Here is a 250,163-nt window from a genome sequence, read left to right on the forward strand (position 1 = left end):
TCTTTAATAACACAAGGAATAAACAAGATTACTTTAAGTTCAGTCAACATGCGTGTGGCTACATATAAATTTTCTCTTTATATATCGTAGTCCTAAAACCTGCCTCACTACCCGCCCAAATCCAAAACCCAGAACCAACAACCAAGTAACTAACCGACCTCTTGCCAACTGTCATCCTCATTTATACCTTCAACCACCCAGCCACTCAGCCAATCACAACTCAGCATTCATCAACATTCCAACACATGTTCTCCCCTCTCCCAACTCTCTCTACGTGCCATATTTACACTACAAAACCCACACTTACCATAAATACTGTACAAATACAACAGGAGCATCACAAGGGGCAATCAAGACATTAAAGGGCATGCAAGTCATCCCATTTATTGAATCTTTTTGCAGATGATATTGGGGGGTTTTCCCCCTGACCGTAGGCATTCCCTCCAACTTCTGATTGTGAAAACTAACCGCTTTGGATCCCTTTCAGGGTTCCATATTAATTGCAGCAAAACTGAGTCCATGTTTTGGAATGTTAATCCTTGGGATGTGCTATTTGTGAGATGGTCTACTGATATCAGGATCTCTCCTCTGAGTCTTTGTTATTTAGGAGTGCAAGTCCCCTGTAATTTGAGTAGATTTTCTGTGGTAAGAAAAAAGATGAAGTGGTGGGAAAAATAGAATTACAATTTGAAAATGACACTGTGTGTAAATTTTCATGAAGGAGGCATGCAGATTGCACATTAAAAGTCTTTTTTGGAAGTACCTTCAGTTTAATATACTTTTTTTCTTTGTTTTTTTAAAGATAACCACAGTCTGTTTAAAATGAAAAACTGCTCAGGGAAAAATCGGTTTCTGACAGTCAGGTCCTACCCAATCCATCTGTGCACAACCAGCTTCTCTGAAAACATACTATAAAACTACAAAGATAACTACAAAAGGTCTTTATTGGAAAAAAGGCAGATAATAACATCTAAGGTTAAATGAAATTCTGACTTTTAATATTAAAATAACTTAAGGATGATAGCAAGCAGCTTCTTCTTTAGATAAATAAATCTACATTTTATTCAACAATCAAGAAAACCAAAAACTTGACAAATCAATCTATGTACTAAAAGGCCAGAGGTTTTAGAAGCATATATACAAACATGGTTAAACTAACATATTTGCAGCATGTAAACTAGACATGATATACAAATTGGGCATTTAATATATTTCCTACAAAATTAACATCAATATTGGTCCAAGTTCTTGGAAAAAAACTATATTCTTTTAAAGAAAATGAAAGTATTTCTCAAGAAAAAAAACTTAATTTAAGTCAAATTATATGCTCTAGTTATGGCATTAGTTGCATGATGAATCATAAACTTTTACTGGGGCATAAGAAAGTAGCTTTTATTTGTCTTCTTTAAACTTTGGTTTAATTTAAATTAAGCACTCCTCCATTACTTCTTGGACACCGAAATTCTGAATTTCAAAATGTGCACCCTCTTATTTTGACATAATTCTCTTTTAATTCAAATTCAAAATTACTTTGGTCTTTCCTTTGGATTCTTTTACGTTTAAGAGACATTGTGAATCTTCCAAATATTCTCCACAAAGGAGAAATGTAGAAGGTGAATTCTTGCTTTTTCATGAATGCAAATACTAATGAAACTGAAAGGAGAAAGTACAGGAAAAATCTTCAATAATATATTATGGCACAAATGATAGAAATGTTCCATCCCTGAAGGTATGTCGAACTATTGGTCTCTTTGGACTGGTGGACTGGCAGGAGCTCTCTCCAGGAACACAGGCAGAGGTGGGTCTCTTCCATCACCTGCTACCTGTCTCTTTTAACTGGAGATGCCTTCAGGGACCTTCTGCATCCTGAACTACAGCCCCTCCCTTAACTTGAAGGAGTTTGTTTCCATACTTGCCAAGGACAAGAGATAAAATGTTTAATTGCAGAATTGAAGCTTTCTGATTGCTTTCTTCTTAACAACTTCCATTTTTCAAAATAAAAGTTGGCAAGACAGAGCCCACCGAGCTGTGATAAAATTCTGCTTTTTTATGGAAAAACAGTGGAAGCACAATGGCTGCATTCTGGACAGGACAAACTTGGTCTTGCTAGAACTAAAATGTTCAGTATCTATACAACTATATGGAATGGTGTAGAAGACCCAAACATTTCTTAACAAGTGAAATTAAATACTCTGATCTAAAGAATGCCTTTAAAAAAAACAATAGGGTATGTACATATTTTAGATTTTGTGCTATTGACTGAAAATCAAGGCAATTTTGACAGGTTTGTCATTAAAATACTCAAAAGATGCTGGATAATGCAGACTTCCCCAACTTGGTGCCTTTCAGATGTTCTGGACTCCAATCCTATCAATCCCAGCCAGCAAGGATGATTTCATCGTAGGGAGGAAACAGGGAAGACTGTTAAATATAAAATGAATGAAGAATGTCATTTTTAGGATGGATTGGCCCCAATCCAGAGAATCACAAGATCAACGTATGCACAACGTTGAGTGTACAGCAGGGGTAACCAATGTTGTAGTCCAACTGTGTTGAGAGACAACTTCCCATCAGCCCCAGCCAGTATGGCCAATGTTCAGCAATGTGAACACAGTGTGTTATATTATTTGTTATAAAATATTTTTATTTCTACTTGGTTTCCAAGGAAGTCCACACATCACAAAATTCTCTGGAGAGGCTACGGGCAAAGACATTCACAACCAACAAACAATTAGAATGCCAGGATGACAAAGCAATTAGTGCCTCCCATCTTCTGCCACGTTTCCCAGGGCCATCTGCTACTGTTACTGAACTGTTCGAATTAGCTACTTTGGGGTGATTTCATGATGTCTAAATGTGGTGTGACCCCATATTCACTTGAGTCTGAAAAAAAAAGTTTTTTTGGGGGGTGGGGAATAGGATACCTGTCCAGGGCCTATTGGAAAACTGCTCTGTGCTTGTCAAAGGGTCACTCGTTTTCTAACGAAATTAGTGTGGAATGTCATGAACTAATTTTATGAAATTAGTGTGAAAATGCTGGGGATTTGATCATTAATAATCTGATCTCCAAAGTTGGACTTATCAAAGATTAGGTACAAAAATTCAGTATGGAGGGAACAATTCAACAGGACCTCTGGAAAAAGCAGGTCTTCAACCTGCATCTGAAACCACACCATACCACAAATCGACTGCCCTTTGAAACACCACAAAGACAACAACAACATATAATTGTACAATTTCAAAACAATCAGACTTTTGCATAGTCAGGAGGGCTGAGGTTATTAGCAGAAATGGGTGTAAAAACTATGAGAAGTGCCAAAATATACCAGAATTTGAGGACTTGAGAAGCCCCCTGGCTGTTCATCTTCTATGAAAATCTGACAAAACGCTTACTGCGTGCTTGATTCCTCCCTTCCACAAGGGGCTTCTTCCCCATCTCTCCTGCTGGTGCTGTATGGAAGTATAGTATATAGTTAAAGCACGGGAAAGTTTTTCCACATAGAATAACTTCCTTCTTTTGAGTCACCTTTAAAATCTGACCACCACTAAAAATCAATCTGCAAGAACCACTGAGCACCTCATATTGTGAGGTTATTTTTTAAATGCCTCAGGTCAGGATGCAATGAGACCCAAGATAGTGTAGAGAAAAAGGTAGTGTTTTATCTTCTTTCACTTGCAGCACTGCTGCGAGTGGTTAAAGATTCTTGCAAGGACCAAAACTACGACTGGGCAAATCTGTGCATACCACATTGAAAAAACCAACACGGCGGTCCTTTTACAATTAAATACGGGTGATGCATCATTTTTCAAGTACACAGTATCTTGGGAGGAATTATTTAGGCAAATGGAACGTAGGTGCATACTCTGAGAGGCACTCCTCTCTTTTTCAGTCTCGGAAGCAATAAATAAACTTGGCTGCTTTGTCTCTTAAAAAGAACTTGACAAGTCATCTGTTGAGATCTCCCACCAAAATGGTCTCACTCTGGTTGTGATCTGATGAGAAGGGAAATGCCTCAGAGCTCTGTAATGTGCATTGGGTATCCAGAGGGAGGGTGTGATGGCACTTGCATACCGAGGCGTCTAATATGACAAGTGTGGCAAAGCAGGTGCCCTTCTAAAGGATAGCAACGTCGACCTTCTTCGTCATTGAGCTGGAGTCCACAGTCCTAATAGAAACAAGAGCAGACATGCGTTTTAACCAGTGGGTCTAGGGGACAATGTGGGGAAACACACATAAAAAGAATTACACTCCAGATAATAAAAAATGGAGAAGGCCAAACTGACGCTTCCTCCTTTGTGTCTTTGGTCAAAAGGAACAAGCTGATTCTCTTGGTTGAGATTTGGAGCCACAGAACCCCCAGATATGGAAGGGTGAGACAAACCCCTAATCTTTGTACATCCATGCAATCTGGAAGGAAGAGGAGCTGATGGCAGGTGGAATAACAAGTGCAGAAGTGTGTGCCACTGGGGCACATTTCAATTCAAAGCCAATAAGGACAAAATGCACTGGGACCTATTTCTAAGTAAGTACTGAAAATAATGTGCGTTGAGCAACTGTGAGAAGGCACAGTTGCACAGGTGATCCTGGCAAATTAAGTGCTTAATGTCCAACCCTGTGTGATCACATAACTACATGCTCAAAAAGAACGTTTAAGGTATGCGCAAAAGGGAATGTGTGAGGCAACCTTGAAACTTTGGTTTCTACAGACTTCCAATCTATTTCCAAGTACAATTCAATTTGCTGTGGCTTACCTTTAAAAACCTACACAGCTTGGGACATTGATAAGAACGTAAGAAGGGCCTGCTGAATCAGGCCAATGGCCCATCAAGGCAGTGTTTACCCTTGCAGAAGCCATGCTGGTTCTGCTTCAGCAAGCATTACATAGAATAAAAGTGTCAAGAGCATTATCACAGCCCCCACTGGAGGATTTGTAGTGCTGAATCACAATCCTGGATTTGCATGAAGTCAGGGTGGGGTAGGGCAGCAAATGAGAAGGCAGGCTGCACAACAGGCAGTGGACATGGCATGGGAGTGAGAAGGAAATGGCACTTACAAAGGAAAAGTGTTGGTTTAAAATAACAAGAGCCTCTTGTATCAGCTCCTGGCTGGGTCATGGGGCATAAAAGCCTGGCAGCCTTTGGATCTGCCGATGCCGGCGTCACCACTGAATGGGCAACACCAAAGGGGATCATCCCTTGGCGAGTCCCTCACAGAGTCCTGAGAGTGAGGGCTACTCCTTGGTAATGGGGAGGGTGTAAGGTACATGTGTGATTCCTGCACAGGGTTAGATAAGCCTGTGCAGTGAAGTGTGTGGTAGGAAGAAGTTACCAGATGCCTTCCGAGTGAGAATCTACAACTGGCAGAAGACTGGTCCTCCCTGGTTGTGAGATTGGGGGGGGATAGATGTGCCCTGTGTGAAAAGTATTGCATGGTGTAGGTCTAGTAATACTGTTCCCAATTCTCTCAGAGGCCGACTGGGATAACTGGTTCTGATAGCTTTTGTTAGTGGACTGTTGTCTATATTATGAGTTTTGGACTTGGGAAGGAGGGACATGGGTGATGCCACCCCAACTTTAGTGACCATTGCTATAGAAAAGTATAACTATGGGGAGGCGATGGGCCACCATGGAAGACGAGGGCAAAACTATCTATGCCTTGTTCCTCACTCCCACTCCTCCCATGGACAGGTTCTTGGTTGCTCATTTGCTGTGCCCACTGGCCTGTGTGTGCTATTGTTTAATACCAGCTCAGTACACCATAAGACCACATTCATCGGATGCTGATTTGGTGCACATTAAAAAGACCTGGGTGGGTGAGCTGGGAGTTGATGTGACCCAGCTTTGCCCACCTGGATACTCGGTGCAACACCAGCACAGGCTTGCAGGGACGGGGAGAGGGGTTGTTGTCTGCAGAACTTCCATCTCTGTCACCAGGAAACCACTCTGTCTTGGAGCTGGCTGTGAGGGCCTGCACCTGGTGTTGGCCAAGGAGACAGTAAACTAAGGTTGTTGCTGGTGTACCATCCACCCTGCTGCCCAGAGCTTCTCTGACTGAGCTGGGGGAGGCTGTCTTGGCTGTGGTATTGGAGGAGCCCAGAACAATAGTCCTGAGTGATTTTAATGTCCATGATGAGGCTGCCTCTAGTGTTCTGGCTTGGACTTCATTGCCTCCATCATGACCATGAGACTGTCACAAGATGTCACCATCTAACACATAGGGCAGGGCACACCCTCAATTTGTTTTTGCTCCAGATGGAGGAAAGGGTGGTCTGGAGATGAGGGGATAGATGCCACCCCATCGTTGTGGTCAGACCAAAAATTTAGTCTTACAGCTCCAATCCTAACCTGAATGGGTGGTGGAGAGATTAAGATGGTCCGCCCCTGTAGACTAATGGAATCCACTGGATTCCTGAATGCCATGGGTGTGTTTCCAGTAGATTGAGTAGGTGACCCTGTTGAAGCCTTTGTCATGCAGTGGAACAGCGAGGCGCGTTGGGCTCTTGACACGGTTGCCCCCAAGCGCCCTCTCCGGCACTGTGGAGCCTGGCTTGCACCTTGGTACACCACTGAGCTAAGGGCAATGAAACAGGCTGGACAACAGGTAGAGCGCAAGTGGCGAAAGACATGCTGTGAGGCTGATCAGGCATGAGTAAAACATCAAACCATGCCTACTGTGTGGCAGTGAGGGTGACGAAGAAGGCCCACTTCTCGGCCTCATCACACCCTCAAGCAGCCATTCAGTGGAGCCTTTTCATATTGTCAGGAGTCTTTTAACATCAACTCCAGGAAATAGAGTTTTAGTCCCTTCGAAAGCCCACTGTGAATTGCTTGCAAGGCAATTGAGGGTAAAGTTGTTCGCCTCTGTAGCAATCTTGATGCCCCATCTACATTTACTGTAGTGAGATATTCAGTGCAATGTCTGGTGCAACTTCTTGGGATCAGTTTCAGTTGATGTGACCTGATGGCACAGATAAGGTGCTTGCGACAATGTGGCCAGCGATGCATCCTCTCAACCCTTTCCCTTCTTGACTTATTAAAGCTTGCTGATGGGATATATCAGAGTGGCTCCAGGGTGTGGTCAATGCATCTCTGAGAGAGGAAGTGGTCCCAGCCACCTGAAAGAGGCAGTGATCTGACTGCTCTGGAAAAAGCCCACTCTGGACTCATTGGTTTGTGGCAACTACTGCCCGGTCACAAATACTCCCTTTTTAAAGGAGGTGATTGAGATGGTTGTGGTGCAGCAAGTACTCTTGGATGAAACATATTATCTTGACCCATTCCGATCTGGGTTCAGGCCTGGTCATGGGACTGAATTGGCCTTGGCTGCCCTGATGGATGACCTTTAGTGGGAGAAGGACAGGGGGAGCACAACCTTGTTATTCTTATTTGATCTCTCACTGCTTTAGACAACATTCTCCACAGTATCCTTTTGGGCCGACTTGGTGAGGCACTGTTTTACAGTGGTTCCGATCCTATCTCCAAAGTTGTTTTCAGAGAATAGCATTGAGTGATTGTCTTTGGACCCATTGTCAGTTGTGTTGTGGGGTGCCGCAGGGTACCCTCTTGTCCCCCGTGCTGTTTAACATCTATATGAAGCCCATGGGACAAGTCATCAAGATATTTGGGTTGAGGTGTCAGCAGCACGTGCTGCTGATACCCATGTCTATTTCTCTGTAACATCTGAATTGAGAAAGGCAGTGCCTGGACTCGGTGGTGAGGTGGATGAGGGCCGATAAACTGAGTCTGAATCCTAGCAAGATGGAGATGCTGTGGGTTGGAGGTTCCAGAATTCGGATAATTGGTCAGTTGCCTGCTTGGGATGGGGTTGTACTCCCTCTGAAAGAGCAGGTCCGTAGTCTGGGGGTGCTGCTAGATCCATCTTTGTCGCTACAGACCCAGATGACCTCCATGGCTAGGAATGCCTTTCATCAGCTTCGGACGGTAAGACAGCTGCGGCCATTTCTGGACAAGGATAGCCTGAATAAATAGGACTGAAGGTAGAGCCTGACACTGATTTTATGCCTTCTATGTTAAATTTTACCCTTGTAGTCCCCTTTATCACCATATGTGTGTGTGTATATGTATGTAATATATATATATATATATATAGCATTTTATGTATTTTAATTGTATTTTATGTATTTTAATGGTTTTGTGATTTTATTGTTTACAATTTTATTATGTACGTGTTAGATTTTATTATTGTAAGCCACCCTGAATGCCCTATTATAGGGTAGAAGGGCAGGATAGAAATATTTTAAATAAATAAATCACTGATAACTTTCAGGCTGGATTACTATAATGCACTTTATATGGTGCTGCCCTCAAGATTAGTCTGGAAGCTGAAGCTGCAACAAATTGTGGTGGCACGACTGCTCATTGGAGCAGGGTATCATCAACATGTTACCCCTCTGCTGAAAGAATTGCACTGGCTGCCCATTAACTACCGGGCCAAGTTCAAGGTTCTAATTTTGGTGTATAAAGCCCTACACAGGATACCTGAAAGATCATCTTACTCTTTATATACCCAGTCAATCACTGTGCTCTGCAGGAGAGGGCTTCCTGCAGATACCATCTTATCAGGAGGTCCATTCTGCACACCATGGAAAGCAGATTTTTAGTCTAGTGGCACTGACACTCTAGAATTCCCTCCCCTTAAATATTAGGCAGGCGTCATCTCTGTTATCTTTTTGGCACCTATTGAGGGCCTTCCTCTTTCAACAAGCCTTTTAAGTAGAGACCAGTTTGTGTCTGTGCTGGAATGGTTTTTTAAGATATTTTAAAAGTTGTTTTTTAAAGATGTTGGGAAGATGTTTTGTTTCAATATATTTTAAAATCTTATGTTTTCAATATGTTTTAAAGTGCTTTTAGCATTTTTGCTTGCTGCCCTAGGCGCCTTCTGGGAGGAAGGGCAAGATTTAATTTAATAAATAATTTAATAAATAAATAAATAAAAATTATGCATGGCACGGAGAGAATGGATAGAGAGAAGTTTATCTCGCCCTCTCATAACACTAGAACTCAACGTCATCCAACCAAGCTGAATGCTGGAAGATTCGGGACAGATAAAAGCAAGTACTTCTTCACCCAGTGCATATTTAAACTATAGAATTTGCTCCCACAAGAGGCAGTGATGGCCCCCAACTTGGCTGCCTTTAAAAGAGGATTAGACAAATTCATGGAGGATAACAGGATCAAAGGCTATTAGTCACAATGGCTATACTCTGACTCCATAGTTGGAGGCAGGATGCTCCTGAATACCAGTTGCTGGATACCGCACGTGAGGGAGAGAGCTCTGGTGCTCAGGTCCTGTTTGTGGACTTCCCATGGGCGTCTGGTTGGCCACTGTGAGAGCAGAATGCTGGACTAGATGGGCCCCTGGCCTGATCCAGTTGGCTCTTCTTATGTTCCTATGTTCTTATTTACCTCGCAATGGTAACATTCCACATGGTAATCTCTGTCCATCGACACCACTCGGATGGTCTCCTCGGAACCCTGGTTTGGGGTAGACAGCAAAGAAGGTTTGGCAATGTGCTGTAATATTTTCCCATGAAAATATGCACTAGGGAGCCCTGCCTCCTTTGCAGTTGCACAAGCAATGTCTCTTTTTGTGTCTGGAGGCTAGCTCCACTGGAAGTAACATCCCTTTATTTCACATCCACTGGAAGTAACATCCCTTTATTTCACATATTTATTGATGGTCAGGAAACCTTACAATCATACAACCAATATCACCAGCAATAAGCAAATGTTCAGCACATTATATTGGTTTAGACAACCGCATAATAAACACAAAGAAACTGAGTGAATACTCTCTTGCCATCAGTTGAAATTGGGGGCCTTTACTGGACTTAACTGGAGCCAACTGAACATGTTTATGGAGAAACTGGGCACTTTTTTGGATAAAGCACAGATCTTTGCCCAACAGTTGTTCCGAAATCACATTGGTTTAAAAATTCCCATGGAATGGTTACTGAGTTGAGATATGGTTAGAACTTCAGGTCTGTAGACAATGTATTGTGTTTGCACTCAGAAGGGTGCAGACCCACCTAAAGGCTATATAGTTTCTGTCTTGAATAGGCAGGTGATTTTGTTACAAATTTTGCCAACCTCTGTATGAGTCAAAGAGTGAAATACCAAACCCCTGCCTGTAGAGAGGGGGATGTGGAATAACCCACATTTGAGGTAGCCACAGGACAACTAGGCCCCACTGAATGCAGCAACGATTAATAGTGTTTCAATCTCAAGTGTGATACTCTGAAGTAGCCCTAGAATATTTTCATCATCTTCATTGTATGTGTGTGAGTGAAAAAGTCTTTGAATTTATGCATATCTTAATTCTATATTAGCAAAGTGCAGACTGCTTTTTTTAAAAAAAATGTTACCTTCTTAGTAAATTTAAGGAGGTGAAGGAATGGCTGCAATGAATATGCAAATGAAATATAAAACATTGAATTTCATACCTGTGCTGGTAAAATTGACTGGTTACAGGAAGCACACTTTGGTGCAAAAACCCTAGTATGAAAGAAAAAGTATGTCACACTTCTGTTTTTAAAAGAAAAAGAAAAGAGCAGGAAAATGTGGCAGCATTTTAAGTAGAGATAAAGTGAGGGATCTGTAACGCAGAAGACTAGCTCAAGCAGTGTTCCCTTTCAAGTGGTATCTCATCTCCCAAATACCCTGTTTAGAAGGCATCCTTTCCCTTATTAATACATTCAGGATTTATTATCTCTAAGCCTACTAACAGCAAGCAGAATTTCTCAGCCTTTAGGGGCTGGTGTTCTAAACGTAAAAGAGCTATTGTGGTCAAGTAGTTTAAACTGGCTTCCCCAACCTTATGCCCTCTAAATGTTTTGGACTACAACTCCCATCAACTCTAGGATCGTACAACCATACTAGCTAGGGCTGATGGGAGTTGTACTTCAAAACGTTTGGAAGGCTCCAGGTTGGGATAGGCCAGTTAGGACCATAAGAGCCCTGCAGCTAGATCAGCCCAAAGACCCATCTAGTCCAGCACTGTGTTCAACCAGATGCCGATGGAAAGCCTGCAAATGGGACCTCACCACTGGTAGCCTTATCCTCCTTTAACTGGTTAATTCTCTTTCTAAAACCATTCAAGTTGGTGGTCATCACTGCCTCTTTGGGGGGGGGGAGCGAATTCCATAGTTTAACTGTGTTCTGTGAAGAAGTACTTTGTTTTGTCTGTCCTGAATCTTCCAACGTTCAGCTTCATTGGATGGCTCTGAGTTCTAATATTATGAGAGTGAGAGAAAAAATTCTCTATCCAATGTTGCCACACCATGCATAAATGTTATACCTCTCCATCATGCCTCCCTTAGTTGCCTTTTCTCTAAACTAAAAAGACCCAAATGTTGTAATCCCTATGGGGGGGATTCTTTGGCCAGTGGGCTAAACACCAGGGGTTCTATTTTGGCCCATGAGGCCATTTTCCCTGAACCATGCCCACCTATCCCACAACTGATGTTGTATGTCACATCAGGGGTGGGGTAGGAAGAGATGCAATTGCCAAGCACAATTGGGAGCCTTCAAGTGCACCCCCAGTTGTCCATTGGTAAGAGCTCTACTGAAGCCCTGCTTCCTGCACAACGTGACACAACCATGAAATCCAATGTATCCCTTGTTCTTTCTGGACAGGGAGTGAAAGCAGGAGCCCACCCCCACCCTCTGGTGGCCAATGAGCTCCAACTTCTGTAGACACAATAAATTCTTCAAATGCCACTGATGCTTTGCCTTGTCTTTGGCACTGTTAATAAAGTATTTAAAATGGGGGCAGCCAGACGTTGTTGGACTACAACTGCCATCATCCCTGACTACTGGCCACGCTGGCTGGGGCTGATGGGTGCTATAGTCCAATAATATATGGAGGACACCACATTGGCTACCCGATTTAAAAGAATACCAGATGTAATCCTCTCCAAGGTTCAGAGCACCTTCTTTTATGCTAGCCTGGCATACAAGAGCATCTGCTAGAATCCTCAGAATTACTGGAAGTCCAACTGACTCACCAGTACTCACTGACTCACATTGGATTTAACAGTGGATGATGCTTTCTTCTAAGTGCTGTTTTGTAATACCTGAAAACAACAACCAGCCCTTCCTCATCTCATGCACAGTTCATCCCCCCTTTCTCGCCCCCCAACATACAAGGTTCTGTGTTCTCACGTGTGATAGTCTTTCACACAGTAAATATTGTTCTCCACATCTACAGTGAAAGGGACTCCATCCAGACATTCATTGCACATCACACAGCGGAAACAGCCCGGATGATACGACTTCCCAAGGGCCTGCAAAATCTGAAAAAGAGCAAACAGCCCCCAAATAAATTTTTCTTCTCTTGAGATACACATCAACCCTTTTAAAAATAGCAAACAGCGAGGCATAGGGTTGGGGAAAGTTATTCACATTCCCAGAAGGCCAGAATGATATACTTTCAGGGGGGATAAAAATCAGTGCTTAAAAAAAATAGAATTTTTAAAAAAATTAAATAGGATTTTCTTATATTTAAAAAAACATCATTAAAAGAGTAGTATATTTCTCTCTAATTCAATTTTATCTTATTACAAACATGCTGAATCTTCATTTACAGTCTTATTAAAATGAATTAATGGGTCTATCACACTTACATTACTTACCAATCAAACATGGGCATTCATTTCAGTTTTTTATTTCATGAAAGTGGCTCTGCCTAGCCTTACTACAAACTCTTGTTTTTGGAAGTTCTGGACTTTCAGTTTCTGTTTCTCTTACTAAAGTTACATGTGCAAAGAAACAGGCTGGATAGAAATGGGACTGTTGTGGTGGTGGAGCTGAACCACACAAGGCAAAGAATTAGGGCAGAGACGAACGATACAGAAAAGGACAGCAGGAGGCAGAGAGTAGAAAGGAACCATGGAGAGGCCTGGAAGAAAAAAGGGAAGCCATGATAGGACGGACACAGCTTCCAGTTTCTATATTCCCCAACATAAGAACTATCATGGCTTCTGGGCCTAAGCCCAACATTTTGAAGAAATTCCTTCCTTGGTAAAAAAAGCTGGGGTTGAAAAAACGTATTTCTGTTCATTACTAGAAATGAAAGTGAGGAAGATAAAATCTAGTTGTAGACATTTAAAGGGCAATGTATGCTTACTGTTGTGATGACTTGTCGGTTAAGAGTTAATAAAATTTGGAAATCAATAAGAAGATTTGTTTGATCATTTATCAAATCAATAAGAAGAGTTTAAAAACCATCAGCCGGCAACCCATAAGACTATTGCAACTGCAGTGTTAAAAAACATTTATGTAACTTTTATGTACAGTAGGGCCCCGCTAATACAGCGGGTTAGGGACCAGGCCCCCCCGTAAAGCGGAAATCGCCATAAAGCGGAACCCCATAGACTATAATGGGCCGCGTCGTGCAAAAATGTCGCAAAATCAGCTTTAAAACGGGGAATTTCCCTATTGAAAGCCGCCGCATCAGTGGAACACTCTAAAGCGGGGCCCTACTGTAACATTCAAGGTGGAGTTTAATAAAATATGTACTATTTGTGATTTAGTTCTTACCAGTCCTAATGTACAGCTGCTACATCTGCAGCTTGACACAGGCAATATGATGTACTATATCCGAAATAAAAGCAAGTTATCTAAACAATTACACAAAATGTATCCTATTTTAAAAATGCTATATTGAGTTGTAAATTAACATGTTTTAGTAACCAGATTTGCACGATTGTTTAAGAAATATGTGTAGAACTACAAGTGATAGACTTGATTTAGATCAAGGGTTCTCTTGGTGATTTAAATCAAGGTAATTTAAATCGATCCACCCTGCAGAAGAGTAACAGAATGGTTCAGATTCCTGGACACCAACATGCAACTGATAGAAGCTTGGGGGTGGTGATAATGACATGTTATTTTAAGAAAAGCTGCTTTGATGGTAGTGGATACCATCACTGGGTAAAGAGAAGCAGCAGAGGAAGGAGGAACACTTGACCCTTTCCCACCCCCCTGGTAACTTTTGGTTCCAAACTGCATGCTTGTGAGCAGCATATAATTTGCTCCTCAGGTAACCAGCCAGCCAGAACCTCTCCGAATCTCATGATGCATGGGGAAGTCTGAAAAACTAGCTCTCCCTAGTGAAGTTCCCACATGGGAAAAACACGAACATGTTTTTGGTGCCAGGTTAAGATGTAACTCTTCTCCCAGGCATTTGCTGGAATTTTATCAATGGATTACTATGGCTCATCCATTTTATTTTATTTAACAAAGCTTTTATACTGCTTGATTGTGAGAAACCTCTAGTTGGCTTACAAAAAACATAAAAAGTTAAAAACAAGTAATTAAAGTTTAAAACAATAGTAGACTAAAAAGCGATTAAAACACATCAGCATCTATGTGTATGAATTCGCTTGTCTAAACAAAAATGTTGGCACCTAAGCAGGTGCCAAAACCAGTATAGCGAAGGTGCCTTCCTGATACCAACAAGGAGGGAGTTCCAAGGCGTAGGAGGTGCTGCCATATTAAAAGAACGATTCCTTACAAGTGTGGAGTGAATATGTGGCACTGGTAACAGGGCCAGTTCCACAGACTTACGCAGTTGAGTAGGGTCATATGGGATAAGGCAGTCCTGGAAGTAAGCATTTACTGTTGATGCACATGGTTTACAGTTCTTGTTTTCATATTTTTCATGGGGGTATTGCTGTTTTATTGTTGTCTGCTTTAAATTTTTTAGTATGTAAGTCACTTAGAGATGGTGTGTGTGAGACATGACAAATATATCAAAATAACAGTAAAACTTAATAAGGGTTTTTCAAAATGTGTGCGTGTTTGTAAACGGGTAGCAAGGACTAATTTCCCCAAGATTGGCTTCTGAGGGATGCACGGTTTGTTGAGGATTTTATTGGCAGATAAATTGCAGTCTCTTGACCATTCCAGTTCTGTGAAGTCGCCTAATACATTTCTTCCCTGAGTGAAACTGATTTCCAAGTTGCCTATACGATTCATATCAGTCTCAAGGATCAGTCACACCTTCCTTCCTGCAAAAGAGAGCTTTCCCACGCCACCTGCACTTGTCCCTCCCTCCCTATAATTCACGTGGGCTTGACCAGTTGACAAAGTATTGGTCTAAGACCAGGAAAGCCTGGGCTCGACAGCCCACTCGGCCATAAAATCCACTAGGTTACTCTGAGAACATTACAATCTCTCAGTCTAGGGGGATCCCAGTTGGCACTGACCTGTGAGAGAGCCTTCTCAGTGATGGTTCCCCATTTCTGGGGAGGTGTGTCTGCCTCCCTCATTATTGAATTTCAGGAGGAATTTTAAAACATTTCTGTTTGATAGCTGAAAGGTATTTTTTCCTGGAATCCCTGAAATCACTAGATGAAAAAATGTGATTGTTTTTAAATTGCATTTAGAATGTTTTTAAACTGTTTTTAGAATGTCTTTAGTAATATTGTTATTGATGTGTTTATTGCCTTGGGCTTCTCTGAGAGGAAGGGTGGGATGTAAATCGATACTAATGTCAAAGAACGGTTGTGAGGACAAAATGGGATACACTCATGTAAATATAATACTCTAGTGGAATGGGTTACAGAGGTAAACCATTATACTACTTTGCACTGTTATTTCATTTTATATTTCTATTTCACATTTTTTTCCTAAGAAAGGCCAAAGTGACCAGCCAAGAAAGAAATACTCCTTGCTGCAACTTCCTATTAATATTATCGTTATTTATACCCCGCCCTTTCTCCAAAACTGGAACTCAAGGTGGCTTCCAGATAAAATGGATACATATGGTTACAAACATACAAAACTACCTTAAAAATCAGACTATTTGCAATATTAACCATTATTCTTGGGAGTCTCCTTGGGTAGAGATGTGCTAGACTTCCAACCAATTCGGATTTGGTAGTGAAAGTTCCATTAATTCGCTTATTTGCTATAGTTGATTTTTATGTAGTGATTTTCCACTATTTTCAGAAACATTTTTTTTAAAAAATCTGCACCTAAAACATTGATATTAATATTTTTATCAATATTTCCTTTAATTTATTGACATTTCCTTTAAAAGTATCGACATTTCCTTCAAAAATATCAATATTAATATCAGTATTTTTTCCAGGGGGTGGGGAACAGATCAGTAAAAGCAGCCAATACCAGCCTCTTGTTGACAGAATGCTTTTGAACTGGCAGTAGCCAATGGATCCCATCCCTACTCTGGTAGTTGCTCCTCCTATCTGAAAGGGAGGCAAGGCCAGCTTGCAGAACAACTCTGAATGCTCTGCCAACAAGGGACTCCCTTCTTCCTCACCATGAAGAATCAACGGAAATTCTTACCGTGAATTTGACAACGGAGCTGTAGTGAGGAAAAGAAAAAGGCCAAGAGGGCTCTAAGCCATGTGCTCTGAAGGGCTCCATAGGAGCTTGATTGGAAGGGGTGTGGCCTGATACCTATTGGCTGAAGGGCGTGGCCTGAGAACTGCTGAGGGCAACAAGCAGCAGCTGTGTGTGCGGGGAGTTTTCATTATGTCTCCTGACTCCTGACTGGGCAGAGCAGAGGGAGCTGTCTCAGCTGGTCCACAGGAGAGGAGATAGAAGCAAGCCAGCTTTCAGAGAGCGAGCAAAAAGAGAGAGCAAACAGGAACTTGCCAAAGGAGTTCCACAGGGGAGGTCAAGGATGAGGTCCCTAAAATTAAATAAATTACTAATTCTTCTTGTGCAGCACACCACAGACCAGTGGGACTCTCAGGTTTACCCTGAAGTAGGACAGGACAAAGCACAGGCCACTGCAAAACAAGTAGTTAGAAAGAAACAAAAGGCAGAAGAGAGTATGAATGGGAAGGATACTCCAGTGGTTGTGACCTGCAAGGTGTGTGCCATGTTTGTCTTCTTGCCTGAGAACAACATGGCATACATGTGCAACAAGTGCAAGCTCGTGGCACTGTTGGAAGAAAAAGTGAGAGGCCTGGAACGGCAGGTGGCCACACTGAAGACTATAAGAGAAGATGAAGAGTTCTAAGACAGAATGCTGGAACAACAGCAGCAAAGAGAAGTGGAGGTGGAAGAGCAACAGCATGTGGCAGCAGAAGAGGAGGCTGCTTTGGAGAGGAACAACAAAGTGGAGGAAACTCCGTGGGAAAGGGTGACAGGAGCGGAAGAACTAGAAGACACTCTGCACCAGTGGAACGATGGAACCGCTTTCAACCATTCGAGGATGAGACTGGAGGACAGCCTGTGGTGGAAGAATTGCAGGAGACCCCGTGCGACAATGAGCAAGAGGCTGAAGCACAATTAAACAAGGACAATGAAACCACACCCCACAACAAGAAGAGTAGAGGGAGAGAAAAGGGAGTGGGAGACTCCCTACTGCATGGGATTGAAACCCAAGTATGCTGAGAACATCCGTGGATTCGCCAGGTATGCTGTCTACCAGGAGGACATGACAGAAGGGTTGCCATCACTCATCAAGCCCCCCGACATCCTCATCCACATGGGAACAAATCATACTGCCAAACGGAGCTATGAAGAAATCACATCAGACTTTGAAGCTCTGGGAAGGAAACTCAAGGATTTGGGGGCCCAGATAGTTTTTTCATCCATCCTTCCAGTACTTAGAAGAGGAGCAGAAAGGGAAAGAAAAATACTCCGTGTGAATGAATGGCTACAAAGGTGGTGCCGACGTGAGAGATTTGGATTCTCGGACCATAGGATATGCTTCCTGGAAGATGGACTGCTGGCAAGTGATGGGTTGCATCTCAAGGACTGGGAAGAATGTGTTTGGCCATAGCATGGAGAAGTTCATCAGGAGGGCTTTAAACTAAATCCTAAGGGAGAGGGAGATGTAAACATGGTGGTAATGACTGATGAAGGCTTGTGCACAGTAATGGGAAAAGAGAGATCGGCTCTAATAGGGCCCAGTAACAGTCAGTCCTCAGAAAAATGTAGTAAGGAAGCCAAGCCACAAATAACATGGTCTTCGATGTCTGTATACGAATGCACAGAGCATGGGAAACAAGCAGGATGAACTTGAACTCTTAATACAGGAGGGCAATTACGACTTGATAGGTATAACTGAAACTTGGTGGGATGACTATTATCTTTGTGAAATCATGGAGGACTGGTGAAGTGCCAGATGACTGTAGGAGAGCTAATGTTGTCCCTATATTCAAAAAGGAGGAACCGGGAAACTACAGACCAGTCAGTCTAACATCAATCCCTGGAAAAATTCTGGAGCAGATTTTAAAGGAGTCAGTCTGTAAGCACCTTGAAAACAATGCAGTGATTACTAGGAGCCAACATTATGAAGAACAAATCCTGCCAAACTAATCTCATCTTGTTTTTTGATTGGGTAACCTCCCTTGTAGACTGTGGGTATGTTGTGGACATAATATATCTCGACTTCAGCAAAGCTTTTGACAAAGTACCCCATGATATTCTGATTAGCAAGCTAGCTAAAAGTGGGCTGGATGGAACAACTGTCAGGTGGATCCACAGTTGGCTCCAGAATTGTACTCAAAGAGTGCTTATCAATGTTTCCTTTTCAAACTGGGCAGAAGTAACAAGTGGGGCACCACAGGGCACAGTGCTCTTCAACCTTTTTATTAACGACTTGGATGAGGAGGTACAGAGCATGCTTATCAAATCTGCAGATGATACAAAATTGGGGGGCACAGAAGACAGAAACAAAATTCAAAGGGACCTTGATAGGCTGGAGCATTGGGATGAAAGCAACAGAATGAAATTCAACAGAATGAAATTCAACAAGTATAAATGCAAAGAAGAAAGAAACCAAATGCACAGTTATAAGATGGGGGATACTTGGCTCAGCAATACGATATGTGAGAAGGATCTTGGAATTGTCATTGAGCACAAGCTGAATATGAGCCAACAGTGCGATGTGGCTGCAAAAAAGGCAAATGCTATATTAGGCTGCATTAACAGAAGTATAGTTTCCAAATCACGTGAAGTACTAGTTCCCCTCTATTCAGCACTGGTTAGGCCTCATCTTGAGTACTGCCTCCAGTTCTGGTCTCCGCACTTCAAGAAGGATGCAGATAAACTGGAACAGGTTCAGAGGAGGGCAACAAGGATGATCAGGGGACTGGAAACCAAGCCCTATGAGGAGAGACGGAAAGAACTGGGCATGTTTAGCCTGGAGAAGACTAAGGGGAGATATGATAGCACTCTTCAAGTACATGAAAGGTTGTCACACAGAGGAGGGCCGGGATCTCTTCTCGATCGTCCCAGAGTGCAGGACACGGAATAATGGGCTCAAGTTGCAGGAAGCCAGGTTTCGACTGGACATCAGGAAAAACTTCCTAACGGTTAGAGCCATACGACAATGGAACCAGTTACCTAGAGAGATAGTGGGCTCTCCGACACTGGAGGCATTCAAGAGGCAGTCATCTGTCGGAAATGCTTTGATTTGGATTCCTGCATTGAGCAGGGGGTTGGACTTGATGGCCTCTTCCAACTCTACTATTCTATGATTCTATGAATTTCTCTTCCGAGGAGTTCCTGGAGGGCATTCTGCAGCTTGGGAGACGCCCTCCCCTGGTGCGCGATTGGCAGGGTCCAATCTTCAGATTATCTCACCCAGGGGGAGGGGCCATCCCATTCTCTCCAAGACCCACTGGCAGAGCACAGACAACCCCTCAACCCTCCAAAGCGGTCCCTTGATGGAGCTGTATTCTAAAACATGAACAGAGAAACTCGGAAGAAGTTTTCAAAGCCAGGCGGACAGAAACACAACAGGGAGAACATCCCAGGAAACGTTAATTAGATAACACCTGAATGAAGAATCTACTCCCTGAATCTACTGCCAAGCAGTTTAATTGGATGACCCGGATTATACTATCATAAGAGAGGAGGAAAAACTCACACGCTACTTTCTTCACACTTTGCATAATTTTATAGACTTCTATCATATCCATCCCTTCTTACTTGCCTTTTGTCTAAACTGAGATGTCCCAAATGTTGTAGCAAGGTGGGGGGTTTGGTTGGTCTTTTCTACAGCTTTTTCCAACTCTACAATATTCTTTATGAGATACAAGGACCAGAACTGCACACAGTATTCCAAGTGTGGTCTGTGCTACAGATATGTAGAAGATATTACAATAAAGGATTTTTTAAAAAAAATATGCCTTTCCTAACTATGTCTAATATGGAATTCATCTTTTTCACAGCTGCCGTGAAATTGGCTGATGTTTTGGGAAGGGGTCACAGCTCAGTGGTGAAGCGTCTGCTTTGCCAGCAAAAGATTCCAGCTTCAATCTCTGGCATCTGCAGGTAGGGCTGGGAATGTTCCCTGTCTGAAACCCAGGGCAGCCGCTGCCAGTCAGTGCAGACAATATGGAAGCAGAGGGACCAAGGGTCTCACTCAGTATTAGATGGCTGGCTATGCTGTTCCCATGTTTTCAATGAGCTTTTACCATGACTGGCTGAGACTCCATCAGCTAGACTCTCCTCCCCCGTCTTACAATGTGCATTACTTTACACTTTGTCACACTGAACCACATTTCCATTGGGTTGCCAATTCACCCAGTTTGGAGATATCCTTTTAGGGCACTTGGGTTTTCATCCTACATTAAAGAAAGTACAGTGCTTTAGAGCATTCAAAGCACTTCATAATAAGCACAATATTTTGCTGTAATCCTTACAAAAACCCTATAAGGTAGATCTTTATTATCCAAGTGTACACATTGAGTTAGGAGGCTGAGATTGAGCGCAGCTTGCATAAAGGCACCTAGTGAGTTCATGGCTGAAATCACATTCAAACCAGGGATCTTCATTATCATAACCACTATGCTATCCTAGCTCTCTAAATGTGATTCATACCTAACTTATCCCACAAACCTTAGCAGTTATCAAGGAGGTATAGATGATGACAATTTGACCAGGATGCTCTCTTTCTACACAGGAAGAGGGAGGAGGGAGAAGCAGTACAAACAAAAACACACCCCTTCTACACCAGGTGTGAGGCATCTTTGGCCCTCCAGATGTTCCTGAACTACAACTCCCATCGTCCCGGCCACTGCCATGCTTGCTGGGGCTGATGGGAGTTGTAATTCAGCAACATCTGGAGGGCCAAAGGTGCCCCACACCTGTTTTACAGGATCACTGGTACAAAGAGTAGCTGCGTTGAGAGATACAAAATAAGTAAATTCAAATGTTCTACTGGACCAATTTCTCTTGATGTTAAGTGTGTATTTTCAGAATACAGAACACATTTGACCAGGCAGCAGTTTAACAAAATGGTTCAGTGTAACTCAGGTTGTTGTTTTTTAACATCAACAGAAGCCCAATAATATAAAGGTATCTTACCTATTTGAAATCTTGTGGCATTGCTGAGATTTCAGGAAAGAAAGCCATAGATTATGTATGTATTTGGGTGGAGAGAGGCCTCCAGCATAAAGTGAAAGAGAAAAAAAACACAAGCCCAATATTATGCACATTTTAGAACCCTTTGCTCTTACCATTTCCATTATGAGGTGTCCACAAATGAAGCACTTGTCTGCGGTTTGCTGAAAACCTGAATACTGTTCAAGAAAGAAGAGGGTGGGGGAGAGAAAGATTGTTACTGGCTTCCTTACTCTTTTTATTCTGGTTTTGTCTCCCAAAGGTTCTCTCTCCAACAAGACTGCCAAATCTTGATAGATAACAGCCTAACTAGAAACATGCAGAAGTCCTTCAAATGCTTCTCTTCATGGAGATATTAATGATTCTGAGATTCTGCGAGCAGGAATGACTCTTGATGCACAATTTTGTCATTGAAAAAGCTGTTTTTAAGGACTTTCACTCAGGGAGTTACTTTGAAAACACACGGGAGGTAACTCCAAAGGTAGCTGACATAGACTGAGAAGGAAACAATGAGTTCATAAGGGGCAAGGCTTCAAATTGGTACCTACAAGTGAATTTATGACATTTATGGCATGCAATGTGTTTAGGGGACATTCAGGTACAACATCAAACCATGATTAGAAAGTCCAGATCCTGCTCTGCAGCAAACCATAGTCTGAAATTCAGACTGAGCTCAGGAAACTATGGGTTGTCACAGTTTGCCAGGTTTGGATGAAAAAAAATTCCAAATGGGGATTGCAATTTTCTAATTTCAAGATGTGTTCACACTATACATTGAAAGCACATTATTTTCCCCAAAGAATCCTGGGAATGTAGTTTAAGGGTGATGGAACCTGTAGCTCTGTAAGTAGTAAACTACAGTTCCCAGGATTCTTTGTGGAATATAATGTGTTTTCAATGTGCTTTAAACAGATGGTACAATAGTATTAAGGGGACTTAAATGAAATACAAAAATTGATGGATGGATGGATTGTAAAATCATGTAGAAATCTCTAATTCTAATTCCATCTCTAATATTAGATCTCAGGTATTCCAATATTTTCAGATAAGATCAGTTATATTGAGCTTAATTAGAAAATTTGAAGAAATAATAGAATCTAAAGCAGAAAAGTTACTTTTAACAGAATATGATAAAGGCTTAATTAGCAAGTTCTATCTGATAGTACTGGAATTAGAGAAGTCATCTGTGAACTTTATGAAGTGGAATAGAGTTCTTCAACAAGGTATTTCTATAGAAGAATGGAACTAGATATGGGGTAAGTTTGCATTCAAATTGATATCAGCTGATCTAAAAGAGCACCACTCATATCAGTGGTATCTGACTTCTCATACATTGACTAAAATTTACAGTGGTGTCCAGGACAGGTGCTGGAAATGCAATATGTTTAATGCTGACCTTTTGCATATTTTTGGAGTTGTCCACAGATACAGAAATAGTGGAATTCAATTTGTAATATAATTCAGGATATGCTGGGTTACTCATTAATAAAAAATACTACAATATTGCTATTAGGTTATTTAAAAGATATTGTTATTGAAGATGATTTGGAAATAGTACTAAATCTTTTGAGTGCTCCAAAAGCAAACCCTGCAAAAGCATGGAGACAGAAAACACCTCCCCCTATTTTTGACTGATTTGAAAGGACTTGGGCTGTTATACCATCTAAGTTGACTTACTATAGGAAAGAGAAGTATGGATAGATTAAACTGTTTTTGGAATACTGGACTATCTTTTGATGTATTGCAATAACAAATTTCAAGATAATGTACAATGATATATTTTGTTCATTTATTTATTAAATTTATATTCTGTCCTTTCTCCCAGAGGGAGCCCAGAGTGGCAAACAAGCGATAAAATGCTAAAAACATCTTGAAAACATCTTATAAGCAAAGCATATTAAAAAGTCTGAAAAACAGAAAAACTTTTTAAAAAATCTTTTAAAAATATCTTTTAGAACATTATAAAAACAATTCCAACACAGATGCAGACTGGGATAAGGTCTCTACTTAAAAGGCTTGTTGAAAGAGAAGGTCCTCAGGTGCCCAAAAGACAAGAGACAGCATCTGTCTAATATTTAAGGGGAGTGAATTCCACAGGGTTGGTGTCACAATACTAAATGCCTGCTTCCTATGTCGTGCAGAACGGACCTCCTTATGAGATTGTATCTGCAGGAGTCCCTCACCTGCAGAGCGCAGGGATCAACTGGGTATATAAGGGATAAGGCAATATTTCAGGTATCCTGGTCCCAAGCTATATAGGGCTTTATAGACCAAAACCAGCACCTTGAACTAATCCAGGTAGCTAATGCGCAGCCAGCGCAATTCTTTCAGTAGCAGGGTATCATGTGGGTGATGTCCTGCCCCAGTGAGCAGTCACACCACCACATTTTGCACTAGCTGCAGCTTCTGTACCAACCTCAAGAGCAGCCCCACATAGAACACATTATAGTAGATCAGCCTGGAGGTTACCAGTGCATGGGCAACAGTGGTGAGGCTATCCTAGTTCAGAAACAGCTGCAGCTGTCTTACCAGTTGAAGCTGTTAAAAGGCACTCCTAGTCACAGAATCATAGAATAGTAGAGTTGGAAAGGGCCTATAAGGCCACTGAGTCCAACCCCCTGCTCAATGCAGGAATCCAAATTAAACCATATCTAACAGATGGCTGTCCAGCTGTTTCTTGAATGCCTCCAGTGTTGGAGAACCTACCACCTCCCTATGGTAACTGGTTCCATTGTCGTACTGTTCTGACAATTAGGACGTTTCTCCTGATGTTCATTTGAAATCTCTCTTCCTGTACGTTGAGCCCATTATTTCATGTCCTGCAGTCTTAGATGATCAAGAAGAGATCCTTGCCCTCCTCTATATGACTATAGCAGCAGGAGCCCAGGGTGGCAAACAAAGCACCATCTTTCAAGTACTATCGTATCTCCCCTCAGTCTTATCTTGTCAAGGCTAAATGTGCCCAGTTCTTTCAGTCTCTCCTTATATGGTTTGTTGTCAATCCCCTGGATCAACCTAGTTGCCCTCCTCTAAACCTGTTCCAGTTTGTCTATATTCTTCTTGAAGTGCGGTGTCTAGAACTGGACGCAGTATTCAAGATGAGGCCTAACCAGAGCCAAATAGAGGGCAACTAGTGCTTCGTGTGATTTAGAAACTATACTAGTGTTAATGCAGCCTAAAATAGCATTTATGTTTTTTGCAACCACATCACACTGTTGCCTCATACTCAGCTTGTGGTCAACAACCATCCCAAGATCCTTCTCGCATGTAGTACTGCTGAGCCAAGTATCTCCAATCTTATAACTGTGCATTTGGTTTCTTTTTCCTATGCACTTATCCCTGTTAAATTTCATTTTGTTGTTTTCAGCCCAATGTTCCTGCCTATCAAGATCACTTTGAATTTTGTTTCTGTCTTTCAGGGTATTAGCTAACCCTCTCAATTTTGTATCATTTGCAAATCTGACAAGCATTCCCTGCACCTCCTTATCCAAGTCATTAATAAAAATGTGAACAGCACTGGGTCCACGACCAACCCCTGCAGTACCCTGCTTGTTATCTCCACCTACTTTGAGAAGGAACCACTGATAAGCACTCTTTGAGTATGATTCTGCAGCCAACTGTGGATCCACCTGACAGTTGTTCTATCCAGCCCACATCTGGCTAGCTAGCTCAGAATATCATAGGGCACTTTGTCAAAAGCTTTGCTGAAGTCGAGATATATTACATCCACAGCATTCCCACAGTCTACCAGGGAGGTTACCAGATCAAAAAATGAGATATTAGTCTGGCAGGATTTGTTCTTGATAAACCCATGCTGGCTTCTAGTAATCACTGCATTGTTGTCAAGGTGGTTACAGAATGACCACTTTATAATCTGCTCCAGAATTTTCTCAGGGACTGAAGTCAAGATGATTGTCTGTAGTGCTCAGGTTCCACTTTTTTGAAGAGAGGAACAGCATTAGCCCTCCTCCAGTCATCCAAAGAGAATAGGGAGTGGTTCCACGAGTTCTTACAGTCAATTCCTTTAATACTGGGATGCAGTTCATCAGGCCCTGGAGATGTGTTCAAAGTAATCAGGCATTCTTTGATCATTTGTCTTTCAATCTCAAGCCAGAAACCTGCCCCTTCAACTTGTACTTCAGGTTTGCCAGGAGGGTCATAGATCCTCTTTTGGGAGAAGACTGAGTCAAAGCAGGATTTGAGCACTTCTACCTTTTCTTTGTCATCTGTTATCATTTTGCCATCCTCATTGAGTAGCTGTGCCACCATTTCTTTTCTCTGTCTTTTACTATGGACATACCTGAAGAAAGCTTTTTTGTTGCTTTTGGCATCTCTCGCTAACCTCAACTCATTATCAGCTTTAGCCTTCCTGACGCCATCCCTGCAATTCCGTGCTACCTGTCTGTTCTCTTCCTTTGTGGTCTGGCCTTCCTTCCACTTCCTGTATGTGTCCTTTTGTTTTTAGGTCATCTCTAAGCTTTTCGTGAAGCCACATTGTCTTCTTCTGCTGTCTTCCCCCTTTTTTCTGGTTGGAATTGTTTGCGATGTGTGTCTTTAGAATTTTCTTGTTTAGAAGGTACAGTTTGTACTTACCGTAAACGGTGTTTCTTCATGGATGACAAGAGGTGAGGTCTCCATGTGGGTACTATAGCTCCCCCTACAGCTCAAAGACAGGAAATGCTTCAGGAAATGTTTTTTGCTCCTCCCTTCCTGCTGAGGCTGTTTTCATTCTTGTAAAGCTCTGCCAACAGCCTCAGCTCATCATAGAATATATAACACATTGAAAAAACACAATAGGTGTAAGAACATGGAAACAGTTAACCAGTCTGGGAGAGTCCCAGAAATGTGTGTAGTCGTGGCAACCCATAATATTGTCCCATATAGCCAGCCAGGTTAGGGAGGGCTGTGGAGACCTCTTGTCATCCATGAAGAAACACTGTTTATGGTAAGTACAAACTGTACCTTCTCTCATGGATGACAGAGGTCTCCACGTGGGATGTACTAAAGCTACGACCTAGGGTGGGTCAGATGGAGGCAGGACCTGTTGGAGAACTCTGCGACCAAATGAAGCCTCCGCTGATGCATATAGATCAATTTTGTAATGCCGAGTAAAGGTAGATGGGAATGACCAGGTGGCTGCCCTACAAATTTCTTCTATGGAGGCATTCGTGGAGAAGGCCGCCGAAGTAGCGGCTGATCTGGTGGAATGAGCCGTAAGGTTCAATGGAGAAGGCCGGTGCAGAGCTTCGTACGCTAGAGATATACATGCTCTAATCCACCTAGCCAAGATATTTTGTGAGACCTTGTTTCCTAACGTAGGTGGATGGAATGATACAAACAAGGAATCACATTTATGAAAGGACTCAATTCTAGAAAGGTAGACTTTCAGAGCACATCTAAAGTCTAAGGAGTGCCACGCTTTTTCTCTGGGATGAGAGGGATTAGGACAAAAGGAAGGTAGGATTATTTCCTGCTGCCTATGGAATGGTGAGTTCACTTTGGGAACAAAGGCTGGGTTAGTTCGTAGCACCACTTTATCTTTATGGAAAGTACACAGATGTTCTTGTATTGAGAGGGCTTGCAGCTCAGATACTCTGCGAGCCAAGGTGATAGCTACGAGGAATATCAATTTGAAGGACAGGACCCTGAGAGGAACGGATGCAAGCGGCTCGAAGGGAGGTTTCTGAAGAGCGCTGAGGATGGTATGCAGGCTCTATGATGGAAATCTATGCAGTACTGGAGGAAAGGCAACAGCTCCTCGCAGGAACTTTTTGAGAAGAGGATGTGCAGCCAGAGAAGTATTGCTGGTAGGTAGCAGGATGGATGAGAGAGCCGGTTTGTCGTTTTAAAGTATTTGGCTGCATGCCCTTTTTCAGACCATCTTGTAAGAATTGCAGAACTTGAGCGACCACTGCTGACTCTGGAGAGGTAGTTTGTGTGGCGCACCAGGAGGAGAAAGCTTTCCATGTAGATTGATAGCTTTTAATGGTGGAAGGGCGTCTCGCTGACAGGATGGTATTCACCGCTTCTGAGGAGAATCCTAACGCTAACAGCCTATTGCGCTCAATCTCCATGCGGTTAGTCTGAGCCATTGTGGGTCCGGGTGTAGGAGAGGACCCTGATGGAGCAGGTCGTGTCGTGCCGGTGGATGAAGCGGCGGGCCTTGTGCCAGGCGAACTATGTCCGAGAACCAGGGGCGTCTTGGCCAAGTGGGGCCCACAAGGACCACGTGAGCTGCTTCTGTTCTGATTTTCTTCAGTACTCTGGACAGTAAGGGAGTCGGTGGGAAGGCATAGAGGAGGCCTTTTGGCCAACTTACTGCCAGAGCATCTTGTCCTAGAATCATAGAGTTGGAAGGGGCCTTGTAGGTCATCGAGTCCAACCCCCTGCTCACAGCAGGAAATCCACAGCTAGAGCATCTCCCGCAGATAGCTGTCCAGCCTCTGCTTGAAGACATCCAGCAAAGGGGATCCCACCACCTCCCTAGGCGGTCGGTTCCATTGCCGAACTGCCCTTACTGTCAAGAAGTTCCTTCTAATGTCCAGTCTGAATCTACGCTCCTGCAACTTAAAACCATTAGACCTAGTCCTACCCTCTGGGGCAGCAGAGAACAAATCTGTACCCTCCTCTATGCCCTTCAGGTACTTAAAGAGTGCAATCATGTCACCCCTCAGTCTTCTCTTCACCAGACTGAACATGCCAAGTTCCTTCAACCTTTCCTCATAAGACTTGTTCTCCATACCGGCTATCATCCTTGTCGCCCTCTTCTGAACCCGCTCTAACTTGTCTATATCTTTCTTAAAATGAGGCGCCCAGAACAACGCAGTATTCCAGATGAGGCCTGACTAATGCAGAATATAGTGGGACTATTACTTCCCTCGACCTGGAAACTATAGCTCTGTTTATGCAGCCCAAAACCGCGTTTGCCTTTTTTGCCGCAGCATCACACTGCTGGGTCATGTTCAACTTGCGATCCACTACAATTCCAAGGTTCTTCTCACACGCACTACTGCTAAGCCGGGTATTTCCCATCCTGTACCCGTGCATTTTGTTTTTGTGGCCTAAATGCAGAATCCTGCATTTGTCTTTATTGATGTCATTTTATTAATTTCAGTCCTTCCGCTCTGCGACTCCTGAATCGAGAGAAGAATCTCTTTGTCTGGTGATTGTCATCTGAAGCGAATAGGTCTACTTGGAAGTTGCCAAACTTTGCTTGGAGACTGGAATACTTCCACATTCAGAGCACACTCGCCTGGGAAGAGCTGCTGTCTGCTCAGCCAATACGCCATTATGTTCAGGCGATCCTGGATGTACTCTGCTGAAATTGAGGACAGGTGTCTTTCTGCCCACAGTAGCATTGAAGTAGCCTCTAGGTTCAGAGGCCTTGAGCGGGTACCTCCTTGTTTGATCAGGTAAGCACAAGTCGACGTGTTGTCGGTGCGAATGAGGACGTCCAGAAAGGCATAGATTGGCGCAAAGTGCCGAAGAGCTAGGTGTGCTGCCCTTAACTCTAACCAGTTGATGTTTCTGGTCACCTCTGCTGTCGACCAGCATTCTTGAACATATTGCCCCTGGCAGTGCGCTCCCCAACTGTGGAGGCTGGCATCGGTGGTGATGACTGTTCAGGGAGGATCCTGTAGTGGGACTCCTTTCTATAGGTTCCGTATTTCCAACCACCAGGTGAGGGAGCGTTTGACCGGAGATGGAAGGAGAACATGACGATGGTTGCGTAGTGCAATGTCTGATTGGAACTGAAGTAAAAAGGTGTGAAGTGGGCGGGAGTGCAGACACGCCGAGGGAGTGATCCCTATTGGTGATGCCATCACGCCCAGTAGTTTGGCTAGCAACATCACGTCTGGGGATCGAAGTTGGGACAAAGTAGTTGCTAGTGAGGCAATGTTCTGGACCCTCTGTGGCAACAGGGAAATGAGCTGTTGAGCCATGTCTATAGTTGCCCCAAGGTGGAGCAGTTGCTGAGAAGGGCACAGATAGCTCTTTTGGGAATTTATGAGAAAGCAATGACCTTGCAAGAAGTCTGGTGAAATGTGGACATCCTGTTGGGCTTGATGGAAGGAACTGGACCGGATGAGGTCGTCTAAATATGGGTATATGTGCAATCCTTGCATCCGAAGACCCGCTACTAACGTCACCATGACCTTGGTGAATAGTCGTGGAGCCGAAGCCAGACCAAAGGGAAGGGCCCTGTATTGAAAGTGGGGGCCATTGTAATGGAAGAGGAGTAATCGCCTGTGAGATGGGAATATGGGGATGTGCAGGTAGGCCTCCTTTAAATCTACTGAAGTTAGAAAGTCCCGTGGAAGAAGAGCTTCTCTGATACACGTAAGGGTCTCCATCCTGAAGGTTCTCTGGGTCACAAATTGATTTAAGAATTTGAGGTTGAGTACCCCACGCCAGGATCCGTCCTTTATCCCAACCAAGAAGAAGATGGAGTAAAGACCTGAGAAAACCTCTCCTGATGGTACTTCTTCTATGGCGGAGATATCCAACAGGTGATGAATCTTGCCTAAGATTGCTTCGTGTTTTTTGATGGAAGTGGCTAAGGGAGAGGGAAGGAATCTGGTGGGCAAGTACTCTGTAAGTTCTGTCTGGTATCCTTCCTTGACAATGGTGAGTACCCACTTGTCCTGGTCGTGTGTTGCCAACGGGAAGCAAAGTGGGTTAGGCGACCTCCTACTTGTGGTGTCAGCGGTGAGTCAGAAGCGTTGGTTCTGACGTCCTTGTCTAGTTTGGTTGGGGGAGGGCCTGGAAGAAGGAGTCTGAGACTTCTGTGGAAATCTCTGCCTGGCCCAGTAGGAGCGCCCGCTTTTGAAGTCACGTGCCCTGATGGTGAGCCTGGAGCCACGAAAGGACTGTAAAGGGTAAGAGGAAGAGGCAGGATGCTTAAAAGTGCGCCTATCCTCTCGCTTTTGGGATGGCATCACTTTCATTTTATCTCTGGTCTCTACGAGGACTTCCTTGAGTGCCTCATTGCCAAAGAGTCTGGTACCTTATCAAGGTGTGGATGCGCAGTTGAGGGTCTTTTGGAGGCTGGGGGTGTTACGTCTGCATTACCCCGTATGGAGGGAGAATGCCTTTTGGATGCCCTGCCGCTTGCTAATTCTGTAATGAGCTCCCCAATCATGGCCTCCTTAAGCTGTTGCAACACAGCAGGAGATAGCAGATCAGATAGGGACAACTGCAGTTGTTGAGGCATTGCGTTAGAACCAGGCTGGGATGGGGGGGTAATCTGCATGCATTGAACTGGGAAAACGTACCTCCTTTGCTCCTCATCTTCAGATGAAAGATGCTCCAGTTCCCTAGGGCCAATAGGAACAAGGCGGGGGGGTTCTGGGGAGCACGGAGGCCGTGTTGCCAAGAGGGCCGCAGCGCTATTCTCAGGCAGGAGTAAAGGCAAGTCATGGGAAGCATCTGCTTCAATAAGCACCCTTTTTTGTTGTAGTGCAGGAGCGCCCTGAAAAGCAGTGGGCGAGTGCCGATCCAAAATGGCGGCCGCCTCATGTCTGTCAGACAAAATGGCAGGTGCCGCATCGCGAGTGGCCAAAAACGGCTCCACTAAAAGCCCCTGCAGTAAGGAGGTAAGTGGAGGGGACTCACTGACTCTGGCAAGCTTGTGGGGAGCGATGGAGTCCATCCGAGAAGAGGTGCCCTCAGGAGGGTCGTCTCCTCCAATAAGCAGCTGTTGCTGAGCATTGGTGGGAATCTGGGGCGGGTGGGAGCTGACTGCAGCCGAGGCTGAGTACTGCCCTGCCTTTTTTGAATATTTTTTCTTCTTCAAAGAGTAAGATGCAGTCTTCTCCATGCTTGCAGGGAGCGGAAGGCAGAAGAAATGAAAGTGCATCAAGGACAGAGAACTAAAGGTAAGTAAAAAAAACTTTTTATTATAAAACAAGTAGAAAAATAGATAGCTGGAAGATAGGCCGAAAAAACCTGGAATATAGGCAAAAGGGAGGAGAGAAGCTAGGCCAGAAAGGAAGACAGCCAGAAAGGGTGTGCTCCAAGCTGAGACAGGAAAGAAAACTGAGCCTCAGCAGGAAGGGAGGAGCAAAAAACATTTCCTGAAGCATTTCCAGTCTTCGAGCTGTAGGGGGAGCTGCAGTACCCACGTGGAGACCTCTGTCATCCATGAGAGAAACTCCCATTCATCTTGGACTCCTTTTCTCATTAGGGTCACTTGCCATGGAATTTTACTTTGTGGTTTGGCTTTCCTTCCATTTCCTGTATGTGTCCTTTTTTGTACTCAGACAGTGGCAGGTGGTGCCCACTAGACTTGGTGGGGCTGCAATCGGAGTGTTGTCAATGAGATCGTGGCCAACTACTATTTCGCCACCCTTGCAAACATACTGTGGACATGTAAGCATTGCAGTTTTACAAATAGCACCTACTTAAGCTGTAGAGTGTCTTAGTTTGGTTCAGAAGGGGTCCCTGATGTCACAGCAGCTTCACAGATGGGAGGAAAGTTGTGTGGCCTCCACCTGTCCTGGTTCTTTCCATATCCTCCTTCTTTGTAAAGAAGCAGTGGACGCTTAAGAACTGCAGTTTTAATAATATTGAGCTCCTAACAAAGCTCCAGTCTTATGCTCACTTTCATGACTGTGCACACAGTTAAGTTGTACCTCCTCAGTAGTGAACAGAAACCTCGATCTCTGCTCATTCAGCGATGTTCTCCCGCTCCTTTTAAAAAACACGTGCAAAACTCACATTTAGAAGGCACTACAAAAGGCTTTAGTCCTATGCTTGCTCTCAATGCATAAACCCCACAGAACATAGTGGAAGTTTACTTACTTCTGAATATGATGAAGAGGATTGTGTTAGTAACCAACAGTGCTTGGAAAAGTCATTTTAACAGGAACAAAGTAGTTCAGGTTCATCCAAATGCACTTTTAGTTCATAATTTCTGCCTGCCACACACAAGGCACAAGAGTGCTGCTCTCGCCCAGTGCCAACCCTAAACCATGCAAAGAACTCAAGTGAAGAGTAAAAAGAAAAGAAAAGACACATTTGGGCAACTTGTAATATATTTTTAAATTATTGTATAAATGTAGTGGTCAGAGTGTTGGACTAGGACCTGGAAGACCAGAGTTCAATTCTACACCCAGTTAAATGAACACAGTGCGACACTTTTAAGTAAAATGAGTAAGATTATGTTACTTACTACAGCTGAATCGTACCTCCTCCTTGGTAAAGTTAACCATTATATATGTGAGACTATGTGTCACAGCAAATATTATATTCAGGAATTTTATATTTTCTTAAGCTATGCCTAGCTTATTCCCTGGTATGCAGAAAGAATCTCCGTGACCAGGAGCTGTGTATTTAAGTAATTGGCTAAAGATTTCCAGAGTAGTTAATTTTTTTAAATGAAACCAATCCTGTAAATTGTAAGCTCCTATCGCTCAGAGAAAAAGATATGGCAGGTGGGAAAAACAAGAAGCTAAAATGTTAGAAAAAGGAGTATTTCACACTGCATGATCAGTACTAAATACTGTAGCAGGAAGTTCCACAAGTTCTTCCAGGATTCCACTGATGTGACGGCTCAGACATTCACACAAGGTGTCTCTAAATTTCTTGGTTTTCATAAAAGCAGGGATTTGCTCAACTCAAAATTCCTTCTCCTTTCGATCAACCACATCTACACAGGTTCCACCTCTTTACTCAAAGTGAAATTGGGACTGGAAGTGTGCAACAGCCCCATACATGCCCTGCTAACTGGATTGCCAGGATGTCTGTGTTTTCAACTACTCTCCTGCTCTCTTCCATACCCCATAATGAAAGACAGCCCTCCCTAGGGCTTAGGGATTTCCCGTAGAATAAGGGACCCTTGACCAAGGCCCGACCTGGCTGCCCTCTGGCACCAGCCCTGGTGGGACCATAGCAATTACTGTGATTGACAGTGCTATCCAGAGATTATTGGCCAGAACAAAAGATGGACAGAGACAAACCCAGAGTGTCTCTAAATGTGCGGTACTGTGCAGAATAGGAATGTAAGGAACAGAGACAGGATTGGGCTATAGGTTTGGGGCTTTAGGATGGGCAGTGCCCCAACCTGCCATTAGTGAGGGGCCTTGTGATGTTCCTATATATTAGTGTATATATGGTAAGTGCTGGTTGTTTAGAGTATACATGGTAAGTAGTGAAAGAGGAGGGGGAGTGAATGGGCAATAGAATGCTTGATGATTGGCTGAATGTTTAAAATGGCTGACAGTATAAATGAAAGGATGACAGGTAAATCTGGGTGAATGTGAGGTGGTGAATTGTGGAATCTGGGGGGAGAAGAGAAAGAGTGGATTGCTTGGTGGGGTTTAGAGAGTTGTTTACCAGGAGGGAGGTGGAGTTTGGATTAGTATTGAGTAAAACCATATGCTTATGTGCCTTAAGAAGAAACCTTGTTAATCTTGTTCGCTTTGTTATCTGTAATAAATACTTAATTTGGTTTACCAAAGGCCTGATCCTTGGCTGGGGTTTCACAGACCAGAAGGGAAGGTACGGTAATGACCAAGGCTGAAGGGGAACTGTAACAAATGGTGGCAGCGGTGCAGAGAATAACAATACCAGTATTCAGAGTCTCTGGGAATACTAGTATTGGGACGTTACTGGTGGTTGCCTAGCAGGGGGATCTGTTGAGATCTGTGCTAGAGCGGGGAGAGAAATCATAAGAGAGAGCGGTCCGGACTGGTGGAGTCCCTGGTGGTGCCTAGTGACAGGCAGTAACCACGAGCAGGTAGGAACCTGACAGGGAGAGCCAGGGAAGGAGCGTCACATGTGGTGTCAGTAGCAGTGGGATACGAACAACAGAGAATCCAGATACGAACCAAAGAGAGTCCCAAAGACACGTGGTGACAAAGGAGACTACGTCACAGGTGTTGGCTGTAGCAGTGAGATACGAATACTAGACAATCCCTAATAGTTGTGTGGCAAACAGAAATAACAAAACAAGATTTCTTGTGAGAGTGACTGGCAAAGAGTGTGTGGCAAAGAGTGAGTGAACTCAAACACCATGGCTGAATACATAAAAATGAAAAGAGAGGAGCTGGTGGAGAAGTGCATAACATTCAATTTACTTCACGAGGGTAAAGGGGTAGATGAATTGAGGGTAGCACTTATAGGATTTGCAACTGCCCAGCAAAAACAACCTGTCAGAGAAGAGACCCCAGAAGGATATTTAAGCAATCCCGCTTATATAGAGTACTTGAGAGAGAAGTTGAGGATGGAAGGTGCAGAGAAGGAAAAACAGAGAGAGTTGGAAGCTGAGAGATTGAGGATGGAGGCTGAGGAAAAAGACAAGCAGAGAGAGTTGGAAGCTGAGAGATTGAGGATGGAGGCTGAGGAAAAAGATAAACAGCGGGAGTTGGAAGCTGAGAGATTGAGGATGGAAGGTGCAGAGAAGGAAAAACAGAGGGAGTTGGAAATTGAGAGAATGAGATTGGGGTTTGAGGAGAGGGAGAAGCAACGAGCATTGGATGCTGAATTACAAGTAGAAAAGTTAAAATTTGATAGAGAGAAATTTCACTCTGAGGAGACAAGGAAAGACAGAGATGGAGCAAAAATAAAAATTACTCCAAAGGACTTTGCTGTCTATGAGCCTGGTCAAGATCCTCAAATTTACCTCAGCACCTTTGAAAAAGAAGCTCAGTTGTGGGGGCTACCTGAAGATAAATACATGCAGTATTTATCAAACCTGATTAAAGGGGAATTGGCTGAGGTATACCAATATTTCCCCTCAGACAAGCCCGTCACCTATGCTGAATTCAAAGAAGCAGTGTTTAAAAGATTCAGACTGGGGCCTGATTATTTTAGAAAGCTTTTCAGAAATTGCCAGATACAGACAGGGAGGTCTTTTGTGGAACTGGGAGCAAAGTTGATGGATATATTTGGAAAGTGGATGAGTAGTGCCAAAGCTCAGTCAGTGGAAGAGGTGAAAAGCCTCATGATACTGGATCAATTATACCATCAGTTACCACCAGAAATAAGGCTCCTGGTCAAAGACCGTTCCCCTACATCTGTGCAGGAGGCCGCAGAGATGGCGGATCACTTCGCCTCCAATAGAACTGGCTGGGTAATATTACCTCAGGAAACTGTGACTATCCAAGGAGTGAGAGGTCAACCAGAAAGTTTGCCTGTGGCCCTGGTGGAAATGACTTGGAGAGGCCGAGAGGGCCGATATAAAGTAGGCATTAATGCCCAGCAACAAGAACCAGTAATACTGGGAAAAGATGTTATGGGGGCACAGGGGAAAATATATGTGGTGACCAGACAGCAAATTGGCAGAGAAAAAGAAGCCATATTAAGGGGGGCTGAAACAAACAGGGTGGAATCTGTTAACCAGCCTCAGGTCACCATAGCAACCGCTAGCAGGCCTGCTGAAGAAGACAAACTGTATCAAGTGGTCTCTGGGGAGGAAGCAGATCAATTCAGGGAAGAGCTGCATAAAGATATCAGTTTGAAGCAGGTAAAGGAACAAGCTCTGACCCAGCAGATTCCTTTCGCTGACAAGCTGAGGAGTCAAGTTGTGTGTGAGAATGGGATTTTATGTGGACTGTGGATGCCTGCTGAGAGAGGGGGTGAATGTGAACCAGTGAAACAAATGATGGAAGTGGTGAAAGAGAATTTGAGTCAAGCTCAGCAGAAGCAACGCTACTGGTATGACAGAACAGCCAGGGAACATGTGTATGATGTGGGAGATATGGTTATGGTGTTCATACCCAGGAAACATGACAAATTACAGGCTAAATGGGAAGGACCATATACCATCAGAGAAAGGCTTGACACAGTGACGTATGTAATCACCACAGACCAATTAAACAAAAGCAAAGTGGTTCATGTAAATATGTTGAAGCCTTACCATACCAGGGAGGCACAGGTGTTGCAAGTTACCTTATTCCCTGAGGGAAGTGGGCCTGAACTTCCAGATTTGGTACAGGAAAGCAAAGACAAAGGAGGGGTAGATCAAGTGGAATGGTCAGAGGAGGTGAAGGAGGAAGTAAAAGAAGAGATTCTGAGTGTTTTGAAAACCTATAGGAATCTCTTTAGCAACAAACCTGGCCGAACCAGTATAGTTATACATTCCATTGATACTGGAGATCATGCCCCAATCAGATCTGTTCCATACCGTGTGAATGGGAAAGTTTTGAATGAGATCAAAAAGGAGGTGGAAGATATGCTGGAATTAGGAGTGATCAGGGAATCCATCAGTCCCTGGGCCTCAAGTATTGTCCTGGTTCCGAAAAAAGATGGAACGACCAGGTTTTGCATTGATTATCGGCTAATCAATAAAATTACTGTCCCAGATGTGTATCCTATGCCTAGGGTAGACGCAATGTTAGAGTTATTGGGGGCAGCAACCATTATCTCTACACTAGATCTCTGTAAAGGATTTTGGCAAATGGAACTAGACAAGCAATCCAGAGCCAAAACTGCCTTCAGTACACCAGATGGGTTATATGAGTTTGTGACCTTACCCATGGGACTAAGGAACTCACCAAGTTCATTTCAGAGGCTAATCAATACTGTGTTGCGAGGCATGTCAGATTTTGCAGTGGCCTATATCGATGACGTGGCCATTTTTAGCAAGTCGGTGCCTGAGCATGTCCAACACCTGACAACAGTATTGGAAGCCTTAAGAAAAGCAGGCCTCACAATAAAAGCTAAGAAATGCCAGTTTGGACTAAAGGAAGTAATCTATTTAGGACATAAGGTGGGGAGTGGGAAAATCACCCCCTTATGGAGCAAGGTGGAGGCAATACAAGCGTGGCCGATCCCCTTAACCAAAAAACAAGTAAGGGCATTTCTGGGTGTGGCTGGATTTTATAGGAAGTTTGTGAGAAATTCTGGGGAAATAGCAACCCCCTTGTGTGAATTAACAAAGAAGAAGTGTTCTGAGCGTGTGGTATGGACGGTTGAATGTCAGAAGGCTTTTGATCTACTGAAGCAAGCCTTGTGCCAAGGACCCATATTAATAGCACCAGACTATGAGAAACCATTCATCGTGGCTACAGATGCGTCGGACCTGGCAGTCGTCTTGCTGCAGGAGAGAGAAGGCACCAGACATCCAGTGGCGTACCTGAGTCGCAAGCTGACACCGAGGGAGAAAAACTATTCGTCGGTCCAGAAGGAGTGCCTAGCGGTCGTGTGGGGACTGAACAAGTTGCGCCCATACGTGTGGGGACGAAGATTCACAGTGACTACGGATCATCGGGCCTTGTTATGGTTGCAGACTATGAAAAACCATAACACTATGCTGCAGAGGTGGTCCTGGGCCCTACAAGACTATCAAGTGGACTTCCAGTTCATCAAAGGCAAGGACAATGTACTGGCCGATGGACTTTCCAGGCAAGTGGCTGGGACTGCAGTGACGTGACCAGACAGAGGAACAAAGAAAGACATTTTCCCCATAGAGACTTTTATTTGTTAACGCAACGTATAAATCCTGGAATAGGAATAATACTCTGCCGTTGTTTAAGGGGGGGGAAATGTGATGTTCCTATATATTAGTGTATATATGGTAAGTGCTGGTTGTTTAGAGTATACATGGTAAGTAGTGAAAGAGGAGGGGGAGTGAATGGGCAATAGAATGCTTGATGATTGGCTGAATGTTTAAAATGGCTGACAGTATAAATGAAAGGATGACAGGTAAATCTAGGTGAATGTGAGGAAGTAAATTGTGGAATCTGGGGGGAGAAGAGAAAGAGTGGATTGCTTGGTGGGGTTTAGAGAGTTGTTTACCAGGAGGGAGGTGGAGTTCGGATTAGTATTGAGTAAAACCATATGCTTATGTGCCTTAAGAAGAAACCTTGTTAATCTTGTTCGCTTTGTTATCTGTAATAAATACTTAATTTGGTTTACCAAAGGCCTGATCCTTGGTTGGGGTTTCACAGACCAGAAGGGAAGGTACGGTAATGACCAAGGCTGAAGGGGAACTGTAACAAATGGTGGCAGCGGTGCAGAGAATAACAATACCAGTATTCAGAGTCTCTGGGAATACTAGTATTGGGACGTTACTGGTGGTTGCCTAGCAGGGGGATCTGTTGAGATCTGTGCTAGAGCGGGGAGAGAAACCATAAGAGAGAGCGGTCCGGACTGGTGGAGTCCCTGGTGGTGCCTAGTGACAGGCAGTAACCACGAGCAGGTAGGAACCTGACAGTGAGAGCCAGGGAAGGACGCCTCACAGGCCTCCCTGCATTTAAGTATTAATTTTTGTACGGATTCTTTTTTAAACGCCCCATAATGAAAGACAGTGCTGGGCTCAGAAAGAAAATAAACATCTGGCCCTGTTGAAAGTACTGCTAAGGTTTTGTTGTTTTAGTTAATTATAACAAGTTCTTGCTTTTTTCGCTAAGCCCATATCAAATACTCAGATACTTTAAATAAATGAAAATAAATGTAAAGGTCCAGTCCAGCACAGTCCATTCTTGGGACAGTTTGTCGCCACAAATCTCCTCTCCCTCCCACGCTGACAATAAAAAAGGTCCAGTCCAGGTCCAGCCCATGAAGAAACCAGATTCTCACCACCACCACCACCACCACCACCACCACATTATCATGCCTGCCAAACATTTTTTACAGGCAGTTTACCATCAAGAATCCCATCTTTACCCCCTACAATAAATACAGTCCAGTCTGGCCTATAAAGAAACCAGATTCTGCAAACACATCCACACACCCTTTATGATGCTAGCCAAACATTTTGAGGAACAGTTTGCCACAAAGAATCTCCTCTTCTTCCCGCCCTGATGATAAAGAAGCTCCAGCCCAACCCATGAAGAAACCAGATTCCCCACATCACCTCCATTATGATGCCAGCCAAAAATATTTTAGAGGCAGTTTGCCATCTATGATCTCCTTTCTTGACTCTCCCCTCTACAATAAATAGGGTCCAATCTGGCCTATGAAGAAATCAGCTGCTGCCCCCACCCCCATGCCAGCTAAACATGGCAGTGATACATATATAGCAGTGATGATCGCAGAAGTTGAACAATGAGCTCACAATGATATATTGCTGATTTCAAAGACTGGTAGGCTGGCTAGTGATAAAAAAATTATGGTTGCTGCTGCTTTAAGGTGGTGCTTGCAAATGGAGGGGCAACTAACTCAGCCTCACAGAAGAGCAACAAGAAGCTTGCAAATGCATGCATCTTATTGGCTCAGATTGAAATGCGTGCCTCTGAGCACTGAGGAGGCTCTTCATAGTCCTGCCCTAATGCTATAGAACTTCCCATGCATGTCTGAGCAACTACCCGATTGGTTAGAGCTTATTCTATGGGGAATAAAATAAAAATGGAGGCACTGAGAGACCCCTGCTCTTGCTAAGCCACTCCTGCAAGAATTTTTTATGATTATTACCCCTGGAGGCAGGGGTGGGACCATAGCAATGACTGTGATTGGCTGTGCTATCCAAAGTTGATTGGCCAGAACAAAAAATGGACAGAAAAAAGGCCAGAGTGTCTCTAAACGTGAGGTACTGTACAGAATAGGAATGTAAGGAACAGAGATAGGATTGGGCTATAGGTTTTGGGGCTTTAGGGTGGGCAGTGCCCCACCTGCCCTTAGTGAGGGGCCTCAACTGTTTTCAGGTCATCTCTAAGCTTTTTGGGGAACCACACTGGCTTCTTCTGCTGTCTTTCACCTTTATTTCCTTGTTGGAATCATTTGCAATTGTGCCTTTAGAATTTCTTTTTATTTAGATTTTCTGTAATAGCAATAAGTTAATATATTTGTGCAAAAAACTATCAATGACAAGAAGAAGGAAGCAGCAGACACCAAAGGGACCAAACAGCATCGAAAAGGGTAAATTGAAGTAGATTGGGGGACACAATTCTGTCCCAATAAAACTACTAATTTCTATCAATGATCAGATTATCATTATATTTGTTATGATTTTGTTATAACTGTATTTTTGCAAAATTAGTTTTTAAAAAAAAAATTAAAAAGGCAAACAGCCTGACAATTAGCTTCTGTGGTGTACATAATGTTGACATGGGGCGAGGGAGGGAATCAGCTTGCTATGACCCCAACAACTTCTACTAAGCATCTTGGAGGAGGAGAAAGAGGTTCAGGGCCATGAGGTTTAAAAAAACTCTCCTCTCTGCATCATATATAATTGTTTTAGACTGTTTTTAATATTGTTGTGACCTGCCCTGGAACCTTCTGGTGAAGGGCAGATAATAAATTAACAACAACATCGTTTCCATTGGAGGGAAAGGGGGGGGGACCACATTTTTGCTTTTGCATTCGCATCCCACCACTCTTACACAGCTATAAAAGTATCAGGTATGAAACTAGCAGGTGGCCGTAAGCCTGACCTTTCTTGCCTCAGAGCTGGGGAAGGCCTTGTGGTGGGGAAGAAAAAAGGGTCCCCTTTTGCTTTCCTTCTGCCTGGAACTCCCCCCCCGCCCCCGGGAAGGCCTGAACAAATAATCAGGCTTCTGTTCCAAGCAGTCTGGAGCCCCAAACAGGAGCACTTCCCATATGGGGTGGGGATACATTGTAACATTTTGTTGCAGTTGAGTTGGTTTAGTTGTGAAGGGAGGCTGATTAAAGATGCACGCTGCGTTTTCTCAACCTCCTCCAAGCTTTAGACACATATTTGTAAGCAGTTTGTCATCAAGTGCTTTGAAGCCAAACTGACCTTCCTGCCACAACCTCTGTGAAATTCCAGCCAGTTAATGTTTAAACACTTATTTGCTAGGGCATGGACTTTACCTTATTTCAGTCCAATGTAAATACAATGCCACACGACTGCCCTCTTCTCCTATGCAGAAGGGATGCTCCACTGTTGACACGGCACTGCCATGTCAACAATGCACTAGTCCAATTTGGGGCTGTTGCAGAGATTCTTTAAAAAAAGAAACATTTTCAAGTGCATCCTGTAGATAAGACATAGAAGGGCAGGACAAAAAGTGGGCTTGCCTGGACCAGATCAGACGGCTTTGAAGGCATGATGGGAGGCAGCGATGGGAGTCATAGAATCATAGAATAGTAGAGTTGGAAGGGGCCTATAAGGCCATCAGGTCCAACTCCCAAGGGTCCAATGCGTATATGGGTGTGTGGGTCTGTGCATGTATGTATGCACTAGCACATAAAAATACAGGAAGAAAGTGCAAGCTAAGAGTAGATTTTAAAATAAGCTACAACAAGCTGATCCAACTGCATTTGGACAAATGAACTAACTTTAAAGAAAAACTGTACAAAAACAGTTTAAAATTCCTTGAGATAAACGTGGTGCAGCTTATTAAAATAGCTTTTGACCTAAAATTGATTTTGCCTCTTCTTGTTTTCCTAGGGATCCAAGATTCTACATGATATGCAGTCATGTTTCAATTGATTTATATATTTATTTTACTCTTTTTTTTACCCTGTTTCATCTCTACACTGTATTCTGTGCCATTTTCTTTTCTTTTTTGCAAGAACTGCACCAACTCATCCAAAATTCTATGATCTGAGGAAATGGAGGAATTTTGGAAACCTACTTGCTTATTTTATATAAGTAACTCTGTTGCCTTAATGCTTATATGTGTAACCTTGTTACGGAGAATGGATTTAAAGGCAAAGGCAGATCTGGTCAGATAAATATAGCCTTACATAACTTTGTTCTTCCAACCAAGGAGTTCCGAGTAGCTTTTTTCTTTTAGCCTCAAAATACCTGTGCGAGTTAGCCAGTAGCAGCTGTTATTTCAAAAAGTGTGCCAGAAACATCAGAGTGTGCCAATTTAATATGATTTCCAGTTTGGAGCCAGCCCTTGTGCTGGGTAGCAGGTAGGAAGTGCAATCCAGCACAGGCAGCTAGGAGAGCAAGCCCATAACACGGCTCAGTGGCCTTCCTCTATGCCTGTGTCACGGCAGTTTGGCCATTCATGGGCTAGGCTGAGGATCACTTCACAGATTATAGATTCAGGATTCTTTTTTAAGTGTACACCTAAAGCTGCAAAGCAGGTATTTGGAAATGAATGCATCATACAGGCACACTTGTCAGAGAAGTGGAACTGGGATTGGCTTCTACTCCCTGGTGAATGTCCTCAGTGGCAAACCTGGGCTTGCTGCTAAATAATTGCTGCCCTGGGCATAATTACTACTGGGAGGAAGGGCAGGATATCAATCAATCAATCAATCAAATAAATAAATAATGTGTGAAGTGGCCCAGATACCACAGCAAGCAGAGATTCAACCCAGCCTGATGTCTTGAGTGGGTGGGAGCATGCCTGATAGCTGTGGGGTACCTAGTAGCAGGTGAGGCCCAGCCGTCTTGTCCACTGCCTTATATGAACTGAGTGAGTGCCCAGCATCCTTTGGGGCTCCTCATCAGATGAGCTGATTGAAAAGGTGGAAAAAAGAAGAACAAAGCTACTCTGGGCTCCTTTGTTGGAAGAGCAAGGCATTAGTTCAAGTATGTAAGGCCACATTTATCTGACCAGATCTGCCTTTGTCTTTAAATCCATTCTCCGTAACAAGGTTACACATATAAGCATTATGCACCAGAGTTACTTACATAAAGTAGAATGTTTTAGTGTTTTGTTTGCCACCCTACTGAGAGGAAGGGTGGGATATAAATTTAATAAATAATAATAAAATAAGCAAGTATCCAAAATTATTTGCTCAATTTTCTGTGATCACAGAATCATCAAGACTATCCCTGCTGTTTTCCATCCTTGCTTTGCTCTTTTATTTTTCTTTATCCCACCAGGAAAATGTAACAGTCACCAGAAGGCACCGGCTGGCTATAGCAGTGACCATCTGGCCAGCATGTTTTGGAAGGCCATGATCTTATAACTGTGCATTTGGTTTCTTTTTCCTAAGTGTAGAACTTTGCATTTATCCCTGTTGAATTGCATTCTGTTGTTTTCAGCCCAATTCTCCAGCCTATCAAGATCCCTTTGAATTTTCTTTCTGTCTTCCACGGTATTACCTATGCCCCCCCCCCCAATTTTGTATCATCTGCAAATTTGCTAAGCATGCTTTGTACCTCCTCATGTCGTTAATAAAAATGTTAAAGAGCACTGGGCCCAGGACTGAGCCCTGTGGTAGTCCAAATCAGCTGGGGGAAGACACCAGGCCAGGGAAGGCTGATCTAGACATAAGTCTAAAACGCTGTTTCAGTTGTAGCTTGTTCAGTGCTAAGCATGAAACTATCCAATATACAAAGTATACAACACCAACTGTTTTGGCTGTTAAAATATTCATGGCTTGTATAAGATAAACAAACCAAAACTTTGTTTCCCATGGCTATGAACTGTGAACTGGAGTGCAGAGTGCAAACAAGAACCCTTCTGAGAATCATAATATAGCATAACCAGTACTTATTAGAATGGCTTTGTTAGCATTAAAACACCTTGACAAAACAGTTAATGGCTCCACTCACAATAGCATTGTTTCTGGGATAATGAGGAGTTTGAGGGAGCCAAAACTCAAATAATGCAGGGTTGTGCATGCAAAGTGCTTTACAATCAAGAGCTTCTCATGAAGTTATGAAAAACAAAACAAAAAAAACCTGGACTGTCTCACAGTTAAGGAGAGATTTCCAATGAGACTTTGCTCCAGAGGATTTAGAGAGGCCATATCCCTCCTGTCTGCTTACATTTATCAGCATTTTGTCCTGTGTGATAATCTCATTTTTTATCAAAACAAAATTTTGTCCATTGTGCAAAAAGCTCTAAAAAGCCCTATGGCTTTGAGTATATTAAAATAATGCAATAATTCCTCATCATAAAGAGAAACAACTGCCATGTTTTTCAAGTCAGTCAATCTTTTCCTTTATTCCACATATGCATTCTGCATTCCCATATACAGTATAATGCCAATCATTACTTTTTCCTACATGGATTTTTTTTCATAACGAAAGTTTTTGTGCTGATTTAACACTGCACAAGTCACCAACATGCTCCTCTGTGCCTGGAAATTCCTCCTTTATGCTTAATAATCTTTTGATAGGGATACCTCCCACTTTTGTCCAGAGGCTAAGGAACTGAAAAATGGCAACCTTTCAAGTACGTGACGAGTGCTATCATATCTCCCCTCAGTCTTCTCTAGGCTAAACATGCCCAGTTCTTTCAGTCTCTCCTCATAGGGCTTTGTTTCCAGTCCCCTGATCATCCTTGTTGCCCTCCTCTGAACTTCTTCCAGTTTGTCTGCATCCTTCTTAAAGTGCAGTGTCCAGAAGTGGATGCAATACTCAAGACGAGGCCAGAGCCTGGAAAAGTTACTTTTTTGAACTACAACTCCCATCAGCCCCAGCCAGCATGGCCACTGGATTGGGCTGATGGGAGTTGTAGTTCAAAAAAAGTAACTTTTCCAAGCTCTGGACAAGGCCTAACTAGTACCAAATAGAGGGGAACCAACACTTCACATGATTTAGAAACTATACTTCTGTTGATGCAGCCTAATATAGCATTTGCCTTTTTTGCAGCCACACTGCACTGTTGGCTCATATTCAGCTTGTGATCAACAACAATCCCAAGATCATTCTTGCACATAGTATTTGGTTTCTTTTTCCTAGGTGCAGAACTTTGCACTTATCCCTGTTAAATTTCATTCTGTTGTTTTCAGCACAATGCTCCAGCCTATCAAGATCACTTTGTTTCTGTTCTCCAGGGTGTTAGCTATCCCTTCCAGTGTTGTGTCATCTGCAAAGTTGATAAGCATGCTCTGTACCTCCTCATCCAATTCATTAATAAAAATGTTGAAGAGCACTAGGCCCAGGACCGAGTCCTGCAGTACCCTACTCATTACTTTCCCCCACTTTGAGAAGGAACCATTGATAAGCACTCTTGGAGTTCGATTTTGCAGCCAACTATGGATCCACCTGATAGTTGTTCCATCTTGCCCATGTTCAGCCAGCTTGCTAATCAAGAGTATTATGGGGCACTTTGTCAAAAGCTTTGCTGAAGTATATATTATGTCCACAGCATTTCCACAATATACCAGGGAGGTTGCCCAATTAAAAAAATGAGATAAGGTTAGTCTGGCAGGATTTGTTCTTGATAAATCTATGTTGGCTTCTAGGAATCACTGCATTGTTTTCAAGGTACTTATAGATTGAACACTTTATAGATGTTCCAGAATTTCCCCAGGGATTGATGTCAGGCTGACTGGTCTGTAGTTCCCAGGTTCCTCCTTTTTGCCCTGTTTGAAATAGGGACAATATTAGCCCTCCTTCAGTTATCCGGCACTTCACTCATCCTCCACGATTTCACAAAGATAATAGAAAGTGTTTCTGAGAGTTCTTCATCCAGTTCCTTCATTACTCTGGGATGTAGTTCATTGAGCCCTGGAGATTTTAACTCATTCACAGTGATTAGGTATTCCTTGACCATTTGTCTATCATTCTCAAGGTGCAATCCTGCCTCTTCAACTTGTACTTCATGTTTGTCAGGAGGGTCATAGATCCTCTTTTGGGAGAAGACTGAACCAAAGTAGGAATTGATCACTTCTACCTTTTCTTTGTCATCTATTATCATTTTGTCATCCTCACTGAGTAGCTGTACCACCATTTCTTTTCTCTGTCTTTTACTATGGACATACCTGAGGAAAGCTTTTTTGTTGCATTTGGCATCTCTCACTAACCGCAGCTCATTATCAGCTTTAGCCTTCCTGATGCCATCCCTGCAATTCCATGCTACCTGTCTGTACTCTTGCCTGGCCTTCCTTCCACTTCCTGTATGTGTCCTTTTTTGTTTTCAGGTCATTTCTAAGATTTTTGTGAAGCCACACTGGCTTCTTCTGCTGTACTCTCCCTTTTTTCCTTAGAAACTGGAATTCTGAAATTGTTGGCAATTGTTCCTTTGGATCTCCCACCCATTTTGGACTCCTTTTCTCATCAGGGTCACCTGCCATAGAACCTTACTTATCATTGTTATGAGTTTATTAAAATCGGCTTTCCTGAAGTCCAGAATACATGTATGGCTATTCTCAGCTTCTGTTTCCTTTAAAATCAAGAACTCAACATGGCCACTTTGTCCCAGAGTTCCTGTAACTGCCACTTCATCCACCAAGCCATCTCTGTTGGTTAGAATCAAGTCCAGGATAGCTGATCCTCTAGTTGCTTCCTCTACTTTCTGTAGGAGAAAGTTATCAGCAACACAAGTCATTAATTTCTTGGAGAGGCCGTGTTTAACAGAATTTGTTTCCCGACAGATACCGGGGTAATTGAAGTCCCCCATTAGTGCTACATCATGCCTCCTTGAAATATTGGCAGTTTACTTTTCAAAACTTTCATCCTTGTCTTCTCCTTGATTGGGTGGTCAGTAGTAGACTCCAACCACCATGTTCCTTTTATTCCTTACCCCATTAATTTTAATCTAGATACTCTCAGTGGGGCTACCAAGCTCATTCTCTTATATTTCTGCATGTCAGAATATAGCAGATTCCATGCAGAGAGTTTTGAATGTTGTCCATGCAACCAATCAAAGGAAAACCAAGGCAGCTTGGATACCATTGGACGTCTTTAAGGCATTTGATCATGTGGAATAGGACTTTCTTAAAAGTTTACTTTAAAAGATGAGCTTTGGGGAGAAGTATTTGCATCTCATTAACCAAGTGTACTCAGTCTTCGAGGAGGTGATAGGCATTGATAGGCTTGACTCCCTGAGTGTAGCACTTCACAGAGGTATTAAACAAGGTTGTCCTTTATTGCCCTTGTTGTCTGATCACATCTTGGCCTAGGAAGTATGACAGTCTGGGGGAGAGGGGAGGGTTGAGCACAGAATTAACCTTTCGGCCGATGATATGCTATTAATGCAGACAGATTCTAGGAGGGGATTGCCTTTCTTGGTCTTAGAGGAGAGCATTGATATAGTGAGCATAACGGAGACCTGGTGGAATGGAGAAAACCAGTGGGATACGGTTATCCCTGGATATAAACTATATCAGAAGGACAGGGCACGACGTATTGGTGGCGGAGTCGCTCTATACGTGAAAGAAGGCATTGAATCCAGCAAGCTCGAAACCCCAAAAGAGGCGGACTCCTCCACAGAATCGTTGTGGGTGGTGATACCGTGCCCCAGGAGGGACTTAATACTGGGAACGATCTATTGTCCCCCTGATCAAAATGCTCAGGGAGACCGTGAGATGAGATATGAAATTGAGGAAGCATCCAAACTAGGAAATGTGGTAGTAATGGGTGACTTCAACTACCCGGACATAGACTGGCTGCATATGTGTTCCAGTCATGACAAAGAAGCAAAGTTTCTAGATATTCTAAATGACTATTCCCTAGACCAGTTGGTCATGGAACCGACCAGAGGGACGGCAACCCTGGACTTAATCCTCAGTGGGGACCGGGACCTGGTGCGAGATGTAAGTGTTGTTGAACCGATTGGGAGCAGTGACCACAGTGCTATTAAATTAAACATACATGTAAATGGCCAATTGCCAAGAAAATCCAACACGGTCACATTTGACTTCAAAAGAGGAAACTTCACAAAAATGAGGGGATTGGTAAAAAGAAAGCTGAAAAACAAAGTCCAGAGGGTCACATCACTCGAAAATGCTTGGAAGTTGTTTAAAAACACTATATTAGAAGCTCAACTGGAGTGCATACTGCAGATCAGAAAAGGTACCGCCAGGGCCAAGAAGATGCCAGCATGGTTAATGAGCAAAGTCAAGGAAGCTCTTAGAGGCAAAAAGTCTTCCTTCAGAAAATGGAAGTCTTGTCCGAATGAAGAAAATAAAAAGGAACACAAACTCTGGCAAAAGAAATGCAAGAAGACAATAAGGGATGCTAAAAAAGAATTTGAGGAGCACATTGCTAAGAACATAAAAACCAACAACAAAAAATTCTATAAATACATTCAAAGCAGGAGACCATCTAGGGAGACGATTGGACCCTTGGATGATAAGGGAGTCAAAGGTGTACTAAAGAACGATAAGGGGATTGCACAGAAGCTAAATGAATTCTTTGCATCTGTCTTCACAGTGGAAGATATAGGGCAGATCCCTGAACCTGAACTAACATTTGCAGGAAGGGATTCTGAGGAACTGAGACAAATAGTGGTAACGAGAGAGGAAGTTCTAGGCTTAATGGACAATATAAAAACTGACAAATCACCGGGCCCGGATGGCATCCACCCGAGAGTTCTCAAAGAACTCAGATGTGAAATTGCTGATCTGCTAACTAAAATATGTAACTTGTCCCTCGGGTCCTCCTCCATGCCTGAGGACTGGAAAGTGGCAAATGTAACGCCAATGTTCAAAAAGGGATCTAGAGGGGATCCCGGAAATTACAGGCCAGTTAGCTTAACTTCTGTCCCTGGAAAACTGGTAGAAAGTATTATTAAAGCTAGATTAACTAAGCATATAGAAGAACAAGCCTTGCTGAAGCAGAGCCAGCATGGCTTCTGCAAGGGTAAGTCCTGTCTCAGTAACCTATTAGAATTCTTTGAGAGTGTCAACAAGCATATAGATAGAGGTGATCCAGTGGACATAGTGTACTTAGACTTTCAAAAAGCTTTTGACAAGGTACCTCACCAAAGACTTCTGAGGAAGCTTAGCAGTCATGGAATAAGAGGAGAGGTCCTCTTGTGGATAAGGAATTGGTTGAGAAGCAGAAAGCGGAGAGTAGGAATCAACGGACAGTTCTCCCAATGGAGGGCTGTAGAAAGTGGAGTCCCTCAAGGATCGGTATTGGGACCTGTACTTTTCAACTTGTTCATTAATGACCTAGAATTAGGAGTGAGCAGTGAAGTGCCCAAGTTTGCTGAGGACACTAAATTGTTCAGGGTTGTTAAAACAAAAAGGGATTGCGAAGAGCTCCAAAAAGACCTCTCCAAACTGAGTGAATGGGCGGAAAAATGGCAAATGCAATTCAATATAAACAAGTGTAAAATTATGCATATTGGAGCAAAAAAATCTGAATTTCACATATACGCTCATGGGGTCTGAACTGGCGGTGACTGACCAGGAGAGAGACCTCGGGGTTGTAGTGGACAGCACAATGAAAATGTCGACCCAGTGTGCGGCAGCTGTGAAAAAGGCAAATTCCATGCTAGCGATCATTAGGAAAGGTACTGAAAATAAAACAGCCGATATCATAATGCCGTTGTATAAATCTATGGTGGGGCCGCATTTGGAATACTGTGTACAGTTCTGGTTGCCTCATCTCAAAAAGGATATTGTAGAGTTGGAAAAGGTTCAGAGGAGGGCAACCAGAATGATCAAGGGGATGGAGCGACTCCCTTACGAGGAAAGGTTGCAGCATTTGGGGCTTTTTAGTTTAGAGAAAAGGCGGGTCAGAGGAGACATGATAGAAGTGTATAAAATTATGCATGGCATTGAGAAAGTGGATAGAGAAAAGTTCTTCTCCCTCTCTCATAATACTAGAAGTGGACATTCAAAGAAGCTGAATGTTGGAAGATTCAGGACAGACAAAAGGAAGTACTTCTTTACTCAGCGCATAGTTAAACTATGGAATTTGCTCCCACAAGATGCAGGAATGGCCACCAGCTTGGATGGCTTTAAAAGAAGATTAGACAAATTCATGGAGGACAGGGCTATCAATGGCTACTAGCTGTGATGGCTGTGCTCTGCCACCCTAGTCAGAGGCAGCATGCTTCTGAAAACCAGTTGCCGGAAGCCTCAGGAGGGGAGCGTGTTCTTGCACTCGGGTCCTGCTTGCAGGCTTCCCCCAGGCACCTGGTTGGCCACTGTGAGAACAGGATGCTGGACTAGATGGGCCACTGGCCTGATCCAGCAGGCTCTTCTTATGTTCTGGATGGCTTCTACAAAGTGGCAGGTCTGGAAATTTCTGGAAATGCAGCCCAACATCTCATTCCTGATCTGGCTCTGGCTATACTTTCAATAGAATCTGAAACAAACCTGAACATAATTCACAAGGAGTTGATAGCACTGCTATTTGTGGCTGCACGTATGGAGGTGGCCAATCACTGGAAAGATAGTGTTGGTCCCTCCAAAATGGGGTGGATGGAAAAGATCTGGGAGACAGTGTTATTGGAACACCTGGCACAATATAGGAATATTTCAAAGCGTGACTGATTTGTTAACACATGGTTTCCTTTTGTCACGGGGAGGGGGTTCTTCGCCCCCTTCCACACACGACACACTCTGGTGAGGTAATTTTTCCTCGAATGATGACAGTCCCCATGTATTTTGTTATGCTTAACTATATTTGTAAAAAGGTAAAGGTGTCCCCGCACTTGTAGTGCGAGTCGTTTCCGACTCTTAGGGTGACGTCTTGCGACGTTTACTAGGCAGACCATATATATGGGGTGGGATTGCCAGTTCCTTCCCCGGCCTTTCTTTACCCCCCCCCCCCAGCATATGCCGGGTACTCATTTTACCGACCACGGATGGCTGAGTGGACCTCGACCCCTTTTACCGGAGATTCGACTTCCTCCTTCTGTTGGAATCGAACTCTGGCCATGAGCAGAGCTTCGGCTGCGTTACCGCCGCTTCCCACTCTGCGCCACGGAGGGTCTTAATAACTGTATTTGTAGTTCTATGTAAATAGGACTGCATTATGTACCTAAGTCTGCATTACGTGTAAGTCATACTACTCTACATGATGTTTTGTAGTGTTATGGATTTTTATTGTATAACTTGACAATAGGTTTGTTATGTTGGTATGTTTTAAATTTAAAAATCAGTAAAAATGTTTACCAAACCAAAAGAACACCTGATGCTGGTAGACGGGCTGGTTGTTTTGGGATCTCCAGTTAGCCACATTTGAGGGCTCTAATTGAAAAGTGAGATACAAATCTAAATAAATAAATGCTCATACTTTTCTCTTTTTTCTCTGTGGAGCCCACCAAGCAAACCAATCTCTTGTATGTTCATCTTGAACACATTTTCCTTGTTCATAGGGATGACTTTTTCTGGAATGACTCCTGTGGCATTAAAAGTTTCATGACTGGCAGAGATGCAACAGGTGCAGCTTTCCCAACAATGTATTCCCATACTGGGAACAGCACCCATTTCATTTCTGCCTGCCCTGCAGTTTTTAAAGGGACAGCAGTTCCCCTGGGGAGACAAAAGGGCAGCAATTTTGCTTGCCTGTGCTCCAGTGGCAGATGAGGGTTTGTTCTCTGAATCAAGATCCAAGCACTAGTGTCATCCTGAAAGAGCATTCCCTGTCTACAGCCAGCTAATGTGGCTTGTGAGGAACACACCCTTTTAAATTATTATTAATTTACATACCGCTTAACACCGAATAGGCTTCTAAGTGATTTATAAAATGTAAAAACCAATTACAACACTGTTAAAACACACAATAAAACAATCCCATTAAAGCATTAGAATATAAATGTCCATAATTAAAATGGATGTAATTAAAATATGCAGAACAACAACTCAATCCCAGCACTTAAAACAGAATACTCAGGTCTTTGGGCAGCCTTTCCCAACCAGTGTGCCTCCAGATGTTGTTGGACCACAACTCCCAGCAGCCCCAGCTGAGGCTGCTGGGAGTTGTGGTCCAACAACATCTGGAGGCACACCGGTTGGGAAAGGCTGTCTTTGGGGATAGACTCTTTATATCTATCCTGGGTCATTTGTGTGACAGTTGGCCTATTCTGCAGAAGAGCTATGTGTGATGGAGAGTGGGATTGTGACCACCATCTTTGCCCATTGAAAACATATGTTCACTCTCCAGGCCCAGATATACAGTAGGGCCCCACTCATATGGCAGGTTAGGTTCCAGACCCTCGCCAAAAAGCGAAAATCGCAGAAAAGTGGATCAGCTGTAGCACGGGGGTCTGGAACCTAACCCACTAATCGCGCCAGAAGAGGAGGAGATCGGCTGTAGCGCTCTACAGCTGATCTTCCCCTCCTCCAGTGAGATCAGCTGGAGCGTGGGGAGCTCCAGCCCCCCTCCAGCTGATCGCCCCACTGGCGCAGTATTAGTGGAATGCCGAAAAGCGGGACACAGAGAAGCAGGGCCCTACTGTACGTATGTTTGCACAGTGCCTATGCACCAAAAACCCAATACACTCAGCCAACCCAAATAATGTATCAGATTTCCAGATTTTATTAGGGAGATCATGTGTAGTATTTTTCACATGTTGGTCCTATTATTTATTTATTTATTTATTTATTTAATTTGTATCTTGCTTTTCCTCCCAGCAGGAGCCCAGGGCGGCAAACAAGGCACTAAAAACACTTTAAAACATCATAAAAACAAATCTTAAAATACATTAAGACAAAACAGCATTAAAAACATTTTAAAAACTTTTTAAAAAGGGTTAAAAACATTATTAAAAAACATATTAAGCAATTCTTATGGAATTAGTCCTATGGAAATGATGCCCCCATACAGAGGAGTCTAACAAAGGCAGGCATGCGTTACCATAACCTGATTCACACAAGGCAAGCCACGGTTTATTCTGTGAGTTATTAAACCATGGCTTAGGGTGATGTGCATACCCTGCCCAATGTCTTACCTATGGTTACAAACCACAATCTGAAGCAATGGGTTGTTTTAGCTATGGCTCAGCATTATGTGCAAATCTAGCACCCTTCCTTAGCCATGGTTTGTTTTGGCCACCCCACCCAAGATGATCACCAAGTCACAAAGACGTGAGACAAGAACAGCTGGGAAACCATGTAAACAAGCCCTGAAGTATGCACTGCTTTGAGCTAGCAGTAGTTCCCATGTTAAGAGGGGTATGGCGATTGCCATTTTCCTGTAGCTCCATCCCACAACACTCAGTATAACATAAGAGCACTGAGATCACACGGAAGGAGCCAGGAATGTTGTGAGTGCTCTTGCGGAATGTAGTTACAGATGTGCAGCAACCAAACTGCTCCCATCGATATTGTGCCCAATGGCCCATCTAGTTCTCACAGTAGCCAACCAGATGCCTCTGGGAAGCCTGCAAGCAGGACCTGAGCGCAAGAGCACTGCCCCTCCTGTTTCCAGCAACTGATAGCCATTGATAGCCTTATCCTTCATTAATTTGTCTAATCCTCTTTTAAAACCATCCAAGCTGGTGGCCATCATTGCCTCCTGTGGAAGCGAGTTCAATAGTTAATTATGCGCTTGTGAAGAAGTACTTTCTTTTGTTTGTCCTGAACCTGCCAACATTTAGCTTCATTGGATGTCCACAAGTGTTATGAGAGAAAAGCTTTTCTCTATCCATTTTCTCCAAACCATGCATAATTTTATACACTTCTATCATGTCACCTCTTATTCACCTTTTCTAAACTAAAAAGACCCAAATGCTGCAACCTCTACTCATAAGGAGTCACTCCATCCTCTTTATCGTTTTGGTTGCCTTTGTTTGAACCTGTTCTAACTCTACAATATCCCTTTTGAGGAGAGGTGACCAGAACTGTACGCAGTATTCCAAATGCAGCCACACCATAGATATATGTACAGCATTATCATACTGGCAGTTTTATTCTCAATACCTTTCCTAATGATGCCCAGCATGGATTTTGCCTTTTTCACAGCTGCCGCACACTGGGTCGACATCTTCATCAAGCTATCCTCTACAACTCCAAGGTCTCGTTCGTGGTCAAACACTTCGTTCAGATCCCATGACCATATACGTGAAATTAAGATTTTTTGCTCCAACATGCTTCACTTTAGGCTTATTTACATTGTCATCTTTGTGCCCATTCACTCATTTTAGAGGTCATTTTGGGGCTCTTCACAATCCCTTTTTGTTTTAACTGCCCTGAACAATTAAGTGTCACTGGTGAACTTGGCCACCTCACTGCTCACCCCTAACTCTAGAACAAGTTTAAAAGCACAGGTGCTAATACCAATCCTCTGGGGACTCCACTTTCTCCACTTGGGGAACTTCCACTTGTACCCGACCAAGGGCAAGAGAGTTTTTCAAAGCTCGAATTCTCCACATTTTTCAAATCGCACAATTTCCAAGCCTATCTTATAATTGGCTGACTACATCTTTCAGGGCTTGTCCAAACTGACCAGGATAATCCATGTTTTCCATATCCAGTTTGTCATCTGACAGTCCTCACTTTGCCTGTTTTTTGCTCTTTCCCAATATAAAAAATACATACATTCTTTTCGTTTTTTCCAAGCTCCGCCTGTAACACCACCCCCTATCAGCCAATTGGTCCGCAAAATATGATGTATGCTCCTCTCCCCCTTTGCACTGAAGCACAATAACGCGCATGCGCTTGAACGTAAGAGAGTGAAAGTTTGAATTCCCTGATGGTTTGGTAGTAGTGGCTGTAATGGAGTTCCTTGCCGCTCGCCACTCTGGAGCAGGGCTGGCCAGGGGGGTGTCTCCAGGTGCCCCTGACCGTCCAGGGGGATTGTGGGCAGTGCAAGGGATCAGTGCTTGTAATCGCCAGGCGAATCCCCCGTAACCCCTGGGCTCATTCACTGCAGGGCGTTGTGTGGCTTGGCGGCAGGAATGCTGCCCCTGAGGGAAGCAAACAGCCCCCCCGGAGGGGGGCCGCTCTGGGCTCGGGCAGAGAATGCAGGCAAACAACCCTGCGCACTGCTATGTCAATCTGCACTGAAGCACCCAGCACAGGCTTTGCGGTGTTCCCTCTGATAAAAGAAACATGCAAACCACTTATATGCCAATAATTCTTGTATTTTTGTTTGCTTGTATTTGCAATATTTCGCAAAACTGACTCTATGCTTTTCTGCCTTTATGCATATTAAAGTTTCTGGAGATACAGACAGCTGGCAATTCCACTTATTTCTCCAGAAAAGCAAGTAACGATGTGTCATGTCTTCAGTTGGTGCAATGTGCTGCAGGCAGAATGTTAACTGGGGCTGGTTACAGGGACCATACTACCCCCCTGTTAAAAAAGCTCAACTGGTTGCCAGTCTGTTTCCGGACACAATTCAAAGTGCTGGTGATGACCTATAAAGCCCTATATGGCTTGGGTCCAGGCTATTTATCAGACCGTATCTCCCTGTATGAGCCTGCCCAGGCCCTGAGATCCTCAGGAGAGGCCCTTCTCTCAATACCCATATCTTCTCAAGTACGACTAGTGTGAGAGAGCCTTCTCGGTGGCTGCCCCTAGGCTTTGGAATTCCCTTCCTAGGAAGGTAAGAATGACCCCCTCCTTGCAGTCCTTCTGCCGACAAGCAAAGACCTTCTTATTGCAACAAGCCTTTGGAATTGAAGGCTGTTAAGGATAGGGCGTGAAGGGTGCTGCATTGCTAATGTTTACTATATTATTTTTAAACTAGTTTGAACTCTTTTAGCTATATGTGTGTATGGTTTTAATATTGGAAATAGTTTAATCTTATTTTAATGTAGACTTTGTATGTTTTAATTATATGTATTTTTATCTGGAAGCTGCTGTGAGTTCCAGTTTTGGAAAAATGGCAGGGTATAAATAAAGACAATAATAATAATAGTAATAATGTCTAGGAAGGTAGAGCACCAGTCTCTATGGTTCCGGGTGGCCGAGACGCTCTAGCAAACCACTTGTATGCTTATGCCAATAATTCCTGGTGGGTTTTTTTGCTTGTTTAGCGATATTTTGCAAAACCAACTGTATGTATACAAGACACAAGGCTGGTTGCTGCTTTCCCACTTGCCATCAATGGCAGAGGGTAAATGCTGAGCTTTTCTAGAGTGCAGTGCTCAGCGGCGGCTCCCAGCTCCTCCCCATTCTCTCTCTCCCTCTCGCTCTGCCTGCCTCTCGCTCTCTGTAGGCGGCAGCATCAGCGGCGTCAGGGAAGAGCCACCAAGAGAGGCTTCCTAGCAGCTTCCCAACCACTTCGGGCAAAACGTGATGCTCCGTTGCCTTCACCCCCCCTCCTTCTCCCTTTCCTTCCCGTGGCCCTTTGCAAAGCGCCAGGCTCTCGCTTTTCTCCACTGTGTGTGTCTGTCTCCTAGCGAGGAGGAAAGAGCAAAGCGAGCTCCCTGCACCAACCAGCCACACTTGAGTGAGACCAGCCAGGAAAAGGGGGGCTTTACAAACAACCACAATTACAGATCTCACCCGGAGCGGCCGCCCAGTTTGCAGACTGGCTAAAAATTAATGACTGTTGCTGCTTCTGCGCAAATGCACATTTTTGCATCTGTGCAGTAGAAGTTGCAGAGCCCCCCCAACACCACACCATAGCTCTGATTGGTTCAGTTTTCCCAGGCTTTCCCTGGACATTCGCGCACATGCGCAAAAGTGGAAATACATGGTTGGCTGGGAATGAGGGAAGGAGTATGGGGAACCGCCCAAGAAACGCCCACAGCTCTAAAGTCCGCGGTATTGCATCTGAGCGCCTGAAGGTACAGCAGATGATTCCCGATTTTATTTTATTTATTTGTTTGTTTGTTTATTTGTTTATTTTTTATTTTTTTATTTATTTATTATACTTGTATACCGCCCCATAGCTGAAGCTCTCTGGGCGGTTTACAATAACTAAAAACAAATACAATTTAAAATACATCTTTTAAAAAACAATTTAAAACACAACATTTTTTGCGGTAATGCAAATGCGGATTTAACCACGAGAAAATGCGGAAAAACGGGTGACGTCGTATGGACCACCGAAAATTAATGAATACACAAAGCGCACGTTATACAGTCGTCTGGATGAGCCCTCAGACAGTATTGACAACTTAAAATGTAAATGAGATGCAGATTGCATTCCTAGTATCATGACAGCCTGGCAATCAGCTTCAGCCCTGTAGCTCATGTCATGGACCTCACTGCTAGGCACACTGTTGGCCTCAGTGCTAAATCTATGGAAAATATCTTCTGAATCTTTTGCCAGTATCAACAATGATTTATTGGGCTTTTCTTTAAAGGCAAGTGGATGGGGAGTACCCCAAGTAGTTCCTGATTAAAAATAAACAGCCATGTTTACTTTGCCTCCAATTACACTGCAGTTTATCAACAAAATGGAGGGAGAATATGTAGGTGGGATTATTTATGTGAACAAAAGGCAGCTGGAGTTTTTAACTCTCGAATGAAAGATCAATCCTCTTATTGAATGCCACACCCAACTTCGTAAGAAACACAAGCAGTCACAACAGGCTACAATGGCCTCATTCGTACATAACACTAAGCCATGGTTTAACAAAAGAAGAGTTATCCCACATACAACTAAACAGCAGTTTGTTTCAGCAAAGCTTGGTTTGTTTTCCCTCTGTCTACTCTTCACTGCCCATCTGATATCCCAAACACCTTTGCAGCCCCCAGTGCAGACACTGCATCATTGCATCAAAGTTTCCTTTCTACTGGCTGCCTTTACAAAAAGGCAGAGAGATCTCCATGGAGGTTTTTGGCCCTCTATTCCCCCCCCCCGCCCAACAACAAATCATGGCTTGACATCATAGTTTGTTGCCAGAAAACAAGAATGGTTTGTTGCTCAGTCAGCTGGGCTCAGACACTCAGACATACTGTATCTTGACATTGATGTGTGAACACAGCCAATATGTTAACAGGTACCAATGAAGTAGCACATAATCCAAAGAGCATACCTCGAATCCCTTGCAAAGTTATGACTTTCTCAAATTGCACAAAATTGCCCTGCAGGGCACCAAAGTGTCTTAAACTAAAACCTTTTTATCAGTAGTTGTCAACACACCACCTGCAAACGTTCATATTTTAAATGTTCTTGTATAGCCTTACTAAAATCCAAAAGCAAGGTGGTGAGGCAAGCATCTAATAAATGTAATAAGCAGCTCCCCTGGGGAGACGAGGCAGCTGCTGCACCTGACTCTTCCTTCTCTGCCCTTGGACAGTGAAAGAACTGCAGTCCTGGGGGGAAAGTAAAAAGCACACAGGCAGGCAGTAGGGCACCCAACTGCCAGCAGTTGAGGGGGAATGGAGACAGCACAATGACTTAATGCAGTGGTTCTCAAACTTTTTTGGTTCGCGGTGCACTGTAAAACATATAAAACTTTTCTGGCACACTTCAGTACAAAATTAAAAATATATGAATATATTTTAAACTATGAATAAAAATAACTTAAACTATAGAAAACTATTACTTACCCCATACAAATGGGTTACTTCTCATTTTTAAAATATACTTTCATAATATTTGAGGCACACCTAGCCACCTCTTAGGGGCGCACCGTTTGAGAATCACTGACTTAATGAGCAGAACTGGGTATGGAGTGGAAGAGAGAGGCCACCATGCCGTGTGTCCAGGGGGACGTAACCCAGATGTAAATTCTGTGCTACTGTTTTATGTAAACTACCTTGAAGATCCATCTGTATCAAATGTCAGTTCAGAAATAAAATAATTTCCTTTCATCTTTGGATTCCTGCATTGAGCAGGAAGTTAGACTCAATGGCCTTACAGGCCCCTTCCAACTCTACTATTCTATGATTCTAAAGTAAGAGTTCTAACAATTTTACCAAAGTGAACTTCTGTATCTTAAAGAAGTTTGCAGACAAGAATAAACAACTATAGATTATCCATCAATACATGAATAAGGAGAATATTTTTAAAGATTAAAGGTATACAATTGTATAACCACCTGCTTTTGTGTGTGTGTGGGAGAGTATTTATCCAGCCAGCCACCCTCCCAGCAGAAGCCCAGGGCAGCAAACAAAAATACTTTAAAACATCATAAACATAGACTTTAAAATATATTAAAACAAAGCATATTTACAAACATCTTATTTTAAAAAGCTTTAAGAACATCTTAAAAAGCAATTCCAACACAGATGCAGACTGGGATAAGGCTTGTTGAAAGAGGAAGGTCTTCAGTAGGCACTGAAAAGAAAACAGAGATGGCGCCTGTCTAATATTTAAGGGGAGGGAATTCCAAAGGGTCGGTGCTACAACACTAAAGGTCCGCTTCCCATGTTGTGCAGGATGGACCTCCTGATAAGATGGCATCTGCAGGAGGCCTTCACCTGCAAAGCACAGTGACTGACTGAGTAGATAAGGGGTAAAATGATCTTTCATGTATCCTAGTCCCAAGCCAGGCTTTGTACACCAAAACAAGAACCTTGAACTTACCGGTAGTTAATGGGCAGCCAGTGCAATTATTTCAGTAATGGGATGACATGTTGGTGATATCCTGCCCCAGCGAGTACTTGCACCATGCATTTTGTACCAGCTGCAGCTTCCGGACCAACCTCAAGGGCAGCCCCACACAGAGCACATTACAGTAATCCAGCCTGGAGGTTACAAGTTTATGGACAACAGTGGTCAGGCTATCCAGTATCCCAGTACTTGTGGAGGAGTGTCATCAGTATGCCAATGACATACAGCTCTATCTTTCCATTTCATCTGAATCAGGAGAGGCTGTGAAGGTGTTGGAAAGGTGTCTGGGCACAATGATGGGCTGGATGCCACCCAAAAAACTAAGGTTGAATCCTGATAAGACAGAAGTGCTGTTGATTCCTGTGTCTGGGAATCAGGTGTACAACCTCGTCAGGGAGGGGTTGTACTCCCTCTGAAGGAACAGGTTTGTGGTCTGGAGTACTCCTGGATTCCAACTTGTCACTAGAGTCCAAGTGGCTTCTGTGACTAGGAATGCTTTTTAATTTTTTTATTATTTATTTATTACATTTATATCCCACCTTTTCTGCAAGGAGCTCAAGTACATGGTATCCCTCCCTTTCCATTTTATCCTCACAACAACCCTGTGAAGTAGATTAGGCTAAGAGACTGTGACTAGCCCAAGGTCACCCAGAAGTTTCATGGCTGAGTGAGGATTTGAACCCTGGTCTCCCAGGTCCTAGTTGGGCACTCTAACAACTACACCACACTGGCTTTTTTGTGCCGAGTTGAGACTGATTTGCCAGCTACAGCCATTCCTGGATCAGGATAGCCTGGCCTCAATTGTCCATGCTTTGGTGACTTCCCATTTGGACTATTGTAATGTGCTGTATGTGGGATTGCCCTTGAAGATGGTCCGGAGGCTGTAGCTAGTGCAAAATGTGGCTGCTAGACTGGTAAGTGGGGCAGCTGGGACCATGTGTCACAGGTCCTGAAAGCGCTGCACTAGTTGCCAGTGAGCTACCAGGCGCAAGCTGTTAGTACTAGTATATAAAGCCCTAAATGGCTTGGGACCTGTGTGTTTAAAAGCATCATCCCCAGTATCAACCTTCTAAGACCCTATGATCAGCAGGTGAGGCCTTGTTGGTGGAGCCACTACCAACCACGGCCTGGTTGGCACTGACCTGTGACAGGGCCTTTTCGGTGGTGGCTCTGTTTGTGGGAATGCCCTCCCCAGTGAGGCATGCCTGTCTCCATCACTATTGGCTTTCAGGAGGAATTTGAAACATTCCTATGTCCCTAGACATTTGATGGTTGAAGGGGACTGTTCCTGACAACCTGAAGATCACTGATGAAAGAATGTTTTTAAATGTAAATGTTGTTTGGGAAAGATCAAATGCAGCCTAAGAGAATTCTCAGTGTGCATGACCCACATCTTGCATGAAGGGTGTTCTGCCTGATGACCCCCCCCCCCCCAAAAAAAAATCCTGGATCCAGCAATTAAACAGAGCAACAAGATGTTCCAAGAGAGAGGTCAGGATGGTAGATTTTGGGAATTTGCACCATAGCTGGGAGGCTCTGGAATTTTGATTTTTTCTTTGATTTTTACACAATAATTGCTGCCTTTTTATTTAAAATGGTTATTCATCTACAGTCTGCAATTTTTCTTTCGCTTGTGCTAAGTTCCTCTCCGTTTGGAGCCTATGCTAATGACTGGGCTCACATTGATGACATACATGTTTCACAGATGTTTGCTCCCGCATGACAGGCATCCACCCTCCCACAAACAGATATTTGAGCTGAGGACTGCTCTTTTGGTGTGTGGCTGCTGTACAAGCCAAATTTTGCTTGAGGATTTCAGTATTTATTCTCTAAATTTCTACGGGGAAAGAGAAAAGAAAAAAGTTGTATATTTGGAATACTGGAATATTGGCTTGAGCATCTCATAGGCAACAATTTTATTTTAAATTTTATATATTGTCTCTTCAATATCCATACAAAGTGAAAAACCAAAACCAAACAATAATAGAAAACGCACACACGCACACACACACATACATGTCCCATCAGTCCCAGCCAGCACATCACAGCCATTGTCAGGGATGATGGAAGTTGTAGTCCAAAACATCTGGAGGACACCAGTTTTTATTATTATTATTATTATTATTATTATTATTATATCCCGCCCTTCCTCCTGGCAGGAGGTTGGGAAAGGTTGACCTATTACAACAGCTGGCACTACTTGTTCTTCCAGCCTGCGGTGGGTAATCTTTGGCCCTTGAGATGTTGCTGACCTCAATCCCAGGCAGCATGGTGAATGCCCACAGCTGATGGGAGTTCTAGTTTAGCAACATCTCAAGGGCCACAAGTTAGTCACCTCATTTTAACTGTCAACAAAGGACTATAGAAAGCTGCCTTATACTGTATCAGTCTAACCCCAACACTGGCAGCTCTAACTGGCAGCAGCTCCCCAGGGTCTCAGACAGAGGTACTTCTGTCACCTGGTCCTGCAAACTGGAGATGCTGGGAAATGACCCTGGGGATTTTGCACGCGAGCATCTACTCTGCCTCTGAGCTAGGCCGCTCCTCCAGTTGACAAACACCTGTGTAGATAGATGGGCCTTCCCCTTGTTCTGGAGGGCATCAACGTATGAAGCTCCCTGATACAGAAGGTCTGTCTGTATTACCTACTTGTCCAACATTGGCTCTCCAGAAATAACCTTTGGCAACCAGGTGACCTCCACATACTTTACAATTCCTAAACATCTAGAGGAATCAAAGATTTCTTTCTGTCTCAATTTTTTAAAATAGTTTTTGGAACTTGTGAACATGAAGATACAGATAATCTATGGATAGGGTTAGGACAGCAGCATGTAGGCAGCCCAATGTGTCTCCTGTCTGGATCTTGCAAGCATGCCTGTATCTGACACCCACTCTGTATAGCCGCTGCAGCTGCCCATAGAACAGAGAACTTTCTTCTGCTGTTGATATCCAAAATCAACAGTGGGGAAGCTGGTGCCCTCCATAGGTTGTTGGACTTCAACAGCTCCCCCTCCCAACCCCAGCATGACCAATATTCAGGATGATGGGAGCTGCAGTCCAGCAACAACTGGAGAGCACTAGATTCCCCATTGCTGCTCAAAATCGTAACAGGAGGTTCCAAGTTATTCAAAGTTATCCTCATAATTTGCCAGCTACTAGAAATCTTGCAGTCCACACAAATGTCATTTGTTTCATTCCACTCAAAACCCCCAAAAGACATTTGAGGGGAAAATCTTACTTACTAGGAAATCTTCTTCACAGTAGACTTTTCCATTGACATTGTAGAAGGCTTTCCCTCGTAATCTTCTTCCTGTTAAAAATATTGTACCGTCAGAGCCTTAATACTCCACTTAGGAGCTGTTAAAAAAAGGAAAAGAAATGGAGATTGATGACCATTTTGTGTATGATATTGCCTACAGTATTTTAGAAAGAATGCACCAATGTGATGTGCTATTGCAGAGATGAGTTATTCAAGGTTGTTGTTTCAGAGGTACTCACAGGGCACTTGGGCTCCTCTAGCACAGGGGTTCCCAACCATTTTGGGCCCAGGGGCACATGGGTTTTATCTTTCTAAATAAAAAAGATTTATATTTCTAAAAGTGTATTGTTTTGTAGAATTACTTAATAACTTAATGAATAAATAGAATCCCAATCAAATTGGGCTTTTTTCAAAGTTATACTTGACACTTTCCGATGACTGTCCATAGAAACGGTGGGTAAATATTTTATATACTTCAAAAATCTCAGACAAACACTATTACAGTAATACATCAGTTAATAAATCCTCCAGAAAAGAAGCTTCTTTTAACCAAGTATTTTTGGGTGCAGGGGCCTGGGCTTCTTGTCTACTGGATTGCAACTGCTGCAGGCAGCTCTCTCACATGTGGCTGGAGCTTGCCAGGCTGCGCAGGTGCCTCTGCAGTAAACAGTGCTTCAGGTGCCCTTCAGGAAGCACTCTTTACTGCAGATGTGTCTGCTCAAGTGTAGGGGAGGATGAGAGCGAGCGAGAGCAAGAGTGAGAGAGAGCAAGCACAGGGTAGTGGCTGCCCCTTGCCAGCCTACTCAAGTGTACGGAGAGGAGAACTGTGCTCAAAACTTTATTGCTATAGCAAGATCAGGGCCGGCTCCAGGAATGCCGGGGCCCTTGGGCATCAGCTTGCCCTGGGCCCCAGCGTGTGTGTGTGCGCGGGTGCGCCCCCCCCACACCCCCACCTACCTGTCTGCTGTCTTTTACCATTGCCCCTAACGAAGATGGAGGCCACGGTTTCCCTAAGGGGATGACGCCTCCGCCGCCATCTTTGTTGATGGCACACGTGTGTGCTATGCGCGTGCATCTCTGCCATCAACTAAGATGCAGGCAGGGGCTTCAGTACCTTAGAGAAACTGCGGCCGCCATCTTTGTTAAGGGCAATGGTAAAAGACAGCAGACAGGTAAGTGGGGGGGCCACGGATCGCAGAAGGGGAGCTGAGGTGCGGCTGAGGGCCCCCCTGTAGCTCCAGGGGCCATCGGGCCAGTGCCCCACCTGGCTGCCCTTTAGAACTGGCCCTGAGCAAGATGCTACATGGTAAAAGAAAAAAAGGCAAGGCAGGCATCTCTGGATGCATTTTGGAAGAAGCCTTCAAATGGTCTGTATGCAAGGCTTACCTGACTTGGTGGTTTCATTTCAGACATTCATATTGTTAGGTTTGAATAAAAAGTTTGCTGAAATATGTTGAACTGCTCTTCTTTTTTGTGAACCTAACCCTATTATTTCCATTTTATTCCTACCTCTGGTACCAAAGTTTTTGTTAAAGAAATAATGTCCAGGAGCATCTACTTTGTTAACTGAGGTATTACTGGGCTCCTGCTGGGAGGAAGGGCAGGATATAAATCAAATAATAAATAAATTACTGTATAAGCAGCTACAAGGAAACAGTCAACCTGTAGGGGACTTGGACTGGTCTATATTTTCCTTTTCACCTTTCTCAAGCATTGAGGGTGACTTTAGCAATCTGCAAGGCTAACAATTAATACAACATGCAGAGATCTTCCAAGGACTCTAAAATAAAGGCAACTATATATAAATATAAATGTCAGGGCATGCCTAGAACACATGTTCGTTTTTGTATTTGTAATAATAATGTTACTAAATCTTTTTTTTAAATCTCAAGAAAAACAATGTATATTTAGTTATAAACAGAAACAACTGATTGGAGAACTAAAGCCCAAAATACACCCAATACAAAACATGCTAATTCATTACGAAGATTGATTTTTTTAAAATTTATAATTTTTTATTGAGGCACTGGGAAATTTTCCAATTCAAGCATTTCCAGAAATTTCACAACACTGGATTGTACCCAATGTTAGTTCTACTCAGAGTAGACTAATTGAAATTAATGAACATGACTAACTCAGGTCCATTAATTTCAATGGGTCCACTCAGGGAAGGACTTTGTTGGATACAACCCACTGTCAGTCCACATCACTGGAGAAAAGGTCTAAAATCCTCAGCATGACGTTCACAAGATGACCTTAGATTAGTCACCATCTTTCAGCCTAGCCTACTTCACAGGGTTGTTATGATTAAGGGGGTGGGTACAATAAGCCTTTTAAGTAGAGACCTTATCCCATTCTGTGTCTGTGTTGGAATTGCTTTTTAAGATGTTTATTATTATTATTATTATTATTATTATAACAATAAACAACTCATACCCTGCTCTTCCTCCCAGAAGGAGCCCAGGGCGGCATTTTTAAGATGCTTTGTTTTAATATGTTTTAAAGTATTTTGTTTTTAAGATGTTTTAGAGTGCTTTTAGTGTTTTTGTTTGCCGCCCTGGGCTCCTTCTGCGAGGAAGGGTGGGATATAAATTTAATAAATAAATAATATAATAAATAATAAATAACATTTGGGGGAAGGAACCATGTAATTCACCCTGAGCACCTTGGAGGAAGAGTAGATTGCAAATGAAATGTAATGGATAAGAGTCTCCCTAGCAGACCTGTAGGAAGATATGGAAAGAAGATATGGAAAAATGCATCAGGACTGTTTTATGAAATTTATTTATTAAATTTATTAGTCGCCCATCTGGCTGGCAATCCAGCCACTCTGGGCGACGTACAAAATTAAAACATATAGTTACATTAAAATATAAAAATCTAAACCAATAATAATAAAACCTAACCCACCCCAAAAGCCTGTTTGAAGAGCCAGGTCTTCAAGGCCCGGCAAAAGCTCATCATAGAGGGGGCATGGCGGAGATCATCTGGGAGGGAATTCCACAGAGTGGGGGCCACAATTGAAAAATATTTCTAAACGAGTATGTATGATGGAAGCCTGATGTAAATGAGACCATAATTGATTTAAACCATAATTTGCAGCACAATCCCACACAGAAAAAAGGTAACTTACTCTCAGGTAAGTGTATGCAGGATTGCAGACTATTTGAATCTATTATTCAAATTGTCCAGATTTAAAATCTCTTCCCACTCCCTTTCTCAGTAGAAATCATTGTGCTGACTCCTTCCTCAGGCATTTAAAAATAAAAACCAGGCTTTAAAAATAAAAATACTGCAAATGTGCTTTAGTAACAACCAGGGGGAAAGGGCAGGCTGCATCCTTTTCTTTGGGTTGATGGAAGAAGGGGGTGCGGCAATAGACAGCACCCAGTGAATGTCACCACACCAGTAAAAAAAGCCCTCCTACCCACCCAATGCACGTCAGTGTGACCACAGTGAGATAATATGCAATTTTATATTAGATTTTCTTCCCATATCAGATTATTGGTTGCTGTCACCTGGATGAGGAGGATGTGTGGATGACCCCGCCCCCAAATAAAACAAAAGAGACACACATAAGCAGCTTCAAATCTACATTAAACTCCAGTACGGATGAGCCCCATGGCAGCCGGCCAGATGAGAACAGCGACAGGCCAGAGCAAGTAAACAGCTAGATCAAATATAAAAGAATATCTGGTTCGGGCCTGTATTTTGTTAATCTGAGCAGCAAAAGGACTCTGCCTGCAGCTGCTCTGTGCTGCAGACTTACCTCACACACAGTCCTAGAGGTGGCTAAGCCCTGCCCCCCCCAGATGTCATTGGACTACAGTTCCCATCATCCTTTTCTATTGGCTATGCTGGCTGGGGATGATAGGGGGAGTACAACAGCTCCTGAGGGGCTGCAGGTTGGCCACCCCTGCTATCTGCCGACTTTGATCTTGCCATCTCACCCTGGCAGGAGCTGCTCCTGACACAGCCAGGTAGCTGCTGGGCAACAAGCCCACCACTTCTGAGGGTAGCCACTCCAGTGACCCCTACTACACTGTGCTTGAAGCCCATACCTGCGCTGCAAAGCAAAGGCAGCCAAGCGGCCAAAGCTTTGGCTTGTTTTTTTATTTAGACAATTTATAGACCACTTTACTACAATGGTCTCTAAGTGGTGTACCAGGAATGCAATACAATGAAAAGAAAAATAGATTAAAACTACAAAGTCAGAATCCAGAGAGCTCTCCCTTCCCTTGAAGTCTGCCGCTCACCTATGCAATTGCTCCCCAGCCTGAACCTCTTCCAGACGCTGCCCATTTACTCCAACACCCACCACAAGACAAGGAAGATGGAAAAGGAGGAGCTCTTCTTTCCTTCTTGAGGAGGCATGGAAGTGCTAATTTTGATTCCAAGTGCAACAGCTTCCAAAAGCCTTTTGTTGTCATGTTGTACTCTGCAATACTCTGCCAACAATCACAGAAGCCACTGGAATGTGGGCAACATCAAAACTGTTTTCGGGGAGGGAAGGAGGGAGATGGCAGGGCTGGCTTTGGCATCCTTCTCACTCACTTAAAAATGGTTTCTGTTCCAAGGCTCTGCCATGCCCTTCAGCATGCACAGCTTGTACTAGCTTGTTTAGAATCTACACCCGGATGGAGGCCAGAAGCAAGCCTATAGTCATCAGTAAAAAGCAAGCAAGAAAGAGATGGGGGGAGGGGAGAAAGAAAAGACGCACGTAGGAACCCCTCCTCCTTTTATGCACAAAAACCGGCATGCTTCTACTCTGTGCATGAATTAACTTGGAAGAGCCACACGCACCCTGGCTCTTCATTCACAATCAAGAGATAATTCAGACATTCGTCAGCTGCATGGGCTTTAGTAGCAGGAGCAAATTAAACTTCTGATGACATGTGTTAGGACTTGCTTTACCTCCCTCCCTTTGGCATCTTCCCCACTGCTGACATTTAGAAACCCATCTTTGTTTGCTCCTTTCCCCATCATCTCACATTGCTGAAGACGAGGTGCGCCTGGCACCAACGCTGTTATCTTTTCGGCACCAGGTCAAGACTTTCCTCTCTCCCAGGCATTTTTAACAGGATTTGAATAGCACGTTTTTAACTTGCCTATCGGTTTTTATGGGTTTTAATTTGGTATGGTTTTAAATTTGTATACTTGTTTTTAATGTTTTTAATTGTTGTAAACTGCCCAGAGAACTTAGACTATGAGTCGGTATATAAATGCAATAACTAAATAAATAAACAAATATGCCCGCCTTTCCCAAGCTGCAGCCCTCCAGATGTTTTGGACTACAACTCCCTGGCTGAGGCTGTTGGGAGCTGTAGTCCAAAACATCTCGACAGCAGCAGGTTGGCAAAGCCTGGCTTATATGTACAAGCTTTCTGTGCAAGTTTAATCACTGCAGCTGGGTTTCCACAACTGTGATTCTCTTCAAGGTCTTGTGCTAGGGCAGGTAAAGGTTGCCCTGGACATGGTCTGAAGGCACATGAGGCTACTGCTTTGCTGAAACGAAGCAGGTCTGGCTTTGGTAAGTGTCTGGATGGGAGACCATCTGGGAACCACATGTATGCTATCTTGCGTTTCTTCATGAAAGAAAGGCAGAATATAAATATAAGACAATATAAATGTAAAACAATAAAGAGAGTTGGCACTTTGCAGGGGTGTGGCGACAGGAGGGGCAAATGAGGGCACTGCCCCCAAATAATCATTCTACCCCTCCAAATGAAAATTTCCTTCAGTCTCCAAATTTCTAATATTCCAGTAACTTAAAACTTCAGTTGAACTTTTAGAAATACAGTGTAGGCATCCAAAGAGAGGGGCAGGGCAAAGTTACCAAGGGAATGCGAACACACCAAATATTAAGTGTTAAAAGGGTTGAATGAAGTGAACACAAGTCTTGATGGATGGGGGAGGGAGTTGGCAAACTTAACGGTTTGCAACTGGAGGAAGAAAAGGTGGGAAGGACAGTGTTGTTATGCACTGCAGAGCATCCCCTCCTCCCCTGTAGTGCTCAGCCAGCCTCTGTGGGTAGGTGGTGTTATTAGTGCATCTGGTGGGTGTGCCTAGGCTTTTGGGCCTAGACTGTGCAGCAGCCCATCCGGGTCCAGGGCAGGACCTGACAAGAAGCAGAGAGGTGAGTAAGCTGGCTCTCCAAGGCTCAGAAAGCCTGAGACCTTACTAACTTGGCCCAGGCAATGGGGAGCTGGAATATTTTGTGTGTGTCTGGGGGGCATTTCTTCCCTAGGTTGTTAAAAAAAAGTTGAAAAAGATATCCTTTTAATCCTTTGAACCTGGTTCCATTTCAAAACAGTTTTGAAGAGTACAATGTGGCTAGAGCCTTAGTTGCAACAGTTTTAGACCTCCACCCAACTGTGCATATTATCATTATAAATAATTCACCTCATTTAACTTTTCTCATGCGGAAAGCACAAAAGCAGGTTGAACGTCAAGAAGACTAAAGTAACACCAACAGAAGATTTATGGAACTTTAAAGTTGACAATGAGGACATTGAACTTGTCAAGGATTATCAATACCTTGGCACAGTCGTTAACCAAAATGGAAACAATAGCCAAGAAATCAGAAGAAGGATAGGACTGGGGAGGGCAGCTATGAGAGAACTAGAAAAATCCTCAAATGCAAAGATGTGTCACTGAACACTAAAGTCAGGATCATTCAGACCATGGGATTCCTGATCTCTATGTATGGATGTGAAAGTTGGACAGTGAAAAAAGTGGATAAGAGAAAAATCAACTCATTTGATATGTGGTGTTGGAGGAAAGCTTTGCAGATTCCATGTACCGTGAAGAAGACACATAATTGGGTGTTAGAACAAATTAAACCAGAACTATCACTAGAAGCTAAAATGATGAAACCGAGGTTATCATACTTTGGACACATAATGAGAAGACACGATTCACTAGAAAAGACAATAATACTGGGAAAAACAGAAGGGAGTAGAAAAAGAGGAAGGCCAAACAAGCAATGGATTGATTCCATAAAGGAAGCCACAGACACGAACTTGCAAGATCTAAACAGGATAGTTTATAACAGATGCTGTTGGAGGTTGCTAGGCTCGCCGTAAGTCGTAATCAACTTGAAGGCACATAACAATATGTGAAGTTATGTACTACCAAAATAGGGTGTGTGAAATTTGCTGGTAGAGCTATCAGAAGCAATGTTAGCTGGCTGGCCCAGGGCCTTTCCATAAAACAGAGAATGTGTGCTTGTACAGTTGAATCTAGCACTTGTAGTTTGGAGAGACATATAGTTCCTATGTGACATCTTGTCAAGCATTTCCTTATGATAAAGTTATATTTATAGGTATCAATTTATTTATTTTCTAGTATTCCTGGCATGGCAAAGGAGACCAGGGTATTTAGTTTCAAGTGGCAGCTGGACAGCCACCTGCCAATTATGCTTTAATTTGGATTCCTGCATTGAGTACGGGGTTGGGACATGATGATCTTATAGGCCCCTTCCAACTCTACGATTCTATGATTCTCGTTCTGGGAAGCAGCTGCCTCAGGAGAACTGAACTCACAGTTCATGAGCTTACTAAAACATTGTACCTGTACAAGGAAACCTTTCCATGCCTTTACACTGCATGCTGCAGGACTCACCTTTGGTGCATCTACAGCTGTGTGTGAAAATTCATTCTCAACTTTGACACATGGTGTCATTTACATAACTATTTTGCATGTGGAAAACATTGCATTTTAAATTTATTTATTTATTTCTGCGATTTATTTATCGCCCATCTGGCTGGAAACCGAGCCACTCTGAGCGATGTACAAAGTCATAATATATAAGTATCACAACAATTGATTTGCTTTTCTGTAAAATTACAAGTTATAGTTCCTAATTAAAATGAATAAATTAACATTTATTTTTGTCATTACCTTTGAAAACTTCGTTCCCCAGAAACCAAATTTATAGCGTCCGATGCCCAAACCTTCTGCCCCCCAATTTTTGTCTTTGCTATACTCCTTGGGCTTTGCTTCCAGTCCCCTAATCATCCTTGTTGCCATCCTCTGAACCTGAAGTGTAGAGAGCAGAACTGGATGCAGTTCAAGATGAGGCCCAACCACTGCCGAATAGTGAGGAACTATTACTTCACGCAATTTGGAAACTATATTTCTGTTAATGCAGCCTAAAACAGCATTGCTCTTTTTGTACCACATCGCACTGTTGGCTCATATTCAGCTTGTGATCAACAACAATTCCAAGACCCTTCTCGCGTGTAGTATTGATGAGCCAAGTACCCCCCATCTTATAACTGCATTTGGTTTCTTTTTCCTAGGTGTAGAACTTTACACATATCCCACTTAAATTTCATTCTGTTGTTTTCACTCCCAATGCTCCAGCCTATCAAGATCACTTTGAACTTTGTTTCTGTCCTCCAGGGTATTAGCTACCCCTCCCAATGTTGTATCATCTGCAAATCTGATAAGCATTTCCTGTACCTCCTCATCCAAGTCATTAATAAAAATGTTGAAGAGCACAGGGCCCAGAACTGAACCCTGCAGTAGCCCGCTTGTTACCTCCCCCAACTTTGAGAAGGAACCATTGACAAGCACTCTTTGAGTACGATTCTGGATCCACCTGATAGTTGTTTCATCTAGCCCATATTTAGCTAGCCTGCAATCAGAATATCATGGGGCACTTTGTCAAAAGCTTTGCTGAAGTTGAGATATATTTTAAAAGGTAAAGGTGTCCCCGCATTTATAGTGCGAGTCGTTTCCGACTCTTAGGGTGATGTCTTGCAACGTTTACTAGGCAGACCGTATATATGGGGTGGGATTGCCAGTTCCTTCTCTGGCCTTTCTTTACCCCCCAGTGTATGCCGGGTACTCATTTTACCGACCACGGATGGATGGAAGGCTGAGTGGACCTCGACCCCTTTTACCGGAGATTTGACTTCCTCCTTCCGTTGGAATTGAACTCCAGCTGTGAGCAGAGCTTCGGCTGCGTTACCGCCACTTACCATTCTGTGCCACAGAGGTTCTTGAGATATATTATGTTCACCGAATTCCCACAGTCTACTAGGGAGGGTACCGAACAAAAATGCAATAAGCTTAATCTGGCAGGATTTGTTCTTGACAAATCTATGCTGGCTTCTAGTAATCACAGCATTGTTTTCAAGGTACTTATAGACTGACTGCTTTGTAATCTGCTCCAGAATTTTCACAGGGATTGATTCCAAGCTGACTGGTCTTCAGGTTCCTCCTTTTTTGCCCTTTTCAAACTTTTGACGTTAGCTCTCCTCTAGTCATCCAGCACTTCACCCATCCTCCACGATTTCACAAAGACAATAGACAATGTTTCCGAGAGTTCTTCAGCCAGTTCCTTTATTACTCTAGGATGCAGTTCATCAGGCCCTGGAGATCTGAAGTTGTTCAAAGTAATTAGGTATTCCATGACAGTTTGTCTATCAATCTCACGCTGCAATCCTGCCCCTTCCACTTCACATTTGCCAGGAGGGTCATAGATCTTCTTTTGGGAGAAGGCTGGGTCTGTGTGGATCCTTGTCAGATCTGGGAACCAAGCAAGGAGGGAGCTATCAGCATCAGCAACCTGCCATGGCACCATGTAACACCAGTGCAGAGGCCTCCTGCTGCTTATAAGCTCCCATCATTGCCTTGCACCAACCACTACACACACATGATGAAAACGCATCGTGTAAGAATCTGGTCATAGAACAGAAAAAAGGAAGAAACACACACACACACACACACCTGCAAAAAGGGGAGTAATGAAAGGAGTTATTCATCCTGTCCACTAAAGGCAAGAAAGATTTTTTTAAAATGTTAACCTGAGAGCAGAGGTTGTCCAACAACTAAAAGACTGAACTATGACATCTGCTAGTTTGAATGCTGGCTCTGCCCTGAACTTATTAGGTAGCCTCAGGCAAATCACTCTCATCCTCAGAGAGCCTCCGCCACCATCTGCAAAATGATAGTGAATGTTGCAGACTTCTTGGAAAGATCATGACAAGATGATTTATGTGGAAGCACATTCTTATCTTTATAAAAGGTAAAGGTGTCCCCGCACTTGTAGTGCGAGTCGTTTCCGACTCTTAGGGTGACATCTTGCGACGTTTACTAGGCAGACCGTATATATGGGGTGGGATTGCCAGTTCCTTCCCCGTCCTTTCTTTATAACTTTTGCTTAAAATTGGCAACAAACATTAGGCTGGGGGTGGGGGCGGGGAACCTCAGGCCCAGGGGTCAAATGAAGCCTCTCTATCTGGCCCTCAGGACTCACCCTCTCTTCAGACACACTTTGTTCCCCATGCCAAACCCTGCACCAGCCCTACTTCATACCCTCCTTGAGTGTTTTTGCCTGGCTTGAATGTGTCCTTGAACTCTCCTAATGCCTTTTGGATGCCTGGATGGAAGATAGAGAGGGGTGTGAGTGCATGTGTAATCTAGCCGAGGGGTTCCAAAACCACTGTCTGTGCATTTCATTCAGGTGGTCCACAGCATTAAATATTTCTACTGATTTTTAATGGTATTTTCTCTGATTTTTTTGTTATATTGTATTTTACTGTACAGTACTGCTATGGGCTTCCACCCCTGCACGCTTTGGACACCAACCTCAGCACCTAACTCCAGGAATGCCAACACCCACCCAGGCCTTGCCGAACTCCCTCACCCCTTAGATCTGACCAAGTCCCCTACACATACAGGTCAACAAGCCTCTCCCCCCCCCCGATTTTAGACCTTGTGCCACCAGGAGGAGGGAAGCAGCAGGCTCAAGCAAGCTGCCCAGAAACAACTGCCCCCACTGTCCTGACTAGTCCTCTGTGGCTTCCCCAGCCACTGCCATGGCCCTGCAGCGTCGTCAGTGTCCTGATCGCCCCCTTGCCGCCCCTAGCCCGCCTGCTACCATGGATGGCTGTTGTCTTGCTATGTGACTGCAGCCTAAGAAAAACCTAGATATAGGAAGACAATTTACATTTCCATAGAACTGAAAATGTAATACAGTAGAATACAACATAAGAATTAAAAAATGTAATAAAGATACAATTAAAAAACATACAGCACCTAGCACAGCACACTGCAATTGCTACAATGGGCAGAAAAACCATCAAATAGTCTGCCAAGGCCATCAGTAATTTCCAGGTGGTCTGCGGAGAAAAAAGTCAGGGAACCACTAACCTAGCCTACCATACAAAGGGAAAATTTACATTTGGTGTGGTCCCCAGAAGGTCACCCAGATGGAATGTGGTCCTTGAACTGAAAAAAGTTCCCCACCCCTGTTTTAAAGGAAACAGCTCAGCAACAGCACCATCTGCCCAGAGATGTGGCAGAATCACCCTTCCTTTCAGGTGATGAAGGAGCTTTGCTGCATTTTGGTGGTGGTGTGGGTATGCTTCAGTTATAAGAAACCTTGGGAAAGGGTGTGTACATTGGATGACTCAGTGGAGTCCATCCTTTCTTTCTATAGCTTCAGCAGTTTACCAAAATCCATGCTCACACACTCTGAAAAGAATAAAACAAAACCCCAAAACTAGGACATCTGTAAGAACATTCCCCCTTGAGCAGATAGTAAAGCCAAGCATAGAGAAATATGGGGAATCAGCCCATCCAGCCTTCACCAATCTGTTGCCTTCCAGATGTAACATCTGAAGGGCACCAGGTTGGCATAGGCTATCCTAGCTGAACCTTTTGCCTAAAAGGAATTCATGCAGACCAAAATAAAGGCAGTAATCTAATAAACAAGACAGAACAAGTATTTCTGCCAGTGGAATTTTACTTTAAAACTTTCCGAAATGAAGCTGAAGACACCTGTTCCATTCTTTGTATAGTTCGCTACATGCTGGCAAAAAAATAATTTAAATCCATAAAGACACGGGGGAGCACAGTTTGCTGCACATTCTTGTGACACCAAAAACAGGTATTTGTTGATGCCCGCAAAATCTTCAGGGCCATATCAGTGTAGCAGACTAGGGAAATATGCTGTCTGATTAGGGAAGTGGACAGGTTCTTGAGGAGCTCAGCTTTAATTTTTTACGAAGCAAGTTTCCAGCCAACATGGCATTCAGACAAAAAATCTGAAATGGGGAAACCTGGGTATGAATTTCTTTGATCAGCGGTAGAGTAACTTTACCCTCAGAACAGCCTCTCAACTACACATCCTAGGTACCTAGTCCATAGCAACCTGCCCTTATAGACTGTTATAGACTGACTCCTTTCCCCTCAATTTTCCATGACCCTCAAGACTATTCTGTCTTTTGCAAGAAATTCCCACATCTGCAGACACAAAAAAAGCAAAACAGCCCTTCATAAAAGAATGATATAGCTATTTGTGTGCAAATTGTGTGAAGCAATTTAAGAAAGTTAATGCACATTTTTTCAATTTGCATAACCTGTCCTGGATGACAGGATCTGGGATACCAGGTGCAAAATTCAATTTTAGAAAAGAAGTTCAGCAGGCTTGCAGCAGCCCTGGAAGTAAGTCCACAAAAGTTAACACCCCAAAGAACTTTTACTATCCATTTGTGCCGTACTGATTGCTGGCTGGGATGGATGAAAGCAGGATAATAATCTCTTCCAATGTACAATAGTTGGCGTGACTGTGAACCTGGGAGAGACTCTTACCACCATAGGTGAGCAACTATTTCTAAAACATTTTCAAGTGACCCAAAATAGCTCCTTTTCAGAGAACACTGCCTGCTAGTGTCCTAGAGTCTGAAATTGTCAGGCTTTCTGTGAAAGTGTTAAAATCTTACAGGAATTTCTATGCCTGCAGGATTGCCCTGGCCTCTTGAAAAGCAGATACCACAAAAGTAGAGTGGTCTCCTGGCAAAAGGATTTAGTATCACAACACAAAATACCCTGTCCTTATTCTTTGCAGCAGTATTTTGTTTGTGTCCTCACCAGGGCTTCCTTCCTCCTTTTGTGGTTTCACCAGGGTACAATCCCTGGCACAGCAATCTTGTTTTACTAGTTTTCAGAAATGCACAGGATATGATCCTCCATATCACAGCTGCCCGTGCATTTGAAGGACAATAGATCATTTTGTAATGCCAAGCTACAAAATTCCTTTCAAGACCAGCACACACAAAAAATGATCCTTATAGGACTATTAAATAATAAAAAAATCACTGATTTTGCTATTAAAAATGAGTTGCTTATCACAGACAACAGCTAATAAAATGCATAATTATTAGGCATGCAACAAAGATTATAGCTGCTGTGTTGTTTATTTATTTATTTTCTTTATATCCCACCTTTTGCCCAGTAGAAGGCCAGGGAGGCTTCAGGACCCTATCACCTCACCTGGAGGATCACTCCTCCTCAGCTATATGCTGATTTGTTATGAGGCAGAAAGCACTCTTTAGTTGTTTAGCTATCAAGGCACCCACATTCCAAATCACATCTGCAACAACAAAGCAGTCCCACCCTCCTTTCACCAGGACTGGATGAAATAATAAGTTCAGTTTTGAAATGTTGGAGTAGGGCAGTCGGAACATGGCACTGCGGATGTGGGCAAGAAGACTCTAGAACCTTTAAGGTGGGGAACGTTAGGTCTGGGGGCCAAATGTGGTCCTCCTGGCCCCCTAACCCAGCTCTCAGGATCCTCTCTGAGGCCATGCTCCTTACTGGCCCTGCACCACACACTCTGTTAGTACTTTTGCCCAGCTGGAATGTGTTGCTGAACTGTGGTAATGCCTCTTGTTTACCTGGGTAGAAGACGGAGACATGTTTGTTCTTCTAAGTGGAGTCCGTGGACCACTAGTGGTCTGCAAGCTCCACTCAGGTAGTCTGCGGCAAGGTCGCAAAATAGTTGAGAAAACTATATGTAGTCAGCTCTGCTAAAGCTGACAAACATTACACCCAACTTCACAGAACTTTGCTCACAAAAACATCCCTCATATTAGAAAGGCACAATAGTCATTAAAATACGAGTTACATATGCACCTTTATTTGCAGAACAAAAATAAGTAGTTCGCCAAGACCACTTTAATAGCAACTTTAAAATTGTTTACAAAAAATAAAAAAGGCTGAGAACTGCTGTCTTTCTCCAGGACACACTAGCTTTCTATGCATAGGAATTTTCTTTTTGTAGGAAGGCGCATTTAATGATGTGAGCCCACTCCTGATGCCTAAAGTGATGCAACCTCAAAACAGGTTGACTCCCTCCAACTCCTGCATGTAAGAATGCCTAATTCAGGGACAAGGAACCTGTGGCTCCCCAATTGTTGCTGGTCTACAGCTCTCCTGATCCCTGACCATGCTGCCTGAGGCTGATGGGAGGTGAAGCCCTGCATATTTCCCATCCTTGGCCTAGGCTGTTGCCCCAGTTAGCCTACAGCAGATGTTGTAAGATTCCAGTGCCCATCAGCCCCAGCCAGCATGGCCAATGGTCAGGGATGAGAGGAGCTGTAGTACAGAAACACGGGGGGGGCACAGGTTCTCACATGCAGGAGTTGGAGGAAGTCAGCCTGTTTTGAGGTGTATCACTTGAGGCATCAAGCATGGGTTCACATGATTAAATGTGCCTTCCTACAAAAAGAAAATTACTTAGGTTACCCCTACCCTGAAGGTAAAAGATCAGGGAGCCTTCTGTTTAAACAGGTGGTTTTTTTTAAAAAAAAAATTAAATTAGTTGCTGCTGACCCTCCCTTGTTCCTCTCCCTCTACCAGCTTTCTAGATCTGAAAATGAGAGTGGCGGAGGAGGGAGGAAGTACTCTTGCAGAACAGCAGCACACACTGCCCTGTCAATATGTTGGCCAGTATCTTGTGTGAACTGAGCAGATTCTTAAAGCATATGGGAGGTGTAGTTCAAAACATCTGGACAGCAACAGGGTGGCAGAGGCTGTTGTAGAATGTGCAGGGATTACAAAGCAGGAAAGTAAAGGTGGAAAAACTTCAAAAAGTTGAAAGTTTGAAAGCTGAGCTAATGCTGAAAGAGGAACCAACCAAGACAGAGGAACTACCTCACAGCCAAGGTATCTGTAGGAAGCCAGCGTCCTTGCACATTCAACCCGTCCTCTTGCCAGCCTTTCTAATTCCCCTTCCCACCCTCAGAGATAAAGGTAGATGGCTTGGGCATTGACCTGGGAGGAATATTTCAGAAACGGGGTGGGAAGAGAAGGGGGGGATGTGGGGTGCGTGTAAATTTGTGCCAAAATTCCTCTCAAAAGAAGACATTACATCTTGGCAGGAGTTGCTATTCACAGGCTACAGCAGCCGTTTGAAACCCAAATCTCCACAAAGTGGATACTACAGGTCTGCCTGCAGTAAGTATATTCTCAGTAGTCGGACACCAAACATAGAATCTCTTTTGCCCTACACTTCCTTTTGACTTGCAGGAATGCCGAATGAGTTATTTATGCTTAGGTTCCCGTGGCTGCACTCCAGGCAGAATGCACATGCTTTCCCTTCTCTTCTTTTAAATGGAATTGTAGTCTCGTCTGACAGTCCAGAAAAGTTGAAAAGACCTTTTGTTACAGAGGGCAAGAACGGCTGGAGTATAAGTTATACAAACACGCTTGCATTTTCTAGACTAAAACTGACTGCATTCCAGTCCCTCAGTGCATCAAAAGACACTAAAATATTTCAGAACTCTTTGCTGTTGCCTAACAAAGATACATCTGATGGCAAAGTTGCTATTTAAAAACTAAACAAAATAAAGCTCCAAGAGCAGCTGAATCCCAGGAATATAATTTTGTGAAGATCCACCAACAGTTTTCCCTGCATAAACCCCACAAAAGGAGAGGCTTAACACTGAACGCTCCTTCCTTTCAAATGGACCTTCTTGCAGCAAAAGGAATGTTTCCAATATTTGCAAGGGATCCTTTAAAGCAGAGGTTCCCACACTGTGGTCTGTGAGCTTCATTCAGATGGTCCACAGTATGTCCACGTACAATATTCATACTGGTTTTTGTGGGTTTTTTATAGCTTCATTTGATTTCTTATATTGCATTTAATTTGCAGACCACAAAATTCAAACTGTAATAGCATAAAATGCTTCTTTGATTTCTTGTTTTGTATTGTATTATAATTTGCAAATAAAATAGAAGAAAAGCAGCATCTGATTGCATTCTATGGGATGCAAATGGTAATACAAAAAAGAATAAGAAAATAATTAAAAATCATACAGCATCTAGCACAATGCATTATAATTGCTATAACAGGCAGAAAAACCATTAAGCGCTCTGCCAAGACAATCAGGAATTTTCAAGTGGTCCATGGGGAGAAAAAGTTTGGGAACCACTGCTTTAAAAAACACACACAGAAAACAGACCAAGACAAGACAAACATCTCCAGCACTATTTTTCAAGGAGCTTGCATGTATCTTGTTACCAGAACAATTAGGATGCAAATCTCAAAATGTGCAAGCCTTCACTTAGCCAATAAACACAAAACTGGCATACATTGTCCTTGCAGAATAAAAGGCTTGCTGCTAAAATAGCAGCTCTACATAAATAAGCAACATTCTTCTTGGCTGAGGTCACTGACTTGCTCTATTCTACTTCACCCCTGTCTGGAATTTGACAATTTAAGTATGGGAGAGAAAGGCACTGCCACTCCCCTCTACAAAGTGCGCACACAAGCATGCATGCACAGAGAGAAATATGCTGTAGATTTCATTTAAAATTCCTTATTTGAAAAGTTTAAAATGTAAGCATTTTAAGAATGGCATCCTATGAAGGTAGCATGCAGGATAAAAGTCAGTTACATATATTTTAATTAAGGACTTAAAGGCTTGTGAAAATATCCCAACTGTTAAATGGAAAACAAAAACACCACTTACAAATTAAAGTTTATGGAGAATGCAGAAATGCATCTGTACTATATTTGCTATGTTTATTTATTTACTATATCCATGGGACAAGGTATAATGAGTTAGGGTTTACTTTTAAAATATATTTGTTGTATTGCATGTTACCAACCACCACAAATACAAATATAACCAGGGGCGGTGTGCTAGCAACAGAATGTGGTGTTAGGCCCAAGGTAAGTTCCTGAGAATTGCAGCTTGCTTTTTTAAAAAAAATCATGTTTTACATCTTGTGTATGTAAAGATGCATGTGGAAGTGTATGAGAAGGAACCTGTGTCCTCCGGAAGTCATTTCCTGTGTGCAGCATGCACTGAGCCCCACTGTCACTGCTGGGCCTTGGCAATGTGGGCCCAATAGTACCTTCCCTGAGCACATACAGGCCAGGCTCAATACTCATACGGCGGGTTAGGTTCCAGACCCCTGCTGAAAAGCGAAAATCGCCAAAAAGTGGAACACCAACAATAAAATTGTGCCTGACGCCCTTCTCGAAAAACGCCAAAAAAGTGGAACAAGCGCTGTATGAGTGGGGCCCTACTGTAATTGAAAACCGCCATATTAGCAGAATGCTGAGAAGCGGAATGCCGAGAAGCGGGACCCTACTGTATTGTCACTGAAGCCAACAAAATACAGAGTAACTGTGTTTGAGGGCAAACCCGTGTTCAACAGGCCTCAAACCATTGTGTCTCCCCCCAAACCACCACCTTCTAATACGGTGGCTCTCAAATTGTGTTCTAGGCAACCCCCAGAAGCTAACTGCTAATATACTACTATTGGGGTATAATAAGGGCACTTGCTCAGTTCATATGAAGTGAAAGGCCGGGCTATGCTCCACATGAACTGAAATCTCTGCAATGTGCAGGGATTGCATGGCAGACACTTCAGCCCAAATCAATATGGAAACCAGCCCCTAAAATGCAGAGCTTGGAAGTAACTAGTTACAAGTAACAAATTACTTGTAATCCATTATTTTTTTGAGTAACGCATGGGTAATTCCTTTACATTTTGATTGTGATAGACCTAGGAGTAATTTTACTACTTTTGTGGAGTAATTGTAATGTTTCCAGCATTACTTTTGAGCATTACTTGGGGGGGGGAAGCAAGGGAAGTCTTCTGCTCCTCTGATTTGTGGATGAAAATCATGTGCCTCAAACTGGGCTTCTGTGCAGCGTCGCTCTTCTCTGATGCTCTGTGGATGGGTAGGAGGCGACGAGGGAGGAGGCAGAAAGTGAGATGGGGTGGAATGGAGAAAACAATTATTTTAAAAAACGGATAGTGGTGGTGAAGCATGGAGTGGAGGGAAAAAGGATCCGGAGGTCAAGAACATGGATAAAGGAGGAGGAGGAGGAGGCAGCAGCAGAATGGAGATAAAGAACTGTGGAGGTGAAAGATGACAACGTGTGTGTTTGTGTGTGTGTGAATACTGTGTTTGCCTCCACCACCCTCTCTGGCTACTGTGCTGCATTTGCAGTATTTTAACTTTTTTGCATCTCAGGGGAAAATGTTTGCTTGAGTGAGTGTCCCCTAGTTGGTGGCAGGGCAGGGTCCGAGAGGTGGTTAAGTGAGAGAGATTATGCTGGCTGGCTGAGTGGGGGGGGGGTGCACTTGGTTTGATGTGCAAAGATCTGAGTAGTGACCTCAGCCTCCCTCCCCACCACCCTTACCAGTGGAGACCACCATTGCTATCTTATGAATAAAAATAATTATTCTACTACCTCTGTATGTGTCTGTTTATTTTTAATGTTGTTTTAGGCTACTCAGATGTGCAGCAGCCAAGACCAGCACCTTGTAGGCGTTTTTTTTAAAGTAACTGAAATGTAATTGTAGCATTACTTTGGAGGAAAAGTAAAGTAATCAGCTACTTTCAGAGCAATTGTAATTGTAACGGTAATTACTACTTTTTGGGCCATGTAACTGTAACTGTAATTTATTACTTTTTAAAAGTAATCTTCCAAGCTCTGCTAAAATGTAGGTTTTTGGGGGTGATGGTAGAAATCACTGCTCTAAGATAAACATTTATCTTAAAGCTATGGAGCTTTTACAATCATGACACTGTTGACTAGCTTTCTTCTTTTGTCATGTGAAGCCTGAGGAAAAGGTGCACATCTGGTAGAATTTTTCCCTTTTTGAGCTACACTGCCTATAGTGAATATTCTTGCCATCTAACATGATTGTGGTTCTCTGAAACACTGAACCAGAAGTAACAATTTGTTCTATTTTGTAATTTTAGGAATGAACAGAAGTAAAAACACTATCCAACTCAGGCCAAAAACCAGGGTCAACAAGTGCCCTTTCAACAATCCCCATGGAGAAGTTTCTGCAGCTAACTTGGGATCATCTTGTGGAAACCTTCCATCTAAACAGGAGAAAAAGGAAGGGTGGCTGTTTGAGCAGGCCTCGTGCCAAGCTGGTCTCTCTGATTAGCCAATCTGCTGCATTCATGTTCCCACATCAGTTTCAGTTCCCACAACTGGTCGAGATAATGTGGGATTTTTTTAGCAGCTAAAAAGCATATGATCGAGGCAGGGAGAAGTCACGCAGGGAGGGGGGAGAACCCAATCCTTGTGGGAATTTTGTATTTTTTCTTTCCATTCAACTCTTTGTGAATAGTTAACACTGCGTTGTTGGATGTGGAGGGGGAAGGACCACAAATCACATCCAAGGAGAGCCTAGGCAAGGATGTAAATAAAAGTACTGTAACCAGCTAGCCAATTATTTAGATTTATATGGCTGCCCATCAATAAACATTGCCTGGAAGGCTTAGAAAGCAATACAGTATTAAAAATGCAACACAGAGTAATTAAAATCAACAATAAGCAATACAAGACAACAAAAAGCTTTCCTTGTAACAGAGACAGCATAAACAGATCACAACTCAGACTAAAATGCACTAAACCACAACAATCCAAGTTTAATTTTTACCACAAAACCCTGTGGCAAGAAACTCTGAATTCTGCAAACTGCATAAATTCTGCAATTCAACAAGCTTGCATGCTTTCTCATGCTTTTTGTATTAATTCAGGTGTGGCTAGTCATTCAAAGCTACAAGCACTATGCTTAAGGTGACAAGCTCCGCACTGAAGCAGGTCCTCTTTTCTTCTGCCTCAGAGGCCATGCAATATTGTATCCCCAGGACTGGTAGGGTCCTTCCCTTTCTCACACCAGCACAAGTTATTATTAGAAAAATGGACCAGCAGGTACATGACTCAACTGTTGATTCATACATGTCTTTTTTAGAATACAATGTAATTTCTGTAACCGGAAAGGTGTGCATATTGCAACGCATGAAAGGCAATGCAAGGGTCTTTTCTTTATAGTTCTATTCAGATTATCACAAGTTGAATTATTATATTATGAGAGATGCAAGGGCCATTTGCTGGCACATGGAGCTCCTGCATATGCATAAGCCATGATTAAACCAATAAGTCTCTCATTAGCCATATTTTGGTTTCATCCAAACCAGACAACTAATTTTGAAATAAGACAGAATATTAAGACATGGTCTGAAAGTGATTTAATATCCTAGTTTTTTCCAAACTTAGTAACCATAACTACCCAGTTCAGATGAAATGGAAAACCACGTCTGCATACACACTATATATTTAAAGCACATCTCACCTCTGAACCCTAGGAAGTGTAGTTTCCAGTTTGCTAAGGATGCTGGGAATTGGAGCTCTGTGTGAGCTAAGCTACATTTCCCATGATTCTGGGTGGGTGGGAAATGTGCTTTAAATCTATGGGGTGTGTGCTGCCCATACCTAATTAGAGACTTCCTATTTTAATCATGGCTTGTGTGAAGGGGGTCCGTGCATGAGCAAAAGACATGTATATATCAAGCCAATATATGATTGTCTGAAGGAAACCAGTGTGTGTGTTTCTCAGACCAGAACCAGTTAGGGAGAGAATCCAAGAGTCCAGGGTTCACATGAAAATGTATTTATTTAAAACATTTTTATCCTGCTCTTCAGCCAAAAAGACCCCCAGAATCATAGAACACTAGAATTGGAAGGGGCCTATAAGGCCATTGAGTCCAATTTAAAAGCATACCCGACAGGTGCCTGTCCAGCTACTCCTTGAATGCCTTCATGGTTGGAGAGCCGACTACCTCCCTAGGTATTTCATCCCATTGTCATACTGCTCTTAACAGTTAGGAGGTTTTTCCTGATATTCAGCCAAAATCTGGCTTCCTGCAACTTGAGCCCATTATCCTGTGTCCTGCACTCTGAGATATAGAGAAGAGATCCCGGCCCTCCTCTGTGTGGCAATCTTTCAAGTACTTGAAGCTATCATATCTCCCTCACTATTCTTAAGGCTAAACATACCCAGTTCTTCCAGCCTCTCCTCATAGGGCTTTGTTTCCAGTCCCCTGATCATCCTCATTGCACTCCTCTGAAACGGTTCCAGTTTATCTGCATCCTTCCTAAAGTGCAGTGCCAGAACTGGATGCAGTACTCAAGAGGAAGCCTAACTAGTGCCGGATAGAGGGGAAGTAGTACTTCACGCCATTTGGAAACTATATTTCTGTTAATGCAGCCTAAAATAGCATTTGCCTTTTTTGAAGTGACATTGCATGGTTGGCTCATATTCAGTTTGTGATCAACAACAATTCCAAGATCCTTCTCACATGTAGTATTGCTGAACTAAATACCCCCCATTTTATGACTGCATTTCGTTTCTTTTTCCTAGGTGTAGACCTTTGCCCGTATCCCTGTTAAATTTCATTCTGTTGTTTTCAGCCCAATGCTCTAGCCTCTCAAAATCACACTGAATTTTGTTTCTGTCTTCTAGGGTATTAGCTATCCCTCCCAATGTTGTATCATCTGCAAATTTGATAAACATTCCCTGCACCTCTTAATCCAAGGCATTAATAAAAATGTTGAAGAGCACAGGGCCCAGATATGAGCTGTGCAATATCCTGCTTGTTACCTTCCGCAACATTGAGAAGGAACCATTGATAAACATTGTTTGAGTATGATTCTGTGGATCCACCTGATAGTTGTTCCATCCAGCCCACATTTAGCTAGCTTGCTAATCAGATTATCATGGGGCACTTTCTCAAAAGCTTTGCTGAAGTCAGTACATATTTTGACCACAGCATTTCCACAGTCTACCAGGGAGGTTGCCAAATTAGAAAATGAGATAATGTTAGTCTGGCAGGATTTGTTCTTGATAAATCTATGTTGGCTTCTAGGAATCACTGCATTGTTTTCAAGGTGCTTACAAGACTGTTCGCTTTATAATCTGCTCCAGAATTTTCCCAGGGATTGATGTCAGGCTGACTGGTCTGTAGTTCCCAGGTTCCTCCTTTTTGAAGACAGGAACAACATTAGCCCTCTTCCAGTCATCCGGCACTTCACCGGTCCTCCATGATTTCACAAAGATGATAGACAGTGGTTTCGGAAGTTCTTCAGCCATTTCCTTCAATACTCTAGGATGCAGTTTATTGGGCCCTGGAGATTTTAACTCGTTCAAAGTGATTAGGTATTCCCGGACTATTTGTCTATCAATCTCAACTTGCAATCCTACCTGTTCAACTTGTACTTCATGTTGGCCAGGAGGGTCATAGACCCTCTTTTGAGGTAAGACTGAGCCAAAGTAGGAATTCATCACTTCTACCTTTTCTTTGTCATCTATTATCATTTTGCCACCTTCACAGAATAGGTGCGCCACCATTTCTTTTCTCTGTCTTTTACTAGGGACATACCTGAAGAAAGCTTTTTTGTTGCTTGTGGCATCCCTCACTAACCTCAGTTCATTCTCAGCTTTAGCCTTCGTGATGCCATTCCTGCAATTCCGTGCTACCTGTCTGTACTCTTGCCTGGCCTTCCTTCCACTTCCTGTATGTGTCCTTTTTTGTTTTCAGGTCATCTCTAAGATTTTTGTGAAGCCACACTGGCTTCTTCTGCTGTACTCTCTCTTTTTTCCTTAGAAACTGGAATTCTGGAATTGTTTGCAATTGTTCCTTTGGATCTCCCACCCATCTTGGACTCCTTTTCTCATTAGGGTCACTTGCCATAGAACGTTACTTATCATTGTTATGAGTTTATTAAAATTGGCTTTCCTGAAATCCAGAAAATACCTATGGCTACCCTCAGCTTTAGCTTCCTTTAAAATAAAGAACTCAAGTATAGTGTGGTCACTTTCCCCCACAGTTGCCGTATCTGCCACTTCATCCACTAATTCATCTCTGTTGGTAAGAATCAAGTCAAGGATAGCTGATCCTCTAGTTCCTTCCTCCACCTTTTGTAGGAGAAAGTTATCAGCAACACAAGTCAGGAATTTCTTGGAGGGGCCGTGCTTGGCAGAATTTGTCTCCCAACAGGTATTGGGGTAATTAAAGTCCCCCATTACTACTATATCATGCCACCTTGAAACATATGTAACTAGAGAACTTAAGAACGCCTGGTGGATAAAGAAAGCTCAAAAAAATCCAGCACTTTGCAGATGCTCACAATGCATGGGTCTTTTTTAATGTCACAAAGGCCATCTATGGACCAACAAATTACGGTACAAATCCCTTATGTTCAATGGATGGTAGCAAATTTCTTAAGGATAAAGAGTCTATTGCACTGCACTGGAAAGAGCATCACCACAACCTCCTTAACTTTATTGTGGCTGATGAGGTCTTCTCACAAATTCCACAGCAACAGCAAGGGAGCGACTCCCTTACGAGGAAAGGTTGCAGCATTTGGGGCTTTTTAGTTTAGAGAAAAGGCGGGTCAGAGGAGACATGATAGAAGTGTATAAAATTATGCATGGCATTGAGAAAGTGGATAGAGAAAAGTTCTTCTCCCTCTCTCATAATGCTAGAACTCGTGGACATTCAAAGAAGCTGAATGTTGGAAGATTCAGGACAGACAAAAGGAAGTACTTCTTTACTCAGCGCATAGTTAAACTATGGAATTTGCTCCCACAAGATGCAGTAATGGCCACCAGCTTGGATGGCTTTAAAAGAAGATTAGACAAATTCATGGAGGACAGGGCTATCAATGGCTACTAGCCATGATGGCTGTGCTCTGCCACCCTAGTCAGAGGCAGCATGCTTCTGAAAACCAGTTGCCGGAAGCCTCAGGAGGGGAGAGTGTTCTTGCACTCGGGTCCTGCTTGCGGGCTTCCCCCAGGCACCTGGTAGGCCACTGTGAGAACAGGATGCTGGACTAGATGGGCCACTGGCCTGATCCAGCAGGCTCTTCTTATGTTCTTATGTTCTTAACAAACCAGAGACGAGCTTGCAGTATCCCCTAATTTGGATGAAGACACTAAAGCCATCAATCAAATCAAGAACAACAAAGCTAGTGGACCTGATGGGATTCCTGCTGAAGTCTTTAAAGAAGGTGGGCCTGAACTTACACAACAACTTCATAAGCTCATTGAAAAAATCTGGATGAGGGAGGAGATCCCGGAAGACTTTAGGGATGCCATAATTATCACCCCTTTTTAAGAAGGATGATAGAACAGATTGCAGGAACTATCGAGGTATCTCCCTTCTTGCTACCGCAGGTAAAATCCTTGCAAGGATCCTTGCAAATCGCCTCCTCCGATCTCAGAGGATGTCCTCCCCAAATCTCAAAATGGTTTCCGCCCTTCCAGGGTGACAGTGGATATGATCTTCACTGCACAACAGCTTCAAGAAAAATGCTGGGAGCAGAATTGACCTTTATATATGGCATTTATTGATCTCACTAAGGCCTTTGACACTGTGAATTGAACTGCTCTCTGGACCATCCTTCTGAAAACTGGATGCCCTGATAAATTTGAAAATATTTTGCGACTCCTTCATGACAACATTACAGCAACAATTTTGGACAACAATGGCTTTCAGAGCGATCCATTCAGAGTCGGATCAGGCGTAAAACAGGGATCATAGAATCATAGAATACTAGAGTTGGAACGGGCCTACAAGGCCATTGAGTTAATGCAGGAATCCAAGTCAAAGCATTTCCGACAGATGGCTGTCCAGTTGCCTCTTGAATGCCTCCAGTGTTGGAGAGCCCACTACCTCTCTAGGTAATTGGTTCCATTGTCGTATGGCTCTAACAGTTAGGAAGTTTTTCCTGATGTCCAGTCGAAATCTGGCTTCCTGCAACTTGAGCCCATTATTCCGTGTCCTGCACTCTGGGACGATCGAGAAGAGATCCCGGCCCTCCTCTATGTGACAACCTTTCATGTACTTGAAGAGTGCTATCATATGTCCCCTCAGTCTTCTCTTCTCCAGGCTAAACATGCCCAGTTCTTTCCGTCTCTCCTCATAGGGCTTTGTTTCCAGTCCCTTGATCATTTTTGTTGCCCTCCTCTGAACCTGTTCAAGTTTGTCTGCATCCTTCTTGAAGTGCAGAGACCAGAACTGGTCACAGTATTCAAGATGAGGCCTAACCAGTGCTGAATAAAGAGGAACTAGTACTTCATGCGATTTGGAAACTATACTTCTGTCAATGCAGCGTAAAATAGCATTTGCCTTTTTTGCAGCCACATCACACTGTTGGCTCATATTCAGCTTGTGATCAACGACAATTCCAAGATCCTTCTCACATGTTGTACTGCTGAGCCAAGTATCCCCCATCTTATAACTGTGCATTTGGTTTCTTTTTCCTAAGTGTAGAACTTTGCTTTTATCCCTGTTGAATTGCATTCTGTTGTTTTCAGCCCAATGCTCCAGACTATCAAGGTCCCTTTGAATTTTGTTTCTGTATTCCACGGTATTAGCTATGTCCCCCAATTTTGTATCATCTGCAAATTTGCTAAGCATGCTTTGTACCTCCTCATCCAAGTTGTTAATAAAAATGCTAAAGAGCACTGGGCCCAGAACTGAGCCCTGTGGTACCCCACTCGTTACTTCCGCCCAGTTTGAGAAGGAACTATTGATAAGCACTCTTTGAGTACGATTCTGGAGCCAACTGTGGATCCACCTGATAGTTGTTCCATCCAGCCCACATTTAGCTAGCTTGCTAATCAGAATATCATGGGGCACTTTGTCAAAAGCTTTGCTGAAGTCGAGATATATTATGTCCACAGCATTCCCACAGTCTACAAGGGAGGTTACCCGATCAAAAAATGAGATGAGATTAGTTTGGCAGGATTTGTTCTTCATAAATCCATGTTGGCTCCTAGTAATCACTGCATTGCTTTCAAGGTGCTTACAGATTGACTGCTTTATAATCTGCTCCAGAATTTTCCCAGGGATTGATGTTAGGATGACTGGTCTGTAGTTCCCCTGTTCCTCCTTTTTACCCTTTCTGAAGATAGGGACAACATTAGCTCTCCTCCAGTCACCCGGCACTTCACCAGTCCTCCACGATTTCGCAAAGATAATAGACAGGGGTTCTGAGAGTTCTTCAGCCAGTTCCTTCAATATTCTAGGATGCAGTTTATCAGGCCCTGCCGATTTGAACTCATTCAAAGTGATTAGGTATTCCTTGACCATTTGTCTATCAATCTCAAGGTCCAATCCTGACCCTTCTACTTCATGTTTCAATAAAAAACAAGACAGATTCTGCTCTCAGGTTTACAATCTAAAAGATAGGATACAAAAGAAGAAAAGGATGGGAAGGGAGGAAGAAAAAAACAAACTTAGACACCAGTGGAAACAGTTCAGGGACACGATGACCTAAAAGGAGCTGGTCTCTCAGCAGAGCCGATGGAATGGCCCTGCTTCCTATTTTTCTGCTACAGTTTGAAGTGGCAGGAATGGGCTGATCATCAACTGTGCTTATGCGATGAAGCTGCTTTTTCTGACGAGTGCCTGCTTTTCAATGGTCATAAAATTGGTCCCCACCCCATTTGTTAAGGGGGTGTATGCAGGAGAAATTTAGCAACTACAGGTTGTGCTGAGAGGAAGAGATTATAGGGGGACTCTTCTCCCCTCCCAATAGCTATCACCTCCATATGCTGAACAAGCAACCTGACCCATGCTGCCTCTGACTAATCCCCTTCCCCCAACCAGCCTGATCTTAGGGCAGGAGTGCCCTCAGAATTTTATGTCTAAGAAATAACCACCTAGGTCTGAAGAGAAGGTTTAGCAGAGTCCAGGCCACGTGGTGGGGTTTTCTTCACCCACCTGCCTTAGACTGAGGTTATGCCCCTGATTACAGGTACACTGGTTAGGGAAGCTAAACCATCTTTGCTGCTACTTGCCTACTACACAATACTTGCCAGTACTTCCTCATATCAAAGAAATGAGCAACACTTTCTCATTATGGAAGTTCACATGCCTCAGCCTTGTTTCCACTTGTAGTCAAAAATCATAGGAAGTGATAACAAGATTAGTCAAAGCCTTCCCGCTGATCAATCCAATACATTTTTAGTGTCAGAGGTAAAAAATCCAAAATAAAGGACATACGAGCACCGGGAGTGGGGGGCAAGGCAGGGAGGACTTTCAGATAGGATGAAAAGGCAGTCTGCATATGTACAAGGCACTCTTTTCCTAATTATCAGTTGACAATTCCAAGGGCAAAAGTTTGAGTTGAGTTTGGCATTGGCAAAGTTTTGGCAAGCCCTGGTTTATATAACTTAAGGAGGGACGCTTGTTTTCTGTCAGTGTATAGCTAAATGCAGAGTTGGCCTTTCATGCATTTGTCAAACTCTCAGAACTCTAATTTTCAATGCAAGACAAAGGCAAGTCTGTAGCCCTCAAGATGCAGAGAACACTGCAAAAATAAGCAGTGTTCTCCAGGGGCACTTTTTGTGAAGCTTTTGGCAACCATGAGGATGGATTTCTTCCCCCTCTGGAGCTCCTGGCTGTCCCTGTGGTGCTCATCTGAACACCCACTTTGCCCCAATGCAAGTAGACATCATTCCTCCCTTTTGCAGTCACACATGAATGTCATCATTAGAATAAAACGCTATCACTTCTGCTGTTGCTGAATAAAAGGTGAAACAATCGTTGAACAACAGTTATGCAAATACAGAGGCTTCTGTGATGTAGTGGACAAAATGTTACCTTTGGATGTGGAAGGCCTCCATTCAAATTTCTGCACTGCAGTGAAGCTCACAAGATGGCCCATGAGCAAGTTACCATCTCTAGGTCTAAGCCAGCTTTCTTCGACGTGGTGCCCTGCAAATGTTTTGGACTACAACTCCCATCAGCCCCAGCCAGCAGAACCAACAGCATCTGGAGGACACCTAAGCTGGCCTAAGCTATTTTGCTGCTTCCTTGCTTATGTTAAGCCACTAGGGTTGGTTTTAGTTTAGGACTCCATCATAGTTTCTGTCTCAAATTCTCTGAAATGACAATGGGTGGCAATACTCAAAGTAGAGAGCTAGACAGGCTTAAGCTAGTGGCACTATTAGGCACAGATATCTGGGCTCCCACAGGAAGGAGCACCACCCTACTTTCCTGTTTTAAAAAATACCACTGCCCACGGGGAGTCATCCAAGGGATTTAGCACCCTTTCTTTTTACAGTTCAAAAACAAGCCATGGGGATTCAATGTGTGCTTGGAATGCAACTCAGTGGCTTGTGCTCTTTGAAAGTTTTGTTTTCTCCTTCCACCATGGAAGTCAGGGTGGAGCTCAGCATACACAGCACCCCTAAGCCCTCTCATTCTATCCTCCTAACAACTCTGTGAGGTAGGTTAGGCTGAAAGAGACATGACTGGCCCATGGCTCAGTGAGCTACATGACTCATGTGAGCTTCATGAGAGGGGATTTGAACCCAAGTCTCCCAAGTCCAAGTGCAAATCCTCTAATCACAACACAACACTACCACAAAAGTCTTGGACAAACAGTAGAGTCTTCCTATTGGCTTCTGTCACTGTTCAGCTCCCATTACACATCATACAGTGGTACTGATTGGGAGTTATAGTCTGGAACATCTGGAGGGCACCAGATTGGCAAAAGATGCTCTAACTGCCTGGTGTCCAACATGGCTGCCCCTCACCACATGTGGCAAAACAGCTATTGACCTGTGGCAAATTGATACTTTACTTCTACCACCTTTTTCAAAAATAAAACGAATAAATAAAATAATTTTATACATGTACCAGTTCAAAAAAGTGTCCATCCTCCGCCCTTCACTCACAGATTCGTCCTTACGTCCTATACACTGCAAAATGGACTTTGACATTTACAGTTCTCAACTATCTCAAGAGCTTGTGAGGCTTCTTTCTTTGGAGAAGCACCTTTTCAAGGCAGATATTTTACTTCAAATCACTCAACATCTGAAAGATGATTCAGTTGTTACTATGCAGATCTGTATTTTAAATTGAAATGAGATTCTAAATAGTTATTCCAAAACTGTTTTCAATTTTTGGTTCAACGAGGCTACTGCAAATCAACTTTTTCTGGTGAAATCAAACTAAAGATTGCAGATACTAGACGAAAATGTAGAGTAAGAGTTGAGATGTAGTCTAACCGATTTTATGCCTGATTTCCCTGCATTTCTTAACGAATCACAGAATAGAATTGTAGAATCTTAGCTAGAGCGTGCGATCAGCTGGAGCGTGGGGAGCTCGTGCGCTATAGCTGATCGCTGTCAGCTGGAGCTCGGTGTCTGGAGCTCCCCACGCTCCAGCTGATTGCCCCGATTAGCGGAATGCCGAAAAGTGGGGCCCTACTGTAGACAGAAACAGACAACTGGGGATAACATCACATGGGAACAGAGACACACATTACCGAACCTTGTGTGAGAATGTAAGGCACCAGCAGAAGCCCTAAGCCCCCAATCCCTCACTCCAGGTCATAGCGGAGGAATGAGAGGTGGGTGGAATGTCCTCCAGCCCTATCTACAAATAGAAATTCACAGTAAGGAAATTTCCATTTTTGCTAGATAGGGCTGGAGGACATTCCTGATTAGGGATGTAACAGAGCAGTATACTATAACACAGGGTGGGATTCCTCTGTCTAGTGAGGCAACACCTTCTGGAGCACCTTCCTACCAAATGCAGCGTCCACTGGGGAAATTAAACTATTTTGTAATGCCTGATGAATGTGTGTGGGAAGGCCCAAGCGGCTGCCCTACAGATATCCACAACAGGGAAACCCCCTTTACAGGCTGCTGATGCTGCCCCCCCCAAATTGAGTGTGCTGTGGTACCCAATGGGGGTTCCTTACCCAATGCCTCATATGCCTTCTCTATAGCCATTCTTAACCATCGGAAAATAGACGAGGTTGTCATCTTGCAGCCTCTCAATTTTCCCGAGAAAGACACAAAGAGGGTCTCTGACCTCCTAAACTCTAGTGAGCGGTCTAGGTAAAAACAAAGTGCCCTCTTCATATCAAGGGAATGCCATCTACGTTGGGGCAAAAGGAAGGCAGAACCACTTCCTAGGACCTATGAAAAACTGGGTAGAAAAACCTTGGGTAGAAAAGATGGATCTGGTCGAAGGACGACCTTGTCCTGTTGGGGTCTGAGGAAAGGGCCTCTAATTCAGGAACTCTGAGTGCAGAGGTAATGGACACCAGAAAAACTATTTTGAAGGTCAACAAGTTCAGGGGGCAGGTAGCCATCGGTTCGAATGGCGGACCTGTTAGCGCCATCAACACGCAGTTTAGATTCCAAGTGGGGAACCTATGTACTGTCTGGGGGGAAACAAGTGCAACCCCCTTGAGAAAATGTGTGATTAGGGGGTTGGACGAGAGCGAAGGCCCACCCAGGCTGAGTAGGATGCTACTAAGGGCCGCCGCCTGGCACCAAATGGTGGTTGCGCTCAGCCCCTTATCCAGACCCGACTGGAGGAACCCCAGGAGGACCTTAACATCCCTAGATACTGGTTCGGCCTCATTCGCAGAACAAGAAAACCTTCCACGTGGAGTATACTCTGTTCTTAGATTGTCTACGGGAAGCCAGTAGAGTGTCTAATACTCTCCCAGTGAATCCCATGTCTCTCAACCAGAGCTGCTCAGCTTCCAAGCTGTTAGCCAGAACGGTTCTGGCTGAGGATGGCATACTGGGCCCTGTAGCAGTAGATCCGGTTGTATTGACAACTGCCATGGGGTTCTGACTGACAGGTTCAGCAAGTCTGGAAACCAAGGGCATCTGGCCAATAAGGAGCCACAAGAATCAGTTCCGCCCTGAAGGTCCGCACCTGCTGAATTGTGCGCTGTATCAACCCAAACGGGGGAAAGGCATATTGAAGGCCTTCCGGCCACTGCATCTTGAGAGCATTTGTCCCCTGGGCCTGAGGACATGGTGTCCGGGTGAAGAGCCTGTCCAGCTGCCCATTTTCAAGGGTGGTGAAGAGGTCCACTATTGGTTCGCCCCACCATTGCATCACCTGGAGAAAGACTGCTGGGTTCAGCTGCCACTCCACCTCCTTGATCGAGGTTCTGCTGGGCCAGTCGCCTATGAAGTTGTTCATGCCCACCAGGTGTTCAGCTTTCAGGGAGGCCAGTTGTCCCTCACTGCTGGGGAAATCCTCACCGCCCATCTGCACCAAAGTAGGATGGCTTCCTGGTGGGGTAGCAGGAGCTGTTGCAGTGTCCTTGAGTGGAATTGAGCCCACGGAACCAAGTTGTATGACAAGACCATGAGCCCTTGGAGTCAAGCTAGGATCATCAGGTCCATCTTGGGAGATGAGGCTGTTTCCAAAAGCAGTTGACTGTAGCACCCTTTCGTCGGTGAGTCTCATCTGGAAGAGGCGCATGTCCATCTGTACTCCCAAGTGCAAAATCAGTTGGGATGGGATCAGCATGCTTTTCTTTGTGTTTACCACAAAACCCAACCTTGGAGCCAGGCTAGAGCGAGGTGGGTGTCTGTCCAGGACTGGCTTTCTGATGGCTTTCTCACCAGAATGTCGTCCAGGTAGGGATGTACGCAGATCCCCATTGTTCGTAGGTAGGCCATATCAGCACCCTTGGTGCTGAGGAGAGTCTGAAAGGCAGCACCAGGTACTGGAAGTGTCTGCTGCCGTATGAGAACCGGAGAAACCTTCTGTGTTGCCTGCGAATTGGAATATGTAGGTATGCCTCTGAGAGATCCACAGAGGTCAACCAATCCCCCTTTCTTAGAGCCACTGTTATGGATCGAAGGGTTTCCATTTTGAAATGTCTTTTGGTCACCCACCTGTTGAGCCATTTTAGAACTAAGATGGCCCTCATTCTTTTTGTCTACTAAGAAAAAAATTGAGTAGACTCCTGATTTCCTCTCCAAGGTGGGCACTGGTTCTATTGCCTGAATGCTCAGCAGGTGCTGAATGACCTCAAGGTAACTTTGGTGCTTCTCCAGTTTTTGGGACAATGGGGTGGGTAAAAACAGATTGTGTGGATGTTGGACAAACTCTATTGCATACCCCATGGATACTGTCTCCAGTACCCAATTGTCCGAAGTGATGTTTCTCCACCGGAGGCCGAACTTCGTCAGCCTTGCTCTCACCCCGTGAGAAACCTCCAGAGGGCGCCACTCAGGAAGAAGGGCCCTTTTGTGAGCCCTTCTGGGGTCTCCCTGAGGAGAAAGGCGTGCCTCCTGATTTTGTTGAGGAGGCGTGGCCATCACCTCTGTCCTGCCTACCCCAATTGAGCCTGCTGGAAGACTGGCTTCTGAATCTGGCGGGCTGTCTTGAGGAGCGAAAAAAATGGTTCTGTTTGTTCTTCCATTCATCTTTTTTAGCCATCGGAAGTGTGTTCTTTTTGTCTCTAGTCTCTGCCAAGTGAGCCTCCAGGGATTCCCCAAACAGCTTAGAGCCTGAGAAGGGAAGAGCAGTGAGGAGGGTCTGAGACCTTGTATCCGCTGCCCATTGCCCAAGCCAAATGTTATGTCGTGCCACGGTGGATGCCGCCATGGACCGTGCCATAAATTGCAAGGCATCCATGGAAGCATCAGCAGACAAGAGCTGAGGCGTACGCCATTTTCTTTAAGCCGTCCTTCACAAACTGAGGAACATCGTCCCTTGCGCCCAGCTCTTCTGCCCACATGAACACTGCTCTGGAGAAAACCGAGGAAATGGCCGCAGCCCTGAAGCCCACAGCATCTGCCTCAAGACTCGCAAAGGGTAAAAACAGATCATCTTATCACAGTGGTCCTTAGGCCCCCCTCCCCTTCAGCAGTGATAACTGCAGAGCAAGCGAGGGTGGCGATAGGAGGGTCCACTGTGGGAAAATGCAACCATACCATAATCCATTTGCAGACATGATGTTTCTTTGCCCACTTATCAGGTGCCTTAGATTTGCATAGTGACGCCCATTCCGCATCCCACACATCATCAAAGGCTTGAGGAAAAGAAACAATAACTGGCTTCACATCAGTCGAAGGAAAAGCCTTTTAAGCTCCTGCCGAGGTTGACTGTGCAGATGCACCGCCTCCCCCCTCCGTCTCTGACAACTGTAACGCTTTGCGCGTCTTCAAGAGGAGGGGTTGAAAAACCTCTGGGGTGAAAAGCCTAGGCTGCACCTGTGTGTCTCCAGTTCCTCTCTTGACAACTCCCTCTCTTCCCTGTCAGGTTCAGGGGAATCATCTGAATCAGACACTGCCCCCTGCTGGCCATTTGCCCTTGTACCTGCAACCGGTTCTGTTGGCTCCTAACGCCCCCTACTGGTCCACAGTAACATCCTTATCCCCTGTAGTGCCTGTCAGGACCCCCCACTGCGTGATGTAACAGAGTGTGGGGGTGTGCTCCCTGAATTGGTGGCAGCAGGCGTGCCACCCTGGCTGGTAGCTGGAGTAGAGAGAGGGGATCTGGAATAGCTGTGGCGCGATGGTGAACTGCTATATCTTCTCTCCCTGCTACAGCCGCTAGAGCGGGATCTGTGCACCTGCTTTCCTATATGAGAACGCCTGCTTGAGTGTCTGCCCCTCTTATGTTTAAGGGCATGACTAAGGGAACCACTGATTTCAGAGGCTATAAAGTCCTTAATCCATGACATGAACTTGGGAAAATGGGGCAGGGGGAGGAAAACTTCCATACCTTCATTAATACTCATCTCCCCCCCCCCGCTTGAGGATGGAGAGAGTGCAGGCTGAAAACTTGTTCAGCCTTGCTCTTACTGCCCCTAGAGTCCATCTCTTCTCCCGCATGGCTGGAGTCTTGGCGGGAAAACGAGAGAGAAGCAGACAAAGCCATGAAAAATGGCGGCCGCAGCTGTTCTGCACTAGGAAGAAAAGCACAGGAACCTGCCACGATGGCAAGCCACCTTAGCGGGCACAACTCGACCCCACTGCTGCCTTTAACATTCTGTGTTCTGTAGGTACTCCCAGGCACCCCGTCACGCTAGCTCTCTGGGGGGGAGCCAGAGATGTCGATCCTGCTCAATATGCATGGCAAGCAGGGAGTCTGTCTCCTGAAGTGGCTGCCGCTGTAGCTGGGACACTGCAGCTAGCCATGCTCCGCTGAAGTTTGAAGTGCCTTGAGGCACGAAAAAACCTAGCCGGGCTCGACGAGCCTCCCAGGCCCCAACCAGTGGAGTGAAAGCGGGGGGGGGGGAGACGAAAAGTAGTGAGCAAATGAGAGGAGAGTAACTGAGAGAAGAGCAACAGAAAAGTGAAAAACAGACAAAGGGGAGTTCTGAATAGAGAGAAGAAAAGATCCAACCTTCACTGGCCGCAGGCAGGGCCGGTTTGGAAAGAGAGGGACGACTCCTCCCCCTGGAAAGGAGACTAAGACGTTTAGAGACCCTGCCTGTCACGACCAGTAGGAGGAGTCATCCCTAACCAGGAATGTCCCCCAACCCTATCTACAAATAGCTCTACGTTTTAACTCTTATTAATTCTTTTGTTTGTATCTGGCCCAAGCAGTAATAATAATAAAACTAAACCTGAAAAATAATTCAAACATTCCTTTGTATTCTTCTACCCTCAGAAACACAGTTGTTTTTTGTCATGTGGCGAAAATGTTAACACGTTTGTCATAATTTTGGCAAGCATGAAAAACTGTTGGTCAGCAGTGCTCTGACTACACGGATCCAAATCAGGGAGACACACGTGGAGGAGATCATTTCAACAGATGCCCCCCATTTAATAATTAATTAATTAATTCACTTACTATTCATTTATCTCTTTCTCAGTAACAACTGGTCTCTGGTTAACGTAAAAAAGTGATAAAAAAGTTTAAAATCACAAAAGCCACATAAATCTATATCATTGGGAAATGGTAAAGAGGGATCCTTTTATTGTAAAAAAGTTTTTAAACCTTTCAGTAAACAACAACAAAATCCACATAAATAGTGTGACCAGCATTAACACTAAAACATCTGCTTTGTTTTATGCCATTTTATTTTATGGTGTTCTTTTATGTATATGAGCTCTGTTTTATTGCAACCCATTATGAAATTGCTTTTATAATGAAGAGCAGAATATAAATACTTTAAATAAATAAAAGCAGTAATTTTAAATCAGAGAAGTCTACAAATCATGATAGACAACCATGCAAATCCTAAGAAGTTTCACAAAACCTAGTGAAATACCAGAGATTTAAAACACGGAGTTTAAAAGGTCTGTGAAAACAAAAAAGATCTTTGCCTGGTATTAAAATGGGTGCCAGGCAAACATCTCCGGGGACAACATTCTAAAACTGAGAGGACCCTGACAATCTTCAATATCCTCCAGCACCTGTATGCCTTTTAAAAAGTAGCAATAAAATTGTTTACTTTATTTATTAGAGTTATATCCCTCCCTTCATCCCAGTAGGAGCCCAGGGCGGCAAAGAAAAGCACTAAAAAGTAAGCATAATGTTCCAGCTTAAACCTGACCACCCCCGGTATCCTGCTGTACACTGAGTTCATCAGGGTACCAGTTACCTCACTTCTGGTAGAATCACAGAATCATGACTTTTGCAATCTATTATAACTTGCAGATGTTTGCCAAGTATCTTAGTTAATTTCACCCTCCACTCTCATTTTATATCTTTACTTCCTAATTCATCAAGCCAAGACCACGTACACAGTGAAGACACCTCAAACGGCAGGACTCAAAATCAAGCAGGTACACAAGGCAGTGCATATTGCATAAGTATGTGACTTACCACAAGAGCAACATGTAAAGCAGTTGGTGTGGTAAAGGTTCCCCATGGCTTGGCAAGCTTGGCTGGGCCCATATACCCCCTGTCCACACTTGATACAAATACCTATGGAGAAGGGAGAGAAGGAACATTAGAACCCAGCAGGAATCCAACCAACATCTCCAAACTCCTGACTAGTAAGGCATTCACAACCCATCTAACCAGCTGTTCTTACTGTCCAACAGATACTGCCGGCATCAGAAGTCACTCACGGTTCGATGTATCTGCTCAAAATAGGATAAGCATGTTGCTGACATAGAATCATATAATTGTAGAGTTGGGAGGGGCCTATAAGGCCATCGAGTCCAACCCCGTTCAACGCAGGAATCCAAATTAAAGCATCCACAACAGGTGGCTGTCTTGGGGGACAGTGTTGAGGGCTGGGTCAGAGCTTTGTTATTTTTGACACACCTTATCCCTTAACATACTCAGTATGCTGTTGTAGTCTGCGGGAGAGCTTCTCCTATTTTCTTTGGAACTTGCAGGAGTCCACTCCACAGGAACTTGTGTAGCTGCCCGTGTTTTGTGGAATAACACTCCTATTGAGATACAACAGGCATCCACTATCTGCACGTTCTGGAAACAACTGAAAATATTTTTGTTCCGATGGGCTTTCCCAGCTGGATGAATGGGTCTTTGCCATGGGTGTCTTTTTTGTATTGGTTTTGTTTTATTTTAAATATATCTGCTGATTTCCCCCCGTTTTTATTGCACATTGCCTTGAGATAATTGTGTAGAACATTAATAATAAATTGATGATGATAATGATAATATTAATTATAATTATCTGTGCATGGAGCTTTACAGACTAAGATAAGCAAACAAAGAGACCCATTGGGATTTGTCCTGAGATTTCAACTGTAGGACAGGCCACTGATGGAATGCGCAGGTGCAGCAATGAGGACTTGGTTTTCATTTCAGTTGAAGCTGAGGAGCAAAAGGTGTGGTTGGCCAAAAGCTAGATGGAGAGGTAGCTCTGAAGAAGGGTGGTCTGGGAAGAAGTTCTAGGTATAAGGATCAGGAAGGGAGAGTGAGTAAGTCCACCAGAAACTTGTGAACAGCTGTGGGTGGGAATGTTGAAAGAGAGGTGGGTATGGGCTATAATGGGAAATAAGGTAGAAATATTGGGTAGGGCATGGCAGGGAAAAAGCCTTCAAGGTTTCAAGCCACTGACTGGGGCTATTCCCTTCTGACGGGGCACTGAACCCATTTCAATGACACATCCCTAGAGGCCAACTGAATCTGAGATTCCCAAGAGCCCCTGGGGACTATCTGTCTGGCCACAATATCAACAGCCCAAGTAATTCTGTGTGATATGTTGACACAATGGTTCCTAAACATAGTCTCCTTCTGGGTAAAGCTGCTTCAGTTTCTTGGTTTACTAGGCAAGGAGATGACCAGTTTGCAAAAAACTCAGTGTGAATACGATTGGACACAAGTAAGATTGAACACTACTTTGTGGCAGAGAAGAAATGCTGTCCAGCAGAGATCTCAGTGCTTTGGGTTGTGTTTGACAGCTGAGCCCACAAGAAGAGATGAAGTACACCTTGAAAGCACTCCATGTTTCCTAAACATTTTGAGGATAAATCACTTGGATGGGGGCTACCTTGTTTCAGTTTAAGGAGGTTCCAGAGGTCTGCCTGGTTCTGTGTTTATTGGATAAGTTTCAATTACTGTAACCAGACGATGTGGTGCTTCGAGACATGTGGCCCACTACCTGTGGTTGCTTATCTTTGCCCTTTACTGCTGATGACATTTAGCAGAAGGGATAACTGGCTGGGCTGAGAGACTGGCAAATGCCATCTTATGTGAGGGTGTGGTCCTGACCACCATGGAAGAAGTGGTCATGGGGCTACTCCTGAAAAAGCCAACCCTGGGCCCTAAGGATAGTAGTAACTATTGGCTGGCTGCCAATGTCACCTACTTGTGCAGGGGTCCCAAGCAGGTGGTGGTGGCCATTCAGCTCCATGCACTCTGGGATGAGGCTTATTACCTAGACCAATTTTGAATGGGTTTCAGGCCTGGACTGGCACAGAAACATCCCTCTGGATAGGTTATGCTATTAAAGCATTTATGATGGTACCTGTTCATTTGACCACTGCAGTACAAACATCAAAACATGCAGCACTTTGTCAGCTGCACAGTACCTCCAACTGTAGAAAGCATGCCCCATCACACATTCAAAGTTTTAACTAAATAGTTTCATATGGCCTGTTGGGGCCATGGGACCCTGCACAAAGCACCTTTCACCAAGGCATATGACTTCAGTGCATTTGCCATAAACAGGCCTGGCCTAAGACTGCCCTAAGAGGCTGCACCATGGTCTCAAAATGGTGTCCAGAATCACTGCAGTGTCCCAGAGGATGCTGTGATGAAACTCTTGCATCACATATTGCTCAAGTAGGTAACATAAAAACAGCCTTCCCAAATCAGAGAAATGAAAGAGTCCATCTAGTCTACCATCCAGTTTCTTCTGGCAAGAAGCCTCCATGTCCTACTCATGGGCAGCCCACCTCTGCTGTTGCTCTCCAGCTACAGATAGTCAATGGTATACCAAGACTCTAAATCTGCAAATTCCACTTATCCATCATGGGTGCCACTGACAGGCCTCCATAAACATGTCTAATTCCCCTTTATCTAAGACAGCCGTCACCACATCCTGAGTTAGTGAACTTCATAAATTATACACTGTGTGAAGAAATCCTTTCTAATGTCTGTCCTGAATTTACTGCCAATCATTTCAGTGGGTCCTTTCACTAATGGTATATATGGCACATATGACATAAGACGAGAAAGAAACTATCCACTTTCCCTCCATACTCCATGCATAATTCTATAAGCCTTTATCATGCTCCCCTTTTCCAAATGAAAAAGCCCCCCTTCTCCCTGCTGACTTTCCTTTCAGATATGGTACTTCAATCTCTGTTATTTTTATTGCCATTTTCTGTATCTCTCCATGATGTATGGTCTACTTTTGAGGTGAGCTGACTCATAGTATTTCATAGTATTTCAAATGAATCTGCACCATAGATTTATTTAAAGGCTCTGAAACACTGACATCCTTAAAAATATTGCCATTCCCTGTCCAACCTCTCCTGGCCATGTAGAAACATCATGGGCATATATTCCAACCCACTGGTTTTTCTAATATCCCATTATTGCTGCTGCACTGCATTCGTACAACCTACACATCTGTGTCAAATCCTTGGATTCATAGCTTATGTTAAAAAGAAAGGGCATTTTGTTATTTTTTTAAAAAAAGAATGGATAGCTGACTGCAATACTTATTGAATGTTTAAAAACCACAACATAACTCGGAAATAAAAGCTGCTGCTGAAATCTGCTATTCAGATTGGCCCATTATACAGTGATACATGCAAGAGCCTTCTCTGTTGTGGCCTCCCACATAGAGTTCCCATTCTTCTGCCCTGGAAGTACAGATGGTGGAGAGTCTGTTGGGATTCCACCAAGTAAAAACAATTTTATTCTCCCAGGCATTTGGAATAAACTACTAAGACCACCCCTCGGTTTTAGTATTCTCATGGTGTTGTTCTTACTGATAGTTCATGTATCTGGTAGATATTATTATTATTATTATTATTATTAGTAGTAGTAGTAGTAGTAGTAGTAGTAGTAGTAGTATATGGCTTTTTGTCACAAGTGTCGAAGAGGTTTACATAAAATTATAATTATTTATTTATTTACTCTATATCCTGCCCTTCTTCCCTGTAGAAGGAACAAAACAAAACACAATTAAGATAACAGTAAAGTATCAGCAACATCAATATCAATACTATAATATCAACACTTTATTGGCACCAATCTTTAATCTGCCACCAACTGTACACACAGAAGAGAGCCACTGCCAATTCTGGCTTCCTAGAATGTGTATGTGTATGATACAGGCAGATTGTTTGCAACAAACACCATTACAAAATATGTGGAAGTCACCTGTGTTGCCCACATTACTGAATTTCAGCAGTGGTGGTGGTGTGACATGATTAGAAATAGCAGTCGAGGAAGGAGGTGGGGGGCAATTTTGCCCCTGGGAGATGGTGGGAGCTTAGTCCCCCTGTTCCAGCTGGACATGGTTTGGTTGATCCACTTTTCTTTGTTGGCATGTTCCCAATGCTTTAAATCATTGTTATGCATTTGAAGTATTGTTGGAAACCACCCTGGTCTATAATTTTAGAAATAATAGTAATAAAAAAAACCAAACCAGGCGCATTACAAATGGCAACTGTCATGCCTAAAGATCCCGATAGTTTGGAAGGAATGGGAATGAGGTCTTCCAAAAGTAGGGGCTGACAATTCCCAGAGACGAATATGCAGTACGTGTTGCCTTCACTCTATGCAAAAGAGCCCATAGAATTGCACTGGGGCACAGTAACACACGAGCATAACTGCTCAGTGCTGCCTCTGCTAAAGTTTTTGCTACATTAACTAAGTTTATTTTTGGCAATGCAAACAGTTCTTTCAGAGTCTTCTGGCACTTCACTGCCACCATCTGCACTCTTTCAGAATCTGAGCACATCAGTGACTGTTGCTGCTGACATTTCAAGCCAGTAGAAACAGCCCCTTTGATTCTCCTGTTCTATTTCCAAAGATGGCAGAAGGCCATTTCCTTGTCTTTTGAGAACTCATTCACAAACACTGCTAGATGCTGCCCATCCTTTAGTGAATTCACTGACAGTGCTCTCTCTCCTGGGAAACACTGTGGCATGAGAATCTGTTGCCTGTTTTCTCTCCCTCCTAAACAATTAGCCCAATGAAAGCAGATTACTGGTGATTCAACTCCACCACACCAAAAAACATAGCACTTAACAGCTGTCGGTTGAAAAGTACGTAGTTTCAGAAAGATATATTATAAATAAAATATGCATTAGAAAAATGCATGAACATGCTACAGTGAATGTCTGAAATCTGGTGACTGTCAACATTCACATTCATTCCCAGATGAATTTTGTGAAAGTGTCCAGAGATGCATCCACAACTGTTGATAGTTATCATTGCTTTTTTAAGTGTTGGGGGTGCAGTAGTAAAGCACTAAATACCCTAAATGGGAAATTTCCCATCAACACAGTACCTGGGGTCATTGCAAACCTACTTACTTGGTCCTGATATGCATCTTCCATGGATAGTCTATACGGGGGTGGAGAATCTTTGACCCTCCAGATGTTGCTGAACTACAACTCCCATCAGTCCCAGCAAGCATGGCCAATGGCCTATGATGATGGGAGTTGCAGTCTGGAAGGCCAAATGTCGATGAGGGTCAAAATCCTTGTATCCATTCTTTACCAGAAGGTGGCCCAATCCAAAGTTCTCTTTTGCTTGCATTGCCTCTCCACTTCCCCGGTGCCAACACTGCAACAGCCGCACCACACACACTTGGGGAACATTCAGGTTAATGCCTCCTCTTAGCCCTTTCTTTACCGTCCACAAAAATCTCCTGCAACATTCCTCTTCTCATATTATTATTTATTTCTTCAACTTTTAACTGCTCTTCATCCAGTCAAGATCCCAGGGCAGTTTACAATATACTATTTAAAACCAGACGATTTCAGTATGCCACTAATAAAACATTATTTAAACAATGAAAACAAAAACAATAAAAAAACAAGCAGGATTTCAAATGCAAACAATAAATTCAACATCAGCCAATCATTATCTGGAAAGGCTGTAGCTCAGTGGAAGAGCATGTGTTCTGCAGGCAGAAGGTCCCTGATTCAATCTTTGGCAAATCTTGCCAGGGCTGGGAGAGAATCCTATCTTTTTAAAATATGCATTTTTATTAAGTTTTTCAAAATAACAACAAAACAATACCTGGTGCCCAGAGAGAGAGAGACACCAGAATAACCATAAAGTGTTATGGAATATAGTATTACATAGTAAGAATCTCAATAAAAAATGTTAGTAATACCCAGTATGGTTACAGAAAAAGAAAATGCCACAGGTTGAAGAATGAACCTTAGATTTAGAATCATCACTAATAAAAACATTCACATTTTCTTCCCATAAAGAAATGTGTAACTGAAGGCTTTACAGAAGTACTCACAAAGCAAAAGAAGGGGAACCAAACTGCATCAAATTGGTCTCTTTGGATTGACTGTGACCCACTCTGTTATGCTGGGTGAGGTGCTCTGAAAGAGCTATGTCCCAGATTCTGAACGGAGAGATACCTGTTTTCCATTTTGCTAAAGTCACTAGTCTGGCTGCTGACATGTCCTACTCATGGGCAGCCCACGTCTTCTGTTGCTCCCCAGTTACAGATAGGCAAGAAAACAAACATGGCACACACCTTGAAGGTCACAACCACTGGAGTTTCCTTCCTATTCATACTCTCTTCTACCTTTTGTTTGTTTCTAACTACAGTACTTGTTTTGGAGTGGCCTTTGCTTTGTCCTGTCCTACATTGGTATGTGGTGAGCCGTACAAGAAGAATTAGTAATTTATTTATTTTTTAGGGACCTCCCCCTTGACCTCCCCTGTCAAACTCCTTTGTCAAACTTCAGCCAATAGCTATCAGGCCACACCCCTTCCAATCAAGCTGTTATGGAGCCCTTCAGAGCACACGACTTAGAGCACACGGCTTCACAGCTCTCTTGGCCTTTTTCTTTTCCTCGCTACAGCTCCTTTGTCACGCTCCTGTTTGCTCTCTCTCTGACAGCTGGCTTGCTTGTATCTCCTCTCCTGTGGACCAGCTGAGACAGCTCCCTCTGCTCTGCTCTGCTCAGTTGGGAGTCAGGAAACTGACGCTATCATGGCATTCAGTACATAAAATACTGAATCCCTTTTGGAAATCTGCTTTGTTGATCTGGAGATGGTCTGAAGTGTTGGCACCTAAGCCTTCACCACTTATCCTGATCCTGGCCCATCCTAACTTCTTTAATCGTGATAAATGTATCCAATTTGTTGGATGGGCTCATAAAGGCCTTTACTACATTAGAGATCTCATTGTTAGAGGGCAACTTATTTCTGGGGCTGCTCTGCAGACTAAGTTAGGGAACCTTGGGCAATTTGAAACTAATTGGGAACAAGTAATAATGTTTGTGAGAAAACTGGTAAGGAGGAGTGAGGGGCTACGTGTGCTACCGACTTGATTCAGATATGAGGGGCACTACTTCAGAAATTGCTAAGCTTTTGATAGACAAATCAATGGGTAACTCTTTCCTTCTCAAAGAAACATGGGAAAGAGCCCTGGGTGTTATTATTCAAGACACAATGTGGGATCAAGTCTGGGCCACCAGGTGATCTCAGGGCCCAAGTCAGCTGGTACATGGAGAGGCACTCCTTCAGGTACTTGGGTCTAAATCGTTTAGGGTTTAATCTCTTTTTTTTTTAACAGTTTGCTACTCTTAGTAGCTCTCTAAATAGGACAGACAGAATACCTTGTTGGCTTGAAAAGGGCACAACATGGTATTTTCTACTGGAATCAATGTCTCTTAGAAATGTTAATAATGAGTGGCATATAAAAGCCTAAATAACCATTTGCTCATTAAATTTTTGTCCAGTTTTTTCCAATTAGCATAGAAATAATATTATGGACAAGAGCTATCATATGTTGGAGAGCATCTCTCCTGGTCATGGCCAGTTACCCATTCTGCCCTTTTGGTCTAAAAGGAAACCTGTACATTACTTTTACCTTTCCATCTCCACATGACAGTATTGTCTCTAATTTTGTATTATGTTATGTCCCCCATTGCAGGCATTTTGTGACTACTGAGTTCTGTCAGTCTTCTTACTCCCTTGTAAATGTGCTTAGGATTGCAGTAGGAGATATTTATGACGCTTATAGCTTAGAATTTGTGCTGACTCCTATTGGCCTTGTGAAGAGCTCAGTCTAACTCAGAAGCTTGTACACACTTGCCTCACAGAATAAAAAAAAGGTGTTGGATCATTCATTCTTATTTAAGAAACAACTGTGTGTTTTGTTGTACTGCATTGCTTTTTAAAGATGAAACGGATATCAATAGGGATTCATTGACCAGTTTTCTTAGGCTATGTTGTATGATGATATTATTCAGGAACAGCTACATCTCTGGTTGTAACTGAATTAAAGCTTATACTAATTGAAGATATACTCAGCGTAGACCCATTTAAATTAAAGCCCCCAAAGATCTCACCGACTGGACTAGCTTACCCAGCAGGCAAACAACTGGGGGTGTTGGAGACCACAAGACCTGGTTGCTCAGCAACCATAACCACAAGTCTCTAGGCCTGGTCAAAATACTTGGGCCGAGAGTGAGTCACAGGATTGGGCCAGGGCCAAACAGCATCCATCCAAGCCGTTATTTGAAAGAGTCTAGGGGGATATATGAAAAGCAAGTCAAAATAGATCTAGAGAGGCCACTAACTAGATAATGAACCTTTTTTCCCTGTTAGTATTTCCTCAGTGGTACCTCCTGTTCTGTTCTCTTCCCCCAGGAATGAAAAAAGATGATCAACAAACTGGCTAGGGTACAGGAGGAAGCAAACTATGTACTTATCCATCACTAACTCTATATGCATAAAGTGTGCAAAAATCGACTGCTGGGCCATGCATTTGCTGACCACCTCCTGGCTCCACCCACAGGCAGAGAAGTCTTTGCCGGCAGACCTCTATGTGTATAGCCATCCTGGATCCCACAGGTTTCCAGGATGTGGGGAAGGCTACGCACATAGAGGCCTATGGGGAGACTTCCCCAGCTAAAAGATCCATCTTATTTATTTATTTCTTACATTTATTCCCTGCCTTTCTTTCACCATGCAAACCAAAGTGGCATACATGTGGTTCCCAAGCAGCCTCCCATCCAGACCGGCTTCGCTTCAGCAAGGTGGTGGCCTCATGTGCCTTCAAACCATAGCCTGGCACATGCTGATGTGTGGATGGTGAGGGCAGCGTCAGCAGAAGCTAGGCCCTCATAGAGGGCATGGTCAAAGGCAGAGTCCCGTTCCACATGCTTTGCCCTTTCACATGAACAGCCTACGAAGCAGGCTAGTGATGTTGCCTTATTTGTTCCCATGAAGGAAAAAAACTTGTATACAGCATTTACAATATCCACATGGATCCCTGTAGAAACAGGTACTGCCCATTAGCATCTATGTTGGAGAATTCTCAATGCACAGAAGCTACTGAAGAACAAAAGGGCATGCAAACTCTCAAGACACCCAACAAAAAGGCACACCTTTGCTTACTTTTTCTGGCTAAATCTAAAAGTCAAATTTAAGACTATTAGGCTGCACGGCTACTGCATTTCATCTTAACGTTAGTGCTATATTGCTGCTTCCTTCTTGTAATTAAATGTTACGGTAAATCATGTTGAAAGCTTTGCTATGAAGCGAGATACGAATTTAGTAATACATTTTACCAAATACACAACCGCATGGAGCGCTAGACCCAACGAAGTGTGGAAGTCACTTGCAATTATACATGCAGCTTACAATGGAAGAGAAAGAAATGGTGAGCGATAACAGCCTGCAGGTTAGATATATCCATATTCACATGTAAATGAATGGCTGCCATTTACCATGGCAGCTTGCCAAATGAACTCCCAGTCCCAGATGGGGAGGTTCCTATTTGCAAACAAGAGCTCTTGGCAGACAGACCTTTGACTCCTCTTTCTGCTCACCAAATCAGGCCTGCTAAGTTGCCGCTGTCTCTTCTTCCTGCTGCAAAGCCTCCCCCAGCGTGGCTGATGTTCCAGTTCTGGCTGCAATGCTTTCTTATAAACTTGCCCATGCACAAGCATGTACTATAAGAAAACACTATAAGCGGCCAGGGATTGGGTGCTAGAATCTACCTCAAGTGGAAGTGAATAGGGCAGGCAATGGCCTTTGGAGCAGCAGACTAACCCTTTCCCCCATCTACACTAGATACAGGTAAGAGTTGCAACCATAAGTGGTACATCTGGCTGGGGAGAGCCATAGTCTAAAACATCTTGAAGGCACCAGGTTGGCAAAGGATGAAGTAACCATTTGGCTGTGCTGTCTACCCTTGCTTCCATTCCATATAAAGCCTCCCTCCAAATCTTTTATCTTCGGCAGCTAGTTGGCTTTGCTAACTAGAGTGGCAAGGTGAACCTATGATCTCCAGCAGAGACCATGGAAGGGGGATGAAAAGAGGAGTCTCCTCAATCCCTGCCTCTTCTCTACCCTTGGCACCACAGCACAAGCAGGGCTGGCCTGGAGTGGACAGAAAACCTTCTCCATTCATGAGAGCACAGAGAGATTGGGAAATCTCTGAACAGAGCTGTGTCAATGCTGGGCAAGCTGAGATTTACAGGCTCTTGGCACAGCATCTCAGAATGAAATATTTGGCCAATACCTCGTGGAGCCTCTGAAGGGGAGGGAAGGTTCTGCCTGCTCAGCAGGACATAGACCCCTGTGTAGCTCTTTGACTTTCTATAATTATGCAATAGCAACAAGCAAGCATATGCAAAATGTTAGTCGCTTGAAGAGGTTACAGAGGTTACAGAATACGGCACAGATCTGTTCTTTTTGGTACACTATCCAACAGACTTGAAAACAGCAGCTCCTCTCCTTACCTGTGCCAGGTAAGAAATTGTCTCCAGGCAAGCAGGCACAGAAATCCTATTCTCACGTTACTCATGTTTGGGGCATATCTGTGATGACAGCAGAGTGGGGCCTGTACCCCGTTGAGTCTTCTTTCTGCAACAACCATGTGATGAACGTGGTTGTCTGCAGAGAAATTCAAACACACAAGTACCTGCTTGGTGTAGGGGCCTTGTGCAATCAGGACACTCCCATAACAAGAGTCCTATATGTGCGTATGTGCTCATCTGACCTCCACCCCACACTGCCATCATCATGGCTATGCCCTACACACTAATAGGGTTAGAATATTATGTAAATGGGAAGAGTTTGTCTTTTTTATTTCAGTTTTCATGCTGCTGCTGTGTTACAGATTGTATTTATACTGCAGTTTGGGGCCAAGGTTGACTCCTGACCCAAAGTGGTTTACAATTAAAATCCACCATAAGAGGGGACATGTGGAAGTGTTTATGGCAGTTGGCAATGCAGCTGCTGGGAATCACAAGAGGGGAGAGTGATGTTGCGCTCATCATGCCCTGTTTGCAGGCTTCCCAGAGGCATCTAGCCGGCCACTGTAAGAACAGGATTCTGGGCTAGGTTGGCTTTTCTTATGTCCAGGCTCTTCCTCTGAGAGGGAGGGGGCAGAAGGTGCTGCAGGTGGCATCTGGAGTAGCTGATGAAAAAGGCAGCCACCAGCAGAAGCAGCCATTCTAATGATCTGAAAACCACGTGGGCTGTTGCATCTTTATATACAAGGCTGCTCTACGCAGCCCTGGCTGTTTTGGATGGCTTGCATGTGACAGGGTATAGGGCCAATCAGAGCTTAGCAGACTTCTGTATAACTGCAGAGCTCTAACTGAAAAGGAAGCAAGCTACTCACTCACATGAGGCACATAAAACAGAGAGAGAGAGAGAGAGAGAGATCGCAATTTGTTTACAAGTGCTAGTCATCATGCTATCTGTGGGGACACTGCATAATACCATTTCCCCATCTAGAGGTGGGAAATGTGCCCCACAGCTCCTCTGACAGGGTGGGATTTTAGCCCAGGTCTTTATGCCAGACTCACCACATTAGATCAGCTCCCACATAAATGTTATCATTCTAAGACCCTTTAACAGCTGTCCTTCTATTTCCTGGCATAGGATTCCAACTGGGCTACACCGCATGTATTTTGTCTGCTTTACACTATTCCCAAGAGACAGAAATGTTTTCTGGCTCCGGAAAGCAAACCTCCCATGGGGGGGTGATTTTTTTTAAAGAATTGACAGATGATCAGCTAGGGAGACGCCCTCCTGTTTCCTTGTAGAAAATCAAAATGTTTGAAACATCCCAAGTCATGTTATTCATCAGATAAAGAATATTTCAAGACACACACGCAAAACACAGTCGCTTTTGGCTGATTGCTAAATGAAACCAAACGAGGGTCGTGGTAGGCGTTTGGGTTGTTTTTCTCAATGTCCTGATAAGTTACAGCACCTTGTTGGTTCTCACTGCTACTTCCAATACTGACTGAATATTAAAAAAAATACTTTAAAAATATGAACTGAGGTTTCAAGAGGCATTCCAGTAGGATGAGAAGCAAGATCTGTCACACACACACACACACACACACTGAGGGGATTTGATGCAGTCCACTGCAGACACAGCCCGTGCACCAAAGAATCCCATACGGCAGAGCAGGGCCCCCTTTCCACTTACCCCTAGTATGCATGGGCATTCAGCGCACCAGGGCATTACTAAGCCTGCATGTCCGCCATTTCTTGGAACATATACTTCTTGGACTATACTAACCATTCATGTTTTTCTCACTGGGATTGTCTGCTGGCAGTCCAAACCTGATTGCTTTCCACTTGTACATGAACCAAACTTTTTCCACATCTGAAAAAAGGTGTGCCCTTTTTTTAAAAAAACAACAACTCCCCCTTCCTCCTCCTCATCTTGTTGTGTTGCTGACTGGCTCAGGTCAGAAGGGAGAAGGAGCCAATGGGAACCCAACAGAAGCAGGAGGCATGGAAGGAAATGAAAATGCGAGACAATGGAACCTGCATCCCTTCTCAGTAACTCTTTCTAATTGCTGTTTCTCTCCTTTTCCTTGTATAGCTGGTATTGGAAATTCTGGATCAAGGGAGGAGAAAGTGTGGGAAGGCCACACATTGGAGAACATCAAATGCATAAGGTTGAATTAATGGAGGCGTAAGGGACACTACTGGATTACACAGATGTATGGATGAGGCCAATATCAGTCTGGTGTGCTGAGTAGTCAGGCACAAGGTGGCGGGGCTTACGGCAGCCTTCCCCAACCTAGTACCCTCCAGAAATCAACAACTCTCTCCATCCCTGTCCATTGGCCAGACTGACTGGGCTGATGGGAGTTGTAGTCCAAAACTCTGCAGAGCACCAGATGGGGAAAGGCGGGCACTGCACTTACAGTAGGCCAGGTAAAGCCTTGTATTTTGAAAGGTCTGGGATATTATCTCCCCTATAAGTAGTCAACAATTAACAACAGCTAACAATTAAAACAATATACTGAATTAACTCAACTACAGCAATGGCAACTGCTTGGGAGCTCAGACCAGAGAAAATGCCTTCTCCTGCACAGACCAGACCAGTCTCTATGGTCTGCAGAAGAGGCCCAGTTAGCATGGCCTGCAGATGTCCACCTCATAACGCTGCAGAGAAGGGCGTCCCTCTGTAGTAACACCTACCTTGTAGAATGGTCTCTCCATGGGATAATTATTATTATTATTGTTATATTTATTTATTTTATTAATTTATAACCTGCCTTTTCCCCAGAACTGAGACTTAAGGTGGCTTACAAAAATAAACAAATACAAGTAAAAATACAAGTAAAAACATAAAGAAGTTAATTAAAATGTAATTAATGATAAAATTAAAACCAATTCAAATATAGCAATTAAAAAAAACACAAAATACAAATCAGTAAAAACAGCACCCTATTTAACATCCCTTGCAATCAGTTCCCCAAAGCCTGTCAGAACAGGAAAGTCTTCACCAGCCATTGAAATGACAACAGGGAGGGAGGCAGTCTAACCTTCCTAGGAACCGGAGATCTTCCAGTCTAACCTTCCAGAGCCTGGGATCAGCCACCAAGAAGGCTCTTTCCCATTTCCCCACCAGACGTGCCTGTGAAGGTGGCGGGACCGACAGAAGGGCCTCCCCCGATGATCTCAGGGGTCAGACAGGCTCCTATGGGAAGATACAGTCCTTCACATAGCCTGGACCCCAGCTGTATGAGGCTTTATAGGTTATAACCAGCACTTTGAATTGTACTTGGAAACAGACTGGTAGCCAGTGGAGATGTTGTAACAAGGGAGTCGTGCACTCCCTGTAACCAACCCCAGTTAAAAATCTGGTTGTGGCTCTTTGGACCCGCTGAAGTTTCTGAACATTCTTCAAAGGCAGCTCCACATAGAACACATTATAGTCATTCAAACAGGATGTGAATAAAGGCAACTTCGGTTGGTGGCCCAGCTATGCTCCTATCTGGACAGGGATAACTTGGCTTCAGTTGTCCATGCTCTGGTAACCTCCAAGCTAGATTACTGCAATGCGCTCTATGTGGCACTGCCTTTGAAGATTCGGAAACTGCAGCTTGTGCAAAATGCAGCAGCCAGATTGGTAACAGCAACCAGACGGTTCGAACATATAAAACTGATTCTGGCCCGTTTGCATCGGCTGCCTGTATGTTTCCGAGCTTGATTCAAAGTGCTGGTTTTAACCTATAAAACCTTACACGACTTGGGACCACAGTACCTGATGGAACGCCTCTCCTGACACGAACCCACCCGTACACTACACTCAACATCCAAGGCCCTCCTCCGGGTGCCTACTCCGAGGGAAGCTGGGAGTTTGGCAACAAGGGAGAGGGCCTTCTCTGTGGCAGTCCCCTAATTATGGAATAATGTCCATAATGATTATGGAATGATTTATTTGACGAGGTGCGCCTGGCGCCAACACGTATCTTTTTGGCACCAGGTCAAGACTTTCCTCTTCTCCCAGGCATTTTAGCATGTGTTTTTAAATTGTTTTTTTTAAAATGTGTTTTTAAATTTGTATATTTGTTTTTAATGTTTTAATTGTTGTAAACTGCCCAGACAGCTTCGGCTATGGGGCGGTATACAAATGCAATAAATAAATAAATGTGTCACTGTGGCCAGATCAGACACCTCCAGGAAATGGGCGCAGTTGGTGCACTAGTTGTAACTGTGCTAATGCACTCCTGGTCACCGCTGAAACTTGAGCATCCAAGCTCAGGGCTGAATCCAGGAGTACATCCACACTGCGAGCCAGGGGGAGTGTGACCCTGTCCAAAACAGGTTGAATCCCTATTTCCTGATCTGCCTTCTGAGTAACCAGGAGCACCTCTGTCTTGTCTGGAGGAAGCTTCAATTTGTTTGCCCTCATCCAATCCACTGATGACAGACACTGGTTTAGAACTGAAATAGCTTCCTTGGATTCAGGTGGAAACAGAAATAAACTTAGGTGTCATCAGCATATTGGTGGCACTGGACCCCATAGCTCCAGACAATCTCTCCCGACAGTTTCATGTATATGTTAAATTTAAAAAGTACCTTTTCACCCAAGCTTTTCCTGACTGCTAATACTGGCTCCAGACGTCTCTGACTTCTGTAATTTATTTAAAAGTAAATGTACTGCCTTCAAGTCAATACCGACTTATGGCAACCCTATGAATAGGGTTTTCACGAGGCTGAGAGGCAGTGACTGGCCCAAGGTCACCCAGTGAGCTTCATGGCTGCGAGGGGATTCGAACCCTGGTCTCCCAGGTCGTAGTCCAACATACTAATTAAAAAAACACCCTCTGAACTGTTTACATAACTGATACTGATATTTTATTCTTACTTTATTGGTATTTTTATTGTAGTATGTTGTTGTTTTATTTTTCTGTAAACCACCTTGGTATTTCTTTGAAGTTTGAAATGAAGGGTGGCATAGAAATAATTTTAATAAATAAAATAATAAGCAACAATTAATGCAACACATTCCATTAACAATTACAGTAAAAACAGGAGGAGGGGCACCGATATCCAACATCCTCAAGATCAAAAATCCCAACAGCTCTTTCCTAAAGAGACTTCTTAAGTATGAAGTGTCATAGAAATTACCTACACAAAATAATAAAAAGTTGCATATTGAACTGAAAATACAGAAACTCTGTGTTTTTTAAAAAAATGGGAGGCTTATCTTGAAAGTGTGGGTATGGGGAGCTCCTAAGTAAGAGACAAAACCAGCTGAAAATGTGTAAAGGTACCACAGGATTCTCTTTTGTTTAAATCAGCCTTGTACTTCTGGCTACAACTTGTTCACAGCCGGCTTGAAGTCCTGAGCCCAGAACTCAACAATCCATCAGGTAAGGAATTAATTTTCTAGCCTTCAAAAGGGAACTCCGGCCAATGTAACTGCAGAGGGCACGAGGGTTATACATGCAATGTACCAGTACATTTCTCTCATGCTCACTTCGCTGCCCACAATAACCAATAAGCCTCCTTTATACATGCTGCTCCACTTGACCCTTTTGCTATACGTCCAGGGCTATATGTGCTAAATAAACAAAAAATTCCACATCCAAGCAACCCAAATTCTGCAACCGAGGAAAACTGTGCCAGGTGTAAATTTTACAAAGTAAGTAAACTTGCCTAATTTCTGTTATATTTATGTAATTTATTTTTGAAAAATTCTGGATGCAGTGGTGGGGCCAGTAAGGGCAATGAGGAACAATAAGCTGAACTCTGATAAGATAGAAGCCCTCTGGAAAACAGTATTAGTTGTCTGTCTGAGAATTAGGGAAGTTACCTGTAGAGCAGGTGCACTGCCTGGAAATGTTCCTAGAACCATCCTTGTCAATGTAAGTGCAGTGTCCTGATCCATGGGGATGCCCACCACTGCAGACAGGTAATGGCCCAAGAAAGGGTGACGTCAGCAGTCCAGAGTTCCAGGCAGAAGGCAAGGCAACGCAAATCACCCTGGAGAGGGACCTAGGTATGGGTTCCCAAACCACAGCTAGTGATTCTGCAGCTGATGCAAAACATACAATATCTCAGTGGTGTCCTGGAGCAACTGGTAGATCTTTATAGCCTGGGCTAGGTAGTCATTGACTAGAGGCTGCATCCCCGGAATGATGCATCTGGCCAGTTAAAATGATGGTCACTTCCTCTACACCCACTGACTTCTTCTAAGCCCTGAGGTTTGAAGCTATGGGGATATCTCTTCATCCTCCAAGGAGTCTGTGGACCAATCACCAACGTTTGGTGGCAGGGAGTTTAGGAATGGAGATGCCAGCTCTGGTGACTGCAGCTCCTCATGGGCCAGTCCAGAGGGTAGATCCATCTCTTCCTTGGGGTTACTGCTGGAGAACTCTGCCACTGATGATTTCTGTTCTGTTGCCTTGACACACAAGTGGCTACCACAAGGACAGCCTTTTTCCTTTTCATGTTGGTGCTCAGCCAAAGCTGTTCCTGGATAGGAATAGCCTTGCCACAGTAAACACTGAGCTGGTAACCTTAAAACTGGATTATTGCAATGCGCTCTGCATGGTGCTGCCTTTGAGACTAGCACAGAAGCTACAGCTAATGCATAATGCTGCAGCTAGACTGTAACGTAGGACAGCCTGCCAAGAATGTATTACACGCATTCTGAAGGACTTGCATTGGCTGCCAAGTTCAATGTGCTTGTACTGACATTTAAAGCACTATATAACTTAGGATCTGGCCAAATACTAAGATCTAGTGGGGACACCCTCTTGATGGCACAGCAACTGCCAGAAATTTAGATATGCAGCAGCCCCAGATCAGGCGCTTTAGATACAGGCACCCCAGTTATGGAACCCCCTCCCTCTTCAGATATGATTAGAGTTGACTCTTCTAAGCTTTTATTTTTATTTTTTAAAATAATTATTTTATTTCTCAGATTAAACATAGTACAGAAACTTACATTACAATATATCCATGCAAGGATATATATTTTTAACATATAGTGTGGCTTCGCCTCCCTTTCTATTCCTTCCGTTCTTTTTGAACAAGTTATATCCTTCAATTGCTGTATTCCAGTCATGGGAGTCATCCCACCAAGTTTCAGTTATACCTGTCAAGTCATATTTACCCTCCTGTATTAAGAGTTCGTCCTGTTTCCCATACTCTGGGCATTAGTATACAAACATCGAAGACCATGTGATTTACGGCCTGGCTTCCTTCCTACATTTTTATCAATACTATTACTGGGCCCCATTAGAGCTGTTCTCTCAGTTCCTGTTACCATGCACAGTCCTTTGTCAGTTGTTACTGCCAAGTTCACGTGTCCCTCCCCCTTAGGATTCAGTTTAAAGCTCTCCTGATGAAGTTCTCCATGCTGTGGCCAAACACATTCTTTCCAGTCCTTGTGATGGGTGCAGCCCAGCACTTGCCAGCAGTCCATCTTCCAAGAAATATGACCTTCGGTGTCAGCCTGTAGTATTTTTCTTTCCCTTTCTGCTCCTCTTCTAAGTACCTAAAAGATGGATGAGAAAATCATCTGGGCCCCAAAGTACTTGAGTTTTCTTCCCAGAGCTTCAAAGTCTGACATGATTTCTTCATAGTTCCACTTGGCAGTATCATCAGTTCCCACATGAATATCTGTCAGTGGGCTTTATGAGAGATGGCAACCCTTCCATCACATCTCTAAACCATCCTCCAGGGATGGCATACCTGGTGAATCCATGGATCTTCTTGGCATCCTTGCGTTTCAATCCCACGCAGTAGGGAGTCTTCCACTACTACCACTCTTCTCTTCCTGTTGTTGTGGGGAGTGGTTTCAACTGAGCTTAGGCCTTTTGGTCACTGTTGCGTGGGGTCTCCTGTAATTCTTCCCCTGCAGACTGTCCTCTAGTCTAATCCTCAAGTGCCTGGAAGCGATTCCATAGTTCTACCAGTGAAGGGTGTCTTCCAGCTCTTCTACTTCTGTCACCCTTTTCCACGGAGCTTCCTCTAAATTGTTGTTGCTTTCCACAACAGTCTCCTCTTCTGCTTCACCTTGGGGTTGTTCTTCCACCTCCTGTACTTCTCTTTGCTGTTGCTGTCCCAGAGTTCTGTCGAAGAACTCTTTGTCGTCTCTTGTACACTTGAGTGTGGCCACCCGCCGTTCCAAACCTCTTACTTTTTCCCCCAACAGCACCACCAGCTTGCACTTGTTGCAAGTGTATTCCATGTTGTTCTCAGGCAAAAAAACCCAAACACTGCGCACACCTTACAGGTCACCACCACTGGAGTGTCCTTCCTGTCCATAGTCTCAACTACCTTTTCTTCTTTCTGCTTCTTTCTATTTGTATTGGGATGGACTGTCCCTTGTCCTGTCCACCTCCAAGGTAAATAGGAGAATCCCACTGGTATGTGGTACATTGTACAAGAAAAAAAAAATTAATGACCTCCCCACCGAACTCCTGTTAGTTCTCCCTGTTTGCTCTGTAAAGGTTTGAGTTCCCATTATTACTTTCACAAAAATAAACCTTCTGTTAGGGTCACTCTTAACCCCTTGAACTCAAAATGATGAAGTTGCATCAAATAAAATTGCCACCCCTCTAGAATTACAAGTACCAGCAAGCAGCCAAATACTGGTCCTCACAATATCTAGGCCCCAGGAGCTGCCCATACCCCGATGCATGGTGCATCTCCTGAAGGCATACCACACTTGGTTTATACTTCTTTTTTTTTAACAATAATTTTTATTCAAATTTTCATAAAACAAACAAAACAAAATCAAAAAACATTCAAAGACAAAAAACAAAACAAAACAAAAATAATTAAACAGTAAAATAAAATGTTGACTTCCGATTTGTCGCAGATCAGTTATAGGTCTACAATATATAGCAATCCTGTCTCTTAAATTATATTATAAAATCACTTTCCTCCAGTAGTTATCTTAATTAATCATCAAATCTCATAAACATTACTTTATTCTTTCCACAAAAAGTCAAAGAGAGGTTTCAATTCATTGAGAAATATATCTATCAATTTTTCTCCAAATAAGCATGTCGATTAATCCATCTCGTTCAAATCTATTAGGTCCAATAATTTCAATAGCCATTCTTCCATTATCAATGTTAATTCCATCTTCCATCTTCAATAATCCTGTTAAGTCCAATAATTTCAGTAGCCATTCTTCCATTATCAGTATCCCATAATAATCTTGTTGTCATAGCCATAGTCCAAATAAACATATCGATTAATCCATTTCATCAAATCTGTTAGGTCCAATAATTTCAATAGCCATTCTTCCATTATCAATATTAATTCAATCTTCCATCTTCAGTAGTCCTGTTAAGTCCAGTAATTTCAGTATCCATTCTTCCATTATCAGTATCCCATAATAATCTTGCTGTCGTAGTCATAGTCATATAATAAGAGTCTGATGGGAATTTCCTTTATCACAAATATTTCCTTGCCATCAATTCTGAATATGTTGCTGAAATATTGTTGTAAAGTCATATCTCTGTTCTTCTTTTTTACAAAATGCACTGGCTCATCTCTTGAGAGTTTTTCCATTGTCACATATCTGTAGTTAATTCCATAGATTTTTTCTATGTCAAGCTCCATCACATCATTCCAGTCCAGAAAATTATCCAAGACATTAACTTTATCTCTAATATCTTCATTAATTTCTTCAGTGACAACGTTGAATTCCAGACAGTAAACTTTGTTTCTAATATCCATAAACTCCAGATCTTTTTCCAATTCCACATTTGTTCCAATCTCCAGGGCTTGTATCTTCCCTTTAATTTTTCTTTTCTCATCTCTGATCTCATCAATCTCCTCTCTCACAAGATCCCCTATTTCTTTAAGCTCCTGCGTCATTTTGCCCAATTCAATTTTCATCTCCTTTCTACCCGGTCTCAGGGCTTGTTTTGTTATCTCAATCTCATCCATTATTTTCTGAAACATAATTACTTCCAGAATCTCAGCCACTTTCTTGATTGCCATTCTTAAAACCACAGGGAAAAAAAAAAAACCACTCCTTATTTCAGCAACAATTGGGTTAATATTCCAGGCTTGATGACATCACAGTATAGACAGAACAGCCTGCCTTATCTCTTATATGTTCAGGAATACAAAACAAATTTAGTTCCCAGCATCAAAACAGTTAGTGGCGTCGTGAACAAGCAGATTCGTCAAAATGAAATAGACCAAAAAGAAAATAGTCCCAGACATATAATATTCCAAAGTTCATAAATCAAATTTATTTATTTATTTATTCTCCTCGGAACAGAAATCCCTCTTCCGTTTATATCTTTAGAATGCACTTCCAGGACAGCTTTTTGCAATAAAAACAAAGATAGGCTTTTTCAATTTCTTTCCTCCTTAATTTCATGAATAAAAGAGAAGAGTTATAACTCACCCAGAAATTCTTTATAGCTGATTCATTGACAAATCTCTTTTTGCTGCAACAATTTAAACCAAGTGGAAAAAAAAATAGAAAGAAGGATGCTTGCCTGTTACAGTCCATTTTTCTTTGAAGAAAAGATAAACGTGTCGCATTAATCAGTTAGAGCTTGTTTGGAAGTCCGTCCGGCATTGCTGGCTGAACCTTCTCTCATAAATTAATGAAATCCAGTCCTCCCAACAAAAACAGGCTTTTGTGGTTAATCTCTACGTTTCTCCCTGCCCGGGAGAAAATCTTTACCAGTCAAAAAGAACGTTCTGACTGATTTTAAAACTGAAAAAGCTTCTTCTGAGACGAGAGCTCGTCTCAAAAAGCAGGCACAAGCGAAGTCACCCTTCCCGGAAGTCTTGGTTTATACTTCTAAATATAGTCAGATACTCCTTTACATTTTATTGGATCTCCCAGTCCCTGGACATTCCATATCATAAATGTAAGTTCCCCCTGTCTCTCTCCACCATCAAAACTTCTCTTCCAAAAACACAAATAAGCATGGAGAGGGGGGACACACACACAACATAAAGCACTCCCTCATCTCTTCCCCACAAATCCCGCTCAAAACTTCTCCCATCTACCCAAATCTCTTTAGTTAAATGTAAACACAAACCCATTGTCAACAGACAACTTAAGCCCAATTTAAATCTTCCATGAGCCTCAAAACCACAAACCCAACCTAGGGTTCCATGAAGGAAAACAGCCTTTGCGAGTGAATGATATCAAGAGGAGGAAAACATGTTAATAAATCCGTTAACCTGTCCTTCAGTGTTTTATCAATCCAGAGTATCGTACAACTGGGTTAGAAATCTAAGAGGATGTGAGGAATAAAAGTAATATTTCAAAATACTCCAGAACTAATGTCATAAACAAGCATATCGGCCAAACCCTTTCCCTACTTCTCAGTCCCAAAACAGCCCACTGAAATGCTACATATTCAAAGAATCATTAACATGAAAAAGGAGGGTTTATCTTTCAGGCTGATCATTTTGTGCTTGTGAGCAAAGATTCCAAGAAGTGCAGGGTTGCGTGTCTTTACAGCCTCACTAATGTTTCCTCAAGGGGCAGCATCGATCCACTGTCCACAGCCCCAAAGACTGATCCGCCAGATTTTCACATTCGCTGTTAACCTCCTCCAAACTAACGTATCAGGTGCTACCCTTCAGACAGCCACAGTGCATAAAGCTCCCTCTACTGTCACTGTGCGGCAGAATGGAAACCCACACCTCTAAGAAATCTTAGGTCCTTCCAGCTTTTCTGTCACGGCTCTCAACAAATGGCAGTAATGCAAAGTGTGACTACTAAGATCCTGCAAAAGCAATAACTATCGAGTTCTTTAATTGTAATTCTGGTAATGCTTGTACTCACCTTAAAAGCTCTTCCTTAAGCTGGTAGTGAGTAAAACATGCAACCACATCTCAAGGCTTAGTGGAACTCACCAGTTCAGAATAGAGAGTGCGATGAACCCTCTCAATATCCCATGATGATGTTGTCTAGTCTGCAAAAAGTTCAGACCACCAAATCAACAGAAATGCACGCGTGGTGGAACCTTTAGAGTCTTCTGGAATCCCACAAAGATGAAGATTCTGTCTGCGTCCCTCATCCTTCAGGTCCGAAAGTTTTAGTTGGATATCTGCTATCTTTCTCAGCTTAAAGATTTGCTCCACATTTTGCTTTCCTCTATCAATAGTTTCTGTAGCTACAGTCTCTACTTCTTTAATCCTATTATCGAGGGATGCAATTTTGTTTTCAATAGGTTTCAATGTTGTCGCCCACTCTTCTTTTAAGTTCCACTTAAACTTCTCTCGGAATAAGAGCATCAAGGTCTTCACTGTCCATCTTCTCAGCTTTTAGCAGGCTTGGACACCATGCTGGAAGTTTCACTTAGTGAGCCCCGTTCCATTCTTGAAGTGTTCAGTTTAGAGAAAAAACAGTCAGTTAAAACCTGTTCTCACACCAGTTGTGTTCCTGAAGGTGTCTCCTTTCTAGGGACGTCTCAAAAGTCTATAAAAATCTCCTTTTGCCAGAGCAACAGACAGAAACCTGTTTTCCTTCCCAGGTAGCCACGCCCCCTGACTCTTCTGAGCTTTTGAAGCCAATTTAAGATTTATTTATTTCCCCAGACCTTTGTTCAATTCATGTCCCTTAACTTTCAAATAGGCATTTGATGTGTTTTTGCTTTTTTTATGGATCATCACACATTGATTGTATGACTTTATTGTTTATTGGCACCATACCACTCTTTGAGGTAGGTAACAAATTTTGTAACTAAATAAATCATCATCACTTTGATTGTATTAGGAAAAGGTGGAGACAACACACAAGGAAGCCCTCCTTATCACTGGAATCCAGCCATCTTTCTGGCATTGCTCTCATTTATTTTTATCTTTTATTTAAGAAATGTATACCCTCCTTTTTCACCATATGTCTCAAGCAGCTTTCAAGGGTATATTAGCAGCCACAAAGCTTGCTTTTTAATTCTTATTTAATAAAAGCTTAGATGCTCAGGAAGATGGATTTGATCCCTAATGCCAGAACCTAAATTTTTCTGATGCTCTTGCATAACTGCAAGGGACAATTCAAGCAGCATGATAGGGGTGGGGAACCTTTTTGGCCCCACCCTGCAGGCCAGGTTTAACTGGGCTGGGACAACCCATCTGTCAATCACATGATATCATTAGGAAATCACATAATTTGCAGGTGGATTGAATGGAATCCGCTTTCTCCCTCAAGCAAGGTGTGCTGCTACCACCTGTCAGCAAAGGAGCAATCAGGAGCCCACTTTAAGTTCCCAATTGTTTCTTTGAAGCCTCGCCCTTGGTCTCCCAACATCTGCTGTCATGTATGGCATCAAGTGTAGGATGAGCAGCTTCCCCAAACGGCCTGGCGGGCCAAGTATGACCATGGCTGGAAGTTTCCCACTGGTGCATTACAGCAAAGAAGTAGAGACAGCAGAAGTTTGAATACAGGCCTCACTGAGTGGGTAGCTATTTTTGCATCTTATGATTGTAAGCCACTTTGCACTGTCAGGAAAGTTTGGTTATAAATTTCATTTCATTTCATTTTTAATTTGTATACTGCCTTTCTACATCACTGCACTCAAGGCGGTTTACAAGCATAGAAATGTCAAAAATATACAGAAGTAATCATACTATCATGCTATAAGAACATAAGAAGAGCCTGCTGGATCAGGCCAGTGGCCCATCTAGTCCAGCATCCTGTTCTCACAGTGGCCTACCAGGTGCCTGGGGGAAGCCCGCAAGCAGGACCCGAGTGCAAGAACACTCTCCCCTCCTGAGGCTTCCGGCAACTGGTTTTCAGAAGCATGCTGCCTCTGACTAGGGTGGCAGAGCACAGCCATCATGGCTAGTAGCCATTGATAGCCCTGTCCTCCATGAATTGGTCTAATCTTCTTTTAAAGCCATCCAAGCTGGTGGCCATTAGTGCATCTTGTGGGAGCAAATTCCATAGTTTAACTATGCGCTGAGTAAAGAAGTACTGCCTTTTGTCTGTCCTGAATCTTCCAACATTCAGCTTCTTTGAATGTCCACGAGTTCTAGTATTATGAGAGAGGGAGAAGAACTTTTCTCTATCCACTTTCTCAATGCCATGCATAATTTTATACACTTCTATCATGTCTCCTCTGACCCGCCTTTTCTCTAAACTAAAAAGCCCCAAATGCTGCAACCTTTCCTCGTAAGGGAGTCGCTCCATCCCCTTGATCATTCTGGTTGCCCTCTTCTGAACCTTTTCCAACTCTAGAATATCCTTTCTGAGATGAGGCGACCAGAACTGTACACAGTATTCCAAATGCGGCCGCACCATAGATTTATACAACGGCATTATGATATCGGCTGTTTTATTTTCAATACCTTTCCTAATTATTGCTAGCATGGAATTTGCCTTTTTCACAGCTGCCGCACACTGGGTCGACATTTTCATCGTGCTGTCCACCACAACCCCGAGGTCTCTCTCCTGGTCGGTCACCTCCAGTTCAGACCCCATGAGCGTATATGTGAAATTAAGATTTTTTGCTCCAATATGCATAATTTTACACTTGTTTATATTGAATTGCATTTGCCATTTTTCCGCCCATTCACTCAGTTTGGAGAGATCTTTTTTGAGCTCTTCGCAATCCCTTTTTGTTTTAACAACCCTGAACAATTTAGTGTCGTCAGCAAACTTGGCCACTTCACTGCTCACTCCTAATTCTAGGTCATTAATGAACAAGTTGCTATAACGCTACAAAATAAAAAAACTTAAACAACAAATGTTACAAAAACATGTATTATGTATGTAAGTGCACCAATACAAATTACTAATAAATAAAACCCGTATCAGTTCCTTCTACTTCTAACATGCACACCCTCTCAGGTTCCTGGCTCTTACCCAGGACTCCATGCATCCATCCTGGCTCTCACCCAGGACCCAAACACAGCTCACCCCCAGAATCTCACAACAAAGAAGGGACCTGGGAACTGCTTACATCATCATAAAAACAACCTGAAGCTTGTTTTTATGAATAGACACTAAGGTAGATGGCTATTCATACAAAATATCAAAGTAACATACAAAATATACAATAAAATATATAATAAAACATAGAACACAATACAAACAATACAAAATAATCATTAAAATAACTAACTAATCAAAATGAAGTTTAGAGAACTGGGTAGGTACGCTGGCTTAAAAGAGATCTTAAAGAGACACCCGACAGTTAACAGAGTGGATGCCTGCTGAAACTACACGAGAGGGGTACACCACAAGAACTCTGGAAACCGATGACACTAAAATGCCCAATTTCTAATTAAGATCTCACACTGCAGAATTTGCTACGATATCAGTCATTTAAATTAATATCAGCCAGTTAAATTAATTAAAACAACAACAACGGAAGACTTTCTGGAACTCATAGCTCCCACTACAAAGTTAGGGTAGAAGTGGGAAGATAAAAGCATTTGCCATAATGCTCTTTCCCCATTCTCTGCAACGTTTGAACCAGCTCTTGGCCCAATCCCTTTGCTGTCTCTCATGAAGAGTTAAGAGGTGCTCAACGCAATAGGAATTCATCTGTGGACGATGGCAATGAGCTCCACAGAGGGCCAGAAACTCCAGCTACTTCAGAATGCAGCAGGCCTTCCATTGTTCTATGAAGACCTCTCTTTCCCAAGTAAGCATTGGGTCTGTCAGTTTGTTAATTTTTAATTTTGCCAGGCTTTTCAGTTCTTAAATTGTTTGTTTAAAAATTATTTATTATTAAAAGACTGGAAAATACATTGAAGGAACAACCATCATACATAAAAAGCCCCAAAATACAGCAATTATCAAAATAATAAAAATAATACAAGCGTACATACAAATCATATCACATTATAATATACTCAAAACATCATAAATCCTGAATACATATCAGATATTGCACAGTAGTTTCAAATCTATTCAAGAAACCTTTGCCACTTATCCAAAAAACTTACAATTTTTCCTTCCTTCTTGAAGCCTCAAAAATTCTGTCACTTTAGCTGTTACTACGTAATCCCAAATCTTTTCTCTCCATTCTTTACTTGTTCATATCATACTTACTCTCCAGTATTTGTCATATATTATTGTTGCCACTAGGAAATATGAAACTAATTCCATGTGCTTTAAATTTACAAATTATTTTAGATAGTATTACAGGGTGAAAAGGTTTCCGGTATCCTAAAATCTTATTATTTATTTATTTATTTATTATTTTATTTATACCCAGCCCTTCCTCCCAGCAGGAGCCCAGTTATCTTATTCAGTTGTTTCTGAATTGCCTTCCAGTATTGCTTTGCAGCCTTACATCTCCACCACAAGCGGGGAGGGGGGGATAATCTCTGTCCTTCTGACATTTCCAGTAAACCAGAGAGTAATTCTAGTTTATTTTATTAATTTTCACAGGTGTAATATACCATCCACACATTAAACTGAATTGTAGCAATTTCTCTTATAGCTACATTGAGAGAGAATTCATGTTATACTTATGTGAATGTATGAGAGACCAAAGGTTCCCGCATGTATCTAAAGGAATGCTTTCTCCTATGTCTTGTCCCCATTTAATCATGCATTCTTTAATTTGTTCAGGTATGGTTTCATATTTAAGCAAAAGTGCTTTTTTTTTTTTGCTAGATGGTGTCTATTATTATTCCAAATTAACATTGAATTGATAACTGTAATGGTTGTTCTTATTGTATTTTGTTGCTTTATACTGGAAGTAACCTTGAACTTTCTTGGAAAGGCAGGGTATAAGTACCTTTAATTTTTTTAAAAAAATAACCCTACTACTGTTACACATTATTCCTTAAGGAAATTAAAAGAAAACTCAAGTCAACCTCCCATAGGCATGGTTTGATAACTTCTAAGTTATCAGTGGCTTGTTCACATGTCATGGTAAATCATAGTCAATGGTTTACTGTGAACACCCCAGTCTCACCTACTTTGCTCCTTGCAAGGGGAACAAACCATAATCCCTAGCTAAATGTTACATCTGATCCGAGGATCGTGGTTTGTTTCTTTCAAACAAACCACAGTCAGTAACATTGGCCAGAACAAATACACCACAATCCCCATTTTGGATAAAATACTAAGACAGGTATTGTGGTTCATCTTCCCCATACACAACTAGGAAGGAGCAAAGCGGCTGAGATCAGCACATTCATGACAAGCCATTAGCTATGGTTACCATGATGAGTGAACTAGGACTCTGATTTATTTCCGAGTTGTTTTTTTTACCTTGCTCTTCTGCCAAAGAAGTACACAGTGAGGCCTTTTATACTTGAACATATATTTATTTTATTTATAAATATATTTGTGTATCGCTATTCCATTTTTTAAAAAAATCAAAGCTATTTACAACTAATAAAAACACTGTACAGTAAAAACCATTAAAAATACAATATAAAAACAAAAGCCAACTATTGCAAAAAGACTTGCAGCAAGCATTTAAAGGTTTATATACTTTTCTGAATCTGGGATTGCTAAGTCAAGGCAACAGACTGAGTGAACACATCCTAAGTGAAAAACTAATGGGCTGCCATGTAGAAGGATGGGCTGATCGACACAATCTGTAGAAAAGGCTTCTCTGGAAATTCATTAAGTTTCACAGGTCTATAGGCAGTTTCCATATGCTGTTGCATTGAACAAACAAACCTTTTTATTTATTTATTTATTTAATACTTAATTTATATCCCGCCCTTCCTCCCAGCAGGAGCCCAGGGCGGCAAACAAAAGCACTAAAAACACTTTTAACACATCATAAAAACAGACTTTAAAATACATTAAAACAAAACATCGTTAAAAACATTTTTTTGAAAGCTTTCAAGACACCTTTTTTTAAAAAAGTGGTTTAAAAACATATTAAAAAGCAATTCCAACACAGACGCAGACTGGGATAAGGTCTCAGCTTAAAAGGCTTGTTGAAAGAGAGGAAGGTCTTCAATAGGTGCCGAAAAGATAACAGAGATGGCGCCTGCCTAATATTTAAGGGGAGGGAATTCCACAGGGATAGAGAGAAATGATGATGATGCTGGGTAGGTGCCGCCACACTAAAGGTCCATTTCCTATCTTGTGCATAATGGATCTCCTGATAAGATGGTATCTGCAGGAGGCCCTCACCTGCAGAGCGCAGTGATCGTCTGGGTATATAAGGAATAAAACAGTCTTTCAAGTATCCTGGTCCCAAGCTGTATAGGACTTTGTACACCAAGACTAGAACCTTGAAGTTGGCCCAGTAGCAAATGGGCAGCCAGTACAATTCTTTCAGCAGCAGGGTGACATATTGGCGATATCTTGCCCCAGTGAGCAGTCCAATATCTCAGCGAGGAGGTCAGGTCTCTTGTTCTCCTGGTGCATTCACTATAGCTGCACAATTTCCCTGCTTTTTAAAGTTGGATAGAAATATCTGTGGGCTATAGGTACGTTCTTAAACCACAAGGTGTGAATATTTTTCACACAGGGAACATCTACTCCCCCTCTGTCTCACACCCAGGGAGCACCAGCCTTCTGCCAATTACAGTCTCTCACTCTGAAGGCATCTGGCGACTTTCTCCTATCATTCAGTTCACTGCACACGCTCTCACCCTGTGCAGGAACTACACATGAGCCACATGCCCTCGCCACTGCCCAATCTCTTCCAGATTGGTTAGAAAACCAAAAGAAAGTAAGAAGTAAGAATTAGAAGAATGTAGCACCCGCGTCCTCGGGACTCCCTAAGGGGCTCCCCAAAGGACAATCCCCTTTGGTGTCACCCCTTCGATGGCGACCCTGCCAGCAGCAGATCCGCCACCCAAGGGCAGCTGGGCTTTTATGCCTTCTGACCCAGCCAGGAGCTGATGCAAGAGGCTGCGTGATTAACTGCAGCCTCGCTCTAGAGCCAGGGTCAGGCAGGGGGTCCCAATCCTTGCAGCACTTACCAGGGATTTCAGCTGCCTCAAAGGACAGCAACCCAAAGGAGCAAGCAACAAGCACCCAGATGCTCAGATACTCACTCCCAGGGCAGGTCTTCTTCAGCCTCCCTAGTGCTGCAGCTGTTCCCCTTGCCTATAAGTTGAAAAAGCCAAGTCACAACTCGCACTCATGGAGAACAACTTCAGGAAAAGTTAAAAATCACACCTAAAGTTGTTTCAAGACAGCCTCATAAAATAGGTTTGAGGGCTATATATGAATGATGAGAGGCCATTGCTCTGTTGCAGAGCACACACTATGCATGCAAAAGATCCAGATTTAATCCCCAACATCTCTAGCTAAAAGTATCAAGCAGGCGGCTGACGATAAAGACCCTCTTGCTCCCCAACCCTAGTGATGTTCTGCCAGTCAGAGTGATGCTGATCTAGAGGCATTTCTGCACTTTCACACACATTCATGGCAGTGGGAGAGAAAACAGCTTCCTCTGCCTTAAATCCTGGAGAGCCACTGATAGAAGAGGCAATATTGGCATACATCGCAGCTTCCAAAGTTCCTAAGAACTTGCAATCCAAGAGTCATAAGGCAAAAGAATATCCGTGCTCAGTACTGGTTAGCGTAGACAAGAACACCAAGACCGGTCCCCACAAATGCTGGAGCAAAAAGCAGCGTTCACAAATGGAGGATATCAAACAAAACCAGTGTGCGTTGATATGAAACTGGAACCAGGAAGCCAGTGAGGGAGACTGAGGGTGCTAGCTGGCAGAGGTGAACCTGCTTTCCCCAGGGTCTGCAAATTTTGTGATTTTATTGATATCTGCAAACTGCTTCAAGGTGACCTATGATGAAAAAGCTGCATTCTAAAGCTCCAAATAAATAAATAATGCTACAATGAATTTGCACTTCATTTATTTTGCTTTAATACACAGCTGCCAAGTACTTCCTCCACTACAAGGATCTGTTTTGGAAGATCACAACTGCAGAATCATGCACCATCAGGTCAACATTTTCCTCCACAAAAACTGGACAAGATTAAAACCATCCCAGCAATTTCCTCCCTTGGGAAGGGAAGGATAAGTGCCAAGGGACTATTTCAACAACAGCATGAAAACACGCAGCACCAGAAGGTTTACTATTTATTTATCAGAATTTGTATACCACTTAATTGTAGAAATCTGCATGTGGTTTACATAAAATAAACGATCTGGAGGCATTGGATATAGTGGTTTAGAGTTGGGGTCTTTCCTCGAATGCCACCTTATCTGTTACTGCTGTAGGATTACTGCAATATTGGAAGATGTTTCATATGCCTTTCAGGGAATTTATGTAACATTTTGTCTCCATATGGATGTATAAGTGTTCCTTTAAGGGAATTGTATATAAAAAACTGAATTTTATTTATTTATTGTGCTTTTATACCGCCCTTTAGCAATAAGCTCTCAGGGCGGTGTACAACAATAAAAACAGGTTAAAATACAAGTGAGTATAAATAAAATGCACTATAAAACATATGTGAAAACAAGATTGCAACAAAAAAAAATTAAAATTAACATTTGAAATTTAAAATTTAAATTTAAAAAGCCTGGGCAAAGAGGTAGGTCTTTACCTGGCGCCGAAAAGATAACAAAGAAGGCACCAGGCGTATCTCGTCAGGGAGGTCGTTCCATAATTCGGGGGCCACTACTGAGAAGGCCCTAGTTCTAGTTATTGCTCTCCGGGCCTCACTATGCGTTGGAACCCGGAGAAGGGCCTTCGACGTCAAGCGAATGAAGTTAATACATCTGTCTGAACAACTCACTGCCACTAGAGTGACTTGAACTGCTACCAGCGATTTGAGGTTTGGATTTACTTTTTTCCCCAAATTTGCCTGGTGTAGTATTGTAATTGAAAGTTTTTCAATTTCAGCTTGGAGAAATAATAAATGTATTTTGGTCATGAGAGATATCAATTAATTGTCATCAACTGACAATTAAAGAATGCTTGCAGTTCTTTGCTCCCACGGTGTGTGTTGCTCTGAGGCAGGGAGTTTACAACATGTTTACAAAACTTTTAAATAGTTATTCCTATTGTTCATTCAAGTATTTATATTAATGTTACAAAGCATGTTTGTATTGAAAATGTGTTACCTCATATAGGGCATAAAATTATCTCTTTACAGTTACTGAGATTGTATTATAAAGATGTTTCATTTCTGAAGCAGCATGTGTTATGAAACAGAATTATACTGGGATCCTGTAAAGACCTACATTCATACTTAGATCCATGTTTACATCTCAGTATACAGGATGTTTACCAATATTGTGGTGTTCAACACAATTGTATACGGCATGTTTTAATTTCTGTACATGTGTGTTTCTTCTATCAGCTTTTTCTAAGAATGAATTCAGTATTTGTTCTGTGTTCCCATATTCATAAACTATATTTGTGCATAAAATAACTCTCCAGTTGTGTGCACGTTAGCATTGACGTTTTGGTTTCTTAAGGAGAGAGCCATTGTCCTCATGCCACGCTTGCAGACATGCTTGACGGCTTCCCATTGGGACTTCTGGTGAGTCACTATGTGAAACAGGATGCTGGATAGCTTAGGTCTTTGGTCTGATGCAGAAGGGCTCTTTGCATACACTTAAGCAACTTTTTTTTAAAGGGATTAAGACTAATTTTTACACTTTTCCAGATTTGTTCACAAAACAACAAAACAGTGTTCCTGAATAATATAGGAATAACCCACATATAAAACAATGTGCTGAAGGAGTAGGGCAACCCTCCTCCCCTCCACATATCAGGGGTATGTGCTACTCATTAAAAATTACCTACACAAACTCTGTTTGCTCTAGTATATGTCCAGGGAAATGCTGGTGCGGTCTGTGCCCCTTCTTAGATGTTGACCCCAAACTGGACAAGATACTTTATACTTATCTCTATCCCACCTTTCCCAACCTGGTGCCCTCTAGATGCTTGGATTGCAGCATCCATCAGACGCAGCATCGTGCATGCTGGCCAGGGCTTATGGAAATTGTACTCCAAAACATCTGGAGGGTACCACGTTGGCAGCAAGGCTTCCAAAGATTGTGATATCAGAAATCACTAACCAAAACATTCCTTGCAAGTTCTGAGGGGATATCCTAAGAAACTTGGCACCTGGTCATGAGCAAGGGGTTTGCAAGGAAGCACTACTGCCTACTAATAGACATGGCAGCCTAGGCAACTTCCTGGCCAGCCATTCCCTGCAGCTGTTTGCATGTGCAGGTGGGAAGTGTGCAGAGAGAACGAGGTAAGCATCCCAGAAACAGGTGAGACTGCTCTCCATTCACCACTGCCACTCATCCCAAAGAGGACTCTGCAGGTGGCTGACGTAGGCTCTGAATTTCAATGGATTCTAGCAGGGCTGTGGAGTTGGAATCGTGGAGTCGGAAGCAATTTTGGGTGGAGTCGGAGTCAGTAGAAATGTACTGACTCCAACTTCAAAATAAAATTAATATTTTAATATTAATATTAATGTTAATTTATTAATATTAATACATTAATATACATGTGCCATTTATGAAGGAGTCGGAGTCGGACAGTAGAAAAATAGAGGAGTCGGAGTCGAAGGTTTGACATACTGACTCCACAGCCCTGGATTCTAGCCTGTAAGGTTAACCTCCAGATATGCCTGGAAAATGGGAAACGCAGGAGGAAGCAAAAACAGGGGAACTGGAGCTGCCCTCCACTGAAACACACTTCCTCTGTCACTTCTAGACAGCAGGATAGAACATCCTGGGCTGCTGATATATATTTTTGTAATTCACCAGTTGGCAACAAGCAGCCAGTTAACAACATCCAGCCCACATTTGACAAGCTCTGGGCTACCAGCCATGGAACCACCAGCGCCACTGCTTATGGCCAGCTATGCAAGATCCATCTAGGGCAAGGAGTAGGGGGAAGGGAAGAGGGCATGTGGTTGCTAGCCTTTTGTTGGAAGTGGGGCAAGAGCAACTCCTGTTTTGTTCTTTTGTCTATGTTCCAGAAGGGAGATAGAGCTAGGGTCCTCCAGATGGATAGACTTGTTTACCTTTACCTGTGATGCTCTGACAGACTTCCTTGTCGTCTTTAGGGAAGGTTACCTGCCCCTCCTCCTTCCGCCCTTTCCACTCCTTTGTCCTCCAACTGTCCGGGAGAGAGGAGACATCCCTTTGTCTCTGCTCTCTCCAAGCATGGGGTTAACTCCTACACCTGGGCGTTATGCCTCCAACTTAGCTAGTTAGTTAGAACTAGGTTTGCTTTTCTATCTACTATGTATTTCTATAAATAAAGTAGCTTTTCTTATTTTACTAAGTCTCCAGTCTCAGTGATGATGATGCAGGGTAAAAGGCTGCTTTCTTAGGTAAATGCACACACACGCTGGCACACTCGCACTTCAACATCTGCTGTTACTCTGCTGCTGTGGTGTTGCTTTAAACAAAATTAAGCACACAGTTACACAAAGCTCAACAAGGGTTACAGGCCCAGCAACTAAGTTGAATGCAAGTTGTAGCTGAAGCTAAAAGTGCTTGTGTGTAATTTACAAGGGAGACTTTAAGTTAGAAAGAAAAGCAGAACAAAGACAGAAAGGATGGCTGACGTATCTATGCTCAAGAGATGTGTTCCAAGGCTTGAGAAAGATAACTTCGAACTGTGGGATCTAAGGTTTACAGCCCTCCTGGAACGAGAATAATTGAACAAAATCCTGACTGATCCTGAACCCCCAGCTGATGACACAAATGCAACAGCTTCATGGAGACGTAAGCGTGCAAAAGTAAAATCTCTGCTTATTTCTGCTCTATCAGATGAACCATTGAATCTCTGTACAGGATGTAACAGTGTGAGACAGATGTATGGAAAATTGCAAGAAGTATATAGCAAGATATCTTCACAAGGAGTTATTTTCTCTGAAACAGACTAATGAAAGCGGTAGTCTGAATAAATATACAGAAAGGTTTTCAGAACTTTTAGCAAAATTGGAAAGATATGGCAGAGTACTGGATGAAGCACTAAGGAAAGGATTGCTTTTAAGTTCTCTTAATCAGGATCATAAATTAATTTCCTGCGTACTAGAGAGTTCTGACCAAAGTTTGAGTCAGCTTGCATCGTATGTAAAGGATCAGGACTTTCGGGAAAGGCGGGAAATGGAGGCTGTGCCTGAGCAAGCAAACTTTACTGTGGGGAGAAACAAACAAAAAGTAGCCACACGAGTCACCACCCGAATCCACAAAAGGGCAAAGACAAATACAGCAACAGGGGTTTCATATGCAAAACTCAAAAGCTTTACTTCAAACAGAGGCCGGCTGAAGTAAGAGATGCCTCCCAAAGGCAGAGAAAGCCGGAAACAGAGAATTTTAGCTACTATGTGCCTCATGAAGGCAAGAGTGACTGTAAAAGCAGATTTTTAATTGACTCAGGATCCACCTCACATATTATAATTGATAGGAACCTGTTTAAAAGTTTTGAAAGTCACAGGCAAAAGATACTGACAGTGTCTGGACAAGAATTATTCTCTGAAGGAATAGGTACAGTGGAATTATTATGTAAAGTGCCAGGTGGACAGACATTGATGGAATTTAAAAGCTGTCTATATGTTCCAGATTTTAAAGACAATTTAATCAGTGTTACAAAAATATTGAAATTTGGAGGTGAGCTTCATATGAGTGGAGAATTTTGTCATGTTCTAAATAAAGGAGAAATAAGTTGCACTGCAAAAGTGAAAAACTGACTTTTTATTCTAGAATACTTAGAAACCATGCATGCAAATGTGGTCAAGGAAACCAGTGATTCTGAATGCTTGCATATCTGGCACAGAAGGATGGGACATGCCAGCCTAACAAGAGTTGCTGCTCCTGAAAAAGAGAATTTAGCAAGAGGCTTTAAAGTGAGACAATGCAATTGTACACACTTGACTTGCGAGTGCTGTATTAAAACTAAAAGTGTGAAGCCAAAATTTCCTAAGAAAAGTGAGAGGAAAACCAAAGGGCCTCTAGAGTTAATTCACACTGACCTTTGTGGGCCAATGAGAATCCCCTCCCAAGGTGGAAATTTATACAAGCTGACTTTTATAGATGACTACTCCAGGTATACTACCATATATCTGATAACGGAGAAAAGTCAAGTACTTCAAAAACTGAAGGACTATGTTAGGATTGTGTCCAACAAATTTGGCAGAAAGCCACAGATCATAAGATCTGACAATGCAGGGGAATATGTGTCCAGGGCTATGCAAGACTTTCTCCATGAGGAAGGCATAGAGCACCAGACTACAGTTGTGTCCAACCCAGAACAAAATGGGGTTGCAGCACACATGAACTGGACTCTTGGACAAATGATTAATTCCTTGTTGGAAGATGCACATTTACCAAAGCAGTACTGGGGAGAAGTTGCGGCTACTGCTACTTACCTGCAGAACCGACTTCCTGCATCTGCAACCAGCAAAACACCATTTGAACTGTGGCATGATAGGATACCAAGTATGTCTCACCTTCGTGTATTTGGGTGCAAGGCCTTTGTGCACATCCCAAAACAAAAGAGATCCAAACTTGACAACACTGCCAGGGAAGTAATATTCATTGGGTATTCTCCAACACAAAAGGGATACAGAGTAATAGATCCCAAAACTGGCAAAGTTGAAGTATGCAGAGCTGTCCATTTTGATGAAAGAAAGTGCACACACTGACCAGAAGGGGCGCCACACCAAACAGATGACAGCGAAATGGAAGAAGAAGCTGAGTTATTCTTCCACCACAGAAGGTATAATAATATACCTGCAGAGGAAGGTGAGGAGTCTGAGCCAGAAGAGGCAACAGAGCCAGAAGAGGCAACAGAGCCAGAAGAGGCAACAGAGCCAGAAGAGGCAACAGAGCCAGAAGAGGCAACAGAGCCAGAAGGGGCAGCCGAAGCGCCAGCACCCAGACACTCTGAACGCACCGAGGTGTACCACCAGAGAGATTTGCTTACCGTGTGAGAGATGAACTTCCAGAACCAGAGACCTGGAAAGAGATTGATGCTTTACCCAAAGCTGAAGCTGAAAGGTGGAGGCAACCAGCCAAAGAAGAGCTGGAATCTCTACACCAAAGTGAAACTTGGACACCAACCAAGCTTCCTCAAGTAAGGAAAGCTTCAGGCTACAAGAGGAAATTCAAGAAAAAGCCAAATCCTAAAGAAAAGCCTGTATATCAGTACTGTTACCAAGCCAGATGTGGTGGTAAGACTGGGATACCTGTGCTGAAAAACAAGCTCGCCAACCAAAAGGGACTGGGAAGCAAACAAGGATGCAACAGACTCTTGGAGTCAGAAGGGGTGAGTTCACGCACCAAGTACATAGATGTGAAGCACCCACCTACCGCAGAGGACTACTCAAGATGGAGTATTGTCCAACAGAAGACATGACTGCAGACGCTCCCACAAAGGCGTTGGGCAAAGTCAAGACATTGCAAGCTGAGAGACAAGAAAAATCTTGTGGACTGAAACAAACACTCGTTGAGAAGGGGTGTTGGAAGTGGGGCAAGAGCAACTCCTGTTTTGTTCTTTTGTCTATGTTCCAGAAGGGAGATAGAGCTAGGGTCCTCCAGATGGATAGGCTTGTTTACCTTTACCTGTGATGCTCTGACAGACTTCCTTCTGTTGTCTTTAGGGAAGCTTACCTGCCCCTCCTCCTTCCACCCTTTCCACTCCTTTGTCTTCCAACTGTCCAGGACAGAGGAGATATCCCTTTCTCTCTCTCTCTCTCTCTCTCTCCGATCATGGGGCTAACTCCTACACCTGGGCGTTATGCTGCCAACTTAGCTAGTTAGTTAGAACTAGGTTTGCTTTTCTATCTACTATGTATTTCTATAAATAAAGTAGCTTTTCTTATTTTACTAAGTCTCAAGTCTAAGTGATGATGATGCAGGGTAAAAGGCTGCTTTCTTAGGTAAACGCACACACGCTGGCACACTCGCATTTCAACATCTGCTGTTATTCTGCTGCTGTGGTGTTGCTTTAAACGAAATTAAGCACACAATTACACAAAGCGCAACACCTTTCTTCCACTATCTATTTTGCATGGGGTCAACACAGCAACCACCCTGTGTGCCATCTCCAACCACTCTTTACAGAACATTTGGTTTCCTTGTTGTCATGAAGGTGGTTAACTTGAGTATTGGCTTCCATTCAAACTGCAAGTGGGGGCTCATCTAATGGAATGCTCCTCCAAATACGCATTTAAACTCCTTCCATCTCAAATACAAGCACATCAGGAAGAAGCACAATCTCCTTGACATGCTAATATTTCTGTGTGTATGTAGAAATTTTTCCCTCCCTGCGGTGGAGCACTCCATCATGCAAGCCTCCACCTACTTTCTGAGAAGCGGTCTGGCCAAGGCACAGACGGGTCACCTCTGTGACCACTATGCCTCCATCCGCCTTCCTGTAGCCTGCCTCCTCAGGACTGACAGGGGGCGGGACGGGAGGAAGCACAGCTCCTTATTGGCACCACTTATACCCAAGGAAGGACTAGAGCCTCCTGGGTATAGCAAGCCGATCAGAGGCTACATTTGGCCCTCAAGCAGCTGAAGTTAAGAAAAAACAAAAGCACTAAGGAGGTTGATACTGTAGTTTTAAAGTTACAGCATTAAGATGAAGTGATTTTGAGAAAGGGTTTTCCCTGCCCTAGACCAATGGTATTCAGTCTGTTGGAGGATTGAGTCTGTGATCCACTGAAACTTGTACCTTGCTGAGATGGGAGGGGATACTGGAGGAACCTGCCTTGCCTCTTCCTGTCTCTTTAGCCCTTACTTCCCTGATCTACATTCCTTTTGACTTCACTTCCTCCTTTTTCCTGCCATGTGTTGGAGGCAGCCATGTGGCTGGAGAGAACTGCTTGTTCTAACATGTAACCATGATTTACTTCTAGTACAAACTGATTTGCAACCTTCTGCCTCCAGATTCCTGTCTGAACTGCCACTACTCACTGGGGAGCTGATTAAGACTACACAGTCCACCCAGCTCCAAGGCATACCTTCTGCAGACTCGTTTACCGTGGAAGTCCTGCATCTAATCAGCCTTTCTCCAAACTGGTGCCCTCCAGATGGTTTGGATTACAACTCCCATCAGCGTGGCTGTGCTCCCATCAGCCCCATCTTCATACAGCTGTGTTGGATAGGAGGTGTAGCTTAAAACATCTTGAGGGCACCCAGTTGGGGAACACTGATCTAGGCCATGTTTCAAATGCACTTATCACCCAACGTGAACTGGGGTTACAGCCTAGATAACACCAATCAACCCCCTTTAGCTGCAACATTGTAGGGGAAGATCAAAACGTGGTCGGCAAGCTGGAGGGTTTGCCATTTCACCAATCAAAAAAGCTTTAGTCAGTTTAGTCAAATAGACATGCATTTTAAAAGTATTAATCATATTAGAAGGAAGAAAAAATATTTTAATCATCAACAAAGTTTGATTCTCATCTTCTCCATAAAACCAACTGAACTTGTGAAACAATGAAAATTAATGTTATTTTTTAAGAAGTAATTAGGTATTTCTGCTTACAGAGAGGTGGGGTTGGGTTGGATCTGTTCATATATTACTTAAGGCTGTTTTATCTTTGTTTTTAATGTTTGTTTTTGTAAGTATGAGTTTCAACTTTACTGAAAAAAGCAACCAACAGATATAATAAATAATAATTCTAAAATAATAATATAACATTTTTAAATGTTTAGATAAGGTAACATTTGATTTCCCAGTTCTCATGAAGGAGGTAAACCTGTGTCTGGGCTGTACTACTTTAGAATGCAAGTAGGAACTCACCTAAAGGAATGCTCCTCCCAATATATATATTTAAAATCCTTTCATGTGGAAGGCTAGAGATGTGAAGGCTGGGGGAGGGAAAGATTTGTTTGGGGAGTGATGTATTTTGTCCCCCCCCCCCAAAAAAAAATTGGGGGAAAACAGGGAAATGGAACAAATGAAAAAAAAAAACCCAACATTTTCCATTTTTTTCCTGGGCCTTCCCCTCCCTATAGATGTTGCAGGGTAAAGGATCGTCCTTGATATGCTAAGTTGAGGGTGTACGTGTGTGGAAATTTTCCCTCCCTGCAGGAGAGCACCCCATCATGCAAGATCCCACTGCCTTCTGAACTGGTCTGGCCAAGACACAGACAGACCACCTCCATGAGGACCACATCTCCATCCATCTTGCTGTACGGTGCCTCCTCAGCAATGATGGGGGAAAGGAGGGAGTGCCATTTCACTACAAATGGTGCCACTGTGAAATAAAAGACATACGCTGCCACTTTCAAAGAGGGTTATTTAGGCAAACCTTAAGGGGCCAACTGACCAGCATGCTGTCATTTGGGGAATTCAATTGGCTCTCAACTGAACTTCTTACTGAGGAATCCCTGTCAGAGCAAAGGACAACCTGACCTACCAGGAAAGAGAACTTTGTATATCAGAGGCTGCGGCAGAAAAGCCCCCCTCCCCCGCACCACTTTCCCAGCAGGACCTCAGAAATCAACTGGATGCACAGGAGGGTCCCACCAGATGACCTCAGAGAACAAGCAGATTCCTATGAGGGGAGGTGACCCTTAGATATCATGGCCCTGACTCATTTTAGGGCTTTAAAAAGGAGATCAGCACCTTGAACAGCACCAAGAAATGGAGCACATAATCCCAAAACCTGGCACGGGTCAAAACTCTTGCAGCAACATTCTGTACTAGTTGTGTCTTCAAAGGCAGCCCTGCACAGATATATAGCCAAAAGAAATTAAACAAATTTTAAGAAGCAACACCAATTTAAGCTGGGGGAAAACATCCTCAACCACAACTGAAACTAAATTGTGTCTCACAGCACTCCTAGGCTGCAGTCTGGGTCATTTAAGTGGCTTGCAAACCTGTCCAGAACAGGCTCCCACCCTATCTCTGGGTTAGCTGGCCTCCTGACCAGCCATGTACAAACTGAGCTTCCATTTGTGTGCCCACATCCAGCCCATAATTCAACCTCAAGTACTTGCACAGCATCCTCAGACTGAGATGGCAGGAAGCTGTAGAGTTACATGTCATCCAGAGACTTGACAGCAAACCTTTGGATGATTTCTTCCAGCTATTTCCCGTGTGGCATCACAGGCCAAGGCACTGAACAGGAGTCATATGTGGTAAGAATCAATTTGGTGCAGTGGTATAATACTGGACTAGGACTTGAGAGACCCACATTAAGTTCCCCACTGAGCCATGAACCTCACTCGGTGATGCTAACTCTCAGCCTATCCTACCTCACAGGATTGTTGCAAGGATGTACTTGAGAGGGAGAACCTTGAGCTCTTTGGAGGAAAGGCAAGACATATGCAACAACTAAAGACTGCTTGCTTCACTCACCAACCCCATCTACCCACACCAAAGCTCCCTCTTCCCCCTGGGGGTCAGCAGAGCTTCCCCTTTTTGCAAGTGTGACACTTCCAAATAAATGTATGAGGGAGAAAAATAAAACACAGTGCCCCCAAGCCTGGCAGAATAATCCAGAAAGATATAATGGACTGCAGCAGCAGAGGCTAATGTATGTAATCCTAAACATCATGAAAGCACCAAACTGGCAAAAGCTGGTCTACGGTCCTGAAAGCTACTGAGAGGCCCAGCGCTGGCCCTGTGTAGTTCCTGGCACAGATAATTCATTAGGGTAACTAAAGCCATTTCAGTCCCAAAACTGGACTGTATGCCAGACTGAAATGGGTCGACAGAATTGATCCCATCCAAGAAATCTTGAGCTCATGTCAACACCACATACACCTTGCCCAAGAATGGCATACTGGATACCGGCCAGTCATTTTCCAGTGCAGTGGGATCTAGAAAGGATGATTCTTTAAAACAGAGGATGAACTGCAGTTTGGCATAACCTCCTTGCTCATGGAGGCATTAGGCACTATCTCTGCCCACTCAGCCAATTCTGACCTGGCTAGTTTAATTAAGCAGAACTGGCAAGGGATGAGTGTGCACCTGTGGTCAGGCTTGCACTTCCTCCAAGAATTCTTGGGCTGCAAAAGCTGAAAAGAATCTTTAAGAAGACAGGAAGCTGCAGAAGGAAACACATCCATTGGCTCTGTCTGCAGAGTCCAGCAACGTGGGTGAAAAAATTTCCAAACCTCCTGGTTAAGGAGGAAAGAGTTTAACCACAGTCCTGGGGGCAGACAACACGCTAGGCCAAATCTAAGCCACACCACACTCAGCTAAGAGGACTGAGGACAAGCAAAACAGCTGCAATCTTCTCCCCATGAGCCTGTGCATTTGTGTTAAGCCATTGTTTGGCTTAGTATTACACGAAAATGCAGTCAATGAAATAAATACAAGTCAAACTGGGCAACTGGAACAGATGCAACATAATTTTCATTTGGGATCTGACTAACTTTTTTCAGATGATTTTTCCCCAGGAAGCATATACATTATCTCAAGGCATGCTAAAACACGTATATTCAGTTTTCAGTCCCTTCATTTTTCTCTCTTTTTTAAAATGGAATTGAAACTGGGGATTGGTAAAAAATTTGAGATATTTCTACTGCATACATGCAAAATTAACAGAGAATACTTTTGTTTGTTTGTTTAATAAATAAATCAAAATCTTCATTAGCATTTCCTGAGTTAAAATTTTCTGGAAACTCACATCACTGGTGGAGTCCAAGCTGGCACAGATGTGAGCAATTTGCCTACAAAATTGGAAAAATTGGCCACCGAGGTGTCCTCCAGTTCCTTCTGTACATTCCTTCTTCGCTATATATTTGTATTAATGCAGGGCAGTAAAACGAGCAAAACAATCTGCTCTGTCGCTCATTATCAGTTCAACTATCAGTTCATCAATTTTTTGTGTGGGGAACTTGCAGCCCTCTAAATATTGTTAAATGAGAAAAATCAACTCATTTGAAATATGGTGTTGGAGGAGAGCTTTGCGGATACCATGGACTGTGAAAAAGACACATAATTGGGTGTTAGAACAAATTAAACCAGAACTGTCACTAGAAGCTAAAATGATGAGACTGAGGTTATCATACTTTGGACACATCATGAGAAGACGTGATTCATTAGAAAAGACAATAATGCTGGGAAAAACAGAACGAAGTAGAAAAAGAGGAAGACCAAACAAGAGATGGCTGGATTCCATAAAGGAAGCCACAGACCTGAACTTACAAGATCTGAACAGGGTGATTCATGACAGATGCTCTTGGAGATGGCTGATTTATAGGGTTGCCATAAGTCGTAATCGACTTGAAGGCACATAACAACAACAAAATATTGTTAGCCTCCAACTCCCATCAGCCCTAGCCTATATGGTCAATGGTAAGGGATGATGGTAGTCCAGGAGGTGCAGAACCTCAGGCTCAGGGGCCAAAAGCAATCTTCCCAGCCTCTCTGCTTGGCCCTTGGGACTCTTCTCAGGGCCACACCTCTCTCTGGTCTTGCTTCACACCCTTCGTGAGTCCTTTTGCCTGGCTAATGCCTTTTGCTTGCCTGGATGGAGGATAGACGGGTGTGTGAATGCGTGTACAAATTAGCCTACTGTACAAAAATAAAATTCACATTTGTTGCTCGGCTCATTAGTGCCTCTGGCCCCACCCACCACTGGCATCTGGCCCTCAGAAGAGACTGTGGTCCTCAGGCTGAAAATTCTGTCTAGGGAGAAATCGGCACACTAAGAGAAGTTCTGCTCGATCAGTCCCAAAGCAAGGTCCTTTCAGCACCCTTTTCTCAACAGTAACTAGCCAGATGCTTCTGGCAAATTTGAAAGCAGGTCACAGAGAGAGGAATTATTTATTCTCCCGTTTGTCCTTGGCATCTTGCGTTCAGAGGCAGACTGCTTCAGAACATGAGACCTCTCAGTTAACTATAGACCTATCCTCCAGATGTTAAGCAATCTGAGTGTAAATGCTTCTCTAGCATCGATGAAAAACTTTCCCACCCAAGCTCTGATATGCCTGGTTTCCGGCTGAAAGACCTGACATGACTTCTCATGCTGCACAAGTCTAGGCAGCGCTGACTTGGTGGGAGTCATTCCTCTTTACTTGCCATGTGGTAGCTAATCCAGTCTGCCCTTGAGCCACCTGAACTCTCTCTCTCTCTCTCTCCCTCCCTCCCTCCCTCTCTCACACACACTCTACAAACTGTACATTCATGTATTAAATCAGCCTCCCCCAACGTGGTGCCCTCCTGATGTTTAGGACTATAACTTCCATCAGACATGCTGTGCTGGCTGATGGGAGTCGTTGTCCAAAATATTTGGAGGGCACCACGTTGGGGAAGGCTAGCCCTCCTAGAAGGAAGGTTACGGAACAATATACGCAGGAACACTTTCAAGCAATTTCTGTGAAATGAACCAGCCTGGCAGCTCCCGTCTTTCACCGGTTTTAGCCAATGAGCGAACTAAGAGCTATAATTGAAAAGTGAGTTGTTTGGACCTGCCTAGGGTCCTAAAGAGGTATTTTTCTCTCCCCCTTATTGCACAATTCTTTCCTGCTTCTGTCTCCATTTTCCAGTCCTTGGGATCTCCGTAGTTTGCACTCTCTTTATTCCTAAGAACCAGAATGCCTCTTTCCTGTGGTGGATTTGTCTGAGATCAGGTACTCCCTAGAAGTCATTTTTTGCAAATACTACTACATAAGTCCAGGTGAATGTTAAATAATCTCCATCACCACCTCTCTCCCAAAAATGGCACATGCAAATCATAAAAACTTCACAAAGAGGCTTAGGCATGTGTTCTGCTATGTAGGAGCTAAAGACCAGGCACTCGTTAAGAATTCACTGTATGGTATACACAGCTACTCAGAAGTAAGCCTCTTTGTGTTTAATGGGGCTTACTCTCAGGTAAGCAGTACAGGATTGCAGTTTGGCTTTCTGTTAGTTATCTTGGTGCTTTTGCTGTTAGGAGCACAGTTTTTTTCACTGACAGTATGCTTTTTCTTACAATTTTAACTGTAAAAGTAAAATAATAAAAAGTATTTTAAAAAATTAAGATGAAAATAGATTACTCTGATCTCTACAGCCCCCCACCCACAATGGCTACAGGCCTAAGACAACTCTTAGGAATCAAATCAATCCCCTTCTCACACTAAACTGGGAGTAAACATAATTAAATACAAGGAGGACTTCCTACTACTACTTTTTACTTTTATTATTAACAACAATAATTAATCACTTTCCACAGATGTCCCAAGGTGATGCACAATATATGACAAAAACAGCATAAAAATAACAGAAGATGAATTTTAAAACAATACAATGTGGAGCCTATTCATCCAGCTGGGAAGGCTTGTCGGAACAAAAATGTCTTCAATTGTTTCCAGAAAGTGGGCACCTGCTGTTATCTCAGCATGCTATTCCACAGAACAGAGGCAGCCATACTGAAAGTCCTGTCCTGTGGAGTGGACTTCTGAAATCTTTGGAACTTGAAGGAGAAGCTCTCCTGCAGACCACAGCGACCTACTCTAAAATGTGGGTGGGCAACCTTTGGCCCTCCAGATATTGCTGAACTACAACTGCCATCATCCATGGCTACTGGCCATGCTTGCTGGGGCTGATGCGAGTTGTAGTTCAGCAACATCTGGAGGGCCAACTTTCCCCACCACTGATCTAACACATGCAATAAACAGGCCAGATGAAGATGGGTTGAAGCCTTGGATATGTACTAATCTTCGGGGGGGAGAGAGAGAAACACAGTCCCTTATAGTACAAAAGTGCATCTTCCTGGTTAAAGGAGCCAAAATTTGATGGCTAGGATACAAGTGTTAAGTCCCCTTTTGCAGCCATTTGGCATCTCCTTTTATATCTTCACAACAGCCATGTGAGGTAGGTTAGGATGAGAGTTGGTGACTGACCCAAGTCAGGAAATGAGCAAAATTAATGTGTTAAGTGGGTTTAAAATGTGAAACTGCACATGCCCAGAGGTTTTGGGTTTTTCTTGCTGCTTATCAAGGTTAGCAAAAAAAAAGTTTTGTTGAGACTTGTGAAACTGCATGTGTTTAGACCATTTTTTGTAGTCCACAAAAACTGATACCATAATAAAGCTATTAATCTTTAAGATACCACCAGACTTATTTTGTAGGACCCTATTTCATCTGTTCCTCTTTGGGTGAAGGGGGGCTCTCTTTTGGAAACCGCATCAGGGCCCCCAACCACCTTAATCTGGCGTTGCACATGCACACACATACAAATTCACGCAAGGCAGACTAAGTCAGGAAGCTCTTCTGTGCAAGCCCACCCCTACACACTGCCTCAATCCTTTCAAGGGTGCTTGCTCAGGAAAATATCCCAAAGGATTGTCCCCTTTGGGTCTGATGTGTCTGTCTCTCGCTCTGCTGCCTATTGAGGTACTCTGAGGTACAACCCACCACAAGCCTCACCTTGCTTCACAGTAAGGGCCCTTTGTTGAGGACAATTTATTCCACAGGAGAGTGGTGGCAGCAGAGGCGACAGACAGGCTAAAGGCCTGCAACCCTTTAGCCAGCGTGACTCTCAAATAACAGGTCACAAGCAGCTTTTGTACAGTCCGTGCAACGGTGCAGTGGAGCAACGACAAAGTGCTGCCATTTATTTCACAGCCTGGCCAATGATGTCGCTGCCCAGGATGCCTACCAATCCTCTGCATGCCAAGAGAGAAAGTCACCAAATAAACAAGGCAGAGAAAGAGGTTGGTTGCATTAGCATGCGTGGCTAACGAGTCAACTGTTACTTTACTTTGAAAAGTTTCAATATGACCAACTATAATGTCAACAAAATAGTGAACAAGCTTTTGAGTCCACCATAACTCTTCATCAGAGCTCTGAATGTTAAGTGTGTGTGGCAGGGTGGGGACTGGCTTGGTACTGAAACCAAAATGTCTTGCTGCGCTGTTCAACAGTTGATTTCTGTTCCATCATCTCAGAAAGAGTGTGGCTATGGGGGTTTGTCATGAAGAATCCCCACACTTCAGAATTTACCACTATACCATAGAGTCCGTGAAAGCAATTTTACACAAATTTCTTCTCAATCCTACCTCATCTAGCCACCGAAGGAGTGGAGGTCTGGCTGGTTCAACTTAGAAGGTGGCAGGAGGCAGAGCTCATTTGATCCATTGCTTATCACACAGCCTTACAAATAAATTCATGGATGCTCCTAGCCTTCAGCCTATTTATTTATGTACTTTAATTAACTAGTTTGTTGGCCCATGCATACCTATAAGAATCAGTGCCTCTTGTATGTGTATACATCAACAACCTGAAAGAGAAAAAATAACCAATTCTCTTCCATCTGACAAAAGATGTGCTTTTAGGTTGCCCAAAGACAATTTTGAGTCATCAAAGGTGAGCAGACAAGTGGCTATTTGAGCCTGACTTGTGATTTATTGAGCACTTTACAGCCTTCAGTAGCTTCAGTCTCTGTTCAGCAGAACATCCCTGTGAAACAGACTTGAGTTTGGTGTCCTTTTGCAGAAGGGAGAACTTGGACTAAGAGACAACAACCCGGTGGAGTTCACTTACAGGGGAGTTTATTTCAAGCCCCCCAGAAAACCTTCCTGGTCAAAGGGAACCCTGCTGTGCTCAGATGAGGTTTACTCTCTTGTAACTGCGCTTTGGACAAAAGCTTGAACCAGTCTTATGAGCCAAAGTGAATCTATCCTAATTATTATTGAGATGTAACTGTAAGGCTAGCTAAACTCTGAGCAGATGCATACTCAAGAGTCTTCGGTCCACATGGTCTAGCAACAGCCTTGATATTAGCAACAGCTAATATTTCTCCCATATAGATCTTAAGGTCTTCAAACGAGGCCCTCCTGGTTGTTCCTCAGCCCATGGAGGTCCACCTTGTGACAACCAGGAGCAGGGCCTTTTCTGCTGTGGCACCCAGCCTATGGAACAACCTACCCTCTGAGGATGGGTTTGGCACTTCCTAAAAACATATTTCCTCCCCTCTTCTCTCAATCCCTCATCCACCCACCTACCTGCCAGCTTCTATCTAGATTGTAAGCATAACAGGGCAGGGACCCATCTGTTTTGAAGGGCAATACACAACTGATGGTACCATAATCATGAACTGTTTCATTTGACTAATGTAGAGGGGGGAAGAAATACGCCTGTAATCACGCTTACACAGTGAGAATTACTTTTACCTCTGACTAGACAATGGTTAGGATTTATTATTTATTTATTTGATTTAGTTCCCACCCTTCCTCCCAGCAGGAGCCCAGGGCAGCAAACAAAAGCACGAAAAAAAACCACTTTAAAACATCATGAAAACAGGCTTTAAAATATATTAAAATAAGGGATCCTTAAAAACATATTAAAACAAAACATCTTTAAAAACACATTAAAAACATCTTTTTAAAAAAAGTCAAAAACATCCAAAAAGGAATTCCAACACTGACACAGGATAACGTCTTTATTTAAAAGGCTTGTTGAAAGAGGAAGGTCTTCAACAAGCGCCAGCAAGAACAGAAATTGTGCCTGTCTAATATTTAAGGGGAGGGAATTTCAACAGGTAGGTGCTGCCACACTAAAGGTCCGTTTCCTATGTTGTGCAGAATGGACCTCCTGATAAGATGGTATTTGCAGGAGGCCCTCTTTCAGGTATCTTGGTCCCCAGCTGTACAGTAGGGCCCCGCTCACCGGTGCTTTGCATTCCCGCGTTCCGCTAATGCGGTGGCTTTCAATTAGGGGAAATTCCCCATTTTAAACCTGTTTTTGCGCTTTTGCAGCATTTTCGCGTGACGCGCCCCATTATACTCAATGGGTTCCACTTTACGGCGGCAGTCCAGAATGGAACCTGCCGTATAAGAGGGGCCCGCCTGTACAGGGCTTTGTACACCAAAACCAGCACCTTGAACTTAGCCGGGCATTTAATAGGTAGCCAGTGCAATTCTTTCAGCAGCGGAGTGACATGTTGGCGATACCCTGCCCCAGTGAGCAGTCTCACCACCTCATTTTGCAGCAGCTGCAGCTTCTGGACCAGCCTCAAGGGCAGTCCCACATAGAGCACATTACAGTAATCCAGCCTGGAGGTTACCAGTACATTGTGTGATAGAAACCTAAACCTTATGTGGCATTATTGCAAATGAATCTAGCCTGACCTTCTGGTGGATTCATGATGACTTAAGACACACAAAAGCAAATCAAAGAATGTCCACAGCTTAGAGCGCTCACTTTGGATGCTGAAGGTCCAGGGTTCAATGCCTGGGATCACTAGGTGGGGTTGGGAAAGACTCCTGCCTGAAAAACTCTGGAGAGTTGTTGACACAGAGTAGACAATATTGAGCCAGAGGAACCAAAAGTACACAGCAGCTTTTAGGAAAAGATCCCCCTTGCTCCCTGGCAGAACATCGACGTCCCACTTTGGGCTGCCCAAGACTCTTGGAGAGCTGCTGACAGTCAAGGTAAGCACTACTGCGCTGGCTGGCCTCGGGGACAGGCAGCTCCTTCCTACCTTAGGATGGCACTAACTCTTTGGAGTCCGCCAAAGGCTGCCTTTTGCCCTCTCTTGGAAAGGCTTTCTCTGGGGCGCCCCCGTCGCAAGGTCAAAAAGCTCCCCCTTCCCCTGCCGAAAAGGCACTCACCGAAGTATTCCTTCTTCCTGTGGAGCTCCAGCTCTCTCTCCAGCTCCAGGGTGAGCGCCTCCAGCCTCCTCTCCACCTGGCTGGGCCCGCTCTCCCTGGTCGGCGTGACCTGGTAGGGGATCCTGAACTTGGAGACAGCGCCTTTGGCCGCGGCGCCGTATGGCAGCGAAGCGGCGTCGGGCGACTGGGCGCGCAGCCTCGGGTAGGCGTCTGCTGCCTGCTCCGCCAGCAGCAGGAGATTCTCCTCGGGCAGCATCGACGCCCGCGGCGAAGGTAGCTGGAACTCGGGATAGGCGCCCATCGAACCTCGGGAGCTGCGCGAGCTGTGGCTGGAGATGCTGGACCGGGGGCTGACCAGAGCCGCGCCGCCGCCGCCGCCCGCCGCCATTCCAGCCGCTGGCCCGTGGCGCGCGGCCGCTGCCTCCAGTTCTGCAGCACCGGACGACGAGGAGCGGGGGCTGATGTGCCGCTGGTCGTAGCCCATGCTGATGCCACTGGTGCGGTTGCTGCTCGGCTTGCTGCTGCTGCCGCCGCCGCCGCCGTCGGAAGAACTGGCGAGGCTGGCGCGCGGGCTGGAGTGTTTGCTGGTGTCGCTAGCCGTGCTGGCGTAGCTGGAGCGCGGACTCAGCGCCGCCTCGACGGCACCGGGGGTCGTCACCAAGCTGCCCCGAGGGCTGGCCAAGGGGCCTCCTCCTGCAGGCGAGGGGTACCGGCTAGTCGCCTCCAGGCCGCAGCATGTCGAGGCTCGCGGGCTGGCGCCGCCGCCTTTACCGCGCGGGTAGCCCTCGGCCGAGTAGCGCTTGTAGCAAGGCAGCGCCACTTCGGAGCGCGGACACAGCCCGTCCTCGCAGCCGCCGCCGTTCAGCGAGCGCAGCGGGAGGCACGAGGAAGGCTCTCCCGATGGGTACGGCGGCGGCGGGCCCAGTGTGTACCCACTGCTGCCGCCGTTCAGCTGCTTCTTGGTCCGCCCGTCCAGCTCCGACGGCGGCGGCGGCTGCTGGTGCTCTCGCCTCCGCCGGCCGAGCCCTTCTTCGTGGAGCGCCAGCTCCGCCATCAGCCTGCTGGCTTTCACCAAGCCCTCCTCGTACTTCTCCATGCCGCCGCCGCCGGTCCAGCCGCGCTCGCGGGGAGAGAAGCGTCTTCCCTCGCGCTCTCCAGCCGGCGAAGTTTGACGAAGCAGCCGCAACCCGACGCCCGTTCCTCGCCTTGCGACCGCCCGCTGCTGCCTCCGGCTGCAAGAGTCACCTCCGAGGCATCCCGCCCCGATGCGGGCGGCGGAGCGGGGACACGGCGTTGGGGAAGCGCCCCCGCCTCAGTTGCCAGCCTGAAAGAAGTTTGCTCCGGCCAGTCAATGGCGCGACGCGCGGAGGAATTTGCACCGAGGCGGGCGGGCGGACCGGCCTCCTCCGCTCTCCCCCTCCCAGCTGGGCTCCACACTGCGAGGCAGGCGAGCGAGCGGGCCGGGGGCGGGGGCTGCGCGGAGGGCCCAAGGCAGCGCCAGGCTTCTCCTTTGTGCGGGCTGCGAGAGCTGCGCGCCCGCGAGGGACTTTTTTGTGTGGGGCAGGAATGCGAGGAGGAGGGAGACGGGGCGCTGCGTCCCTCTGGAATGTAGTTAATGCTGAAGCCAAACAATGACTTTAACCAAGTCAGCCCCGGCGGGGCGGGGGGGGGGAGGCGCGTCAGAGTTGGAGCCAGCGGCAGGCGAATCCGCGCTCCCTCCCGTCTCCCCTTCCTGCGGCTTCGCTTTTGCGCCTCTTTTTCCACCCAGGGAGGGAAAACGCTTAAAAGCCGGGGGGTGGCGGAGGACCCTTTGTGCTGCGGCCCCACACCTTGGGAAAGGCCCCAGTGGCGCCCGCACCCAGCCAGCCAGCCAGCGCGGGCTCGTGGAGGCTGCCCACCGACTGCCTGCCTGTCTCACGGGCCGAGGCATTTTGCCATCCCCACGCCTGGCGGCTGCGTCGCCCCCCCCCCGTGCCCGGATCCCTTGCAGCTCCCCGAAGAAGGAGGGGGGCTTTCACGCGGCCTGCTCCGTCTTCTGGGAGCCAGGCCCTCCATTGCTTGCTCTGCCCTGCCTACCAAGCAAGGCGCCGGCTGTTATGAGGAGTCTCTCTTGTTGACTGCCAGGAACCCACTCACTGCCCCCACAACCCCAGATAGCAGCAGGTTAAGCTCACTCAAGGGCCTCAAAGGGCTCCCAGGGAGGCCCTGCTTGTGAGAACAGCTTCTTTCCCTGGAGCCATTTCACACGTGCACAGATAGCCAACCTTTTATTTCTCAGTGCTGGGTTGTTGTACACACTTGATAATTCACACTTGATGAATGTGTGAACTGATTCCTGGGGAAAGCAGTGGGAGGGAGGCAATATGTATGTTCTGTTTCTGGTGTTCTGTCTGTGAGGGCACATTCACACATGAAGATGTGCTGCATCCCATGACAATGCATCTGCTCGCCAGCCTGTTTTTTGAGCTGCCACAATTGTGCTCAAGAACAATGCAGAGCTAGTGGTTCTCAAAAACAGTGGGGTCAAACTTCCACATCAGCCTCGCAGGGTCTAGGGATAGTGTGAACTGAGCCATCTTCACAGCAAGGCTACCTCTAGAACCCAGTAATATACACTCTCTTCTGGCCCCAATCCAGGCCCCTGTGGCAGCATGTTCCTATAGGGATAGCTCCCGACTTAGTCATGCTTACAATATTTCAGTGGGTCTACTCTAAACATGACCTAAGTCTGGACCCAACCCACTGACTTTAAAGAACTTTCCCAGATAAATGTGGGCACGATCAGATTCTGCTGGGCATTTGTTTTTTCATCAGGCCTGTGGAAGCACTAAGCAGACAGCTAATTTGCAACCCTGTGTGCTCAAGTGTGTGTGTGTTGTTTTTTTGCCAACTGAGTCAATTGTTCAGTCATACACATATTTACTTGGGAGTAAGTCCAATTGAATTCAGTGGAACTTGCATCCAGGACATGATGTTGCCTCAGGCAAAGGACAAGGTAGTTCCCCCCCCCCCCACATTCCATGTTCTGAAGTGGACTAAATTGGCAATCAATCTTACGTTAACACTGGTGGTGTCTTCCACCACCAGTGAGGGCAGCTGGCTAGTTTAGGGGGTGCAGGGCAGGACACATGACACACACAGCTCTGTCCTCCAGCATGTGGGCCACAGCTTCCCACCTCTCAGCATCTGCTGCCTCAGACAGTCGCCTCACTCTGCTTACAGATAGGACAAGCCCAGCACGTAGGATTTCTGTGTAAATCAGGTTTGCAGAGTTATGCTTGCTCATGCCTCAGTTTAACTGCACTGCGAATCAGGCCATCTCCAGAAACTGCTTTGTGTGGGTAATTCAGAGGCCTCAGTTAAATGGTACCCATACATCCCCTTAGCAAATCATACAAATCTGAGTCGGGAAGCTGTAGGCATGAGAGAAGTCCTTGGTTACTTTAAATGAAATGACAGCACATTCTGAAAAGATTATATCCCAAAGCAGACTATACCAGTGGTACTGGTTACTGGGGTCAGAGGGGAATAAAAACACCCCACACTGATTTTAAACTGCATCAGCTTTCCTCAACCCAGTGCCCTCCACATGTATCCTTTGGATTACAACTCCCAGCAGCCCTAGCCAGCACAGCCTTCTGTAGGCTGGACTACATGGGCTACAGGCAGGACCTCTGAACAGCACACCAGCTGGAGGTGGCCAAACATCCAAGCTTAAAAGATTTCCCAGACTTTACCCACTGATCACAGACACAAGGAGACTGACCTAAATTAAGCCCATTTAGCACCTTGACTTCTGGTTGCTGAACAAACTGGGCCAAATTCCCTGCTCTGGCTGTGTCTAAAGCAGGTAAAGGACCAAAGAATAAGGGTGTGTCCCCAACCCCAAACTGAGTGACCAGGACTGCAGAGAAAGAAAATCGGACTCAAAGCAGAATTAATTGGTGGTCTGCACAATGTTTCCAAAGGCCCTCAAGGAGGACCATGATGCCTGATCCTTAATATCCGAGATGGGGATGATGGTGGGACATACAAATGCAAGACTAGAGACCAGGGAGGCGCATATCGATGTGGGGGAAGATTGATGCAGGCCCAAAGCCGCCTAGAGGAGTCAGTTGTGCAGGCAAAGTTCAGAGATTTGAGGGGCCATGCTGAACCTGCCTGGTGGGACTCCCTGAATGGACTGAGGAGCTAGACATGGTGGCCTCAGGGATGATGAGGCAGGACCATGAAAATAACAATGTATTACAAAATAAATTCTGGCATCTCAAGAGACCAGAGAGTGGCTATCCTGCCTGCTGCTAAATCTCAGGATCTCCAAGGCCTCTTGGGTGACTTTCACAGAGAAAGATGGGGAGTGCGTCCTTGCTCCTACCTCTTGATCTCTAGGTGGCATTGGATATAATTGGCCACAGTATCCTTCTGGACCAATGTGGATTGGGAATTGGGCAGGGCCGGATTAAGCTGAGGAGGGCCCCTAGGCTGATTGGTGTTTGGGGCCCCCTTAGGCAATTTTTTTGTGGCTGCGCGCACTGCGCACACAGGTTTGCCATCAACCAAGATGGCAGCTGAGGTTTCCTTAAGGGGCTGAACATCAACCAAGATGGTGGCAGAGGCTTCTGCCCCTTAGGGAAATCTAGGCCGCCATCTTGATTGATGGCAAACCACAAAAAACAGCAGAGAAAAAGGTAAGTGAAGCAGGGGGATGGCTCACGGGCCCCCAAGAGCTCCGGGTCCCTAGGCTTCAGCCTACTAAGCCTAATGGATAATCCAGCCCTGGAACTGGGGCACCGTGTTTCAATAGTTTCAGTCCTACTTACAGGATCAAGTCAAAAGAGTAGCATTGGTGTCCCTGGCAGTTATGTTGTGGGGTGCCTTAGGGTACCATCTTATCCCTAATGCAATGGGAGCAGTTTGAGGGCAAGGTGTCATCAGTATGCTATTTTTTCATACCGTCTGAATCTGGAGAGGCTGTGTGGGACTTGGACTAGTGCCTTGACACAGTGGTGGAATGGATAAAGGAAAATAAGCCAAGCTTGCATCCTGGCAAAATGGAGGCGCTGGAGGCCAGTGGTTCCCGTGTCCATAAAATTGTTCAACTGCCTGTCCTGGATAAGGTTACCAGTTTTTGCCTGGATACTCCAGCTTTTGGGGGTCTCCGAGTGAGTCAGCTTAATCTCCGAACTCTCAGCTTTCATTTTAAAATAGTAAGTTTCTAGGTGGTCTGGTTCTCGAGATATACACCAAAACGTCAGCTGCCCCACCCACCCCCCGCAACTTACCTGAAACAATCTCTTTGCTGGCTGGTCTAACCCCGCCCTTTCAGGTTTGTAGCCAGTAAGGCAGGGTTATGATTGACAAGGGATTTCTGGGCCTCCAGGCAGTCCTTAGACTCCATTGCAAAGGTAGAAAATGATTTTTTCCCTGTTTACCTGAAAATCTCATAAACTCAGTAAGTACTAAGTCTTTTTTTCTCTTGTGTTCGCAAGTCAAACAAGTTTAAATTTTCCTGGGCTGTTGAAGATGGCAGTGAATTCATGAATTGAATAGGGCTTACTGTTGAGTAGACATGGTTAGGATTGTGCTCTAAAGTAATGGGACTTTTGAGTGAACATAGCAAAGGATTGTGTTTGTGTTGTAAATCTCTGTCCCCCTCCAATCCTATTTTTAAAGCAATTAGGCAGGGTTTACATAGATATCACTGCTTTTATTATGTAGGAAACTAATACTGACTTTATTTTTTAAAAAAGTTCTGCAATGACCAACTCATTTGGACATTAAACTATTATATGAGGTCTATGTATTTTTACATCTCCAGTGTGTGTGTATATATATATATGGAGTCTTCCCAACAACCTTGTGAGGTAGGATTGCTGACTGGAAACCAGGGCAGCTCACAACAAGAAAGAAATCCCTTTAAAATCCAATAACCATAAAAACAAGTATAAACACTTGCAAAACACCTTAAAGTGGCATGATTCTGAATTTTGGGTTGGGTGAGTGTTCCTTATCACTTGAGGCTGCCATTCTGTGCGCACTTCTCTGAGTAAGCCCCATTGAATACATTAGGACTTGTTTCTGAGTAAACAAACATAGGATTGCACTACAAATATCTTTACACGTTGTGTAAATAATAAACATCTTTGACAGACATGCTTATATAAATATTTCTTCATTTAAAGCACACGACTTCCTCTAAAGAATCCTGGGAAGTGTAGTTTCCCCCTCAACAGTTATAGTTCCCACCACCCTTAACAAACTACAGTTCCCCTGATTCTGTGGTGGGATTCATGTGCTTCAAATGTGTGTTGAATGTGCTTTAAATGAATGGTGTGGATCTGCCCCAGGTATGATAAGCATTCATTAGTAAATTGAAAAGAACAATGTTAAAATATACTTTTTCAAACAGGGGAAGGGCTGTAGCTCAGTGGTAGGGCAAATGCTTTGCATGCAAAGGTCCAAAATTCAATTTCTGGAAAAGACTATTGCCTGGAATCCTGGAGAGCCAATGGTAGTCCATGTCATCAGTACTGAGCTAGATGGTATCAAATGGTCTGAATCGGTATAAGGCGGATTCCTTTGTTCCTAAAAGTGGAAAGAGACCCAAGGGCCACAGTGACTCCAAAATTAATTTATGTATTTTATTTCCAGCATTTATATACAGCTTTATGTAAAAAACCTAAAAGGGGTTTACAGAAGGAATTAAAACAATAAAATTATTGGCAAAAACAGTTAAAGACAGGTATTTAAAAAAATTCAAAATATATAAAAAACACAATACCTTCTACATGCCGGGATAGGCTTGCCTAAACAAGATGCTGAAAACAGTACAATGAAGGTGTCTGCCTAATGTCAATAGGCAGAGAGTTCCAAAGCGTAGGTGCTGCCACACTAAAGGACTGATTTCTTACAAGAGCAGAACAAGTACTATTGGCACCCGTAGCATGGAAAGCACATCTTGAACTTGGCCTGGTAGCAAATTGGCGACCAGTGCAGATTTTGGAGCAGAGGTTATGTGCTGATAGGGTCTCACTCTTTTCAGCAATCGTGTCACAGCATTCTGCACTAACTTCAGCCCCTGGGTCAGGTTGTGCTGCATGGGGTTGCTGTGACCTTGGCTGACAGGCTGACAGGATTTTTTTAGTTTTGGTTTGTGGTTAGGAATCCTGACTGGTTGTGGGATGCTGAATTTTCTGCCATGCTCATAGGAATCCTGTTGTTGGTATGGTATTGCATTTAGGAAATCATCACTGTCTTTTATTTTTATTTTTCTGTTTGCATTTCATTTACCTTTAACCTCACTCCCTTACATCCATAGAAGCAACAACAGTGGTTCCATGCGTTCAGCTCAACCCCCTTAAACTCACTGATGATGCACCTTGCTGTTCCCAAACTGTTCCCCCATTCAAATAGTCTGGATGGCCTTGGTGATAGTTCCCCAGGGTTGAAAGTACTGCTTATGAATGCCAGGCCGGTGAATGGTAAAACAACAGCAATCCAGGACTTGATCCTGGATGAGCACAGAGACCTGGTTGGATGAAGCTGGGGGGGGGGTTAATCTCTTGCAGTTTATTTATTTATTTATTTTATTCGATTTATATACCTCCCACAGCCTGAAGGCTCTCAAGACCTGGGGGATGGGGAGGTGGAGTTGCAGTAGTCTATGGTGATACTATCCCCCTGACCAGGTGCCCTGTTCCACAGTGTTCAAGGTTTGAGTGTGTGTAGCTGAAGTTGGGTGGCCGGGACAGAATAGGGATACTGTTGGTGTACCGCCCACCCCGCTGCTCAACAGTCTCCATTCCTGAGCTAGCCGGGGTGGTCTTGGGGTTGGTGCTGTAGTCCCCTCAGCTTGTGGTGCTGGGGGACTTCAACATCCATGCCGAGACCACCCTGTCGGGAGTGGCTCAGGATTTCATGGCCTCCATGACAACCATGGGTCTGTCCCAAGTATTATCTGGCCCTGCCCATGCTGCTGGTCACACTCTGAACCTTGTTTTCTGCGCTGGATGGAATGATGGTGATTCTGGTGTGGAGGAACTCTCGGTAGTTCCGTTGACATGGACAGATCACTACCTGGTGGGGTTTAGACTTACTGGGACTCAGAACCCCTGCAGGGGTGGGGGACCGATTAGGATGGTCCGCCCCAGGAGGCTGATGGATCTGGATGGTTTCCTGGTAGCTCTTGGGGATTTTCCTGTCACCTCAGCAGGCAATCCTGTTGAAGCTCTGGCTGACCTGTGGAATAGGGAAATGGCCAGGGCAGTGGACATGATCACTCCTGAGCATCCCCTCTCATGGAGTGGAGCCAACCCAGCTCCCTGGTTTACCAAGGACTTGGCGGCGATGAAACGAGCGAGACGGGGACTGGAGTGACGTTGGCAGACAACCGGGTGGCTGCCCCTAGGCTTTGGAATTCCCTTCCTAAGGAGGCAAGGATGGCCTCCTCTTTATTGTCCTTCCGTCGGCAAGCAAAGACTTTTTTATTCCAACAGGCTTTTAGAATAAAAGGTGGTTAGGACAGTTCGTTGAGAGGTTGCTGCATTGTCTATTGCTTAATTGCACTATTTTAATTTGTTTTGTTTATTTTAAGTGGATGTTAAATGTTAAATCTTGCTAATGGTTTAATCCTATTTTAATGTAGAATTTGGAATGTATTAATCATACGTATTTATGTTTGTTATAAGCCGCCCTGAGTTCCACTTGGAAAAAGGGCGGGGTATAAATAAAGATAATAAATAAATAAATATGGTTGCATGAGTTTCTTGCCCAATAGTAGCAAAAGAGAATTCACATACTGCGAAGTGTGGCTGCAATTGTTGTTGTTCCCAAGCTGCTGTCTGTGAAGGTAGATCAAAGCATGTGTGTTTTCTCTCTGTCAATTATTACTCACTGGAATTGGGTTGCCTGTCAGTGAGTTTATAGCTGCCCAGAAGGTAGACAGAAAAGGGTAGAGAATCTTGTTACTCTTTTTCATTTCTCAGACCTTTTTCAGAAGTGAAGGGTCAAATATGTAAAGAAGTTTGGAGCAGCCATGTTGAAAGGTACGGGCAGGGCATTCCAGGCAGGGGGTTGCCATCCCTACCTGGATATGGATGTCTTTGCAGAGGATCCCTAGTCAAGCTTTACCAACAGCACAATCCAAACCATATCTACTCAGAAGTAATTCCTGTTGACTTCTATGGGACTTAGTAAGAGTGTTTAGAATTGCAGCCTTCAGGGGCATCCATCTTTACTCCTGAGTGCTCCTATCTAACATCTCCACAACACTAGGCTCCTTTCTTCCTACAGTGGCCTTCTGGTGACTGGGCTGGCCTGAAGGCACTTAAATGCTTCTTGCCGAAAGCAAGTAGGCTAGATTAATTGTTCCCTACCCAGGCTCTATCTTTCAGCTAAGATTTCTATTTTAATTTCCAATCAGAGAAATGTTTTTGTTTGAATTGTACACTCCAAGCAACTGTGGTTGATGCTTAATGTATCATGCTTAATGACATCACTTGGGCCCACCCCTGTGACCTCTCTATGCCCCATCCTCATGACATCACTGTGACCTGCCCCCATGACATCACTAGGGCCCACCCCTGAAATCTCAGGCTTTGGGATGCTTCTGACCTGGCAACCCTAGTCCTGGACATGGTTGTCCTTCCCCTGAAGGTACATAGTCTAGGGGTGCTCCTGGATCCAGCTTTGTCATTGGAGACCAAGATAGTCTCAGTGGCTAGAAGTGCCGTTTATCAGCTGTGCCTGGAAAGACAACTATGACTGTTCCTGGCCTGGTAGTTCAGGCACTGGTGACTTCAAGTCTAGACTACTGCAGTGCACTCCATATGGGGCTTCCCTTGACCTGGAAACTGCAGCTAGTGCAAAAAACTGCAGTCAGACTGTCCACAGGCACGAGACTCTCAGCATATATCACCTCTGCTCAGGGACCTGTCCTGGTTGCTGATTTGTTCCCAGACCAAGTTCAAGGTATCACTATTGGTATATACAGCCCTTTTAATCTTTTTAGTCTATTGCTATTTTAATTGTTTTTAAAATGTCTTAATTGCTAGTTTTTATCGATAATTTTAATGGGTTTTTTGTAAACTACCTAGAGGTTTTTACAATCAACTGGTGTATAAATTTTGTTAAACATTTTTTTAAAGCGCCAACATTTAATTTGATTCAGACATGGCAAAGCACAACATATACCCTTGAGACCAGAACTATTATTAGTAGGCCCTAGTTCACAGAACTATATTAACACTACTAATTAAGTCGTTTAGTAATGCAGTAGTACTAAAAATGTTAAGTTTATTTCCACTTGGGTTTGTGAAAAGTGTTATTTCTGATAAATATATCAACTAGCCAGTTCTGATAAATTTCTTTCATTTATTTTCAATCTTTCTTGCCGTAAATTAAACCTAAGTCACTAAAAACTTGTTTAAAGAAAGTAGTGACATTTGGCTTGTAGGAAGATCGGGGGAGGGGGATGATGCATCTTGCCCTGGCCCAGTGCCAGCCCTCCGTGGCCCTTGGCGGCCTTTACTAAAACCACTTTGAACTAAACCAGATGTGATTATTTCTCAGGAACACTTTTATCATTGTGTATTCTAGCCGTGCCCAACCTGGTGGCTTCCAGCTGTTTTGGACCACAATTCCCATCAGCCTCAGCCAGGACAGGTGTTGGATGCTGGAGCTGGTGGGAGTGGCAGCCCCAAACATCTGGAGGGCTGGTTCATTATGATGTGTGTAAATGTAACTACAAACTACAATGAACTTACTACAGTATGCTGCATCTTTGTGATTCAACTATGAATATATCCAAGAGCAACCTTCGTACTTTGGTGTGAATCTTGTCTGTGTTCCATTTAAATCTCTCTGCCTTCTGCTTAATCACAGCCTGACAAGGTGCTAACCCCATAGATGCATTTTTACTTTTGATTTCCTGAACTCAGCAGGAACAAAGCGGCAATACTGAAATATATTACTGAAGAATTGTTACAAAGGATAACTAGGGGGGGATTAAGACAGGCCTCCAACTTCCCTTCCACCTGTTTGTACACTTTCCTTGCTCTTTTTCAGACCTTCTCCTCCTACTCCCCCCCCCAAGCCCTGCAGCCAGATTTCCTGTTAGATGTGGCATTTGGGGAGGGGGAGAGGCACATAGTGCCAGCCAATCCCCCTTCCCTCCCTCTGGTGGAGAGCATGTGAGGGCCAGGCCAGGGGAAGGGAAAGGCAGTGACCTTCCCCCTCAGTTCTCCTCCATCCAGAGGGGTGTGCTAACTTAAATGAATGAAGTTTCATCTGTTGAATTGTCTCACTCTTTTTTGAGAGATCCCCTCCAGGAATACCAGACTCAAAAGCTTGACTCTGCCTATAACTACAATCCTCTTTCACCTGTGGTCTGTCCCTGTGTTCTGATTCTTCATGAACTGAATTACTTTGGTAAAAACAGCTCCTGAGCTTGGCATCCTGTAGGAGGAAAAATGGGGAGATGGGCTTTTTAAAGTGTACATTGGTAGAAACTTCTCAGCTAACAAGAACAGCTACTGTCCTGCCCATGAGAATATACATAAAAAGATTCTGCCAACTTCAGATGAATGAATGTAGGAAGGATTTTTCGAAGAATTCTAAATAGACCTATGAGAATTTTTTTGTTGTATGTTTGGTAAAATAACTGAATTATTACCTGAAGTATGAATTATGTTTAAAAAGTTAGTGCACTTACTTGGGTGCAGTATTACAGCTTAAGTTCTCTCAAGTCTGATGTTTGGGTTGTTACTGTGCATAAGACAGTTCACTAAAAATGAACTGCATGAAAAATACACTTAAAGCACTTCTATGCATGATAATTTAAACCACCGCTATAGCATCCCGATTTTTCAATGGCAATCACTTGATGTTTAGAGGAATTATATTGATCTATTTATTGCTTTAGAATAAACTTGGGAGCTCAACTATCAGCAGTGCTACATGTTTTTCTTTAGTGGGCTAAGATAAACCTAAACATTTAGCAAAAGAAATGTGACCTTAAACATTCTGTTTATTATCGGGCAGTGAATAAAGCCCTCTTCTGGAAGACAATGGCATATTTCGTATTCTATATGAGAATTTAATTGCTTGATCAAATGCTTCTACAATATACAGCTGCAACTCTATTTGTCTGCCTTCTCCTGAACTGCCTCAGAACATAGAATCATAGAATAGTAGAGTTGAAAGGGGCTGATAAGGCCATCAAGTCCAACCCCCTGCTCAATGCAGGAATCCAAATCAAAGCATTCCCGACAGATGGCTGTCCAGCTGCCTCTTGAATGCCTCCAGTGTCGCAGAGCCTATTACCTATCTAGGTAATTGGTTCCATTGTCTTATGGCTCTAACAGTTAGGAAGTTTTTCCTGATGTCCAGTCAAAATCTGGCTTCCTGCAACTTGAGCCCATTATTCCGTGTCCTGCACTCTGGGACGATCAAGAAGAGATCCCGGCCCTCCTCTATGTGACAACCTTTCATGTACTTGAAGAGTGCTATCATATGTCCCCTCAGTCTTCTCCAGGCTAAACATGCCCAGTTCTTTCAGTCTCTCCTAAGTTTGCTAAAACTCAAGAAACACAACCCATCCCTCCTGTATTGTGTCCTCCCTGTTTGTGCTGTGCCAGAAACTTAACAAAAACTGGTTGATCAAGCGGTTGATGGGCTGCATTCAGCTTGGTGGTTACAAATTGTGTTGACCTGATCTAATACAATCACCATGCAGTCTAAGCCCCCTTTGTGCCAGGCTGGGAGGGATTGGACTGGATGGAGGTATTCCTCTGCTCAGCCCTACTGGCATGGTCAGATTTATAATGGTATCAATGATGCAACTGCCCCAGGGCCCATGCCTGCAAGGGGGCTGAGACTCTGAGCTTTCATTTTTTCTTTTCTTTTTTAAGTAAGCCTCTAGCCTTACTACAAGGAAAGTTATAAAGCAAAATGTGCAGACACTGTTCTAAGCAATTTCTATGAGATAAATCAGCCTGGCGGCAGCCACATTCCCATCTTTTTACCCAATGAGTGAAGTCAGAACTGATTGGACACCACGCTATAGGAATCCTTGGGGTCCTAAAGACCTGCTGTTTTTCCTTCCCTTTCAGTGCAATTTTCTTTCCTGCTTCTGTTTCATTTTCTAATCCTTGGCATCACCATAGATCTAGATTCCCCCTTTGCCCTTCCTTTCTTCCTAACAAGGGTTTGTCTGAGATAAGGTACTCCCTTCAAGTTATTTTCTGTAAATGTTGCTACACAGTAAGTCTAGGCACTCATGTGTGGTGATAGTGGTTAAGGTGTTGGACTACGACCTGGGAGACCAGGGTTCGAATCCCCACATAGCCATGAAGCGCACTGAGTGACCTTGGGCCAGTCACTGCCTCTCAGCTTCATGAAAACCCTATTCATAGGGTCGCCATAAGTTGGAATTGACTTGAAGGCAGTATATACACAGTTATTAAGAATTCACTGTTTAAAATACAATGGTGTACATGACTACTCTTTGTGTTCCATAGGGTTTACTCCCAGGTAAGTGTCTACATGATTGCAGCTTTGGCTTTCTTGTGAGGAAGGAGCAGAAGGTTCATAGTGGTCAGTCACAATGCAACAGAAACAGATCACCAGGAAACCACTCTGTCTTGGAGCTGATTGTAGGGCATGCACCTGGTGTCAGGTCCAGGAGACAGTAAACTAGGGCTGCTGCTGGTGTAGCACCTCTCCCTCCCCCCCATTGCCCAGCAGCTTCTCTGACCAAATTGGCAGAAGCCATCTCAGCTGTGGTATTGGAGGAGCCCAGAATAATAGAAAACTCTAGTGCTCCGGCTCAGGACTTCATGGCCTCCATGACAACCATGGGTCTGTCTAGGTTGTCACCACACTGACACACAGGGCAAGGTGCACCTTTAATTTGGTTTTCGCTCCAGATAGAGAAAGGATCTGGAAATGGGAGTCGGGTGAATATCACCCTGTTGTTATGGTCAGATCACTTCCTGGTGAAGTTGGACTTACAGGTCTGATCCTCCCCTGCAGGGGTGGTGGATAGATTAAGATTGTACAACCCCAGAGACTAATGGAATCCACTGGATTACTGAATGCCCAGGGGAGGGCAATAAATATAGCAGGTGATCCTGTTGAAGCATCAGGCTCTTGGCACTCTGATTGAACTCTTTAGCATTGTGGAATCCATTTTGAGCCTTGGTACATCAGTGAACTAAGGGCAATGAAGCAGGCCAGATGATGGCTAGAGCGCAAGTGGTGAAAGTTGTGCTGCTCCAAGGCTTCAACCAATCCCTGGATATAAACCATATCAGAAGGACTGGGAAGGACGTACTGGGGGTGGTGTTGCTGTATATATGAAAGAGGGCACTGAATCCAGCAAGCTAGAAACCTCCAAAGAGGCAGCCTCCTCCACAGAATTTTTGTGGATGGTGGCACTTGGCTCCAACAGTAATTTAGTACTGGGGGCATTCTATTGTCCCCTGATCAAAATGCTCATGGAGCATTTCATCTTGAGATGAAAAATGAAATCATGGAAGAATCCAAACTAGGAAATGTTGTAATAATGGGTAATGTCAACTACCCTAACATAGACTGGCTACATATGTGTTCCAGTCACAACAAAAGTAAATTTTCTAGATACTCTAAATGACAATGCCCTAGAACAATTGGTCATGGAACTGACCAGAAGGGTGGTGTCAATCTTAAGTGGTGCCAAGGGCCTGGTGCGAGTAAGCATTGTTAAACCAATTGGGAGCAGTGACCATGGTGCTATTAATTAGACATACATGTAAATGGCCAACTGGGAAGAAAATCCAACATGGACACTTTTGACTTCAAAAGAGGAAAGTTCCCAAAAATGGAGGTTTGATAAAAAGGAAATTGAAAGGCAAAGTCCAGAAGGTTAAATAACTCCATAATGCTTGGGAGCTGTTCAAAAACCCAGTATTAAAAGCTCAACTGGAGTGTATACTGCAGAGCAGGGAAGGTACCATCAGGGCCAAGAGAATGCTGGTGTGGTTAATGAGCAGAGTAACACAAGCAGCAAAAAGGCTTCCTTCAAAAAATGGAAGTCTTGTCCAAATAAGGAGAATTAGAAGGAACACGAACTCTGGCAAAAGAAATGCAAGAAGACAGTAAGGGATGCTAAAAAAGAATTTCAGGAACATATTGCTAAAAACATAAAAACCAACAACAAAACATTATTTAAATACATTCAAAGCAGGACTCCGTCTAGGGAGGTGGTTGGATGGACCCTCAAACAAGAAAGGAGTTAAACACGTTCTAAAGCAGAATGATGAGACTGCGGAGAAGCTAATGAATTTTTGCATATGTTTTCACAGTGGGGAGAGCCAGTTGGGTAGTGGTTAAGGTGCTGGACTACGACCTGGGAGACCAGGGTTTGAATCCCCACACAGCTATGAAGCTCACTGAGTGACCTTGGGCCAGTCACTGCCTCAGCCTCAGAGGAAGGCAATGGTAACCCCCCTCTGAATACCGCTTACCATGAAAACCCTCTTCATAGGGTCGCCATAAGTCAGAATCGACTTGAAGGCAGTCCATTTCCATTTTTTCACAGTGGAGGATACAGGGCAGATTCCTGTGCCTGAACTAACTTTTGCAGCAAAGGAGTTGAACTGAGGCAAATAGTGGTGATGAGAGATGAAGTTCTTGGCTTAATAAACAAAATAAGAACTGACAAATCACTGGGTCCAGATGGCATCCACCTGAGAGTTTTCGAAGAACTCAAATGTGAAATAGCTGATCCTCTAACAAAAATATGTATCTCATCCTGGGAACTGGAAAGTGGCCAATGTAACACCAATCTTTAAAAAGGGATCCTGGAAACTTCAGGCTGGTTAGCTAATGTCTGTCCCAGAAAAAATGATAGAAAGTATTGTTAAAGATAACAAAGCATATAGAAGAACAAGCCTTGTTGAAGCAGAGCCAGCATGGCTGCTGGAAGGCTAAGTCATAGAATCACAGAATCGCAAAGTTGGAAGGGGCTATAGAGTCCAACTCCTTGGTCAATGTAGGAATCCAACTTAAAGCATATCTGACAGGTGCCTGTCCAGGTGCCTCTTGAATGCCTCCAGTGTTGGACAGCCCACCGCATCCCTAGGGAGTTCCATGATCGTACTGCTCTAACAGTTAGGAGGTTTTTCCTGATGTTCAGTCAAAATCTGGCTTCCTGCAACTTGAGCCCATTATTCTGTGTCCTGCACTCTGGGACAATTGAGAACAGATCCTGGCCTCCTCTGTGTGGCAACCTTTCACGTACTTAGACTGCTATCGTATCTCCTCTCAAGACTAAACATGCCCAGTTCTTTCAGTCTCTCCTCATAGGGCTTTGTTCCAGTCCCGATCCTTGTTGCCCTCCTCTGAATCTGTTCCAGTTTGGCTGCATCCTGCTTAAAGTGCGGTGTCCAGACCTGGATGCAGTACTCAGGATGAGGCCTAGCCAGTGTCATATAGAGGGGAACTAGTACTTCATGGGCCTGGCAGAACGGGGGTGGAGTGGTGAGATGGAAGAGGATGACTTTGAATGGACTGATGCTTACTATGTTGAGCCATCGTACTAGTTGCTGTATTGTTCTAACCATGTTTCTATCTCCTTTTGCTTTTGCTGTCCTTCTCTCTTTAACCATTTTAAGAGTTTCATCAGTCATCCATTGAGGCCCTTCTCTCTTTTTAACTAGAGGTATAGTCTGTTTGTATTCTTCCCTGATAATATATCTGACTTCACTCCATAGTTCTTCTGGTTCTCTGTCAACTAAGTTTAAAGCCTCAAATCTGTTCCTTATTTGATCTTTATATTCTTCTGGGATGTTATTTAAATTGTATTTTGGCATTATGATTACTTTGTTCTTCTTTAGCTTTTGTTGTTTATTAAGGTTGCCAAAATGTGCTTTGCTGAGAGCTGTAAAACTCCACATGCTCCAGAGTAAATTACATTAAAGCTTATGTAATTTATTTATTATTTTATTTATACCCCGCCCTTCCTTCCAGCAGGAGCCCATTTGTTAGTCTTTTAACTCAACACTTCTTTTCTGGTACCTTATTCCATGTATTCCTTTTTGAAGGAAAGGAGGAGCCTAATTTGGGAACTGCACAAAGGGCCTGAACCACCTTAATCTGGCCTTGCCTGCTGGTCTGCAGCAGCAGAGTAACACCATGGCCAGTGTCACTCTGCCAGTATGGAGCTCCTTGTTCTGACCACCAAATTCCTCAGGTAGGTGGAACCCCTATCAGCAGAAAGCCCCCAAATAAGACATTCCAAGGGCAGGGAGGGACTCGGATTCTGCCGGATCCCTCCTGCTGTGGTGTGATGGCGTGAGGGCCAATACAGCCCGATTGCTGTGCCAGTTCTAGGATTTGCTTCCCCCACCTCCCCACAGAGGACTGACTCTGTCACCTTTACACATCAGGACTAGTATAGCTTAAGAGCCACCTTTTAAAAATATTTTTATTTATATAATGGCAAAGAGACTAGAAAAATAAAACATTATGAGAGATATGGACAAAAATATAATAGTCAAATGAGGATGTATGGGAAGGTTGAGAGATACCTACAAGAAGGTCCAGAGGAGTGATAGCCACATGCATATACTCCTGCTCTGTGTCATTTTCACATGCGTTAATTCAGGTGTCTATGACATCCTGTTTCTGCATTAATCGGCTTTTTAAAGAAATCTGCATTTAAATGTTCTCTTTCAAAAGACAAATTTTAAAATGTATTTTCATACTTTTTCTGAGCCAAGAACTGTGTTGGAACATTCAGGAGTGCAAAATCTAGTAGATATCCACGTTCCAACATGCACATCAGTCTAGGTGTTGTGTATCAAGAGAGTTTACACTGGAATTTGCAAAGACTGAATTCCTCAACCTTCCTTAGGTCTGAGCATCAAGCTGAAAACCAGTAAGAATAATCCGTAGTGGATACTCATTGGAGAAGGACCTTATTTATGACAATAAATAGTGGCTACTGTATTATGAAGCAATGTCTTCTTTGATTAATCCTGTGGAGGTACAGCTTTCTGTAGTGTTGGGGAAGAGCATGGAGTCATGGAGCAGGTCCCAAGTTCAATCCGCACCATTTCTTGCAAGGACTGACCATGTTCTGCCTGAAGCCCTGGAGAGCTGCTGCCCATCACTGCAGACAGTTCTGAGCTGGCTGGAACAATGGTCTGACTCAGTATGAAGTAGCTTCCTATGTATATGTTGTGCCACTGAAGTGATTAATCAAACCCTGTCTCAACAGGAGTTCACAGCGCAGTTTAAGGCAGACTTCCAATGAAGTAGTCTTTCAAGTCTAGCTGCGACTGAAGTCGGCTAGGGAACCAGTGGCCTTTCAGATGTTGCTGCACTCCGACACCCATCAGCCCCACCCAGCATGGCCAACACTCAGGGATGATGGGAGGTGACGTCCAGCATCATCTGGAAGGCCACCCTTGCACTAAGGACTGCTTTTTCTCACATGGATTGGCCTAGAGGGGCTGAGCCCTCCTGAGGCCCTTCTGTGTGTCTTCACAAGAGATGAGAGGAGGCAAATGGTGACCATCGCAGAGCCTTTATGGTGGCAGCACCTCCAGGGTTGGAACTCCTGGTGCCAACTCTGTTCTTTTTGTCAGCAAGTGAATACCTTCTTTCCCCCACTCAAGCTTTTTGGATCTTGTTGTTAGATTTGTGTAATACTGACTTCTTTCCTTTCAGTTTAGTGCACGCTGCTGTTTTAGTATGTTGCATTATTTTTATTGTAATTGTTGTTAGCTGCTCTGGAAGCCTTTTGGGGCTGAAAAATGGACAGCAATATTCCAAACAAATGGTGCTTGTAAAGGAGTTCCATCTGCACCCAACACTCCTCTATAGCCCATACAATCCAGAGGCTTCCGTTTGCATTGCTGCCACCCACCCCAGGTCCATTGAACAGATCTGCCTGGCTTTGGGGCGAGCATTGCAGTGTTCTTACCACGTGCCATGCCAGCATTTCCCTAAGAGGCTTTATATATATATTCTAATACAGCCTCCGCCATCCTGGTGCCCTGCAGTTATTTTGGACTAAAACTCCCAGCTGCACTAGCTGCGGCTGATGTGAATTGTAGTCCAAAACATCTAGAGCAGCCTTTCCCAGTGTGCCTCCAGATGTTGTTGGACCACAACTCCCATCAGCATCAGCCAGCATTGCCAATGGTCAGGAAAGATGGGAATTGTGGTCCAACAACATCTGGAGGCACACTGGTTGGGAAAGGCTGGCCTAGAGAGTACATTAGGGAAGGCTGCTTTAATGCGGGGTGGAACCTCAGGTCTGGAGCCAAATGCAATGCTGTAGGCCCCTGTATCTGGCCTTGCAATTCTCTCCAGGCCACACCTTCTCCCTAGCCACATGCCCGAACATTTTTGCCTAGCTAGAATGCACCCAGCTGCAATCTGTCCTTGGTAATGTATTTTGCTTGCCTGGACGGAGGCTAAGAGAGGAGTAGTACACAAGTATGCATAGAAACTAACCTCTTGTACAAAGGTAGCACTTAAATATTCATTGCTCCACCCACTTTTTCCTCTGGTCCTACCCACCAAGTTACTCTTAAGAAATTGGATCCCTTGGGATGAAAAGTCCGCACTCTAATGTGTCCAACCAAGATCATAGGAAAGTGTGTGCAGGTGCTCTCCTCCCACCCTGTCCCTCATCCTCTGAGACTCTCTGCAAAACACGGGTCTGAAAAACATTTTACTAACCCTGCAGTGATAACTTGCATACCATTTTCATTTCCCACAAACCACCAGTGTAATTTAAATTCTTACCATTCTTTCAGTATTTGAATACTGATACAGCTCTCAGCACCGACTAAAGAGGCAAAAGATACCACCACGATTGACGCTTCATAAATACCTCAGATTAGATAGACAGACAAAAGCACCTCTTGGCATTTAGGGGGCTCCTAGTGCCATTTATATAGGAAAACAAATAAAGAAATACAGCTTCACATTCCAGGAACCCAAAATAAAGAAAATAACTCAAGACAGTTGTTTTAAGCATCTGACAGATCAGACTGGAGCATTCTAAAACAATTGTTTTTGACAAGAATAGTAGGCGCTACTGTCAAGCTGACACCATCCAACTCACTATAAAGGAAGCCTCCCTTGTAGTAATTATGAAGTGCAGAGATAATCTGTCACTCCACCCAAATAAACAAGTCTCATGTCCACTCTGCTCCTGCCCCCGGTGGCTGACAAAGTTATTCAAGTCCGGAGAACTCGGTGGGAGCCATTAAGAACCAAGGCAGGAGACAGAATAGATTTTTTACACAGCAAAACACCTATCCTCATTGCACCTATTGCAATGACCTTGGGAAGATTGGGATACAGTATGTCTACAGAACTACATCGCACCAGCTTGTTGTGGGACCCCTTTGGGTGGAGACCCGGGTGCCCATTGTCAGAAGGAGTGGGCAGTTTCAGCTGCATTGAAATACTAGCCAAAGGCAGTAAATACACAAGCAACAAAACATCTAAAAGCAATTCTAATACAGATATTTCTCCCCTTAGGAGTGACTGGCAGCCACTCACTCACAGAGAAGTAAAAAGAGCCATTTTGTGGTATCACTGAAAATATGCTCTGGGTGACCTGTGTTTTGGGCAAGTTTCTTCCAGAAAAGCATCTCAAATTACACCCCTTTTTGCCTTCCGATACAAATAGGAAATTTCTTTTCAATGAAAATATCATATACAGGAGTTCCAATCCGGGTTGAGATAGAGGAGGCCAATAATTAAGAGGACCTTGCCCCACAAGGGTCCTGATCTGGATGAGGCTCCCAGCACCTACTGTTATTTTGCATTCAATGCACTTTGCATACATTCTGTGCCATCCTTAAAATTCTGCATGTCGGGTTAGTATTATCTACGTATTGCAGACAAGGGCTGTAAGATGCAGGATGATCACTTACCAAAAGCCATTCAGTGATCTCATGGCAGAGGCAAAATCTGAGTTGCCAACTTCCCCCTCACAGCTCCCAGTCAGCCCTTCCCCTCTCGCAGCTCCCGGATCAGTTCTCAGACTTACAGACAATAACCAGTCAACTAACTGTGACCAGAGATGTACATTGTAAATCCTTCAGAGACCTAAATCCTGTATGGTCCATAAGCAGGATGCATGGGGGTATGACACCTGTTATTCCTTAAAAGAACCTAACCACCACCAACAATAAAAGCATCCTCTAGGCATTAGTTCAGTGTTAATAATTATACCAACAACATCATCTGTTAGTCCAGCAGCTGGGAAGAGAGGGCAGTACAATAGTGCACCATGCATTGTAGGGAAAATATGGAACAAGCAGCACAGAGCAAGAAACCAAATTACTATTCAAAGTGCATGACAATTTCACAGCAGTACAGAAAAATAATTCCTTAGACTTAATGCAAAGATAGTCTTGTAGGTCTATACAACGGCCTTGTAAAGTTGGATGAGTTATTGAGTCTTCTTGTGGCCAAAATATACCTTGTAGAACTCCTTGCCCTTCCATAACCATCATAAAATGAGTTCATTTTATAGGATCAATTATACAAAATTGTAACAAGACAGTTATGCAAAGAGAAATCATGTCTATTTGCTTAATGATTATAGGTTGCAGAATACAGCTTTTCATAATGCATTGAATCTGGATTTCTCAGCCATGAGTACACACAGCCCTAAAGATGATCTGTCAATTCTAAAAGAATCAAAAGTTGTCAGGACTATAGTGTTAGAATGCAGACATCATAGGGCCATCTTTTTATTGTCAATAAACAAAGATAATACAGCAGATGCAGAGTGTTTGCCTGATCTTAGGACAGAATTTTTGCAACAGCAGCACTTATGTAAAATGCAGACGCTATCAGGCTGAGTTGAAGTACTTCCAAAATAGTATCCCAACCCTTTCCTTTGATTATGGGTACTTGGGTTAACTCTGCATTTAAGGCTGATGTTGAGAGAATTATCCTGGCTTAGGATGAAAGCCATTTTCACTCCATCTAATCTTCCCTCTTTGCAAGGACAAACATTTTGGCAAGTGTGCCAAGTCAGGCCCAAAGTATGTAGGGATGGTGCCAGTGCAGTAAGCACTAAACTGCACATAATGCTTTTCTGCCTTGGCTTACTTCAGTTACACATCTACTTCTAAACAAGGATGCAGGCAGCAGTGGTGACTGAGAGAACAAAAGAGATCAGCCAAAGTCAAGTTCTTACATGTTCCGATTCAGTCCAGGAGAGCCCTGCTGCAGTTGGTCACTAATAAACTACCCAGGCAAGCTTTACAGAGCTAAGCAGTCACCTAGGAAGATTATTCAAATCTTTGGGTAGTAGAACAATGAAGATTGTCAAAGAAGTGAAATGATAAAATGTTTTATTTAAAAAACCCTCCCTTTTCATCCAACAAAGGATATTTTTAGAAGTCCTATACTATAATTGTAGGATGCTAAAAACCAAAATTAGTACAGCTTTAAGTATGAAGGCTGCATACACTTTACAAATCCTCCACTTTGCACATAAGTGGGCTTTCAAACAGATGTAGCAAATCATTTATTTGGTCCATCAGATGAATGGCAGAGTAGCACTTAAGTTTTACAAAACACCCCATATAAATAACCTGAAACTGTAACAGTATACCAAGATTTGTTTCTGACACTGACATATCAGGGAGTACTAGCTGACAAATGAATATTGTTTTACAGTAATGTACATTGTGCCGGTTGAACATTTGAAACACGACACATCTTTGCAAGGTTTTATTTTGAGGGTGTGAAAAATGACAAGAACTTAGGTTAGGCCAGTCAATAGTCATTTACTAGCCAGAATTAAAAACCTGTCAGAAGTTATCAAGCGATAAAATGTCTTCACTAAACTGGAGTTGCCTTGTCTTCCCATACCGTTTCATCCTTCAAAAGTTATATACATTAGACATGCTTTGTTTTCATGCCTGCTTAATGCTTATGAACTAGATGTCTACTATATCTTACTGGAGAAGTTCTAAATCCTACTGAACGAGAATGGGTAGAGATACTACAAGCCAGAGGCAGTGTTTCTCTCTTGGAGCAAGAGTCCCAGTTGTGGACATTTTGCACACCCCAACAATCATCCTATTGGCACATCCCACTGGTTGGAATGTTCTAGCACTCAGTCTAGCTCTATCACATCATCCTGCTCCTCAGCTGGTGGCTCCGAGCGCAGCCTTTTTGTGCCAGCATGTTCTTTCTCATCTAGCTTCCTCTTGCGGCTCTTGCTTTCTGTGTTATTGGCACTGTTTGAAGAACCTTCTTCAGTCTCAACTATCAGTACATCATCATCTTCATCTTGAGCTGGAAAACAAAGAGTCAATGCAGCACAGCCTAGTGCTGATGTTTTTAACACAGACACTAAACCTTTCACATACTCCTAGAACTAGGCACATGACCATTTTCAAATATGTAAGAAAATGAATTATGCTGAAAGTGATGTGAACTGCCATCTTGCAAAATGATGGATCAGCTCAATTCATAAAATACCGGGTCACTCACGGAGTTATATATTGTTCACATATGCACAAGCTATAGAAGAAATTGTGAACAGACCGACCCTTGTGTGGGCTCAAATGAAAATTCCAGCCATTCAAGGTCCATGGAAAATTAAAAAGCTTTATAGAAGTCTAACTGGTAACAGTTTATCTTCAAACTTCTTACACTCTAGGATTTTAAGTGGCTGCCAGGACCTCCAAGCAGCTATAGGAATGTCATTACTATTCCCTCCCACTGCTGGTTCTTACCTGTGGACGTTGATGGCTGTGCTCCATCATCACTTCCATTGGTGATATTCTCAGCAGGCTGTTCTGATGATTTGGGACCAAGAACTTCATCACCAACAACTTCGAACTCCACATCTTTCTCAAGCTCTTCACTGATAAAAAAAATGCAGAGAACACACTTAAAATGCACACAGCCATGGCCAATGAGAGGCAGTTTCTGAAATGGCTCACTCAACCTGAGGAAGCCCTTGTTTGCCTAAGTGGCAAATCACACTCACAACTGGTTTTGGATACTGTACCTACAGGAAGCCCAGGAACTATTCCTGCATATTACAGAAAACTACTTTGTCTCAACTTTGCTTTGTGTTTTTCCTTGGTATTAGAAAGACTTATAAGACTTATTTAATTTTAAGGTTCTTTCTGCACAGTTGCAGCTTCCAGTTCTAACAACGTTCTAAGAAATCAGTAGTCTTCACCTGTGCAGCACATTGATCAGCAGGGTATAGTCCTGTAGGAAGTCATCTGCTTGCAGTCGAGAACCATTTCGGATCCCAAATTCTGACAACGACCGGTGGTTATTTGCTGGGGGGAGAATCGGGGGAAACAGGAAAAAAGCAGCATTAGGTATTTTGTGGAAACATCAATGGCCTCCAAGTCTTTTTAAAAATCAAAACACTAAAATGAACCATTGGTTCTCACCTGAAAGGTGATTTTACTGGATGCCAGTCCATTAGTAGCCTGTTGTCTGGTCCAAGGACAGGAAATGCGCTGACGTTTGCAGTCTGAGGGGGACATCGCTGGCCTGCAGACCCCAGTTCATTTCCAGACGCCGGACACCGAGGCATAATGCTGGAGGTGTAATACTGGAATAGCTTATGTGCAGTCCTGGCACGAATCCAGAAAGGTTAATAATACTGTGGCCAGCGATGGCCTAGCCTAACTAATGGAGAAAAATGGTTACGGTGATAACGTAGGCAACAAATGTTCCATAAATTACAAGGAAAATGATCAGCCCACATCTCTCTCTCCTCTTATGAGAGCCTTCGAATGCACTGGCAGCAGCTTGACTCTAAGCTAGAAATAGTGGATGAGCCCCAATGTACTGAACCGGGCGGGCTGTGATGGATTGGCATCCAGTAAAATCACCTTTCAGGTGAGAACCAACGGTTCATTTTCCCCGGATGCCAGTCCATCACATGGGACACACCAAAGCCGTCCCAGCTGGGTGGGTCGGGCGAGCCCACTAATCTGTAGAGATCGCTTGCTGCAGCACCCGTCTCCTGAAGGAGGCCTCGGCCGAGGCGTAACAGTCTATCTTATAGTGTCTAATGAAGGTAGAAGGAGAAGACCAATTTGCCACTCTGCAGATTTTTCTCAGAAGCATTAGTGGAGAAGGCTGCCGAAGTGGAGGCTGCCCTCGTTGAGTGGGCCGTAATGCCCTATGGTGGTGCCAAGTTGCTGGCCTTGTAGGCCAGCCTGATGCAAGTTCTTAGCCATCTCGCTAAGGTTGGAGTGGAGGCCTTTTTGCCCAGAGACCTGGGGTGGAGCGATATGAACATTGCCTCCATGGACCTCAGCTTTCTTGTTCTGTCTATGTACACCCTAAGCACCCTAGTGACATCTAGGCAATGCAGCTCCCTTTCCCTTGGGTGTACTGGTCTGGGACAAAAGGACGGTAGGATTAGTTCCTGTTCCCTGTGGAATTGATCTTAAGGATGAAGGATGGGTCCGTTCTAAGGACAACGGACTCCTCGCGAAAAGTGCAGAGCTGGCGTGCAACCGACAGGGCGCCCAGCTCCGAGACACGCCTGGCTGATGTGATGGTGATGAGGAATAGGACCTTATAGGTCAAGAGCCGAAGAGGAATGGTCTCTAGCAGCTCGAAGGGTGATCTCTGCAGTGCAAATAGAACCTTCTGCAAATCCCAAGAGGGAAAGCGGTGGGTGGTGGGAGGCTGTGAAGCCGCTGCTCCTTTGAGGAAATGCCGGAGCAGCGGATTGCTGCCAACTGGCTGACCAGATGCGGGCAAAAGGAAGGCAGATATGGCTGATGCCTGCCTCCTTAATGTGGTGGCCTTCAGGCCAAGTCGGAGCCCCCTATGCAAGAATTCGAGAATCTGCGGGGCGCTGGCCTTAGACAGGCAAATTTTCCTGCAGTGACACCAGCCAGCAAGTGTCCTCCATGTAGCCTGGTAGATTCTCGTCGTGGATGGCTGCCGTGCCGACAAAATGACACCAATGACTCCTGACGTAAGGCCAGAGCGTCTCAAGGTTCTCTGCTCAAGAGCCACGCCGTCAGGCTCAGCCAATCCGGGTCCGGGTGATGAAGTGGCCCCTGGCACAGCAGATCCTGTCTCCATGGTAGCCTCCACGGATCTGCTACTGAGAAGTTGAGGAGCTCCGAGAAGCATGGTCTCCATGGCCACCAAGGAGCAATCAGCACTAGGTGGGCCCTCTCCTCCCTCGCCTTACACAGGGTGCGGCCCAATAGAGGGACCGGAGGAAATGCATAGAGAAGGCCCTTCAGCCACGGTTGTGAGAGGGCATCTACGGTCTCCGCTCCCGGGGACCGGTGCCGTGCAAAGAAGCGAGGCAGCGGGTGGTTGAGATTTGATGCAAAGAGGTCTATCTCTAGCCGGCCGTACCTCAACTGAATTCTGGCGAACACCTGCGGGTGTAAAGACCACTCCCATGGCAGAACCCTCTGGCGGCTGAGCCAGTCTGCCGTGGTGTTGTGCTCCCCGCCTGAGGTGCTCTGCTGAAAGGGAGGTGAGGTTTTGCTCTGCCCACTGCAAGAGAAGCCTCCGCCTGTAGGCTCCTTGATCGGGTTCCCTCTTGTCTGACAATGTGAGCCTTCATCGTTGAATTGTCGGTGTAAACCATGACATTGTCGAGACGAAACAGCTGGCTGAAGTGAAGGAGGGCGAGATGGGCTGCTCGGAGTTCTAGCCAGTTGATGCTGTGATTCGTCTCCTCCTCTGACCAGGTACCCTGTGTGTATGCTGTGTTGCAGTGCGCTCCCCAACCCAGCAGGCTGGCGTCCGTTGTAATTATGGTCCTGGGGGGCTCCCTGAAGGGGGTACCCCTTAGCAGGTTGTCCTGCCTTGTCCACCATTGGAAGGACCTTCGGAGCTCCCTGGACAAAGGAATCAGTTTGTGCCGGCATCTTGCAATGCTTGCCTGATGGGGGAGCAGGGCCGACTGCAGGCGATGTGTATGGTGGCGCGCCCACGGAACTATCTGAATGGTTGATACAAAGAGACCCAGGGTCCTGGCCAGGCTCATGACGTCCACCAATCTGCTTTGTTGGAGGAAGGAAGTCATCTCCCTGATTGCTTGTACCCTTTGAGGGGAGAGACAAACGAGGCTATGATCTATGTCTATCAGGGCCCCCAGATGCTGCAGCTGTCGAGAATGGGCTAGGTGGCTCTTCTCATGGTTGACTAGGAAGCCCAGTCTGTTGAGGAGAGTTAAGGCAAGGTGGACATGGTCCCGGGTGCGCTGTAAAGTGCTTGCCCTCAGGAGCAGGTCGTCGAGGTACGGATAGATGTGTACTCCCTGAAGCCGGAGATGGGCCACTGTGGCCGCCATGATCTTTGTGAACACCCTCGGGGCTGACGAGAGGCCGAAAGGCAGGGCTCTGTACTGAAAATGACGGTGCCCAAGCAAGAACCTCAGAAACCTCCTGTGCCCAGGAAGGATCGGTATGTGGAGATATGCCTCCTTCAAGTCTATGGACGCCAGGGCTTCCCTGATGGCGGCTAGGGATTCCATCTTGAATCTGCGGTACTTCACCAACCTGTTCAGATGCTTGAGGTCTAGGATTGCCCTCCATGAGAGGTCCCATTTGGGTACGAGAAACAAGACAGAGTAGACGCCTGAGCCATGCTGAGACTGCTCGATCTCCTCTACAGTCTGGATCTCCACCAGGTGTCGTACAGCCGCTGACAGGTTGAGCTTTCGTGACTGATCCCTTGGAAGCCTGGAGGGAATGTATCTGGGGCATGGTGGGTGGGAGAATTCCAATGAATAACCTCTGGTGTCAGTACTGAGGACCCATGTGGGGGCGAAGCATAGCAGACGACCCCCAATGTGCAAGGTGTCACTGACGACGGGCCTGACCGCCATGCCTAGGGGCAGCGGCTGTGTAGTCTGAGCAGCCTCCCTGAGCTGGACGCTGCTTGATGTTGTAGTGGGATCTAGCCCATGAGTAGCAGGAGGAGGGTTTGTAGTCTCTACCTCCTGGGGATTGTCTAGAGGCACGAAAGGACTGGAAAGAGTTGTAGAGGGTGTATTTTCTCTGGAAACGCCTGCCCTTGCGGTCGCCATGTATGGCTTTCTCTTTTCCTTGGAGTCCACGAGCACTTCCTTGAGCATCTTGTCGCCAAACAGCTTGCCTCCGGCAAAAGGCCTAGTAGCGAGATTGGCCCTGGCTGTGTTGTCAGCCTCCCAATGCTTGAGCCAGACAGTGCACCATGCCATGATGTCGGCGGCCAAGGCTCTGGCTGCAAATTGAGAGGAGTCCATTGTTGCATCTGCGATGAAGGACGCTGCTCTATGAAGCTTTAACAGCGTCTTCTTAGTGCGCTCTGGATCCTGCTCAGGGTTGTCCAGTAGCTCATCCAGCCAGACCAAAGAGGCCCTAGCGAAGGCTGATGCAGTGCTAGAGGCTCTGAAGGCAATGGCGACGGCTTCGTGAGCCCACTTCAAGGCATAGTCCAGCCGGCGCTCCGTAGGATCCTTTGGCTGTGTCTCCCCTTTAGGGAGAACGGATCTAGAGACAAGGCCCAGCACTGGAGTGTCCACTGTCGGGATCTGAAGAAACTCCATGACATCAGCTTCAATCACGTATAATTTGTCGGCCAGGGCTCTCCTTCTAAGGGACTGCAAGGGACTGTTCCATTCCGCCAGGGCAGACCTGTGGACCGGAGCTGGAATGGGAGCTGCGAGACGGGGTGAAGGCCGTTCTGGATCTATGCCCGCAGCAGTAGCCTTATCAACCCCCAGATCTTCCATGCCCAAGGTAGTCCTGACTCTCCTCAAGAGCGGGGTGTAGCTGGAAGGCTTGAAGAGGCACTGCGGAAGAGGCTCAGGCGCCTCGTCCTCAGAATTGGTGCTCCAACCGGGCTGAGAGGTCCTCATCTGACAGGAGGTCATGGTCTTGTGGCTGGTCCTTGCGGAACCTGCCTCTCGAGGCATCAAAGGGACTTGGGGACAACTGCCCTTCCTCCTCTGAATAATGGAGAGGCTCCATTATGTGAGGAGACTTGCTCCTAGCCTTTAGCCCCCCGGAAGAAGTCGACTCGGAGGGGCTGGTAGAAACTGTGGCTTGAAGAGAGTCAAAGCTGCTAGCCATGGAACTAAAGAAAGCCTTCCTAAACTTCTCCATGAAATCCTCCTGAAAATCCAGAGGCCGGCCCCTGCTCGAAGTAGAATGGCTTGACGAATGCGTTGAGCAAGCTGTTTGCTGGGAGAGGCCACTAGATTCGCCATCTGAGGGCTCCACGTTGGGTACGCTGTCTGACCCCTGCCCTGAGGAGCCCTGGGCCCTGAGGTTATGGGCTGTCTCGGGCGCGGGGATCTGTGTCTGCTCCTCCTGCCCCATGCGTCTAGCCCTGTTGGAGGGCTGACTACAGGGTCCCTTGGTATGCATCTTCTTTGATTTCTTGGTGATTGGAGGAGGTTGAGCAGCCCTTTGACCCAACAGGGAAGAGGTGGGCTCGCTAGCGGTCGAGCTGACTGTGCAAGCGAGGAAACAGGCAGCTCGGCCATAGTCTGTTTGGAGGCCATGAGGAAGGCTATGGTAAGGTTGCTGACTCGCTGACCGCTGTGGTGAGCCTTTTTCTGTCTGCTGGCATGAAGGAAAGGAATAGAAAAAAGGGCCAGTTAGCCTTGGAAGTGGAATGGCCACATAGCAAAGAACTAGGTATAAAGGCGAAAAAGGCATGCTCTGCCCAGCTTGAGTGCCCCAATGGAATGCTGTACCCAGTACCATGATTGCTTTGGGGTGGTAGCCTAATGTCTGAGCGCCAGCCGAGGCTTGCTCTGCCCAGTACTGCGATTGGTATGGGGTGGTAGCATGACATCTGAGTGCCGGCCAAGTGCTGCTCTGCCCAGTACCACAATTGGTATGGGGTGGTAGCGTGTAACGTCTGAACGCCTGCAACGGCTCACTCTGCCCAGTACCGCAATTGGTATGGGGTGGTAGCATAAAAAGCTGAAAAAACCACCAAGGCGCGCTCTGCCCAGTACCGCCGTTGGTATGGGGTGGTAGCGTAGCTTGTGCATGTTGGACAAGGACATGGAAAAAACCTGGTTGATTTTCTATCACTAGTGTCCTTATTTTCTTATTTTTCTTTTCTTTTCTTTTTTAACCAGGAGGGGGCACTGCAGGTTAAGCAATCTATTCCCTCCTCAATGAATGCTCGGGAAGCGGTTGCGGTGGTCCGCCAGCCAGCTGAAGGCTGGGAGGAGGTGGATGTAGTGGCCCTGTTGGGTGACTGTCTGCCGGCGGCTGGGAAGCCGGAGGCAGAGCAGCCTCGGCACCAGCAAGCCACACGGACCCGGCTGGTTGGCGGGGAAAAGAAACTCCTGGCCCTGCTATATCGGCTGGAGCTGGCAGGGTGCGACGGACCCGCTGGCCAGCTGATCATCGGCCGCCAGGAAGGTTGCTCAGGTCTGCCGGCTGCAGGTGCAGCAAGGAACGGATCCTACCTGCTGGTGGCTCCCCGGCGGTAGCCGCAGTTGCAACAGCTCCCACAAGGGAAGGCTGCGTGGTTCCACTGGCTGCGGCCGCAGCGAGGAACCAATCCCGTCTGGCTCCCCAGCGGCAGCTGCAACAGGGGGCATCGCCATGAAGAGAATGGACGCTGCTGCTCTGCCCCGGTAGGACTGTGGCGAGGCAAGAGGGCGAGGCATCACAGCCGCAGAAAACTTGGCGGAACAAGAGGGACCCCCGCCAGGGGGTATACCCCCCTCCTCCAGGCAGCAAGGCCTGGGTCGGGCTCCCAAACATGCGGTTCAGTAGAGCCCGACAAGATGGTATCCGTTCGCGCCAAAAATTAAAAGGACCCCTAAACTTAAAGTGGGCAATAAAACAAAGAAAGAGAGCTTAAGAGCCTCAGAAAATGCAAGAAAGCGGGACGGGGGGAGGGGAACTCCACCCCCCTTAGCCCTTAAAATAAAAAGGACGAGGAAAAAAGAAGGAGTCAACCCTAAGTAAACAACTCACATGGAGAGTAGTTCAGATGCGTCTGCCTTGGACCAGGACAGGAAATGAACTGGGGTCTGCAGGCCGGCGACACCCCCTCAGACTGCAAACGTCAGCGTATTTCCTGTCCTTGGACCAGACGACAGACTTCTATGCACGTGATGGACTGGCATCCAGGGAAAATCTGAAGTAAGGCTGTTAACAGCACTGATCCATGTTAGATTTTCTATATTAAGTTTACTGTTTTCTTTGTCAGGTTCTGAAAAATGCCAGAAATTAAGGAAGGCTACACTCATCAAAGCCAAAGCTACACTTGACAAAACATGCAAAGGGCTTGTGAGGCTGGGCAACAGAGCATTTCCAAGGCTTTTTGGCAACTCCATTTCTGGTTTGATTGCCATGAGCTGTTGCTCAATCCTAGTAATACATGATTACAACCATGATTGCATTGTATAACCCCATTTCATAAATATGAGAATTGTAGTAGCAACGGACCAACTACAGATTAGATAATATCCACATCTATGGGTCTGGGTACTCCAACCCAGAGTTCCAGATATAGGGACAACACTGTATAGCGTTTGTATTTTTAGTGGTTGCTGCAGTGTACAGTACATGCAGTTGTGGAGCTTTTTGAAGTGTCAGGCTGATGTTTGATACTCAGTTCACACTGGTTTAGTTTTTACTTCATACCTTCTGTTTCTCCTTCTTCTGAAGAGATGAGAATAGTCCCCTTTCCATCTTCTATCTGGACATCGGGTGCTACCATATTAAATTTTTCTTTCACTATCTGAAAGGACAAAAATAGCTGGAAGCAAGCCTCTGAAACAAGAATAGTTTTCCAAGTCTTACACTCACAGCCACCCACAAACCCCTTTCTGCACATGATCAAAATTATGGTTTCTACTAGGGGTGTACTGCCACAGGATTCACCTTGTATCTGTAGTGTTGGTATGCAACCCAAACTATTCCAGATTCATTGCTGTGTCTTTCTGATTTGACTTATTTTGGATTGAAAACCAAAATCTGTTAAATCCCCAAGCTCTGTTTTCCCCCAGTGACTATAACGGGGAATCTAAAAACACTGCACCTTCTTTTTCCTTTTCAGAGAAGTGAATAAAATTTGCAGGAGCACCTCTAAGTAGATTAAGCCTGCTAAATTGCAGGGGTTTTTACACAGGGAACCTTTTTTTTTAAGAGAGAGAAAGCGTTCAGCTTTTAAAAAAAAATTCTTCCAGAACTGGAAGTGATTTAAAGGCATGGTTGCCCTTCTGAGGGGATGAAGCATGCTAACTTTAATGATAGTTGCAGTGGTTTTTCTGCAAGGACAGACTTTATTATTTTGGCATAGGTAAAACATAAATAATTTAATTTAACCTCTCTTCATGTTTCATGAAGATCCTCTGTGGCGCAGAGTGGTAAGCGGCGGTAACGCAGCTGAAGCTCTGCTCACAGCCGGAGTTTGATTCCAACAGAAGGAGGAAGTCGAATCTCCGGTAAAAGGGGTCGAGGTCCACTCAGCCTTCCATCCACCCGTGGTCGGTAAAATGAGTACCCGGCATATGCTGGGGGGTAAAGAAAGGCTGGGGAAGGAACTGGCAATCCCACCCCATATATATGGTCTGCCTTGTAAACGTCGCAAGACGTCACCCTAAGAGTCGGAAATGACTCGCACTATAAGTGCAGGGACACCTTTACCTTTACCTTCATGTTTCATGGGCAACCAGTCTGAAAACTGGCGATATGAGGGAGATGCCCCTGGGTAAGTAATAATTTTTTTATTTTTTATTTTTTTCTTTAGTTGCTGCTTGTGTTTATTGTCTGATTTTATTGTTGATATTTTGTATTTTAACCTTTTTGTACACCGCCCAGAGAGCCACTTGCTATGGGCGGTCTATAAATGAAACAAATAAATAAATAAACAAAAAAATAAAATAAAAATAAATAAATAATAGGCTGGCAACAAGCAACACTACTGGGAGCTTACTTAACAGGCAAGCAAGCTTGGCTTAGCTGTGTAAGTGGGGAGAAGCACTAGACCTCAAAGAGGACGGGGGGGGGGAGATAATACTGGATAACAGGCATTTAGTGTAATGAAATCCTAGATATGTTTGCACAAGCCTAAAGAAAAATATGAGAAAATAAACAGTATGAAAAATAATTAAGGTCGGTGATTGCTGGAACACAAAAAAGGATTAGAATAAAAAGTAACAAATAAATCACATGAAAAGCCCTAACACTAAACTGCAGGAGAGGGAAAGTGGAATGACCTCTATACTGAGTTCTCCTAAAAGTTTGTGAAGAACAAAAACAACCAATATCGAAGAGGAAAAAAAACAGCAGAATGAAAACAAATTGACTGATGTATTGCATTTAAATTGTTTGTTAGGAAACAAAACAATTGGGAAGGATGCCAATAGTTCACTGCTTTTCTAAATGCCCTGCCTTCAGACACATAACTCAGAGGATACTAACGGCCATGTGAAAACACAAACACTATTGATTTGCTTTAACATTCCTCCCCTCAAAAATCACTATGCTTTGAGTGCCCTCAGAAAGTAATTAACTAAAACCTAGGCCTGGTAGTGGTCACTGGTCTCATCTTCCTATGAGGCCTAGAGTCAGTCTATCTGAGGCATTTATCAGCACAGGCGTATATTATAATTCCTTATTCAATTTTATAAAAAGCTGATCAGTTCTGAAGTTATTGAAAAGGGTCCTTTCACAAAAAAGGTTTGTAGTTTAATGGAGGTAACCACTTAAATTTAACAGCTTGAATGCTGAAAGATGTGGCAATTCATTTCAAGTTTTTTTAGCATGATGCAAATCTCTTCTGGCTTTCCCCTCTCTTTTTTGATCTCATTCAGAAGATTTTCTACAATTTATTATATTAATATATTTAAGGAAAAAAAGTATTTAAGTTTTAGAGTGCTCAACCATGCTAAAATAATTAAAAAGAAAAAAATTGTGTTATGTTAACAAACGTTACCAGGGATATCTGGCCTTTGAAGACTGGACCTCTTTGTATAAAAGGGGGGAGGAGGCAGAGTATTTCAAAATAATCCTTTATTGTCTGGAGCAGTTTCTCCAACAAAACAGCAAGACGTTGGGGTTTTCAGTCCTATGCACTTGGGATAGTACAATCCCAATACTTCTAGTGCCATCCTCAGTCTAGAAAATTGAACTAGGATTTTGTGAAGGGAAATTTATTGTATTGCACCTTTCCTCATTCAGCTATTACATGGGTTATTTCCATGTGTTTTCTTGGGTCATATAAGAGCTCTCTCATCTCGTGAGTGTATTGCATGCCTATATCTTTTGGGTTTTGCTTAGGGAATTGTATAATTTGGATATTACAACAACGTTATGGGGCACTTTGCTTATTTGGCTTGCTTACTTGCAGAGAAGGTGTATAAATGATTTGGTGGGGGTGAATTGATTTGTTCAGGAAGCTTTAAGTGCATGAAAGGTTAAAAGAAACTCCCCATTAATAATATTTTTATTTTAATTACTTCTATTTGATGTTAACATAATTTTTTTCTTCATGTCACTTAGACACACACATTGATTGATTGATTGATAATATATCCCACCCTACTCCCAGCAGGAGTTGAGTTGATAACAGGAACAAATTGGTCACGGGAATTAAAGCGGTCAGTACCTTGCGGGAAAGTGACCACGTAATGCTGGAATTCGTGATTCTGGGGAAAGCCAAAGAAGAATATAGTCAAATATGGACCTTGGATTTCAGGAAAGCCGATTTTAGCAAGCTCAGGGAAATGATGGGTAGGATCCCGTGGCTAGATAGACTAAAGAAAAAAGAAGCCCAAGAAGCATGGGAGTTCATGAAGAAGGTATTACAAAAAGCGCAATCGCGAACAATTCCAAAGAGGAAGAAAAACGGAAGACATCGGAAAAAGCCAATGTGGCTACACGGAAGACTGGTGGAGGATGTCGAAGTAAAAAAGAACATGTATAAAGAATGGAAGGAAGGACACATCACCAAGGAAGAGTACCGACGAGCGGCTCGGGCTTGCAGGAATAGCGTAAGGAAAGCTAAAACCCAGAATGAGCTGAGGCTGGCGAGGGAAGCGAGGAACAACAAAAAGGGGGTTTTCAGATATGTTTGAAGCAAGAGAAAGACCAAGCAAACGGTGGGACTGCTGCTCAATGAGGATGGCAAAATATTGACAGATAACAAGGAAAAGGCAGAACTGCTCAACGCCTATTTTGCCTCTGTTTTCTCCCAAAAAGGGAACAGTGGCAACCTTGCATCGGTAGCAATCTCAGTAAGGGGTCGGGATTGCAGTTCAAGATTGATAAGGAGATAGTCAGGAAATACCTAGTTAACCTAAATGAGTTCAAATCTCCAGGGCCTGATGAACTGCATCCCAGAGTATTGAAGGAACTTGCTGATGTACTCTCGGAACCTCTTGCCATCATCTTTGAGAAATCCTGGAGAACAGGAGAGGTGCCGGAGGATTGGAGACGGGCAAACGTCGTCCCGCTCTTTAAAAAGGGTAAAAAAGAAGATCTGGGGAATTACAGGCCGGTCAGTCTGACTTCAATACCAGGAAAGATATTACAACAGATAATAAAAGAGTCCATTGGCAACTATCTAGATGACAATGCTGTGATTAGTAGGAGTCAGCATGGGTTTGTCAAGAAAAAATCCTGTCAAACTAATCTCATCTCTTTTTTTGATCGGGTCACTAGCTTAGTAGATGGTGGAAATGCTGTAGATGTCATCTATCTAAATTTCAGCAAAGCGTTTGACAAAGTCCCCCACGACCTTTTGATTAGCAAACTGGTCAAATGCGGACTAGATGGATTCACAACTGGTTGGGAAACCGTACTCAAAGAGTGGTTGTCGATGGCTCTGCTTCAGACTGGAAGGAGGTTTCGAGTGGAGTGCCACAGGGTTCTGTCCTGGGGCCGATACTCTTCAACATTTTTATCAATGACTTAGATGACGGGGTGGAGGGAAGCCTTATGAAGTTTGCGGATGATACGAAACTGGGAGGGATAGCTAACACAATGGAAGACAGGAATAAAATCCAAAGGGACCTGGATAGACTAGAAAATTGGGCTGAAATTAATAAAATGACATTCAATAAAGACAAATGCAGGATTCTGCATTTAGGCCACAAAAACAAAATGCACGGGTACAGGATGGGAAATACCCGGCTTAGCAGTAGTGCGTGTGAGAAGGACCTTGGAATTGTAGTGGATCGCAAGTTGAACATGACCCAGCAGTGTGATGCTGCGGTAAAAAAGGCAAACACGGTTTTGGGCTGCATAAACAGAGCTATAGTTTCCAGGTCGAGGGAAGTAATAGTCCCACTATATTCTGCATTAGTCAGGCCTCATCTGGAATACTGCGTTCAGTTCTGGGCGCCTCATTTTAAGAAAGATATCGACAAGTTGGAGCGGGTTCAGAAGAGGGCGACGAGGATGATAGCCGGTATGGAGAACAAGTCTTATGAGGAAAGGTTGAAGGAACTTGGCATGTTCAGTCTGGTGAAGAGAAGGCTGAGGGGTGACATGATTGCACTCTTTAAGTACCTGAAGGGCTGCCACATAGAGGAAGGTACAGATTTGTTCTCTGCTGCCCCAAAGGGTAGGACTAGGTCTAATGGTTTTAAGTTGCAGGAGCGTAGATTCAGATTGGACATTAGAAGGAACTTCTTGACAGTAAGGGCAGTTCGGCAATGGAACCGACTGCCTAGGGAGGTAGTGGGATCGCCTTCGCTGGATGTCTTCAAGCAGAGGCTGGACAGCTATCTGCGGGAGATGCTCTAGCTGTGGATTTCCTGCTGTGAGCAGGGGGTTGGACTCAATGGCCTACAAGGCCCCTTCCAACTCTATGATTCTATGTTATGTAGCTCCACAGCACTGAGGAGAGGGGAAGAAGAGAAAATATTACTGGAATTGAATCCACGTCCACTCCCCGCCCCAAGAACAGAAGCATTAGAATAAAAAGGAACATTTTGCATCACTTCTTTCCATTCATTCGATGTATATATTTAGCAGCTTTGCCTATGTATGGATATTTTTTATTATTACTCTCATTAATTGTAATGGGAAGTTATATGATGTTTGTTACTACTGAATTTGAAGATTATGTCATCCTACTCAGCTAGTGACCAAACTCAGGGAAAAGTAATGTTTGAGAAGGTGTCTCCTGCCATTCATTTAATTCAAGGGTGGCATACTCCTTTAGATCATCCTCCGGAAATTCCATGATACTGTCATGTTCTATTGGTATGCTTTGTGATGTGCGGTTTGGGGAAACCCACAAGCAAAAGGCTAAAGGCATAATGAATGTTTTGGACTTGGATCAGTGTCTTCCCTTCAGGATCAATAGTCTCACTTGTGAAGCAATATTCAGTTGATGCTGCATGTTGTATAAGTATGACCTTATGCTGCAGCATTTTCTGTCTGTATTAGGCTTGTCTTTCAAATAAAGAGGTTGCTCCCATCTTCCCACGAGACCTAGAGTCTACCTGTCTGATAAAGTAGAGGCAGCTATCAGCACAGGAATATATTATAATTCAGCTAAAACCAGGCACCTTCCTACAAGGTGAGGTCACTAATTATTATCTTTTAACCTCGCTTGAATTCACCCCCATTCACCTCGTAATTTGGGCTGCATACAGAACCAATGCATAACCCCAGTTGTCTACTACAATTTTAATGGAAATCTTTTTTATCTTCATCTTGATGCAAAGAATGATTTAATTATCATAAAATGCATATGCTTCAAAACACACTTTAGCCAACAAAAAGCAGGTGTCCTATATTGGTCCAGTTAAGACTGTTTTCTTTTATCTGATGATTTGCGTTATTGGGTCTTTGACCATTCCATAAATTGTTGTTGTTGGTCGGCCGGAAAAAAATCCCAAACAGAAGCTGTAGTATAAGGCCTTACTAGGACCAGCTGAGAATCATCTGGGTGTTCTGATCAGTGTTTGCGTTGTATCCGAATAACTAATGGCAGAACACTGATGTATTGCATTCTGAATCATTCAGGCCAGACTGCGTTGTATCCAACACAGTAACTGCACAAGCAGAATGACTTGTGGGGACCTCCAGGAGCAGATTTGGGGTATGCGAGCAAGGGAAGGTCTGTTGAGCAAGTGGAGGTCTTTCCACTAGTGCAATGACCTTGCTGGATTCAATTCTATGGCCATAAACCTGTTGGCATTTATATTTTCAAAGGAAATGAAACATTGCTTCTATGCACTTTGGTGCAACCTGATTTTTTTTGCACTTGACCCAAATAATTTAACTCAGTCTGAAAAGCATGTTCTGAATCATTCTGTTGCAGAATGGCTCCTGCAAAGCCCTTCACCAACACCCCTTTTTCAATTGTTCTCATCCCATCTTTTTTAAATTCCTCCTTGAAGAAGAGTTATGTACAACTCAAAAGCTAACTTGCCATTTTCATTGGCTCTAATCAGAATCAGAGTATTATATGACTCCTTCTATTTGGATATTAGCTATATTTACTCAGGATTTTTTACATTCAGAAGGTAATCTCCAAATAAGCGCACTGTATTTTAAGGTGGGGGGAATCAAAGCAGCAGAATGCCCACAACCTGAGATCTCTTCCACACACTAAGAAATGTAACAGTGTTAAGCTGAACTTTTAAATATGTTCCTTTTCCTTTAACGAAATCTAGGATACTCAGGATCCTAATATAAGGCCACAGAATGCACATAATACAGTTGGAATGAGTGGGTCACAGGCTAATGTTAACCTAAACCAAAGTTAAGAAACAGGGCCCTTTAAGGCAGAGATGGGGCTCTTTTTCATTTCAGGCCAAGGGTCACAATCCTCTCTGGCAACCTTCCAGGGGTCATGTAACAGTGGTGGGTGGGGCAAGAGGCAAAATGTGGGTGGAACAATAAAATGTAAATGTTACCTTTGTACAGGAGGCCAGTTTCTACACCTCTTACCCCCATCCAGGCAAACAAGAAGCATTATCAGAGTACAAGGACACATTCCAGCTCTGCAAAAACACTGTTTGGGGGTATGGCTTGGGGAAAGTCCAAACAATGAGAGAGGTGTGCATGCCCTGGCCCTGAGGTTCTCCATCCATCTATGTTTTAAAGCCTAGGGTGCGGCACAGATCCTGCCAATAAGCAACTTACGAACAGTTTGAACAGAAAACACAACAAATGAAGGAAGGAAGATGCTCACTTGCCTTATCTTGCAACGTCAAAACTGTGACTTTGTGGACATTAAGTTTCACTGTCACCTCTGGCTTACTTGCACACACATAGCAGTTAGGATTTGGAGGGTCCAAAGCACAGGGAACAAGTAGCTTCTTCCTTGGGTTTGGCTGTTTATTAAGGAAGATCTTAGAGAATAAGAGAAATGGAATCAAATCTCTAGCATGAGCAAGCAAAAGAGAACAGAGAGAAATCAGCATCACACTTACTGCTCTGCACTGCTCTGTTTTTCCTGAGAGAATCTTTAAACCCTCCAGTACTATCAGACCAGCTATTATAGCATTAGTAGTAGCTATTGCAGGGATGATGTTTCCTGCCATTGCTGTAAAAGAAGTAGAAATAAGGAGTTTATCCTGCATATAAAAAAGAACAAAGCAGATACTTCAAGAAGATCAATAGAAGTTTTTTATTCTTACATTTGATATCAAATCTGCTCTTCATATTCATACTAAAGATATGCATCCTGAGGTTTGCAGCAGAAGTGACAAAGTCCATCGCAGAAGGGTCATCCTGTCAAATAATCGCCCACTTTAAAGTCATTTCAAAGCAAACAGAAAAATTTCTGCAATTTAAAAAAAATACATAATCTTGACCTAAAACTTGCATATTATTTTTGTAATATACCCTTCTAAACGTTCAAAATGCTTCAAGAACCTCAGCACAGTAAAGCTTAGTTTCACCCAGTAACAAGTCTGTAATACAGTATTACTAACTTTCACAGGTTAAAGATTTTGTGGCCACACTCATAGCTGAGCCAGGAGCCCAGCATTTCTATTTTTCAAAGTGGTAACATCATAATCCCTCAACAGTCAAGAGTGTAAATGTCCAGCAGAAGCTGAACCTCAGCCATGAACCTTTGAGATAGTTTGATTATATTGCTTTGCCAATAAGCTCCATGGAAACAAATGAGTTTCTAAAGAGAGTTCGCACACACAGAGCAACATAATTACTTTTAAAAAACAAGGCACATCTTTACATAGAATCTCCCATCCTCAGCAAAGCACTATTTATGGTCCCCATTCTTCACTGTGTCTTACACCACTCACTGTTAAAATCAAGTTTTGCATTCATCCATAATGTACGTAGTTTTTAGGCCCAGTTCAAAGTGCTTCACCTTTAAAGCCCTCCACAGCATCTTTTCTGAACTGCCTGCTCCCACAGGCATCTGCATGAGTGCTCAGCACAAAGGTCTTCCTTCAGAGGCACTATTAGAAGCAAGGCAGGTGGTGGCTGGGGAGGGGGTCTTTTCAGCGGTGTCATCCTTAGAGAGGTCCACCTAGCATCTTCTTGGTCAAGTTTGAGGCGCTAAGTTAAGACCTTTTTATTTGCCCAAGGTTTTCAGCAGATAAAAATCAGTTCTTTTCACTAGGTTGTTTTATCACTTTTACTGCTGCTTGTTGCTTTTAATTTTGTTCTCAGATTGTAACTTCATTTTTTAACTATACTTTTGTTTTTATTGCATGTTGCTGCTTTAAATGGTTTAAATCAAAACTGAATTGACGAATACAAGCTCACTGAAAGAGAAAAATAAACAGTGCGAGCTTTAAGGGACATTTTGAAGTTCTCTTGCTCAAGCCCCACTAAGCTACTTTCGATGGCCATCCTGACCGCCTTTCTTCAAACAAGAATAGATAACTGCTCTTCATTTCAGTAGGGCTTTTACATGAGAACTTCGCAGTGGATTGTGCCTTCTGCAGCCACAGGCAACAGAGGCTACATAGCTTCTGAAATCTTGCAAATTCCAACAAAGGTAACAAATCAGTTAAATGGCATTACACCATTCACAAAGCTCAAACACATTTTTATGAGAGTTACAGAAGAATTGCAGAGTTACTTGACACTATCCCCTAGTGCGCTAGGTGTATTTGTTATTGGTGCTATACTAGAATCTGTTTACTCCTCTGAATGTAAAGCATCCCCGAACATTTGCTGAACTAACCTTATCCCATATAAGTTCAGCTCCATCACCTTTTTCTGCTAGTTGAGCTCTCAGGGTTTCTATGCTCTTAGAAAACAGGTGGGCATAGCTCCTGACATCTAGAACTTGTTGGTCTTTTAGGCCCAAGGAAGGCTCATTCTGTTGATCAGATGTGCTCTTCTCTGCAATGGAAAGAGCATCAATGCTCAATATAGAGAAACTTCTTTAAAACCATTTCCAAATTCAACACAATTTGCTTTCCCAACTGTACAATTTTATAATCACGCACACTATTCATATTCTTAAAATTATACAGCCACGAGAGTAGCTAGCGTGGATTTTTCCCATTCGGCAATGTTAAATTGAAAATACCCCCATGCCATTCTGATGCTTCCCATAAGCTCATTTCAAAACAAAATCTTACAAAACTTATAGTCCTGAACTCAGAAACGCTTGCTTAACAACCCTCTCAATTTTCATGGCGATACACAAAACAGTCAGAAAGAATCGAGAGTTCAAAGTCTAAAGAGAGAGAAAAAAACCCCAGAGCCCTTTTGGACTTTTTTCTCTGAAAGTTCTAATAATCTGTTGAAATTCATTAAAAAGCAGCCATGTTCACAGAGTACCTGTAATCCTATTACTGACCTTGTCCCATACTCTGACCTTCATCTTCTGCAGTTTAAAATTTTTAAAAATGCCTGGCTGATTTTTAATTAATTTAAGAAATTTTGCATTGAACTGAATGATAGTGTCGGACATGCTCAGTAAGAACCAACTGTCAGTGTTCTAAAATCCAGACTCACAGCTGCTAGGCTTGCTTAATCGGGGCCACACCCACACCAGACTTTGATTTCATGTGAGACAGTCATGGCTTCCCTCAGAGAATCCTGGGAAGTGAAGGGTGCTGAGAGGAGACTCCTATTCCCTTGAGAGAGCTCCAGTGGCCAAAGTGGTTTAACAGTCAGCTGCTCTGATTGAAGCTCTGCGAGGGGAACAGGGCATCTCCTAGCAGCACCCTTCACTAACTACACTTTATATCCTGCCCTTCCTCCCCATAGGAGCCCAAACAGTGACCCTCTGCATCCTTCGGTAGGATGCAGACCCAGGCTACTACCCTTTGGAAGATCCTTCTGCCAAAGGCAGCATTGGCAAAGACATACTTGTCCTTCTTGTAGTGCCTGATGAAGGTGGACAGATGAGCCCAGGTGGCTGCCTTACAGATTTCGTCCAGTGGGGCATCTTTGTGCAGTGCCGCTGTGGCAGCTGCTTCCCTGACGGAGTGAGCTGTAATGCCCCAGGGCAAGACTTTGGCTCTGGCTTGGTAGGCCTTAATGACTCATTCTGTGACCGACCAGCTGATGGCAGGTCCGGAGACTATACAGTCCTATGCTCCCTATTTGAACAGTGACTTGGTCCTCCTGAAGGACCTAGTTTGGTCTATGTAGATCCTGAGTATGTGCTTGACATCTGCCTTATGTCATCTCTTCTCCTTGTGATGAACTGGGTTGGGGCAGAAGCTCGGCAAAGTGATGTCCCAACCCCTATGGAAAGAGGAACTAATCTTGGTCAGGAAGATAGAATCAGGCCGAAGTACCACCTTGTTGGGGTGAAAGGTGTAGAGTTCCTCCCTGATGGTCCCCAACTCCCCAACCCTTCTGGCTACGTATCTGCCATGAGGAAGACTGTCTTGAGCATGAGCTCCTTTGATGGGAATGGAGTGGGCTGGTTCAAATGGAGAGACCGAAACTGCCCTCAGAACCAGGGTTCTGGACTAAAGTGAAGGCTGTCCCCATAAAAAACCTCTTGATCTGAAGGTGACTGATATGGTGGGCTCTGCTAATGGTGGATGCACACGATCCAGGGCTGCTGCCTGTCTTTTAAATGTACTGGGTGCTAGGCCCTGGTCAAGCCTGTCCTGTAGGAAGTTGAGAATGGTCCCAAGCTGACATTCTTCCTCCACCAACTGCTTTTACCTGTGCCATCTGTTGAAAGCTTCAGGTCACAGACCCTCTGTGTAGATGCCAGAATGGTGCTGATGACAGCTGTTGGACCTCAGCAACTGCTGCTTAACCTCTAAGCAAGAAGTTAGTCTGGGTCCAGGAGAAGAATGGGACTCTGCGACAGGTCTGGTGCGGCAGGTAGCCACCAAGGCAGGCTAGAGCCGAGGTCGACAAGATTTGAAAACCACAGCCGCCAAAGCCAGTAAGGGACTACTACTACTTGGGCCTGGATCCTGCAAAGCAGTCTGGACAGAAAAGGCAGAGGAGGAAAAGCAAACAGCAAGCCCCATAGCCAGGGGGCTAAAAGCACATCCACCTCTAGGACCTGAGGGTCCCAGCACTGGCCATGAACTTGTCCAGCTGAGCATCTGTTGAGGAGGTGAAGAGGTCCATGCAAGGTGTCCCCCACCTCTGGGAAATCAAATGGGACACTTCCTGGTTAATTCCCCCTCCCCCTGATGAATTTGCTCTCTGCTTAGCCACTTGGCCTGGGTGTTGAATGGCTGAGATGGATGCCAGGCGTTGCTCCACCCACTGGAACAGTAAATTGGTCTCATCCTGTAAGGGACCAGATTTAGTGTCCCTTGACAATTCATGTGTGCTTTGGCCATGACACTGTCTGTGTGCACCAGCACCTGTACCTGATACAGGAAGGGAAGGAACTCCTGAACTGAATCACCCTGAGTTCCAGCCAGTTAATGGATTGGTGTTGTTCCTGAACGCTGGGTGAAGTTCGTGAGGCAGGTTGCCCCTCAGCCAGCCAGACTGGCATCCATGGTGACCATTGTGACTGCTGGGGCTCGGAGGGAAAGCCTTCTCACTAGACAATATTGCTTTCTCCACCACTGCAGAGAAGCCAATACATTGTTGGGAATGCTTTTTAGCCAGTTTAGGTTCTGTGCGATCTGGTCCTGGTATGGGAGCAGTAGCCACTGGAGTGCCCTGCAGTGAAAATACGCCCACGGCACTGAGTTGATGGCCACTATAATGTAGTTGGGCAAGCTCCATCAAGGGAACCTCGGCGTCAGACAAGTAAGCCTGCAGCTGGGACAGGATCTTGCTGATTCACTCTGTGAATGAAGATAACTAGCTCCGGACTATGTCTATCACCACTCCCAGATGTTAGAGGCATTGACTGGGGATCAGCTGGCTCCTGGCCTTGCTGATAATGAATCCATGACTCTCCACGCAGGGCCAGCCCCAGGCATGCCGGGGCCCTTAGGCACCAGCCTGCCCTGGGCCCTGGCATGTGCGCCCCTGCAGCCACGCGCCCACCCCACCTACCTGTCTCCTGTCTTTTGCGGCTATGTGGGCTGCGCGTGCAGCACTACCATTAAACAAGATGGCGGCCAAAGTTTCCCTAGAGCTGAAGCCTCTGCCGCCATCTTGGTTGATGGCACTCATGCATGCTACATACACACATCCTGTCATCAACCTAGATGGCGGCAGGGGCATCAGCACCTTAGGGAAATCTCAGCCATCATCTTGGTTAACAGTAGCGCTGAGCACGCACTGCACACAGCTACAAAAGAAGTCAGCAGTGAAAGATAGGTGGAGTGAGGGAATGGCAGGCAGCTTGGAAGCTCCACAAATTGCAGAAGGGGAGCAGCGGGGGCCCTCAGGGGCCCTTGGCCAGGGCCCGTCTAGGTACCCTTTGGAGCCAGCCCTGTCTCCACACAAAGGATGGAGTCTCTGGATCCCACTGTGCCCCTGTGACTGAGGACACATGCACCAGGAGGTCATCCAGATGGGGACAGACATGCACCCCCAGTGCAGAGATGCCCTACTATTACCACCATGAGCTTGGTGAACACCCAGGGGGTTGAGAACGGGCTGAAAGGCAAGGCCCTGTACTGAGCCTGCTCTTGGCCATGAGCAAAGTGGAGAAAACACATGTGTTGAGGTAGTATGGGGACATGCAAGTATGTTTCCATGAGATCTATGGATCCAAAGAAGTCTGCAGGTGCAATGGCTTCTGTGGTGGATCTGAGTGTCTCTATCTTGAGCTTCCTGGTCACTATGAATCAAGTCAGAAACTTTAGGTCCAAGATGAAGTTAGAAAAGTCCCCAGAGGACAGATGATGTTCTGGCAGTGGTTTTATGGCTCCTATCTCAAGAAAGTGGGAGATGCCATCCAGAGTCCTTTGGAGATTTTCCAGTCTGTGTGATGGTGGGGCTGCCCGCCACCTGTCCCATGGCATGGCGGCGAATTCCAGAGAGTAGTCCAACGAGATGGTGTTTAGGATCCATTTGTCTGAAGTGGTGGCCATCCAGGCGTGGGCAAAATGTTGGAAATCTTCTGCCCACCTGGATTCCTCTGGTGTCAGGCCTGGGGCTGCTTAGTATTTATTGGTCTTGGGTCCTTGGCAATGCTTGTTGAGCTTGCCTCCCAAGGAAGTGGGTTGTTCTGCTGGCACGAAGAGTTCCAGGAATTCCAGGAGTCATGGAACTGACAAATGACCATGTAGGTAGATGCATATCCTTTTGGACGAAAGGAGTGAGAAGACCTCTTGTGAGCTTTGTTGTAGTCATTCTTGGATGCAAAGGGAAGAGCTTTCTTTTTATATTTGATCCCCACCAGGTGGCAATCTAGAGACTTGCTGAGAAGCTGACTGCTGGTGTATGGAAGGACTGACAGACTGGCTTCAGAATGGTGGTCCACTTCCCATTGTTTCAGCCAAATGTCATGCCTTACTACTACAGAGTAGCCCAGCACACATGCTTAATACTGTAGGCTATCCATATATGCATCTGTCAGGAACTCAGCCATTTTTGCCAGTTTGTTTAGCTCTTCTCTGACATGCCTGGAGGAACATCAGTTAAAAGGGACCTGGCCATTTGACCGCTTTAAGGCTGCCTCTCTGCATCTGTCACTTTGACCACATAGGGTGTCCCCCACCTCCTTGGGAATGGCAGCTTTGGCCCCAAGGACAGAAACCAGCTCATCAATGGCTGGGACCTTGAAGCTGTCCATTACAGTAGCAGGCAAGCCATAGAGCATTTTGGAGAGCGAGGGACCATATTTAGGCTTAGCTGGTTGTTCCCACTCCTATTTAACAATATCCTTAAAGAATTTTGGAAATGGAATGACTACACGTTGGTCCCCAGATCTGGGGAAAACATGTGAGGAACCCTACTCTGTCTCCTCAAATTCGCTTTCTCTTTGGGAATCATAGAATCATAGAATAGTAGAATTGGAAGGGGCCGATAAGGCCATCAAGTCCAACTCCCTGCTCAATGCAAGAATCCAAATCAAAGCATTCCAAACAGATGGCTGTCCAGCTGCCTCTTGAATACCTCCACTGTCGCACAGCCCACTACCTCTCTAGGTAATTGGTTCCATTGTCGTATGGCTCTAACAGTTAGGAAGTTTTTCCTGATGTCTAGTGGAAATCTGGCTTCCTGCAACTTGAGCCCATTATTCCGTGTCCTGCACTTTGGGACGATCGAGAAGAGATCCCGGCCCTCCTCTGTGTGACAACCTTTCAAGTACTTGAAGAGTGCTATCCTATCTCCCCTCAGTCTTCTCTTCTCCAGGCTAAACATGCCCAGTTCTAGTTAGAAGGTCTACCTAAAGGCAAGTCATGGCCTCGGTGACCAAAATGGGATAGGACTTGGGTGAAAACTGAATCAGGACTGAGGGGCAGGTTGCCAGGCAGAGCCTTAAGGCTAGAGGAATGCTTCTTATGTTTGCCCTTTAGAGGCTTTAAACATCTGGGGAGCTGAGCCCCTCTATTTGCTGTTCCCCCTCCCCCTGTCTGGGCTGGAATCTGAGGAGGAGGAAGAGCAGGAGGAAAATTGATGAGAAAAGTAAGTTCTGGAATGTTTGACGCTCTTCTTATGGGCGAGGGCTTAACACTTTGCAGAGAAGCCCCGGCCTCCCGCACTGCTGTCTTGTTAAGCCAGGACAACAAGGCTGCTTGGGGGGGGGGTGAGAAGATGACCCACAGTGGCGGGTTTTGGCGCAGTTTTTACCCGAGGCTACAGTATGAGCCTCCTTTCCTCCCCTGCTACATGGAGGGGAGTTGGGAAACTGTAACTGCCCAAGGAGGGGAATCCAAAATGGCACCTGCCAGAGACTCCAGTGTAACAAGTGGGTTTCCCATCTGGGAACTAGCTTCCTCCACACTCAGTCCTGCTATCCTCCTTGGCCAAGGAATGGTACAAGCAGCCTCCTCCGCAGGCCATTACATACCCTCCAGTAATGAGGTACGGCCAGACTAAGTGTTCACTCCCCTTTTCAAGCAATGGAATTGGTACCTGGGTGGCAAGGTAGCAGCTGCTCAAAGCAGAAGTAAGTTGCTGAAGAGTCTGGCTATGCTTTAAGGCAGCCTTTCCCAACCAGTGTGCCTCCAGATGTTGTTGGACCACAACTCCCATCTTCCTGACCATTGGCAATGCTGGCTGAGGCTGATGGGAGTTGTGGTCCAACAACATCTGGAGGCACACTGGTTGGGAAAGGCTGCTTTAAGGCCTGAATCCTCACTACTCTGGAGGCCTCTGCATTGCTCCAACACTCCACTAGGGGCTTCTTCTCTGTGGATGAACTAGGCGCAGTAAAGGAGCCTGGGACTGATTTTAGCTATCTCTGTGTCCTAACACGCCAACAAGGAAAGAGCCTACCCATTTCTCTCTCCCCCCACACACAATCTGCCTAATCACTGATGGGTGGGGGTAGACAGAGAAGATAGAGAGAGGCTGCCTGCTGCTCCAAAGAAAGACATTTTAAGAAAAACCAAATAGACAGAAAACAAACTTTCTTCCCTATTTCCCTTAGGGGTATACAGGAGGAATGACCTAACCCTTTTGCTTGCTGGAGGAAGAGTCAAGAGCTGAAAGTAGGAAGAAGGTTATCTCCCTTTCCGGCTGGCCACTAGAAGTTTTTTTTTCTAAAGTGACTTGACCTGCTTCCAGGAGGAGTTAACCCATTCCTATATGCTCCACTCATCCGCTGACTGAGAACAATGAGCAGTGGTTCAGATATAACACTAAGCCAGGTGTTCTGTGGTTTGTTTCCCTGTTAGATTAAGGGAGAGCTAAACCAGTAGAATACAGTTAAACCATGTTTCTTGGCTTAAGAGTTCTGTTCAAATGCAGCCAGTGTCCCATCCTCAAATAAATGGAATATTTGAGAAGAAAGATATAGGCTGCAGTCCCTAAGGGTCAAGGGTAGCCATGTGATGCCCTCCAGATGTTGTGGACTACAATTCCCATTATCCCTGACCATTGGCTGTCTCGCTAGGGCTGACAGGAGTTTAAAAAGTTCAGCAGCATCCAGACAGCACCATACTGACCAGCCTTGGTGTACACTATAAACGCAGATGCCTTCATAAATCTTTTATCCAAGTTGCCATTGCACTCCAAACAATTGTTTAAATGGGGAGGATTCAAGAACCACATCCCAACGCCAAAACTAAAGTACTAAACTAAATTGGGCTCTGCTACAGTCCATTAATAATACTTGTCTTTAAAAGTAGGCATCCTAACACTTTAAGTGCTAATGAAAGGCAAAACATAATCTGCTTACCCTGATTTTGTATTTCATTCCAGTCTAGAGGAATTGGAGGTTTCCTTTTCCTCCAGAGCTTATCCATTGTTAGCAGATATCTGACGTCATCTTTGAAAAGCTGGAAAGTAAGATTTGGAAAGCAAAGCTAGAATAAACTGATGCACTTTGCTTCTATTCCCTCTGAGGAGTACATTTCAAATTTATCAACACTTAGTATTTAGCACCAGTACACATTCATCCAGGCCCCATGTATACAGTATTTGTCTTATTCAAATATTAACAGCCCTATGGTCATTATGCTCCTGTTTACTGAAGTGAAACAACTAGATTATGACAAAACTGCAGGGTGGGGAAATGCAGTCAGTTCTGTATAAATATTTAATAAGGTACATGCTTAATTCTGATAACCAATATATTGGAAACCTTATCTGAAGCTGCAGAGTGCAATCTTGTGCACAGTAAAACTAGCAAAGTAACATTCAAGCTTATCAGAACAAACTTGCAGACCTCCTCTGCTCTGTTTGTAAATTCTAAAGATTTAATTAATCCCGCCGTATTTAAGCACCAGACAAGGAACTGTATGGCAGTGACTTAGCAGGCTGGTGGAGTCAGGGTACCAACTGGGCTGTCAAAGGAAGAAACCCCCCTCCTCTGTGCACAGCACAGAAATGCAAAGGGATGCTGCAAGATGGATGGAGATTCATCCCTCACCTGCTAGCCCCTAGCCGGCTTTTGTTACTCACCTCCTTCTAATTGCTGACTTGTGTGTCATCTCATGATATAGACCAGAAGTAGCCAACCTGATGCCCTCCAGATGTTGTGGACCACATCTCACTTCACTGCTGACCATTGGCCATGCTGGCTGGGGCTGACGGGAGTCTAAAAATATCTGGAGGGCACCACATTTGCTAACCCTGATAACAGACACTTGCCCAAATGTTTGTGTCCTTCTCTTTATCTTCTAACAACCTCCTCATTCCCCATACAGTGTATCACTACTAATTCATCTATTATCTGTAAACCAAAAGGAAGATTAGAGGGAAAGGAGAAGGGTAGGTGTGTTGATAGATGGCCAGAGAGAGGATCACGGCTGACAGCATCTTACTCTATTTCCCCTCCACAACAGAGGCATACACAGATTTCTCTAAGTGCCACTGGCTTAAGACCAATACCTTAGTGAAGAGTTTAACTGAATCGTATCCTGTTGATTTAGCCCATTCCTTAGTTGAAACACGTTTAATATCACCATCTTCATTAGATGCTCTTGCTCTGGCCTCTGCTTCTGCTGGCTCCCCTGTCAATAATATGACATTTTTCATTTGCTATCAAGATCACTCACATGGCACAGCTACAAATTTACCTACAGAGCAGAATGTGCAGCTGGCTTTCAGAGGAAAACCTAGTCAGAGGGTTTCTGGGTCCTTCTTCACCACACCGGCCTATTAAAGAATCAAAATGGTACCTGAAATATTTAGACTATTCTGGCCCAATTAATGGAACCAGGGCTCAAAGCAATACAAAATTTAATACTCACTATTTAAGACTAAAGATTGACATTCAGGTGAACCTAGAAGCAGCTACTGAAGGTTCTCCTATATGCAATGTATAGACAGAACCTTGCAGATCTGTGCCAGCAAACAAAGAAAATATTTTTATGTATCCAATTAGAGGAGTTGCGCAGATTCCAGAAGGAATACCTGAGAGGTACTGAAACACTGGCAAGCAAAAATATTCTGGGGTCTATCATATCTAAACAAATCATTTTACACTTACAAGCAGCTTCAGGATCAGCTCTGTCAGGAGATACTTCTTGATCAGCATCTTCTTCTCCAAACAGCTGACTACATATTAAAACACACAAGACATGCATTTTCCTGGTTAGAGACTGAAATCCCTTTGCTTGGATAATGTTAAAAGCAAGTTATTTATGCACTGTTATGTTCAGCGGTTAACATACAGGTTTGATTTTAGTTGCATGCATACTCCTCCAGATACATAGTATGATTTTCTTTGTCAGCTGCTTTAAGACACATATGAAAAGCACAATATAACTTTTTAAAATAAATAAAAAGATAAAAGTAATCCATCTTGATAAATGGAACCTGCAACCTCCTCCTAAAAGGTGTGTTCTTGTTCAGTACCAGCCAGCGATTTCCTCCCAGGAAGGCATTCCACGCCCACCGCCTCCTGTTCCATTTTCACTATTCCATGGCTACTGAGCATGCTCAGTTCTTGGTGGGCAATTTTTCTGAATTTCTGCCCTTATGGGTTTTTTTTTTAAAAAAAAGGTATGTTGTACTTTGGCAGACTTTGAGGTTCCTCTGAGCATGCCTATACCTTGCTCTCGTTTCTCAATGGCTCTATTTTGGCTACAATCCTATCAGCACTTGGTACCTCAGCTTGCTGTTAGAATGAGGAATCTCTACAGATTGTCTAAATGCATTAGATACCCTTTCTTTGGGAACATGCACTCAACAAAACCTACACACAACAATCGGCCAACCTGGTTTTCTAGATTTTATGTAGCTGTGTACTGGCAATAAACTAATCTGCCAGACACATAAGGCCCTCAAGTCCAGAGCTCTTCTACATATTAACCCTTTACAAACTAACCATCATAATGTACTAGGCTCAGAATAGTAGGATCGACCCAGGTGTTCCTGTATTCACAGATAAGCTCACTCAAGATCTTTGTGATAAAAAGATGCATAGTGTTAGCATAAAAAAAGCTTACTTGAACAAATATTTTGCCCACACAATGCAGTGGATTGGTTCTGAAGGTGTGTTGCGTATGGTACAGCCTGGAAAGGTCTTCTGGGTTGGTTTAGGCTGACATTCGTAACATTCTGTCACTCCCTACAGAGGGGGAAAAAATAGAGGAAAAAATCTATCATGTTTCCACTGTTGACTGAAAACTACACTTAATGATTATGCTACAGCATACGAAAACAGAGTGTCATTGCTGTACCTTTTTAATAACAGTTACTTGACCAAGATAGCCTGCAGTTCCACTCTCTATAAGGGGGACATCAGCAGCCAGGCACATCCTGTTCACATGGTTACGGGCAGCTGTGAAGAAAAGAATTAAGAATCACTGGTTTTCAAATACAGGTTTTGATACAAACGGGGTCTCCAGTAAGTCACATTTCCTCCACTTTTCAGGTGGTACCAATAAGCTATTTTCATTACTACAACCTCTTTCTGTACAGTGGGGAGACGATCCTTAGCATTTATTACAGGACTACTCAGATATGATTAAAAAGTAGTTTGTAAAGATAGCAGCTATCCCAATATTCATTTCTAGAAACACACCAAACTATTAGGAAACAGGCAGGCCAAAGCAAATTGAGACTTTGCAAGGCTACAAGTACATGTATGTCAGAAAAGAGACATTTCAAAACTCCAAGTTTCAGACATCTCATATTAGCAAAGAGAAACCTTACCTCTGTTATCCAAGGCATTCATAACTAGGGTAAACTGGCGAAAAAATTCCACATTATAGTCAGCGCTGCAGGAAGAGAAAATATCCATTTTAGGTAGCTCAGAAAATAAATGCCTCTTGATTTTGACAAGACAGATGTCTATGACTTCATGAATACAACATCTGCCAAACAGCACATCACAGTATTTTATAGTTAGGTATCAAGAAAACAGGTGAAACAAATGAGTGTTTCAAAAAGACCTAGTTTTTTTTTTTTAGTCCACAAAGAAAACAAGATGTTTAGGGCAAAATAAAATGAATTGCTATATTTCTGGACTGATGGCTAGCCGATATCTCTGTCATTTCCCTAAACTATTTCTTTAGGCAAGATGTGTCCTAGGACCCAAACTAAAATAGCTTGCTCTTGTCTATTTTTTTTTCCAGAGCAGAATTGCAATGATATTTCCAGACAGAATATTTAGTGGAATATATTTGGTTTTGCTCTGAAGATGTATGGTTGATAACAATCCCTATGGTTTCAGAAACTTAACACTTAATTTAGTGCAAGCTGCAATTTCATATTCCCCATTATATGTACATTCACTAATAGGCCTTGCGGTTTAAGAACATACTTATAGCCAACAGATATTTCTATCAAACTTTACAAACCAGGGAAATTGGGCAGCTATAGTGAATGCACCAGGGGAGCAGGAGATCTGACCTCCTCTCTGAGATATTGTACTGCCCTACAAATTTGTAAAAATGGAAACACAATTTGGGTTGGTCTTTCACAGTCCAATCCACTTCCTGTGTAACATGGAAGAATTTGGTAACACATGCCTCACTGTATATGGTGAGTGGTTTCCTTGCTTTTAAAAGTTTGATAGAAATATCTGATGGCTATAGGTATGTTCTTTAACTGCAAGGGTTTTTGCCTCTTAGTGGATTACTCTGCTTTTTAAACTGGGAGGTAAGAAATGGGGTCCTGTGCAACTTTGCTGAGAATGGACTGATCATTTGCATGCTTATTCGAGTTCAGTGGGATTTACTCCCCTGCAATCATGCTTAGGATAGGTGAAACTGACACGGGGGAGGAGGAGGGGGAAAGGGAGCAGGCAGAAGGTGGAGTGCAGGTTTGATCATTTGCATGCTTATTGAGGATCGGGAAGAGGAAAAGGGAGAGAAGGAAGGGGGAGAGGGGGGAGGAGAGGGCAGGAAGGAGAAGGAGGAAAACACTGTGAACAGTATCATTATTTTTCAAGGTTTCCCACACCATGTTATTCTACATCTGACATATGTAGTCTCCTACTCAAACCTAAACCAAAGCTGTCCCTGGCCACATCCACACCAGACATTTAATCCACTTTAAACCATCACGGCTTTCCCTAAAGAATCTTGGGAAGTGTAGTTTGTGAAGGGTGCTGAGTTGTTAGGAGATGCCCTATTCCCCCCACAGAGCTACAATCACTAGAATTCTCTGGGGAGAGGGTTGACTGTTAAACCACGCTGGCCACCGGAGCTCTTTCAGGGGAATAGGAGTCTGCTAACAACTCTAAGCACACTTCACACCTACCCTTCCCATGATCTTCTGGGGAAGCCAGGACTGTTTAAAGTGGAATACACTATCATAAACTGCAATGTTAATTTTCTGAAATTATTAAAAGTCAGCCATGCATTTTTTTTAACTTTTAAACTGCATAAGATGAAGGTCCAGAGTATGGGACAAGGTCAGTAATAGGATTACAGGTATTCTGTGAACATGACTGATTTTTAATTAATTTCAACAAATTACGAGACCACTAAAAAAGGTCTAACAGGGATTTGGATTGTTTTACTCGTTTTAGACTTTGAACTCTGGATTCTCTCTTGAGTGTTTTGCGTATCACCATGAAAACTTAAGAAGGTTGTTAAGCAAAGGCTTCTGAGTTCAGGACTATACATTTTGTAAGATTTTGTTTTGAAATGAACTTCTGGGAAGGAGCAGAATGGCATGGGGGTATTTTCAATTAACATGGCGGAATGTGAAAAAATCCATGCTAGCTACAGTATACAGCCCCTCTTGTGGCTGTATAATAATTTAATAAATCCAAATGAAAGCTGAGTAGAAGGTGGAGAATTTGAGTGTAGTCTATTATAATCCTATATAATCAAGTTATAAAATGAATTACATACCAAACAACAGCAACAGAATATACAGTGCCTTACAAAAGTAATCAGACCCCTGACTAATGCTCTCATATTACTGAATTACACATGGTACAATTGTAATTTTGTTCTCTATGGTATTTTATTTTGAAACACTGAAACGCAAAATCAATTATCGTAAAGTGACATTGGTCTTATGTTGGGAAATGCTTGTAAGAAACATAAAAAAACTGAAACATATTGCTTGCATAAGTATTCAACCCCTGTGCTGTAGAAGCTCCCAGTTTACACAGATAAAGAAACTGAGGACAATATCGAGGACACGGTTACCTTACCATTGGCCTCCACCTGTGAACCGTTAAAGGTGCTGTCACATTGTCAGGATAAAAACCCCACTGTTGAAGGATCATTGGTCAGGCTGTGGATCTGAAGGAAAATGAAGACCAAAGAGCATTCTACAGAAGTGAGAGATAATGTAATACAAATGCATAGATTAGGAAAAGGGTACAAAATAATATCCAAGTGTTTGGATATCCCAGTGAGCACAGTTGGATAAATAATCAGGAAGTGGAAGGTGCATCACACCACCCAGGTACTGCCAAGAAAAGGATGTCCCTCAAAACTCAGCACTCGAACAAGGAGACTTGTGAGACAAGCCACAGAAGGGCCAAAAATGAGCTACAGAGTTCAGTGGCTGGGAGTGGAGTAACAGTGCACCAGTCAACCATATCAAGAGCTCTGCATAACACTGGCCAGTACGGGAGGGTGGCAAGAAAGAAGCCATTACTCAAAAAGTACCACCTGAAAGCACATCTGGAATTTGCCAAAAAGCATGAGAGTGCCCCAGCTGCGATGTGGGAAAAGGTTTTGTAGTCAGATGAGACCAAGAGAGAGCTTTTTGGTCAAAATTCAAAGCGCTATGTGTGGCACAAGCCTAACACTGCCCATGCCTCAAGACACACCATCCCAACAGTGAAGTATGGTGGTAGCAGCATCATGCTGTGGGGATGCTTTCTGTCAGCAGGGATGGCATCTTGTTAAAATGGAAGGAAGAATGGATGGAGCAAAATACAGGGAAATACTGCGAGAGAACCTGCTTCAGTCCACTCAAAAACTGAGGCTTGGGAGGAAATTCCCTTTTCAGCAGGACAATGATCCCAAGCACAAGGCCACAGCAACATCAGAGTGGCTCAAGAACAAAAAGGTGAATGTCCTACAGTGGCCCAGTCAAAGTCCTGATCTCAATCCCATTGAGAATCTGTGGCACTCTTTGAAAATTGTGATCCACAAGCGATATCCAACCAACCTGATCGATCTGGAGCGAATCTGCCAAGAAGAATGGGCCAAACTCCCTCCAACACTGTGTGTAAAGCTGGTACATAGCTACCCCAAAAGACATAAAGCTGTTATTGCAGTGAAAGGTGGCTCTACCAAATATTAATGTGTGGGCTTTGAATAGTTATGCAAGCAATATGGTTCAGTTTTTTATGTTTTTTTACAAACACTTCCCAACATAAAACCAATGTCACCTTACAATAATTGATTTTGAGTTTCAGTGTTTCAAAGTAAAGTATCATACAGAACAAAATTACAATGTACCATTTGTAATTCAGTAATATAAGAGCAATGGTCAGAGGTCTGATTACTTTTGCAAGGCAGTGTATTCCTAAAGTTAAGCACATAACAACTGAGTAAAAATTCCTGAACGACAACCATCTGTTTAAAAAATAACCTAGGTGTAAAAATAGTGACCTGCTTAGTGACTGGCAGTGAGCAAAAAATCATCTTCAGGGGCTAGGTAGGAAAGCTTTTCCTATTGAGAAAGTTATTCCCCTGCCATCATAAGAGCTCTTCTGCATCAGTCCAAAGGTTCATCTAGTTCAACATCCTGTTTCCACAGTGGCCAACCAGATGTTTTAAGGGGAAGCCCTCAAGCGGGACATGAGGGCAACTCTTCCCATTTGTTATTCCCAGCAACTGGTATTCAAAGGCACACTGCCTCCAACAGTGGAGATAGAACACATCCTTGTCCATCCTGGCTTATTAAAGCTAGCTGGAGTGGGGTGACTGAATAGGTCACAGGTGCAGTAAACGCATCTTTACATGATGGTGTGATGCCCATTGCCTTAAAGAGGCAGTGATGTGCCCACTTCTTAAAAAGCCCACACAACCATAGACCAGTAGAGAAGGTGGTTGTAGTGCAACTGCAGGTATTCCTGGATGAAACTGATTACAGTAGGGCCCTGCTTTTTGGCGTTCCGCTAATACGGTGGTGCTAGCAGGGTGATCAGCTGTAGCACGGGGAGCTCCAGCTGACAGTGATCAGCTGTAGCGCAAGAGCTCCCCGCACTACAGCTGATTGCGCGCTACAGCTGACCGCTGTCAGCTGGAGTGCAGAGGATGGAATACAGTAGGGCCCCTTTCCAGCAGTTTTCACTTTTCGGCGGGGGCGTGGAACGTAAACTGCCGTATGAGTGGGGCCCTACTGTATTTAGATCCATCACAATCTGGATTCAAACCTGGGTTTGGAAGAGAATCAGCTCTGGTCGCCCTGCTGGATGACCTTTAACGTAACAGGTGCTCAATCTCTCAGTGGCATTTGATGCCATTCACCATGGTATCCTCCTGGACTGACTCAGCAGGATGGGTATTGAAGGCAGGGTCACATTCAGAGAGTAACACGGGGTGAGTGTTCCTCCACCCCTGGCAGTTTTGCTATAGGGTTCCACAGGATATTATTCTCTCCCCAGTGCTTTTTCACATCTGTATGAAGTCATTGAGAGCAGTCATGCAGCTCTATTTCTCCATAACATCAGAATGAGAAGAGGCTGTGAACGCTCTGGATCAGTGTCTGAATGCTGTAGCGGACTGGATGAGGGCCAATAACTCTGCTTGAATCCTGGGAATATAGAGACTCTTTGGGTAGGTGTTCCCATGTCCAGGAGACAGGCAAGTTACTTTCTCTGGATAGAGTCTCATTCCCTCTGAAAGACCAGGTCCATAGCCTAGGAGTACTCCTGCATTCATCTTTGTCAGAGGCCCAAGTATCCCCTGAGGCTAGGAGTGCCTTTTACCAGCTTTGTCTGGTTTGTCAGCCATGGCAGTTGCTGGACAGGAATAGCCTGACCTCTGTAGTCCATGCACTGGTAACCTCAAGGTTGGATTACTGCAATATGCTCTATGTGGAACTGCCCTTTGCCCTGGGTTGGAAGCTCCAGCTGGTGCAAAATGCAACTCCCAGACTGGTGCAAACTGTGGCTCCCAGGCTACTGATGGCCAACAACATGTGACATCACTCTTAAAACATCTGCACTGGCTGCCCATCCACTACCAAGCCACGTTCAAGGACTTTGTATTAATTTAACATTGATATGAAATCGAGCCTTCAGTGTCATCAGCCCAGTTCTCTGGAATGCTTTGCCAACAGGGATTCAGGCCTCTTCTGTTTTAACTTTTAAACACCTGCTGAAAACCTTTATGTTCCACCAGGCTTATGCAGGCAATTAAGATGATGCCTTTTTGCAACAGTTGACTTTTGTTTTTATTGCATTTTTAATATTTTTATCAAATGGTAAATCTTGTAAATCACTTTGATGTTTTCAACAGAGGTATATAAACATGTAAATAAAATAAACAAGGTGGTTAGTAGCCATTGATAGCCTTGTTCTCCATAAATTTGACTAATCCTCTTGTAAAGCCACCCAAGTTGGTAGCCATCATTACAACCTGTACCATCAACGCACCACTAATGTTATTGGCAGCACAGCTAGTAAAGTGTTTGGAATGTCACTTTTAGTGGGCTTTTCTTTTGCAAGGCTGATACAAAATTCTAAATGTAAGAACAAAAGAATCAGACATACTTCATAACGCTGTCATGATAGGCTATAATATTAGCTCCTGGATGAAACCGTAACACACTTTCCTTAGCAACCTGCAAGAGACCAAGACCACATACATCAAGGTTGTACTAATCCAGTCAAGAACCATCTAATTTTAAACTTTGCATTATGGATTAGAAACAGTTTTATTGATTTTTAAAAAATGTACAAGTACCCAATTATCTTCAAAGCTCAGAACATTTCATGGTTTGTAATGACATAAATAAATATATATAAAAACATTTAATAAATAATAAAACAAACACATAATGTACTATTTAAAGACGAACATGAAATATATTTCTAGCAAATGCCTAATGGGAATCCTGCTTCTAAAGTTATATTGAGAACAATTCCGAATTAAACTGCGAACTGCATTTTGGAATTAGTCTTACCTGAGCTTTTGATCTTCCAACATGCTTCTTTTGAAACAAGAATTGCCTATTGAGGTTACTGACGTCAATGGTATCCAGATCAATCTAGAAAATACATGAATTGCAAACACTTCAGATTTGTTCAGAGATCATTCAGTCATGTTACTCCATTCTTGTGGCATACTTTAATCAATTCTAAATTAGACACTTCTACTGTCTGTTTTAGGGAGAAATGTGAAGGCCTGGGAAAAACCCAGAAAAATTAGGAAAAAGCCCATTTTCCCCAAAGCCTTTTTTTGTTTTTGGAAAAATTGAAGAAAAAATGGATGATGGAATGTTTTATTTTAGCATGATGAATAAAATGTTTCACTGAATCTTGGTCCCCCCCCTTTTCTCAGTTCTTTTTATGGGAATGGATACTTTATGTCTGCTTGACACTGTGGAGACTTTGTTTTCTTTGTTATTAATGTTTCTTTGTTATTAATGTTGATGGTTTCTTCTGGTTTTTTAAATTGTTTTTTGCCTGCTCCTCATAAACCAGCAAAACGAAAGAGGTTCCTTGCAGTTAGGAGCTTGTAGATCTATTTGTTACCAAAAAAAAGTAAAATTTTTAAAAAAGTAAATTCAATTTGTAATAATTGTTTGAATAAAATGTACTTTTAATATACCAAATGTGATAATTTTATGTCAAACCAACTTGTATATAATTACATTTTGTGTTCCTGAAGTAACAAAGTGACTTTCAATCTGTAAAAAGTGCTAATATTGCATTTTTTTCAAATTTTCCAAAACTTTCCATTTTTTCTTGGAAAAATCGGTTTTTTTATATGGCTTTAAATTTCCAGAAATTTTACATCTCTAGTTTTAGGATAGTCAAAAGAATATAAATAATACTTTATAAGCTTGCAATTGAGACATACAAGCAAAAGTTATTCTGAGTGCATGCTTAAGTTTACAAAAGTGGCCACGTTATGGATAGTCAGATATCAGTGGGATGCCCACAAGCAAGTCCCAAGCAGAACCTGGTATTCAGAGACACACTGCCTCCAACATGGAGGCAAAACACAGTTGTCATGGCTTGCTGACTGCAGTGAATGGGGCGTCACATATGCACATCAAATCTACATAACTGCACAAGAACTACAAAAAGTTATGATTTTGATAGACCCATTACCATCTGAATGCAAAGATACTGGAAATGCAGAAAGTTAAAAGCAGCACAGCAGTGATGATTATAAAACCAGAGGCAACATTTAATACCTTTTATTTCCCCTCATCAAAGTACAGTGTGGCTTAATAACATACTTGGTTTTGCCCTGAAATAATCAGCTAGCAACTTAACTTGTTTTATGTGCACGAGGAAACAAAATCAGTCATGTTCTGACATGATATTCTGTTCTTGGCAATACTGATCCATGTACCCTGGTATATTTTAACTACAGAACAATTTTAAAATACTTTATTTGTTAAGTAATAAAAAATAACCTACAGATATCCTATACAGATAAATACAAATATTGAAGTGAGAAAAAGATACAAGAATACGTTATATAACTGACAGAAGTTCAGTATGTGTACCTACCACGGAAAATCTGTCATTAAAATGCTCCACAAATTTCTCCAACCCTGGTCTTTCAAGCTTTTTGTTGCTGTTAACATTTACTATGTTTTCCTACACCATTTGTCAACTATAGGCATCTTGACTATTTCTGTTCACATTTGGAGATTGTTCCCGAACATTCTTTTATCTTTCTTAATTATACTTCCTAAAATATTCAACAGTAATATTTGCAGTGTCATGGGGGCTACATATCCTTTCATTAGACCTGCCTTTTCAATGCTTTGCCCTGACATTTTTCAACTGAATCACAATGCCATCAAATAATCCATTTTAAAGTATAATACCACTGAGAAAATACTTTACAGAATGTTCTTTCATAGCTATATTAGCTGAAACTGCTGCTCCTTTTCCTCATCCAGACCTTACTCGATTTAAAAGTCAAGATTAAAATCCTGTTCTTTTCCCCAAACCAATTGTGTCGAATTTTCTGTCTTCAATCAACCAGTAACTCACAGAGCTTTGCTAATAATCTGTTCTATTATACAGCCATGAGAGTAGGGATTTTTCGCGTTCTACCATGTTAAATGAAAATACCCACACACACCTTTCTGGTGCTTTCTATAGTCCCAATTCAACACAAAAATTTACAAGTCTTATACTGTTGGATTCAGAATCGCTTGCTCTACAACTCTGAAAGTTTTCTTGGTGATAAACAATCCCCCCCATGGAGAATTCACAGGTTAAAGTGAAAAAACGGGAGAAAAACAAGAAGCCGTTTGGACTTTTTTCTTGAGAAGTTCTCATAATCTGTTGTCGTTCATTAAAACTCAGAGATAACTGTAAGGTATCTCTAATCAAATCCCTGAGCTTGCCCGAAACACAGAGCTTCATCTTCAGTAGGTTTAAAGTAAAAAAACGGCATGGTTTGTTTTTAAATAGATAAAAAATGCATTACCGTGGGTGATAACGTCACGCAGGCACAGTAGAAACCAGGAGTTCTTTCGTTTCACTCCTCCTCCCCCCTCCCTCTCCCCCCTCCCCTTCCAGTTACTTGGAGGAAGCAGGGGAAGTCTTCTGCTCCTGTGATTGGTGGGCAACAGACATGTGACTCACACTGGCCTTCTGCTCAGCGTTGTTCTTCCCTTGTGCTCTGTGTGAGGAAGCATGAGGGAGGAAATGGAGAGCCAGACGGTCAGGAGAGAGAGAAATGGACGGTGGAGGGAGAAAGCCAGAGGGCAAGGATGATGGAGAAGGCAGCAGCAGAATGGAGGTGAGTGATGGTGATGTGTTCCCACCCCCGCTGTCTCCTGCAGCCTGCTCTTTCCGCTGGCTCAATCACCCTACCACCCCCCACCCCCTATCCTTAAATGGGTTTATAAATGACAAAAGCTGAAATACTTTTTGTTTGCAGTGTGTATGGCTGTTTGACCTGTGCTCATAATGTAGTTATTTTGAGATTGTATGAGACTCTTTGTTTGTAACACTTTAATCCTGACTTTAGCTCTTGGTTCTTCAATCAATCAATCAATCAATCCAACCAATCAATCAATCTCTCTCTCTCTCTCTCTCTCTCTCTCACACACACACACTGTAATATAGCCTTCCTTTACAGCACTGCTGTTGTCTGCTACGATTTAATTTTAATCAGTATTTTCCATACTGTGGATAATGTGACTCTTTTCAGGTTTAAGAATCTCAGAACACACAGTTGCTTCTTAATCTGTCACAGTGAGCCCTATGACTGGCATTCAGAGATTAAAGCAGAGGAGGTAGTAACTGCTGATAACTTGCAAAGTAATATAGATTGCAAGATGCACAATGTTTAAAGAAAGGGTCTCAAGCATATTTCTTTGTGCATCCCCAGTAGAGTATGGGAAACATAGGAAGCTCCTTTATACCAAGTTGGACCATTGGTCCATCTAGCTCAGTACTGACTGACAAGGTTTCAGATAAGGATCTCTCCCAGCCCTAATTGGAGATGCTGGGTATTGAATGTGGGGACTTTTGCATGCAAAGCATGTTCTCTGCCACTAAGCCATGACCCTCTTGTAAAAGTAAAGGCATTCTTGATGGTAATATAACATTTAAAATACACTGCTGAACGATTTCTGTTACTGCTGGTGCTAACTTGCACAGGATCCCATCTCTTACCTCCCGGATTAAACAGCAGGGAAAGAGGTACATGTTACCAAATTCTTCCAAGCTACACAGCAAGTGGATTGGACTGTGAAAGACCAACCCAAATTGGGTTTGCATTTTGACAAATTTGTAGGGCAGTACAGTATCTCAGAGAGGAGGTCAGGTCTCCTGCTCCCCTGGTGGATTCACTGTACCTGCCCAATTTCCTTGCTTTTTAAAGTTTGATAGAAATAGCTGTGGGCTATAGGTACATTCTTTAACCACAAGGTTTTTTGCCTATTAGTGAATATTATCTAAATTTATCACTCAATCCACTCCCTGTGTGATGTTGGACGCTAAACTGGGTCATGCCCAGTCAGTACCTGGATGGGAAAATGCAATTGTCTTTTAAAAATACCTGACATTTCATTGTTGAAAAATTTTTATATGTGAAATGACTAAAGCATAGGTTGCCAACCTTTTTGGGTGGGGGCCAGCAGGACAAACATTTGAAATTTTGAGAGAATGCCATGGGCACAACCTTCTCTTGTTGCTTCTCTTTCCATTCCTGCCAAACAGGCCAGTCTGTCCTCACCAGAGACACACACACTCTTCGCTTTTCCAAGTGGTCTGGCTAAATGTCTGATCCAGTAGAATTAAAATGGATCCTCTTGAATTTGCATATTTTCCATCCCCCCCTAAACACAATCTAATTAAAGCTGATAGCTGTAAACTGCACAGTAAAAATGGCAAATCTAGTGCTTATCAGCACCACAAAAACACAGAACCAAGGCACAGATCCTAATACATCTTCATGATATTTTACAAATTTAGGCACACCCAAGAAGCTAAGGAGCTAAGTCCATCAACTTTCCAACAGCACCCAGACATAGGCAGTGGTGTCACTAGGGTTGGTGTCACCTGGTGCGGTAACTCATGGTGTCAGCCCCATGGACCTCCTCCCGTACCAGACCATACAGAATCCTTAGTAATGTTTTTTGTACTAACGTTACTCGTAAATCGTAATTCCCGTATATCACTGAATGTAATAGCAATAGTAGTGACATAAACTAGCAAAATTAAAATTACACCTTTAAATTACAATATCATACGCACTGCCTAAATGTATTTACATTTATACATAGTTTCATGTGGTTAAAGTGAAAATTCACCACTGAGATTAGGGAGCAGAAGGAATATGGCAAGCAGGGCCGCCCCTAGACTGGTTGTAAGTAAGGAGGTAGGCAGGCCAGACTGGCAGATGGGGGTTGGCTGAGGGCAGACTTAGCTTGGTGGGGTGGTGCCCTACTTGCCCTAATTAATGAATCAGCCTCCAGTGGAACTTCAGTGTCGTCCCCTGTTATTCTGGGAGTTAATGGCATTCCATATGAGAATCATGGTTCTACACACACACCCTGCAGTAGTGCAGATTTAGGAACTTTTACTGTTGTGTAATTTTTATAGAGGTGAAAGAGCCAGGCTTATTTTGTCCCTTAATTGCTCCCTTCCTAGGAAGACATTAGAAAGGTTTAGAGCTTTCCTGGACACTGATAACGCAACCTGAACCTCATGTAACTGGCAGGGCTGGGAAGGACTCCGGTCTGAAACCATGGAGAGCCGCTGCCAGTCAGTGTAGACAATCCTGAGCTAGATGGACCAGATGACATAAGGCAGCCTTCTATGGGTGGTATTCAACTCTGTCCTTCTCAGAGGAGGCCCACTGAAATTAATGGACATAAGTTACAGTGCAATCCAATATATGTCTACTCAGAAGTAAGCTCCATTAGGTTCAATGGGACTTACTCCTATGTAAGTGTGGATAAGAGAAAAATCAACTCATTTGAAATGTGGTGCTGGAGGAGAGCTTTGCGCATACTATGGACTGCGAAAAAGACCAATAATTGGGTGTTAGAACAAATTAAACCAGAACTATCACTAAAAGCTAAAATGATGAAACTGAGGTTATCATACTTTGGACACATAATGGGAAGACATGATTCACTGGAAAAGATAATAATGCTGGGGAAAGCAGCAGGGAGTAGAAAAAGAGGAAGGCCAAACAAGAGATGGATTGATTCCATAAAGGAAGCCACAGACCTGAACTTACAAGATCTGAGCAGGGTGGTTCATAACAGATGCTCTTGGAGGTCGCTGATTCATAAGGTCGCCATAAGTCGTAATCGACTTGAAGGCACATAACAACAACAAGTGTGTACTGGATTGCAGCCTTAGTCATGTCCATTAACTTCAATGGGTCTGCACTGAGTAAAGACTAGCACTAAATACCACCCAATACAATTAAAAACAAAATAAAACATTTAAAACAATTGAAACAACTAAAAACATGTTTAGAATCTTGTTTGGAAGAAGGATTTGGTTAAAATTGGGGGGGGGGAGGGCTTTGAGATTCCATTATGGCACTCCCCCTCCAAAATTTCCAGCACTGCTCCCAGGTAAGTGTACCTAGGTTTGCAGCCTGAGCAGCAGACCCATTGAAAATATGGGGCATGACTTGATCCATTCAGTTCAATGGCCCTACTTTGAGTAGAAGTGAATTGGCTAAATAAAACACAACCCAGTGCTTTACTGCTGACGCACTTGCCACCCTGGGCTCTTTTCAAATCATTTATTTCAATGCCTCTACTCTGAGTAGGGCTGCTATGCACCCCTCCACTAAGAGTAAGCCCCCGCGGAGCTTAGGCAAGCAGCAGCCTTGGGCAATCATGACTTACCTGAGCTGGCCAGCTGCTTACTCGGGGCTGTTCCTAACCGGTAGTGCCCAAGGCCAGCGCACCTTCTCACGCTTCCAGTCGCCCCCCCACCTCCTTCCTTCCAGTGGGGCCAGGCAGGGCCACCCAGTCAGCGATTGCGCTGGAGAAGAAGAGAACTGAGTCACTCCCGCCTCTCCACCGCCCGGCCCCGCATGGGCGGCTGAACGCTGGCTGTCTTGTTGGCTGGCCCGCCAAGAGGCCTGCGTCCAGCCAACCAGTCCTCAGCAGCAGCAGCAGCAGCCGCCGCTGCACACAGCCTAAAGCCAGGAGGGATTTTCTGGGTTGCTTGGCAGCATGCCCGGCCTCAGGCTGCTGGAACTGCGGAGAGGGAGAGAGATTGCACCATTCTGCCAGCCTGTGAGGCGGCAGGGCGGGTGCTGAGTGAAGAGGGCAGTCGCAGCACTCGCTCCTCTCTCTCCTCCTTGGCCGCGTCTGCCGCTTCCCGGCGGCAGTGCCTAGGGCGGGGGGCAGCTTGTGGTGTCACCCGGTGCGGGCTGCACCCGCCGCACCACCCTAGTGATGCCCCTGGACATAGGCCTTCAGGAAGCTCACCATAAAAAATGAAGGCCATCTCACAATCTGCTAAAAAGCATATTGGCTCTATTCATTCTTAGCTATCACGGTCAACAGCTGCAAACAGACCTGTCTACCACTATGAATCAAACCAACCCTTTATAACAAGTGTTGGGAAACCTTTGGCCCTCCCAGATATTGCTAGACTACAACTCCCATCAGTCCCAGCAAGCATGGCCAATGGTCAGAGATGATGGCAGTCCAGCAATATTTGGAAGACCAAAAGTTCTCCACACCTGCTTTATAGCCACCAATTTAGTATAGTGGTGAGAATGTTGGATAAGGATTGAGACGACTCTGGTTCAAATCTCCACTCAGCCATGAGGCCAAGGGTGACGGACTGTGGACCAGTCCATCTCTAAGCCTAACCTATCTCACAGGGTTGATGTGAGAATAAAACAGGAACACAGAACCATATATGCCATCTTGGAGGAAACATAAGAACGTTGATCTTGGTGGGCCAAACCAAAGCTTCATCCAAGTCCACCATTCTGTCCTTAGAAGAAGCCAGCCTGATGCTTCTGCAGCTCACAAGCACAGCATGATTCCATCCAGCAACTAGTATTCTGTGTCTGCAGAATGACAGTTGCTGTCAGGTCTGTCCAACTCAATCATTTAAGACTGCTTGATCATCCTGACAAGCATTTTATCTGCATATGTAGTCAGTCAGGTGTTAATGAAAAACTCCCAAGCAGAGCATAAAGATGCCCTCCCCCTGCAACGCAGCTGCAGCAACTAAGCAACAGACTACTCCTAGCAAGTTACCTTATACCAGCCTTTCCCAACTAGTGGACCACCAGATGTTGTTGGACCACAACTCCCATCAGCCTCAGCCAGCATTGCCAATGGTCAGGAAAGATGGGAATTGTGGTCCAACAACATCTGGTGACCCACTAGTTGGGAAACGCTGCTATACCAAGTCGGCCCACTGGGTAGATCTGGATCTACTGTAAATCTGCAACAAAGCCTCAGTCATCACAAAGCAGGCTGTTAGAATCCCTGATCTAACATGGGATGTAGATTGGTACTTGTACATGCAGGTTAGGTGTGAGGCTCATGGGGATGCAATTGGTAACTGGCTCTGCCACCTGACCCACAATTTTATACCTCACTCCAGGTGGTGGAGCTCAAGGCTCCAGTAAAAAGCAGATCCCATAAGCCTGAAGTCTGCCTGTTGCTGGTCTATACTGACTAGCGGTGGCTGTCCATGGCTTCAGCTTCCCAGGCTTTTAGCCACCACTGTCAGTGCACTTGCCATCCGTAAGAGCAGCCCTTAAGGATCAGCTTACGAGACCATCTAGTTCAGCATTTCATTTTCCACCAAGGGCCAGCCTGAGATATTCTACTGGCTGAGGTGGAGCAGTATATGGCGCCCCCTCTCTTCTGGTGTGAAATACCAGAAGCTGGTTAAATTATTTTGGTAACTGAGGCAAAAACAGCAGGAGCAACAAGAACCATTAATTGCATCTTTCTTCCCCGGCTGTAGAAATACAATAGTAAGTTAAATAACTGCCATTCCATGACACCCAAAAGTAGCTTGGGGCAGTCCCTTAATTCTGCGTAATGGCAGGACTGGCCCCGTTTCCAAGAGCGCTCAGCCAGGTATCTGCTGGAAAGCTCACAGTATAGGGCCATGAAGTCAACGTCCCTGTTTCCATCCTGCTGTTTCCACAATAACAATGATGTCAGATTGGACCAAAGGACCATCTAGTTCAGCATTTCTGTTCCCACAGGGCCAACCAGATGCTTCTTGAGAAGTCTGTAAGTAGAACCTGAGTGCAACAGTACTTTCCAGACCTGCATTTCCCAGCAACTGATATTCAGAGGCATACTGCATCTAACAGCGAAGGGTGAACACAGCCATAACCTCTCCACAAATTTGTTTAAACCCCTTTCGCGGCCATCCACATTGGTGGTCCCCACTATTATCTTGTGCTAGCTGATTCCACAGTTAGTACAGGCATGTGTTGTGCAAAGTTCCACCTCCTTTTCTCTGTCCTGGACTTCCAACCATCCAGCTTCACTGGATGACCCCACTTTGATGATAGCAATAGCATAGAGTGAGAAAAATGCCTCCCCATGTGCTTTCTCCATACCATGCATAGTCTTATACACCTATATTGCCCCCCCCCAAAACAAGCTCCAGAAAATGTAACCTTTCCTTAAAGGGGAATTGCTCCTGCCCTTTGATCCTGTTTTGGCTGCCCTCCAGCCAGCCAGCCAGCCTTCTAATAGGAGCCTTTCCCCACACATGCTGTTTCCACTGAGTTCCCGTGGTGGGCAGGGTCGCTGCTAGTACCTTCACCGTAAGAACAGAAAGGGCCAGCAGGTGTTGTGGTTAGACTGGGATCAAGGTTCAAATCCCCGCTTGGCCATGAAGCTCACTGGGTGGCCCTGGGCCAGTTTCTCAGAATAACCCTGCCTCATAGGGTTGTTGCGAGGATAAAACCGGGAGGGGAGGACCATTTTTTTTGTAGGCCACCTTGGGCAAATAGGTGGGATATAAACGTAATGGCAAAAGAAGAAAAAAAGGGCACCTTCTTGGCCAAAGAGGCCGAATTCGCGCCCTCGCGGGGGTCTCCCTCCTTGTATTATTTACTTACTAGATTTGTATCCCGCCCTTCCTCCCAGCGCGGCTCCCTTGAAAGACACCCGCAGCGACGCTACTCCGCCAAGCCCCTCACCCCGGGCGGGGGAGGGGAGAGAGGGCCGAGTTGGCCCCTGCGGGACCGACCGAGGAAAGGCCATCCTGCTGGCCCAGCCGCCTCTTCCCTCCTTCCCCCTGCCCACACGTCCGTCCGCCCGCCCGTTCCCCGGCCGGCCGGCCGGCCGACGCTCCCTCCCTGCGGGTCTCACCACGTCGATGTTGGCGAAGCCGGTGAGGACCAAGTCCTTGAGGAGCTCGCAGCCGATCCCGCCGGCTCCCACCACCAGCAGCCGCGCGCCGGCCACAGCCTGGGTCAGCTCCCCACGCAGAGCGGCCATTGCAGCCGCGGAGGAGGCCTACGGAGAGAAGCGGGCGTGAAGGCACGGGCGGAGGGAAGAGGAGGCTGCAGGCGCCGCGCATGCGCAGCTCCCTCAGGGCCGCCTCGCTATCGAGGCAGATGGAGCGGGAAGCCCCAGAGCGGCCTCCGGAGGAGCCCCGCGGCGACCCCTAGCGGACGGGAGGACCTCCGGATTCCCAGCGCCTGAAACGGGAAGGAGACAGGCCGAGGCAAGGCGGCGCCGGCGGGGACTATGGATGGGGTGCAGTCGTGCAGGGTCTCTTCATGATAGTCAGAGCCATGCCCCCTCCCGCTCCCTTTTTTTGCGGCTGGGTTGAGAATGAGACCCTTGCTAATACCTTCGCCCGCCGTAACAGATGTTCCCAGGAGCCAATGAGCATGAAAGAGGAGTGTTAGCTACTGAGAAGAGTGGCTGACAAGGAAGCATGTTAGAAGACTCTTCTCAGGGGCTAACATACACCCCTTTCATACTGATTGGCTCATAGGATGCTGGAGACAGAGGGGACACTCCCTGCAAGGGGTCTATGAGACCCTGTGTGACTGTACCCCTGGATGGGGGAGAGCACAGTTCAATCCACACACTGCAGTGGCAGTGCTCACTGTGTGACCTTGGGTCCAGCTTGCTACCTCTTAGCCTGACCTACCACACAGGGGTGTCGTGAGGCTAAAATGGGGGAGAAACTATGGTAGATGAAAAAGGTGAGCAAAAAAAATTTCTAAATTTGTTTAACGTTAGTCGCTCCAAATATTTGCATAATAAGATGGTGGATTTTGATTGTGCTCTTTATTGTTAACATATTGGATAAAAGAAAACCATAAAATGTACATATTGAGGTACATTTGTCAGTTTTAGAAATACCACGGGCAGCCCTTAGTTTGTATGTTAGTTTTTCCATAAAGGCAATGAACCAGATCTAGTGATACCAATATTGTATCGTTACACCTTTTAGGTCTTTCCAACGTTTTGCTATTGTTAGACAGGCCGCCATAAGTAGAGGTCCAATTAATGGTTTGTCCCTCTCATCCGCATCTATATCTGTGCGAAGATTAAGGAGTGCCACCTGTGGAGTCTTGCCCACAGGACCAGGCACAATCAATTGGATTTCTTCAAATACCAGATTCCACTCTGGGCGACATACATCAAAACACAAATACAGTTCATATAAAAACATAAACAGAGAGCATTAAAAATTAAGGTTAAAACACCCCCAAAGCTGTACACTAGTGATTCTAATAGTCCCTACAGTGGCACTTACCACCTGTGTCAGTAATGTCTCTGATACTAGGACTACCTAGGCGTGTCTGAGTTTGATGGGTCTTCAAAGAAAAAGTGGAAGTATGGTCCTAGGTGCAGTTCTGCCCAAACTTCTTTTAGCCCAAATTTATGCAGCATTTGTAGAATTTGTAGTTTTTTCTTTAATGTTTTATGTTTGCCTTTAATAATTGGTTTTTGCAGTTTGGATTTAACAAGCAATTCTGATCTAGCCCTTTTAAATTTAGATTTAGGTCTCCCCCAAGAATAAAGTCCCCTTTCCCAATTTTCTTTAGTCTCCGAAATGGGTCTTGGCAGAGCCAACTGCTAAATATTGCTTGTCAAAATAGCTATGCTTCAAGAGCATTTCAGAGGTACGGAATTTCTTGTAAGAAGGTAATATCAGGGGCCATACCTTTTATATAAAGGGTTATTCTGTGCCTCTTTATGTTGTCACTTAGCCCCTTCACATTGAAGGTTAGAACTTTTACATTAGTCATGATGTCTTTTGGGGTTTTTTTGCCCTCGTCCCTTCTTTCTCCCCTCCCCTCCTCTGCTCCCTTAACATCCACCATGGACAACCACCAATTTAACTTGGAATACATCAATCGAAGGTTTAATAATAGCAACCAAAATAAGCCACCTTTCCTTCCCCATGAGCCCCTTCCCACCCCAAACCTTACCCAACTGGGTCTAACTGATGAAACAAATCCTAAACTTGGACACCAGCACCTACCTTACAGGGAAAATCTTAAAGTCCCTGAGCGGCACCATTAGAGGCCTGACCTTGCAGACTCGGTTGAAAACACCGAGTCCACATCTATGCAAAAGTGCATAGATCCAGGGACACAACTTTTTTTGGGGAAAAGGCCAAAAGGTAAAAAAGAATATGGAAAGGAGAAGACCGCTGGAAACAGCGGCCATCTCCTTTGTTTTGCCCCCCTCCCCCCCCCCCGGATGGAACATGAGCTAAAAAAGAAGAAAAAAGTTTTGGGGACACATGGGAAGGAAAGAGGGGAGAAGAAAGAACTATCATTCCCCCCTCCTTCCCCCCCCAACCAAGATTAATATATGGGTGACTTGCGTGCTATCTCTCAGACAACATCATTTTGGAGGTTTAAACGCTGGAGAATTTGTCAGAATTATGTGAGTATTGATGCACAGTCTCTTAATCTTGCATTAGAATAACTTGGTGTGAGAGATCGAGCTTCTGCATGGATATTAGCTGTTGATTCTGTAGGGGTGCGTTTGTGAGGGTGAATATTTTTCTTGCTGCTTTCCCAGTGCCTGTTATATCTCTGTTGCGTGTCGTTTTGGTCAGCTTCTAGGTCTTCCTTTTGGATCCCTTCAAGGGTGTTCTATGTTGCATGCCATCAGGAGGGATAGAGCCTCCTTCATGGTGCTCACTGTCAGCAGCCCTCTATTCTTAGGGACAATCAATCAAAATGAGAATCCCCAGTGGTACCTGATTCCTGCCTTCTGCAAGAGGGTGGTGACGGTTTAAAATTTCTTCACTTTTGCAGCGTATCAGGGCATAAATCTTGTAATGCCATAACAGGCTTGCCAACAAACTGCAAATCTTTAATCTTTCTCAGGGCTCGCATTAAATCTTTGTGAACCTTGTAAATTAAGCAGTAATATCTAGTGGGGGTGCTTTATCATTGGGTTTTGCAGCTAGTGCCTGGTGAGCTTGTTCGAAATCATTTATCAATATTTCTAGGCCCAGGTGATGCAGAGTATTCTTCAGCCCCTTCTTTAATCCCATGAAAATGAATATTTGATCTACATACCAGATTCTCGATGTCCTCCAGCTTATTTTTTATAATCTTATTCTCATGTCAGAGTAGCAATAGTTCCTCTGAATTGGTTAGGCTCAGATCCAGTGCTTCTGATGATGATTGTGGTACATCATCCAAACGTGCAGCGAGGTCCGTCAGTTTAACCTCCAAGCGCTGAAAAGAGGCATCCCAGATACTTGCTATGTCCAGTTTAAAAGACTGAAATTGCTTAGCTAGCTCTTCCTTCCATAAAGCAGCTGCGAAATTCACTTCTGCAGGTGCTGTTTTAGAACTTTTCTGAGATCCAGGAGCCATCTTGTCTAGTAGTTGTGTCTTTGCTGCCCTTGGGCCTTCTGCGTCTTGAGATTTAAAATAGTCCTCCAAATTGACTTCTTTTCCTTTAAACATGCTGGGGAGCATTCCCCCATCGAAATAGCTTTTATTTATGAATAACACAATGTCCCAATTTAATATTAGGGAGGCTTTTCCATCCAGAAGGAACAGAGCAGTGAAGTTATGCAGCCATTTCGCAGCTCTGCTGGCCATGCCCCCCCTGGTCATCTTATTCTCTTGCATTTTTCTAGTGTGGGCATCTATGCAACAAGTCCAGTGTTGCCCTGGCTTTGGAAAGCAGAGACACACGTTTGTCCTGAGTTAAAACTGGATGTTACTCAGAGTCAAAAAGTTTTCACTCATGATGTGTAAGACAGCCTTTGCCAATCTGGTGCCCTTCAGACATCCTGGACTACAACTCCCATCAGCCCCAGGCCAGCACAACGGAGACGTTGTAAATTGTACAAAACATCTGGAGGGCACCAGGTTGGTAAAGGCTGGTGAAGAGCAAGAATTGCCAGAGGAGTCCCTGTGATGCGTCCTTCCCTGGCTCTCCCTGTCAGGTTCCTACCTGCTCGTGGTTACTGCCTGTCTCTAGGCACCACCAGGGACTCCACCAGTCTGGACCGCACTCTCTTATGGTTTCTCTCCCCGCTCTAGCACAGATCTCAACAGATCCCCCTGCTAGGCATCACCACCAGTCACGTCCTAATACCAGTATTCCCAGAGACTCTGAATACTTGTATTGTTATTCTCTTCACCGCTGCCACCATTTGTTACAGTTTCCCTTCAGCCTTGGTCATTACCTTACCCTCCCTTCTGGTCTGTGAAACCCCAGCCAAGGATCAGGCCTTTGGTAAACCAAATTAAGTATTTATTACAGATAACAAAGCTAACAAGATTAACAAGATTTCTTCTTAAGGCACATAAGCATATGGTTTTACTCAATAATAATCCGAACTCCACCTCCCTCCTTCTTCACGCTCTCCTGGCAAACAACTCTCTCAATCACACCAAACAACCCACTCTTTCTCTTCTCCCCCCAGATTCCACTCTCACTCTTCCTTTTATACGTTCAGCCATTTTAAACACTCAGCCAATCATCTCGCATTCTACTGCCCATTCACTCCCCCTCCTCTTTCACTCCACTTACCATGTATCTTCTAAAACAACAACACCATATATACATTAATATAGGAACATCACATTCCCCCCCCCTTAAACAACAGCAGAGTATTATTCCTGTTCCAGGATTTATATGTCGCGTTAACAAATAAAAGTCTCTATGGGGAAAATGTCTTTCTTTGTTCCTCTGTCTGGTCACGTCACTGCAGTCCCAGCCACTTGCCTGGAAAGTCCATTGGCCAGTACATTGTCCTTGCCTTTGATGAACTGGAAGTCCACTTGATAGTCCTGTAGGGCCCAGGACCACCTCTGCAGCATAGTGTTATGGTTTTTCATAGTCTGCAACCATAACAAGGCCCGATGATCCGTAGTCACTCTGAATCTTCGTCCCCACACGTATGGGCACAACTTGTTCAGTCCCCACACGACCGCTAGGCACTCCTTCTGGACCAACGAATAGTTTTTCTCCCTCGGCGTCAGCTTGCGACTCAGGTACGCCACTGGATGTCTGGTGCCTTCTCTCTCCTGTAGCAAGACGACTCCCAGCGCGAGGTCCGATGCATCTGTAGCCACGATGAATGGTTTCTCATAGTCTGGTGCTATTAATATGGGTCCTTGGCACAAGGCTTGCTTTAGTAGATCAAAAGCCTTCTGACATTCATCCGTCCATACCACACGCTCAGAACACTTCTTCTTTGTTAATTCATGCAAGGGGGTTGCTATTTCCCCAAAATTTCTCACAAACTTCCTATAAAATCCAGCCACACCCAGAAATGGCCTTACTTGTTTTTTGGTTAAGGGGATAGGCCACGCTTGTATTGCCTCCACCTTGCTCCATAAGGGGGTGATTTTCCCACTCCCCACCTTATGTCCTAAATAGATTACTTCCTTTAGTCCAAACTGGCATTTCTTAGCTTTTATTGTGAGGCCTGCTTTTCTTAAGGCCTCCAATACTGTTGTCAGGTGTTGGACATGCTCAGGCACCGACTTGCTAAAAATGGCCACGTCATCAATATAGGCCACTGCAAAATCTGACATGCCTCGCAACACAGTATTGATTAGCCTCTGAAATGAACTTGGTGAGTTCCTTAGTCCCATGGGTAAGGTCACAAACTCATATAACCCATCTGGTGTACTGAAGGCAGTTTTGGCTCTGGATTGCTCATCTAGTTCCATTTGCCAAAATCCTTTACAGAGATCTAGTGTAGAGATAATGGTTGCTGCCCCCAATAACTCTAACATTGCGTCTACCCTAGGCATAGGATACGCATCTGGGACAGTAATTTTATTGATTAGCCGATAATCAATGCAAAACCTTGTCGTTCCATCTTTTTTCGGAACCAGGACAATACTTGAGGCCCAGGGACTGATGGATTCCCTGATCACTCCTAATTCCAGCATATCTTCCACCTCCTTTTTGATCTCATTCAAAACTTTCCCATTCACACGGTACGGAACAGATCTGATTGGGGCATGATCTGCAGTATCAATGGAATGTATAACTATACTGGTTCGGCCAGGTTTGTTGCTAAAGAGATTCCTATAGGTTTTCAAAACTCTCAGAATCTCTTCTTTTACTTCCTCCTTCACCTCCTCTGACCATTCCACTTGATCTACCCCTCCTTTGTCTTTGCTTTCCTGTACCAAATCTGGAAGTTCAGGCCCACTTCCCTCAGGGAATAAGGTAACTTGCAACACCTGTGCCTCCCTGGTATGGTAAGGCTTCAACATATTTACATGAACCACTTTGCTTTTGTTTAATTGGTCTGTGGTGATTACATATGTCACTGTGTCAAGCCTTTCTCTGATGGTATATGGTCCTTCCCATTTAGCCTGTAATTTGTCATGTTTCCTGGGTATGAACACCATAACCATATCTCCCACATCATACACACGTTCCCTGGCTGTTCTGTCATACCAGTAACGTTGCTTCTGCTGAGCTTGACTGAGATTCTCTTTCACCACTTCCATCATTTGTTTCACTGGTTCACATTCATCCTTTCTCTCAGCAGGCATCCACAGTCTATATAAAATCCCATTCTCACACACAACTTGATTCCTCAGTTTGTCAGTGAAAGGGATCTGTTGGGTCAGAGCTTGTTCCTTTATCTGCTTCAAACTTATATCTTTTTGCAGCTCTTCCCTGAATTGCTCTGCTTCTTCCCCAGAGACCACTTGATACATTTTGTCTCCTTCAGCAGGCCTGCTAGTGGTTGCTATGGTGACCTGAGGCTGGTTAACAGATTCCACCCTGTTTGTTTCAGCCCCCCTTAATATGGCTTCTTTTTCTCTGCCAAGTTGCTGTCTGGTCACTACATAGATCTTTCCTTGGGCGCCCATTACATCCCTTCCCAGTATTACTGGTTCTTGTTGCTGGGCATTAATGCCTACTTTATATCGGCCCTCTCGGCCTCTCCAAGTCATATCCACCAGGGCCACAGGCAAACTTTCTGGTTGACCTCTCACTCCTTGGATAGTCACAGTTTCCTGAGGTAATATTACCTCAGATTTTATTAAATCTGGCCTCAGTAATGTCTGAGCGGCACCAGTATCAAGCAATGCCCAATAATTTGCCCCTTGTACACTCACTTCCTCTCTCAGACTTGAATCAAGGTCTGTTACTTCTGTCCAGTTTATCTGGCAAAACTGAACCTTTTTCGCTGTTTCTAAAGCCTTGGGCTCTGTTTTCACTGCCCTTGTCTGAGCAGGATTACTAATGGGGTTGGCAACCTCACATTGAAAACGTAGGTGCCCTGGTCTACCACATTTGTAGCATAATTTCTCCTCACTTTTAGGGTACACAGATCCACTCTGGGGTGTCCTGTGCCCTTCAGATTTTAATGGAGGACTCACTCGCTGTGGTACCACATCCCTTCTGCCACCATTATATGGTCTGGGTTTAAAATCTCTAGATGTTTTCCCCACCCAGCCAGTTCTATTGGAGGCGAAGTGATCCGCCATCTCTGCGGCCTCCTGCACAGATGTAGGGGAACGGTCTTTGACCAGGAGCCTTATTTCTGGTGGTAACTGATGGTATAATTGATCCAATATCATGAGGTTTTTCACCTCCTCCACAGACTGAGCTTTGGCACTTGTCAGCCATTTTCCAAATATGTCCATCAGTTTTGCCCCCAGCTCCACGAAAGACCTCCCTGTCTGTATCTGGCAATGTCTGAAAAGCTTTCTAAAATAATCAGGCCCCAGTCTGAATCTTTTAAACACTGCTTCTTTGAATTCAGCATAGGTGACGGGCCTGTCTGAGGGGAAATATTGGTATACCTCAGCCAATTCCCCTTTAATCAGGTTTGATAAATACTGCATGTATTTATCTTCAGGTAGCCCCCACAACTGAGCTGCTTTTTCAAAGGTGCTGAGGTAAATTTGAGGATCTTGACCAGGCTCATAGACAGCAAAGTCCTTTGGAGTAATTTTTATTTTTGCTCCATCTCTGTCTTTCCTTGTCTCATCAGAATGAAACTTCTCTCTTTCAAATTTTAACTTTTCTGCCTGTAATTCCGCATCCACTCTCATTCTCTCAAATTCCAACTCCCCGTTTTTCCTTCTCTGCACCTTCCATCCTCAATCTCTCAGCTTCCAACTCCCTCTGCTTGTCTTTCCCATCAGCTTCCATCCTTAATCTCTCAGCTTCCAACTCCCTCTGCTTGTCTTTTTCCTCAGCCTCCCATCTTAACTTCTCTCTCAAGTACTCTATATAAGCGGGATTGCTTAAATATCCTTCTGGGGTCTCTTCCCTGACAGGTTGTTTTTGCTGGACAGTAGCAAATCCTGTAAGTGCTACCCTCAATTCATCTACCCCTTTACCCTCGTGAGGTAAATTGAATGTTATGCACTTCTCCACCAGCTCCTCTCTTTTCATTTTTATGTATTCAGCCATGGTCACTCACTCTTTGCCACACACTCTTTTGCCAGTCACTCTCACAAGAAATCTTGTTTTGTTATTTCTGTTTGCCACACCACTGTATCTGGATTCTCTGTTGTTCGTATCCCACCGCTACTGACACCACATGTGATGCGTCCTTTCCTGGCTCTCCCTGTCAGGTTCCTACCTGCTCGTGGTTACTGCCTGTCTCTAGGCACCACCAGGGACTCCACCAGTCCGGACTGCACTCTCTTATGGTTTCTCTCCCCGCTCTAGCACAGATCTCAACAGATCCCCCTGCTAGGCAACCACCAGTAACGTCCCAATACTAGTATTCCCAGAGACTCTGAATACTGGTATTGTTATTCTCTTCACCGCTGCCACCATTTGTTACAGTTCCCCTTCAAGCCTTGGTCATTACCTTACCCTCCCTTCTGGTCTGTGAAACCCCAGCCAAGGATCAGGCCTTTGGTAAACCAAATTAAGTATTTATTAAAGATAACAAAGCTAACAAGATTAACAAGATTTCTTCTTAAGGCACATAAGCATATGGTTTTACTCAATACTAATCCGAACTCCACCTCCCTCCTTCTCCACTCTCTCCTGTCAAACAACTCTCTAAACCCCACCAAGCAACCCACTCAGTTCTCTTCTCCCCCCTGATTCCACTCTCACGCTTCCTTTTATACGTTCAGCCATTTTAAACACTCAGCCAATCATCTCGCATTCTACTGCCCATTCACCCCCCCTCCTCTTTCACTCCACTTACCATGTATCTTCTAAACAACCAACACTTACCATATATACATTAATATAGGAACATCACAGTCCCTCTGTCTCTGCATAAGTTACAGTGCTGGCCACTGATCGATTAACTAATCATGGACCAACGAAACAGAAAGCTGACACTTAGGCAAGTTTATATTGTTTAACTTTTTTATTTTTTAAAAAACAGCTAAATTTAAGCAAGGAATTATATAGGATCTATTTAAATAGTTGCTGATCTGGATCTTCTTGTACGAAAATAAATTCTTCCAAGGCTGTCTTTTGATCAGCTGGCCAGCAACTCTTCTCACATGTATATCCTAATGCTGTTGCAAATTCTACTGACACACCTAGTGAGGGGGGGAAAAAACCATTATTCTACTGACATGTCTGGTGGGGAGGGGGAACCACAACCCACCCATCCACTCATGGGAAAGAGCTTGGGGGAAGGAAGCACGATCAGCAACATCTGTCTTTTTCAGAACACTGATATGGAGCAGTCCCACTGGTTTCAGTAATTCTGACTTCAAGAAAAGTTGAACTACAATCTAAGTCAGCCTTCTACAACCTGGTACGCTCCAGATGTGTTGGACTGCAAACCCCCATCAGACCTAGCCAGCATGGCCAATGATAAAGGATGGTGGGAGTTGTAGTCTAAAACATCTGGATGGCACCAGGTTGAGAAAGGCTGGTTCAATATGTTAAATCTGGGGGTCATCAACCATTTTGGACCAGGAGCTGCATGTCAAATGTTGAGGGAGGGGTGAGGGCTCCAGACACAAAATGGCTGCCACGGGGGCATAGCAATACACAAGAGAGTACAGTCACTGCTACTTCTCCCCCCACCCCCTGCACAACCTCATGTTTACCATGGGAACTCAGCTACGTCCTGCTGGCTCTGATTGTGGAAATACAGTACATAACCTCACAAGAACCCTGTTTTCTCCAATTCAAAGCCTAAACTAAACCCTGTGCTACCATCCTGTACCCACTTACCTGGGAGTAAGTCCCATTCAGCACAAAGAGACTTACTTCTGTATAAACACAGATACCACTAAACTGTAAGTAAACTATACAGTGAATTCTTAGTAAGTGCTTGGACATCACCAAGCCTCTTTGCAAAATTTTCACATTTGCATTTGCCATTTGGGGAGGGAGTTCTTTAACATCATCCCACAGCACTTTCTCAGAATTTGAAATGTGCCACTGATCCAAAAAAGGTTGGTGACCCTTTTCCTAGGCAGTACCTAAAGTCAGACAAACTCACCACAGGAAAGATGCATCCTGGTTGCAAAGAAAAAACTACAGAGATTCTAAGGACCAATAGAAAATATGAAAAAAGCAGGAAAATAGCACTAAAGGATAGGGATAACATGAGCTCTTTAGGACCCCTACTGCCTGGTGTCCAAACAACTCACTTATCGATCACAGCTCTTGACGTCAATAATTGGCTAAACATACTGACAAGTGGGAACAGCTAAGCTTGTTCATTTCACAGAAATCTTTTAGAAGGATACCTGTACATTTTGCTTCACAACTTTCTTTTTAGGGGGGATAGAGACTTGTTTTTTGTTTAAATGAAAGCTCAGGGTCTGGGGCCCCTTCCTGGGGCCCCCAGTGAAGGCCTTTGCAGATGCTGTGGCACGTATGGGCACTGGGTTATTGACCCAGTGTTAAACCCTCTACCAGGCTATCCTCCACAAGGAAGTTTCACAAGGCCACATGTTTACCCCATCCAACATCTTTTTATTCATTTATTAAATTCCTTTTCTCCCCTTTTGCCCAAAGGTGCTCAGGGTGGCAAACAATAAAGCAGCAAAACATTACAATTTAAAAAATGAAAAACAAAACATCCTCACACCTAATAATTTCAAGATTGCCAGGAACAGTTTGTTTCAGCCATCAAATGTGGAGGTGAACAGGAACATCTCCAAATTCCTCCTGAATGTTAATGAGGGAGACAAGCACCCCTCACCAGGGAGTGCATTCAATAAATGGGGAGCTGCTACCAAGAAGGCCCTGTCACAGGGCAACACCCAGAAGGCCTCTTTGCTGATCATAAAGCTTGAGATTGTTGATATTGGGGGAAAATGTTATTTTAGGGACTTGTCTCTAGTACTCCCAATTCCTGAGGTCTCATGCACAATTTCCTTGCCCCACCGTTGAATGATAAATAGCACATACCGCCTTCCCATACAAAAGGACATATTGGTGAGTCTCCGAATGCATTTCTTTCAAATTGTTTTAAATATTCTTCATAGGGGAGATTATAATATTATGTTGCAGTTGATCAAAGAAGTCAAAGAAATACAGACAATGAAATGGCTCTTTCTTTTGTAAAGACAATTAAAAAGGTTGTATAAAAAGAATTATTTCTTTATTTAAGGCATTTGTAGTCCATTTTTCTGGCAGATCTCACAAAGCAGATTGTCGCAAGTAACTTGAGTTTTCTCCACCTCTGCTTAAAAGCTTGGTGGGTAGGTGGGGAAACTTGTTGGAACAACTTTGCAGCTCCTGTGTAGCCGTGGAACTCTTGCTGCTATCCTGTTCTAAGACCAGATTTATTGTTGCTACTCCTTTGCCTTGTAAGAGCACCTGGACTCAATTCTGCTCTTTCCTAGCTGCTGAGTTTGTGCTGTTAACTACTATAAGAAAAGTTTACTTCTTCACTTACAAGAATACGCCTCTGTCGTTTGGTCTTGGGTGGGAGCCAGGACAGCAACACATACAATCTCTTAAGATACTGTTTTTAAATCCCTGAATGTCCGTTTCAATGTATTTAAAATAATTTAAGATATTCACAGAAGATCCTAGTATTTCAGCTTCATAAAACAACAAAGGGAAGAAGAAAAGGAACACAAGAAGATTCTTGTAGCTGTATCAGGTAACAGTTGGCCCTTCTAACCCAGCAACCTGTTCTCACAGTGGCCAACCAGGTGCCTCTGGGAACAACTGCAAATGGAAAGTTAGACTTACCATGAAGTGTCCTTCTGGTCAGTGGGAAGTGGAGCATACAGGAATGGGTTAACTCCTCCTGTAGGCAGAGTCAAACTATAACAAAGTGTTAGATGGTGGCCAGCCGGAAGGGGAGGGAACCACCCTCTAACTGCCAGTCATGATAAAGCTGACCTGGCGAGGCCAGCCACCTAAACATAGTAAAAAACTAACGCAACATGCAAAACATGGACAGTAAAAGAATACTGAACAATAGTAGACAGTGCAGGAGGCTGTCATGGGAGGCTGTCCCTACACTATCCGGGTTACCATGCGAACACGATTTTCCTATGGACCTCGAAGAGGAGATCCTTCCCTCCCTTTGGCCTAGCCACCTCTGCAGGGTGGGACTGTATGCTCCACTCCCCGCTGACCAGAAGGACACTTCACAGCAAGTCCAACTTTCCGTTCTCGGTCAGCGGGGTCATGGAGCATACAGAAATGGGATGTACCGACACAGTGAACCCCACATCCCTAGGGGGAGATGCAGGGCTAGGCCACTACTCTCCGAAGAACCCTCCTGCCGAAGGCTGCATCGGCGGAGGCGAACTTATCCACCTTGTAGTGTCTGATGAAGGTGGATGGCCGTGTCCCAGTAGCTGCCTTACAGATCTCCTCCAGTGGAGCCTCCCTGTGGAGCACAGCCATGGCCGTTGCCCCTCTGACTGAGTGAGCAGTAATGCCACTCAGCGGAGACTTCTCATATGCCATGGACACACACTCTCTGACCCATCTGCTGATGGTGGAGCATGACACTTTACATCCCTGTGCCCCCTTTTTGAAGGAAACAAAGAAGGACTCTGTCTAAAAGACTCAGTCCTGTCTAGGTAGATCTTGACGTCCAGTTTGTGTCATTCCTTTTCCCTAGGATGTGTAGGGTGTGGGCAGAAGTTAGGCAAGGAAATGTCCTGCCCCACCGAATTCACCTTGGGCAGAAAAGCGGAATCTGGGCAAAGCATCACTTTGTCTGCGGGAAACATGCAAAGCTCCTCTCGGGCTGAGAGTGCTCCGATCTCTCCCACCCCCCGAGCTGACGTCACCGCCATAAAAAACACTGTCTTAAGGGTGAGCAACTTAACAGACAATGTTCGAGCTGGTTCAAAAGGCGAAGAGCAGAGGGCTCTGAGAATCAAGGGGAGATCCCAGGAGGGAAATCTGTGTAGAATGGAGGGAGAAACGATGGACTCTCCCCTCAGAAAATGCTTAACCCTGGGATGGGATGCTAAAGAGCAGCCTCCCGGCAGAGAGAAAACACTACCCAACGCCACTGCCTGTCGCTTCAGCATGCTAGAGGCCAACCCCTGATCCAGACCATCCTGCAGGAAATCCAGGACAATCCTAAAATGGCACTCACTGTGCATCAGGTGCTTACGCCTGCGCCACCGACTGAAAGCTCTCCACGTGGTCTCATAAATCCTCTGTGTGGAGTACCTACGCGAGGCCAATATAGTGCCCTCTCCTTTCAACGATCGTCACTCAGTCTCTACACGTGAAGCTGCAGCCAGTCTGGATCTGGGTGGAGCAAGGGTCCCTGGGAGAGGTCTTGTCTCTGAGGGAGCCTCCAAGGGGGTTCCGAGCTGAGGTCCATCAGATCTGAGAACCATGGACGTCTGGGCCAGTGGGGAGCTATAACCACTGCCTGCGCTTGAAGAGCCCTGAGCCTGCGTAAGAACCTGGTCAGGAGAGGTGGTGGTGGGGAAACGCGTACAGGAGACCCCGGGACCAGGTTGCAGAGAGGGCATCTGCGTCCTGAGCCCCGGGCTCTGTTCCTGTCAAAGGACAGGGTATCCAAGCTCCAGTGTCAACTACTTACCTGTCTCAGCAGCAGGCAGGTACAGCTGAATGACCTAGCCAAGCAGCAGGGCTCAATGGTAGCGGTAAGTAACGCGATAAGAACCTGTCGACCTGCACATTCATCTCGGATGCAAAGAGATCTATGCATGAAGTCCCCCATCTCTGTACCAGCTGACAAAAGACCTCCCTGTGGAGAGCCCATTCGCTCTGCTGCACCTGCTCTCTGCTGAGTCAATCTGCCTGGGTGTTCAGTGTCCCCTTCAGATGAACCGCCGCAATGGGTATCAGGTGCTGCTTCACCCACCTGAAGAACAGACTAGTTTCCTTCTGCGGGGAAGCCGACCTCATACCCCTGATGGTTCAAACGAGCCATTGTGGAGACGTTGTCGGTCCGGATCAGCACATGGGCTTGTGCCAGGATGGGGAGAAAGTGCTGGAGAGCCAGTCTGACCGCCCGGAGCTCCAGCTAGTTGACTGACTGCCCTTTCCTGCTCCTGCCATGTTCCCTGTGCAAACTGATTCAGGCTTTCGTGGTAACCACAGTGACTGAAGGAATCCTGAGGGGCAGACCCTTCCAAAGATTGGGCAGATGGCACCACCAGCGCAGAGAGTCCCTCACCTCTCTGCTGACAAAAACTAAGCCCTTCCACCAATGAGCAATTTTTCCTGGAAAGGCAGTAGAAGCCACTGTAATGCTGTGGAGTGAAATCTCACCCAGGGTACTGAGTTGATCACCGCTACCATTGAGCCCTGCTGCTTGGCTAGGTCACTCAGCTGTACCTGCCTGCTGCTGAGACAGGTAAGTAGTTGACACTGGAGCTTGGATACCCTGTCCTTCGACAGGAACTTGGCCTGCTCCGCATCTATCACTATCCCGAGATGTTGAAGGAGCTGCGTTGGTAACAGATGATTCTTGGACGTGTTGATGACGAAGCCATGGGCTTCCAGACAGCAGATAGTACTTTCCATGCCCCGTCTCGCCCTCTGAAGATCAGAAGGTCGTCTAGATAGGGGTACATGTGTACCCCGAGTGCGCAGATGCCCCACCACCGCTGCCATTTTATTTTTATTTTTATTTATTATTCAATTTATATACCGCCCTTAGCGAAATAGCTCTCAGGGCGGTGAACAAACAAAATAAAATACAATATATCATAATAAAAATACAAAAACATATACAAACAAACAACGAAAAGCACAGCAAAAACAAAATAAATACTACAAAAATTAAAATACAGATTAAAAGATTAAAAAAGTTAAGAAGATTAAAATGCCTGGGAGCATAAAAAGGTCTTTACCTGGCGCCGAAAAGATGGAAGTGTAGGCGCCAGGCGTACCTCTTCGGGGAGGCTGTTCCACAACTCAGGGGCCACCACAGAAAAGGCCCTAGATCTAGTAACCACCCTCCGGGCTTCCTGATGGGTTGGTACCCGGAGGAGGGCCTTAGATTCTGAACGAAGTGAACGGGTAGGTTCATAGCGAGAGAGGCGTTCCACAAGGTATTGAGGTCCCACGCCGTGTAAGGCTTTATAGGTCAAAACCAGCACCTTGAATCTCGCCCGGAAGCAAATAGGAAGCCAGTGCAGACGCGCCAGGACAGGTGTTATATGCGAAGACCGACTGGTCCTCGTCAATAATCTGGCAGCTGCGTTCTGCACCAGCTGAAGCTTCCGAACTGTCTTCAAGGGCAACCCTACGTAGAGCGCATTACAGTAATCCAATCTAGAAGTTACCAGAGTGTGGACAACGGAGGCGAGGTCGTCCCTGTCCAGATAGGGGCGTAGTTGGGCTACCAGACGAAGATGGTAAAACGCATTCCGTGCCACCGAGGCCACTTGGGCCTCGAGAGACAAGGAAGAGTCGAGAAGAACCCCCAAACTACGTACCTGTTCTTTCAGGGGGAGTGTAACCCCATCCAGAACAGGGTAAGCATCCACCATCTGAGCAGGGAAGGCGTTCACCAACAATGTCTCGGTCTTGTCTGGATTGAGTCTCAGTTTATTAGCTCTCATCCAGTCCATTATCGCGGTCAGGCAACGGTTCAGCACATCAACAGACTCACCTGAGGAAGATGAAAAGGAGAAATAGAGCTGCGTGTCATCAGCGTACTGATGGCAACGCACTCCAAAACTCCTGATGACCGCACCCAGCGGCTGCATGTAGATGTTGAAAAGCATGGGGGACAAGACCGATCCCTGGGGGACTCCACAATGGAGAGTCCATGGTGTCGAGTGATGTTCCCCAAGCACTACCTTCTGGTGACGATCCGCGAAGTAGGAGCGGAACCACTGCCAAGCAGTGCCCCCGACACCCAACTCCGCGAGTCTCCCCAGAAGGATACCATGGTCGATGGTATCAAACGCCGCTGAGAGATCAAGGAGAATCAACAGAGTCACACTCCCCCTGTCCCTCTCCCGACAAAGGTCATCATACAGGGCGACCAAGGCTGTTTCGGTGCCAAAACCGGGCCTGAAACCGGATTGAAACGGATCTAGATAATCGGTTTCATCCAAGAGCGCCTGGAGTTGGCTGGCAACCACCCGCTCCAAAACCTTGCCCAAAAAAGGGACATTCGCCACCGGTCTATAGTTATTCAGATTATCTGGGTCCAAGGAGGGTTTCTTTAAAAGAGGTCTCACTACTGCCTCCTTGAGGCTACCAGGGACTACTCCCTCCCTCAAGGAGGCGTTAACCACTTCCTTGGCCCAACCGGTGGTCCCAGCCCTGCTAGCTTTCACTAGCCAAGATGGGCAAGGATCCAGAACAGACGTGGTTGCCCGAACCATTCCAAGCACCTTGTCCACTTCCTCGAGCTGCACCAACTGAAACTCATCCAATAAAGAAGGACAAGGCCGTGAGTTTCGTGAAAACTCTGGGAGCAGAGGAGAGACCGAACGCCAGAGCTTTGTATTGGAATTGCTGCCCTCTGTGTGCAAAGTGCAGGTACCGGCGATGCTAGGGCAGGATCGGAATGTGTAGATACGCCTCTGTAAGGTTTATAAAGACAAGGAAGTCTCTGGGCTGATTTGCCTCCGCAATCAACCAGAGTGTCTCCATTTTAAATTTCCTGGGCCGGATGAACCAATCCAGAAATTTCAAGTCCAAAATGGCGCGGAGGTCACCCTTGCGTTTGGACACCATAAAAAAGACAAGAGAAGACCTCTGACGCACGCTGTAGTGTTGGCACCTGTTCTATGCTGTCTATGTCAATGAGATGAGCTATGGCTTCTAGGGTTCTCTGCCTTTTTTCGGGGTCGTGCGCTGTGGGGGCCACTCCCCACTTGTCTGCGGGAATGGTTGAGAATTCCAGGGAATACCCCTTCATCACTGTGTCCAATACTCACTTGTCAGTAGTGGATGCTGCCCAGGTTTCCACAAAAAACTGCAGCCTGACCCCAACCGGGTACTCTGTGGCATCATGATCAAGTAGCCTCGGTGGCACGGAGTGCTTTCTACCAACTTCGGTTGGTGGCCCAGCTACGCCCCTATCTGGACAGGGACGACCTTGCTTCAGTTGTCCATGCTCTGGTAACCTCTAGACTAGATTACTGCAATGCGCTCTACGTGGGGCTGCCTTTGCAGACAGTTTGGAAACTGCAGCTTGTGCAAAATGCAGCGGCCAGATTGTTAACACGGACCAGGCGTCCGAACATATAACACCGGTTCTGGCCCGCTTGCATTGGCTGCCTGTGTTTCCGGGCTCGATTCAAGGTGCTGGTTTTAACCTATAAAGCCTTACACGGCCTGGGACCACGATACTTGATGGAACGCCTCTCCCGATATGAACCTACCCGTACACTGCGCTCAACATCGAAGGCCCTTCTCCGGGTGCCCACTCAGAGGGAAGCCCGGAGGATGGTAACTAGAAAAAGGGCCTTCTCAGTGGTGGCCCCCAAATTGTGAAACAATCTCCCTGATGAGGTACGCCTGGCGCCAACATTGTTGTCTTTTTGGCACCAGGTTAAGACCTACCTCTTCTCCCAGGCATTCTAGCATTTTAGCATTCTGTATTGTAGCATTTAGCATTTTAGTATTTTAGTTTAGTATAGGTTTTTTTGGAAATTCAATGAGTCATGTTTTAAATTGATTAATGTGTGGTTTTAAATTGTATGTTGATATTTTGATGTTGTGAACCGCCCAGAGAGCTTCGGCTATGGGGCGGTATAAAAATTTAATAAATAATAATAATAAATAACGATTGAGCCAGCTTGGAGCTGGGATTGGGCTGATGTTGTCTACTGAATCTATCTCCCATTGAAGAGGGTCGGTGCTGCTGTCGAGCTGCGCCCCAGGAAGAGCTCCAGGAACTTTGGCTCTGTCTGTTGTTCCTATATGCGGAAGAATAAGCTTTTGGACGAAAGGTCTGCCCTGACTTCCTACAAAATTGCTTGCCCTCATCCTTTTTCTTAGCCAGGGGCAAAGCCTTCTTCTTGTCCTTGGTCTCCACCAAATGGCGATCCAAGGACTTGCTGAAAAGATGCCCTCCCGCATAAGGGAGAACGGACAGGCTGGCTTTGGAATGGTGATCCACCTCCCACTGTTTAAGCCAAATGTTTCATCTGACGACCACTGCATACCCTAGGGCACAAACACAGTACTGCAGACTGTCCATGGAGGAATCAGCCAAGAATTCAGCTGTCGTGGCTAGCTTATTAAGTTCCTCCCAGACATGTCTGGCGTCTGATGGAACTTCTTCTATCAGTGCTCTTGACCCATTTGACCGCTGCCCGGGACATAAAAGAGTTTGCCGCTGACACCATCATAGCCAGAGCCGCGGCCTCATGCGCATGCCAAAGCACTGCGTCTGTCACTAGGGTCTGACAAGGAGTCCCCTTCCTTGGGGACAGCCATTTTGGCTCCTAAAGCTCGTCTATGGCCGGAACTTTCAGGCTGTCCATTACCGGTGGAGGAAGGCTGTATAGCTCCTTGGACAAAGCGTAGACCTTCTTTGGTTTGGCCTGCTGTTCCCATTCCTCCCTGACTATGCCTTTAAATAGTTTCGGAAAAGGGATACAAGTAAACATCTCCCCCAACCTAGGGAAGACATCTGAAGAGCCTTGCTGCCCCTCGCCCCCAGCCTCTACATGAGAAGGTGCCTCCTTGGGCAACTCCAACTGCAGGCACGCCATTGCTTTGATAATCAGCACCGAATATGTATCGGGCAAATAAAGCCTCTTGTGCACTGAGGGCGGAACCGGAGCATCATCCCCCGATAATTCTCCCTCCTCCCTTTCTGACTCTTCCAAACCTGAATCCAAAGGCCCAGCAGCCTCTAAGGAATCTGGCCTAAAGCCCTCTCTTCTGTAGGAACTCCTGGTCCCAGAAGAGTGCCCCTTGCCATGCCTCCTAGACCTGTGGTGGCCTTTGCGCTTGGTCCTGCTGCTCACTGCAACTGCACTAGATCCAGAAGCAGAAGGACCGTGAGGCTGAGCTTGAGGAAGGAGATGGAGAGCACACTAAGCCATGTCTGGGCTGTTCCTTCCTGTGAGAACGAGCTAGGTGCTTGGCCAGTGAGGCGCCCGCCTCCCTCATCATGGCCTTACTCATCCCCTTCATCATGGATGAGGAAGACCTTTCCTCAGTCTCCTGACGAAGCCTGGCCCTCTTGTGGTGATAACCCCCCTCGCACTGCATGGGTGCCAACTATGGAGTCCCCCCACTGAAGGGGGAGGCAACATGGCCCCCACCACTGAAGCCAAAATACCAAGAGGAGTATCATCCTGATGCTCCCCCTCACTTTGAGACAAGGCATCCTCCTCCAAGGAAGACTGATGCTCCATTGTCTCAGCCATTAAAGCCCCTTTATTTTTATGTATATATAACTGTAATAATTATTTTGGGGGGGTTGGGACTACACGGGCGCCCTCGCCAAGACCCCTTGGGCACTCAGGTGGTCGGGGAAATCAGGGTAAAGGTGGTGGCTGCTGCAGTCCATACGCCCTCTCCTTTCCCGCTCAAATTGCGCAGCGCCTCCCCACCTCAGAGAGAGACTGGTGATGGTGGGAAAACACCCCTCCCCCATGGGCCTGGCAAATGCCTCGTTGAGGAGAGCTGAACGTGAAATCTCCAACTGCTGTGAAGCCCCGTGCCTTCTCCCAGGTGCTGTGTAGTGCCGCGGCCGAGTTCTGCCGCCGGTACGAAGGTCTGGAGGGGAACCCGGGATGCCTCCCGGTTACCTCCCCTTCTGGCAACAAAAAGCACGGTCAGCGGAAAGGAGAAGAAGGCGGCCGGGAAAAGAACTCCCGGCTACCTCCCACCCTCACCCAATGGAAGAGGAGTAGGGCTGGCGTAATGCCATTCACCTCCACCCTGAGGCAATGGAGGGGCCTGGGACGGCTCCCGGCTACCTCCCGCCTCTGAAGAATCTGTTCTTTGTCCACCACTCCTGGGTAGTGTATACCCTGTGCCAGCACATTGTATTAGCAAGCTATAATAACCTTAAAGCTGATCAATATAGTCAGAATATAGTCATGATTAGCCTGGAGGCTTGTATTCCCCTTTCAGGCCCCAGCATCCTTGGGTATGTCAGATCACCTCATAGCCACCTGCAGTCTAATCTAGGTGTTTTAATGAGGGTATGATGGCTTGCCCAGTATGGTGTTGGGAATGTATCTTGTTAGCGTAAAGACATTAAAGGAGCCCAATTAGGCATATGTTCAAGTATATGTTTATCAGTGGGTATTTCATAGTTGGTTTGCCCAGTATGATGCTGGAAAGTACCTTGTTAAACTTCAGAGAGTTCTGATAGGCATAGATTCAAGGGTAAGCATGCTGGATGGGTCGAAGGACGGTCAATGAGCAGATAGTGTAGCTGTTGCTTGTTAGTGCACAAGTCAAGTAACGGTCAATGATGAACCATGCTTGTTAGTAAAGGTGGAGATAAAGATGGTAGCTATGCAGATTGCCAAGAAAAGATGTCAAGGTGCTCCAGTGAAGATATTGTAGTTTTCTAATAATTAGTCTGCTTTGAAGGTGTTCTATGAAAAGGTCAGAACTGCCAATTATATGCAACAGATTATGTGTTACTTCAAAGTGTGTAATCTCATTAATCATATATGTAACTTCATGTGTATGCCAATGATATGTGCCAAGATTTATGCTATATAACCATGACCTGTGCCCAGTATGGGTGTTCAGTCTGACACGAGCTACTGCAGAGCTGTGTGGCTGATCCACTTTTATTGGGAATACTTGGCTGAATGCTGTAAGTTACTCAATAAATTTTAACTCTTTGTAAGCAAACCTCTTGTCTGCATCTCATCTCTGGTAATCCAAAACAACCCTGAAGGTACACAGGTAGCAACGGAGGGGCCAGGGACAAGTCCCGGCTACCTCCTCCCCCCAGAGGAAAGGCGATTTTCACCAGGCAGCAGAGAGGCCTGAGATGATTCCCAGCTACCGCCCCGCACAATGTCTCCAAAATGAAAATCTTTCTCCCCCTCTGTCTGAACTAATTACTGACGGGTGGGGTGAGGAAGAGAAGACAAATTCTGAGGAAAAAAATCACACAAAAAACATTTTTCCACCTCTGTATCCCAAAAGAGATACAGGAGCATATGGATGACTCTGTTAACTTGCTGGCGGCAGAGTCAAGACTGGCAGTTAGATTATGGTTCCCTCCCCTTCCGGCTGGCCACCGTCTAACCCTTTGTTATAGTTTGACTCTGCCTACAGGAGGAGTTAACCCATTCCTGTATGCTCCACGACCCCGCTGACCGAGAACCGAAATTTTAATAAAAGGGTCTCATACCTTCATCTCTGGTCTTCAGCATGCTGACCAAGGTGGGCATAAGTTGAAATTCAAAGATTCTCTTGCTTTTGCAGTTATTACAAGGTGGGACTGTTGTCCTGATGTCTGTTGAAGGGCAGGTGATAAATAAAGGCTGGCCACCCCAGGAATATCTAATGGGCAAAAGACTACATTCATTTGCCTTTGTCAACACTTAATCACATTACGCAAAACACTCTGCTCTCAAGCAAAATAGCCCCATCTCATCAGCATGAGGCTGGCCCCCTTCCACTCTCATAGACATGTCTGTTGGTGTGCAACATTTATTTGCAGTTCATTCCTATGCCACTGGAAAGTGTGAATACTGCAACGAAATGGGTGGGGCAAGAAGCATGGGTGTCTCTCACTTGATGGGCCCACTCATGTGGGGAGCCACCCAAGAGCAGAGACCCTACTTAATTCACTCACACCCCCACAGACACTCCTGTAACATGGGTACCACACCAAAGGGAAACGGCTCTCACGCACGTGGGCAGGACAGTTGTCTCTGAAACGCTTGTTCTCTATCTTACTGAAATCAGGAAGAAAAAATCACTTTAAGTGGTTCATGAATCATAGTCTTTAAAATCAAAAGGAGTGAGGGAGAAAGCAAGCAAGCAAGCCCAGCTGAATGACATGAGCATAAGCTTGTGTGTAGAAGGCCCGATTCAATCTCTCGCCTCTCTGGTTGAGGGCTCAACAAGAGGGCTCTGCTGGGGAGAACAGAGCAGCTTTTTACAGTGTGATCCCCAACATATCTGTGCAGACTTAAGTCACATTAGGTTCAGTGGGGCAGAATGGTACACAGGTGCAGGATTGCAGTTGTAACCAGTAAAACACTACTGAAGAAGAGAGTAGTCCTTTCCTAACTGCAGTTTGCACAGTGGATTATTTTTCAGAACAGCATTTGTCTAACTCAGACTTTCACAACATAGTGCCTTCCAGAAGTTTTAGATTATAATTCCCATCAACCCAGCCTGGTTGGTTAACTGGACGGCACCAAGTTAAGAGTAGACAGGGGGTGGGAAGAGGCTAGGTGGTATTAATTTAGTATGAAGCAGCTTCATAGTTTCAATCACAGAAGCAGGTAGAAGAATTTCCACTTCTGCTGCACCTCCCTTTGATTTCAATTCCAGTCTGAGAAGCACCCAAGATTGTCCTAGGGAGCTACAAAACAGCATTCTCATATTACACTGAAGCACAGAAAGCCTGATTTTTTTAGCACTTGTTGTCTTTAATCTTTTGGACATTTTGTATTGTTGCTTTAGTATTGCAAGTCGCATCACAATCTTTCTCTAGTAGAGGGTGTCTAAAGAAAGACTAATTTCGTTCCTGCTAATGAGTTGTTCTTCATAAAGTGCTCAGCCTACCTTAAGATCTGTTCCCGACAGAGAGAAATCCTTTTCATAAACTTAAGGAACACTTGGTCTCTCTTTTCCACGTCACTCTTCTCGTACTTCTCATCACAGCCATCAGATGTACAACTAAGCATGGGGAAAAATGGCCAATATTACAGTAATCAGAAATTACAAAAATGACAACATCAGCTTTGAAATGTTGTCTACTAAACGGGAGATGAATACATGCAGTTGGTATTAGTTCAGCAATGTTCCAGTAATGAGACATAGGAACATAAGAAGCTACCTTAGAGTCAGATCACTGGTCCATCTAACTCAGTACTGCCTACACTGACAGGCAGCATTTTTCAGACAAGGAATCTTTCCCAGCCCTACCTAGAGATGCCAAAGACTGAACCCAAGATATATTATGTCCACAACATTCCCACAGTCTACCAAGGAGGTTGCCTGAACAAAAAATGAGATAAGATTAGTTTGACAGGATGTTCTTGATAAATCTGTGTTGGCTTCTAGTAATCAGTGCATTGTTTCCAAGATGCTTACAGACTGACCACTTTATAATCTGCTCCAGAATTTTCCCAGGGATCGCTGTCAGGCTGACTGGTCTGTAATTCCCAGGTTCCTCCTTTCTGCCCTTTTTGAAGATAGGGACATTACCTCTCCCCCAGTCATCCAGCACTTCACCCATCTGCCACGATTTTGCAAACATAACAGACAGTGGTTCCATGAGTTCTTCAGCCAGTTCCTTCATTACTATACAATGCAGTTCATCAGGCCCTGGAGATTTTAACTCATTCAAAGTGATTAGATATACCTTGACCATTTCTCTATTTATCTCAAATTGCACACTTGTCAGGAGGGTCAAACATGAAGCTGGGAGAAGACTGAGCCAAAGCAGGAATCGAGCACTTCTGCCTTTTCTTTGTCATCTATTTTGCCATCCTCATGGAGTAGCTGTACCACCATTTGTTTTCTCTTTTGCTATGGATGTACCTGAAGTAAGCTTTTTTGTTGCTTTTAGCATCTCTCTTCAGCTCTCAATTTCAGCTCATTCTCAGCTTCAGCCTTCCTGACACCATCCCTACAATTCCGTGCTACCTGTCTGTACTCTTCCTTTGTGGTCTGGCTTCCCTTCCACTTCCTGTGTTCTTTTTTGTTTTCAGGTCATCTCTAAGCTTTTTGTGAAGCCACTTTGTCTTCTTCTGCTCTCTTCCCACTTTTTTCTTGTTGAAATTGTTTGCAATTGTGTCTTTAGAATTTCCTTTTTTAGAAACTCCCACCCATTTTATTTATTTATTATTTGATTTATATCCCGCTCTTCCTCCCAGCAGGAGCCCAGGGTGGCAAACAAAAGCACTAAAAACACTTTAAAACATTATAAAAATAGACCTTAAAATACATTAAAACAAAACAACTTTAAAAACATTTTTTTAAAAGCTTTAAAAACATCTTTTAAAGTTTGTTTCCCATAGCCTGGGCATCAGTATACAGACATCAAAGACCATGTGATTTACAGTCTGACTTCCTTCCTAAATTTTTATGAAGACTATTATTGGGCCTCATTGGAGCCATTTTGTCTGTTCCAGTTCCTGTGCATAAGCCTTCCTCAATCATTACCTCCAAGTTTCTGTCCTCCTCAGCCCTCCTGATGAAGTCCTCCATGCTGTGGCCAAACACATTCTTCTCTGTCCTTGTAAGATGCAGCACATCACTTGCTAGCAGTTCATCTTCCAGAAAGTGTAGCCTGTAGTCCCAGAATCCAAATATCTTGCGTAGCGACAACCTTTGTAGCCAATCATTCACCCAGAATATTTTTCTTGTAGTAATTCTAAAAATCTTTGGCTAATTTTGACCACTATTTTATTGTTGTATTTTGACATCTGAACAGTTATGATTTTAGCTTTACCTTTGGGAAATGCTTTGACTTCTACAACAGAAAAGTATCAAGAACAAGGAGGGGAAACCAGGTCCAAATGCAGCACTCTAGGCTCTCTCTCAGACCCTCAGGCCTCTCTTTTAGACCATGCCCCTCCCTAGGCCCTGGCTCTGCCCCAGGTCCTCCTTAAGTGTGCTTGGCCTGGTTGGTTGGCATGTGTCCCTGCACTCTGAAAATGCCTCTTGCTTGCCTGGACAGAGGACGGAGGGGTGTGTATGTAGAAACCTGACTCTTACACGGCTGAAAGGTAGCCTGCTAAAAGGCTAAAATGTTAAAAGTCACAACTGTTGCCCCACCCACTTTTTGCAGCCTCTCCCCCAAGAATGAAAAATGTTCCCCACACCAGTGTAAATATTTAAATAAAATAAGGTTTTGTACATTTTTTAATGTTGCAAATTCTTGTGTGATCCATGTTTGTGATCTTTTTCTAATAAATGCCCCATGATGACCTTTCGGCAATGGTGGAAGGTCCCCAAACCACAGAGATTCTAGTAGTTGCCTGATGCAGACAGGACCTCCCACACTAGCCAACTCAGTATCTCACCTTTCTGACATCAATTGATCAAAATCAACACCCTCCCTCTGTTGATACTCCTTCAAGAGTTGTTGGGCATGACCCGTATCTTCATAGTCAATGTAGTCCTCCTCTTCCACAACACTGATGTAGTAGGGTTGGAACACAGGGACACAGCTGGGCATGACTTGTTCTTCCCCAGCTGGATGATGGAAGTGCAAAGGATGGGAGACACCTGGGACATCTCCTAGGCTAAGATCCTGGAACTGGGCAACACAGTGTGGTTCTCTGGGCAAACAGTTTGATGCTGCAGGTAAGTCAAGGCTGTGGTCTGTGGTGCATTCAGAAACAGCCATTTTATCATCTTCTCCCCAGTCATTTGCTTCTTCACACCAGTCTTTGGTTGCAAGCAGACTTTCTTGCTTCTGTGAATACAAGGACACAGTCTTATGCATATTTTAAATAAAGGTCCCGCAAAACTGTAGGCACATCCTAAGTTTTTCAGGTAGCGTAATCCCGTAAAAAATTTAAAAAAGTATTTCTAGTTAGTCTGTTGTAACTTAAAGACTTAACATTTTCATGGATGCTGGTTGTTAGCTATAGTCTTCTAAAGCTTATGCTGTAATAAATATTAGTTTTTAAGGTACTACAAGACTCTGTTGTTTTTGCCAGAAATGTATAAGCAAGCATTAAAACGGCCACTTATGAATTTAGGCATGTGTTTTAAGCTTTTTATAACACAATGCAAAGCATGCCTGCTCATAAGTAAGTCCTACTGAGGACAGCATTATTATTTCGTACATTTATATCCTACATTTCTTCCATCATGAAACTCAGAGAGACATTCATGTGACTCCCAGTTGGTCTCCCGTTCTACTATAGACCAGATCCAGACCTGCTTAGCTTCAGCAAAGCAGCTGCATCCTGCACTTTAAGACCATGCCCTCAGGCCAACAGTCCTATCGGACTTATTCCCACCTGTATGTGTAAAACTGTACCTAAGGTTGCAACCCATGAAGTGTTTAGGTTGCAATCCTATGTACAGTTACCTAGGAGCAAGTCCTAGTGAATGCCGTGAGACTAACTTCTGTGTACACATCGATAGGATTGTTTCATTTCAAACATTTATTTGAAAATTTAGTCTCGCTGCCCTATGAAGAACAATGCATTAAAGATATATTTACAGCAGGAGTGGGGAACCTTTTTGGACTAAGGGCCTCATTACTTTAGTGGAGAGCTGCTGGGGGCTGTATTCCAATAGTGGATGGTGTCAGACCCCATAATGAGTAGGCCAGACAACACACAAGCAGGCACTGCCCCCTTCTCAGCTGATCTGTAGAGATCAGCTGAAGTGCAGGGTGGGGGAGGGTGGTGTTTTCATCTTCACGGCAGCACATTGAGCAGGGAGGTTTAAACCTCCTCTCTTGCACATGTCACAATCCGGTGGGTGGGGAGTCATCCACTGCTGTGCAGAGCAGCAGGCACCGCTGTGCAGGCCTTGTGTTTGTAAAAGGGAAGCAATATTAAAAGTCACAGGTACAATGCCAAAGGTCACTGCTGCCCCTTGGCTACATGCTATTGCCATAAGAAAATGCATCCGGTGACACACAAATACCTGCTTCAATTTGCAGTCTTGCATTCCTTTTCTTTGGACTTGCAAATATTGGGATCGCAACACCTTCCAGCTTTAGATGTGCAGTAAGACAAGCAGGAAGAAAGAAATGAAAGTAATGTTTGTGAGTCAAATGATGACATTTCATAGCATTTCTTCTAGCACAGCGTAGGGAGTTCAGAAGCTAAGCTACAAATCAGGAGGTCCCTGATTGGACCCTCTTCTCTGTCATGAACTCATGCGGTGGCTTTAGGAATATAGGAAGCTACCTCACACCGTCAGCCTATAGGTTAGTATTGCCGACACGGACTGGCAGTGGCTCTCCAGGGTTGCAGAAAGGAACTTTTCACTTTCTTTCCTGGAGGTGAATTAGAGGTTTATAAATTTTGTTAAATAAATAACTAAATGTATGTTCGTTCTTCCAATGGGCAAATCACTCTGTCTCAGACTCAGTCCCTGTGTCCTCCAAATTTGCAGTATCGGATGGGAATGACTTACTTTACAAGGTTGTATTGCTGAGAGAACTTTTTATGTGCTATAAAGTATTTATTTTTACTTACTTTTGTAACTCTAACACCCAAGATCCACCTCCAGCCCAAGGTATTTGTGCTGTCCTGAATCACAGAGCAAAGACAGATTGCCACGCACCTTTTGGAGTTCCCTCGGCAACATTCCATTGCACAAGCAAACACATTAATGATGCGGTGGAATGGTGAGCCTTCAAGGGGACAATAGATTTGCACAATGTGTACCAAGCCATTCCTGCAAACCCCACAGGCAGGATGAATCAGTGTGACTGAGGGGGCACAATCCTAGGCAAAAGGAAAAGAAGCAGATCTTTTTGTTTTCAATGTAGGGCATTTCTGCAAAACATTTCTGTCATCCCAACCCAAACTGAAGTTTTGTTTTTGTCTATTTTTGGCTTAACCCTTGTGGTTTGTTTTTAAACAAACAAACCATTGTCCAGGTTCGGACAACATGACAAGCTGTATTATGGCTTGTTTGAGCCATGCAGGCACCATACATGTGACGGTTGGGAGAATCTGCATGGTGACTGTGTAGGAGGGAGGAGGCACATTCCCCATTAAACCTTGATTTGACAAACTGTGGCCTATTGTGACATGCAAACCAAGCCATAAGATGGCAGCGGCCACTGATTTAGATCATTTTCAAAGAGGGATTAGACAACTTCATAAGGGATGCGAGATCTACCAATCGTGAACCTCAAGTTTTAGAGGCATTGTAGCCTAATAGCAGTTGGTAGTTCCCTTCTATTCAGCACTGGTTAGGCCTCATCTTGAAAACTGCGTCCAGTTCTGGTCTCCGCACTTCAAGAAGGATGCAGACAAACTGGAACAGGTTCAGAGGGCAACAAGGATGATCAGGGGACTGGAAACAAAGCCCTATGAGGAGAGACGGAAAGAACTGGGCATGTTTAGCCTGGAGAAGACTGAGAGGAGATATGATAGCACTCTAGAAGTACATGAAAGGTCACATAGAGGAGGGCCGGGATTTCTTCTCAGTCGTCCCAGAGTGCAGGACACGGAATAATGGGCTCAAGCTGCAGGAAGCGAGATTTCAACTGGACATCAGGAAAAACTTCCTGTTAGAGCCATATGACAATGGAACCAATTACGTAGAAAGGTAGTGGGCTCTCCGACAGTGGAGGCCTTCAAGAGGCAGCTTAACAACCATCTGTCAGGAATGCTTTGATTTGGATTCCTGCACTAAGCAGGGGGTTGGACTTGATGGCCTTATAGGCCCCTTCCAACTCTACTATTCTATGGTAAGGCATAACAGCAAGAGAAGGGCCACTGCCTATGTGTACTGCATACGGGCTTCATTTGTCTCTGAATTCTATGGGGAGCAGGATGCTAAATTCAAGATGACCCTTTGGCCTGACCCAGTTAGGGCTCTTTGTATCCCATCACTCTTTTCAATTAAATGTCACACATAACAGGAAACTGCTTCATACTGAGTCCATCCAAGAACACAGGGCGCTACTTTTGAGTCAGTCCATTAGTCCATCACATTTGGAGTTGTCTACGATGGGCAAAGCCGATCCAGAGATGCTAGAGACTGAAGGTGGCATAGAGCACAACCCTGGCCTGACTTTAGGATTGTGGTTTAAAACTCAATCAACGTCACAGCTGGCTGTATGTAAAAAGAACCAACATCAGACACTTACTGGGTTTGAAACATATGCTGCATACATACACCACACATTTAAAGGCATCCCCCAACCCCAAACACACACGCAAATCTATGATTTGTTGAGTGTGCTGAGAATTGTGGATCTGCGAGGGGCAAACCACAATTCAAAGGGCACACACTCTCTCTGTCCTAAGAGAAATCTGCTTTAAATATTCGGCGTGTACGCGTTCCTGTTTCCACTCCGCAGTCAATTCAGCAGTCATTCCGCTTCCACCTAGAGCCCTGCAACGCGGGTTCCTCAACTCGGTGGGCCTTCCTTCCTAATACACAAACATAAACTTGGGCTGAGTGAAGGCGGAGGGGCGACTAACGCGTGGTAAGTGGCCCGGGGGTGTGCACCCGTAAGAAACCGGGATTAGGCAGGGGGAAGCGGAAGAGGCCGGTCTGTTTTTCCCAGGTGCTGACTAGGAAACCGTCCAAAGGCGCCTCCGCCGCCTCCTCACCGGGGACCCGCCCAGTTTGCTCGCCGCTCCGTGGAGCTGAAAGAGACCACCTTGGCAGGAGCCCGACGGAACTGCCGCATCGCGTAGGCCCAGCAGCACCGGAGGCGACGAAGCCTCTGCCGTCGCCATCAGTAGCAGCGACGCGCAAACCGATCCTCCGGCCTGACAAACACGTGGGGGCTCGCTAGGGGAACCCGGAAGCCGTCCACGTAGGTAAGGCAGCCGAGGCGCGCCAAATCGCTTGTGAAAGCGAAGGCTTCCCTCCCGCCCCAGCTATCTCCAAGTAGGGCTGGGAGAGACCTCCAGCCGGAAACCCAGGAGAGCCGCTGCAAGCTAATGTAACCACTACAGAGCCAGGTGGACCAATGGCCTGACTCGGTATAAGGCAAACAAACCTGTAGGGAGTATATATATCTAAACAGTGGCACAGTTGTCCAGGTTCTGGGGAGTCTTAGACCCAGTGGCGTAGCTAGGGGGGACCGGAGGGGGCGCCCCGGGCGGCACTTTTTGGGGGGGCACTTTTTTGGGGGCGGCACTTTTCAGGCGGTGGAGAAAGTCCCCGGGGGGCGAAGGGAATCAGCGGAACGCGAAATCCAGCCTGGGGGTGTTTCCTCGCCTGATAGGCACACTCTGGGCAAGGCGGGCGAGCGGCGGGGGTCCCACGCGAGGCGAGTGAGCCAGGGGCTTTGGGCAGGCTGGGGGGGAAGAGATCGAGCCAGGGCTGGGCAGGGCTTTCCCCAGAGAGGAGCGGACAGGCGGGCCAGTGGACTCTGGCGCAGGGAAGGGAATCCCCCGCCGCGCAGGCCACAGAAGCCTGGAGCTGGCGCCACTTTTGCTTTGGCTAGGGTGTCGCACAGAAGAAGCAAGGCTACCCGGCTGAGCAGGACCAGAAGGGACCCGCGCAGCCCAAAGGGTGGTGGAGAGGGAAGAAGAGAGACCCTTCCTCTCCTCGGCACCCTGGGGTAGCGCTGCTCTGTGCAGGCGCCCGCAGAGGCTGCCCCGTCCTCCTCTGGCACTTCTGATGCCCCCTCTTCTTTTACAAAAATCATTTTAAGAAAAGCATATAAAAGGGGGTGAATTTGCCTCTTTGAGTCACCTCCGCAGGCGGGATCCGTAAGAAAGGATTGGGTTTGGCTGCATCCTCTGGGATGGTGATGGTAGCCTTGGCTGTGTGGCCCCTCAGCTACAGTGAGATGGTTTTCAGTCGTCCTGTGCTCAGTTGCTGTGGTTTCCGAGACAATGTAACGCACAGGGGGCTGGAAACTTCCCTGGCTCAGCCTCGTTTTGAAAAAACCCTCTCTTTGATTTGTAAAGCGGGGCGAGAGAACTCTCCCACCCCCTTTGTTGTGCTTCTTGTCTTTAATGATCGCTCCACACCAAGGCGTTCTGGGCGCCTTATTGCAGAGCCTCGATGTGATGGTCCTGAGCTTTGTCTCACCGTTGGAGGGTTTGTATTGCAGGCGGAAGGCGGGCGCGTCGTTCATCAAAAAACAAAAATAGCAGCTGCAGGGAGGAGGGCCAGAGACTTCAGCGAGATTTCCTAGGAGGTCAGTCTTGCCTTTAGGCAGATTGGAAATTAGATGTTGTGGATGGTACCGAAGAACCTCACACGGAAGCAAACGCCACTGAATTTTCTTGGTCTTCCTACCTGTAGGTATGAGCTGCCAAAACGATCCTGCTCCTGGGATCCTTCTACCCATTTTTGTGGGGTGAAGATCACAAGGCTGGGTACATGGAGGATGTATAAACATAGATCTGTGCTTGCATTACACAAGATTGAGATAGACATTGGTCTGCTGCCCCTTTATAAGTAGAGGAATGTAGGGCAGTGATTGTGTGAACCCTCCCCAGGTTACCTGTAACTACTTTTTTTCAAGAAAGAGGGATGTTACTATCAGCTTTACCTTCCTTCCGTTTACCTCCCTTTGCTTGTGTTATGCATGTGTGGGCCTGTAATGGCATATATTTGGATATATAAGGGAAAAAATGAACATGAATACTCATCCTAAAAAAGACTTATGCAAAAGAGCTTTGAGAAATTGGACGACTGGGTAGATTATAAAGAAAAATAAATATGAAGAAAATAATGCAATGGCAAATGTAACCTCCCCTCCCCCTTGGGCTTGTTTGAAAACCATAAAGATATTAAATAAAGACAATGATGGTATGCTGTTATAGCTCTCTTAATTGATCATAGGAAGCTGCCAGGATAATGCTCTGCGCACAGGAAGTTGTAAAATCTAATTCAAAGACAAAAAGATGTTGCAACAAAGTTTCTGCAGAGAAAATAATGATCTTTTCAGTAGTTCTTTAGGTGCTAAGATCAAAACTATGTGTAAGAAAAAGCGACATACAGTTATAACTGATCTCATTGATGAATGAGAAACTTGATTTTAGGTTTTGAAAATATTCTTCACATAGTCTGCAAGTGAATTCAGCATTCTGTTTATATTAATTCTGGAAATGCTGTTTGATTTGTTTCTATGTGTATGTATATTATAAGCTTTGCTTGTTAATGATCTTCATTAACTACAGTCAAGGACAAAGTGTGAACACCATACAGTAAGACAAAAAAACAAGAAATATAGATTTTCAGGACACACAATTCAGAGCCTGTGGATTCATGATCTTAGTGCTTGTTACTAAAGAGGTTGTTGTCTGTGGCAGCATCTTGGTTAGCAAAAAAGTAAAGTCACCTGAAGAAATCAGTGGAACATAGAACATTTCAAATAATCAATCATTTGGAATTTCTGATTGGTTGGTATGAAAATGTTTAAAAAATTCCCATTTTAATGCAACTTTTTTGGTAAGGTTATGTCAAAACAATTTAGACAGGTTATAATATTTTGTGTTATATTCTGCTTTAATACTAGCTGAAATATGTTTGTCTCAACCCAGCTGAACCCCTAGATACTGGGTTCAACAATCTGTTGATTTTGTAGCAGTTAATTATGACTAAGTCTGAAAGCAATAGGTTTTGAAGTTAGATATGACTAACCTGTTTCATTGTTTTACTGGGACATGCAGCCTTATCCCATGCATATTTATTCAAAAATACATCTCAGTAAGTTCGGTAGGACTCACTTCCAAGTAAACATGCATAGGATTGCAGTCTAAGGTATATTATTTAAAGGTATCATAGAACCCGATCTTCAGTTTTTGAAATTCTAGACTGGATATTCTAGACTGGATATTCACCAACACTGAGGAGGAGAACAATAATTATTAAATGCATAGGAATGGGAGGAAGAATTGTAATACAGATCCAGATTTGAATTTTTGTTAGACCACTGTCATTACAAATGTTGGGGATGGATAAAGGGTATAGCCATCACTGTCATGCCTTGTGAATTTCTAGAGCAGGTATGGGGAATCTGCTGCCTTTCAGATATTAGGCCAATGGCCCATCTAGTGCAGCATCTTGTTCTCACAGGGGCCAGCAAGATGCTTATGGGCAGTCCACAAGCAGGATCTGCACACAGGAGCACTTTCCCCTCCTGTAATTTCTAGCAGTTGCTATTCAGAAGCATGATGCTTCTGACCGTGGAAGCAGACCATAGCCATGAGAGCTACTAGGCATTGCTAGCTTTACCCTCCATGAATGTCTAACCCTCTTTTAAAGCCATCTATCATGTTTCTTCTAACTCAACCTTTCTCTAAACTACAAAACCCCAAATGATCCCTCCCTGTGAACATTTTGATTGTCCTTTTCTTAACCTTTTCCAACTCTACAATATCTTTTTTTAAGGTAAGGCAACCAGAACTGTACACAGAATTCAAAATGCAGTCATACCATAGATTTCTATATAACACCATTATTTGTATAACTTTTATCATCCCTGACCATTGGGTATGCTGGCTGGGGCCAATGGGACAGTGGCGTAGCCGGGGGGGGCGGGGGTATTTTTGGAGTGTATTGAGAGGGGCAGCAAACTCAGGGACCGCCCCGGGCGGCAAAAGCTCTAGCTACGCCACTGCTTAGACCCCTTACTATTTTAGGAGCAGGGTCCCTATGTCTCTACCAACCTATGAGCTAGTCAGCATGAAAGGGGAGTGTTAGCCACTGAGAAGAGTCTTCTAACATGCTTCCTTGTCCTTTCCTGCTGATTGGAGCTAATCAGAGCAAAAGGAGGTGTCAGCCACTGAGAAGACTCTTTTCAGTAGTTAATGCGCTCTTTTGTGCTTATTGGCTCCTAGGCAATGTGTGTTGTTGTGAGAGAGGGCATTAACAAGGATCTCATTCTCAACCAGCAGGAAAAAAAAAGAGGGACATTGCTGTGACTATCATGAAGGGCCCCCACACTACTGGATCTATGTAATCTGGGAGCATTTCAGCAGTGGTACCCTGTAACAGCAGTCTGGGGTGACAAAAGTTCATTCCACCTCCTGGGGACTAAACACCAGTGTTCTGTTGCATGTGCAGCTTTTGACACTACAGGGTATTTCACCTATCCAAGTTGAGTAGGCAATCTTGTTTCCTGCCTCAGTGCTTTCATTGACCTTTAAAGCCCCTAATGGATTAGCATCATGTTATCCAAAGGAATTCTTACACCCATACAAACCTATCAAAATCCTAAAATCAGTTTCAAAGACACTGCTTGTTGGCCCTGTATAAGGATTGGTGGTATCTGGGGCAGGGACTTTTCTGTGGTGGCACTACAGTAGTAACACTCCCTCACAGGAGAGATCAGATAGGCTAGGGTGGCTTCTGGGACAACCTTCCCATTTTAGCAAACTTAGTGAGTAGGCTGCTTTTCATGTAGCAA

General features: G+C 44.4%; 3 protein-coding genes across 15 annotated transcripts; all 3 read right to left on the reverse strand.

The window, feature by feature from the left end:
• Window positions 1-1,060: 1,060 nt before the first annotated feature.
• On the reverse strand, window positions 1,061-148,716 carry WTIP (WT1 interacting protein). Of its 5 annotated transcripts, none has more exons than XM_061594585.1 (9): window positions 147,165-148,716; window positions 98,197-98,298; window positions 62,500-62,567; window positions 21,471-21,533; window positions 12,184-12,314; window positions 10,464-10,515; window positions 9,427-9,495; window positions 4,073-4,166; window positions 1,061-2,421 (listed from the first exon to the last, which is right to left on the reverse strand). In XM_061594585.1, the coding sequence occupies exons 1-9, from the start codon at window positions 148,258-148,260 to the stop codon at window positions 2,396-2,398; spliced, it is 1,701 nt and encodes a 566-aa protein (XP_061450569.1). In that variant the 5' UTR covers window positions 148,261-148,716; the 3' UTR covers window positions 1,061-2,395. The 5 variants fall into 5 exon arrangements, 4 of the variants coding, with proteins under 4 accessions (XP_061450569.1, XP_061450571.1, XP_061450568.1 ...); XR_009758874.1 differs by having other exon boundaries at window positions 1,064-2,421; window positions 3,327-4,166; XM_061594584.1 differs by having other exon boundaries at window positions 1,083-4,166.
• A 20,804-nt stretch (window positions 148,717-169,520) lies between these two features.
• UBA2 (ubiquitin like modifier activating enzyme 2) lies at window positions 169,521-215,756 on the reverse strand. Of its 2 annotated transcripts, XM_061594385.1 has the most exons (17): window positions 215,483-215,756; window positions 205,625-205,708; window positions 205,212-205,282; window positions 199,229-199,293; window positions 198,754-198,854; window positions 198,520-198,641; window positions 197,559-197,626; window positions 196,958-197,079; window positions 195,804-195,903; window positions 188,298-188,458; window positions 186,775-186,868; window positions 186,568-186,680; window positions 186,331-186,486; window positions 178,814-178,910; window positions 171,388-171,493; window positions 170,933-171,063; window positions 169,521-170,489 (listed from the first exon to the last, which is right to left on the reverse strand). In XM_061594385.1, exons 1-17 carry the CDS (start codon window positions 215,609-215,611, stop codon window positions 170,308-170,310), a joined length of 1,902 nt encoding a protein of 633 aa, XP_061450369.1. In that variant the 5' UTR covers window positions 215,612-215,756; the 3' UTR covers window positions 169,521-170,307. The 2 variants fall into 2 exon arrangements, with proteins under 2 accessions (XP_061450369.1, XP_061450370.1); XM_061594386.1 differs by lacking the exons at window positions 205,212-205,282; window positions 205,625-205,708; window positions 215,483-215,756 and adding an exon at window positions 201,687-201,779.
• A 9,161-nt stretch (window positions 215,757-224,917) lies between these two features.
• PDCD2L (programmed cell death 2 like) lies at window positions 224,918-246,764 on the reverse strand. Of its 8 annotated transcripts, XM_061594391.1 has the most exons (8): window positions 245,398-245,694; window positions 243,389-243,552; window positions 242,744-242,813; window positions 241,159-241,553; window positions 238,691-238,804; window positions 237,303-237,454; window positions 227,741-227,798; window positions 224,918-225,114 (listed from the first exon to the last, which is right to left on the reverse strand). In XM_061594391.1, exons 1-8 carry the CDS (start codon window positions 245,524-245,526, stop codon window positions 225,072-225,074), a joined length of 1,125 nt encoding a protein of 374 aa, XP_061450375.1. In that variant the 5' UTR covers window positions 245,527-245,694; the 3' UTR covers window positions 224,918-225,071. The 8 variants fall into 8 exon arrangements, with proteins under 8 accessions (XP_061450375.1, XP_061450374.1, XP_061450381.1 ...); XM_061594390.1 differs by lacking the exon at window positions 227,741-227,798; XM_061594393.1 differs by lacking the exons at window positions 224,918-225,114; window positions 227,741-227,798 and adding an exon at window positions 225,124-227,586 and having other exon boundaries at window positions 245,448-245,694.
• Between the last annotated feature and the right edge of the window lie 3,399 nt (window positions 246,765-250,163).

The sequence above is a fragment of the Rhineura floridana genome, chromosome 13, assembly GCF_030035675.1.
Source record: "Rhineura floridana isolate rRhiFlo1 chromosome 13, rRhiFlo1.hap2, whole genome shotgun sequence".
In the NCBI taxonomy this organism is placed as follows: domain Eukaryota; kingdom Metazoa; phylum Chordata; class Lepidosauria; order Squamata; family Rhineuridae; genus Rhineura; species Rhineura floridana.

Bases quoted from the DNA above. Each gene is read 5' to 3' on its own strand.
- WTIP (XM_061594584.1), bottom strand. From the start codon at position 148,260: ATGGAGAAGTACGAGGAGGGCTTGGTGAAAGCCAGCAGGCTGATGGCG. The intron at 21,534-62,499 runs GTAAGTAAGATT...TTTCTTGAACAG, and splicing joins ACTGTGAAGAAGATTTCCTA to TATTCAGGTTTTCAGCAAAC. The intron at 9,496-10,463 runs GTATGAAATTCA...ACCCCAAACCAG, and splicing joins AGTCAATTTTACCAGCACAG to GGTTCCGAGGAGACCATCCG.
- UBA2 (XM_061594385.1), bottom strand. From the start codon at position 215,611: ATGGCCGCTCTGCGTGGGGAGCTGACCCAGGCTGTGGCCGGCGCGCGG. The intron at 205,283-205,624 runs GTAAGACTAATT...GGTCTCTTGCAG, and splicing joins TTGGAAGATCAAAAGCTCAG to GTTGCTAAGGAAAGTGTGTT. The intron at 188,459-195,803 runs GTAAGCAGATTA...TTTCCATTGCAG, and splicing joins GAATGAAATACAAAATCAGG to AGAAGAGCACATCTGATCAA.
- PDCD2L (XM_061594389.1), bottom strand. From the start codon at position 245,526: ATGGCGACGGCAGAGGCTTCGTCGCCTCCGGTGCTGCTGGGCCTACGC. The intron at 242,814-243,388 runs GTGCGTGGCAAT...GCACATCTAAAG, and splicing joins TGCCGAGGGAACTCCAAAAG to CTGGAAGGTGTTGCGATCCC. The intron at 241,554-242,743 runs GTATTTGTGTGT...TTGTATTCACAG, and splicing joins AAGACTGCAAATTGAAGCAG to AAGCAAGAAAGTCTGCTTGC.